The sequence below is a fragment of the Microcebus murinus genome, unplaced genomic scaffold (assembly GCF_040939455.1).
Source record: "Microcebus murinus isolate Inina unplaced genomic scaffold, M.murinus_Inina_mat1.0 scaf003_hap2_Mmur4.0, whole genome shotgun sequence".
In the NCBI taxonomy this organism is placed as follows: Eukaryota; Metazoa; Chordata; class Mammalia; order Primates; family Cheirogaleidae; genus Microcebus; species Microcebus murinus.
The window spans coordinates 670,109-941,141 of record NW_027438949.1 but is presented as its reverse complement, the minus strand read 5'-3'; the positions used below and the strand labels follow the sequence as shown (position 1 = coordinate 941,141).

Below are 271,033 nucleotides of genomic sequence, written 5' to 3'. Positions count from 1 at the left end.
GGTGTGAAACCATCTGGACTGGGACTTTTCTTTTTAGGGAGATTTTTAATTGCTGTTTCTATTTCAGCTCTTGAGATTGGTCTGTTCAGGAAATCTATTTCTTCCTGGTTGAGCCTAGGGAGGCTGTGTGTTTCTAGAAATTTGTCCATTTCCTCCACATTTTCCACTTTGTGTGCATAAAGATTTTTGTAGTATTCATAAATTATATCTTGTATCTCTTTGGGATCAGTTGTGATATCTCCTTTTTTGTTCCTGATGGAGCTTATTAGAAATTTCTCTTTTCTGCTTTTTGTTAGCTTAGCCAATGGTGTATCAATTTTGTTTATTTTTTCAAAGAACCAACTTTCTTTTTTATTAATCTCCTGAATAGCTTCCCTATTTTCAATTTCCTTTAGTTCTGATTTGATCTTGTTGATTTCACTTCCTCTGCTGGGTTTGGGGTTGGTCTGTTCTTCTTTTTCCAGCTCTTTGAGTTATTTCATTAGATTGTCTATTTGTGATCTTTTTGACTTTTGGTTATAGGCATTTATGGAGATAAACTTTCCTCTCAGAACTGCTTTAGCTGTGTCCTAGAGGATTTGATAACTTTTCTCTCCATTGTCATTTTCTTCATAGAATTTTTTTTATTTCCATCTTGATTTCTTCATTTATGAAGTAACTGTTTAGTAGGAGGTTGTTTAATTTCCACGTTTTTGTGTAGAAATGTGAGTTTCTGTTAAGGTTGATTTCTACTTTTATTCCACTGTGATCTGAGAGGATACATGGTATGATTTCTGTTTTTTTAAATTTCTTGAGGTTTACTTTGTGTCCTAGGATATGGTCAATCTTAGAGAAAGTCCCGTGAGCTGATGAGAAAAATGTATATTCAGTGGATTTTGGGTAGCATATCCTGTAAATGTCAGTCAGACCAAATTGTTCTAGAGTTTTGTTTAAGTGCATTATTTCTTTATTAATTTTCTGTTTGGAGGATCTGTCTTGTGCCGTCAGTGGGGTGTTGAAATCTCTGGTGATTATGGAGTTGCTATTAATCAATTTGCTTAGATCCAGTAAGATTTGCTTTATGAATCTGATTGCACCTAAGTTGGGTGCATATATATTTAAAATTGTTATCTCTTCTAGTTGAACTGTTCCCTTCACCATTATATAATGACCCTCTTTGTCTTTCACTACCCTGAAATTAGAATTGCCATGCCAGCCTCCTTTTGGCTTCCACTTGCTTGGAATACTGATCTCTACCCTTTTACTTTTAGTCTATATGCATCCTTGCAGGTTAGATGTGTTTCCTGAAGACAGCATATACTTGGCCTGTATTTTCTTATCCATTCAGCCAGCCTATGTCTCTTGAGTGGAGAGTTTAAGCCATTAACATTTATTGAGAGAACTGATAGGTAAGGTAAATTACTGTTCATTCTTTTGGGTTGGATGTTGTTGCTTTGATTTCTCTCTTGAGCCATTGTAATATCTGGCCTTTAATCTTTGGGTTTTGGTTGTTTTTATATTCGTGAGTTTTTATTATGGTGTTCTGTGCGTAACACTGATTTGAGTACTTCTTGTAGGGCTGGTCTTGTCTTGGTGAATTCTCTGAGACTTTGCTTATTTGAAAATGTCTTTATTTCTCCTTCATATACAAAGCTTAGTTTTTCAGGGAATAAGATTCTAGGCTGGGCATTGTTTTGTTTCAGAAGAGTGAGAATGGGGCCCCAGTCTCTCCTTGCTTGTAAAGTCTCATTAGAGAAGTCTGGTGTTATTCGAATTGGCTTTCCCTTGTATGTTATTTGCTTCTTTCATCTTACAGCTCTTAGAAGGGCCTCTTTAGTTGATATTTTGGTCAGTCTGATGACTGCACGTTGTGATGTCTTCCTGTTTGCATTGAAACTCCCAGGGGTCCTCTGAGCTTTTTGAACTTGTATATTGAGATTTTTAGCAAGGCCTGGGAAATTTTCCTCTATTATATCTTCAAATAGCCTGTCCAACCCTTGAGTATTGTCCTCTTCCCCTTCTGGTAACCCTATGACCCTCACATTAGGTTTCTTCACATAATCCCACATCTCTTGTAGGCTTTGCTCTTTTCTCTTGTTTCTCTGCTCTATCTCTGTGATGGTTTTATTTAGTTGGAGGGTGTTATCTTCAATCTCTGAGATTCTTTCTTCTGTTTGATCTACCCTGTTCTTGAGACTTTCCACTGTATTTTGTAGTTCCCTGAATTGAGTCTTCATTTCCATGAGTTCAGTTAAACTTTTCTTCATTGTGTCTATTTCTTTAGTGAACTTTTGTTCCAGGTCCTGGAGGCTTTTTGTGGTTTCTTTGTGTTGGTTATTGAGTTGTTCTTGCAGGTCGTTGAATTTTCTTATGATCCACAGACGAAATTCCTCTTCTGTCATTTTGGTTGCCTGATTTTGGTTGGTGTCTGTTTCTAAGGGGCTGGTGCTCTTCTTTGGGGGTGTGTTTTGGTTCTTCATATTTCCAGAGTTCCTTCACTGATTTCTTCCCATGTTCTTCCCATTTCTTCCCTCCCATGTTGTTATTTCTTTCCTTTAGGTTTTCGTTTGGGTATTCACACGCCTTGTTTAGTTTCTGAGCCGGTAGGTGGTGTCTGTGGGTGAGATTCGACCACTCCCTGTATAATGAGTCAGTAGGTGCCATGAAAAGGGTGTGCAGGATGTCCTCCTTGTCGGTAGGTGGCGCTTGCTTGGAGGAACAGGCTACACTGTTGTTTTTGTGTCCTCCTATCAGCTCTTGTTCCTGTAGGCGGGCACTCTAGTGCCTCAGGTGGTCGGTGGGGCCCTGGGACTTCCAGGTATGTCCTTTTCTCCCCCTCAGTTAGGGCTGGTCTAGGTGAGAGTCTGGGCAGAGCTGGGTTGGGTAAGCCTGCCCTCAGGCACCACCAATATCGTTAGCAGGGGTCAAAGTTCTGTTCTTTGCTTCCAGGAAAAGTTGTCAGGGAGTTGCTGGAATGGCCCCGCTCAGTCAGAAAGTCTACGTGTGGGGTGGGGCTGTCTGAGACCCGCAGTCTGCAGCGGGCCTCCCTTCTTTCCACCTTCCCCAACTCCGCAGCCACTCTTTGGCCTCTGCCAGCAGGCCAGACCACATGCCACCAGGCCTCCCCTGACTGTGATGCCACCTGGGCTGGGCACACGGCCTCGCTTTGGGGGGAGGGTTGTCCTCTAGGACGCTGATCTGCCCCTGAAGGCACACACACCTCCGTAGGCTGTTCACGTATATCCCTTCTGTGCCCCGGGCAATGTGAGACCTCGGTGCACGGGATCTGGTCTGCAGGTCTGACCTCTGGGCCCCAGAGTTCAAACTATATCCCCACCAGGGAGAGGAGTGTCAGTCCCAATTTACCCATGGGGAGCCCAAGCTGTGTCTGTGTCTCTCAGCCTCAGGGTCTGCCCCGTTCTCCTGGCATCACTGTGCCAGCAGCACCCGGGAGGGCTGGCGGGTAGGGAGCTCACAGTCTGAGTTCCCCTTAGTCAGCTGTAGGGCCCCAAAAGGGAAGGTCCCGTTCCCTGGAGGTGCCTCCAGCTGGTGGCTATATTGTCTCTCTGGGCAGCCGCGGGAAGGGTCAGTGGAGGGGAGAAGGAGGCAATATGGCGCCTGCTGCGCAGCTTGAGTCTGTGCACACAGAGGTGCCCAAGGGAGTTGGGAGCCTGGTGCCCCGTCTGCTACAGGCTCACCACTGCTAGCTGGCAGCAGCCGTCTCTGGGCTGGTGTCCGCAGTTCTCTCCACCCGCTGGGGAGCCCACCAGCAGTCCGAGATGCAGGGGAGGGGAAACTTGGCCTAACAACCTACCCTTCCCACTAGTCTCTGGGCTGCTCCAGCAGTCTCAGCTTCCAGTTCTCCTCTGCAACCTCCTCCCGTGGAGTCTCCCATGGTCTCAGGTACCCCTCCTTCCGACCCTCGTCCGCTGTATGCTCGTCTTCTTGCTTCTTTCTTCTAATTTCTGCTAGAATCTGTCTTTTGTGCAGAGACACTCTGTCTGGTGGTGTTTCTCATCCGCCATCTTGATTCCCTCCCTAAGATTTTTGTTCAGTACTTTTGTCTCTGTATTCAAGACTGAAATGGTCCTATAATCTTCCTTTCTTGTTCTCTCTTTGTCTGGTTAATATTAAGGTTTTGTTGGTCTTATAGAATGAATTGGATTATGGTCCCTCCTTTTCAGTTCTCTAGAAGACTCTATAGTTACTAGAATTTGCCTGTAAAAGCACGTGGACCTGGCATTTTATTTGTGAGATTTTTTCTTTATTTGTGGGAAGATTTTTAAACCATTTCTTCAATCTGTTTTATAGTTTTAGGACTACCAGGGCTCTCTTTCTTTCTTTTTAATCAGTTTTAGTAAATAATACTTGCATAGGAATATTTCCATTTTGTTTCACATTCATTGTCATCAGTAGTTGATGGTTTATTTTTATTCTTTAAACTGTGTATATACATTTTATGTGTTTTTATATAATTCACAATTTAAAAGTCAGAATAAATGAACAATAAATGCAGTGAATTTGCATTTATTGAATCCTCCTTTGAATTTCAGGCTTGATTTAAGAGAAAGAGACAACGTGGACGGACAAGCCAGGATAGCAGCAGTCCCTGGAAGGAAGGTCTGTTGGGTCCTCCTGGTGGGACACCCCCCACCCCCCCACCCCCGGCTTCGGGAAAGACACTAAATGCAAGATCTAAAGATGTGACCTGAGAGTCAGAGAGGAGTCAGCCAGGCAAGGCTGCAGAGGAGGAAGAGCTTCAGGAAAAGGGAAAGGTAGGTTGAGGCTGGCTCCCCAAGGGCCAGGAGAGTGGCAGATCGAGAGCAAGAGGGACACTCTGCACTCCCTGCCAATTTTTAGCAGGGCTATTTACATTAATGTCTGCATTTTCCTTCGTATTTAGCCAGAAAGAAACTTTTAACAAATTCAAAATACACATTTTGGGCGGGGCGTGGTGGTTCATGCCTGTAATCCTAGCACTCTGGGAAGCCAAGGCAGGATGATCACTCAAGGTCAGGAGTTCAAAACAAGCCTGAGCAAGAGCGAGACCCCGTCTCTACTAAAAATAGAAACAAATTGGTTGGACAACTAAAAATATATAGAAAAAAAATTAGCTGGGCATGGTGGCGCATGCCTGTAGTCCCAGCTGCTCGGGAGGCTGAGGCAGCAGGATTGCTTGAGCCCAGGAGTTTGAGGTTGCTGTGAGCTAGGCTGATGCCCCGGCACACTAGCCCAGGCAACAAAGTGAAACTCTGTCTCAAAAAAATATATATATGTATACACATTTTGTCGGCCATGTTGTCTGATTATAATCCAGTGAGATCAGATATGCAAAATAAACCATGATAAAAATATCTTAATTACTTGGAAATTGAGAAACAGTCTCCTAAGAATAAAGTAAATGTGGTAACATGTTAACAGTTGGTGAACCTAGATCAAGGTTATACAGATGTTTGTTGTACTATTCTTTTTTTCTGTATTATTTATTTATTTTTAATTTTTTTAGACAAAGTCTTTTTCTGTTGCCTGGGCTAGAGTGCCATGGCATCATCATAGGTCACTGCAGCCTCAAACTCCTGGGCTCAAGCGATCCTCCTGCCTCAGCCTCCCAAAGAGCTGGGACTACAGCTACATACTGCCACACCTGGCTATTTTTTATTTTTAATTTTGTAGAGATGGGATCTTGCTGTGTTGCTCAGGCTGGTCTCAAACTCCTGGCCTCAAGTGATCCTCCTGCTTCAGCCTCCAAAAGTACTAGGATTACAAGTGTGAGCTATTGCGCCCAGCCATGCTTTATGATTTTGCCATTTGTTTTTGCATTTATGATGCATCTGGAATTTATTTTGTATATATGGTGTCAAGTTTTTTTTTTCTTTTAAAAAAATAAAGAATCAGTGGAGCTTGGTGCCTCACACCTGTAGTCCCTGCCACTCGGGAGGCTGAGGCAGGAGGATCACTTGAGCCCAGGAGTTTGAGGTTGCAGTGAGCTGTGATGAGGCCACTGTACTATAGTCCAGGTGACAGAGCAACACTTTGTCTCAAAAAAAAAAAAAAGACTTTTAGGCTGAAGATTTTCAGGAAGGATCTTATTTATTACAAGGTCCACTTTAGGCCTTGTTTTTAAACAATGTTATTAATAGGAAGCTGGCCAAAGCACTCCCCCCTTCCTTTAAAAACAGTAGTGCATTGAGATGCAGCTCCCTTTGAGAGCAGAGGCATTTGCTTACACATATAGGAAGGAACTTGGGCACTTTTAAACTATAAGAAGCAATGACCCAAAGGGTTTCTGGGGCGCTAGTCTTCTTTTGTTTCTTGATTCAAGCTGTACACTTTTTGGTCGTAATGTTATACTTAAATAACATTTTACTTAAAAGTTTTTTCCCTCATAATGGATATCCAATTGTCACAGATCCATTTATTGGAAAGTTGTTTTTTCCCCATTGCTATGGAGTATATTTGGGAAATTTAATTAAAAATAAAATCTCTTCTCAGCCCAGAAAACCTCCTCAAAAAGTAGAAGAGAAAGGAAACTATTATTCAATAAGCACTAAACCAGAATGTGCCACACATCACAGGCAACCCACAGAAGGGATTGCAAAGACAGAAAGCACCCTCACTCTTTTATGTAAGCTAATGGGGACAAGCCAGCACAGCAAGTTGGTTTTGCAATTTGGAGTGACAGCTGCAGTCAGGCCCATCGCCTCACGGAAACTGGGAGCTCAAAAGCCTTTTTTTCCTGGATGATTAATTACATTTCAAAGAGCTGGCTCCTAGGTCCCAAAGCAGAGGACATACTCCTGAGTTGTGAGAACTGCCACAGCTTCTTTAGCCATTAAAAATATTTGCATACACTTGAAAAAGACAGAGAAAGAAATTCTGAAAGAAAAGAATCTCTCTTCAACAGAGAGAATTAAGCCTCTTGTTTTAAATTTGTATTTGCCCTTACAATCTTCTCCCAGTGTCCCTATGAAATAATAACATCACAATATTTAATTATCTCCATTGCTGTTTTTACCTTTTTCTGGGTGAGTTGCAGACACCTAAATATCTTGCAAGTCCATAGTAAAATGCAAACCAATTACAAGAATTACAATAGAATGAATTTTTTAAATTCAGTACAATATTTGCTTTGGTGAACAACCTTTAAATATACCATACCAATGGTGAAGGGTTAAATCAGATTCTTGGTAATGTGCAAACATTTTCCTTCATCATACATTAATTTTTCTAGCTGCTATAACATCTTTATTGCTTGAGCTTTTAAATGGTTAACTATTTGAGTATTATTTCATAATTCCTTACAAAGTTATCCAATCCTAGCCCATGGATCAGCCTAACTCTGGAGTCCTATAATTTAAAATTTTAATTAAGAGTTTTCCTTGTAAGGCCCCCAAAATTTCTTGAGTTTTCATCAAGTATGTAAGTAACATCATATTTACATGATCATTTAGGCCCCTTGGTAATTGTTCCATCTTCTTAACTAATGTTTCTCAGTGTGAACTGCAAAGATACCTATGGCCATTGTCTAGTGTCAAAGTCTTCTTATGAGTTCAAAGTGCAGATTGTACTTCTAGTTATCAATGGAAAAGAAGCCAAACTCTGTAAAATGGGAGGTCCAGAGCTCAGGAGGGTTTACCAATTCTTCCCAAGGAGAAGCTTGGAGTTGGGGGGCCCAAAAGGGGGCCATGCCAGTACCTGGTGTCAAGTTTGGGCTACTCCTTCGGGGGTCCTGAGTCTTCTCTGAGCCCTATGTTGGGTGCCAATCTTGTCAATGGAAAAGAAGCCAAACTCTGTAAAATAATTTAAAGAGGTTTATTATGAGCCAAATTTGAGGCCCATGGCCCAGAGCCATGCCCAAGAAGCCACGAGCAAGTGGACTTGCTGTGGTTGGGTCATAGTTTGGTTTTATACATTTTAGGGACACAGAAATTACAAGTAAAATCATACATCAATACATGGAAGGCATACATTGGTTTGGCCCCAAAAGGTGGGACATTTCAAAACAGAGGCTTACAAGTCATAGGTGAGTTTAAGGACTCTCTGACAATTGGCTGAAAGAGTTAGGTTTTATCTAAAAGACCAAGAGTCAGCAGAAAGGAGTTAAAACAAGGGTCTTCAATCTTTCATGTGATGCTATACCAGAATCAGGTTGAGAAGTAAACCACATTATATTGGGTTAACGAAACCTGTTTAGTGAGATTTTATCATTTGTAAGTGTGACTCACTAGGCCCCCTTAGAAAGGAATTTGAGCAAAAGAAACAGATCAGAGTTTAGTCCTCACAGTGTTCAACATACATGGCCCTATTTGTTTTTAGTCTTGAGTATAAACTCATCCCATCAGCCAATTTTTCATGCACTAGTCTGAATCAATAGTTATTGTAATAGCTTATTCAATGTCCCTGCATAACAGACAATCTTTGTTTATCCATCCCTGCTGGGACTGGAGAGAACTTACATCCTATAGTTAATCAACTGACATTGCACCTGTCTTCTGCAGTCTCTGTCTGTAAATGCCAGCTTTCTAATTTGTCTATTAATTAGATGTTTTTCTTTTTCATACCATCCTTTCTTCTCTTGTGGTAGGCATAGTTCCAATCCCTGATTGTTTCCTTCAACATGAATAGCCCTGCAACATTGAGCTGATGATACTGTAGAGCTGTTTTATAGCTAATCGCTGCCGAACCATCGGTGTAAGCCTCCTAGAGCTCAATGGGATTATTTTTCCCAGCGTTAAACCTATTCCAAGCAGACCAATTTCAAATGTTAACAAATAACAAGTTTGTTAGTAAAATGTAATTATTACAGGAATTTAAATCACCACAATGGCAAATAGGGCACCCAGGCAGTCTATGAGAACATTCCCAAGTTTGCTAGAATATCTCCTGCTTCTGTTGACTTCTGTGCCAATATAAGTTACTAGAAAAGTCCTTTGTGGGAATCACAGTCCAGTCCTCCCTTGGGGCTTGGTTCACATGCACCTAGCTGGGTCTTTCTTTTCCTCTGACTGATGGCCCCCTGGGTATTCAGTGGCATTTGAAAGGGGCCCTCCCTACACAGTGGCAGCCCAAGCCTTTCCCCAGAGAAGGCTTTGATGTAGTGGAAACGTCCCAGTCAATTGGGATGGCCAACTTCTTTGAAGGAATCCTTCCAAATCCTTCTGACCTTATGTCTCATGGTTTCTAAGGAAGAAAGAAACCCTGTAAAGTAATGAAGATGATCATGGGAGGTTTCAGTTAAATCAGGCACAGGCCTTGGTGGCCAAGTTAGTTTTGACCCCCAAAGCTCAAAGAGAGATAAGCTATGCTTGCTTCAAGGGGTTGCTCTAATTTTTAACAAGGCTAGTGGTAAAGTTCTAGGTCATCTTAACAAAGTAGGTTGCAGAATCTTAGGTAATGAGTCTTCCAGAGTTGGATTCGTTAATTTGTTAATTAATTCATTAATTTTTTGTTGTTTTGTGTTTTTTTTTTTTTCAGTGAAGGATTGAGTTCATTTTTTTTGTTGTTGTTTGTTTGTTTGTTCGTTTGAGACATAGTCTCACTCTGTTGCCCGGGCTAGAGTGCTGTAGCGTCAGCCTCGCTCACAGCAGCCTCAAACTCCTAGGCTCAAGCAATCCTCCTGCCTCAGCCTCCCGAGTAGCTGGGACTACAGGCATGCACCACCATGCCCAGCTAATTTTTCTATAAAACTTTTAGTTGGCCAATTAATTTCTTTCTATTTTTCAGTAGAGACGAGTCTCTCTCCTGCTCAGGCTGGTTTTGAACTCCTGACCTCGAGTGATCTGCCCGCCTCGGCCTCCCAGAGTGCTAGGATTACAGGTGTGAGCCACTGTGTCCAGCCTATTATTTTGTATTTGAGACAGGGTCTCGCTCTGTTGCTCGGGCTAGAGTGCCATGGCCAAGGATTGAGTTCATAATTCATTAATTTTTTATTCTACTGGATGATAGAAATATAATGACTTTTACAGTCTGATTCAAATGCTCTGGTATTCCCTTCTTTATGCTCACTGCCTGAACATGGGCTTTTGGAAAAGGAAAGGTTTCAAGGCCATCTGGATGGCACTCGCCGTCACTAGACAGAATCGCTTACCTTTACAAACATTAGTTCTTTGAAATCCAACTGTCACCAAGTTTCCAGTAAAGTGGCCAGGGAATGTTAACTGTGCTTACTTTGGGAATGGCCTATAAAGCATTCTGCTGATAAGGGGCACATCTCTTTACTATGGTTTGAATAATTTCATATTTTAGTAGACATAGTAAGAGTCTAGTGACTTTTTTAAAAAGAAAAACAGGGTCTCACTCTGTTGCTAGGGCCACCTCAACCTCCTGAGTATCTGGGACTAGAAGTGCGCACCGTGACCCAGCTAATTTTTGTGAGATGAGGTCTTCTTGCTATGTTGCTCAGGCTGGCCTCAAGCAGTCCTCCCGCCTTCACCTCTCAAAATGGAGTCTAGTGTGTTTAAAATTCCCTTCTTACCCCAGTGGTTTTGTCGATGATACAATAACACTAAGGAGGCAAATAGACACTGGGTATAGGAATTCTTTTGTTAAGCAATTCTCATAGCTCAAATTTCTTTTAGCTCCATTTTTAATTCATTGTTCTATTTCCTTTTCTGAAGCTTTTTATTTTTAAATGGACAAGAAGTTCTTATTATATTAAGAGTTAACCCTCTTGCTCCTTAAGCCTTAAGGTGGCAGGGGAAAAAAGTGAAGCCTCTATCTTTGGAGCAGGCCGTGTTTTAACAGAAGCTTTTTCAGCTTCTGCCCTGGTGTGAGCGCCATGACAACTCACTGACATCTGAGTGGCTGGTGTAAATCCTCTGATGAATCACCTATCAATTTTTCCATGAGCTATTTTAGTTTCCAAGGAATTCAGAAATCCTCTGTTTTTCTAAATGTTCCCTGTGGTATGACTGAACCAAACATTTATTATTAGTATATATATATTCATTTTAAGTCCAGAACCAAGAATTGTAGCTCTAGTAACTCCTATTAATTCACCTGCTTCTGCAGGCTTAACCCTAGACAAAACATAAATTTCCAACTCATTATGAAAAGCCGCCACAGCATAGAAAGCCTTAAGGGGAGCCACTTTTATCCTGAGCACATGACCCATGAGTAAGCATGATCAAACATGCAATGTGAACAGGAATATCAGGTAATTCAACTTGAGTTTTTCAAAATTTAGAATCCCCAAAGCTGGAGATGAGGCTATAGTCACTTTCAGTTACCTGGAGAATTGTCATGCAACTGCCATGTCCGAGGGCCAGTTAGCTCTGCAAAAGTTGGAAAGAATCCACTGCCTACAATACTGTACTAGTCTCGAACTGGCCAGGTTTTTTTCTTTTACTAGTAGCAGGCTGTTTTACCTGCAAAATGGGCTGACTTCTAGATTGTAGCATTCCATGGCCTACAGCTGACAACCGATGTCCTAAATATTTCACCTCCGCAGAGACCTTATGTCCCTGCCAAGGAGAAAGTGCGGTAAAGCCAGAGCACCGGTTGTGCACTGCTTTTTACTTTCTGGGTCTTCTAGCAACTCATCTACATGTTAAATAATCAGAGATTCCTCTGATGGGACAAATTTCCTCTAAGTGACTAGAGGAAATAACAGGAGAGTCCAAAACCCTTGAGAAATCCTTTGCTGTAAATATTAGACTTTCTCATTAGCAAAAGCAAACAAGACTTGTCTGCCAGAGGAGTGGAAAGAAAGAAGATGTGAGAAATCCATCAACCACTGAGAAAAATTTCACAAACAACAGAACCCACGTCAGATTGTCGCTGGGGTTAATGGAACAACACGTTTATTTACTTCTCTGGGATCTTGTACACAGTTAGGTAGTGCTTGACTGTCTTTATCAAATTTCCTTTCCTTCTCTTTTGGAAGTGTGAGAGTATGACAGGGCAAGTGCCCTTTGTAAATTCTCCCTTGTTTTTCTTGTTCTTTTATAACCAGTTTCATTCCTTTTAATTGAGCTCTCAACAAAGGATATTGTTTTACACACAACTATCTATGGCTTATCCCTTTGGCAAACTGATTTTATTGGTTCTATTGTTCAAATTAAACTGGCATCTTGATTCTCTAGGTTTCAAAATGGTGCATTGATTTGTTTCAGCTCGGGGAGGGGGCTTTTCCAGCACAGACCATGGTAGGTATTAAGGTGCACAGCAGGTCTCTCACCAATAGGTTTATGGGAGACTCAAGAGGAAGGAAGAGCACGTTCCTCAGGCAGAGGACCTCTCTGTACAGGTATCGTGGAGTTAATGGAGCAAGTAGAAGAAGGCTGAGCCAGACACCAACAACCTGGATTGATGGAACTGTGTTGACAACCTTCCCAGGAAATTACAGACTAAGTAGCACCAGTGTCTACCAGAAGAGGTAGGGATAGATTAGCCTGAGCAACAGTGATGACATACACCCCCAACTCTGACCTATTCCCACCTCTCCATTCCCTCCATCTGTCCATTTTGAGCCACTTGCCAAACATTTCCTAGCTGAGTGATCAGTGATCAGCCTAGCCTAACATATCCTTCTAGGATCCCCTGATTCTCTTGTCCCTACCATCCTGAAGGTTCCTGAGTGTCTTTTGATAATCTCTCTTCCAACATCTGGCTTCTTGCAATAACAACATAGTGTCTTGCTTCCTTTCTTCCCTTTCTAGGTTGACCAGAGCAAGAATTATTCCTTTTAGTAAGGAGTTCTAACTGAACAACTAACACAACAGCTTTTCAGTTTCTTCTCTTTTCTTTGCCTTTCCCTAGAGTCCCAAACATTGAGTAGCTGCTGCCAAGATGGAGTCATAGTCCTTGCCATCCTACAACCTTTTCCCTTATTTGAGTTTTGAGAGTTGGCGAGATAGCCAAGACAAAGGCGGTCAGGGTAGGAGGGTGATTGGGTCTGCCTTGGATCCATGCCAACAGTTAGAGAAAGCCTCAGCCAGCCACTGATAGAGTCAGTGAGAGACTCTCCCATCTTCTGGGCCCACCACTGCAACTTCTCCCAGCTTGCCTTTAGCAGAAAGGCTTCCAGTGTGGCCCTGAGAAACCCCCCTGGATGGGTTTCTAGTGCTCTCAATCCTTCTCTAGTTGTGGGAGAGAGACAGATAGTTGGCTTCCAAACTGGCCACCAAACCTCAAGATGTGGTGTCCAAATCCTGACATGCTTGCTCTATCAAGCATGTTTCCAAAACTTGACTCAACGCTTACCATATGATCCAGTAACCGCACTCCTTGGTGTTTACCCAAAAGAGCTGAAAACTTATATCCACACAAAAACCTGCACATGCACGTTTACAGCAGCTTTATTCATAATTGCCAAAACTTGGAAGCAACCAAGATATCCTTCAGTAGGTGAATGGATAAACAAACTGTGGTACATCCAAACAATGGAATATTATTCAGTGATAAAAAAGAAATGAGCTATCAAAGCATGAAAAGACACGGAGAAGCAGCACAATTCACAATTGCAAAGATGTGGAAACAACTCAAGTGCCCATCAATACATGAGTGGATTAATAAAATGTGGTATATGTATACCATGGAGTACTATTCAGCTATAAGAAACAACAGTGATATCGCACCTCTTGTATATTCCTGGATAGAGCTGGAACCCATTCTACTAAGTGAAGTATCCCAAGAATGGAAAAATAAGCACCACATGTACTCACCATCAAATTGGTTTCACTGATCAACACCTAAGTGGACATATAGGAATAACATTTATTGGGTGTCGGGCAGATGGGAGGAGGGAGGAGGGGATGGGTATATACATACATAATAAGTGTGATGTGCACCATCTGGGGGATGGACATGCTTAAAGCTCTGACTCCGTGGGGGAAGTGGGGAAGGCAACACACGTAACCTAAACATTTGTACCCCAATAATATGCTGAAATAAAAAAAGGAAAAAAAATAGTAACACACTGAGAAAGGGAGAAAAAAAGACATGGAGGAAGCTTAAATACATATTACTAAGTGAAAGAAGGCAGTCTGAAAAGGCTACAGGATGTATGATTCCAAATACATGATGTTCTGGAAAAGGCAAAGTATAGAGACAGTAAAAGATCAGTGGTTGCCAGATGTTGGAAGTGGGGAGAGTGGGATGTACAGGAGAAGCACAGAGGATTTTTAGGGCATTGAAACTACTCTGGATGATACTTTGTATTTATTCATTTATTTAGACACAGGCTCTTGCTCTGTCACCCAGGCTGGAGTGCAATGGCACAATCACAGCTCACTGTAAACTCCTGGGCTCGAAAGATTCTCTTGCTTCAGCCTCTAGAGTAGCTTGTACTAAACATATCTAAACATAGAAAAGTTACAGTAAAAATATGGTATAAAGGATCAAAAATGGTATACCAGGCCAGGCACAGTGGCTCCCACACCTATAATCCCAGCATTTTGGAAGGCTAGGGCAGGAGGATCACTTGAGGCCAGGAGTTCAAGACCAGCCTGGGCAACATAATGAGACCCCATCTCTAAAAAAATTTTTTTTAAAAAGTTAGCCGGGGCCAGGCGCTGTGGCTCACGCCTGTAATCCCAGCACTCTGGGAGGCCAAGGTGGGAGGATTGCTCGAGGTCAGGAGTTTGAAACCAGCCTGAGCACGAGCAAGACCCCATCTCTACTATAAATAGAAAGAAATTAATTGCCCAACATATATATATATATATATATATATATATATATATATATAATTAGCCGGGCATGGTGGCACATGCCTGTAGTCCCAGCTACTCTGGAGGCTGAGGCAGGAAGATTGCTTGAGCCCGGGAGTTTGAGGTTGCTGTGAGCTAGGCTGACGCCACAGCACTCACTCTAGCCTGGGCAACAAAGTGAGACTCTGTCTCAAAAAAAAAAAAAAAAAGTTAGCCGGATGTGGTGGTGTGCACCTGTAGTCCCAGCTACTCAGGAGGCTGAAGCAAGAGAATCACTTGAGCCCAGGAGTTTGAGGCTGCAGTGAGCTGTGATTCTGCCACTATATTCCAGCCTGGGTGACAGAATGAGGCCCTGTTTCAAAAATAAAAAGAAAGAAAGATACAGCTGTATAGGGCACTTACCATGAATGGAGCTTACAGGACTAAAAGTTGCTTTGATTGAGTCAAGTGAGTGGTGAGTGAATTCACGTGAAGGCCTGGGACATTGCTGTATACTACTGTGGACTTTATAAACACTGCACACTTAGGCTATGCTAAATTTGTAAAAAATAAAGTAATTGTACTACAACATTATGATTACTACAGCGTCATGAGACCATAGGAAATTTTCAGCTCTATTATAATCTTATGGGACTGCCATCATATATGCAGTCTGTTGTTGAGCAAAACCAGTTGTTATATGGCACATGACTATAGTTCACAGAGTGGTAATGGTTCACAGGCTACACTTTCGGTAGTACTGGTCTAAATGATACTTCTCTGGTCTGAATGTCCCCCCAAATTCATGTGTTGAAACTCATGCCAATTTGATAGTATTAAGAGGTAAGGCCTTTAGGAGGTGATTAAGTCATGAGGGTGGAACTCTCATGAATGAAATGAGTAACCACATAAGAAGGCTTAAAGGGACAAGTTTCCCCCTTCCATCCCTTCTTCCATGTGAGGACACAGCATTCCTCCCCTCTAGAGGATGCAGCAGCAAGGCACCATTTTAGAAGTGCAGACCAGGCCCTCACCAGACACTAAACCTGCCAGCAACTTGATCTTTGACTTCCCAGCTTTCAGAACTGTAAAAAATAAATTTCTGTTGTTTATAAGTTACCCAGTCTGTGGTATTTTGTTATAGCAGCACAGATGGACAAAGACAAATACCCTTCAGTACTTTCTTTAATGAATTTGTTCAGGATGTTTTTTTTTTTTCTGTCAATGTCTTTATTTAACTTCATCCTCAGAGGATATTGTATCAGTTAGCTTTTGCTACATAATGAACCACCATCAACTAATTTATTAGTTTGCAATTATATAGGTCAGCAATTTGGGCTGGCCTCAGTGGGGTGGTTCTTCTTGTGGTCTTGCTTAGGCTCACTCATGTGGTTATAGTCAGCTGACAGGTTGGCTGGAGTGACTGGGTTGACAGGCGAATGTATTTCCAGCAGACAAGCCCAGGTCACATGGTGGTCACAGCATTCCAAAGAGAAGCAAGGGAGAAAGGCCCAATGCACTAGCACTTTTTAAGCCTCATGTTTGTTAACAGCCTATTGACCAAAGCAAAATCACATGGTCAAGCCCAGATCTAAGAGGGTAGAAAAATGGACTCCACCTCTTGAGGGGAGGAGCTGAAATTTTTCATTGCAAAAGTGTATGCATCCAGATATGGGAATAATTTATGGTCATATTTGTGATCTGTCCCAGATATTTTCATTGGGCATAAAATTCAAGGCTGACAATTATTTGTTGTCATCATATCAAATGTACCATTGCCTTGTTTTCTGGTTTCTGTAGTTTGTGTTGAGAAATTGGCTGTCAGTCTAACTGAATAACTATTAATATAAAGGTAATCACTCCCACCCCTGCTGTTTTGAATATTTTCTCTTTGTCTTTGCTTTTCTGCAGTTTTATTATGATGTGCCAAGATGTGGTTTTCTATTGTTTTATTTTTCTTTGGGTTCATGTGACTTCTAGAAACTGTGACTTGATACCTTTCCATGATTTTGGAAAATTTTCAGCCATTAACTCTTCAAATATTATCTGTGCCCCATTCTTTCCCTCCTTTTTTCCTAGACTCCAATTAAACATATACAAGACCTTCTTTCTGTATCCCCTATGTCTTTTACCTCCTTTTGTTTTCTCTTTTACTATTCTTTTGCCTCTCCAAGCTTTATTCTGGCATTTTTCTTCTGATCTATCTTCCAATTCACTAATTCTCTCTTTAGAGATGAGAAGCTCTTGTGTCCGGCAGTGTCGTCGCCGTCGTCCGTGGTCTGCAGGAGAGGGGAGGGTTGGAAGAGACGGACACAGCGGGCCCGTCACCCACCCTGTCGGCACCGATTGGGCTCCCAAGGATGAACACTGGCCCGCCACGCACCTCTCTCTTTAGCTCCTGTATAACTCACCCCTTGAGCTCTCAATTTTTTTTTTTTTTTGAGACAGAGTCTCACTCTGTTGCCTGGGCTAGAGTGCCATGGCATCAGCCTAGCTCACAGCAACCTCAAACTCCTGGGCTCAAGCGATCCTTCTGCCTCAGCCTCCCGAGTAGCTGGGACTACAGCCATGCACCACCAGGCCCAGCTAATTTTTTCTATATATGTTTGTAGTTGGGCAATTAATTTCTTTCTATTTTTAGTAGAAGTGGGGTCTCGCTCTTGCTCAGGCTGATTTCGAACTCCTGACCTTGAGCGATCCTCCCGTCTTGGCCTCCCAGAGTGCTAGGATTTGAGCTCTGAATTTTTTTTTTTTTTTTTTTTTTTGCGACAGAGTCTCACTTTGTTGTCCAGGCTAGAGTGAGTGCCGTGGCGTCAGCCTAGCTCACAGCAACCTCAAACTCCTGGGCTTGAGTGATCCTTCTGCCTCAGCCTCCCGAGTAGCTGGGACTACAGGCATGCGCCACCATGCCCGGCTAATTTTTTATATATATATCAGTTGGCCAATTAATTTCTTTCTATTTATAGTAGAGACGGGGTCTCGCTCTTGCTCAGGCTGGTTTTGAACTCCTGACCTTGAGCAATCCGCCCGCCTCGGCCTCCCAAGAGCTAGGATTACAGGCGTGAGCCACAGCGCCCGGCCTGAGCTCTGAATTTTGATTAGTATATTTTATGTTTCTAAAATGTTCATTCTTTTTTTATTACTTCATATTATGGGGGTACAGATATTGTTAGGGTTACATATCTTGCCCCTGCCCCCCGCCCCCGCCCCGCTATGCCAGAGCTTCTAGTTTTTTTGTAGTTTTAAACTGTCTGCCAAATTTCTCAATTTTGCCTTTTATTTCTTTGAATGTATGAAATATAATTATTTTAAAGTCTATATCTGATAATACCATCATTTGGAGTCCCTGTGGCTTAGTTTTTATTAATATTATCTGCCGCTTTTCTAATTTTATTTTTATTACATTTTCTTCTCTCCCTATGGTCTGGCTATTTTTGATTGAGTGTTGGACATTGTATATGGGAAACTATAAATAATTTGAGGACAAGGACAATGTTATCTTCCTCCTGAGAAGATTTACATTTGCTTCTGGCAGGCAGCTGGGGCACTAGAAATCCTGGATCACCTTAATACAATTTCCAGGGATTGAAATAGCTCAAATCTTGATTATGATCCCTTAAGGGACAAGGCTACTGTCCTTTAGAGGGCTATTCTATTTCCAGTTTACATTTATTCCTAGACCTTTGGAATTCAAAGGTCTAAGAACTCAAAGCATGAGGGATTTACCAGGGCCCCCCTCCTTGGTGGGCCCTGAACTACAATTTTTGATCCCTTACCTCATAAGTCTGTCAACAGCTCTGCTCAGCTTCTCAGGCTCTCAGCTGCCTCTTCTCGAATTAGCAGGTGGCCTTAGGGGATAAGCAGCCTTAAATGCTGAGCTCATCCCTCAGGTCATTTCTTCTCTCTTCCATCCCTTGTTCCTGTATGTTTCATTGCCTGTTATCACTTGGATATTCTTGAGGAAATATTTTTCCTATTTTGTTGAGCTTGTCTAGTTGCTATCACTGGGAGCTGTGGTTCAAATTACTTACTTTGCCATTATTCAACACAGAAGTCATTCAGCACTATGTTTTTAGGCTCTATTTATATTACTGGGTCAGCACAGAGCTGCCTCCAACTCCCAGTCACTGCAAAAAATGTTGCAATGAACTTTGTCACACAGGCACCTTACACCTGGTGTAAGACTTTCTTCATGATGTATACCCAAAAGCAGAATTACAATATCTTAGGTTCGGCCTAGTATATACTTAATTTGACTAGGTACTGACATATTGTTCTCTAGTATGACTGTGCCAGTCTATATTTCTACCAGCAGTACATGAGCACCCCTATGTCTCCACATCCCTGGTGGCAGTTTCTGTTACCTGCATTTCTAGGTGTCCATGTGCGTGTGTGTGTATCCAGCAATGCAGCAGGTATAGTGATATCTCATTGTTTTTTTCATTTGCATTCCTCTGATAATCAATGGGCTTGTGCATCGTGGGTTCTGAATGGCTGCAATATGTGGTAGGGCGCGTAGATCTGGGATTCAGACCTCTCAGGAGGGAGTGTCATCTGTCTGTTTCTGAGAATGCTGAAATTAGCTGGAGACTAAAACTAACTGACAATGCTACAGCAACAGCAACAGAAAGCAAAAACAGGAAAGAGCAAGACTCTTCTCTCCTTCCCCAGCCTGCCAGTCTCCCTCTAGTGTTCCAACTGCTGAAACCTACCTGACAGCCAGAGACGAAGAATAAATATGGGTGCAGAGTCCCAGTGTCAACCTCACATAGCCTAGTGCAGCACTGTTCCCACCCCCACACGCCTTGGCTTCCCAGCATCAATTCAAAACCTTCTGTGTATATTTGAACTTCCATCAGCAGTGATGACAACTTTATGTTCCTGCGTAACAAGATGCCAATATCCCTCATACAAATATGTTTCTACCCTCTCCCCAAGAGGGGAGACATAAAGTCCCAACAGTCTTTGTAATCATCTCCAAATGACAGTCACAGTATTGATAATATTAATTTTTCCTCTAAGTAAGTCTTAGTACCACGTGAATATTCTGTGACCTAGAGACTAAGTTGTAAAGTTAACCATCAAGATAATTGCTATACAAAGTCATAAGGAGAAGGAAAAGAAGAAAATAAATTCGCTAATAACATATATATTAGGTCAGGTGTGGTGACTCATGCCTATAAACCCAGCACTTTGGGAGGCTGAAGCAGGAGGATGGTTTGAGGCCAGGAGTGTCAGGTTGCAGTGAGCTGTGATGACACCATCGCACTCTAGCAGGAGTGACAGACTCTGTCTCTAAATACATACATATACATATATATTTTTTAACTAATAGAATCAAGGAAGAAATTATACATAGCCGTTCTTATTTCTATAACAACCAGGAGTCCAAAATTGATTTGTATAACTTCCTTCTTTTTTTTTCTTTTTCTTTTTCTTTTTTTTTTTTTTTGAGACAGAGTTTCACTTTGTTGCCCAGGCTAGAGTGAGTGCCATGGCGTCAGCCTACCTCACAGCAACCTCAATCTCCTGGGCTCAAGCAATCCTTCTGCCTCAGCCTCCCAAGTAGCTGGGACTACAGACATGTGCCACCATGCCCAGCTAATTTTTTCTATATATATTAGTTGGCCAATTAGTTTCTTTGTATTTATAGTAGAGATGGAGTCTCGCTCTTGCTCAGGCTGGTTTCAAACTCCTGACCTCGAGCAACCCGTCCGCCTCAGCCTCCTAGAGTGTTGGATTATAAGTGTGAGCCACCGCGCCCGGCCTGTATAACTTCTACTACTCCATATTTCTTTTGCCCTCAGCTGGCATCTTGGCGGGTTGGGGTTTTCTACCTGGCAGAGTGACTCAGATTTTCATTCCCGAAGAATCTGAATCCTCCATGGTCTTGTCTTTCAGGGAGCCATCTTTGGCAGAAGGCTGGCTGTCCCCTGAGGAATGAGGCCACATCTGGGGCAGAGCGTTAGTCTCTGCTGTTAGCACACAAGGCCCTCAGCTCTAGTGAACCCCAGGCTGGCCTTGGTGAGGGATGTCCATGTTGCTGAGTCCATCCTTGCTGCTGCAGCCACTTTGCTCATGGGCCCATTAAGCACAGGGGTGAATGGTAATTACAGAGCATGTCATTTTGTCCTCCTGCTTATTGACAGTCTCCTCTGCAGTGTGTGCCCTTCTGAAAAGTCCACCCACATTCCTCTTCCTCAAATCTTCTGTCACCAGACTTCCACCATCATTCAGCCGAATGATTGGCAGTTTCCTATGACTCAGCATAGATCCATACTTCTGGCTACTTTAGTCCCTTCAGAAATGACAGTTTCTTGAGCTGTATGGCTCAAGGTCCTTCCCACTTGGAGGATTTTCCTTTGCCTCTGTCCTTCGGAGTCACCATCTCCAGCAGGCTTGAGTTACTCCTCCATAGTCAGCTGGCGATACAGAACATTCTAGGAAGCCAGAGTCATGGCGTGAGCAAAAGAAGGACATGCTGTACAGTTGGCGACGAAGGAATCAGAGCCACTTGCTCATGCAGCTGTGCTTTCTTTTTTTTAATTTCAGCATATTATGAGGGTACAAATGTTAAGATTATGTATATTGCCTATGCCCCCCTCCCCCCTCGAGTCAGAGCTTCAAGCATGACCATTCCCCAGATGTTGCACATCTCACTCATTAAGTTTGTATATACCCATCCCCTCCTCCCCCCTCCCATCTGCCCAACACCCGATAAATGTTATTCCACTTAGGTTAGTCCACTTAGGTGTTGATCCATTAATACCAATTTGCTGGTGAATACGTGTGGTGCTGGTTTTTCCATTCTTGAGATACTTCACTTAGTAGAATGGGATCCAGCTCTATCCAGGAAAATACAAGAGGTGCTATGTCATCGTTGCTTCTTAAGCAGCTGTGCTTTCTGAAACCGCCTGAGCTTATATCTCTTAGATCTTGTTGGCATGGAATGAGATGCCAGTGTGCATGTGGCCACCCCACGTCTCTGTGGGTCAGAAGGCTCAGGTCCTGTGGTCACTGTAGTCCTCAGAGTCACTGCCAGGACCCAATAAGAAGTCAAATCTGTTTCTCAAAAGTAGAATAGTTGTGGGAGGAAAAGGGCATGGCTTTTCTAGAAAACCCTAGAGGTTTGCCCAGTGATTTCCTGCTGGTGCTTGCCAGAGGCTCCACATGACCTCACTATTCACCAGACACTTTGTGTGGATCGTAAGGCTGCAGAGCCATCTCTTGCCCTGGTCTTCATGCAAAACCAGCAGCCTCTTTAAGTATGCAATAAATGTGCCAACATAGCACCCACATATGTGATATATATTCCAAAATCCAAAGAAGTCCACCAAACATTGTTTTTAGAGGTGGGTGGTGTGGGGTGCCTCAAGAGCACTGAACTTCCAGAAGCTGCTGAGATCTGATGCCCCTAAATTTTCATGGGATGTGCCCCCTACCCCATGGGCTCATCTGTCTTATGTGGGCATCTAAAGTGTTTTCTGCTTCTTGCTCACCAGATCCAATCAGGATGCTGTCATCAGTGCAGTGGTGTCCAAGGTGTAGCATTGGCCCACTAGGTTAAAAAATAAGTGCTCTGGTGTCTTTGCAAATTGGTATGGAGTACAAATGTATTTGCCAGGGCAGTAGCTGCATGCTGGTGCCAGAGGCTATGATGCTTTGTTTCAGTGAAGAGACAACCTCTGGAACAGTAGCTACAATTAGAGTCACTGCCTGATTAACTTTACATTAATCCACAGGCATTCTCCAAGAGCCATCCACCATCTACCCAGGGCCTAATAGACAAATGGGCACATGAGGAATATCACAACTGCAGCCTTCAAGTTCAAGACACCAATCTCTGCAATTCCCCTAAAGAATTACAACTTTGGGTTCCTTTCTCTACATCAAGCCAGGATTGTTCTGGCATCTAATTATCATCGAATTTAGGCCACAGTTGAGTTCAAGTTTAAGTCAACCAACCAAATAGGCTGTTAGAGTCACTCTCAGTTGCATGAACTAACATTAAACATAGACTCTCTGGTAAAACACACTCAGCTCAATAAATTGTGCCCAACCCGATGTTATATTCCATCCCTTTTGGTATAACATCCTTAGAATTCACTCCCACACATATTTACTAGCAAAAACATCGGGCTTTTTTTTTTTGTATATAAGCTATTTCCTTCTGGGTCTTAGTGTGTACCTGTCCCCTGGAGTATGCTGAGACTGGACCTAGTTATGGGTCTAATGGGTCTTGAGAACAGGTGTCCTCCTACAAGGCACTAGAGGGCTTCCAGGACAGCCCTAAAAATTCTTTTACTCCTTGTACCTGTAGGGCTGACAGTGCTAAAGTCAAACACAGTGTCAGCTGAATTCCCAGCCTCGCCATGTGTCCCATATGAAATGCCAGGCAGTGGCTGTAAGGACCAAGACCCTGAAACTTACCGCAGCTTTCAGGGCAAACCAATTTCCAAGCCCCATATTTCTTTTATTTATTTCTTTTATTTTATTTTTCTGTTCTAATGATTTTTTTTCTTTTTAAAATTTTTTCCAGCATATTATGGGGGTACAAATGTTAAGGTTACATATATTTCCCTTGTCCCCTCCCCCCTTGAGTCAGAGCTTCAAGCGTGTTGATCCCCCAGTTGGTGTGCATCACACTCATTATGTATGTATATACCCATTCCCTCCCCCCCACCTGCCCAACACCCGATAAATGTTATTCCTATATGTCCACTTAGGTGATGCTCAGGTAATACCAGTTTGCTGGTGAGTACATGTGGTGCTTTTTTTTCCATTCTCAGGATACTTCACTTAGTAGAATGGGTTCCAGCTCTATCCAGGAATATACAGGATGTGCTATATCACCGTTGTTTCTTAGAGCTGAATAGTACTCCATGGTATACATAGACCACATTTTATTAATCCACTCATGTATTGATGGGCACTTGGGTTGTTTCCACATCTTTGCAATTGTGAATTGTGCTGCTATAAACATTAGAGTGCAGGTATCTTTTTCATAGAGTGACTTTTGTTCTTTTGGGTAGATGCCTAGTAATGGGATTGCTGGATCAAATGGTAGATCTACTTGTATAGCTTTAAGGTATCTCCATATTGCTTTCCACAGAGGTTGAACTACTTTGCAGTCCCACCAGCAATGTAGGAGCGTTCCTATCTCTCCGCATCCACGCCAGCATTTATTGTTTTGGGACTTGTTAATAAGGGCCATTCCCACTGGAGATAAGTGATATCTCATTGTGGTTTTGATTTGCATTTCCCTGATGATTAGAGATGTTAAGCATTTTTTCATATGTTTGTTAAAGCCCCATATTTCAGGATATGGTTCCTGGCACCACTCCAGGTACCAACTTTTTACCAGTCTGGATCCAATCAGGAAGCAGGAATGTGATAGATACTCCCCTAGGGCACGCAGTGGAGCACAGACCTGCTGACATCTTACCTGGGACTTCTGCCCTCCAGAACTGTAAGAGAATCAATTTCTGCTGTTGAAGCCACTTTGTAGCACTTTGCTGGGTAGCTCTGGCAAACTAGCATGGCCCCCACAGCTGGGAGCAAAGGGAAAGAGGTAGAACTCTTCAAATTTAGAAACCCAGAAGCGGGACCCACAAAACTGAAGCACTTGGGTCTCTGAGCTCCGAGGCTCGCCTGGCGCTCTGACCTCTGAGCAGGGGATGCCAGGTGTCTGACATTGGTGTCTCAGAACTGTGGTGCAATAAGGCTGGTTTTGCAAGTGTCGGAAAATCTGAAAATCAGATTCAGCTGGTGCCATGAAATGCCCCACTTGCTGCCAGGGTGAAGAAGCTATCTAGAGTGGCGCCTACAGAAGGAGCAAATACCCTCTGCCTCCTCCAGCCCTCCAACACCCCTCCTAGCAGAGCTGAAGAGGGAGCTACTTGCAAAGCACAAACATTTCTGTTCCCCATCACCAAGCAGAGGACAGCAGAGTGGTTGGCATGGCCACTCCACACCCAGCAATTCTCCTAGGGCATAGATTCCAGAGAAAGGATGGCATATGCCCACTTCATCCACCGTGGCTAAAACCAGAGACAACCTACACATCCACCGAAGTGAGGCACATGTCATGCAGCAGGGCTGCGTGGTGGCAGCTACTCGGAAATGCAGAGGAGGGCACACACGGGCGTGTCTCATGGGCCTGAGGAGAGAAAGAAGCCAGCACCACAGGCTCCAAGGCATTTGGTCCCATTCCTACCCAGATCAGAAGGCGAGATACCTCTACAGCCAGAGGTGGCAAGAGAGGTTAGCTCTGTGGCAGGCTACCAGATGGATGGAGGCATGAAGCTTTTTCTGCAGTGATGCAAACATGCTACCATTTGATCCGGGTGCTGGCTGCATGGGTGCACCTTATTATATGCACACTAACCCTCAATGAAGACATGTGGAGCGGATTCTTAGGGCAGCAAAACTACTCTGTATGATACTGTGATGGTGGATACATGTCATTAGATATTTGTCCAAATTCATAGAACACACAACACCAGAGTGAACCTTAATGTAGATTGTGGCCTTCAGTTTGAAGTGGCCTTCAGTGTGTCACTATTGCCTCATCAATTGTAACAATGTTCCATGTTGATGCAGGATGTTAATAATAGGGGACATGTTGGGGGGGGCATGGGAACATCTACTTTCTGATCAATTTTTCTGTAAACTTAAAATTGCTCTAAAAACCAAAGTGCATTAATTTTTTTTTGAGACAAAGTCTCACTGTGTCACCCTGGGTAGAGTGTCTCAAACTCCTGGGCTCAAGGGATCCTCCTGCCTCAGCCTCCTGAGTAGCTGGGACTACAGACGCCAGCTCGCCTGGCTAATTTTTCTATTTTTAGTAAAGACGGGGTCATGCTCTTGCTCAGGCTTGTCTCAAACTCCTGACCTCAAGCGATCCTCTCTCCTTGGCCTCACAGAGTGCTAGGAGTACAGGTATGCCCACCATGCCCAGCACTAAGTGTATTGATTTTTTTTTAAATCCAGAAACAGCCCAGGGCCACTGCAGCAGCCCCAGATCCTGAGGCCCATGGGCTCCCTTTATGTTGCTGCTCTCTGCCATCCTCATCCTCAACGTCCAACTTCCAGTCGATGCTCCAAGGTGGCTCTTCCCAGCCAGGAGCACAGATGACATTGCTTTCTGGCTGGCAAGGAGACAGAGAGGGGCTAGCCAAGGCATGCTCTGCCTCCATGCGGGCACAGCCCAGCGGTGCACACAGACTCATGTCCTACCAGCCAGAGCTCAGGTGCACGGCCCTACCTGGGTGCAGAGAAGGCTGGAAAATGGATCTTCAGCTGAGCTGCCATGTGCCCAAGCCCAAAGTCTAGTATTATGGAAGAACAGGAAGACAGAGATTGGAGGTCAACAGACTGACGCTGTTACAGGTGGGGCTCAGGTGTGCTTGGTACATGTAGACAAGTCTGCAGGGTTTGGCTGTAGATAGGAGCAGTGACCTGGGGCAAGAGCAGGAGAGGCACGTGTGGTTAGGAGATGGTGCTTTAGTCACAAGAGCTGGTGCAGCATGTTTATATGTTGGGACTGACCCAACAGGGACAGAAAAATTAGAGCTATAGAAAAAAGGAGGTGAGACAGGGCAGCAGAGAAAGGCTTGGTGGGCCTCAGAGGCAGGGATGGTGCCTGGGTGGAGAGGCTGCCCGTGGGGCTGGGGCTGGGGTGCAGGTTTCACTGTGGGAATGCAGAAAGGAAATTCTCCTTTCATGCTCTCTACCTGTATGGTTAAAGATGAAACAAAGTCCTCAGCCAAGAGTGCAGGGGCTGGGGAGAGCCAGCCAGGAAACTGCGAAACTCCCAAGGAGGGATGGCCATCCCTGGGTCCACTCAAGGTTTGTGGTAATTAGTTTAAAGTGCTTTGCAGCTATCTAGAGGGCAGAGGACCGCAGGGAGGACCACTCCACCAGAGCACACCATGTTGCTTCTGCCAAGCCAGGGAGCCAGGCAAATGCTTGTAGGTGGCTGTGTGCCCTTAGACAGTGAAGAGCTGTCTGGGACCTCTGGGGCCTTGGTCACACCCTACTCCCACATGTGAGCCTGCAGAGATGAATGGGTCAACCGTGGTGAGTGCCTAAGCTTGGTCCTACCAACAGTGTGGCAGCGACACTCAAGGGGCAGGCAGCAAGGCCTGCAGAGCAGGTGGAACGTGTGGGCTGTGGGGCTGGTCCTGGCTATCTCTTGCAGTGTGGGGCGTGGATGGCAGACACAGAGCTCGGCACAGTGACAAAAGGCCTCCTTCATTTCCAGGTTTTATTTACCTGTTATAATTCTGATATTTATGTACATATATATACTTTTTTTGAAGAGAGCTCATTGACAGACCAAGCAAAGGCATATGGGGCACCCAAACTGTTGGGCAGGGCACAGCAGTGCTGGGAGACCAAGGTTTCCTTTTTTTTTGTCTGTTTTTATTTTTCCTGGGATGGGTTCATCAAAGCTAATTGCTATAAAACCTAGAAACCACTTAGGGACTCAGACATCTGCCTACACACTAGTGGCATATGGGGTCAGGGTGAGGGTACAAACTCTCAAAATCACGGTGTATTTACATTCCCAAGGTGGGGTTCAGGAGGAGGCCGAGGAAGAAAACTGTTTGGACAATGGGGCAGGCTGGGCAGGGCTGCTAAGGGTCTTGGGGGATTGGCAGCAGCTGGGAGGGGATGGCTGGTGGGCAGTGGGAGGAAGTGTGCCCACCCTGCACCTGGGCAGTGACAGAGGCCACTTGGATGTTGTGTGGTGGGTACTGAAGGCAGCATGTGTATGGAGCTCCCGAAAGCCAGCTGCAGGGTGGGGTGGGCAGTGGGAGGAGGGTGCTGACCTAATGTGATTTGAGGCCTGGGACTCTGGGTTCTGCAGATGTCCTCCCCAGCACCTGCGGCCAGCTTGCTCAGCCCTTGTCCTGGTTGGAGCAGAGATGGCAAAGAAAAAGGAGCAGATGGCAGGGACACCGAGTTCTATCTGCATCCCAGCCAGGCTGGCCAGGGAGTGGCTGAGGGTCGGGAGAGGTGCCAACCCTGGTCCTAGGGAGACCCTACCACATCTGCCCCAGGCAGAGAGCAAGAAGGACAGCATCACGGAGACCTTTCTGGGGCCACCCCACTTCTGCTCCCCGAAATCATGGCCCATCTGCCCAAACAGGTTGGCAAGGCAGCACCCAAAGGCCCCTGACATGTAGGTGATCTGCCCCTGAGCTGAAGCAAAGCAATGTATGCCCAGGAAGGGGTGTAGCTGGGTTTTGGCAATAAAGTGGGGACCAAGTGGCAAGAAGGGGCCCCTCCTCTGCCCCAACTCAGGCTTCCCACAGGCCTGCTAGAGAGAGGAAGGGGCCTCGACCCCAAGGTCAGGGGCACAGCACAGGCCCCACTTTGCCTGGCTGGACTCCACTATTCTAGGGTCACAGCAGGGTTGACTGGGGAGGTGGCCCCTGAGCTATCATTGCCCCCTGCCGCCTCCTTCTCCTTCTTGCCGCTGTACTGGCCAATGAAGGAGCCATCCTCGTTGAACTGCACATCCACGCTGCCCCCATAATCGGCCAGGCTGTCATCACTGCCCAGGGGCTTGATGTCTCCATTGAGAGATGGCTGGCTGCTGCCAAAGGCCTTCTCCTCGTTGTCACTGCAGAGGCAGAGTATGGGTGAGAGGATGAGGCAGAATCCCGCCTGCCTTCCATTTGCTCTGAGTGTGTGCAGGGAAGAGTAGTTCTGACCACCCTGGAAGGTGGCTCTGGGGTCTTGTCCTTGACAAGGAGGGCCGGCCTGGGCATTTGCAGGGTCCCGATGACTGGGCAGGAGTGAGTGGGCGCTTGGCCTGTGGGTTCCCGGGGCCTGGTTCCTTGCCTGGTCCCCTGGCACCATGTACATGAGCCTGACACGGACACCACTCCAGCTGTCAGCCCTTGTGGTGCGTGCTGTCTGGGGCCTCCCTCAGGGAGAGGAGCTGGGAAGGTGACAGGCAGGCCCAGAAGCTGGGATGTCAGTGTGGGGAGGAGGGGCTGGGGTATGTTAGCTTCTCCCTGAAATGGGGAATGCCAGGCCAGAGGGCTGGGAATGAGTCCTGTCAGAGCCCTGGCAACCAGGGGACAATGGTACTCCCAGGCACACACTGTGTATAGGGGGTCCCTGCCATTGGGGTCTGACGTCCACCTCCACTGCCCCTGCCTTACCTCTCCAGGGACCTGAAGTCACCCAGCAGCACAGAGAAGAGAGAGAAAGAGGGTCAGGCATGAGAGCGAGGGTGCAGCTAGGTGCCAGCACCTGACCCTGCCCTACTCACCTGTACTCGCCAAATGTCTCATCTTTCATGGGTCGGGCCTCAGAGTCCACCTGGGTGTCCTCTTTGTCCTTCACTGCAGACACACAGACAGGCTGGCTTCCTCCCCGCTGTGCTCTGAAGTGGCCCCAGCCTGGGAGAAAGAGCCCTGGCGCTCTGCCCACCCCCAGCATGCCATGCTGCCTGGCCACCCTCCCCAAGCACAGCAGTCACCTGAGTACTTGCCCCCCTTGCTGCGCTTGATGAAGCAGAAGATGAGCAGGATGAGCAGCAGCAGGACCACAGCACTGACGAAGCCGATGAACCAGCCCTCGGTGGCGAAGCCTGCAGCAGGGAGGCGCACGCGGCCTACAGGAAGGACACAGCGGCCCTGGGTAAGCCACTGCCCTGTGGAGGGACCACTGCCCTCTGGGGCCACACGTGAGGTCTGGGCAATGATGGCCATGGCAGGGACAGAGCAAAGCAGACTCGTGCCTTACCAGTGCCATTGGTCTTTACGACCATCCTGTGCAGCAGCTCCTGCTCCCTCAGCAGGTGGATCTCGTAGTCGGTGTCGGGCTGCAGGTCCCACTGCGTGTAGGAGCTCTGGTTGTAGCTGACGTACTGCGCGAGGTAAGCGCCCCCCTTCTCTTCTGCATGGGCGAGAGAGCAGTGGCAGGGTGAGGGTAGTGCTGGGCAGCCCCTAGCCCAGAGCCCCCTTCATGCTCACCTCCCAAAGCTTTGAACCGGATGTGGAACTGGAAGTTGCACTGGCCCTCCTTGGGAACCCAGGAGACGACACTGTAGTTTTCACCTGCCATGGCTGAGATGTTGCCAAAATCTGGGATCCCTGGGGGGCACAGGAGTGAAGGGACTGTGTGGGACCCGCCAAGCAGCCCAAGGCTCACCCTCCTGGGCCACCTGCTGACCAAGCCCTCCCTCCTGCTCACCAGACAAGGCCATGGTGCCTCCTTCCCGCACAATGGCCTCACCAGGACCCTCCTTTGTGGTTGCCTGAAGCTGGAAGCGGTACCGCAGGTTGGGGATGAGGTTGGTCAGGTTGTGTGTCTGAAGCTCAGGGTCCGGAAGGTCGAAGGACAGCTGCTCCTTGCCTGCCTCATCCACTGTGGGGACGGGTGGGGGTTGGCTTAGGCTGCCAGCTCTGGCACCCCCCATGTCACGCCCGCCTCCCTGCCACCGCTACACGCACAGGGGTGGTAGGAGAGCACGTAGCCGGTGAGCACGCCGTTGTGGCTGAGTGGGGGCTGCCAGTGCAGCAACAGGCTGGTGTCCGACTGGCATTCCAGGTGCAACGCCTCAGGGTGGCCGGGCACTGCAGGACACAGACGCCAGCAGATAGATCCTTGCCCAGTCCAGGGAGGAAGGGTGGGAGGCAGAGGTGTGGGGTGAAAGACTCACCTCCCTCTGGGGTGCTGAACGGGAACTCGCTGGCAGGCCCCAGTCCTCGCCCGTTGAAGGCCTGCACCTCCAGGTGGTAGAAGCTGTAGGGCCGCAGGCCACCAAGAATGACGCTGGTGGTGTTGGCAGGCACCACCACGTGGCCCTTGTGGATGTGCCTCTTGCTGTGCTTCCTCTGACTACCCTCCCACCAGTACGTCACCTGCACAGGCGGAAAGGAGACCTCGAAGGGTCAGAAGGCATCTAGCAGGGACCCCCAGTACATGCGCCCTATGGCCCTTGACAGGGGCCTTTTCCTCCCAACCCCAGGCTTCCAGGAGAGCCCCCAATCCTGTAACTTCACCCGGTGATCACCCCAACCCCAGCTTGCATGCCTTGGGCCCTTACATTGTATCCCCGGAGGTGGCCTTTGACCTGGGCCAGGTCCACAGGCCACCACTTGACCAGCACAGTGCTCGAGTTGAGGATCTGGATGCCTTCCAGCTCGGGGCTCACCTGCGGGTCTGGAAACAGCCAGGGACTTGCAGAGGGCCCACGTGGAGCCCTCCCACACAACAGGGAAGATGGCTCTGGTTCTACATTGGGGGAGTTTGATGAGGAGCAGCACGTTTGCATGGTCTGGAGAGCTCTCCCTGGACTGCTTATTAGTTGCGAAGGTGAAAATAGTAACTTAGAGGAGAAACCAGAAAAGGCCTTGACAGGGTGGTTAAGGTTAAGGTCTGGTAATGGCCCCGACTCAAGGACAGCAGAGAAGCAGAGTGACTACATGTTTGTACTGGATCCCTGTAGTGCAGGGAGGAAGTGCTGCAAATGACATTGTTGGTTGACGCCACGGGAATATCGGTTGCCAATTACAGAACTGTATCAGTGTAAAGTGTCCGGAATGTCACATCACTCTAGTTATGTACATCCTTATTCAGAGGAAATGTGCACCCAAGTATTGAGAGCTGGGGACCAGATTGGTGGCGGGCAGTAGGCCACACATGCGCACACTGTGACATGCAGGTGGACTCCACTGGATACTCACAGTCCTCCCCGGAGTAGCCGATGGTGACCTGGGGCTCGGGGCCTTTGCCCTGGCTATTGATGGCCTGGACTTTGATTTCATAGGGCACAAAGGTGGACGTGTTGGACACCACGAGGAACGGGTCGCTCACTATCTGCTCCTGCCAGATCCCCCGTGTCCCCTGAGGGCGCCACTGCACACGGTACTGAACTTGGGGGGCATTCCAGTCCATCCACCAGAGCGGCTGGAGGGAGGCGGCAGAAAAGGAGCTTGTTGGCCAAGAGCACAGGCCTTCTGTGACCCACCCCCAGCCCAGACTTGCATCCCCAGCCACTGGCCTCATCCTTAGCACAGCCAAAGGGGAGCGACAAACACCTGGGGCCTGGCCTCCTGTCCAGGGCGAGCTCAGCCCAGGGCCCCTCACCTTCCATGTGATGACCATATTGTTGGTCTCATTCCCTTCCCCCTTCACGTCCACAGGGTTCTTCTCTGGGGCTGGGAAGTAATATATTAGCATATCAATGCTGCAGACAGGGGCCAGCAGCCCCTGGGGAACCCCGCTCCCCCCAGGTCCCCTGGAAATTTGAAAGCAGAGGCACTTGGGCACAGCCCAGGGCCCTGGGACTCAGGTCCCCTTCCAGGTGGTATGGGAATGGGCACCACGCTGGCTTACCTGCCTCAGGCGTGACCACAGTCTCGGAGGCCAGGCTGGGCTCCCCGGGGCCGTATTTGTTGATGGCAGTAACCCTAAAGGTATAGTGGACATAGGGTGACAGCTTGAGGGTGGTAGAGGTCTGGTTCCCTGGCACCTTGCCAAGACTGTTCCATTTCTCAGGTGCCATTTCCTTGTCCTCAAATTCAATGTCATACTCTGCCAAGAAGTGAACCAGTAATGCAGTCATTGGCATGTGGCTTAAGGGAAGGGCCATGGGGTTGCTGAGTACAAGCCTAATTCTCCCTGAGCACCCCAAACACAAGCGCATGCTGAGCGAGGGGAGGCCTTAGGTGGTGGTGGGGGTGATGGGGTGGTGCCATGCTCAGGCCTCTTACTCTCGATGGGGGCATTGTGGTCTTCGGCGGGGCTCCAGGACAGGCGCACCTGGCTCTGCTTCAGCAGGTGAAGGTCAGACAGCTCCAGCTGGGGCACCGGCCCAGGGCTCCCTGGGGGCCATGGAGGGTGGATTCTCTGGCCCCCTCAAGAGCCACACCCCCCACCCACCAGCTTGAAAAGGCCCAGAAGTACGAGTCTGGGCCCCTGATGCTCCAGGACCCCATCCTAGGACTCACCCACCACCAGGAGCTGCGCCCTGCTCTCCACCATGTCCAGCTCGGTGCTGGCCACACAGCTGTAGTTGCCCTGGTCACTGTAGTCCAGGTTGTGGATGACTAGGTGCCCGTCCTCTATGAAGTACCTGGGAAAAGAGCCATGTTCATCCTTCGGCTCCCAGCAGACCCAGCACTTCCCTCCCCTCCCCTCCCTCTCCTGCCAGAACCTTCCCCTCAAAGCACGGAGGCTCCCCCATAGATGAGGCCAAAAGGTATGGCCTTCCAGCTTTTCCCACTCTGCCCTTCCATCAAGCCTAGCTTGGGGCTGAGCCCTCACTTGTCACTGTCCCCAAGCTCCTGGAGGTCTCGACCATCCCCACGCCAGGTGATGCTGAGCTGCAAGGAGGGGTCAAAGGAGGCCTGGCATGTGAATGTCACCCTCGAGCCTTTCTTCTCAATTGCACTCCGGGGTCCCTGCGTGATCTGAGTTGCATCTGAGGGCAACATAGGGGAGGGCCAGGGTCACTACAGAGATCCTGACTTCCTCCCTCCCAGAGGCACTGCCGGTCATGGTGGAAGTCATCTGACCTTTAACCTCCAGGTTAGCCACAATGGTCACATTGTTTTGGTCATTGGCAGCCTGGCAGAAGTAGCGTCCTGTGTCATTGGCCTGGAGGTCTCGGATGCCGAGGGTTCCATTGGCATAGGGGAAGAAACGTTCATCCTGAAGCACTGTCATCCCTTCCTCGTCCAGCCTAGAGTGAGCAGGGCAGGCCTGGCTCAGGCCAACTGGGCTCCCCAGGACAGATGATGGCTTAGAGGTCCCCCCATTAGGATGGAACACTCACCACTGGACACTGGGCACAGGGGCTCCAAAGGCCTTGCACAGAAGGTAGGCAGTGCTGCCCTCAACTGCCATGTATGTCTGATTGTCGCTGGTCAGGATCTTAGCCGGCAGCTCTGGGGGAGAAACGGCAGGACTCAGGGCCACAATCGTGACAGAAGCCAGTGACTCTCCATTTGGCATCCTCGGGCCCCCGAGAACCCTGCACATTTTGCTATGCCACTCCCACCTCTGGCCCCCACCAGGCTGAGTCCCTCTCTGCCTTCAGACACAAATGTGTCTCCAGTCCCAGCCATTCAAGTTTTACCAATGATTCAAGGCCAAACTGACAGTCTGCCTCTTCCCGAAAGCCTTTCTGGCCCAGCCCCCAGTGTCCCCTGGGGCTCATGGCCAAGGTGAGCCTCCACGTGTCATGGCTGCTGGTTGAGTGGCTGTGGAGGCCTTCCCGCCGGCAGGCTGCCACTCACGGACGACGTGGATGTAGGCATTAGCCAGCAAGAGCCCATGCCGGTTGCGGGCCTCGCACTGGGTCACCATCGTGTCGCTGGGCTGCACGTTGCTCAGGATCAGGGCGCCACGCTGGATCTGGTACTTCTGGTCCTTGGCCAGCTCTGTGCATACAGCAGGAGGCCCACGGGCCCAGGCAGAGCATTGAGCTGTGCGGAGGCCCCCACCCCCCTTCCTCCCCCACAGTGCCCGGGGCTCACCACACTTGCTGCCCTGTCCAAGGTCCTGCTCACCCTCCACAGGGATCCCGTTGATTCTCCAGGTGACCTCTGGTTGGGGCCTGCCCTGGACTTGGCAGTCCAGGCGGGCAGTCTCTCCTGGTCCGTATAGGTGGTTCTGTGGCTCGTGCAGCCAGTATGGGGCCGCTGTAAGGAACAGGAGAACTGTCCTGAGCCCACAGCCTGCAGCCAGTTCTTGCCCCCTGCACAGACCATGCTCTCCCTGTGACGGCTGGCATTGCAGGCCACCATCCTGGGACATCATTCTGGGGAACCTGTGGCAACTGGGGAGGATGCACCTGGCAGAACCACCATACCCTCCACAGTGACGTAGTAGGCATGCCGGGCACTGCCCAGCGAGTTCTCAGCCAGGCAGCGGTACTCGCCGTCATCCTCCTCGCCCACGTTCAGCAGCTGCAGGGTCTTGTTGTGGTTCTGGTAGGTGACGCGGTTGGCCAGCATGGGGCCACTGGGGCGCAGCCACTGGATGGTGGGTGTGGGGCTGCCCAGGGCCACGGTGCAGGGAGGCCAAAGGAGGAGAGCAGAGGGGAGACAGGACAAGGCTGCTCAGCTCAGCCCGCTTCGGCCCCCACAGAGGCCTGAGCCCCTGCCGGGCCCCCCTCACCTCCGACCCTGGGCACCCAGACTCACAAGCCCTCGGCAATGCACTCCAAGACCAAAGGCTGGCCCTGCAAGGCCACCAGGTGGCTGCTGGAGTTGGTGGGGAAGAGCAGGCGTGGCTTCCTGTCAATCATGCTGTTGGCTGCATGGGGCGGGGAGGGGGAGCAATGGGTGGTTGGCCCACTCCTCCCTCCCCACCCATGGAATCACTAGGCCGGGTGGCTCTGCACACCCCAGCAAGCCCCTGGGGCCTCAGTGTCCCCCCCTGTTAAACAAAGTGCCCTAGCTCTGCTCTGGCCACCTGGGAAGGGGCCTGGGTAGGCTCGAGGCGGGAGCCAAGCCGTTCCTGAGGAAGACTGGGGTTGTCCAATCTGCTGTGGGTGAGAAGAGCCAGGGAGGGGGTGTCAGGGCCCTTGAGACTCACTGGCCTTGACCCGGAGGTCAATGGGCTCCTTCTGAATGATGGTGCGTGTGCCCGGGAAGTGGGCATGGCAGATGTAGTCCGAGTGGTTGTCCGAGGTGAGCACGTTGGCAAAGTACAGGTTGCCGTTCTGGCCCATCGTTACCCGCTCGTCCTGTTTGATATGCAAGATCTCTGTGGGGGACAGGGAGGGAGCGGTCAGGACCCCTGCCCAGGAAGACATCCCCATGACTCCCAGGCGTCAGCCCTCGCCGGCACCCACTGCTGTTCATCCAGTAGATCCGCAGCGGCTCTGCGCTGGGTGGAGGGTGGCAAGGGAGGATCACTGACTCTCCTTCCTCCACCTCCACAGGTTTCACTGTCTCCTTTGGCCACTTGGGGGCACCTAGAAGGGACAAAGAGGCTGGCACTCTCTTCCCAATCAAGACAGTGCAGGGCAGGAGGAGGAGGGCTATACTGGGGAAGGACCAGCAGGTGAGGGGTCAGGCCAGGAGGAAGTCCACATAAAGGGAGGCAGTCCTTTCTGGGCTCATGGCAGAGACTGGTGCTCAACGGGAGGGACAGGGTGAGCAGGAGGCCAGGTGGCTGGGAAGGGTTAACCCTGCACAGTTCTCAGCTGTCCCTGCCTGCCCAGGGAGGACGGGTGGGAGAGGCTGAGATGCAGTGCTGGGGGAGGGGAGCTGCGAAGGGATGCGGGAGTCACAGACCCTTCCATCATCCTGACACGGAAACCATGGCAATGGTTCCCAAGGTAACGGCAAGGGCGGGGAGGAGAGAGGAGAGCGCTCAGGAGGCGGAAACTCGGGGAGGATGGAACGAGGGAAAACCCCAGGGAAAGGGCGACACAGATAATGATGGAGCCCAGAGCAGGAAGACATGTTGGAAGCCAGTGGAGGTGGCAAGGGAGCGAGAGAGAGCAGGAGAGAGGAGAGAGGCAGCAGAGACGAAGGAGAAAAGCCGAGGCAAGAGGAACCAGATAAGCATGGGAGATGGACAGAGATGGCCTAAGAGTGGTGAAGAAAACAAGACAAAAACACAAGCCACCAAGCCCAAGGCCAGGCAGTGACTCAGACAGGGCATGCGCCATTCAGCCCTGGGCCCAGCGGCAGCTCCCAGGAAGGCACTGGCAAAGCCTGAGGGAGCGCAGGGGACAGGGGACTGGACGACCCAAAGTGCAGAAGAGAGAAGGTGGGGAAGGAGGATGTGGGGGGCCGGGGAGAGAGGCCAGGCCAGTGGCTGGCAGGGCACCCAGACCCTTGCACGCTAAACAATCAGCTGCAGGACAGCGGCTTTCAGCCGGATTCCCACATGAGCTCCCAGTACCTGTCTGAGGGAGCCACCCATGTGCCCAGGCCCTCCCTGGCCCCTGCAGGGCATCGCACCCTCGGCCATGAGCTGGATCTCGTGGGACATGGCAGTGCCCAGCTTATTGCTGGCAAAGCAGCGATAGATGCCCTGGAATCTCTGGGCAAAGTTACTGTTGTTGCCCGTGATGGTAAAGGAGCCAGAGTGGTGTGACTGGTGCACAGTCACACCCAGCTCTTCCTCGGGTTTGAAGTGGACACCATCCTTCATCCAGCGGAACCTGTAGGCAGAAAAAGGCTCAGAGGCCAAGGTCCTACAGGGCCAGAGCAAGCCCACAGCAAGAGTGTGTGCAGCTGGAGGCCTCAGGGGACGGGCGGGGAGCAGCTGGGTGCAGAGGTTTGGTGGCCCGGGCAGGTGTGAGGGCTGGAGGCTGAGGTCACAGAGGCCACTCACTGCACTTCGGGTTTGCCGCTGGCCTCACACTTGAGGCTGATGTCATCTGTGGGGAAGACAACCAGACGCGGTGGAGACTGTTCCGTGATTACAGGTGGCTCCATTACTGGGGACAGGATGGGGAGAGTGGTGGTGAGGATGGTGCCTCCCACCATGAGGGAAACAGGGGCTTGCAGGACACAAAGAGACAGAGAGAGAAAGGCACATACACAAAATATAAAAAGAGACAGAGACAGAGAGAAGACAGTAAGAAATATCACAAAGGCACATGCCTGATAGAGACAAAGTGTGTGAAAGAAAGAAGAGAGAGGTGACAAAAGCCAAAGACACAGAAACTAAGGACAAACCCATGTTGGAGAGAGAGGGGACCAGAGATAAGGATAGAGATGGTACAAAGACAGCCCTACGCAAGTGACAGAGAGACAGGCTGAGAAGAGTCTCTGACACAGGGACCCAAGAGCACAGGGCACAAGGCCCCTCCCACGACTTACCATGGTGTCCCTCATCTGAGCAGTCCCAAGCAGCAGGGAGAGAAGGAGAGAAATTCTGAAAGGCAGCACCCCTGCCCCAGGGAAAAGGAGGGAGAGGAGGCTAAAGTGGTGACGACAAGGGGCACATGCCTGGCTGGAGCAGTGGCAGGTGCCCAGGGAGAGGGGTAGAGGCACAGGGCAGGTGGACCCAGCTCCAACAGGCAGGGAGGGAGAAATTCTTGCCTTTAACAAGGAGCGTCCTTGCAGCTCCCTGGCAGGGCTTGGTAGGGCCTGCAGAACTGACCCCACCTGGGCCAGGAGGCCCTGCAAGGCTGGGAGGCAGACTGCCCCCAGCCAGGGCACCCTCCCTGGCTCCAGCCCACTTCCCTCCTAATCCAATTAGCACAGCTCAGTGTTTTCAATTACCCCTAGCCTTCAGAGCCCTGAGCCCCTCTCCCTCAAGAAGGCTGCTGGGCTGGGGCCAGGTGTCTCAGTTCAGAGACAGGGCTACCAAGGGCCCAGGATTACCCAAGTCAGAAATAGGGGCAAGACTTGAATCCAGACCTTTGCACAAGCTAGCTGAAAACTAGGGACAGCCTCAGTCTCCTGTCCACCACAGCCCAGCAGCCTTCTGGGTGCTTTCTGACCTGTGGTTATTTGGTGGAGATGGGGGCGGGGCTGCTGGAGCATGTGTCTATGATTGTCACACTTGTAGGGGGAGGCCACAAGCAAGTATGTGGTTGTCAAGGAGTATAGCAATAGTGTTGTGACTGAACTTATTTGCGTGAGTGGGAGTGGGGTGGGCCGGGCAAGGCAGGAATATAGAGGCAACCCAAGGCCTTGGGCTCTGTAGAGGATGCGCTGTCCTCGGTGCTGAAACCTCCAGCCACCCGCGTCCTGGCCCTGTCTGTGGTGCTGACACATCCCATGCCTTCAACAGTGCCCCTCTCTTCAGAGGTACCCATTGTCGGAGTACCTCCTGCCCTCCCCATGCCCAGGATAGCGGGGTGCAGGGTGAGGGTCCGGAACAGGGAGAAGGCGAGGAGGCTACTCACATTCCTCAGGGATCTGGATGAGCAGGCAGGGGCTGCAGAGGAGCAGAGGCCACACGTACCGCAGCGCCATGATCATCTTCCTGCCAGTACTCACGGCTCAGGCCGAGGGAAGCGAGCTGGTGGGCGCCCTGGGGCAGAAGCTGGGGTGGGGGCACTGGGAGAAGGGAGAAGGGAGAAGGGAAGGTGGGGGTGGAGAGAGGGGAAAAGGAAGGATGTTAGCCACTAATATCTGGGTGAGCCAGGTCTGGCCCCGCCCTCAGCCTCGCCCCCGCCCCTGGTTTCCCATCTCTCTCTCCCCCCATTCTGATGGGGCCTCTGGGTTGCCTTTTATTCCCTCTCTATTCCCTGCCAGCTTCTTCCCCAGCACCAACTTGTTGCCCCATCAGCTGCCCAGTGCATGCCGCAGGCCACTCTGCACAATGTGCCCGTGAGCAGGCATCCGTAGGCATCCATGTGGGTGCAGATCTGCACATGGGCAGTAAGCCAAGCACACTGGTGTTTACGCACCGTGTGTGCATGCACAGGCGCACTTGCATGTGTCTTCTCTGGCAGGGTGCACTCAGCAGTGGCTGTGTGCTGGCGTGTGTGTCCAAAGTTGATACATGGGGCTGCTAACTGCCTGTGAGTCTTGTATTTCTGTGTGACTCGGTGGGGGTGAGTCCCTGTGTCTACTATCTCTGTGTGCACACACAAGCACAGTGTGCACGCTTATGTAGATAAGAACTCCCCTTGTACTCTCATTGCTACGGCTTTCAGAGCCACCCGATCCTGGGTGCTGTGGGGCCTAACGAGCTGACAGGGGCTTGGGGAGCAGAGAACAGTTTCGAAACGAGAAAGAATGGAGAAAGAAGCCTTCCCTTAGAATTAGTGGGACAAAGAGAGGAAAGGAGGAAAACACCTCCCTGCTGCCCCTCAGTCCTCTTGGGGGCAATAGAGGTGACCGTGGCCTCCTCCCTTCCAGATGCTCCAGGCCAGGGTCAGGGCAGGGGTCAAGGAAAGCTCTGGGACATTTCCCAAGACAGGGTTTCTGACGCCTCTCAAGCACCTCACAGTCGCAGCTTGTAAGCCATTTTCTAAGTCAACTGCTATTTGTGTCCACCCAAGCCCAACCAACACCAGCCATGCCCACAGCCCACCTGTGTGCAAGGGGCCTCAAAGACTGAGGGTCCAGGAAAGGGGACTCCCCTGACAATGACAAGAAGGAGAAACAGACTCCCAAGTAGACAGACGATGTGGATTCCAAAAGGAAAAGGGTATGAGAAAGAGGCAAGGGTCGAGGTGCAGGAGAGGCAAGAAGGGGCGCTGGTGGGTGACTGAGCTTGGAGGCTGGAGCCCCAGACCAGATGCCCCCACTCCATCTGTACGGTCATGCCCCCTGGGCCCAGCTAGGACCTTATCACAGGGGGACCAAGCCTCACAGAGAACACTGAAGACTGGGCAGAGAAGCCTGGCGTGCTGTGCTAACGCATCTGAGCTCCATCAGGAGCCACAAACCAATTTTGTGTGAGGGAGTCACAGAGCAGAGTGGGGACTGCAGCAGATCACGCAGCAGTGGAGAGCAGCAGTCAGCGTGGAGCTGTCAGAGGCCCCCACCCAAATTGGAGAGAGGGGTGGGGAGGCACAGAGAGGGGTGGCCAGCTTGGAGGGTAGGAAGTAGCAAATGGTTGCAAGAGCTGAGCTGGAGCCCAGAAGGGAGGAGCCACAGTGGATCTGCTCTGCCCTCCCTCCCCCAACAAAGCCATCGGGATCAGGGCAGGCCCCAGGCGGCACTGGCCTCAACTTCAAGGCCTGTAGGAAGCAGTGGGGGACTCAGATCAGAGAGCAGACGATCAAACAGTAGCCTTGGGAGCACTGGTCTTAGGAGGAGGAGGGGAGGAAAACTAGAGCAAAGGGTAAGCTCAAAGAAGGATCCCCCTGCCACGGGGCCTCGGGGGCTCTGTTGAAACGGTGATTTCTGCCATGTCAGTTCCTCTACTTGTCCTCCAAATCAAGGTTCCAGGAATGCTGTTTGGCATATATGCCCAGGGGGTACACACAGGGTACATACAATATCTCTGACCCTCTGGTCCTCACTCTCTCCCCCATCCCAGCCCCAGCTTGACTCCCTGTAGCCTCACATCAAACCTCTCTTTGGTCCCCTGGTACTTGCTACTCAGCCAGCCACCACCCTGGGCACTAAGAGATAGGCAGGAAGGGCCCAGAAGGTGAGAGGCCGGGAGAGGGCTCTGCTCCTCCCCTCCCACTGCTGCCCCATTCCTCAGGTAATTACAGAGCAAGCGCTAAGGTTGTTATCTCAGCAGGCACCTACCCCATCAGTGCCACAGAGGGCAAGAGAACAGAGAGGGGGAGAGCTCCACAGATGGAGCCAAGGCTGGTCTGCCAAGGGGTGACAGACAGAGTGAGGAAGAGGCAGGAGGGAGCAGGGGAAGCTGAGAAGTGGGGCTAGGAACAGGAGACAAAGACAGGCATTGGAAGACCATGATAACCAAGATGGAAACTGTTAGGGAGCCAGAGAAATCCAGAAACAGAGACCCAGGAGGCTGGAAAGGGAGACAAGAGGAAAAGGAGTACAAAGGTTGAGAGCCAGCCACAGAAAGCACAGCTGAGAAATGGCAGAAAGAGTGAGAAGAGTGAGGGGCGGGGGTGGGCGGGTGCGCATGAGTGCAGGCCGCCTGCACAGCATCCTTGTCCCTGGAGGGGTGTGCCAGGCAAGGGGCGGGGGAGTAGGGAAGAGGAGCCTGGGTCAGTGAGGGGCTTCCCAGGCTTGGAGGTCAGGCTGGACTGAGAGGAGGGCGGAGAGACAGACATAGGTGGAGCAGCTGTGAGCTGGGGACAGAGACACCAACAAAGCCCTGGGTGACAGCAGCAAGGCTCCGCCCACTTGTAGCACTGGGGTAAGAGGACGACTATAAGGCAAGATGAGTGACCTGCTGCTGGCTGCCCCATGCCATGCCAGGGAACAGGTGGAGGTCCCTGCGGAGAGAAGGGGAGGGGAAGGACCAAGCACTCAGGGAATAGCAGTGGATCCTTCCAAGGTTGTTGTTAGCATAGAGTAGACACGACAGTGAGCATGTGTGCCCATGTGTGTGCATGCACAGGCACTGTGTACACTGGCTGCTGTGCTGAGGGGTGCAGGACAGAAGTGGGGCCGCTCCTGAGTGGGTCCAGGCCTCACACACTGCACTGGGCAGGCAAGGAGACAGGGCACTGAGGGGACAAGGCCAGGGAGATGAGGGCGGGCTACCCAGCCTACAGAGGAGCCCCACCCCTGCCCCTTGAGCTGCTCCTAGGCCCCTCAGGGAGTCCTCTTCTCTCCTCTGCACCAGTATTGTCTGACTGGAAACAGGTTGCCAGGGAGGGACGGGGAAGTGGTGGAGCCTGGCTGAGACCTGGGTGGCTACTTCCCTCCCTGAACATCCAAGAGCACCCTGAGCATGCACACTGCACACACGCCTGCGGCTCCTGGGCTCTTCCTGGGGTTCTTCTCAAAGGACAAGCAACAGGAGGCCCTTCAAGAGAGGAGCAAAAGATCTCCTGGCCCTCCTGCCTGTCCACTGCTGATGGCAGCGCCTGCTAATTGGGAGGCCAGAGCGGAGGTGGGGCTCGGGGCTGAGCACCCAGGTGCGTGGGAGGGTCAAAGTGTGGGTGCCAGGTCCATGCACTTGTAGGCTGGGGAGCTGTGTGTATATGAGGGTGTGGGTGTCACCTACACCCCATACACTGTGTCACTTTAAGGTTTCCCCTCACCCTGCCCCCCAGGCTGTGGCAGGCGCAGTTTCTATGGTGATGGAGCCCAACTCCCAGGCTAGCAGAGGTGGGGGGAGGTTTGCTGTAGCCTACAGGCTTATTTAGATAATACACAAAGGAGGCTGCTTCAGGGAGGCTCCACAGGTACCTGGGGAACCACAAGTCTTAAAGGACTGCTACATAGTCCTCTGCACTGCCCACCTCAGCCCTCCCTAAGGGAGGACCCCCAAAGAGTGCACCCTCAGCCCCTCAGCAGCCTGAGGCTTCGGTCTCCAAGGCAACTACAGCTTACCTGTAAGGGACCATTCTTCTTAAAAAATGGGGAAGAAAAGGACAGAGCTTAATCCTTTGTGGGGGAGCAGGGAGGACGGTCACGATTCTCACCTTCAGCCAGCCCCACCCCTCCCCGGGATCTCAGTCAGCTGCCCTTGCTGTTAAATAAACTTGTGGGTCGCACTGACCACAGACTGGAACTCTTCTAAACACACTTACAGACATCAACTCATGCAATCCTTAGCATTCCCCCATTAAGGAGATGTTAGCTATCATTATTCCCATTTTAGAGAGGGGAAACTGAGGCTCAGAGGACTGGAGAACTGTGTCCAAGGTCGCAGAGCTGGCATTGGCACTCACCAGGGGTGGCATTCTAGATGGGGTGGAGGCTCACAAAGCTGTCAAAGGCAATTCTGGGGTCAGCTGGCCTCTCTGAGACTCTGGTATCTGGACATGTGTGCCTGCTTGGGTACCCAGGGGACCAGGGACCATTGTGCCCTGGGGAAGGGCCTGTTTGCCAGGCAGATGGCAGGCAAACATGGGGCAGGGGGCGAACTCTTGGGAGGGAAGCCATGTGGAAGCAGGATGTGACCTACATTACATCTCAGCACAGAGCAGGAACCTGACCCCAAACAAACCGTCCCATCCTGGCTGGGGTCCCTTTGGCCTGAGGCTCTGTGGGACTTTATGTGATACTCCCCCCATCCAAGTATTTAGTCCAAGAGAAGGCCAACTCCTTTCCCTACTGGGCTTGGGCACATGCTGGGTCTCTTGCCCCCCCACCCTTGCTATCTGGAATCCAGAATCTTGGTGCACTCTGACCCCTTTCTCACAACACAGAGGCTTCAGCTGCCTGGAAGGCTCCTCTTTCCAGTCAGAACTTAGCTGAAGGAGAGATTGCAGCCTGGCAGGGGAAGGGCTCACTGGCCGCCATGTGGAGCAGAGGCCAAGGCTCTGGTTCCCAGACCCCTAGAAAGCCAGAGAAATGAGGCAGTAATAGAGCCCCTCCCAGGTGCCAGGCCTCCTCAGGACCCGAGCCCTAGAGGGGGCTTCAGGGAGGTTAGGGGTCCCTGGGGCTATGGGACTACAGAACAGGTAGGCAGTGGAGAGAGTGAGGGAGCTGGGTCCTGGCACAAGCCTTGGAGTTTGCTGCTTAGACCAGCAGGCCCAGGCCACCTGGCCCAAGTGTGTTGGTGTTGGGGTGGGGGGGGGCCTGGAAACAGCTGAGATGCCACCAGGCCCCACAGGCCGCCCAGGCCCCCTTGGGCTCCCCACTCCCAAAGGGTTAAAGGGCAGAGGGGGGCACAGGAAGCCTGGGAGTGGACAATGGAGCCTCTGTCCTCCCCAGGGCCTCAGCATTCCTTAGGCATGAAGCAGACGGCCGGCGGAGGGGGCCAAAGGGAACACCCCCCTCCACTGAAGCCACAAGCCTGGGTTGGCCAGAGGCTCTGTCCTCCACATCACGTAGCTCTGCATCCAGCACTGCAGCCACCACCCTCAGCCACACCCCTTCCCAGCACAGGCCTTGTTGTGTGCACACTCACTCGTGGACACACACGATGTATACATGCAACCACACACATGACCTTCACCCAGGCAAACAGGAATACTAGACATTACACACACACATGCAAATACACACATGCAACCAGATATATGAGCTCCACATATGCAAATAAGAATACTAGAAGCCACACACACCGACACTCCCAAAGTGCCCCCAGCAACCCAAGTATCCCATGTAAACCTCCAGACTGGGGCTGCCCTGTCCCCACACCCGCCTGGCACTGGATCCTTTAGACCAGAGTGGTAGGGAGGGAGCAGGCCCCTGAGGACTCAGTCCCCTTCAAGCTCCACCCTCAGACTGACATTGAGTAGGAGGGGCTCAGAAGTCTCCCTTGGCCAAGTGCATAAAGCCCAGGATGCTGGTACCCTCCTGCCCCACCCGATTCCTGGCCCACACTGTGCCCCTGCTAGGTTTAGGGGCCAGAGCCCTGCACGAGCTGCTGAGTGGGAGACAGTGGCTAGGCACTCCCTCTGCAGCTTTCCAACCTGGAGGGAACACAGAAGAGCCAGGGCAATCTCCTGAGGCCTTAGGTAGGGGCCCCGGACAAAGAAAAGCTGCCAGGAGACCAGTAGTGCAGACCCTCCTGCAAAGGGTCCCCCCCCCGGCCTGCTCCTCCCTCTCTCTCCAACAGCAGCCTTTAGAAAGCCTGTGACCTCCATCACTGCTCATCTGCCTGGCAGCCACCAGGCACCCCCATCCACCCTCCAAGTTGGACAAGGCCCCACGGGGGGAGGGGGGTCTGTGCCCAACCCAAAGGCCTGGAGTCCAGCTGAGTGTGCTGAGTGGCTGCTGGATGGGGCACAACCTCAAGCTGTCACGGGGAGGCAGGGGCAGTTTTGGGGAGGTGGGGACAGGAGCAGAGAGATGGAAGACAGACAAAAGCAAGTGGAGCTAGAGCAGGGAGCCAAGGCCCAGAGAAGGCAGGAGGGGCGTGCACTGCCCCACCCCACAAGCTCCATGAGCAGGAAAGGGAAAGGGATGGTCTGGGGGACAGGGAGAACTGGGAGGCTGAAGAGGAGAGGGCAAGGGGGCAGAAGCAGGAGAAGGGGGTGTCTAGGATGGGCCAATGAGAGCAAGGGGGAGACAGAAAGCTTTTGGGGGTGGGGGCTGCTGAGGGCCATTCCAGAGGGCCCTGTCCCGGGATCTAACCCCAGCCTTCCCAATCATAGCAGCAGGGGCAGCGCAAAGACAGCAGCCTATGGGACCCTAGAGCAAATGTCGAAAGCACAGAGTGGGGCCCCCACTAAGCCTGCAGAGCAGGAGATGGGCTGGCACCCCCATCTGCCCCCATCCTGGCAGGCCCCTGCACAGGACCCCACCCTGACTCCACACCCTCCTCTGGAACATGCCCTCCTGGAGCCAGGTCCAGGGCCACAGGCGGTAATGAGTGACTGTAGTGGCGGGGCTGGGCCACTCTGCAAGGCCACATCACCCTCATGCCCAATTGCAGCCATTTCAAGTGGTACCAGAGACCATTTGCCTTGAAAGGGACCTTAGAGATCAGTGAGTCTGCCCCTCATTGCACAGCTGACTGTCTGTCCCAAGCCTCTGGGCTGGGGAATGACCAATATGGCACATGAAGCTGCTTCTTTGCTCCTTCCCAGCCAGCCAAAGCCAAGTGTGTGCCACAGAAGACACCACACCCCAGTGTGGACCTAGGGATCTGTGCCGACTGGGGGCACAGCCCAGGCACCCTGTGCACCAGAGGAGCCCACAGACCAGGCCCCTCCTCACTGACTCTGCTTCCCTTTTCCCTTCAGAGAACCATAAGAAAATAAAATAGAAAGAAAATGAGCCCGTACACCATGCGGACAAGGACAGGGTTGGTCCAGTTTGTTACTATCTCTTCCACAGGCAGCTGGAACGTGGCCCAAGCGGGCACTGGCTATGAGCAGCTGCCCGCAAAGACTGCCCACCCCTGGGCTGCTGAGCCCCTGGGCAGGGGACCCTGCCTCCAGGTGCTGACTGTCCTGGTGCTGAGCAGGGAACTGGGAGAGGGGCCTTTCGGGAGGTGGCGGCTGCTGAGCAGGGGATTCCCTTTCCCTGATCACATCACCAGACTCTTAATTTCTTTTGTTCTTTCCTGTATATTTCAGGTGTATTACACACACAGTAAGATGTGTTACTTTTGGGATCACACATAAACAAACATAAATAAATATGGAGAAGCAGAGAGAGACTGGAGTGCAGCAAAACCAAATGGCTAGAAGCCAGGGAGGTGGGAAGGTCCTGGTACCAGTCCCACCCATCCCAGTCCTGCTACGAACTCAAGTGGCCATAGTCAAGTCCCCAAAGGCCCAGGATCCTGCAGGTACACATGTGCAGATGCTGCATGGGTGGGTGCTGTGCCAGGTGAGAGGCCAGGCCAGGCAGAGTCCCACTGCCTGCTCCAGCCACCTCACAGGGGACAAGAAAGATGGGGTTCGGCAGCAGTTCCAGGGAAGAAGAGCTGGCTGGGCTTATTCACTGTCAGGTTCACGTGAGTCAGCAGAGATGGCACTGGGCTGCCCAGAAGCCCCTGCCCTCCAGGCGGCGTCACCCAGGAGCAGGACATCTACGTAATGGGGGTGGGGAGTGCCAGGACTCCACTGCTTGGGGCGATGGCCCTAGGCCTGCCTCCCTGAGACAGGCAGGGATGGGCAGGGGTCCAGATACCCTGTTGGGAGCAGCAGGCTGTACTAACTGTTCTTTGCAATCCCTGCCAACCAAGAGACCCCAAAAATCTAACCTAGAAAGGAGGGAATGGAATCACAGACCCCTCCCATAAGTGAACAGAGATAGGAGATGTGGCAATGGGCAAAAGACCTGCAGCAGGCAGGGACAGGGCCCCAGGCATCTTGCTTTTCAAAAGTCCCTAGCCCTGAGCCAATGAAGCTCTCCCTCCCTCACACCTACCTGATGGACCCACATTCCACACCATGTGCACCGGAGGCACATCAGTGGGTGCCCAAACCGACCTCACCCAGTGCACCCTTTATTGGCCACAGAGCCCGTGAAAACAGGCTCCAGACACACCCTGTGCCTCCAGAGAGGGGACTGTGGTTCTGCTGCAGGCTTTGAGGGGAGCCCCGTGGAGCCCAGGCTGGGGTCTGGAAATAAGGGGGAGAACAAAGCCCCCCCCTAACCTCGGTGTGGAGGAGCAGGCAGCGCCCAGCCCTGGTCCCTCCCCGCCCCCCATTGCAGGGGCGGCTGAGCCCAATCGCCACCCCCCATGCTGGCGTTGTTTTCAGTCAAACAGGGCTCCCCACTAGGGAAGAGGGGCAGCCACGCCCAGGGCCACACCCCAAGGCGGTCGACCCGGGAGCACTGGGCCCCAATCTCTCTTTCTCGCACACGCGCACGCGCACAGAGACACGCCGACTTCATCCCCTACTCGCCCACGCAGACCCTGCCTGACCCCCGTGCCCCTCCCAAGGTCAGTATTTAGGGCGCCGCCCAGGTACCCCTCACCTGTCGGGCTCCAGCAGGCACCTGGCCTCCTTCCCCGCCCCACTCCCGTCCGCGGTGCCCCGAGGCTGAAGCCCGGCATGAGTGGGGCTCCAGCCGCAAAGTCGGTGACCGCGGGCCAGACTGGGCTGCATTGCCCGATCTGCCGCTCGAGGCAGGCTGGGGCGGGGTCGCAAGGGGTCGTCGCCACAGCCCGGGCGCCAGAGCCAGCCAGCCCGCCTTACCTGCGCTGCGGCCGCTGCTCGGGCTCCCCGCCCAGTCTCCGTGCACGCCGGCCTCGGACCCGCCGCCCGAGCACGTCTGCTGTGCAGTTGCAGCGGCTGCAGTGGTGGCGGGGAGGGGGCGGGGCGGGGCGGGCGTGCGTGGAGGGGAGGAGGAGGGGAGCGGAGGGAGGCAGAGGAGGGAGCAGTGAGATCAGCTCCAGGCCGCCGGCCCCGCCCCGCCGCGCCCTACCCCCTAGCCCTGGCCGATCCTGGCCACCGCGCCCGGTTCGGGTTGGGGACTCCTAGGTGGCCCACTCCAGGAGCTCAGTGGGACCCCCGCCCGCAGCCAGAGGTCCCTGGCCCGGGCGTGTCCCCAGCCCAACCACTGGAGAGTCCCTGCCGCCGTGGAGGCTCAGAGCAGGAATCACGGGCGGGAGTGCTCCCGCGGGCCTGGGGCCGCGCGGTGGAGAGGAGTCAGGTGGGGAAACAGCTTCTCCCCCAGTCCCCCCTTGGCCCTCTAGAGCGCTGGCCAACGATGGGCACCCATGCGCAACTCGGTCCGGGCCGCGCCCAGGTGTCGTGCGTTTGGTCGCCCCCTCCCCCACCCCAGACGCCCAGAGCAGGACTCCAGCGTCCCTGAGTCCGCGCCCAAATGCCTCCCCACTCTGGCGCCCGGTCCGGGTCCTTCGGGAGGGGTGCGCGGGCCTCGATTCCCAGCCCTAGGGGAGGCACATTGGGGAGCGGCACCCTGCACACCCCTAAACCCTGGCAGGCTGCAGGATGAGAGCTGAGCCCAGGGACAAGAGGGTCGCTCAGAGGGTGTCCCTCGAGCTACCAACCCCAACTCCCAGATATTCCTCCAACCCCCCCTCCAGCCCGGTTTCCCAGGTGTCATATTCTTTGTCCTGGGAATTGGCCTCCTACCTATCCTGCTGGCCCTACTCTCCCAGTCTTCCTCATAGCCCTGCACGGTAAACGTGGGGCAGGAGCACCTCCCCAGCGACCCCTCCTAGGCTCATGGCCATGACCTCCCAGGGGAGACGAGATCGAGGGGGGGCAAGAATTCCAGAGCCAGCCAGCTGGCTGCAGCCTCAAGGCAAGGAAGGCCTAGAGCCCAGATGGCAGATTGCAGCCTTGGTGGCCACGGTATTTTTATGGGCATGCCTGTTGCCCAGTGAGGCATCCCTGTGGGCCCTCTACACAGCCTCCCAAGACCCCCAAGTGGTACAGGGCTCTCCTCCAGATGGCCTTGGCATCCTGGCCCGGGTGCCCTCCCCCATTTTAGACCACCTTGTGGCATCTTCAGTTCCCCTGGAAGGGGAGGCTTGGGGTGGCCCCAGATGTCCCCAGAGAGGGTCTGGATGTGATGTTTCTAGGGGCCTTTCACAGGAGAATGGACAAGCCTAGGAGCCTGAGTGAAGGGCTGCCAGAATGGGGGTGCTGGCAGGACTCTTGAAGGTGTCTAGCATCTTAAGGAGACAACAGAGGAAACTGAGCCCACTTGGGTCACAAGGCCAGTGGCCCCATGAGCTGGGTGGAGAAGGGGGGTATTTTCCATGAAGCACTGAGCTGTAGTCAGCTTCCTGCCCATGCTGATCTGGGCTCCGATAGGCCTGGGCAGAGCTGGCACTGGCCTCTCTCCTCCCCAGATGCTGCCTCCACTCACACTCTGGAGTTCCTGGCCTTTCCCCAAGCCCCACCTCTTGCCAGTCTCCTACCTAATCTAGGGTTTGACACTGGTCACCAAGAGGACACTGACAGGGCTGAAGTGAGAAAGGAATATGCACCTACTAATGCACAATGATGAGTCTGGTCTCTACTTATTATAGTAATAAAATAGTAGTTGCTGTTATCACACTAAATCACATGCAGCAAGCATGGCCGTGAGCCCACCATCACTGTGCTTCATGCACATTTATCTTGCCCCAACCTGGGGAGGGCCGTCTGAGCACAGGCCCCACATTGCAGAATGGGGCCAGCAAGCACACCTACGGAGAGTCTCTTTCTCTCCTTAGCGCCAATCTCCACATGCTCCCAGGACGGAGGCTCTGTTGTTACCCTCGCTTTCCAAGTGACGGGCCTCATTGCGTAGTAGGCACTATTATAGCCCCCATTTCAAGGGTGAGGGAACTGAACTTCAGAAGGGTCAAGCGCCTTACCCAAGATCACTCAGAAGGTAAATGGCAGAACTAGGATCTGAACTCCCTCTGCTTGACTGTGACAGCCATTCTTTCACATGCAAGCGTGGAGGTAGAGGGGCCAATGGGAGCAAGAACAGGAGGGCGAAAGGACTGTAGGCAGAGCAAGTCCCAGGCGAAGCAGGAGAGATGGCCCTGAGCAACAGGTGACCATCCCCCATGGCTACATGCTGGCTGTGCAGGGTGGGGGGCACTGGACAAGCAAATGGGTGTGTCTTGCCCTTCAACATCAAGTGCTTCTCATAGCCTCTGCAATTTGGTCACTCTGCTCCTTGTGACCCACCCTTCATAGGCATAGTCAACTGCACAAGGGAAGCCCCAAGGGTCTGACCAGACCTCCAGACAAGGGGCCATGTGAAGGAGAGGGAGTTGCAGGAGGCAATGGGCAGGGGGCAGGAAGGAAGTGGCAGGGGGCAGGGTGGGTGCTGGGCCTGACACATCCTTCTCTATTCTTCTCCTTTCAATATCTCTGTGTCTTCACAGCTCTTGGAAACAGTATATGGCTGGATTTTGGGTTGATCCAGTTTAACAATTCTTGTCTTTTTAAAAAATCAGTTTTATTGAAGTATACTTTATATACAATAAAATTTGCCCTTTTGAGTATAAATGTCGTGTAACCACGACCAAAATCAAGCTGTAGGACATTTCCATCTCCTCCCCAAGTTCCTTCACACCCATTTGCACCCATTTGCACACCCTCCACCCCCGGCCTCTGGCCCCTGGCCACCACCAATCCAATTTCTGTCTTTTCTAAAATGTATGACAAATGGAACCATACAATGTGTATTCTCTTGTCTGTCTTTCCCGTAACACAGCTTTGTCGCTCCTCCATGCTGAGTGTGTACATGCGTGTCAGTAGTGTTTCTTTTCACTGCTGAGTAGTCCTCCAAGGTTCGTGTGTGTCACTCTGTTTCAACATTCATACGCTGAAGGACAGCAGGTCATTTCCAGCTTTCAGTGATGACAATGGAGCCGCTGTGAACATTTGTGTCCGGGCTGCTCGGCCATGTGGCAAACTTGCCTTCACCCATCTTTCCCATGGAGTCAGTCAGTCACATCCATGACAACTGCTGCTCTATTAGGATGTATTTGGCCAATCATTGTGTGCTTTCCATTTGTCCTGCTGCCCCAGTTTCTCTCCTCCACCCCCACTTTACATAAGTGAAGGCTCAGGGCAGGAGGCAGGAAGGCCTCTATTGATCAGAAATAGAAAGGGACTTTGTACAGGCATGCGGATGCTTACACAGCCACTAGATGGGCCAGAGCAATAGGCTACCTGTGCCACCACCGAAAGGCCACAATGTAACCTTTGAGTTCAAGAAGACACTACTGTAGCCACGACCTAGGAATCAGCAAGTCGAGAGCAGGACATTGTTGCTGCCACAAGTGCCCCCAATAACCAGGAAGTAGAGGCCGGACACTTGGTGCCCAGTGGGAGGAGGCTCCCCCCTTCACTTGTGCAGCCGGCACAGCACACCTGACAGCAGCACGGAGACCGACCTGGCAGCAGGAGGTGGGAGCACACGCTGATAGCAGTCAATAGACCCAGTCAGACCCTCTGTTCTTGGTCATCTTTGAGCTGCATTAAATTTGTTTTCTTGTTTCGTTTTCCCTTCATTTGTTTAGAAGCATTCTATGAATTTTTTAGTAGTTCCTCTAGCTATTTTAACATGCATTCTTAACAAAGTCTACAGTTAATCAATATCTCTGCTCTGGTGGTTTTCACCCAGGTCCACAAATTCTCTGCTACCCCTGTCTCGGGCAGGTGATGCCTAATCTTCCTCTCCCTGAGTATGGGCTGGACTTGGGAGCTCACTTCTAATGGATGGAATAAAGCAGAAGTGACGGCTGCAACTTTGGGGACCAGGCCATAGAGGCACTGCTGCTTCCTCCTTGTTCTCTCCCTTGGATCGCTGTGTCTAGGAGGGGAAATCCGCAATCTCTTGGAGGGGCTCACGTGGAGAGGAGACTTCCTGCCAACAACCACAAGGGCGCCATTTTTAAAATGGATCTTCCAGCCCCAGCAAGCCTTCATATGACTTTAGTCCTGGCCAAAATCTCAACCGTAACCTCACAAGAGACTTGGAGCTAGAACCATCCAACTAAGCCACTCCTGAATTCTGACCTGCAGACGTCATACGATAATAAACAGTTACCGTCATTGGAAATCACTGTGTTTTGGGGTGATTTGTTACACACCAATAGATCACTAATACATCTTCCCTCTTCCTCAACAATTCAGGGCCTCAGATCACCTGGTAGCCACAGAAGGTAGATCCCCTTATTATCCCCAGTTTTGCAGAGGAAGAAACTGAGGCATGAAGAGGAGTGCTTGCCCTACAGCTGCTCAGAAGCAGAACCAGGTCTCCAGCATGACAGTCTCAGCCCAGAGCCCACATGCTCACCCTCTGCCCCACTCAATTAGAAATTCCACAAAGTTCTGTGGATACCCTGTTGCACAGTTGACAAACCCGGACTCTTCCCTGAATCCCTACCGAAGCCTGTGGCCACCGTCTTCATAGCTTTTCCAGGGTCAGGGTTCCCTACCTCTGGGTCAGCAAGTGGAGCAGCATCTGCTGCCTGTCGTGTGCTATCTCTGTGCCTTGGCACCAATGCTCACACTCTTCCCCTCACCCAGACAACATCCCAACCTCTTAGTTTTTTGACCTTTTTCTCTCCAAAGACCCTGTTGACCTCACCTCTGCCTTCCCCCTCACAGCTGCTCTGCCACGTTAAATCCCAAATGCATGCTCTGGGCACAGCCTCCAACCTGTCCCCTCTGGTTCTCCAACTTCCTCCCTCCACCACCCCTGCAATTTGACCTCATAGAGCTTTCGGATCCTTTCCCTGCACCCGACCCATCAGCTCCCGCTTGGCCTTTCTCTCTGCCAGACCCTGCTGAGGCCCCAGAGTATATCTCTTTAACCTGCTCGAGTTTCTCCACTGAGGGTTAGTGCAGGCATGAGGAAGACAGTGACCTCAGCCATGTGCACAGGAACCCAGGCAGCATGATTCACCAGAGCTTCAGGGAGCCTGGAGCCAGGAGGATTTTAAGCAGCAGTAGCAACCAGCGTATCTTGCCCACACCACAACCTCCCACCCTCATCTGCTATCATGGGGACTCAGCCCTGCTGCGCCTGGCACCACCCACCAGCCACCTCACCCTCTGCTCTACATCCATGTTTCCTCCATCTCTTGGCTGCTGCTTAATCCTAGTCTCTGCCTCCCCTTTCCTTCTGCTGCCCCGTGACAAATACATGTCGCTTTTTCTGCACATATCTTCTGGCTTCTAATCTCTTCAACTGCAGTTAAAATTCTAAGAGAAAGAGGCTTATCTGCCCAAATACTTGCCACCCTTATTTGGGCAGAGCCTGCGTGCCAGGTAACTTGATAGGAAACCAATGTGCCTATAGACAGGCTATTCTTGGACAGGTACTGGCTCCTGGTCCAAGCAGCTGAGGCCAAAGTTGGTACAGGCTATGTGACACAGCATGGCCAACTGTTATGGAATGAATGTTTGTTTTGCTCCAAATCCATATGTCAAAGCCCTGACCCCAGCTTGGCAACCCTGGGAGATAGGGCCTCTGAAGAAGTAAGGAAGTTAAATGAGGCCAAAAGGGCAGACTTGACTCCCACCCCGATGACAGAACACAGCAAGAAGGCAGCTGTCTACAAACCAGGAAGAGAGCCCTCCCCAGAAACTGACCCCATCAGTGCAGAGTAACGTGCCATCGCCATCCATGTGCAAGTCTCTGGCTAGTGGTGCTCCCGCCTCAGGGAGCAGCATCTTGGTAAGCATTTTGCTTGGCCTGTTCTGTCTAACCACACCAACGTAATCTATTCCCTTGTTTTTCCTTTATATTCAGCCTACAAAGCCTCTGACTTGGAACAGAATTGCCATTTGACTTCTCTGCTCCCCCTCACATCCTGGAGAAAACCACTTAAGTGTGGAGACTGGTATCCCCAGGGATTCGTGGGCTCCAAACAAGCAGTCTCATGAGTACCACAATCCTACCACATACCCCCAGCCAGGGCCCTTCCTTTCCATTCAGTGGATCTGCCAGATTTTCATCATAACCTGTTGACTTGGAAGTGACGGTGACAGATTAAACATAGGCATTTACTTTCTCTCCCTCCTGAAACCCTGCTAAAATGACAGTAAATGATTTTCTAAAAAGCAAAAATTCCCAAGGACAAAAATAATAGAAGATCATACCAGGGATGCAGGGATGGTTCAACATACGCAAATCTATAAATGCAATTCACCACATAAACAGAAGCAAAAACAAAGACCACATGATTCTTTCAATAGATGCAGAAAAAGATTTTGACAAAATTCAACACCCTTTCATGATACGAACACTTAAGAAAACAGGCATAGAAGGGACATACCTAAAAATGATACAAGCCATATATGACAGACCCATACCCAACATCATAATGAATGGGGAAAAATTGAAATCATTCCCACTTAGAACTGGAACCAGACAAGGCTGCCCACTATCTCCACTTCTGTTCAACATAGTGCTGGAAGTCCTGGATACAGCAATCAGACAGGAAAATGGAATCAAAGGTATCCAAATAGGGGCAGAAGAGATCAAACTTTCACTGTTTGCTGATGATATGATATTGTATCTAGAAAACCCCAAAGATTCAACCAAGAAACTCCTGGAACTGATCAATGAATTTGGTAAAGTCTCAGGATACAAAATCAATACACAGAAATCAGAGGCATTCATATACGCCAACAACAATCTAATTGAGAACCAAATCAAAGACTCAATTCCCTTCACAATAGCAACAAAGAAATTAAAGTACCTAGGAATATACTTAACCAAGGAGGTAAAAGACCTCTACTGGGAGAACTATGAAACACTGAGGAAGGAAATAGCAGAGGATGTAAACAGATGGAAATCCATACCATGCTCGTGGATGGGCAGACTCAATATCATCAAAATGTCTATACTACCCAAACTGATCTACAGATTCAATGCAATACCTATTAAAATCCCATCAGCATTCTTCACAGATATAGAAAAAATAATTTTACGCTTCGTATGGAACCAAAGAAGACCCCGAATATCAAGAGCAATTCTAGGCAACAAAAACAAAATGGGAGGCATTAATATGCCAGATATCAAACTATATTACAAAGCTGTAGTAATCAAATCAATATGGTATTGGCACAAAAACAGGAATATGGACCAGTGGAACAGATGTGAGAATCCTGATATAAAACCATCCTCATATAGCCATCTAATCTTTGACAAACCAGACAAAAATATACGCTGGGGAAAAGAATCCCTTTTCAATAAATGGTGCTGGGAAAACTGGATAGCCACCTGTAGAAGGCTAAAACAGGACCCACACCTTTCACCTCTCACAAAAACCAACTCACACTGGATAACAGACTTAAACCTAAGGTATGAAACTATTAGAACTCTAGAGGAAAAAGTTGGAAACACTCTCCTAGACATCGGCCTGGGCAAAGAGTTTATGAAGTCCCCAAAGGCAATCACACCAGCAACAAAAATAAATAAATGGGACATGATCAAACTACAAAGCTTCTGCACAGCCAAAGAAATAGTCATGAAAGTAAACAGACAACCTACAGAATGGGAGAAAATTATTGCATCCTATGCATCCGATAAGGGACTGATAACTAGAATATACTTAGAACTCACGAAAATCAGGAAGAAAAAATCAAATAACCCCATTAAAAAGTGGGCAAAGGACTTGAACAGAAACTTTTCTAAAGAAGACAGAAGAATGGCCAACAAACATATGAAAAAATGCTCAACATCTCTAATCATCAGGGAAATGCAAATCAAAACCACAATGAGATATCACTTAACCCCAGTGAGAATGGCCTTTATCAAAAAATCTCCAAACAATAAATACTGGTGTGGATGCGGAGAGAGAGGAACACTCCTACACTGCTGGTGGGACTGCAAACTAGTTCAATCTCTGTGGAAAGCAATATGGAGATATCTTAAAGCGATACAAGTGATTCTACCATTTGATCCAGCAATCCCATTGCTGGGCATCTACCCAAAAGATCCAATGACACTCTACAAAAAAGACACCTGCACTGGAATGTTTATAGCAGCACAATTCATAATTGCAGGGCTGTGGAAACAGCCCAAGTGTCCATCAATCCAAGAATGGATTAATAAAATGTGGTATATGTATACCATGGAGTACTATTCAGCTCTAAGAAATAATGGTAACATAGCACATCTTATATTTTCCTGGTTAGAGTTGGAACCCATACTATTAAGTGAAGTTTCCCAAGAGTGGAAAAACAAGCACCACATATACTCACCAGCAAATTGGTATTAACTGAACAGCACCTAAGTGGACACATAGGTACTACAGTAATAGGGTATTGGGCAGGTGGGAGCGGGGAGGGGGGCGGGTATATACATACATAATGAGTGAGATGTGCACCATCTGGGGGATGGTCATGATGGAGACTCAGACTTGTGGGGGGAGGGGGGAAATGGGCATTTATTGAAACCTTAAAATCTGTACCCCCATAATATGCCGAAATTAAAAAAAAGATAAAAAAAAGAATGAACTGATAAAAAATAATAATAATAATAAAAATAATAGAAGAGATAACAGCAACAAAATTGTGATAGCTATGCAGGAACTGATGTCACAGACCCAAGAGAGCTGGGGCGACAGGGAGCACTGCGCACCACCTGAAGTCCACTGCAGAGCTCATGCGCAGTGTAGAATCAGCAGTGGGAAAGGGGGTGAGTAAGGAGGTGTGGTTGAAAGTTTAAGAGGCAGTTAGAGCTCCACATGCCTTTCTCCATCCCAAAAGAGGAAGTTTGTTCTTTGGAGATGATGAAACAAAGGGCATCTCAACTGGGGAACACCAGGACCCACATTGAAAACATGAATATTAAATGAATATTTACCTGTTGAATGTGGACCACTCTGGGCCCTCTTGGCCCCAATCAGTGCTTGGCTTCAGGCATCAGACTGAAGACCTTTCCCTGGGCTACTTAGCCATTCCAAGATGAAGGAACTGAAGAGAGTAACCTTGGGGCTCCCCAGTAAAACAGCCCAGCTAGATCACCCTACAGTGAAGCCCAGAGGTGACAAGGCCATTCTTTTCGTTACTGCCCCACTCTTAAACATGAGAAGACAACCAAGGGCCATCAGATGCCAGAGGAAAGCCTCTAACATGAAATCAGGAAAGATGGAGACCAAAACAAAAAGGATAACTTACTTTGTGAGATAAAAGAATGTAAATATATCCATGAAACAAGAATAGGATGCTATAAAACGGTACATTCAGAGAACAAAGAAGAGCTTTTTGTGGAAGCATAAATTAAAAATTCAGTAGATGTATATTTTACTTCTGCAAAAAATATAGGAAGTTGCAAGACAACATCAGTCCCACTCTAGCTACAAGAAGAAGCTGGATAACCTACGAAATCATAGTTTCTTTTTTTCTTTTAAGCCTATTGGAAGCTGAGGTTGGGGGAAAAAAGAATCAAAATGTTGAAAAGCCTTTTATAGGAGAAAAGAGCCCCACAGCTACTTTTATCCTTGGCAGAGAACAGCATTAGGAAGAGGAGGCTGCCATGGACTAGCGTTACAAGGAAACAGAAATTTTATTAAAATAACAAATTTTTTTTTTTTGTGGTTCTATGTTGCTTAAACAAATTTTTAAAAGTCAAGTGTGGGATGACATGATGGTACAGAATCACCAGGGCCTCAAACTCAAGGGAGTTTACATCCACCCACTAACTCTTTTCCATGGGCCTTTACTGGGAAAGTCTGAGAGCAGGTTGGCAAGGAGATGCTCTCTGAGGTCTGGATATGCTAAGACTGCTGGAGTCTGAATGCTGGACAGTGCTGAGGGAAACCCCACCAGTACACCAGACCTCACAGTGAGTACAAAGCAGCAGCAATTGGTGACTGCAGAGGGGCAGGTGAGCTGACAGACATCATCCCCAAGCTGAGGGATACAGGGTCTGCTGAAGTCTTAAGGCAGGATAGGAGAACTGAAAGAAACCTTCCAGGCTCTCTAAGGCTTACCCTGAGTACAAAGCAGAAGCCAGTTGTGGCTGGAGTCGAGGTAGAAAACCTGAAAGATACATTCCTGAAGCACATGTTTGTGGAGCTACTAAAATCTACAGTGGAGGCAGGAGAAAAGAAGCAAATCCCCCAGGCACCACTCAGACCACAAGTCTTGCTAAGGAGAAGGTTCTGATCCTGCTCTGAAATAATCTGAAGTATGTAGGGAACTGAGACTGCCTAAAGCAACAAGAAACCCCAGACTTAGCTTAACTGCAGACCAGATTGACTCAATACCACCCTCTTACACACACACACACACACACACACACACACACACACACACACACACTAATGGCCTGATAGAAGAAGAGCCCTTTTTTGGGCATAAATGTTTTGGTTTTTTTTTTTTTTTTTTTTTTTTTTTTTTTTGAGACAGAGTCTCACTTTGTTGCCCAGGCTAGAGTGAGTGCCGTGGCGTCAGCCTGGCTCACAGCAACCTCAATCTCCGGGGCTCAGCGATCCTACTGCCTCAGCCTCCCGAGTAGCTGGGACTACAGGCATGCGCCACCATGCCCGGCTAATTTTTTGTATATATATTTTTAGTTGGTCAATTAATTTATTTCTATTTTTGGTAGAGACGGGGTCTCGCTCAGGCTGGTTTCGAACTCCTGACCTTGAGCAATCCGCCCGCCTCGGCCTCCCAAAGTGCTAGGATTACAGGCGTGAGCCACCGCGCCCGGCCTGGCATAAATGTTATTTATCATAACTTCCCACTGCTCTAGTACATACAATATTTGGCATTAATTAAAAAATTAAGGCCAGGCGCGGTGGCTCATGCCTGTAATCCTAGCACTCTGGGAGGCCAAGGCGGGCGGATTGCTCGAGGTCAGGAGTTCGAAACCAGCCTGAGCAAGAGCGAGACCCCGTCTCTACTAAAAATAGAAAGAAATTAATTGGTCAACTAAAAATATATAGAAAACATTAGCCAGGCATGGTGGCACATGCCTGTAGTCCCAGCTACTCGGGAGGCTGAGGCAGAAGAATTGCTTGAGCCCAGGAGTTTGAGGTTGCTGTGAGCTAGGCTAATGCCACGGCACTCACTCTAGCCTGGGCAACAAAACGAGACTCTGTCTCAAAAAAAAAAATTAAGATTTATGTGAAGAAGCAAGGAAATATGACCTATCATCAAGAGAAAACACAGTCAATAGAACCAGATTCATAGATGGCCTACATGTTGGAATCCAGGCAGATACTTTAAAATAACTGTGATAAATATTTTAAATAATCTAGTGTAAAAAGATAGACAATGTGTGTGAACAGATGGGAAATTTCAGTAGAGACATGAAGACTACTAAAAAGTGCCAGAGGGACAGGGAGACATTTGTTAAAGGATACAAAATTACAGCTAGATAGAGGAATAAGTTCTAGTGTTCTATACCAGTGGTCCCCAAACTTTTTGGCACCAGAAACCAGTTTCATGGAAGACAATTTTTCCACAGACCAGGGTTGGAGGGGGTTGGGGGATGATTCAAGCTCATTACATTTATTGTGCAGTCAAACCTCTCTGCTAATGATAGTCTGTATTTGCAGCCGCTCCCCAGCACTAGCATCACCTCCTCAGCTCCACCTCAGATAATCAGGCATTAGATTCTCATAAGGAGCCCGCAACCTAGATCCCTCACAAGCGCAGTTTACATTACAGTAGGATTCTTACAGTAGGATTCCCACTCCTATGAGAATCTAATGCCACCGCCACCACCGATCTGACAGGAGGCGACATTCACGTGCTGATGTGAGTGATGTGGAACAGCTGTAAATACAGATGCAGCTTCACTCCCTTGCTGGCCCACAGTTCACCTCCTGCTGTGTGGCCTGGTTCCTAACAGGCCACGGGTACCAGTCTGTGGCCCAGGGATTGGGGACTGCAGTTCTATACCACTATAGGATGACTATAGTTACCAATAATATATTATACAGTTTCAAATACCTAGAAGGAGGATATTGAATGTTTCCAGCACAAAGAAATGATAAATGTTTAAGATGATGGATATATTAATTACCCTGATCTGATCACTATACATTACATGTATTGAAACACCACTGTATACTCCATGAATAAGTACAATTATTATTTGTCAATCAAAAAATAAAATACACTCTGGGAGGCCGAGGGGGGAGGATCACTCAAGGTCAAGAGTTCGAAACTAGCCTGAGAAAGAGTGAGATCCTGTCTCTACTAAAAATAAAAATATATTAAATGGCCAATTAAAAATATATAGAAAAAATTAGCCGGGCATGGTGGTGCATGCCTGTAAGTCCCAGCTACTTGGGAGGCTGAGGCAGAAGGATTGCTTGAGCCCAGGAGTTTGAGGTTGCTGTGAGCTAGGCTGATGCCACGGCACTCACTCTAGCCTGGGTAACAAAGCGAGACTGTCTCAAAAAAAAAAAAAATTAGCTGGGGCCAGGTGCAGTGGCTCACATCTGTAATCCTAGCACTCTGGGAGGCCAAGGCAGGCGGGTCGTTTGAGCTCAGGAGTTCGAGACCAGCCTGAGCAAGAGCGAGATCCTGTCTCTACTAAAAATAGAAAGAAATGAATTGGCCAACTAAAAATATATATAAAAAATTAGCTGGGCATGGTGGTGCATGCCTGTAGTCCCAGCTACGTGGGAGGCTGAGGCAGGAGGATTGTCTGAGCCCATGAGGTTGAGGTTGCTGTGAGCTAGGCTGATAGCATGGCACTCTAGCCAGGGCTACAAGAGTGAGACTCTGTCTCCGAAAAAAACAAAAAACCGAAAAACAAAAACCAAATTAAAAAAATTAGCTGAGCATAGTGGCTCATGCCTGTAGACCCAGTTATGCAGGAATCTGAGGTGGGAAAATTGCTTGACCCCAGAAGTTCAAGGCTGCAGTGAGCTAGGATCATGCTACTTCACTCCAGGATGGGTGACAGAGTGAGATCCTTTCTCAAAAAAAAAAAAAAAAAAGGAAAGGAAAGGAAAAAAAGAGCCGGGTGAAGTGGCTCATGCTTGTAATCCTAGTACTCTGGGAGGCTGAGGCAAGAGGATTGCTTGACCTCAGGAGCTTGAGACCAGCCTGAGCAGGAGCGAGACTCCGTCTCTACTAAAATAGAAAAAATTAGCCGGGAATGGTGGTGCACACCTATAGTCCCAGCTACTTGGGAGGCTGAGGCAGGAGGATCACCTGAGCCCAGGAGTTTGAGGCTGTAGTGAGCTATGATGATGCTACTGCACTCTACCCAGGGTGACAGAGTAAGATTCTGTCTCAAAAAAGAAAAGGAAAAAAAGAGAAACAAGAGTGGGGGGAAAAAGAACAAAACCAAGCACATGAGATCTATAGAACAAAAGATAATGGTATAACATTCTGAGCAAAGAGAGAATGAAGCAAAGGAAATGTTGACTCCAAACGATGACCAAAAATTTGCCAAAACTGATGAAACACATCATCAATCCATAGATCTGAAGAGCTTAGTGAATCTTAAGCAGGATAAACATAAAAAAAACCCTCCTATAGGCACATCATAGTCAAACTGCTGAAAAACAAAAATAAAGAGAAAATCTTGAAAGCAATGCGAGAAAAAAAGACATGCTACTTACAGGGAATGATAAGAATGACAGGTCACTCCTCATCTGAAACAACAGAGGCCATAAAATAATGGAACAACATAACATCTTCAAAGCTAAAAGAAAAATAAAAATTGTCAATCTAGAATTCTATATCTAGTGAAAATATCCTACAAAAATTAAGGCAAAATAAAGTTTCATCCCTGGATGAGAGTGAATAAAGAATTCATTTCCAACAGACATACAGTTACAGAAATGCTAAAGTAAATTCTTTAGGTAGAAGAGAAATTATGCCAAACTGAAGGAAGGAATGAAAAACACCAGAAGGAGAAGGGGTAAATATATATTATTATTTATTGCTTAAAATAAAAAATAATAACAATGTAGCTGAGCACAGTGGCTCATTCCTGTGATTCCAGCACTTTGGGAAGCTGCAGCAGGAAGATCACTTGAGGCCAGGAGTTTGAGATCAGCCTGGAAAACATAGCAAGACTCTGTCTCTATCAAAAATTTTAAAAAATTAGCTGGGCATGGTGGCCCATGCCTGTAGTCCCAGCTACTCAGGAGGCTGAGACAGGAGGATCGCTTGAGCCCAGGAGTTTGAGGCTGTTGTGAGCTATGATGCCATGGCACTCTAGTCCGGGCAACAGAGCAAGACCCTGTCTCAAAAACAAAATAATAGGCCAGGCACAGTGGCTCACGCCTGTAACCCTAGCACTCTGGGAGGCTGAGGCAGGAGGATCGCTTGAGGTCAGGAGTTCGAGACCAGCCTGAGCAACAGTAAGACCCTGTCTCTAACAAAAGTAGAAAGAAATTAGCTGGACAACTTATATATATATATATTAGCCAGGCATGGTGGCACATACCTGTAGTCCCAGATACTTGTGAGGCTGAGGCAGAAGGATCGCTTGCGCCCAGGAGTTTGAGGTTGCTGTGAGCTAGGCTGACACCACGGCACTTGAGCATGCATGGGCAACAGAGCGAGACTCTGTCTCAAATAATAATAATAATAATAACAATGCAATGTGGAGTTATCTTTTGTGTATTGCATGTAAAAGCAAAATATATGACAGCAAGAACACAAAGGGTGAGACTGTAGCTGTTGGAGTATTGATGTAATACTATTGCATTGTCCATGAAGTAGTAGAATATTGTTTTGAAGGTATTGTGTTAAGAATAGATTGTGTGGCCGGGCGCGGTGGCTCATGCCTGTAATCCTAGCTCTCTGGGAGGCTGAGGCGGATCGTTTGAGCTCAGGAGTTCGAGACCAGCCTGAGCAAGAGCGAGACGCCCATCTCTACTATAAATAGAAATAAATTAATTGTCTAACTAATATATAGAGAAAAAAATTAGCCGGGCATGGTGGCGCATGCCTGCAGTCCCATCTACTTGGAATGCTGAGGCAGGAGGATTGCTTGAGCCCAGGAGTTTGAGGTTGCTGTGAGCTAGGCTGACGCCACGGCAATCACTCTAGCCTGGGAAACAAAGTGAGACTCTGTCTCAAAAAAAAAAAAAAAAAGAATAGATTGTGTTATTAGCTGGGCATGGTGGCGCATGCCTGTAGTCCCAGCTACTTGGGAGGCTGAGGCAGCAGGATTGCTTAAGCCCAGGAGTTTGAGGCGCTGTGAGCTAGGCTGATGCCACAGCACTCACTCTAGCCTGGGCAACAAAGAGAGACTCTGTCTCAAAAAAAAAAAAAGAATAGATTGTGTTAAATTAGGAAAACAAATTGTAATCTCTACAGAAACAGCTCAAAAATAATAACTAAAAAGTCAATAAAGAAGAGAGAATTCTTTTAAAAATTCAGTTTGTGCCCCTAAAATGGCAGAAAAGGAAAAAAAGAGGAATAAAAACAGATGGAACAAATAGAAATGAAACATCAAGCTGGTAGACATAAACCCAAAGAAATCAATTATTACATTAAATATAAATGGACTAAACAGACTGAAACTGTATTCCAGTTATTATTGCTACATAACAAAATCACCCCAAAATTTGATGTTTCAAAATAACAACTATTATTTTCTTATTGCTCATGGTTTCTGTGAATCAAGAATATGGGAAAGTATTCCTTGAAAATCTAAACATAGAATTATCATATGATCCAGCAATTCCACTCCTAGGTATACCTATGAAAGAACTGAAAACAGGGAGTCAAACAGGTATTTGTATGCCAATGTTCACCTCAGCATTATTCACAATAGCCAAAAGGCAGAAACAACCTAAATATTTATCAACAGAAGAATGGAAAAATAAACTGTGGTGTGGCCATACAATGGGATATTATTCGGCCCAAAAAGGTAATGAAGTTTGGATACATGTCACAATGTGAATGAACCTTGAAAACATGCTAAGTGAAATGGGCCAGACACAAAAGCACAAATATTATATGATTCCACTTATATGAAATATCTAAGATAGGCAAATTCCTACAGAAAGAAAATAGATTGGAGGTTACCAGGGCTGGGGGTTGGGGAGATTGCAGAGTTATTGCTTTGTGGGTACAGAGCTTCTGTTTGTTTGGAGTGATGAAAAAAGTTTTAGAAACAGTGATGATGGCTGCACAACACCATGGATGTAATTAATGCCACTGAATTGTATATTTAAAATGGTTAAGATGTCAAATTATATATATCCATATCTATATATCTCTATATCTGTGTGTGTATTATAATTTATTAAAAAAAAAAAGATTTTTGGAATGGCTCACCTGGACAGTTCTGGCCCAGGGTAATTCATGTGGTGGCTGTCAGTCAGTGGAAGCTGGAACAGTGTGGCACTGAAGCAACTTACAGCTGACTGGGCATCTCTCCCTCTTCATGTTCTCAGAGCCCTCATATGTGGTCTCTCCATAACAGGTGGTTTGGGTTTTCTCATAGCATGGTAGCCTCAGGGAAGTCAGACTGCTCATGTGGTAGCTACGGCTTGCAGAGTATCCCTGCTAACAAGGTAGAAGCTACATTGCCTTTTCTGACCTAGCCTCAGAAATCAATCAGCACCACCAGCCTGGTGGCTCATGCCTATAATCCCAGCACTTTGGGAGGCCAAAGTGGGAGGATCACTGGAGGCCAGAAGTTCAAGACCAACCTGAGCTAAGTAGTGAGACCCCATCTCTACAAAAATTAGAAAAATTAACTGGGTGTGGTGGTGCACACCTGTAGTTCCAACTACTCAGGAGGCTGAAGTAGAGGATTGCTTGAGCCTGGGAGTTCAAGGTTGCCGTGAGCTATGATGAGGCCACTGTACTCCAGCCTAGGCAACAGAATAAGACCCTGTCTCAAAAAAAAAAAGGAAAAGAAAAAAGAGAAGAAATCGATCAATCAGCACCACTTTTTGCCACATTATCTTGATTACCAGCAAGTCACAAGCGTGCCCAGATTATAGGGGGGAGTGTTAAATTCTACCTCTTAAGTGGCAAGGTTCCAGAGGAGTATGTGGGATGGAATTTATTGTTGGGGCTACCTTTGAACAACACAATCTGCCACACACACCAGTTAAAAAGCAGAGACTGTCAGGCTAGATAAAATAGCTATGTTATTTAAAAGAAGCACATTTTAAGCATAAAGACACAGACATGTTAAAAGTAAAAGTATGGAAAAAGATATACCAAGCAAACACTGAGCATAAGAAAGCTGCTATACTAATATAGACTAATATATACTAATATTAGACTATACTAATATCAGATAGAGTAGAATTCAAGACATAGAGTACTACCAAAGATAAAGAGAGACATTTCATAATGAAAAAGGAAAAATAATCAAGAAAATTAACCATTTCAAATATGCAAGCACCTGATAACAAATCTCCCAAATAGGTGAAACAAAACTAGTAGCACCAAAGTGTTGCAGAATAGACAAATCTCCAAACATACTTGTAGACTTTAACATCCCTTTCTCACTAATTGATAAAACAAATAAGAAAAAAATCAGTAAGAATATAGATTTGAACACTATCAACCTAATTTACCTAATTGATATTTATGGACTACTCTACCCAGCGACAGCAGAATTCACATTCTTCTCAAGTGCAGATGGATCATTCACCAACACAGACAACATTCTGACCAATTGAACAACCATCAATAAATTACAAAGGACAGAAATCTTACAAAGTATAATTTCTGACCACAATGATGTTGAACTAGAAATCATCAACAAAAAGATATCTAGAAAATTTCTAAATGTTTTGAAATGAGCAAAATATATACTTCCAAATAACCCATGGAACAAATAAGAAATTACAAATGAAATTAGAAAATAACTTTAAAACTGCAACCGCAAGAAAGAATTTGAAATAAAAAACAAAAAAATATTTAAAAAAGAAAATATCTTTATCTGAATAGAAATAAAAACATAAAATACTAAAATTTGGGAATTCAACTAAATAAATGATTAGAGAAAAATGTATAACATTAGCTGTTTATATTAGAATAGAAGAAAAGTCCCAAATCAATGATTTAAGATTCCACTTTAAGAAATTAGCAAAGGAAGAACAAATGAAATCCAAAATAAGCATAAGGGAGGAATAATAAAGAGTTGAAATCAATAAAATAGAAAACAAAAAATAGTAAATATATAAAAACAAAAACTGCTTCTTTGAAAAGATCAATGAAATTGATTAGCCCCTAGCCAGACCAATCAGAAAAAAAGGAAGAGAAGATATGGAGACTCACAGAGGGACATCACTATGAATCCTACAAACATTAAAAAGATAATAAGGGCCGGGCGCGGTGGCTCACACCTGTAATCCCAGCACGCTGGGAGGCCGGGGCGGGAGGATTGCTCAAGGTCAGGAGTTTGAAAACAGCCTGAGCAAGAGCGAGAGCCCCGTCTCTACTAAAAATACAAAGAAATTAGCTGCACAACTAAAAATATATAGAAAAAAAATTAGCCGAGCATAGTGGCACATGCCTGTAGTCCCAGCTACTCAGGAGGCTGAGGCAGGAGGATTGCTTGAGCCCAGGAGTTTGAGGTTGCTGTGAGCTAGGCTGACGCCACAGCACTCTAGCCCGGGCAACAGAGTTGAGACTCTGTCTCAACAAAACAAAACAAAACAAAACAAAACAAAAAAGATAATAAGATAATATTGTGCCAATTACCAGAGAGAAAGAGGGTCATTTCATAAAGAAAAAGAGACAAGAAAACTTAACCATTTCAAATAAGGAAGCACTGAATAACAAGTCTCTCAAATACAAGAAGTAATTGGTAGCATTAAAGGTTTCTAGAAATAAGACAAATCTCCAAACATACTTGCACACTTCGTATTTATGCCAATACATTCAACAACTTAGATAAAATGAGCAAATTCCTTGAAAGATACACAAACTCTTCCAAAAAATAGAAAAGGAACAAACACTCTCAACTCATTTTACAAGGTCAGCATAATACTCATCCCCAAACCAAAGACATTACATGAAGATAAAACTATAGACTGGTATCATTCATGCATACAAATGTAAAAATGCTAAACAAAATTTCAGCAAATCAAGTCTAGCAATATATAAAAAGATAATACACCATGACCGAGTAGGGTTCCTCCCAGGAAATCAAGGTTGCTTTGACATTTGAAAATCAGTCAATGTAATTAACTACATTAACAGAAGAACAACAAGAAAAAGGAAAACCACATAACCATGTAAATAGATGCAGAAAAGACATTTGACAAAATTCAACATACACCTGTGTGTGATAAAAGCTTTTAGTAAACTAGGAATATAGGGAAACATTCTCTTGCCTGCTAAAGGACATCTATAAAAAAAAAACAAAAAACAGTTAACATCATATTTAATGGTGACACACCGATTGTTTTTTTCTTATGATAAGGAACAAGACAAGGATGTCCACTTTCACCATTTCTATTCATTGTTGTACTGGAGGGCCTAGCTAGTACAATAAGGTAAGGAAAAGGAATAAAAGGCATAAAGATTAGAAAGGAAAAAGTAAAGGGTCTTTTTATCACAGATGACATGATTGTCTATGTGAAAATAAAAATTCTAAGAAATCTGCAAAAAAAGTAGAATAAGTGAATTTAGCAAGATTGTAGGATAAATAGTCAATATGCAAAAATCCATAGTATTTCTATATACTAGCAATGGACAATCAGAAACTGACATTTAAAAGTAGCATTTGTCAGCCAGGTGCAGTGGCTCACGTCTGTTTTCCTAGCATTATGGGAGGCCCAGGAGTTCGAGACCAGCCTGAGCAAGAGCAAGAGCAAGACCCCATCTCTACCAAAAATAGAAAAATTAGCCGGGCATGGTGGCACATGCCTGTAATCCCAGCTACTCGGGAGGCTGAGGCAGAAGGATCACTTGCTCCAGGAGTTTGAGGCAAGGGAATGAGACTCTGTGATACCCTGTCAGTATTTTGAGACAGAGTGATACCCTGTCTCAAAAAAAATTTGGTGGTGGGGGGGGGGCGGGCGCTGTGGCTCATGCCTGTAATCCTAGCACTCTGGGAGGCCAAGGCGGGAGGATTGCTGAGCAAGAGAGAGACCCTGTCTCTACTATAAATAGAAAGAAATTAGCTAAACAACTAGAAGTAGAAAAAATTAACTGGGCATGGTGGCACATGCCTGTAGTCCCAGCTACTCAGGAGGCTGAGGCAGGAGGATTGCTTAAGCCCAGGAGTTTGAGGTTGCTGTGAGCTAGGCTGATGCCATGGCACTCTAGCCCAGGCAAGAGAGTGAGACTCTGTCTCAAGAAAAAAAAAGAAAAAAGAAAAGAAAAGAAAAGAAATTTTTAAATTAAAAATAAAAGTACTGGCCAGGAGCAGTGGCTCACGCCTGCAATCCTAGCATTCTGGGAGGCCAAGGCTGGAGAATCACTCAAGGTCAGGAGTTCGAAACCAGCCTGAGCAAGAGTGAGACTCTGTCTCTACTAAAAATATAAAGAAATCAGCTGCACAACTAAAAATATATAGAAAAAATTAGCCAGGCATGGTGGTGCATGCCTGTAGTCCCAGCTACTCGGGAGGCTGAGGTAGAAGGATCGCTTGAGCCCAGGAGTTTGAGGTTGCTGTGAGCTAGTCTGACACCAAGGCACAATAGCCGAGGTAACAGAGTGAGACTCTGTCTCAAAAAAAAAAAAAAAAAGTACCATTTACAATGGCATCAAAAATATGAAATACTGCCAGGAGTGGTGGTTTGTGTACTGGCTGGGTGCAGGGAGCACCACTGTGGGAACGAGGCCCCAGAGGGAGTTCACTTACCAGAGCGTGTAGATTCTTCACCCAGAGCTCAAATCTTCTGGCTTTTGACATCAGACCTTCCAGTTCCCTCTCTGCATGTATTTGCCTGGGGGCGGGGAGGGTACCTTGATCAGGAGTGAATTCACAGTTGTCTACATGAAATGGAAAGTTCTTGAACATGTGCCCCTGATGCTGTATATCTTAGCAGCAAAAACCTTAATTCTCTGCCTGCCATTTGCTGAAGTGAAAATATACCAGAGGAAAAGGTTGGAAGCAAAACAGCAAAAACTGGAGGCTGAAAGCAAGAAGCAATCAAAAGAAAGATAAATGAAGGGAAATCCAAGATTTTGCAATGTGAATGTCAGTTTGATTGGACTCCAGCTGAGAAGAAAGAGGATACATACTTAATTGTCTAATGATCTATCGAGGATAAATGCCCAACCTATACCTTTAACTAAAAACAGTGTGCATTTGTATATGCTTATAAAAGAAACAGTATTTTGTTTACCAAAATAAAATACCTTTGTAAACAATATGAACTACTTAGGGATAACTTAACTTGTGCAAAACCTATACACTGAAAGCTAAAAATGTCACTAAGAGAAATTACAGAAACTTAAATAAAGGGAGAGAAAGACCATACTCATAGGCTGAAAGACGCATTCTCATTAAGACGTTGGTTCTCCCAGGACGGATCTGCAGAGCCAAAGCAATCACAACAAAGTCCCAGCAGCCTCCCCCCCGCCCCAGCCCCCATGTAAACTGATAAGCTGATTCTAAAATTCACATGGCAAGGCAAATTACCTGGGCTAGTGAAAAAGATTTTAAGAACAAAGTTGAAGGATGTATATGATCTGATTTCCAGACTTACTCTAATTCTACAGTAATCAGGACAGTGTAGCCAGCCAAGGCTTCATGTGGGCCATTGAGCTGAGCAGGCCTGGAGGAGGCAGCAGGGGCTGAAGTGACCGGGGCAGTGGCCAGGGAGTCTCACTTTACCCGATCGGTTACTTGGACAAGCAAGTGCCTGATACGAGTGTGCGAGAGACAGATGGTTCTGGAGAAGTCCGGAGAAGTGTGGCTGGGACGTTGCCCTGGGTCCCCTCAAACAGATTCCCACAAACCTCTTCACGTTACACAGCAGGCAATGCTGTCTCCATCTTGCCTACTATGATGGTGGCTATGATGGCCAAGCGACCCATTCAGGCACTTATGGCCATTTCAGCCACTTTCAAAATGTTAGAAAATTTAAGCCAGAAGTTTCTTCAGGGTTGGGTCTATGTTATTGGGAACCTGATGGTTTGGCTTTGGCCAGTCACAAGTGCCAGTGCACGGGACAGTCGCCAACATGTGCGTCACATTGATTAGCCTGTGTTGAGCTTCAGAGTTCAGCGGTGGAGGATTGCTTTGTGACCCTGAGAAAGAAGTATCCGGTGCCTGTGTATTTGGGTCCTGTTTACATCCTCCTTTAAGCCCAGTGGCTCCTCATCATACTGTTTTATTTTCTATCTTTTTCTATTTTTTCTTTTAATTTATTTAAAAATTTAATTACATATTTTTTCCAGCACCTCATTCTTGAAACCTCATCATACTCTTAAAATAATCACATGTTGAAAAAACCCAAAAAGCTCTCTTTTCTCTGTGATGAAGAGACAGATCCTAGAAGAACGATGCACACATTGCTACAAACACAAACTGTGCCACAAGCCCTGATTGTAAATGATGCAGAAAACTTTATTGATGTTTCCAATTCAGAGCAAAACAACAAAGCCATAACTCCATGCAAACAGAAGAATGGCTGCTGCTACATCAAGAGTCATAGCATCTCCTTGCAATAAATTAAATGCTTGAGAACAACACTTCAAAAAGAGTTTCACAGGTTTCCCTGAAGTCTACTTGCCTTAATATTTCTCTTCTATTTAATACAAGCTGGGACATAAAAATGCTCTCCAATGTCAGAGACACTTGTAGAAGATGTGAGAAACTAATGCTGGACTCAGATTATACGTGATGGAAAGAAAAGTAAACCATACAAAAAGAGCACATAAAAAATAAAATGAATCACACATAAATGTAAGAGATACAAACATAAAGCTTCTAGACGAAATCATAGGAGATTTTCTCTGTGACATTGGACTAGGCAAGGACTAGATAGGACACAAAAAACACAAACTATGAGCCACGTGTGGTGGTGCCTGCCTGTTGTCCCAGCTACTCAGGAGGCTGGGGCAGGGGTTCAAGGCCAGCCTGGGCAACACTGTGAGACCCTGTCTCTGCACAAAAAAACCAAAAACTCACAAACCATGAAAGAAAAAGATTGATAAATTAGGCTCCATCAAATCTAAAAATGTGTGCTTTTTAAGATAGTACAATGAAAAGGCAAACCACATACTGGGAGAAAATATTTGCAAAACATGTGTATGTGTTAAAGGCCTTATATTCAGAATATATGAAAAACAAAAAATCTCTTACAAGAGTTTCTCTTTACGAGAGAAAACTCTCTTAAAAATTGGCAAAAATTTGACTACATACTTCACCAAAGAAGATAAACAAATGGCCAATAAGCATGTGGAAAGATGTGCCACATCATCAGCCGTAAGTGAAATGCAAATTAAACACATTTTAATGGGAGGCGGGCGCGGTGGCTCACGCCTGTAATCCTAGCACTCTGGGAGGCCAAGGCGGGTGGATCACTCAAGGTCAGGAGTTCGAAACCAGCCTGAGCAAGAGTGAGACCCCATCTCTACTATAAATAGAAACAAATTAATTGGCCAACTAAAAATATATAGAAAAAAATTAGCCGGGCATAGTGGCGCGTGCCTGTAGTCCCAGCTACTTGGGAGGCTGAGGCAGGAGGATCGCTTGAGCCCAGGAGTTTGAGGTTGCTGTGAGCTAGGCTGACGCCACGGCACTCTAGCCTGGGCAACAGAGTGAGACTCTGTCTCAAAAAAAGGCCCTCCTGGGTCCAGCGTCTTCTGGGGACCTGGCTCTCCTTCCCATCCTGCCCCTTACATGCCATTCAGTGAATATGACAGCCATTCATGTTGACACAGGCACAGCTCATTCTGCCTTCCCACTGCGCACAGGACAGGCCCAGCCATCTGCACATGCGTCCCCTCCAGACACGGCTGGGGGATTCCTTCCTTCCTTCCCGTGGGGCACCTGGCTCTCTGCTGGCCCCGTGGCCACAGGTTTGTGCAGCTTTTTCCTTACTCCTTCACATCTGGGCTCCTCTTTCCCTTCCATCTGTTAAGTATCTTCCAAGGGCCTGTCCAGGGCCACCTAATGTTTGCTTTCCCCACTGCCCCATGTTAACCCATAACCGCTCCTGGTGACAGTGACAGCCTCCACAGGCCTCCACTCCTGTCTGCACAGGCCCATGCACTCCTGGGGCAGGGCCCAGGTCCTTCCATCTCCACACCTGCAGCACAGGGCCCGCTTCTGATCATTGGGGACCAACCAGTGGATAGAGGACAGGCAGATCCAGGGGTACTGCCATTTCTGCCCCTCGCCCATCCCCCCCCCCACTTTTCTCTTCTGCTCACACACTGGGCTGGGGGAGATCAGAGGGCCACACCTTGGCCACACATAGAGCCCCTTCTGCAAATCTTAGTGAGATGGGGCATGTAGAAGGGGCTGCACAAGGTGGGGACTGGCACCCCCCACCCCCATCAGATAGATGTCCTGCTCCTGGGTGACGCCACCTGGAAGGCAGGGGCTTCTGAGCAGCCCAGTGCCATCTCTGCTGACTCACGTGGACCTGACAGTGAATAAGCCCAGCCAGCTCTTCTTCCCTGGAACTGCTGCCGAACCCCATCTTTCTTGTCCCCTGTGAGGTGGTTGGAGCAGGCAGTGGGACTCTGCCTGGCCTGGCCTCTCACCTGGCACAGCACCCACCCATGCAGCATCTGCACATGAGTACCTGTGGGCTCCCAGGCCTTGAAGACTTTTGACTGTGGAGCCAAGCTCTCCCTGGCACACTGTTTTGCCTTGGTGGCTCTTGGTTCCTCCTGAAGGTCCCCTGCACTTGTCTTAGCTGAGCAGGGTAGAGCTGGGTCCTGGATTTGGGGTGGACAAAAACCCTGCTTCTTGGAGCCCAGAGGAGGCTGCAGTGGGGGCCCTGCCTCAAGACCTTTCCCTGGGTTTGACAACAGGACACAGGAGTCCAGGGAGCAGAGATGGCCACAGGCCTGGCCACATTGTTCAGGGGTCCCAGCACTTTGCTGGGATCTAGCCCTGCACAGTTACACTGGGGCAGAGAGACCGATGGTCACCTGATCACCCCAAAAGCTGGCATTGCTTCCTCAACCTGCTGGCTCTGGTGGAGTGAAAGCAGCAGCCACGGACCTGCCAGCCCTACGATGCCACCCATCTCATTGCCATTGTTCAACCTCCAATCATCCACCTCCCATCTTACAGAAGTGGAAGCCAAGACTCGGAGACTTGGGTGTAGCCTGGACGGTGGCAAAGCAGGGACCTGAGCCTTGCTTTGTCTTATTCCCAAACTAGGGCCCTTACCGTGTCTGCCAATGTAGAGGTGTCATCATATGACAAGGACATTTGTCTTCTGGATACTGAGTCCCAGAGGTCACTCTGGTCTAGCACCCAGGGGATGGGCACAAGGGAAGGAAGAGAGAAACTGTGGGTGGGGTGGGACTTTTCCCTCTGGAATCTGGCCCAGGGTGGACTCTACTTTCTGCCCTTTTGTAAATCAAGGAAAGTTGTTTTTATGCTACTAGGATAGTAATGGTACGTGGCTATGAGGACAGTGTGAGAACGTGTTCTGAGGAGCTGCAGCTGCAGTGTTCAGGCCTAGGGTCACCATTCTACAGCTGACATCCAAAGGGTTCAGCAAAAACAGGATAAGCATGCATGTGTGTGGTGTGTGCATGTGTGTGGTATATGCATGTGTGTGCTGTGTATGTGTGGTGTGTGCATGCATGTGCTATGTATGTGTGATGTATATGTGGTGTGTGTGTATACATGTGTGTGGTGTGCATGTGTGTTGTGTGTATGTATGTGCATGTGTGTTGTGTGTGTGTGTGTGCAGTGTGTGCATGTGTGCTATGTGTATGCGTGTATGTGTGGTGTGTGCATATGTGGTGTGTATGCATCTGTGTGCTGTGTGATGTATGCATCTGTGTGCTGTGTGTGTATGTGCGGTTTGTGTATGTGTGGTGTGTGCATGTGTGTACATCTGTGTGCTGTGTGTGTGGTGTATGTATATGTGCATGCATGTGTGTGGTGTGTGCATCTGTGCGCTGTGTGGTGTGTGCATGTGTGTGCATGTGTGGTGTGTACATGTGTGGTGTATGCATCTGTGTGCCGTGTATGTGTGGTATTTGCATGTGCGTGGTGTGTGTGCATGTGTGTGGTATGCGTGTATGTGTGGTATGTGCATGTGTGTGGTGTATACATCTGTGTGCTGTGTGTATGTGTGCTGTATGTGCTGTGTGGTGTGTGCATGTGTGTGGTATGTGTGTATGTGTGGTGTGTGCATGAGTGTGGTGTATGCATCTGTGTGCTGTGTGTGTGTGGTGTGTATATGTGTGTGCTATGTGTGTGCATGCATGCTATGTGTGCATGTGTGGTGTGTCGTGTGTGGTATGTGTGCATGTGTGCATACATGTGTGTGCCATGTGTGTATGTGTGGTGTGTGTGGTATGTGCATGTGTATGGGTGATGTGGGGGGTGTAGTGTGTGTGTGGTGTGATGTGTGCTACTGTGTGTGATGTGTCTTATGTGGTGTGTAGTGTGTGCATGAGAGTGGAGTGTGTAAGATCTGTGGTATGTGTGTTTGAGTGAATGTGTGGTGTGTGTGGGGATGTGTTTGTGTGTGCATGTGCATGTGTGTGATGTAGATGGCATAGTATATGCAAGTGTGTGGTGCATGTGGTGTGGTGTGTATACATGTGTATAATGTGTGTGTAGTGTGTGCATCTGTGTGGTGTGTGGTTGCTGTGTGCATGTGCGTATAGTGTGTGTGTGTGACATGTGTGGTGTTTGTGTGGTGTATGTGGTGTGGTATGTGATGTGTGGTTCTGTACGGGTGGAGGGTGGTGAGTGCCTATGTCTTTGGAAAACGGCCACCCTGTGTCGCCTCTGTCCCTTGGGGCTGGGAGGGGCTCAGGCTGCACCAGGCTCTCTGGGCAGGAAGAGCAGGCCTTGGCCGTGGGCCACACTTAGGCCTGGTCAGCGGGAGGGTGTTGGTCTCCAGCGTCACAGGTTAACAGTAAAAAGGGAGCTGCCCTGGGCCGGGCTGCACCGGCCCAGGCTGAACCTCATTGGCCTGGAGGGAAGAGAGCACCTGGGCTGGGGGCTGGGGGCAGAGCAGAGAGCCCAGCTGAAGGGGGCATGGAGGCTTCCTTCTGACTCAGGCCCCTCCACATACAACAGGTACCAGGAATGCGTGCCCCAGCATGTGGCATGTGTCCATGAACATGAATGTGCGACTAAGTCAAGTGTGAACCTTAGTGGGCATGTGGCTGTATCGCATGAAAGAGAGATGTGAGCACATGGAGGTCCCCAGCTCCCTCCTCCAAGTACAGCTAGTTGCAGGTGGGGGAGGAGGAAGAGGGTGGGGGTGGCCCTGGCTGCCACAGGACCCTGGGGAGGAAGCTGCATTTCACAGGGGCACATTAAGCCCTGCCTTAGCCCCTGCCCCACCCCCTCCCTTCCTGTCCCTCATCTCCGGCCAACCTAATTGAGGAGGAGGAGGGGCCTGCGTGGCCTGGGAGGGGCCCGCATGGCCTGGGAGGGGCCCAAAGAGGGTGCCTTTACCCCTTGCTTGGCCGAGCCCAAAGAGACAGAAGCAGCCCGGCTAGGCAAAGGAAGTGAAGCTCTGCCGAGAAAAAGCTGAGTGATCCTGCGCCAGGCCCACCCATCTGTGGCCTTGGTTTTCCCACTTATAAAATGGAGGTGCTCAGCTAAGTCATCTCCCAGAGCACAGCCAGGCCACATGGTCTCATAAGGTGGGCCCTGCTGGGCTGGGGCTGGGGGAGAGCAGGCGCGTGGCACGGAGGCTGCAGCAGGCAGTTGGGGGGGGGTTGTGAAGGAGGCCTGGGGACAGAGCAGGGAGGCATGTAGGAGGGGGTTGGGGGAAGGGGAGGAAGTCCCCTCCTAGGCAGGTCACTCCCAGAGGCTGGGTTGGGGCGGGGCAGCGGTGGAGAGCAGATCCCAGCACCCTGGCCACCTTCACACTGCCACCCAACTGCCCAGGAACCTAGCCAGGTAAGGGGCTGCGAAAGGTCCCCTCCTGTGCAGTCTTCAGCCCTCTGATGGTGGCCTCTCTTGGCCTCTGCAGCGTGGGGTGTCTATGTGTCTACCTTGGGTGCCCTCTCTGAAATCCCATTCTCACAGGCGGCCTGGGTGGGTCCTGGGCTCTGTGTGTCTCACTGTCTATCTTCCCTGCCCAGGAACGAACACACACACACTGACAGGCGTGCACTACCGACGCCTCCCGAGGGCTCCCATCCAGAGACCACAGGCAGCGGGGCTGACCTCTTGGGTGGAGGCTGAGTTTGCCCCCTGTCTCCCCCAGCCATTCAGGACACCTGCCTCGGCCCCACCATGTTCATGGCGTCCACCACCTCAGGTAAGGCTCCAGCACTGCCTCCCCGAGCCAGGTGGGCAGAGTGGGTTTGAGGATGCAGAGAAGCTCCTCTTTCTAGAGACCTCCTCCACCGTCCTCTCTGGGGCTCAGGACAAAGTGTCTGTCTCTCCAGGCTGTCAATGAGCAGGGAGGGGCGGGCATGGGGCTGCAATTCCCCACAGTAATGGCGTCCTTGGAGGAGTCCCCTCTGCTGGGAGTCAGAAAGTGGCATCCAGAGAGGGGCGAGGGAACCAGGAGGCCCAGGTGATGGCTGCCCAGGACACCAGCTCTGGCGGCAGGTGGGAGCCTACTTGGGCCTGCAAGTCACCCCCTAACTCGGCCTTCTCCCCTCCTCCCCTGGCCAGCTGTGTCCGGGCCCCTCTCTCCACCTACCCTGCCCAGCAATGGCAGCCAGGAGCCACCACCGGACACCCGGGACCCGTTGCTAGCCCGGGCAGAGCTGGCCCTGCTCTCCACAGTGTTTGTGGCTGTGGCCCTGAGCAATGGCCTGGTGCTGGGGGTCCTGGCGCGGCGGGGCCGGCAAGGCCGCTGGGCACCCATGCACATCTTCATTGGCCACTTGTGCCTGGCTGACCTGGCTGTGGCTCTGTTCCAAGTGCTGCCTCAGCTGGCCTGGGATGCCACTGACCGCTTCCGTGGGCCTGATGCCCTGTGTCGGGCTGTCAAGTACCTGCAGATGGTGGGCATGTATGCCTCCTCCTACATGATCCTGGCCATGACCTTGGACCGCCACCGTGCCATCTGCCGTCCCATGCTGGCATACCGCCATGGAGGTGGGGCTCACTGGAACCGGCCAGTGCTGGTGGCCTGGGCCTTCTCGCTCCTTCTCAGCCTGCCCCAGCTCTTCATCTTTGCCCAGCGTGATGTGGGAGATGGCAGTGGGGTCCTTGACTGCTGGGCCCACTTTGCGGAGCCCTGGGGCCTTCGTGCCTATGTCACCTGGATTGCCCTGATGGTGTTTGTGGCACCTGCCCTGGGTATTACAGCCTGCCAGGTCCTTATATTCAGGGAGATTCATGCCAGTCTGGTGCCAGGGCCGCCAGAGAGGGCTAGGGGGCGCCGTGGAGGGTGCCGGACAGGCAGTCCCAGCGAAGGAGCTCGGGTGTCGGCAGCCGTGACCAAGACCGTGAGGATGACGCTGGTGATTGTGATTGTCTATGTGCTGTGCTGGGCACCCTTTTTCCTCGTGCAGCTGTGGGCAGCATGGGACCCGGAGGCGCCTCGGGAAGGTGGGTGTGGCTGGGGCTGGGGCCATGGGGGCTACTCAGGCTTGGCTGCACACACACTTTTGTCCCCTGTGCACATGCGGGCTGCTGGCCCCCAGTGGACATGCAGGGTCATAGCCCCACCTGGACACCCCACAGGGCCGCCCTTCGTACTACTCATGCTGCTGGCCAGCCTCAACAGCTGCACCAACCCCTGGATCTACGCCTCCTTCAGCAGCAGCGTGTCCTCGGAGCTTCGTGGCCTGCTCTGCTGCGCCCGTGGGCACACCCCATCCGGTCTGAGGCCCACAGATGAGTCCTGTGCCACTGCCAGCTCCTCCCTGGCCAAAGACACTTCTCCCTGAGGGGCCAGCAGCTGCCTTCCTTCCAGAGGTGCTATGAGCTCAGCTGCCTGGGGGGTAGTCACAGAGAATCGTTCACAGCCTGTGGCTCTAGACAAGCCTCACCATCCCCAGCTCGTCCCCAGCTGTTTGAAGAGGCCTCAGTGCCAGGATGTAAGGCCGAGGGGCTCCTTAGGTTAGCTCCTCCATGCACAGGCCCGCTACCCTGGCAGTGCCTGCCAGGTGAGATAGAAGCCCTGGGCAGCCAGAGAGGAAGGATCAGGGTGAGTCCAGGGTACCCTCCTGTCCATGCCTCCCTAGTCCCTCCCTTCTTCTCTCCCTCCTCATTCTCTCCCTAATAAAAGTTGCAGCTCATCTGCCACACGGTGAGGGTCTCCTTGAATGAGGGGAATGGTGGGTGGGTGTGGCGGCAGCACCCACCCATGGGCTCAGCTCCAGAACCCACGCTGCAGGCAACTAAACCTTCCAAGTCACAGGTCTCCAAGAGACATAACCCTCACATGGACAGCTCTGTGCCAGAGGACCCCCAGTGAAAGCTGTTCTGGCCACCTAACCTATGGTTCTAGTGTCACCTCCCGCATGGAGGTGCTGGGGCCCTGTATCTACCTGCCCAGCCTACCCCCAGACAGACAGCTAGCTCACATTGGGGAATCAAGACATAGATCTTTATGAATCATTGCCACCCCTACCAGACAGCTGAGGAGGAGCCAGGTTGGGTCCTGGCAGGCCTGCTCACCTGAGTGAGGGTGCCCGCCACCCAATAGCTGCTACTGAGCCCTCGGAGCAAAGCCTCCTTCCTTGGCTGCCTCCCAAAGGGACTATACCAGGGTTGGCCATGGAGCTGAGCCCCCTGTTTGGGCAGCTTTACCCTCCTCTATATTTGCCAGACAGGGCCAGGGCGAAGCAAAGGGCTAGGGACAATGGCTGGCATCTGGGTGGCCACCAGGCGCAGGGGCAGGCCTACAGAGGCTCCACCAGCAGCACTTCAGTGTGGCTTCAGGGTTGAGTCCGGGCCCTGGGCATGGGATGCTGAGGGTGAGGCTGGGGCCCCAGGGCCACGGGAGAAGCCCTTGTTCCTGCCTACGTGGCTATGGGACCCGAGGCTGGGGGAGGTGGCAGATGCCAGCTCAAGGCCCTGACAGACAGCAGTCTTCCCCAAGAGCTCCTTAAACACAGATTCCATGTTCTGCGCCACAGCCTGATGGAGGAGAGAGGGAGGGTGTTCAGTGAGTGCACCCCTCATCTGCCAGACCCTGCCGAGGCCTCCACCTGAGCTCCTCCCACTCTAGAAACAAAGGCCTTAGCAACCATCCTGTCACCAGAGCCCCTCCTCTCCATGGGCCACACAGTGCTGGGCACAGCTGCCCGCCCCTCCTCCCTCAGCCTCCAGGCTACCTCCCCTACTTCACACCTGGTTTCTCTCCTGCCACTTTGGTGTTTCTGTCACAGTCTCCTCTGAGGACAGCAATTGCTTGGTCTAGTCCTGGAGTGGGGGCCTCTCTGGCTGGGCCCTGGGCACACTCTCCCTGGCTGAGATCATATTCCCCCGCCAGCCTCGGGGGCCACCAGCATGCTGGAGACTCCTAGGCGAATGCCCTGCCCTAGGGTCTCCCAGCTACCTTCCTCAGCCCCTCACTGCCTGGTTCCTGCGCCTGCGTGTCCCCCCAGACCTGCCTGGGCTCCCTAGGCCACGGGCTAGGCCACACCTGGGGCTCAGTGACTGTCCCCAGGGCTTCCATGCTCAGCCCACCAGTGCTCATAGGGCCTGTCGTACAGAGCAGGGAGCAGGGTCCCCCTACTGTGCCCCTTGCTGGCCATGTCCTGAGCCTGCTCTCTGCTCCCAGTCAGCTACCCCCTCCTGCCTCCCTGCCATCTGTCCCTCTCATCCTCCCCAGTGTGCCAAGAGCCTGCCATGTCACCGCATGGTACCTAGCTTCCTAGAGATGCCCAGGAGCCCCTTGTCCATGCCAGTGCAGACAGCCTTAACTCGAGCCTGCCACTCACTGCTCAGGAACCAAACTCAAAGGCCAATGCTCAAGCCCCATGTCCCTAATCCCTGTCCCTAACGTCCCCACCCCACCCTCTTTCACCTCCTTGGGCTCTGCCTTGGGCCTGCTTATCTGGTGACAAGTAACCCTGAGCTGAGGCCACAGATGGCAGAGACTTAACCTCAGGGAGAGAGGAGTTTGTTCCCTAAGGGGAGGCAGAGACCTCCCAGGTGCGGCACCCCTCACCTGCCACATGACCAGTGCCCCCTCTCACCTTGTCCAACTCCACGTGTGGCTCTTGAGAGGCTGGGACCAAGCAGTGCTGTCTCTGCCCGGAGGGGCCCATGGTCTTAGGTAGGGCACACGGCTCTGGCCTGCAGGGCACACACAGTGAGCCTGGCAGGGGCCCTGGTAAGGCCCTGACCTAACTTGGCAGTGACTCCCCCATCCTGGGGTACAGCCAGGGAGAACAGGCTGTGACTCCCCTATCCTTCAGCAGCCCTCACCTGATAATCTCCACCCCCGCATGGCCCAGTCTGACCCCAGACCCCGCTGGTCTTCCCCGTGCTCACTGATGCATGAACTCCAAGGCCAGGAGACCCTCTGGACTGCTCACCAGCTCCCCTGTGGCCTGTGTTCCTGGGCCCACTGCCTGCTTCTCTGCCCTGGGGGAAGACCAGCGTGGGGTCCTGGGGTCAACAGGCTCAGTGCCAGCCAGAAGTGGTCAGAAATGCTCATTCTTGGGCCCAGCCCAGACCTACAGAACCTGACTTGGGATGGGGGAAGGGCAGCAACCTCGGTTTGGACAACTCCAGTGTGAACACCTCTGGGTGAGCACGGTGACTTCCAGAGCGTGCTGGGTGAAGGGCTGCACTGGGCAACAGCCTTGGGCCTCAAGATCCAGGAGGGTGAGGCAGAACTGTGGACCATCCCTGAGGCTGGGGCCCACTCACCCCATGGGCAGCGTGATGTACTTGTGGGGAATGAGTCCCTGTGCACCGGCGTGTTCCCCTCGCCACCAGTCACTCAAGGCGCGCTCATGCAGCTGCAGCACATCCCCACGAGGGAACGTCAGCTCCTGGGCTGTGCGGCCAGTGTACGCAAAGCAGGCCACAGCCTCCACGACCCCCTCCAGATCTGGGGAGAAGAGGGAGTCCAAGTGGGGAGGAAGTGGAGACCCAGGGTGGGGACAGGGGAACTCCTGCCCAACCCCTCACCATCCTCCCGTGCTGTGCTCTCGGCTTCCAGCTCTGGCTCATTATCCCTGGCCAGGCTCTCCATCTGGGTGTCCCTGAGGTTCAGAGCACAGCAAGGAGCATGAGCAGGCCTCCCCTCCACAGGACTACCCCCACCTCCAAGGCAGCACCAAGACCATACCCCAGGCAGCTGGTAGAAGGTGGTGCCATGCACTTCTCATACACAGGGCCCGGCAGCACTGTGATGGGTGGAAAAACCTGGGCGGGCTGCACAATGAGCGTCTGCACCAGCTGGTTCACCCGGCCCTGCAGGGCCACTGGGTCCTGCCCCGCAGGCACAGGCAGCAGTGTCGGCCCAAAGCACACGGCCAGGTTGTAGGGATCCATCATGTTCTCGTCGCTGTACTGGGCCAGGCTACGGGCACACGTGGGTCACAGCCAGGGAACTTCCACCCTTTCCCCTCCGCCCCCACCACCAGCCGGCCCGGGGAAGCACTCACTGGCCGAGGAAGGTGAAGAGGTAGCGCAGCACCACCAGCACCGCCGCAGGGAGCTGGGCCAGCAGGCTGCTCATGCGCTCCACCCGCTCTGCCGCAGCCTCCAGCTCTGTGGCCAGGGCCACCCCCAGAGAGAACATCATGAGTGGGGCACCACCCACTCATGAGTGGGGCAAGTGGCCCTCCTGCCCAGCCAGCGTGGGGCCCTGGCCTCACCTGAAGAAGCCAGCAGCTCCCCAAACAGGTCTGGGGGGAAGAGTGGGGGCTCCAGGCTTCGGAAGTAGAGCTTTAGTACCCCAGCCACTGAGTCCAGGTCATGGGCAGTGCAGCCTTCCACCAGTGGGTCCTCCCCTGCAGGCAGGTGACATAGTGGGGTGAGGAGGCTGATGGTGTGCTCCAGATTCCACCACACCCCAGCCTTACCTGAGGTAAGGCTGAGCCTTACCTCAGGTAAGGCTTATCCCTGAGAGGGGTAAGCCCATCCTTACCCCTCTCAAAGGCGTCGCGGATTTTTGAGACCTGGAGCTGGGCACCCGACACCCGGAAGATGCCTTCGTGCTGCAGGCCTGTGGAAGGACAAGGAGCTGGTGGGCTGTGGGCCCCTCCCCTGGCCAGGTGGCCAGGGCAGCAGGAGGGCTGGGCCTTGCTTACCGTTGAGATTAATGAAGCGGATGCAGCTCTCCACCACCAGGGGCACAGGCTGGCCTGAGCTCTGGGGACAGAGTGTTTACTTCACACACACATTCTGTATTGTCACTCAATTGCTTTTTATTTTCCCTTAACAATACACTACCGTTGTCACCATAGAGACCTAGGAAGCAGTTTGTTAGATTCACTCCTAAGTGTCCAATAATTCTGATACTATCTTAGGTAGTGCCTCACATCTTATTTGCAAACTATTTGTTGCTGGAATGTAGAAATGCAATCACATTCTGTATGTTGACCTTGAATCAAGTAACATTGCAAAACTCAAATTTATTCACTTAAATAGCCTGTTGAGGGTAAGCAAGGTGGCTCATGCCTGTAATCCCAGCATTTGGGGAGGCTGAGGTGGGAGCATCCCTTAAGGTCAGGAGTTCAAGACCAGCCTGAGCAACATAGTGAGACCCTGTCTCTACAAAACATAAAATAATTAGCCAGGCGTGGTGTCACACACCTGTGGTCTCAGCTACTCGGTAGGCTGAGGCAGGAGGATCGCTTGAGCCCAGGAGTTTGGGGCTGCAGTGAGCTGTGATGATGCCACTGCACTCTACCCGGACAACAGAGCAAGACCCTGTCTCAATAAAATAAATAAATAGGTGGTCGATTCTTTTGTTCTATGTACCTAATCCCATCATTGCGAATGACAGTGTTATTTCTTCTTTTCTGATCTTTCTTGCTTCCCTTGTTTCACTGTCAAGGTCCTCTGTACCATGTTGGCCACAGGTGGGGCTTGTGGACCTCTGTGTTGATCCCACTTGCAGGGGAAACCCTCAGCATCTCAGCCTTAGAAACAGTGCTGCCCTATTACTAGTTAGGATGTGCCCTTCAATTAGTGGAGGCCATTGGAGAGACCAGCAGAGGTCTGGAAAAGGCCCACTCAGAAAGGGACAGTTGACTAGTTGCCAAGAATGAAGGACACTGGGATCAAGCAGCTGTTCAGCCACGGAACGTGCAGGGTGGGTTTGAGCAGGAGGAGTGCAAGGCAAAGCACATACCTGGATAAACTTCTCCATGTCTCCCCCAAAGAGTCTCTGGTTATACTGGGAGTTGGGGCGAGGGTGGCGGCTCTTCTGGAGTTTTCTCTGTGTGTACTGGGTCCTACAGTGAACAGGAGCGGGCATGGGGCACAGGGTGCCTCATCCCTGGCCAGCCAGGCAGGGCTCTGGACGGCTTCCCCCCCCCCTTTTTTCTTATGACAGACTCTCAACTCTGTCACCCTGGGTAGAGTACAGTGGTATCATCATAGTTCACTGCAGCCTCCAACTCCTGGCCTCAAGTGATCCTCCCGCCTTGGCCTCCCAGAGTGCTAGGATTACAGGCGTGAGCCGCCTGGACATCTTGAGTTATTCCACAATTCACTGGGCAGCAGAGCTGAGCCCCAGGTCCTTGGAACAAGCCAGCCCCTCATGAAAGACTCACCAAGACATCTCCCCCTCCTCCTTGTCACCTGGGGAGGAAAAAATGCTGGTCTGCCTCTCAGGCAGGAAGGCTTCAACCTACACCAGAGGGAAAGGTGTGGCCTAGAGGCTCAGAGCCAAGGGTGAGAGAGAGGCCGGGACCCTTGCTGGGTCAGTCCCCACACGCCAATCAACCTCTCTGGGTGAGGAGGTACAGGGGCTGGGTAGGGGTTTCCAGGCAGGGGAGAAGAGGGCGGTGAGTCTCTGCCCTGGGGGAGGGAGGGAGGAGGGGCCCACCTCGTTGGATGGCCTCCTGTAGCATCTTGTGCTTGGCCTGCAGCTTGGCAAGGATGCTCCGCCCACTCAGGTACTCCTGGAGCTTCTGGGAAGCCCCAAGAAAAGCCCAGAGTTTTAGTGCTGGCTCCAGCCCTCCCTCTGCCCCAACCACATCCCTTCATGTTCCCTCCCCCCACCTCGTCTGGCCCTCCCCACCGTGATGTAGAAGGTCTCTGTCTCCTGCTGCTGGCCCCGTCTCCGGCTTGCCTGCCGGGTGCCTGGATCTGAGCTGGTGGACTTGAGGGACTCAGTGGAGGGGCTGGTTTGGAAGGAGTCAAGCACATCCCTGTCATCTGATGCCACCACCTCCAGCAGGGCCTGCAGCGTTGCCTTCAGCGTCTTATTCACCTGGGGAGGGGACAACACCAGGGCGGTAAGAAGTGGGAGAAGAAGTGGAGGATAGAGGAAGGGGAAGAGGAGGCCACTGCAAACCCCTGTTCCCACCCAGGCCAGTCACCCATACCTCCTCTGTCTCTATGGTCTGCCGGTCCAAGCAGCTCTGGATATTCTGGGCTCTGGGCACAATCTCATCCCGCAGTTCCATCTCAACCCGGATCTCAGCCACCTGCAAAGGGGCAGCACGCAGAAGCTGGGGCCTGGGCCTGCTCACAGAGAGCCCAGGCGGGGGAGTGGGGATGAATAGCAGACACCCAGACCCCTGTGGCATAATGTATGAGCAAACTGTGTTTTGCCCACACAGTGGACACCACTCAGCCATGAAAGGCGCAAAACCTGCCCCACACATGGCACGAAAGGCCCATGAAAGGATGAGGCCATGCAGCTTACAGATCCATTTACATGAAACGCCTAGACAGGTAAACGCAGACACAGTAGCTGAGGGAGGGGGAGGAGTGACAGCTAACAGGTACAGAGTTTCTTTTTGGAATGATGAGAATGTTCTGGAATTAGATACTGGTGATAGTTCTACAACTCTGAATATGCTAAAAACCATTGAATTGTATACTTTAAATGGGTGAATTGTATGGTATGTGAATTATATTTCAATAAAACTATTTATTTAAAACAGAATGGTACGCTGGGAACAGTGGCTCATGCCTATAATCCTCCAGCCAAGGCAGGAGGATCACTTGAGTCCAGGAGTTCAAGGTTACAGTGAGCTATGACTGTGCTACTGCACTCCAGCCTGGGTGACAGAGTGAGACCCTGTCAAGAAAAGAAAAGGGAAAGGAAGAAAGAGGGAGGGAGGGAGGGAAAGAAAGAAAGGGAGAGAGAGAAAAAGAAAGAGAAAGAGAAAGGAGGGAAGGAAGAAAGAGAAAGAAAGAGACAGAGAGAGAGAGACAGACAGACAGACATGCAGCATCCCTGCAGTGAGTGTCGTACAGAGGTGCAAACGGCATTGACCACTTAAGGAGGAAAGAGCCACAACACCAATATTTGGGGCTTCCTCAACAAAAGAGCTGAGTTGCTGCACAGTCACCCTGTGGGGTAGCCCACTGTTGACAAGCTCTGTTTACACACAGGAAATGTCTAATCCACCCTCAGTGTCTCCTCGTAACTGGGAACTGATGGCCAAGAATCTCCACTTGCAGGAAGCTCTACAATGGATGACAGAGAGCAAATGCAGGAGCAAAGGGACATCAAGAAGATACTGCACCCACAAAACAAGAACAAAAGGTTATTTTAAACAGGAATGCAGAGAACAAAACAGAACTCTTAGAAATAAAAAACATAAAAGTAAAATTTGTTTTTAATTCAACAAGAGAGTCAGAAAAGACAGTTGAAGAAATCTCTAAGAAGGCATTATAAGGTATGGAAAAAGAAAAGAAAAGGAAATTAGAGAATCAACTCATTAGGTCCAATATCCACTAACAAGGATCGCCAAAGAGAGAGAAAAGGAAATTAAGGGGAGGGCATTATCAAAGGAATAATACAAGCCCCAAATATCAAGATATAACTTTCCAGATGCACAGGACCCACTGGCTGCCCAGAACCATGAAGTAAAAAGGATGCCCAAGGCTTATCACCATGAAATTCTACAACAGGGTGGGAGGGAGAAAAATTACAGGTCATGTACAAAGCTTCAGATATTGAAATGACATGGGACTTCGCAGCTGCAATACTGAAAGCTTGAAGACAAAGAAGTAATGCCTTTAACATCCTAAAGGTAAAACGACTTTCACTCTTGAACTCTACACCATCCAAACTACCAATCAATTGCAAGGACAAAATATAGACATTTTCAGATACACAAAGCCAAGAAACCACTGTGGAAGGCATCCACCAAAAGGAACCTGAAAAAACAAGAAAGATTCATACATGGCATCCAGGAAATACAGGGTCCAACGCAGAAGGAGCAGCAGGATTTCTTGGGATGATGCGGGGGTGGGGTGGGGGGGTGGTGGTTCCCAGCCAGCAGCTTTGCAGGAGGTCGAGAAGTCAAGCAGTTCATGCTGCAGGACTCCAGGGAGGGCACAGAGGAGACAGGACCCACAGAGTACCTGGTGTGGAGGACAGCCCTGGGAGGCCTGATCTATCTGAGAGTGTGGGCATGAGGTGGCAATGAGCACATAGCAACGGGCATGTGCTGGTGATAGTGACTTACAAAGCTAAGCAGCATTGTAAGATGGGACAATTATTTTTTTTTTATTTTTTTTTTTATTTTTTTTTTTTATCTTTTTCACCACTATACTAACGAGGAGGGACAATTATTAATTCCAGAAGAAAATGCAAAGTTGTCCAAGGAAGGACAAGTAATCCTAATACGGTACATGGCTCAGCTGGGAACAGTATTTGTTTTTGTTTTTGTTTTTTGTGAGACAGAGTCTCACTGTGTTACCTGGGCTAGAGTGCCGCGGCGTCAGCCTAGCTCACAGCAACCTCAAACTCTTGGGCTCAAGCAATCCTCCTGCCTCAGCCTCCCAAGTAGCTGGGACTACAGGCATGCACCACCATGCCTGGCTAATATTTTTTTGTATATATTTTTAGTTGGCCAATTAATTTCTTTCTATTTTTAGTAGAGATGGGGTCTCACTCTTGCTCAGGCTGGTCTCGAACTCCTGAGCTCAAATGACCCACCCACCTTGGCCTCCCAGAGTGCTAGGATTACAGGCGTGAACCACCACGCCTGACCTGGGAACAGTATTTGTTGTCATCATAATTTTTTTCCTCGCATTGTCACCCAGGCTAGAGAGCAGTGGTTCAATCATGGCTCACTGCAGCCTTAAAGTCCTGGGCTCAAGCAATCCTCCTGCCTCAGCCTCCCGAGTCGCTGGGACTACAAGTGCACACCACCATGCCTGGTTAAGTTTTAAATTTTTTGTGGAGATGGGCTCTTACTTGTTGCTCAGGCTGGTCTCAAAGCCCTGGCCTCAAGCAATACTACTGCCTCAGCCTCCTAAAAAGCTGGGATTACAAGCATGAGCCACTACATTGGGCATGTTTGTCATCATAATTTAAACACTGAATGTTAATTTAGCCAAAAATTCTGGGATGAACACACTGGGAGAATGAGATAGGGAAGCGTGTGGGCAGCCAGGGGAGACAATGGTGGTGGAAGGCAGCAGAGCCCACTTGCGGCTGTTTCTGGGAGTGGGAGTTAGGAACGGGAAGGGTTAGACAATGACTGCATGCCTTTGTAAGCCCTGGGTAAAGCTGGACTTTTTAAACTATGTTACTTCGGTCAAAATACACAATAAATCAAGTTTCAGCCGGGCACAGTGGCTCATGCACTCTGGGAGGCCAAGGCAAAAGGATTGCTTGAGTTTAGGAGTTCAGACCAGAATAAATCAAGTTCCAAGTCAGCCCCAAAGGTGTCCCATGTAATCCCAGGCCATATTCAATGCCCATTAGGATAACCTGTTGAAGGAAAAAACATCTCAAGGGACAAGCAAAAAGATGCCTAATCATATCTTACTGCTTATATGGTCCATTTCCTCCCACGTTTATATTATAAAAGTTTTTAAATGTACAGAAATATTGCAAGAACAATATACGGACAGCTACATAGCCACCCATGACCGAACGTCAACAGTTAATACTTTGGCCACTGTGGGCACATGTGTAGGCTGTACCCTCCGACAATAGCCTCTTGCAAATGGAAGCAAGAAACCTTCTCTAGTGAGCTGCATTTGCCCAAAGCCAAGTGTGAATCATGTGACCAACCCACCACTACAGTGAAGGCCAGAGAATGCAAAGCCCTTTGGAACCATGCTTGGGGCATTAAGGGCAGCAAGGAGTGACCCTCACCTCATCTCCTTCATGGGGCTGGTAGTCAAAACGCAGTGGAGGACAGAAGGCAGTGGCATGCACCTCGAGCACCTTGGCCTTGTCCCCTGGGGGATCCAGGGCCTCCAGAGCTTCCTCCAGGCTGCTCAGGCCCTGCCTCTGGGAGGTCTGGGTGCGGCTCTCAGCGGCTGTGTAGCTCCGGAGCACCTGCCCCAGGGCCAAGTGGAACCCTGTGTCACAGCACTGAGGAGGAAGCAAGGAGACGTTCAGGTGGGCCCTAGAGCTGTGGCCTCTGAGCCCGGGTGTGCTGAGCACCTGTCCCTGCCCACCCACTGAGGACTCACATCCATGAGGTCCAAGACATCATGCAAATAGTAGTTGCTGACAGCGGCGTTGACACTGGCCAGGCTGAGCAGGTACTCGTTGCGAGCCTTTGTGCACTTGAGTTTGTGCTCCAAGAACTTGGCCTGACGCTACTCAAGACAATGCAAGCGCGCCAGGGTCACCCACTTGGCCGGCCTCCCCCCATCTCTGGCCTTCCATGTAACATCCACCCCTTCCCCTTGCCTTGTGGACAACTACACCCAATGTCCCACAGGTCCCTCAAACTCAATGTAGCCCAGAAGTCCTGCAGGGAAGCACTGGAGGGCACTCTAAGTACAATAGCAGGGGAACTTTCCCAAACACAATCCAACATTGTCACTTGCCACAAGAACATACAAAGATGCCCAATTCCCTCCTCTCCTCCCCAAGTCTCAGGCCAGCAGCCCCAGTCCCACCTCAGGTGGGCCCAGACCACTGCCCTCTGCCCCACCTAGCTTGGTAGCTCCATCCTGGCATTTCTCAACCCCTCCAGTCTCTCTTCAGGGGCCACCTTGAATGCTCTTTCTACTTGCACATCACCCAATCACCCATCCTAAGTATCTTCATGGCACAGCTGAAAGGCAGGGTTGTGGGGGAACCAGATTGGAGCACGGGGAGGTGGGGGGGATGGCATAGGGCTGTCTCGGGCCTAGTGACTATTCTCCTCCCCCCGTCTCTCAGGCCAATGGAGCCTTCTGTATTCAATCCCTGTAACCCAATGGCATTGTCCTGCCACTACCACCCCTAGCTTAGGGACCCCTCTAGAGCTAGGAGGGTTGGCTGGACCAAGGCCCTCCCCCCATCCAGCTCTGGCTTCCCCCTCCACACAGCAGGCCCCAGTGAGGGCTCGGGACTCTCAGGGACAAAGGACAGGAGCCAGAGCCTTCAGAGATGAATAGGCAGACGGCCCAGAGCCCGTAGGCTGAGTTCAAGGTGTCCTCCAGGCTCACCTTCTCCACCAGCCGCCCTCCCTTCTTGAGGGAGCTCTTGCACAGGGTTCCTGCCTCGACGGTGGCAGCAGTGGTGGTGGGGATACTCCGGCCTGCCCGCTTCTCCTCCTGTCGCTCGGCTTCACGGAGCTTGGCCTCAGCATTCATGCTCTCTGTGTGGTACACCTGATATGTCTTCTTGGCCTGCAGGGAGGGCCAAGACAAGGCAGCCCGCTGAAGGCCGTGGCCACAGCCAGCCCCTCCTCCCCACCTGCTTCCATCTGGGGCTCAGACCTGAGCTGGGCGATCCTATATGAGTACTCGGCCCTGTGCCAGGAGCAGGATGCTGCAGCCTAGAGAGAGGGGGCCATGGCCCGGGCCCCCCAAACCCAAGTCTCCCAAGGGCACCTGCTTCTCCTTAAGCCAGGCTTGGGGATATGTGCTGGCGTGGGGGTGTCCTCGCCTCCCTTGGATTGGCGTTTCTCCCTGGGCCATCGGGGCAGGCCCTTCCTCTGTTGTGTCCTCACCATCTGGAGCTCCGAGACCACCTCCATGAGCTCATCCTGTAGCTGTTGTTCCAGATCCTTACTCTAGGGGTGGAGGGGGGAGTGTGACCACAGCACTGCCCCAGTGCAGCACCTGCCACAGTCTTGGGATGACCCACCGTGCCTCAGCTCAGCACTCCAGGCTCCACCCAGCTCAAGCCTGCACTGCCTGATGCGCTCCTGGCCTCCCATGCCCTCCCAGTGGCAGCACCTCTGGATTGAGCCCCATGGACTGCCCTTACTAGATCCTGAAGCCTCCAACACCTCCTGTGGCCCAGGGTGAGAGCCATACCTTCCTCACGATGCGCCCCACGTCCTCCGCGATGTGGCTCAAGCGCTGGGCCAGGGGCCCAGCCAGTACCTCACTGAGGGCGGCACTCTCCCGGCTCTGCTGCCGTGTCTGCTGCAGCAGCACAGCCCAGCAGTGCAAGGGAGACAAGAGGGACGGCTCCTTCCTGGAGGGAAAGGGGCACTCAGACTGAGGCATGGGAGCCTCGGACCCTGCTGTGGCCATCTTGCAGAGTGTTGCCTACCGGAAGCTTTGGTGCTCCCGGCTGCTGCCCCCCAGGCGGCCTCCACGGCTGGAGAAGCGCTCGGCCAGCTTGTCCAGGCCCCGGGAGTACTCCAGCTCCACTTCAGCACGGCGCCGCATGAACTCCACCAGCTCCTGCAGCAGCTCCCGCCGCAGCTCGCCCTGCAGCTCCAGGCAGCGCAGCTGCTCGCTCAGCTGCCAGCGCATCTCTGCAGAGGGGACCACTGCTCAGGCCTGGCCAGCAGCGTGGGGTGGGAGAGACAGAGACTCGCAGACAACTGTCCCGTTTGCCCTGAGGGCACCTTTGTACCTAGCCTAGGCTAAGAGCTGGAGCTAAAAGAGGAGGAAGGAGGCAGGAAGTTCTGGGCTCACCTGTCCTGCTGAGCTTGGGGAAGCCTCCTGCGGAAGGGACATGTGTGAGGAGGCTAAAGGGAAATGGCCAGACCCAACTGGTTGAGGAGGAAGGAGAAAAGTATCCCAGGGAAAGGCAAGAGCTATGCAAAGGCCCAGGGGTGAGAGGCGGCATGGCAGCTCTGGGAAGGCTGAAGCTGTTCACAAAGGGCGATCAAGACCACTCAATCCCCCTCCCTCCCTGGTTCCTGGAAAGCCCCTGATGGCTTCCCCTGCCACTTCCTTCCCCTGGGGTACCCAGGACCCCGGGTGCAGCAGCCTCCCTGCAAATGCACAGATACACAGGGCTGCTCAGGCGAGGCTGCTTTGGTGTTCTGCTGAACCTGCAGGGAAAGGACAGTACCCCAGTAAGGCCCTGATAAGTGAAGGGATGGGCAGACTGGCCTGTGTCTTCTGTCTCCAGTTCCCCCTCCCTGCCCCCTCACTCCACTGGCCTTTTGACACCTTATCACTGGCTTGATTTGGCAATGCTGCTTCCTCCATACAGATCTAAAGCAAAGAACTATCCATCTGACAAGCTTAAGCAACCTGTTGAAAACACTTTTGCCAACCACCGAGTGCCCAAGCAAGCACTGGGATCAGGATCTCGAATAAACAAGACACTGTCTTGGCTTCTGGCAGGCAGACTGCCCACTTACCAATCTCTGCCCACATCCCCAGGGAGGCACATTAATTGATTTCTAAATTTATCAGAATGTTGATTATGCACCCATTTTGTGGCAGGCACATTCTAGATACAGTGACAAAGAGGGCTGGCCAAGTGCCTGCCCTCCAGGAGCTGGGATTGGAATGGGGCTCAGATAGCAAGTGGACAGCCACACATTAGAATGTCCAGGAGCAACAGGTGCTGAGAAGACAAACACACAGTCATGGTCACAGTGGGAGGTAGGGGGCAGGGAGATTCTCTTAGTAGAGGATAGGCAAGAGCAACACTGGTTAGAGTAGGAGGCTGGAGCTGGCTGTGCCCAGGCAGGTGGGGACAGATGGCACAGAGCCTGTGATCCATAGAGGGCTCACAGCTGGACTCTGATGGGGGGGGGGGCGGCACCACAGCAACAGAGCAATATAGTCTGCCTTCACTTTAGGGCCCCCTTGCTGCCGGTGGATTCCAGGTGGCAGCTACTGCACTAATCCAGGCAAAAGACAGTGTGGGCTCAGAGCAGGGAGCCAGGGTGGAGGCAGGACCTGGGCTAGCTGTTCACTGTCTTGCCAGTCATTTCCCTGGAGGCTGTTGCATGGGGCCTCCCCATCTCTCTCCTCCTCTGATTTCCTCTTGGAGACTGTCCCCTCCCTACTCTTGGCCCCTGGGGTTGAGTAGGGTTGGCCTCTCACTCCCTGACTCCAGCTGCTCCCCTCCCAGGCCCCACCAGTCTGGCCAGGTGATGTGCTCAGGGGCCCCAGCCCTAACCCTCCCACTGGAATTACTTTCCACACTGGGTACCAGAAGCCTGGGGAGGAGGGTACTTCCCGACAGCAAGAGCAATGCAGAGCAGGGCAGAGTCCCCAGCGCCAAGTGAGAGAGGGAAAGAGTCTCCTCATGCCATCTGAGGTATACCATTAGGGTAACATTTTTTTGGATAAAAGTAAATTTCATTTCAAGAAAGGCCTCAGATGACTGTGCTCACCTCACCTTCCCTCTGGAGCCTGCCCCACCCTGCACTGTCTTCCTGGAGGAATGCTATCCCTGGGGCCCGACTGCAACTGAACAGCAGACCAAACCACAGCTTTATTCTTCCTTGCCAGCAGCGAAAGCCGACTGGAAGCCATGGCCAGGTCCAGATCCACATGCACTGGCTGGTGCCAGGTAGGAGGCTGGTAAATTGCAAGCCAATTGCATTCATGGCCTTCCCAGGGAGCACAGGCAACTGGTGCCTAGCCCCTAGCCCCTGGGCTGTGCCACCGCAGACCTTTCAGACCTCAGCTCAGATGCAAAGTCATAAGAGAACCCTTTCCTGACCTCTCCCCATACCAGGTCTGGCCCTCCTGCTACCCCCTTCTTGGCTTCCTGCACTTTCCCTTCATAGTGGTTTTCATCACTGAAATTCATTGTGTGCTAAGTTGTTTACTTTATGTCTCCCTCACTAGATCTATGAGCCACATGAAGGCAGGTACTGGTTCTCTCTTGTTCAGCACTGTATTCCCAGGGCCCGGAACAGAACAGCTGTATACAAAACGTCTGGCAAAAAGAGAGCTAGAACCCAACTAGGCTTGATTACAGAGCTGGGTTCAGGCCCCACCGATACTTCCTGTGAACAAGGCATTCAGTCTCACTTCTGCTGACAAGCAAAACAGAAGAGAAGATGGCCTCCCAAACCAGGACTATGTTGATCTTTCAGAATTTAGGATGTTGAGACAGTGACCTTATTTTTAAAGCATGGTAGGAAGTTTTATGGCAGGTCAGGGTGGGATGGAGACGCAGAGCAAGTAAAGAACATCCTAGACCTGTGGTCCCTAAGCCCAGGCCGCAGCCGGTACCAGTCTGTGTCCTGTCGGGAAAGGGGTTGCCCATCTCCACCTGAGCTCTGCACCCCTCTCCTAGCCGCTACACTCCCCAGCCCAGCCCCATCTGTGGAAAGACTGTCCTCCATGAAACCGGTCCCTGATGCCAAAATGGTTGGGGATCACTGTCTTAGGACAACCTTGCTCAAACCCCAATTTTTCATTGTGAATTAACTGACCCCTATTTCCTGACTGCAGTTTTCAAAGTCCTTCAGATTCATGGCATTTTGGGGAAGCAAGATGGGGATTACTATCTCCATCTGAGAAATGATGACACCTGGCTCACCCTGTGCAGGCACCTCAAACTGGCTCTGCACATAGGCTGCCTCTCCCAAGAGCAGATAATTGGGGCCCACTTTCATATAGATCGCTTATGCTGAATAAGTACATTGGAACCTGCATCTCTGGGTTGGAAAGTACTTCAAGGGTCATTTCATTTTACCTCCGAGGAGCTGTAGTGCTGTGACCACAGGCAAGTCACTGTACCTCTAAGAGTTTGTTTCTGCAGTCAGTAAAACAGAGCAATTGAGGGTAATGCAGGGGTCAGACATCTGAAGGCCCATGGGAACCGCTGGTGCTTAGGCACTGCCTTCTTTCCTTTGCAAAGTTACCATCCCCTGAGTAAGACCAGCAGAAGCTGTTGGCTAAGAGTTTGCAAAGCTGATTTGCATGTGATTTGCACAGGGCTGTTTATCAGAATTCAAAGAGGTTTAATTTCAGGAGGCTGAGAAGCCAACCCTGTTGAATCTCTCAAGCCAAGATTCACTCCACCAGCTTGGCCCAGAGACATTGGCCCTCGCCTCAGAGCCACCTCAGTGCTAAGGGGAGGCCAAATGTGCTGGGGCTCTAGGGACTGCAGTGGTGTTAGGGCAAGGTGCTCACCAATATACTCACTTCAACTCCCTTACCTCTCCCCAAAGTCAAGGTGGTTGATTTCACTTGAGCTAAAATGCTGCCTTCTCGGGGTACACCTTGGTGCACGTGGTCCCCCCTTCCCTGAGACCACCAGCATCTCCACTGAGCCTCAGGTAGGGAGGGGGATGGCAGGTGGTTGAAGCCAAAGGGCACAGGGAGGTGGGCAGGGGGCTTGGGCTCCCTTCACCTCCCCCTCCAGAGGTCACTGGGGGAGAGCTGCACCAGGCCAGCAGCCGACAATTGGGGTCCCTCGCGACCCAGCGCCCTCTCACCTTTAACTTGCGTCTCATACTCAGCCTGCAGCCCCCGCTCCCGCCGCAGCTTCCCGTGCCCAGCCATGGTGGCCAGGGCCGTACCGTGGAAACCTGCTGCTCCCACGCAGCTGCCAGCAGGCCGGGCGCCAGGACCTTGGTCGCTCCAGCCAGCACCCTGCGCCAGCTCCACCCCGCCCCGCCCTCAGCACTGCTCCCAGTGGGGCGGGGCGGCACTGCCCCCAAGGGGCTCCTGGATGCAGGGAACCTCTTCCAGCCCCAGTGTGCCCCAGGCCTTGTCACCCCTTGCCAATGGGCCTGCACCTAGGCTGCCTTGTGCCAAAAAGCCCTGTAGCGAAGCAGCCAGGGCGGATGTGAGAGCCCCAAGGTGTCCAGCAAGCTGGTATCCTTGGCTGCCAACCCCCAACCTCCAGAAGGCTGTCTCTGGTCACCACTGCCAGACTGCACCCTTCACACGTGGCCACTGGCGCACAATACCAGTGGGCATTAATACCATAGCTGCTCCAGGTCCTGGACTCCCCCTGGGTAGCCTGCTTCCCCCAGACATCAGATGGGGCCAAGTCACAGCCCTGAGAGAGGCCCAAGGAGCCTTGAGAGCTGAGGTGGGAAGTTCCAGGGGAGGGGTGAGGGTGGGGGGAGGAACTTCAGCACCTTTTGTTCCCTCCAGGCCCCCTTGGGGGAAGGGAGCAGGGTTCAGCCATGGTTCCCTTTCTGCTCAGCCACATATGGGGAACAAGCCCCATTTCCCCATAGGTGGTTACCACTTCCTGCTGCCGGAAGAGACACTTCTGACTCTTTTCCCCTGCAGCTTGCACCTGCCCTGTCCTAGGCCTGCAGGTGGAGGGGAGCTCCCTCAGATCAAGGTCTTAGCTAGGCTGGGGGCCAGTCTTAGGGCCTCCTTCACCCAGGGCACCCCTCTCTACCACAAAGCACCAGCTTTTCTCCAGTAAATTGGGAAGGCAGGTGGTGGGTGACAGGCAGACTGAACAACTGGCTTCAGTTTGGTGGGAGGGAAATTCCTGGGGTATAGATGGTAGGAGAGGAGCAAAGCACTTAGGCACTGGTGTGTGTGTGTGTCAGAGATCCAGGTATGTCGTATGCATGGACGTCAAAGTCAGGCTCTGTACAAATGTGGGCACACATGACCTTGACCTGCGGATCTGGCATGGAGGGGAGACTGTGCAGGTATTTCCTGCCTTTCAACTAAGAGCAATTAATTCTCTTACCCAGAAGGAAAAAACACACTCCTTCAGCTCCCTGCCCCCTTCAGCTCCCTTCCAAGGCCCTTCTCTAATGCCATGTGTCCACAGGGCTTGGGGCTTCAAGGCCTGGGTGCTGGCCAAACCCTGGCAAGCCCAGAACCTGGATGGACTTCCAGCAGCTGACCCCAGAAGTACCAACGTTAGAATTCTCAGGCGAGGCCAGAGTCCCAACCCCCTCCCACAGCAGGCACACCTGAACCTGCTCTTGTTTCAAGAGAGAAACAGGTCCTGCGCCCCACCGCTGCCTCATGCCAAGAGGAACCAGGGACCCCTGCCCCTCCCTAGCTAACCAACATACCCCGCCTACCCCCTAGTCTTCCATCGGAGCTGATACTGGTCCCGAAGGTCCCTCATTCATCCAGCAGAGCCAGGCACAGGGCTTAAGCACACAGGGAATGGCTGCTGAACTGGCCTCAGCCCCTGCGTTCAAATGCTCTCATTAGTCCTTTTCTAACTCCAGAAATATTCACATGATGCCCCCATTCAGCCCTGCTTTAACACCCTGAGTGTTTGGCACTTAAGGCACTGAATGAAACTGCCCCCTACTGCTCGCTCTATCCTTAGCTCCATTGTTCCCCTTTAGAGACCCAAAAGCCAGTTATCCCGCAGAAGGTGAGGACCAAGCCGCTAACCGCTTGGAGGCGGAAGGAGCGGCTGAGAGTCCAGGGGCCCGACAGGGACGCAAGGCACGAAGGACGGAGGGCAGAGGGCGAGGGCGGGCCAAGTTCGCACGCGGAAGGAAAGAAGGCGTAACTGGGCACCGCGGGAGCCCTACCTAGCTCCCTCCCACCACACCCGGGCCAAGGCGCGGCCGAGCCAGCCGCGCATGCCCGCGCTCCCAGCCGCGCATGCCCGCGCTCCCAGCCGCGCATGCCCGCGCTCCCAGCCGCGCATGCCCGCGCTCCCAGCCGCGCATGCCCGCGCTCCCAGCCGCGCATGCCCGCGCTCCCAGCCGCGCATGCCCGCGCTCCCAGCCGCGCATGCCCGCGCTCCCAGCCGCGCAGAGCCCGGCCAGGTGCCGCCGGACCAATCAGAGCCTGGGAACCGCAGCGCAGAGGGCGGACTAAGGTTCCGCCTCCGACCAATCAGAACACAGCCTCGCCCGAGCTGGCGAAACGGAGAGCGGCAGGCGCGTCTTCCGGTACTGGCCCCTGCCCTCCTGCGCTCTAGTAACTGCTAACCTGGCTGCTGGCTGTCTTAGTCACGTGCCTGGCGCCAGCCAAAGGGAGAACGGAGGTACAGGACAGGATGGTGAATTGTTCAACCTACACATAGAGAGCAGTGTGCCATCTACAGTAGCAGGGGCATAAGGTATAGTGTCAGGTCGGGAGTGCAGAACCCGCCCAGGGGCTAGAAGCAGCAAGTAGTGGCATTACAGAGGGAAGGATAGGAAGGAAAGGCCCAGGAGCAAGGGTTAGGGTTAGAGTGAGGCCACGGAAAACAGGATTTACATTCTGCTTGAAACTAATGGTGGATACATGACTTTATGCATTTGTCAAACTCCATAGAAATGGTACAACGCAGAGGGAACCCTAAACTAGGGATTATAGTTAACAATAACGTGTCAGTATTGGTCATCAATAGTAACAAATACACCACCTAATACAAAATGTTAATAATACAGGAAACTGAGCAGAGAAGGGGTGGGTGGAACCCTGTACTGTCTGAATAATCCTGTACATCTATAACTACTAAAAATAAAGTCTTAATCATTTTCAAATGCAGGCTCAGGTTAGGGAATACACTGGAGGTATTACGGAGGCTGAACACAGAGCACTCGCTGACCATTTGGGTGGCAGGGGAGGGAGGAATCAAGGATAGTTGACAGGGCTTGAGCAATTGGGTAGCTGGTTGGGCCATTACCCAGATAGGACATCTATAGGTAAGCGCAGTGAGCAGCTGTACTCCACATCTGGAGCCCAGGAGGTATGAACTGGAGCTGTTGTAGCTGAAAGCAGGTAGCAGTAGGGAGAGAAAGGAGCTGAAGGTGGGACAACAAAGGACCAGGCAGAGGCAGTGAAGGCCACCAGGAATGGGAAAACCACCTTTGACGTTTGAAGCTGACTAGCCCAGGCAGGCTTGCCCCTCAAAACACATTCAGCGTGGAAGAGTTAGAAGGGCCCTGAGGGATCATCTAGCTCAGCCCTGGGATGTTAAGAAGGATATGAAAGCCTAAACAGTGGCAGAGCAGGGTTCCAGAGGCAGAGGTCTTCCCAGAAGCCCAGGGTCTCCTTCACCAGGCCCAACGCTGCTGAAAACCATCAGACTTGGCAGTCCCACCTCCAAAGGGCTGACAAAGCTCTTCCCTTCTACTTGGGCTCAGCAGGATGCTCTGGAGAGAAGCATCCCTGCCTCGAATGTGCACACACACACAAACTCCCCAGGGCCACGGGGTGAAATTTATTGTGAAAGCTCGTGAGGTGAGGGTGGGATGCAGTAGGCTCTAGGAGGCCGAGTCAGAGGCCTCCGAGCTGTCCTTGATGTCTGTGCTCTCTGTGGTCTCGCTGACCTCGCTGAGGTCCTTGCTGTCCCCACCACTATCTTCAGCAGCCAGGCCCTTCTCACGACAGGCCTCTCCAGAGCTCGGAAGTGCATTGCCTTTGCTGTCCACCTTGTTCTCGATGGCACCCAGCACCACGTGCCTGCCCTTTTCCTTCAGCTCCAGGTGCCGCCTCAGCTGCCGCCAGGAGCCCAAAGAGAAGCAGGAGCAAAGAGACGGCCTAAGTCTCCAGACATGGGGTAGGAGGTGGCGGCAAGGGGAGCCTGGCCCTGTCACTTGCTGGGGGGAGGAGCATATTGAGAGGCAGCAGGGCCAGGGCAGGAAACCCAGGACTGAGTGGAGAAACTGGGCCTGAGTCCTACTTCTGCTCTCTCTGGGCCTGTTTCTACACCTTTAAAATGAGGACGATCAGAGCTTCCTTATGTGGGTTGCTGTGAAGCCCTGAAGACAGAGCTATGCCCCTTGAACAGCCCTGCCCCCCAAGGAGCCTTGGGCAGGACCCTCGCATGCTCTGCAGCCCAGTTTTGTCTACCTGAGCAGGCAGGCCATGGCTGTCCCATTTCCCTAGAAAGCCTCCTCCCTGCTTCTCATATCATGTCTACAGGCTACTGCTTCAGACAACAAAATCTTGGGTGGATGGCCTCCTCTGAAGCACAGCCCAGACCCACCTCCCCACGTGACAGCTTAGGAAACTGAAGTGAAGAAGGGCCACGACTCCCAGCAATGTAGCCACAAGGGCTGGCACCCAAAGTCAGTCTCACCTCCAGCTACCGTGGGCCTCCTCATGTCTCAGCGCTCTCAGGTGCCACCATCTGCCCCCCAGCAGGGCCTCCCCTACCTGCCTTGCTTTTCTTCGTGGTGGGGACTGCTACCATGGCCCAGCTGACTCTTACCTCATCAGCCATCTGGGTGAGATCCCGCTTCATGGCATATGCATCTTCCCCATCTGCATAGTATTTGGGCTCCACTTCACTGATCCTGGGGGTGGAGGGTGGAGAACAAGGAAGACTCAAACCTGGTGCCAGATTCTCCTCAGCCTCCTAGTATCCTATGCTAATGGAGCAAGGCATCGTGTCTTCGCCCTGATGGCCCTTCCTCCTAGATGTGCTTTCTCCTGTCTTCTACTCTTGCTTGAGGCTTCTAGGTGCCTGGTCCCTTGGAGTCCTGCTCCTCAGCATCTGCTCATGGCCTAGGCCCACATCTCTCTCTCCCAGACTTTCAATGAAAAGCACTCCGCACCACACTGCACTTCACCAGCCTCTGCCAGCACCCAGCCATCACACCTCCCCAAGCAGACACACCAAACCTCCTACCCATCGCAACATGCATTGAGCGTATTTTAGCAGGCAGGTGCTGTTTCCATGCCAGCTTTTCAATCAACATTGGCCTCCTCCCCCTCTCCACCACTCCCATCCCTCTGCCTGGAAGGCTGCTCAGCCCTTCTCAGCAGCTTTGATGGGCTAGACATGGGACCAGCCCCAGCCCATTAGGAAAATGTAGATCTACTTACTGAAAGTTGAGGGTGTTGGAATAGAGGTGCAGGGCGGCCCGGTTACTGCAGGGGAATAAGGCACTGCTGAGCTGCACAGACTTGGCCAGGCAGGGACAGCATGTCCAGGTCCTGCCCCTCCTCCTGGTACCTCCTTCCCACTAATCCCACTTCCCAGATCCTCTCCAAAAGCCCAGGTACCCCAGGACCCCTGCCAAGACAGTATCTCTTCCTCCCCATCCCCTTCACCAATTCTCCCGCCCCTTAGGCTGACTTCCACCTCTTCCTGACATGCAAGGAGACGTATTTAGCATTGAAGTTCTCTATCATGGCTCGAGACGCCTGGTCCATCAGCTTCTGAGCCAGGCCGAGGCGCCGGTGGGAACGCTTCACAGCCTAGCAGGGGAAGAGTGGGTAGAGGGTAGGACCCTGAAGGCTGCCCCTACTAACCCTCACTTCCACCCCCGCCAGAGTCTGGGTGGGCCCTATGTACCAGTGAGGTGATATGTCCATGGGGCACATCATCTGGGTCCTCTTCCCTAGAGAAGAAAGGAGAGAGGCTAGAAAGGAACCTAGTGCAGATGCAGCCACACCCCTCCCCCAGCACATGTGTAGAGCAAGCGCACAAACTCCTCTAGGCTGGCCCTATAGCCCCCCAAGACTGTGGTTGGGGGAGAGCTGTGGACCTCTCAGATCAGAGCAGCTGATCCTGCCACCTTCTGCTCCCTCAGAACCCCATGCATGCCAGGCACAGTGGCACATGCCAGTAGTCCCAGCTACTCAGGAGGCTGAGGCAGGAGGATCACTTGAGCCCATTAATTCAAGGCTGTAATGTGCCATGATCGGGCCCGTGAAGAGCCTGTATTTCAACCTAGGCAACACAGTGAGATTCTGTCCCTGAAAAAAAAAAATCCACATGTAGCATCTACCAGATATATGCAGTGTTGACAGCATATTGTTCTGTGACAAAAAGAAATGAGCTGTCGGCTGGGCACTATGGTTCACGCCTGTAATCCCAGTACTTTGGGAGGACGAGGTGGGAGGGTCACTTGAGGCTGAGAGTTCAAGACCAGCCTGAGCAACACAGTGAGACCCCACCCCTACAAAAACAAAAAATTAGCCTGGCATGGCAGGGCACAACTGTAGTCCCAGCTACTCAGGAGGCTGAGGCAGGAGGATCGCTTGAGCCCAGGAGTTTGGGGCTACAGTGAGCTGTGATCACACCACTGAACTCTAGCCTGGGCAATAGAGTAAGACCATATCTCCAAAAAAGAAAAAAGGAGAGAGAGAGGGGGGGGAGGGAGGGAGGGAGGGGGAGAGAGAGAGAGAGAGAGAGAGAGATATGAGTTATCAATACACAACCTTAAGTGAATATTAAATTATACTGAGTTTAAAAAGCCTATCTGAAAAGGTTACACATACTCTATAATTCCAGCTATGTAACATTCTGAAAAAGGTAAAAGTATGGAGACAATAAAGGAATAGTAGCTGCCAGAGGTTGGGGGGAGGGAGGGATGAATGGGTAGATAATATAAAGGTAAACACATGTAATTTGTCCAAACCCATAGAGCACACCACACAGTGAGAATGATGGTAATGTAAACTGTAGGTTTAGTTACTAATAATATATTATATTGGTTTATCACTTGTAACAAATGTAGCTACAAAGGCAACTCATTAATAGAGGAAACTGGGGGGAGGAGACCGTGAGTGGCTACACAGGAACTTCTGTCCTTTCTGCTCAATTCTTCTATAAACTTTAAACTGTACTAATAAAAAGACTACGAGAAAAAAAAAAAAAAAAGACTATGAGGCCACAGCAGCATCCACCAAGGATGTGTGGTGTTGCCCCAGCCCCCAAGCACTGGGCTTCCCTTCTCCTTAGTGACTCACATTTTGGCCAGGACGTACCCCACAATCTTCCCATTCTCATCCTCAGCAATGTACGAGAGCTGGTGGTGGAGAGGAAAAGGGAGTCAGAAAACAACTTCATGGCAGAGCTGGAGAAGCCCTTGGAGGACACCTGGTCCTAACGCCTGCCTCTTGCTGTGTGCAAGAGAGACAGAAGCTGGTCAAGTGGTGAGTTCTGTGATGGCTCATGACCTCCAGGCTAAGTGACTGAGTTTCCCCATACTGAGTTTCCCCCATACTACATTGTGCCCGATTCTTGACCTGGAAGAAGACAGACACAAGGTGGGAATCCTGTCCCTCTTCTACACTCCCTCCAGACACCTCCTTTTCACTTGCCCCTGCCCCCATGTCAGCTAGAAAAGACCGTGGTCATGCGACCATACAGCCTCCTGGGCTCTTGTGGCCTCATGCACTACTCCCTAGACAACACAACTTGGATTTTCCTGGCCTGATTTCCCTCACCCTCAAATTCAAAAGCTGCCTACCTGGGGCCAGGAGAGGCCATGGTAGAAGTAGTATTTCATCTGGTAGTTCTCGGGCAAGCAGAGAAGGTTGCAGTGCTGCATGTTCATCAGGTCCTCTGGCTGCAGGGGAGTAGGGCAGTGGAATGCAGTCAGTCCAGGGCTGGTGACTAAGTAGGCCTCAGTAGGGTGAGAGCCCTGCTCCCTGTCTACTCAGCCCCCTCTCCGGGGGCTGGGCAGGCGCTGTGAATATCTGAGTTTGCCCAGGCCTGGTACACAGCCGCTGTGCAAAGGTTGTCTGTTCCAGGAATAAGGGTGGGCGCCGGGAGCTCCCGGAGACCGCCAGACCAGGCCCCGACATCGCGCAAACAGGAGGCATTCGCAGCCTCGACCCTGCGCCCCAGCTCCGCCGGCCTCCTCTTCGAGTTGGTCCAGCCCCATGGGTACAGCGGCGGCAGGCACACAGTGCCACCGGGCCAGGCTCGGCCGGGGCCCTCGGGAGCATGCGCACGCTGCCACCCGGCCCGGCGCCCACGCGGCGCGGACAGCCTCCCACCCGGAACCCTCACCCTCGCATTGCGGATGTTCATAACGGCGGCGGGTCGCGGGTCTCAGAGCGTCGTGAACGCGCAATTAGCTGTCCCCGCGCTCCGAAGCTATGCCGAGCGGCTGCGGTTGCGGCTGGGGCTGGAGCCGGGGCCGGGCTCGCTGGGGCGGCGGCGGAAGGGGAGGTGCGTGCCGGGCCGGACACCGGCCGGAAGTGCGCGGCCGTAGGCCCGCCCTCCTGGCCGTTCGGCCAATGTGCTGGGAGGTCCGGCACTCGGGGCGGGCCTGCCGGGGCGGACACTGGCCCTAAGAGCTGGGGCCTGCCTGGTCGCCCGGCGAGGTGCGGTGGCTGCCCCTCTCGCGAGCCCACAGACGCGCGTACACAGGCAGGTGGAGCAGACCTAGCTTTATTCTGCGCCTCAGCGGGCGGGGACGGTGGGCGGGGAGCGGGCGCCGGAGCCGGGCGCCGGGGCGGGGCGGTTCAGCAGGGCGCCTAGCATTTCCTCGCACATGGCTAGGCACCGCGGCACGTGGAAGCAGCCTGCAGGGAGAGGCGGGAGGGCGGTTGGGAGGACGGGAGCAGCCGAGTGCCACGAGCCCCTGCGGCCCTGCCCCGTACCCCACTCACCTTTGAAAGGACCCCCCTTGATGGTGAGGGCAACCTTTCCCTCTCGATTCAGGTAGCCAAACCATTCCCCATACTCAGGATCACGAAACTGTAATAACAACGTGACAGTGACAGCTAGCGCCTGCAGGACCCGCTCAGATGCCAGGGCCTGGGGAAGGTGTGCTTTTATCCCCACTTCACCGCTACCGGGAGTGAGAGCCTGGACTGACCATAGGTAACACTGCTCCAAAACCAGTGCTCTTAACCGTGACACTATGCCCTGAACAAGATGAAGTGGAGGGTGAGAGGCACCAGACAGTCTGCAGCTGGTATAACCGACTAGGGAAGGGGCTGCGGGCTGTAACATGAAACAGTACCAGATGGGCCAGGCGCGGTGGCTCACGCCTGTAATCTTAGAACTCTGGGAGGCCAACACGGGTGGATCACTCAAGGTCAGGAGTTCAAAACCAGCCTGAGCAAGAGCGAGACCTGTCTCTACTAAAAATAGAAAGAAATTGTCAAAAAAAATATGTAAATAAATAAATAAAAATGTTTAAAAAGAAGAAAAAAAGTAATTGATTTAAAGGAACAAAGAACCCTAATGGACAAGATGAGCTGCCATTCAACTTTCTAACAAGTGACTCCCCTGGAGCTCCTGTTCCCTGCTTGACAGGCCTGTCTTCCAGTAGATAAGATTGTGCACATCTGGAACCAAGACCTGACTGCTATCTTCACTCACCATGGAACCTGAACACATCTTCTCCTCCCTCTGCCCCTCCCCAGTGCCCAACTGCTTCTTATAGAGGGAACAGCAGCTCAGTTGACCCATTCCACACTCCTTCCCTCTGTCCTGCTCGCATCCCATCAGGCACTTGTCCCGGGGAGGCTTGTCAGTTGAACCCCTTCTCAGAAAGACCATAGAAGTCAATTACATTGAAGTCCATTATCTGTCTCTAAATTATGGCCTATGAGAGTTTGTATTCTTCTTTGTAGTGAGTTCATTACATCTTTTGAGTTATATTGTTTAAGTCCTTACTTTTTGACTGCCTGATCTGACACAGGAAGATAATGAAGAATTTTTTAATTTCCCACATTAATTGACTTTCCAGTTTTTCCTTGGATGTCTGGAGTTTTACTTTCTCTATTCTGTTATTTTGGTTAGTGCATGATTTACTTGTTGATTATAACTTTTGTAATTGTTTAATGTCATTTGTACCTTGCTACAATATATTCCCTCAGTATCATTTTATAGAGTTAAAACTGGTGGTTCTTCATGAATGCTTTCAATATTAAGATACAGCTTCAGGCCTGATGACTCCTGTGGTTTGGAAGTAGTGATGAGCATGTCATATAAACACATCCATTCATAATGGAAGCAAATGCTAGATTTCCATTAGAGGTTAATGCAAATAAAGGTGTCATTTTCCACCAGGTTTTGCAGCCCACAGACCTTAGAATAAGCTGCCCTGCTATACAGTCCTTCCGGTGCCTGTGCTTACCAACGGAGTGAGTCAGAGTTGTGGCTTCAGAAACACATCCCAGGTCTTCCTTCATTCACCATCCAGGCCTTGTCACCACTGGGTGCCCTGCCCTGGCAACAGTCAGTACAGCTTATCACTCCTTTCCTAACACTTGGGCCTCTGGGCCCCTGGCTCTGTTTCCTTCCTACCTCACAACTGCTGCTTGCTGCCTCTGCTGGGCCTCCTATTTCCTCTTCTCCTTCTGTAACGCAACAGTGTACTTTGCTGCACATCTCTTGATGTCATCTTTTTTTTTTTTTTTTTTTTGAGATAGGGTCTTGCTTTTGCCCAGGCTAGGCTTGTATTTGAGATCCTCCCACCTTAGTCTCCCGAGCTATATTCATATGACAGTTAAACATTTGTGCCCAGCCCAAACCTTTCCCTCTGAACTCAGAAATCCCACTGTTGTCCAACTAGACTCGAACCCCTCTGCCTCCCATCTCCCACCCCTAGCCAGACCTCACTGGCTGGTGACAATGACAGCCTCCTCCAATCTTCCAGCTTCTGCCCTATTTCCTACCACCTCCCTAGGACCCAGGCAACCCCTACCCCTTTCCCCTTATTCCCTTCCACCTGCCCTCCTTGTCCCAAGGCTGGGAGGCCTGCTTGCTGGGCTCCAGCAGGTCAGCCCCCCACACACACACACACACCCCTGCCCTGCTCTGTGGATTGACTCAGGCCCTTGCTCAGTGCCTCAAAGGAAAGAAGGCCCAGTCCCACCCCTGCTTTCTATCTTCCAGAGCTCTTGCTGCCACCACATTTGCTTGTTTACTTGTTTATACTCTCCCGCCACCAAAATGAGGGCTCTTAGAAGGGCAGGGGCTTCTCTACTGACTGAGGAAAGGGCGTTGAAGCTCCAGAACCCCTCCAACCAGCTGAGGGACTGTGCCCAGTGAGGGGGTGGGGGGCTAAGGGAAGAAACTTCCCCCTTCATGCTGCCCAGTGCCTCAGCCTCTAGAAGGGACAAGGAGGCAGCACTCACCTGGTGGAAGGTGTACTCAGCCACCTGGTAGAACAGATGCAACAACACAGGGTCCCCACTGTCACTGTAGCCCATGAGGAAGGCGATCATGGCTTCGCTGTGAGGCCACCAGAGCTTCATGGCCCACTCCAGCTGACAGCAGAGCAGAGGCAGGCATCTGAGAATCCTGGGTTCCCCCTCCTGCCCCTACAGTCCTCTTAGCAGGACACTCACCCCCATCTTTCCAGACCTGGCTCAGTCTCCATCTAGCCCAAGTGCTTGGAGTTTAATCATGGGATATCTCTGGGGGGGGCTAAAGGGTACCTCAGAACGACATGAGCTTCCTGACCTGGATGCACCCCAAGTAGCCACTTCTAAAAGGACAAAGGTGGGGTGGGCTCCCTTTTAGCTTGTCTGTCTTTTTAATCTGTCATTAAGCCCCTTAAAACTCCTGCCCATGGGCGGGATAGCCACCATCTGCAGATCTCTGGCAGGATCAAGGCACAATCAGAAGCAACATAGCATAAGGGAACAATTCCACTCCTGGCTGCCAATGAACTAGAATCACCTGGAGAAACTTTCAAAGACACCAGGGCTGCAGACAAAGGGGACAAATGTTAGAGCATCAGCATTTGCACACATTCCCTAATGGCCTCCATGTGACATGAGTTGGGATCCAGTGGCACAGAAGTCAAGATCTGGCCTCTAAGTTCAAATGTAGCCCTGGGTCCCCTCTATAAGACAAGGATGATGACAGCACCCATCTCCCAGGACAGAAAGCCCTAGAACAGGGCTAGTAACACATGACCCTGGTCATGTCCCACCTGGGTGGGGCAGAGGTCATCAGCATCCTGGAAGTAGAAGAGGCCTCCGTGCTCAGGGTCCCATCCAGAGCGGAAGGGCAACAAAAGGAACTTGTCAATAATGTGAGCTCGAAGTTTGGGGTCACCTTTCCGGATGGAGTGACGGAGCAGGAACCAGCCAGCTTCTAGTGCATGACCTGGCCAGGGGTTTGGGTAAGGCAGGAATCAGATCCTCCCCCAGGTGCGGGGGTTAGTAGAGGGAGTGAGGGCATGGGGGAACTCAAGCCTTGGCACCTCCCTGCCTCCCTCCCGAGCAGTGACCCTCTCCACCTGGGAAGCCCAAAAGCTCCCCAGCTCATGCACACACACCCCCGACACCCCAGGCACTCCCCACATCTGAATCCCAGAACCCAAGGCCCAGTGCTCCCCTCCTCCTGGGCAGCCCCCAGCCCACCCTGCCCCTCACCTGGGTTCTGGTGTCTCCCTAGGCAACCAGAAAGTTCCTTGCCATCCTCTGACACATTCTCCAGCACAGCTTGGCCATCCCTCTGCCAGGCAAGGAGCAGAAGGCAATTCTGCCTTAAGCCCACCCACCCAACCACCTAACTAGAAAGACCCAGCCTCAGAAATCCCCTTCTGCCTCCCTCTCACCCAAGCCTCTGGACCCCCTGACTTGGGCTAGCTTGGCTCAGAGGGGCATTTGAGGATGAGCAGTTCACTGCCATGGGTCTAGGAGGTTCTAATCCTTGCATTGGGCCTGGGCTTCTCCAGGGGGGATGATGAAACATTGGGGACAGACAGGGCATGCTTGGCTGCCCACAGAGGCCTGGGAGGGGCCTGGGTCTGACCGGGTCTCTGCTCTCAGGGCTTTCCCAGGGCTCTGGCACCGTTGGCCCAGCCATCAGCCCCATGGGCTCTCTCTGCCATGGGCTCCCTGGGGCCCCCCACCTTCCAAGGGTCCTGGGCCGTGGCTCGCCCTGGCTGAGCCTCCCAGCATCTCCAGGTCTGTAAAGCTCGAGGGCGGGTGTGGGCAGAGGAGATGCCTGGGGAGCATGGGGAGGGGCAGTGGGGGGGCACCCCCACCTGCACGTGCTGCAAGATCCGCAGGGCGCACCAGTCCCCCAGCTCCGAGTATCTGCTCGCCAGCTCCGCATCCGCCTCCCCGAGCTGCTCCACCAGGTTGAGCAGCATCATGGGCACTGCCATGGGCTCCACGGCCGGGGCCCCTGCCAGCTGGGGCCGGCCCAGCTCCGACGGGTCCTCCCGCACCCAGCGGACGATCTGATCCATCATCTCTACCGCTTCGCTCTAGGGGGTGGGGGCAGGAGAGGGGAGGCCCAGGCTGAGGCTGTATCCTGTCCCATCTGTGTCATCTCCCAGGTACCTGCAGGGTCCAGAGGACAGGGCCTTGGGGTAGGAGAGCCAATTCTTCTCACAAGCTCCAAGGACACCTTGACAGGGCATACTGTGGGCATAGGCCTGGCCCTGGAGTCAGGTGCTGGGGGCCAGGTAGACCCACACCATCCTACCTCAGGGGATCCCAGTCTAGGGGTGCAGACCATTCCCAGGCTGTGGGGTCAGGGTCTGGCAGCACAGGGAGCCCTAGGGAGGAAAGACTGGCCTCTTCCCAGTTGGAGCGGGCTGTGGATAGAGCCCTCTCTGCCCAGGACCCCTATGGGGGTATGGGGGGGGGGGTGTTCCCAGGTGAAGGAGACATGGGGGGGAGGGCAGAAACCATAGACACATGATGACAGTACACCACAATAAAGGGGGGTATTGCTCGAAGCCCCCGTGGGGGCCAGGGGAGGGGACTTGCACACTGAGTGAAACTACATCAGGCGACCATGGCAGAGTATCAGGGTGGGATCTTCAGGGCTCAGCCTTAGACCCAGTAGTCACCTAGGCAAACCTCCCCTCATGCACCTGGTAACGCACTTCCCCTGTCACCCTCCACAGCTCGTTCATGGCCATGGTGTAGAAGCACTCGCTGAAGATGGTCCGCTGCACCTTGACTGGGCGGCCATCCCGAGTTAGCACAAAGGCACACTTCTTGCCAGGAGGTGCCACCCGGGCATAACGCAGCAAAAATTCGCCACCTGGCGGTTGGAAAGTTGGCATGTAAGACTAAAGTGAGGGCTCCCTTTGCACACACACCACCTTGGCGCCTCCCCAGGCCCTTTGCTGCTCCTAGATGCCCCCCCCAACTAGCACACAAGCCCCACTGAGTAAAGTGGGGAGATGGGGGGCAGGAAGGAGTACCTGCTTTTGCTGCGTCCAGAAGCTCAGAGTGGTGGAAGCGCTCGAATTTGCGGTACAGGTGACAATACATCCATACCTGTGGGGGAACATGGCTTCAGAGGGTACGGCTGGGGAGGGCGAGTCCTAGATGTCCCTATTGTTGGGACGAAGAATGTTGGGATGATGGGCCTGTGTGTGTGTGGACTGAGGCAGGACTTCCACCCCTGGGAGAGGTTCAGCTGCACCAGGTGCTCCCCTACCTGCCTCCCTTGCAGCCAGACATATTTGAGGTCGTCATACACTCGCCCATCGCGGCCGAGACACGTGAAGAAGCCCCTGTGGGACACGCAGGGTTAGCAGGGGGAAGGGCCCTGCACCGCCACAGCCCCTTGCCTGCTGGATCAGTGAGTTGCCAGTGAGTGAGGTGGAGCCTGGGAAGCGGCAAAGAGCCCGCAAGGGCCGGCGCACCCGTGCTCCTGGTCGTGGGAGTGCTCCCTCCAGAAAGCCAGCACGCGGTCCAGCTCCTGCGCCACACGCTGTTTCCAGGCCTGCAGAGTCTCCCGCTCCTTCTCCATGTCCTAGGGGAACCTGGGATTGGAGGTGCAGTTTCCTAAGCGGGGCCAGGCGGGTCCCAGGGCTGCTTGACCTGTCCCCCCAGAGGCACCCCAGCCCCAGGCCCCAACCCTTGGGGATCCCCGCACCTCTGCGGGGGCTTCTGACCTCACCATCCCCGGGGACCCTCCAAAACAGCACTCCTCGCACCGGCCCCACCACTAGCCTGTCGCACTTGGAGACGCCCCGCTCATTCCTCCCTCTCCTTCAGGAAGCCAGACTGAGCTGGTCGCGGTCCCGTGACTGTCACTCAGCTGACCTAGCTGCGCCCCACCCCACCCTCCTCTTCCGGATTTCGCAGGGCCTGGGGGCGGGGCCCGAGGGGGCGGGGCTTAGTGGGTCCGCCCCCGCTCTTGGCCCCTCAGCGACCCTCAGACTGACTAGTCTCGCTATGGCCTCTGCCTGCCTGACGCCCCTCAGCTCATGATCTGCCTGGTGAGAAATGTGGGCAAGCAGGACATTCTGGGAGGAGGGTGGAGCGCGGGGCTGCCCCCCCCCAACCCCCAACCAGTCACCTTTAACTGAGCTGGAGAGGGGCCCTGGTGGGGGACAAGGGGCAGGGCAGGAGTGCACCAGGACAGGGAACAGCTGGAAATACCTGAATTCAGAGGCCCCTCTGACCTGTGACCACACGGGGTGGTCAAGTCCTCTGTTGAATCGGTTTGTCACCAACTACTTCAGCAGTCAGAAAAGGGCAACCATCGGTGCTGACTTCTTTATCTAAGTGATGCAGTTCAAAGGCCAGATGTTAACTGTGCAGGTAAGAGCTGGAGCCCCCTCCTTTGGGCCTGTTTTCCAGCCGCCCAGGCTTGGTTTGTGTGGCTCTAAGATTGCCTGACCCACCAGATGCTACCAGGCAGGCTGGCTGAGCGGTTCCTCACTTTCCCTAACAACTGGGCACTTTACTGCTCCATAGAATTACACCAGAATGCCTGAGGTCCCTGGGCTCCCAGTGTGGCTTGGAGAATCTTGGATTTCTGTGTCGTCCCTTCTTCCAGAAAGGTGGATTGCAGCCCAGGAGTGTAACTTGGTCTTTCTGCCTCTTACGTGCAGCTCTGGGACACAGCCAGCACCGAGATGTTCCAATCCCTGGGTGTGGCACTGGACTGGGGGAGCCGTGTGTTGCTGTTTGACCTCACAGTGGCTACCTCCTTCCAGGCTATGGCTGCCTGGTGGGCGGGGGGGGGGGGGGGGGGGGGCGCCTCCCAAACAGTTCCCCTTTGTGATGCTAGGGAACAAGACTTACCTCTCTGGCCAGCAGGTGGGTGTTCACTCCAGCTGCTCTAGGTTCATGTGCACCCTCAACTTTAGTTCATGCTTTGGGAATCCTGGCTTTGTGCCCTGCTAGGCTTGTGTCCACCTACTCTGCTCACAGGCGTCTGTCATTGTGTATGGTGTATCAGTTCATGTCCAGCCTCTCCCCTGCCTCCCTTGCACATACCACCCCCCTTGTGCCTTGCCAAGGCCAAGCCTCAGTGTGTGGAGGGTTCTAGGTTCCTATGGGTGGTCCCCATAGCCCTGGGTCCAGGGGTCAGTGTCTTAGCCAATCCAAACATGGAGAACTGGAAGAGCTTTCCCTGGCAGCAGGTGAGAACAGGTGCCATGCTGCCTCTCCCTGCCCAGGGCTCTCCCCAGGAGGCCGAGGAGTGGTGTGCTCAGACTCCAGCCCAGGGTTTTTTTTTTTGTTTTTTTTTGAGACAGAGTCTCACTTTGTTGCCCAGGCTAGAGTGAGTGCTGTGGCATCAGCCTAGCTCACAGCAACCTCAAACTCCTGGGCTCAAGCAATCCTTCTGCCTCAGCCTCCCGAGTAGCTGGGACTACAGGCATGCGCCACCATGCCTGGCTAATTTTTTCTATATATATTAGTTGGCCAATTAATTTCTTTCTATTTATAGTAGAGACAGGGTTTCGCTCTTGCTCAGGCTGGTTTCAAACTCCTGACCTTGAGCAATCCTCCCGCCTCGGCCTCCCAGAGTGCTAGGATTACAGGCGTGAGCCACCACGCCGGCCTAGCCCAGTGTTTTGAGATCAGCACCAAAGACTACTGATGTGGCGCCTGCCCTCCAGAATGCCATGCGGGCCACCACAAGGCAGGTGAGCATAGAGAAGGTGGAGTGTGGGTGGCCTCATAGGTGCTGGCTACAGGAAGAACCCTTGTACTCCGCTTCAGGCTGTGTCCACAAAACCATTTCTCAAACGTCTGGCAAATCTACAAGGCCCTCCCCTTCTGGGGCCAACCCCACATGGACTCTTCACCCTAGCTGGTCCATGTTTCCACCCCCTACCCCCAGCGTTGCTCTTACTGCTCTGCTTCTGAGAATGCTTCCCTGCCCTGGGCCCGTCTGTGAGGCCACTCTCCTGAGCTTCCCAGGACCGGGTGTAGTGGGTAAGACAGAGCCATGGCTCCCAGTGTCAAAACCAACAGGCTATGTGTGTGTGTGGGGGGGGGGGGACATAGAAGATCACATGACACAACACACCAGAAAGCCCAGTAGACTGGGCACCAGGCAAAGAGCTCACTTTGGGGAAGCTGAGTTGGACTGAGCCTTGGTTTGGCCCACCAGCATGCACCCCGCACTCTGTGCACACACCCACACCACTGTGGGCAGATGCAGGCTCTGGGTACCCCAGCAGCTTCTGGTAGAATGGGTGAGAGGAAGGGTGGACAGCAGAGGCTTCAGGGAGAAAGCAGAGGGGTGCTGGGGAAGCCCCAGCAGAGCAGTGTTGCACCCCTTCACTGCACCCCAAACCTGTGCCACTTGGGCTGCCATGCCCTGGCTTTCTGGGCCCCTGGCTGGTCAACACCAAGGAAGAATTCAGCCATCTAATCCTAGCTGTGCCACCCAACTGTCACTAGACTGTCGGCTTGCTTCAACAGGGGCCTGGCTTGTGCGTAAGAGGATTCATTCCTTCTGCAGCCAAGTGCCCACTGTGTGCCTGACAAGGGACCAGTCCTGCCAGAGTGGATGCTGAGGGGCTGTCCTGAGCTTGCGGTGGACAGCACTTGGGAGCTGCAACCCAGCTCCCTCCCCCCAAACTGCCCAAGGAGGCCAGGCCCTGGTGACCTGCCAGACCTTTGTCCCATCCCTGTCCTCTAGTGAGGGGAAGGAAGGTGACCCAGCCTCCAAACACAGGGAGCCAGCAGCAGCTGCCACTGAAGAACCTGCAACAGCCTGATGTGACCCCGTACAAAGGCCACAGGCCGCTGGAGGGCGGGGGTGGGGGGAGCTGCCCTGGAGGCTTCGGAGCTTGGGGCACACAATCAATTGGGAAGCAGGATCCCACTCACCCACAGACCCTGGTGGCAAGAGGCCCAGGAGTCTGGGACACAGTATGACACCAGGTGGTTATTTCAAAAAAAGTCTTTTAATTGTTCAAAATAGCACAAAACGACATCGCACTATGGTAATATTGAGTCACAGGGGTTACTCTACAATAGTGAACAGGCGCACTGTTCTCAGAAACAAGAGAAATCAAAGGGTGCTTGGGAGAAGGAACTGGGGTAAAACAACAGGACCAGGTGGGTGGGCTCCAAGGTGACTAAACATGACATTTTCCATGAAATATACTATAATACAACAAACCAGAGGCCCTGGAGGGTATGGGCCAGAGGTGGGGGCCACCCCCCCTACCACTGCATCTCCAGGCAGAAATGTGGGCCTGAAAAGATTGGCTGCTCGTTTCAAATCCTTCCACGAACTGCCTACAAGCCCTGTACCTTGCCTAAAACTTGGGTGTGGGGCAGAAAACTCCAAGCAGAACCACACCCTGAGTCTGGCCCAGTCTGGGACAATGCTGCAGGTTCATAAAGCTGATGGCTGGTGTCCCAGCTTCCCCTACAAATAACACCACACATGCCCTTCCTGGCCTGCCTCCAGGAGTCCTATTCTCCCTCCACTCTACACCCCTTTCTGCTACAACTGGGGAGGGGAGAATCTCCAAGCTGCTGCTAATGGCCTTGGGCTTATCAGCCTCAATTCTGTCCAGGAACTGGGGAGAACTGTGAATCCAGGACACAAAGAGGCTCTAGCCCACCCCCAAGCTCCCCCTATAGATGCAGAGCAATCACCCATGCAGAGTGAGGTTTGCCAGCTCACTCTTCTTTTGTCCCAGAGGCCTGGGGACAGGCAAAGGGCAGGGGGCAGGGGCAGCAACAGGAAATCAGGCTGGGCAACGAATACCAGGCCCCACATGGGAGTTTCTTCTCCTGCCCCCAGCTTTTCCTCCACAAAGATCCCTGCCAAGGACTTTAGCCACGGAGAAAAAAGTAAAACAAAAAAGAAAAAAAAAGAAAGAAAAGATACACATTCTGTACACAGCTAACAAAAAAGGGACAAAACCCCACACGCTAAGGCTAAAATTACAATAAAAATGTTAACTTCATCAATTTCAACTTAAAAAAATACAACAAATGCAGCAGTTGGTGATGTGGCCCCAGCTTCAGGCCAGGCAGGGCAGAAGCCAGGCTTGGTGGGGGCTACTCCCAGCCCCGTAGAGACATTTTCACAGAAGGCTGTTCAGGCCCCATGAGGCTCCTCCTTTTTCTTTCTTTTCTTTTTTTAAGCAGGAAAGGGGGAAGGGAAGAAGTAGGAGCACGAAGGCCTCTGAGAAAATGTGTGAGCTTCCTGTGGGGCTACTGGGCAGGGTGGGCTGGATAAGCCTGAGGAAGGGATGTTAGGTGGCTGAAACACAAGGGCAACAAAGTAAAATAGAACCAGTCATATGCCCAGGACAGGGCGCCGGGGAAAGCCTCTCCAAGGAGGGGCCGGGGCGCCTCCCATCGTCAACCCCCACCTAGCCCTCAGTTGCCCTCAGAGGCCAAGGGCAATGAACCCTAAAACGTGCAGGTTTGGAAGTGTGGGTACTTTCTTGTCTTCTGTAAGTTCCAATTTCTCTCCCTCAAAGGTCTCCGAACTCTCCAGTCTTGCTCTGCCAGGGAGAAGACAGGAGGAGCCCTATTCTCTCGCTGGCTCACTGCTTCTTCCAGCCTGCCTCTGCTTCCTCCCAACAGCAAGGTAAAATGTGCTTTCTTTAGGTCATTTTGAAACAGGGAGAGAGAGAAAGGAGGAAGAGAGTGAATGGCGGCCAGTGGCTCCTGACAGCGAAGTGCAAATGCTAGGAGGGGTGGGAGAGGCAGGCCCTAGTGGGTGGTTCCGGAAGCAGGGTGAGGCAGGGGTCTGGAGAAGAATCCAGGTGCTGGCCAGCGTCCTCTCACTGACCATCTGCCTTAGATTTCTTTGGAGCAGATTTCCTTGGATGACAAAAAAGGGAGGGAGAAAGTCAGTGTGGGTTCCTAATGGCACTGCAGGACCAACGGCGGGTTACACTCTACCGGTCATTTGATGAGGGGCCTGAGCCCTACTATTTCCACCCCCAGCCTTAGAAGGTTCCTGAAAGGGTCTCCTGCTTACATTTCTGGAGAGGACAGGGGCCGCTTGCTGGCTGGCTTGGTGCCGGAGCCATCTTTACTGGTTTCTGAAAGGGACAAGGAACAAAGCTGAGCGATAGAACAAGAGCAGGGAATACACACTCCCCACCCGCCACCACCCTGCAACAGCAGGAGCAGTGGCCTGTGGCCTGCAAGCCACAGGCGTGGTGGGCCTCTGCGGGAGGTGGGGGTGGGAGTGGGGGGGTAGGGGCGGCAGCAGGGATTGCTCCCGAGGTCCTGCAGCCACTTGCACACTGCTGCCTGGGGCGAGAACAGGGTGCCACTCCCCACTGATTGCCCCTGAATCCTGGGCGCAGGTTCAGAAACCCTCTCAGCTCAGTCTCCACCTCTCACTGCCTCCCTGGAACCGCCACCCTGCCCCTCTACCACTAGGTTCCACCTCAGGGGTCCTCCCTCCATCTTTTGCCTCAGACACCTCGGGCAAGCATTCCCTGCACCCCCAGGCCAGGCTCCCAAGACACCCCATAGCGCCCTATGCTGTCACACCCCCAGACTCCTAAGTCCAACTTGGATTTGGGTCCCCCTGCCCCACTCAACAGCTGCCCCAGTGGGGAGGGTGGGATGTTCAGGACAAGGCAGGAGAGATAGCCTCTAGGAACACAGCTCAGATGGAGATGACTCCTGCAGTCAGTCCCAGCCTCCTGCCATGCCAGGCTCCCATGCCTTTCCTAGAAGCTGCCCGAGGAGCCCCACGAATGACACTCACCTTGCAACCACCTCACTTGCGTGGCTGGGCCATAGCCCTTCTCGTTGCGGGCAGCAATGCGGAAGATGATGGCAGGCTTGGTGGTGTAGTCGATGTGGGCATTGGAGAGACTGGAGGACTGTACGAGGCAGGAGGGGCTGGGCCCACAGTACACCCGCATGAAGGCCAGCTGAGCCGGGGTGGAACTCTTGGGCTCACCACCAGCCGGTGAACTCTGGATGGCCAGGTACACTGAGTACTCGATGATCTTGCCGGAGGTCACAGAGGGTGGCTCCCAGGTGAGGTGAGCACCATCTGGACTCTAGAACCAAGGGGGCAGAAGATCAAGCCTTACTTTCTTTCTTCCTTGTGGCCATAGTCTTTCCTGCATGTACCCGGAACAACAGAGGGGGCTAAAAGCTTCTAGAACTGCCTGCTCATGCTTCAGTCAAGCCATTTTCCCCAGACACAATGGACATATTCTACATCAAAATTCAAAGAGCTTCAAATAGATCTGCCCCTGAGTAGGAGAAATAAAATGAACTGGGACTCAAAACACAGCCTTCCTATACCTACTCCTGTCACCTAATATGTGACTTGTCACTTAGCCTCTTGGTACCTTAACTCCCCATCTGAAAAATAGAGCTAAAAACAGGACCCACATCTCCTTGAGATGTTGCCAGGGTTAGATAAAAGAACATGTTGAACAGCACAAGTGTGACACACAGTGGACACTCAGCTGGCAGTTTACAGAGGAAGAAACTGAGGCCAAAGCCCTTGTTACCCTGGCAACTGGTAACAGAGCCAGGGTTCCTGACATACCAACAGGCAGCAGCCTCTGTTCACCAAAAGTAGGCCCTGCTGACTTTGGCCACATCCTGGTGACCTTTCCAAGTCAGCCCCACCTAGCCCTGCTCCTGCAGGCCTCCCCTCAGCTGAGGTCTGCTCTGCTCCAAGAGAGCAAAGACCCACTGGGAACAGAAGGTCAGCCCACAGCAAAACTCACTTTGCTGATTTTAATGGCACAAGGAGCCCCTGGGAAACCAGGCAGACATGTCTTAAAGGCTGAGATCTCACTGAAGGGCCCCCGGCCACAGGCGTTGATCCCAGCAACACGGAACTTGTAGGCTGTGCCTGGCTGCAGTTCCTGCTTCTTCAGCTGGGTATAGTCGGGGACAGTGCCTGAGTCATCCTGGGGAAAGAGGACAGAAAGAACAGGAAAACAGAGAAAACAAAGTGGCATGAAGCCTGTTATCAAGAAGTCAGTTCTAAGGCCAGCACAGTAGTTTCCCCCAGGAACATCACAGGTCTGTGGTGACCGTGAGGCAGAGGAAAAGAGGTCAGCAATGGCTGCCCCTTCATGACAAGGCTGACTGCGGCTGCATGCTGTTGGGAAGGACCAAAAGCTCTCACTTTTGTTCTACTGCTTCAGGGGTCGGGGGCTCTGCCTAGCTGGCCTCAGGTTTCCCACCTGAGTAGGCCCACCTGAGTAGTAAACACTACTCAAGTTTACTACTGGTAAACTTGGCCCAAAGATGGAGTTTTTTTTGCCAGTGCCCACTCAGGGCAGCAGAGCCAAGATCCACCCATCCGAGGGCAGGTATCAGCTCCTGGGGACACTTACATCTGACGGGACAGCATCATCTGGTGGCAGGAAATAGTGTGTCACCATTACATTGGTGCCCTTAACGACCCCCACATCAAACCATTGGTTCTCCTTCTTCACGGGTGCTTTGCTGGGTGGAGGTGGCAGGTCCGGCTTCTGGAAGACAGAGAGGAGATGGGATGAGGCTCCCAGGGCCCTGAGGCAGTATTGCCACCCCCAATCCCATGGCCCCATCACGCCTGACTCACCACGCCTAGGGACTCAATGCCATTGGCCACTTCGGTCAGGGTCGCCGCAGCTTGCAGCTTCGCTGGGCTGGCTACCACAACCGGCTGGGGGGCCACAAACGTGTTGGATGGAGCCAGGCCTGGGAAAAAAGGCAGTTTTAGCGGGAAAGGCTTCGGACACCCAACTCCCTCAGGGGCCTGACCAACACCCCCTTGCCCCCGTTCTCCCCTGCCAACCTCCCATCTGCTCTAGCACCGATTCACCCTCATCCAAGACACTTCTCCCTAGTCAACAGAGTTCCTTGGGGGCAGGGCCCTGCTTACTCTCTGTGGCTGTTGAGGGTAGCAGGGCCACAGTGCTGGGGACAGCACCAGCCAGCTCGTTGAGGCAGTTGCTCTCGATGGTCGGGTCATTGAGGCTGTCAGCAGGGGCCAAGGCCTCAGTAGGGAGGTGGTGGTGCTGCTGCTGGGCCTGTGCCTCCTGCAGCTGCTGCTGCTGCTGCACCAGGGCGGCCAGCTCTTGCTGTGTCAGCACAATGGGGATGGTGGTAGCTTGGCCCTCCTGACCCTCGGCTGACAGGTGCCCCAGCTCCGCCTGTGTCACAGCCGCTGCTGCCTCGGAAGTGTCCATGGGCTCCCCAGTGCCTGCTCCAGGGTTGAGAAAAACACTACTCAAAAGGAAGGCCTGTGTGCCTGTCCCAGCAGACAGAGATGAATGTCCCTGATGGAGGCCCTCAGAGCTATCCCTGCAGACCTTGTTTCCCTGACCACTTTTATCCCTGCCACACCCCACTGCAGGTTAAATCTTGGCCGAAGGGCCCTGGCTCCTACCAGGGTGCTAATCCCACCCCACCCCACCTGGGGCCCACTGTGCCCATCTTCCCTATTCATGTCTGACTCATGCCACCCTTGCAGAGAGTGGCCCTCCTCAGGCTGGCTCTGTTGCCTGTCACCTTAACCCTCTGTCTAGGGCTGCCACTTCTCCAGAGGGGCCTGTGTCACCCTCATGGATCCCAGCTGGCACCTACCCATGACAGCCTGTTGTGCGGCCTGGAGCACTGCCTGGATGGCCAGGGCCTGAGCTTCCTCTGTGGCTGCGGCCTGGGCAGCTGCTTCGGCAGCAGCAGTCACTGCCAGCTCCTCAGGGGTGAGCCCTGTTACCATAAGGGTGGTGGTGCCTGCCTGGGTCTCAGCCATCAGCTCTTGGGGAAGTGATAACTGGTCTACTTCAGACTGTGTGGGTGGAGGTGGCTGGACCACCACAGTGGCCACTACCGCTGAGCTGGCAGGCTCCTGGCCTGAAGATGGGTCCCCTGTGCTGCTCAGATCCACGGCGTCCGGGAGCTCAGGGGTCTGGGAGGCTGACAGGACCTCAGTGGACTCCCCCATCAGGGGTGTGGAGGCAGACTGCAGGAGTTGCCGTGGCGGCAGCTGTGGGCGAGGCCCTGGTGTGACCTGGAGTTCCTCTGGGGGCTGCAGGATGTCAACAGCAGAGAAGGGCATGTCAGAAGTTTCTGTGTTGGCTATAGTCACTGTTATCGTGGCCGGGATGGGGACTTCGGTAGTCAGAGCCCCTGGGGTAGTCTCAGTCATTGATGAGATTTTCTAAAAAGGGAGAGAAGCCCCTGTCAGAGGGGAGGGGAGGGGAGGGGAGGGGAGGGGAGGGGAGGGGAGGGGAGGGGAGGGGAGGGGAGGGGAGGGGGGACAGACCAGGCAGTGGCACAGAGAAGCAAAACAGACTTCACTAATGGGCTAGCTAGACCCTGTGTTAAATGGGGAGGGGAACGATAATTCACAGGGCAGCATGAGGGGTGGGGCCCTTGAGATCCCTGGTAGAGTTTAACCTATCTTCAGAGAGGCCTCCAGGGCTAGATAAATGTCTTATCACTGCGTCATCAGGCACTGAGGCTGCCCTTTTATGGTCTGGAAAAGGGACCAGGAACGGCACCATGCCTGGTGCAAGAGCGACATCTGGTGTGTGACTCTGGAACAGCACAGGCCAAAGGCAAGGCAGGCAGGAAGGAGGGAAAGGGGCCTTCTGGGCTCTTACCGGCACAGATGGGCCAGGAACTGGTGTGGACTGTGTCACAGTGGTTACAGCCCGCGTCAGTGTTGAGGACACGGTTGTTGTGATTGCACTGGAGCTGGTGATGTTCACACTGTCACCCTGGGTGCTCTCCACCTCTCCCTGATCACTGGTGGCTGGTGGGGGATCTGTAGGGGTGACAGACAGAAGGCTGGTCAGCAAGAGCCCCGAGGCCTCCATTTGGCTTTACCACACTGCAAGCTTATGCTGTCCTCAAGGGGAGGGCCAGAGAGAACAGGACTGTGTGTCTGACATGGCCAGGAAAAGCCCAGCCCACTCTACTGGTAAACTAGGAGCCAAGGGATGTCAGACAGATTTTTCTGCCATCATTTCACAGCCCTCCAGCCCTAAGAGCCCATGAATGCCAGGCCAGCTGCCTTCACTCACCTTGGTTTGAGCTCATGTTGGAGGTGACGGTGGTGGCTGTGTGCGTGGTGCCTGTCTCATGGGTCTCACAGGGGGGGTTGGAGCATACCCTCTGTGTTGGGAAAGGAGCCAGCACTGTGGTGCTAGCCTGCGGGGTGATGCTGGGCGGTGCCGCTGCATCCAAGCCAGACTCCAAGGTCCTGTGGGATGGGGTGGTGTCGGGGAGCAGGGCACCCACGCTGACAGACATGGTAGTGCCAGTGGAAGTGGTCTGGTGTGTCTCACAAGGGTGGCCAGCAGGGGCCTGCTGCCCACCTTCAGGCTGGCCTATGCCCCCACTGGAGGTGGCAGTGGTGGCCGTGTGGGTGGTGCCTGTCTCATGGGTCTCACAGGGTGGGTTGGAGCACACCCGCTGGGCACTGCCAGCATTGGAGGTAGTGGCAGTGTTGGTGGTGCCCGTCTCATGGGTCTCGCACGGTGGATTGGAGCAGACATGGGTCATGGTGGCTGAGGGGCACAGCAGCGCCTCCAGGGCTGTCACAGTCACGGTGGTGCTGGGTGGGCTGCTCTGGGGGCTCTCATACGCAAGCATAGGGGCCCCCCGAGCTGTGTTGGGCTCCCCAGCACCCAGGCTGGGGCAGGGTGTGGTGGGGGTGTTGGCTGTGTGGGTGTGATGCATTTCCAGCTGGTGCCCCACAGGCATGTCCTTGCTGCCAGAGCCACTAGGCCCAACCTTGCTACTCAGAGAGGCCAACTGCACGAAAGCTGGGCTGTGGCCCCCAAGGAGTGGGCTGGCAGAGCATGGGGCCCCGGTGGCCATCACAGTCATCGTGGTGCTAGTTGCACTGGTCTGACAGGTTTGGCACTGGGACTTAGGACCCTGGGCTCCCTCCACTGCCCCGGTGGCCACATTGATCCGGACCACAGTGGGGTTGCTGGCCAAACAGACCCGGTGGGTATCTCGCTGCTGGCTGGTGCCGACATTTGACATGGCCGTGGTGGCAGTGCTGGTGGTGCCCGTCTCATGGGTCTCGCAAGGTGGGTTTGAGCAGCTGTGCTGCCCAGCCATGTTGGAGGTGGCGGTGGTGGCGGTGTTGGTGGTGCCTGTCTCGTGGGTCTCACAGGGCGGGTTTGAGCAGACTCGGACCACGCTACCATTCTGCTGCCCCATGGTTGAGGTCACAAGAGAGGCAGTTCCCTCCTGCCTGTCACAGACGAACTGCACTTGCGTGGGCGGCGGGTGGCCCCCAAGGTTAGCCACAACAGTGGTGGTGGCTGTGTTGGTGGTGCCCGTCTCGTGGGTCTCACAGGGTGGGTTGGAGCACACCAGTGTAACGGTGCCAGGCTGCACATCACCCTGGCCCGAGTCGGCAATGGTGACTGTGGCTGTGGGCTGTTCTGTAGTAGGAGAGGCCAGGATAGACACAGGGAGGTCGTGCACGGGCTGGGCTTCAACCCCGCTGGGTGCTGTGATCAGAGTCACCTGGGTAGGCTGGGAGACAGGCTGGGGGGGAGACATGAGACCAGAAGAGTTGGTGCTGCAATTTTGTCTGTCGTTCCCTGCACTGTCACCTGCACCAGTTGGACTACTGACTCTGCTTTTTTTTTTTTTTTTTGAGACAGAGTCCCGCTTTGTTGCTCAGGCTAGAGTAAGTGCCGTGGCATCAGCCTAGCTCACAGCAACCTCAAACTCCTGGGCTCAAGCAATCCTGCTGCCTCAGCCTCCCAAGTAGCTGGGACTACAGGCATGTGCCACCATGCCCGGCTAATATTTTCTATATATATTAGTTGGCCAATTAATTCCTTTCTATTTATAGTAGAGATGGGGTCTCACTCTTGCTCAGGGTGGTTTCGAACTCCTGACCTCGAGCAATCCGCCCACCTCGGCCTCCCAGAGTGCTAGGATTATAGGCGTGAGCCACCACACCCGGCCTTGACTCTGCTCTTAAACACAGCCCTGGCAAACACAATGCCCACTTGGTATCTAATTTCAAGACAATGACTTGCTCAGTGGCACCAGGAAAGAGGTGCCATTTTGCCTCAAAGGCAACTGGGACAGGGAAGGGGCAGTAGGGAGTAGGCAAAGGGAGGACGGAGCCCGGGCTGGAGTCAAGCCCTCTGTCGGGGAACGGACTCCCCCATGACACACAAAGGCTAGCACCAGATACTTAACCACTTCCAGGAATTTAGCTTAAGAAAACGTATGAAGAGAAGAAAAACGCCGTGCGCATACAGAGATAAATTGTTAAATCCTCAACCTTTTTGGCACCAGGGACCAGTTTCATGGAAGATAATTTTTCCAAGGACAGGGGTAGGGTGGGGGTGGAGCTCAGGCAGTGATGCCAGCCATGGGAGCCGCTGGGAATACTAACCCTAGCCCACCGCTCACCTCTGCTGTGCACCTCCACCCTCGTTCCTAAGTTTCATGGAAGACAATTATTCTACAGATGAGGCATGGGGTGGGGGGACAGCAGAGCTCTGCGGCCTGGTCCCTAACAGGCCACAGACCAGTACTCGTCCAGGGCTGGGAGTTGGGGACCACAGCTCTATAATATTACAAGAGAAAGGACCTGGTGTTCAAACACCAAACATGGCCAAGACATGGTATCTCACCACAAGGGACTATGAGCCAAGGACTATGCAACAGCAGGGGAAATGTCTACAAACAACAGCAGAATGACACCTGGAAGGAAAACCCAGACACAGGGAGTGCAATCATCATGTGCTTTCACGAGGGGGTCACTGCCGTGCCCTTGGGCCCCACCCTACCTGCATGGTAATGGTGGGAGTGGTGAGCCCGCCGGCCGCTGTCAGTGTGGTCTGTGCGGCTGACACGGTGATGGCAGTGGGGTTGATCACCTGGCTTGAGAGGGTGGCAATGGTGCCCAAAGTAGTGATGGGTGTGGCCAGGGAGGCGCTGGTACCGTGGCCCCCAGCTCCAGCAAGGCTGGTGGAGACAGTGCCTGTGACTGTGCCTAGGGTTGTGACACCTAAAGGAAAGGAGGCAGAAGTGGAACAAGACCTGCTGCTGCTACCTCCTTTCAGGCGGCTTTTTCTCCTCAGATGGAGTACTGGGCACTCTGGAGCCGCTGGGAACAGAAAGCTCTGGAGAGCAGCACCTGCCGTCCTCCCCCAGCTACACTACATGGAAGTGGTCACAAGAAGACCATAGGGGTTGGAACCCAGTCGCTGCTGAGGCCCTAGCCTACGGGCTACACACCTGTGGTGCCCTTCACAACCAGTGTGGTGACGGCTGGCTTGACGGCAGAGACAGTGACAGGGGTGACCAGGCGGACGCCCCCCATGGGCACAGTGCGGAGGATGGTGCCTGGCTGTCCAGGGGCCCCCTTCAGCACCACCTGGAACACCAGAGGAAAGTGCCGCCAATGTCACTCCCAGGCCGGTCAGGACACATGTGGCCTGACAGGGTGGACTGTAATCAACGCTGGGGAGAGGAGAGGGCCCATTGTGCCTCACCTGGGTAACTCCTTGCTGCCCGTGGCCAGTGGCAATTTTAGGGACAGCAGTGATGATTTTGGCAGGTGCTCCCGTTCCTGAAGTCATAACCTTGGTGGTGATGATAGTGATGGGGGACTTGATGCCAGGACTACTAGTCACACCTAGAGGGGGGAGAGTGGGGGCCCAGGGAAGATAGGTTCTGTGATGGCTTCCCATGTCTCCTGTGTCCCTCAGGCCCCCTTTGCAAGCACTTACCCCTGCTCTCTGCCCCTAGATTAAAATGAAGCTTTACCGATCATAGCCATAGCCCTGCCATCTCCCTACAAATCTTAAAACCAAACAAAAAGGGCAAGGAGAAGGTGAAGAGAGGGAAAAACCAAAAACCAGAGAGCTGTGCCCAGCCTCCACTGCCCCTGCTGGCTCTGTACCCAATAGTCACTCGCCAGTACCCATGTGCAAGGGAGGCCCCCCTACCCGCCGCGCCCGCCTGGGTGATGATGGCCGACATAGGAATGGTCTTGATGATGGTGGTTGTGCCAGGCTTGGTGGTGCTAGGGGACACACTGCTGATGCCCAGGATGGTGGGCTTGGCCCCTGCCCCGCTGGCTTGCGTGGTAGTGATGATGGTGGTAGGCTTGCCATCCGCTGAGGTCACCAGCTTTAGGATTGTCCCCGCTGGCAGAGGTCCTTTGGTCTGAAAGGGGAAAGCAGGTGGGTGAACTGGCATCATTGCTGGGAAGGAATTTTTGGTCTGGACATCGTAGGTGATGGGACTGAGGAGCAAATGTGCTCATAGGACCTTCTGTAGGCAGGGACACAAGTGTACTCCTTGGCCCAGCACCCACTCTTGCTTATGCAGCAGTCTAGGAACCACTTCCAGCAGGGACCAAGAGTTCACCTGGATGATCTGAGTCACAGGGCCTGTGGACGCCTGGCCTGTGACTGCTGAAGTCTGAACTGGTTTGGTCTGGACCACTGACATCACTTTGCCCAGATTGGAAATCTGAAAAAGAAAGGATGGAATAAGGAATGATCTGGAAACCAAATAAAGGCATGTCCTAGGCTGGGACTCTCCTGGAGCTGGCCCAAGGCAGTAAATTACCACTGGCAGTCGTTATGGCCCTGCCAGCAGGGTGGCACCCGTCACTCACCAGAGCACTGCCTCCTGGGACGGAGATGGGGCTCTTCACTAAGGTGATGGTCTTGGTGACCCCGCCCACCACTGTGGTCACCACCTGGGCTTGCTGGGCTACTGTCACAGTCCCCGACTTGTGCACCGTGATGATAGGGCGGGTAGATGTGTTGGTGGCAGAAGAAACAGATGTTCCCACCTGGGCAGCTGCAGTCTTCAGCATTCGGGTGGCTGGGTTGCTCACCTGGAGGGGGCAGACACGAATGACAGGCAAGGCAGAGTGAGATAGCCACCACCTGGAATGCCCACAGTGGGCCCACAGCTCTAGCCTCGTCGTTTCCCCTTCTCCCCATCCTGAGCTACAGAACAGCCTGTCTTTTAACAAGGAAAGGGAACAGAATGAACCACCTGAGGTCTAGCCTAAGGGTGCCATGCACCCAATGGCGACAGCTTATTCTACAGCCCACAGTAAGCACCAATTATGGACAAATGGGTTGGTCCAAAGCCCAAAAGAGTGACCACTATTGTCCCATCACAGTGACCAGAGCCCCTAGCTCCGAGGCTGCTTGCTCCAAAACTGCCCCAGAAGATGCTCACCATGACTGGCGAGGAGGCCACCTTCACAGTGGCCGGGAGGGTAGTAGTGCCAGGTGTCACAGCCACAGTCTTGACAATGGTGGTACCCGCTGGGACACTCAGCACTGTGGGCGCCGAGGAAGGAGGGATCTTCTGGGTGGCAGCAGCCGCAGCTGCCAGCGCAGCCATCCCGCTCATCTGCGGGCTGCTGCCAATCACCTGTAGCAGGTACAGGGCACGTGAGCCCCGGGGAATACTACCCACCTCCCAGCACTAAGGACCTGCTCCGGGAAGCCTCCATATTGCCACCATCTCTCAGCTTTTCCTACTTCAGACCCTGCTCTCCTGGCCCCACACATGGAGGGCTTCTCCCAGCTGGGCACAGCAACCCCAGTGGCAGGAGCTGGCCAAGAGAGCTAGATCTTTTTTAAATCCTAGAGAGCCAAACACAGTTCATTTCTCATGGGCCTGGGTCAAACCCAGCTGGCTGCATTCTCCCCTCAGACTTCAGAACAAGAAAGTCTACATTTAAAATGCCCTTAGGGTCAGGCGCGGTGGCTCACACCTATAATCCTAGCACTCTGGGAGGCCAAGGCGGGAGGATGGCTCGCTCGAGGTCAGGAGTTTGAAACCAGCCTGAGCAAGAGCGAAACCCTGTCTCTACTATAAATAGAAAGAAATTAATTGGCCAACTAATATATATAGAAAAAATTAGGCGGGCATGGTGGCGCATGCCTGTAGTCCCAGCTACTCGGGAGGCTGAGGCAGAAGGATTGCTTGAGCCCAGGCGTTTGAGGTTGCTGTGAGCTAGGCTGACACCACGGCACTCACTCTAGCCTGGGCAACAAAGCAAGACTCTGTCTCAAAAAAAAAAAAAAAAAAAATGCCCATAGGATCAGAGAGAAGGTTAGGGCCCTTGGAAGCATTACTTGATTCTTGCCGTGACCCTGCCAGAGATCTCACCATGAGCACTTTACAGATGGGAAGGCACAGGACGCACAGTACCAGAGCCGGGTGGGACTGGAAGCCTGCCAGTCCGCTTTCCACTTATTCCACTGGACCACCAGAAAGTCCCACCCCCACCCCCACCCCAGCCCGGTGACTGCTCCTCACCGTCCCCTGGGTACTCTGTGTTGGCACAACCATTCGCACACCAGCGGGCAGGGAGGTCACAGTGACAGGGGCTTTCCCAGCCTGGCTGGCAGGTCTCATGGTGACCAATGGGGTTCCTGTTGTAGCCTGAGGACCGGTCACTTTGAGAACAGCAGGGACACCTGATGAGAGAAGGGGTTGGCCATCAGCAAGCCACATTACACAAAATGGTCCCCAGCCCCTTTGCCAAGTTCAGCATACAGACTTAAACTACTTTTGTAGAGCTGCTTGTGCTGTGAGTCTGGTTCTTCTCTGTGCCCTGAGTGATCACCTCCACAGACAGGGCTCAGCTTTCGCCCTCCCTGGGGTACTCGGTAATGAGCCCTCCAGGCCTGCTGTCTGTTCAGCAGCAGTCCCCACTAGGCACCGAATTTCCCCAGAGGCCAGCCCCTACCTGCCAGTGCCCTGGCCCCCTGGTTTACCTTGAGTCCTGGCTGCTGTGGGCACGGAAATGGAGCTGCCGGGCACCGTCGGCAAGACCTGGATGGTGGTGGTAGTTGGGGGCGCGGCAGCAGCCTGGGGCAGGAGCGTGATGCCTACTTGGGTCAGCGGCTGCACAGCAGGTGCGGCTGCTGCCGGGGCAGGGCTCTTGGGAGGGTTGGCAGGCACAGACGGGACTGGATTGGGTGTGGGGGAGGTGGCAGTAGCAGCCGTGGCAGGAATGTCATATTTCTGGAGCTGCAGAAGGTAACTGTCGGCTGTTGCCACTGCCCCCCAGCTCACCTCCAGGGAGTTGGTGTTGGCTCGAACCAGCTGTACCCGGGCTGGGGGCGGTGGCTTTTCTGTTGAAGAACACAGCTGGTGAGAAGGGGAAGCCGAGGCTCCAGGCTGTCAGGGCTCAGCAGACTACACCTTACCTGTCTCCAGGTACCAGAGGTCCTTGCAGCAGACCTGGTTGTTCCAGGCCTTGCGGTAGCCGTCACGCCCACTCCAAATGTATAGGCGGGTGTTGATGGCGACTGCGCAGTGACCAGCTCGAGCCCGGGGAATGTTGTCCTCCAGCGTGTCCATGAGGATGGTCTCCCACGCCATGGTATCTAGATAAGGGTGCACTGGAGAAGTCAGCAGGGAAGGCAGAGAAAACCCACCACCCCCAACTGCCCCCAGTTCTATTGCTGTCAGGGTGGGGAATTAAAACCAGAAAGCTGGCAGAGTACTAAAACAAAAACAGCAACAACAAAAAACCCAAAAACCCAACGCTGTATGGCAAAAAAACAGTGTAAAAAAATAAAACTATAAGCCACAAATGACAAACTAGGAAAACTATTTGAAATGCATAAATGTCTTTTTTTTGCATGTCAAATAGCATAACCACCCACACAGAGTTGGGCAGAGGGGAACGTAATTTTGGAAAAACCAATAGAAGAATCTTAAGAAAAAACACACACTGTCACTCAAAATAAGAGAAATGTAAGTTTAAACCATACAGCGCCTGGCAGTTTGATTTCCATGCCCGCTGCAGCTGGGCTCAAGGTGAGCCAGGTAAGGGGTCTGGCCGGTGGGGAGCTTCAGCCACCTATCAGGCTTGGCAAATAGCAGTCTGACTGCGTGGCAAGGGCCAGTTCTAGGAACTCAGGCACCGGCAGGGGTGTCTATGTTGATACAGTCTCTGTGCAGGGCGGTTCTGCAACATCTGACAGCAGTTCTACTTCTAGGTTTGTACCCTTCCAATATGCTTGCACATGGGTGGAAATGGTGCAAGGGTACTCACAGAGCAGCATCTGTCTGTGCACCACAATAGCAATTCAAAAGAATGAAGCTGCTAGCTGTGCAGGGAGTGCAGTGATCTCCAAGACACATTGAAAAAGGTCAGGCACAGCACCACGTGCAGCAGGCTGCCGTCGCTGTTTGCTTTTAAAGGGACCTATGGCTAATGCTCATCTATGTAGAAGAGCCCCTGCAGGGTGGACAGAAACCACCCATGTGGTTGCCTGTGAGAACTGGGAGGGAGGCTCTGCACCGTATGCTTTTGGATGTTTGGCTGTCAGAGCACGTGTATGAAGAACCTATTCAAAAACGTAAAGGGGAGGATCACTTCAGAGCGCTCTGCCCACTGGATACTTCTGGCAGATTCTAGAGGGTGCCACGGGCCAGTTTTGCTCCCTGCAAACCCCACGCAGCTCTCAGGGCTGAGAAGGGTCAGCCTCCTGCAGCCTCCCGCAGGCCACTCCAAGCCCCAGGAGGCCATACCCAGGTTGAGACAAGCCAGCGTGTTGGTACACTTCCACTCCTTCTCATGTGTGGCCACTTTGACATCATCCATGACGAGAGGCACCCAGCCACCAAACACGTACATTCTGAGAAGGGAGGGAAGAGTGGGAGAGGACTGTAGAGGAGGTGCTGACCTAGAGGCATCCCTCCTACCCAGTTCTAGAGCTTAGCCGTCTAGCTCTCCCCTAGGAGAGTCCCCCAGATGCACTGACGCCTTCTGAGGCTGTCCTCTCCTACCTGGTGGCTCAGCCCTCACAAGAACTGTGTCACCTCTCTTGCGAAAAAAACCACCATTTGGCTCATCTAAAGCTCACCTTCGTCTCCCACCGTTCCTAGATTCCCTTTAGGACCTTCGCACTCACAAAGACACCCAGTTGCTTGTGTAGAGATCTATAACAGTCTCCACCCTTGATGGGGTGGAACCTCACAGGCCCAGGAAGGATCTTGGGCTGGCCTTGCATGTGGCCCCCCTCCACCCTGACTGTCTTCTCCTGGTCCCCCAGGGTCAAAATAGAAAAACGGGGCTGCTGAAAGCCAGCCCAGCAGAGGAGTCCATAGGCCTTAAGGACTGTCATAACAAACTGACAGAGAACCCCGTGGGGGCTGGGCCAGGGCCAGGCTAGAGAGGACAAAGATGAGGGAATAGCCACTCACTTATTTCCTATGGTGGTTGCCGAATGGAGACTGCGAGGAAGAGGAGCCACCCCACTGAGACTGGGCTTGTTCCACGTCAGAGTCTCTGTGCAGAGAGATGGAGAGGAGAAAGGGTTACCCAGGCTGGATCAGACCTAGGACGTTCCTCAGACTTGGGGAAGGCTCAAGAAGGCAGGTTCTGACCCAGTGTGATAATTCCATCCCGGGCCTCCCCACAACTCCTGGCAGACCCTCTGAATGATGTTGTAGCTGCCAGATGCCAGTGTTTTCCAAGTGGTTTTGACCATCCTAGTGATAGTATTTCTTCAAATATGTACTCAGCACCTGCTCTGAGCCAGCACCCTTGTCGGAATGAGCTCACCCGTGAGCTGTGCCAGCTTCACTCCCTGCTCTCCACGAATGCATTCATCCCTGCACCACCTCAGTCTACAGATGTTTCAGGAAACACTGTTGGAAATTTCTCCCACACTACATCGCTTCTCTTGAGTGTCGACTTTGATCTATACGGCACAACCAACATCTACCCTTTCCTGTTGAAGAGCCCTCCAGAGACCTGTGGTTAGCAATCTTCCCCAACCACTCCTGATACAACCGCCTGGTTACCTGCCCACATAGCCCCAAAAGGCCTAATGGCTTAATGACATCCAATTATATTGCAACAGTCAGACCAGATGCACTAGTCCTCGCACGGCCTGGCCGCTGATAAGTTGAGAGGGACTAATGCTACCCAAATCAAGACAATTCCACTCTAGAAAGGCCTCAATCTCTCCCCTTATTCTCCTATAACCTAGCAGACCAACTCAGGCAACTGAGACTCGCTCTTTCTTAAAAGCAATGCCACCCCTGCAGGGAAAGGATAACAGCCCCAAACCTAGGTACAATCTAGGGTCCTATCCCCACCCGAGCATGACAAGAGACAAGAGCTAAGTGGGATGCTCCACTGCCCCACAAGCCCCACCTCACCACCCGACGAGGCCACTCGTGAGATCAGCTGACCAGCAGACATCTGTCCACTGTTGCACTTACCAATGTCCAGGGTCCAGAGGTCCCCCAGCCTGCAGCCACTCATCCCTCCGTAGATCACCAGCTTGGATTTCTTGTTATCTTTTTCAGTGTAGACCACAGCAGTGTGACTCTCCCGGGGTGGGGGCAGGACCCCATAAGTAATAGGGATGTCCCAGGCTACCACTCCAGAGCCTGGCCGCAATTCCAGGATGTATAAGTCATTCAGGTACCTGACGAAGAAAGACTAGTTATGGCCAGCCTCAACTCTACGAGCCAGAGGCTTCAGTGGCTAACAGCGAATAGTCAATTCCCTGGCATATAAAGGGGCTAAGGCCATGTGATCTCTCAAGTTCATCTTCTACCCTTGCTCCTGAGAAAAGGCTGCCAGATGATCCCTAGGGCGAGTCCAACTGGAGTAGAGGGCTGGGGTGTATGAGGTTGTGTGGTAGTCTCAAATTCACACCCAGTAGCAGCCCCTCTGGGCTGCCATGCACACACAAAGCTGGGCATTATATGAAGGCCTCCATAGACCTCCATGGATGCTTGGGACTACCTCCAAACAGAAAGGCCCTTGGATATGGGCCTTGGAAAATACCCATCAGGAAACCTGTAGGCAGCACGAGGCTGAGAAGGAAAGCCACCAGCTCTAAACCAGGTGTGAGGAGCAGGGACCAGCCCAAGGCAAAGTGAGCTTCTACCTCCTGGTCCAACTGTCCTCCCACAAGGCCTGCTCAAGGTTAGAGATTTTGGAAAGCTCCTTGGAGGGTATCTAGTGCCAACCTCTCATTTTACAACCCAGTGTGGGAAGGCGATTTGGCCGCGGTGGGTTTAGTCAACACAGACCTTAGGATCCCACAGGCCCAACACATGCTTGAGCACAACCGCCCTGCTGAGATTCTACAGAGAAAGGACGAAGCCTCACCTCGGAATGTTGTTCTTGGGGTCCTCGCTATCATTGGCCAGACCCCCAAACAGGTAGCATTTGTTGCCCACGAGGGAAAAGCTGTGCCCGAGCCGAGGACATGGAGGGGGCCCATTTTTTGGTGTCTTTGCTTTAAGTCTCTTCCACTCCCAGCGGCTTGCCTGCAAAGTTAAGACTTGGAGACTGAGCCATGGGATGGCGAGGCTGCTGCTGGGGGTCTGGGGCAGCTTGTGTTGTGGGGAGGAGACGAGCTGGGGTGAGGGGTGAGCCTTGCTGGAGCTGTCTGGGCCCTGCCTTCTCCTCTGAGGCTAGCCAAGTTCAGGGTGGCCCCTCCACCTCCTTGCTCAACCCAAGCCCCCAGGACATTACCACGAGGAACGCTAGGAGAGGGTCGTGCAAGGCAAGGCAGCAGTGTGAGAACCCAGGGCTGTTGAAGAGGTGGCTCCTGAGGGCCCTCCACTCTGTTACCTGGAGCTCGTAGAGGTCATTGCTGTATTTTCCATATTCCACCATCCCACCAAACACCAGCAGGCGAGTCCCATCACACACGAAGCCATATGCTGCACACCCAGGAGGGATATCCCCTCTCACAGCTGGGATGAACCACTGGTTGGTTGCTGGGGATGAAAAGGAAACAGAAGTCAGCATACCCTGGAGCTCCCAGAACCACAGCCCCCATTCCTCCTATTCCCCAAATCCACTGGCCTTCAAACTTGGCCAGAGAGAGGGCCAAGTCAGCACCTTGTCTCTACAGGGGCTCCATGAGCCTGGACCTCTGCACATCAGCACCAGCTCTGGCCACTCTATCCATGCCATTTTCCAAACCTCTCGAATTCAGACCACCACAGCCTGTGACCACCCTGCTTCTTGTCAAGGTCATCTAAACAAGCAGGAAGTCACTGACCAAGATAATTCACCAGCATCTGGGCATCTGGCCACTGACTTCCTTCCCCTACTGCTTGGGGGGGTCATCAGAAATAAACTTCTATACCCAAAATACCCTCTGTGGCTCACGTTTCTCTCCATGTACCACAGAGGCATGACAGCCAGAGCCCATGGCTGCACCTCTGCATGGCCAAAAGAGTGACTGCTGCAGGCTGGGGGGAGCCATGGGGACAAGAACCAGTCTGTGCTCTGACCTCACAGGGCCTCCCTCATCTCTGCTGACTTCCCCAGGCCTTCTCTCGTCTCCTAGGCGATGGTCCCCAGGCTCTGTGGTAAAGCCAGCGCCCCACCACCACCACCACTGCTGCACCTATGCAAGCCAGAGGTGGCAGCCTGGGCAGAGCTTCTGTGACAGAAGCTTCTCAAAAGCCTGTGGGGATGAGGAGACCACCAAAAAATAGGGTGAAAGAGACTCCAGGTACCGCCTGGCTTTCCCAAGACAGTAGGGCCCAGCCTTTAGCTGGGAGCAGGGAGCCTGTGTCCTCACTCCCCCCTTATACCTGCTGTGCCAGGGCTTCATAGAAAATCTCCTCCTTTGAGGGGTCCCTGTGGTGAGGATACACCACACTCTCTCCCAAAATCCCAGACTAGGGGCCAGATGCACATCTGACTCTGTGCCGCTACACTGGTTTTGGTCAGATCTGATAGAACAGACTGCAGAAGGAGCTGAGGCTGGGTTGGGGCAGGCAGAGAAGGGGCAAGGGTCTCTCCATGCGACTGGAGAATCAAGAGTTCCTCCTGGGATATGATGGGGGTAGGGAGGTTGGGGGTCCCCATGTGGAGGGAACTTGGGAAGCTTCTATGGCCCAGTGCCAGTTGCTCACTGCTTCTTGGCCTGACTTTCCACACAGGGATGCTGTGATACAGAATGAAAAACATATTGAATTTGGTGACCAAAAGCACTGTGAGAGCATAGAAAAGGAAACACATCCGTTTTTTCCTTTATTCAGGTGCTTCTGGGGAAAGGGGGCTAGCCACTGTCATTACTACATTGCCCCACATCCTGCATTGTCACCCCAGGGCTCAACACACGACTCTGCCAAGGCTTGCCCTCAGCAAAAGCACAGCTGTCCAGTCACAGATCCTCCGAGGGAAGAAGGAAGAATGCCGCCTCTCGCCCACCAGCACTCAGCTCTCCAGGTGCGTCCAAAATGGCTGTGGGTCTCCGCAACAGTTCAGCTGAGTCACTGGGACTCCAGCACACCTAGCAAAGGAGCTCCTCTGCCATTTCCCTACAGCTGAGGTACAGCACTGGTGCTGCTGTGCACACGTACGTGCCCAGGGCCAGGCTCTCTGCCTCTCTCACTCCTAGTGCAAAAACCACCCAAGAGAAGCAGGAGCTTTCTGACGCTGAGACAGATCAACCCTGCACAAACAATCCCCGGAAGGAGTCCACACAAGTTACCGTGGACCTTGGTGAATGCAGGGAAAGCAGTAAAAAACCTCTTTCAGTAGATAAAAGAACAGACCCCAGCAGGGGAAGTAACTTACCTGGGGTTACAGAGTAAAACAGAGACAGAGAGACAAAAAGCTTGTCACTGACTTGACGTGATCGATATGTGCCTGCCCAAGGGTCCCATGTACAGGCAGCCCCCAGCCACCCTCACACACCTGAGTACCCCCATGGCTAAGGCATATAGCTATGGGGCCATCAGTCAGGATTTGGGACAAAGCTAAATGGCAAATGGGATCAGCCTGTGGCTTTCCCATCATACCCTTATCACTGACCCAGCTGGCCAGGCTAGAAGCGACCTGTGGGCTCCCAATCACCAACCAGATCCTTCTATGAGACCCAAGAGGTGCTGATCTCATTCTAGAATACTCCAGGTAGGGCAGAGGCCCTCTCCACCCCATCAAGAGAAGTCTGCCAGGTAGTGCAGTTCCTAGTATAGAGTCCCAATGCCATCTGAGCCCCTTGAAGGCACACAGCAAGTGAGCTCTTCTCCCTTTCCACTGTCTTTCAAATCCACAGCTGTTCTCAGTTGCCCTCAATCATGAGGGGGAGGGGGGCATCATGTAATCCAATGCCTGGGCCCCTCATTCTGGATAGGCTCTGGCTTGTCACCACCCTCCAGGCTGGCTCTCAGCTGGGAGAGTTTGGGGAAAGAAGGCCATCCTTCTGCAGGACCCTGGGTGGGACAAACACCACTCTACTTTCCCCCTCCTCAGCAAGACTGAAATCCTAGCTACTGTTCATTTCACAGCCCCCCCCACCCCTTTTCATGCTGCCAGCTACATTTGTAGTTGCTGCTGTCCCATCACCCCCTAGAAACCCAGGCAGCAAGTTTGAGGAATTGCCTTCCTCTTTGTTCGATCTGTCACATCAGAGCATTTCCTGAGTGGCAGACACTATGCCCGGTGCTGGGAGGCACAGAAGAGATCACTCTTGTACTCATACTCCCCATCTGGTAGGAAGGCTGTGCACTCTCTCTCACAATGGGACAAATACCCCGAAAGAATTGTGAACCAAGCCCAGTCCTTGGGAGCACAGAACAAGGGTGATTGGGGGGAGGACAGAAGGGAAAAGGGCTTCTCAGAAGAGGTGACATTTGAGCCAGACCTTGAAGGGTGAACAGAATTTCCCAACAAATGAAACTAGCAGGGCCAATCAGGAAGTGACTGTAAGAGCCCAGTAAGAAGCTAGGAGAACCTGGAATGGAGGGGAACAAATTTGATACCAGCTTGACTTGGGACCAATTAGACACAGGGACAGAGGAAAAGGGAGGCGATTCAAAGGTGGTGGCCTGTAGCCTGTTAACCGAAGAAAGAGACAGAGAGCGGGAACAGTCTCTGTGAAGGTCTGCATTCCTGCCCAATTCCGCCACCAGCTGGCAGGGTGACCCTGGACCTGTCACTTCTCTTGGACCCCAATTTCCTCATCTGCAGAAACAAGGAAGTCCACTAGACATTTTCCGAGGTTCTTTCCAGCTCTAACAGTCCATGGACATTAAAGAACCACTGAGGCAAAACAGCCTTAGGCAAAGACCCCAATTCTGACAGCACTCTGAATTCTTTGGCTTACCAGGTGGAAATAAAATTCACTGGGGACAAGGTCAGTTGCTACCCTATGACCTCCCAAAGACCAATGAAGTGTCCCACAGCCACTGTGGCAACTGATGCTGAAGGACACGCACTTGCTTCCTCTCTCACATTCACATACACACACTTCAAGTGCACACACTACCCCCACCCTTCACCCCGATGCAGAGCTAACCAAGAGAGTGAGGAGCACACACACCCCTGAAGCTTTCTTATCCTTAGCAACAGGGAATGCTTCCAGATCAGATCTGTCTCCAAAGGGGCAAGTCTTTTTAAGGACTGATCCCACAAATGGAAAAGTACAGAGGCAGAGGTATGCGGAGAATATGCTCTGACCTCATTTAAAACAAAACAAAAGAAAATAAAACAAAGGTAAGCTGCAGAGGTAGCTGCTGGGCTGGCCACCACTGCTGGAGAGGGGCTGGAGCTCAGTGTGCAGCTGCCAAAGGCAAAGTAACAGATAAGAAGCACATAAGGAGTAGGGAGCTGGATCACCCAAGGAACTGATTATGAGTCTTCAAAATGCTACCTTGCAGGATACCAGGATGTTGTCTCAAGTAGCCCTTTGGAAGGCTGGCTACCCTCTTATACACAACCTGTCTTTGCAGGCTGGTAATTCATTAATGCCAAAGTGGTCAATTCATTTTAATAAACTAATGAATATGCAGAGGCCCCAGGAAGCCAAGGCAGTGGACTTTGGAGCTGATTGTAATTAGGCCCCTGCCCTACTTTCTAAAATTGCATTTCCCTGCCAGGGAGCCTGCTCCAGGCCTTAAAAAGTCAGTCCAAGGAACTGAGATGGTATTGCTCATGGCGATGACATCTCTAAAAACAGTCCTACCACTTGATAAGCTGTATCCCTTCAGCCTTCCCTTCAGCCTCAGCTTACTGGGCTAATTCCTGCCACTGCAGCTGCCTAGGCTGGCAATGAGCACCACCAACCACCCCCAGGAGGGACTGAGAAAGGCCCTGCTCCCCTGAGGCAACAGGTGTTGACAGACCTGGAATGAAAAAGCTCACCAGCCTTTCAAAGTCAACTTGGTAGGGACAATAACCTACAACGTGTAGGGAGGCCGGCACTCTCTGCCTTGCAGGGTAGGGAGGGGAGCTCCAACCTCCCACTCCTCAAACCAACTTTCTCCTTCCAGGCAGCTCCACTAACTTCCCACCCCCAGACTGACAGGCCACTGAGGGCAACATGAAGCCCACCTACTGTGGGCTTGTCACCAGACGGACACAGAGTGAAAGGGGTTTGTGAACTGTGACGGCAAGGGGGAAGGTGCTAGAAAATGGGCCTCCCTACTGAGAAGGAGCTTTCTAAAGCCCAAGGTCCTGCGCAGGGGCTTTCTCCTGCACACAGCGAGCTACCATGTCTGGGACAGAACTCCCACAGACCCTTCCTTCAGGGCCAGTCGACAGGTTATTCAGGAGCTGATCTCATGCTAGATGTACAAAACGGCCTAATGGCTAACACAGGAGAAGAATACAACAAAGCTGCCATGGAAAGCAGCAGGCTTTCTGCCCTAGAGACCAAGCAAGGCCACCAGGCAAGGGTCGACGGTATGTAGCTCCCAAGAGGGAGAAGCGCAGGAAGCCAACCAGCACATCAGTGATACCTGGAGACAGGGAGAGGTTTCTCCTTCCACCCAACTACCAAGGAGGAGGCAGAACGGGTGGGGATCACCCCCTTGATCTCACAGAATAGGTGAGATACAGGACTACCCAGCCTGCTGAAAGATAAATGGAATTCATCCTGCAAACCAGAAGGCACCAGATTAGGAAAAGAGATGATTTGAAAAGATACAATGCAGAAGTAAATGCCTAAGGGGGAGGCAGATTGCTGCCCATCCTACAGGTCCCCAAGGCTCCAGCACAACCCAGGTCGGATTAGGACATTAAAGGATGTCCCTTAAGAGCGCGTCCCTCTCTTTTTCTAGAGACAGAGAGGTAATCTATAATCTAGAAATTGTCATTTCTCCAGAATGGGCACTAGAGATGAGGAAGAGCTGAGCAGGCGCAGAAGGAAGGAGGAGGACTCTGCGCCAAGGGAACACATCCTCCCGCCCCAGCCTGCCGGGTAACGGTGTATGTCTGAAGTCACCACCACTGGCAACACCCCCTCGCCCTCACCACTTGGACTAGAAGGTTTTTCTCAACTACGGAAAAGCAACCCTCAGACACAGGAGAGTCAAGGGTTTAAGAACCAGGAGAAGATCAGGGAAAAGCAGATGGGGGAGAGGGCTAAAGAGACGAGAGGGAGGGATAAGAAAAGGGGAGAGCAGAGAGAAGGGAGAAGGAAGGAGGAGGGAGATGGGAGGGAGAGAGGAGGAGGGAGTGAGAAGAGGGGAAGGGAGGAGGGAGAGGGAGGGGGAGAGGGAAGATGGAGAGAAAGATGTGAGGACCCAGCGGGCTTTGCACTCACCCGTGTTGTACACGTGCAGTTCGTCCACTATTCCCTCGTTGCCACCACCAAACACCACGATGAGCTCCTTGATGGCCACAGCGCGGTGGCCGTGGCGGGGCCGGGGTACCGGACCCGACCAACCCACCACTCGCTTCCAGCGGGGTTGCAAGAGCACCGCTGGCGAGTTGGCGGGCGACACGGCCGAAGCCATAGTTCCGGGAAAGAGTGCGGTGGGAAGAAGTCAACAGGCGGGAAGGGAGCTCCTGAATTCCTTTCACACACACCCCCTTTCGTCTAAGGCAGCTCTCACGAAGAAGCGGTTCCTCACACAGCAGTGGACGACTCCATGGAGGCCGCCATCTTAACTACCCTCCTTCCCTTCGGCTCTTTCCCCTTCTTCTTGCTCACCCCGTCTCCTCAAGAGCCTCCCGAAACTGTCCAGCGCCTAGGCTCAAGAAGCTGGAGGCCGCCGAGTCCCCTTGCCCTGACTACTTGCCCCGGCACTCCCGCTTACAAGCTCGGGCGGGAGGCCCTGGGAGCCGCCATCTTGAGGCGCCTCTCTCTCCTCCCTTCCTCAGTCGTAGCCCTCCCCCGCCGGAAATGGCGGAGCCCCGGCCCGGTTCCCACACCCCCAAGTCCCCAGCACTGGCCGGCTTCCGGGGCGGGTGGAAAGGAGCCACAAGCGCCGCGGTCGTCCCAGCCCCGCCGGCGCTCAGACCACAATTGTGGGAGCCGCCATCTTGAGACCGTCCCGCTTCCCCGCCCAGCGCTTAGTGCAACCGCCGCTCCCGAAACAGACTCGACACTCCTAAGGAATACAAACGCGCCGGAGGCCGGTGGAACCAGCTCGAATTCTCGGGGGCTGCTAGAGGTGTCGCGCCGTACGGCTCGTGAGGTCTCGCACCTCTCCTCTTAGTCCGCCTCTGCTGCTCAGGCTGCGCCTGCCGCCCTGGGAGCCGCCATCTTGAGACTAGCTTTCCCTTTCCCCCCTATTCTCTTACTCCGGGGTCAGTTCTTCCACTGCAAACCAAACGCAAGGCAGTGTCCGATCCTCACTTCTCTCCTTATGACTCCTTCCCACAGGAGCCGCTCCAAATAGCCAGAGTTAGGCCCCGAAGTGGCAACTGTACGGCAGAAGGAGCGATAACGGCAGGGCGCTCATGCCTCCTCCCTGGGAGCCGCCATCTTGAGTGAAGAAGTAACAACTAAACATGGCGGCGGCGGTCGGGCGAGGGGGCGGAGCCCATCGACGTCACTGCTTACTCCCCCGCTCTCGCACCGCTTCGCCTCTGGGCTCAAGCCTCTTAAAGGACCCCGCGCAGCCTCGCGGCGGGGATGGAGGCCGGCGCCGTTGCGCGCTGGGCTAGAGCTCAAGCCCCGCTCAGGTCAGGCGCAGGCGCGCCCCGCCCCACAGCCCCCCAACGAGTGCGCCTCCACGCCTCCGCCCTGGGAGCCGCCATCTTGCCACTTCCCCTCGCCCGGTCGTTTGCGGGCGTCAAGAGACTTTCAGCACAAAACAAAGATGGCGGCGGCGGCATCTAGGGAATGCCCGGATGAGAATGAGAACCCGTCAGACGCGCCCGGCCCCGCCCCCCTTGGGAACTGTCTCCCGGGTCGCTAAAGGGACACACGCCCAAGGAGTTGCCCTTAACCGGAAGTGGGGACAGGGGCACAGGTTGCTAAGGATGGCGGAGAGGAAACACTGCAGTCGTGCCTACTGCTGCGGAGCGAGCGTTTTGCCGCCCCTCACACCCAGTAGCCGCAGTAGGCTGACCGAGGCCCGCCATGGGGGGAGCCGGAGGCAGGGCGAGAGTAGATGATGACGCGGCTGAACGCACGCGGGGGCGGAGCCGCCGCCCGCTCCCCGGCTACCAGCCCTGCTGGACCCGCCCCCAGGATCCCCCGCCTGCGTCCCAGCAAAATGAGCCGAGTCGCCCCCGCCGGCCCTCAGCTCCCGGCCGGCCCTCCGCGCCCCGTCGGCAGCAGGGCGGACAGCCAGGCCGGCGGCTCCTGAAGCAAGTGGGCGAGCGCAGGAGAGACCCGCCTCACCTCGCGTCACCCCGCCCCGCCCGCTTCCCAGGGCCCGCGCCCCGCCCCGCGCGCAGGCGCACGACCGCTTTTCGGGTCCGCCCTTTTTCGAGATTTGAATTTCCCCCTGCAAAGCGAGAGAGGCAAAATACCCGTATGGTGATCGCTGACCTTTTCGCGCCAATACTGTAAGTTCTAACATCAACCTTGACAGGTGGGTACTGGTGTCGCCTCCAGGTCCCAAATTCTCCAGGAGGCCACTTGGGCGCTGGCGTTATCCCCACAGACACAGGCAGGCTGTAGCGCAGGGATCCCAAGCTGGCGTCCGGGAGCTTGGAGTGAGAACAGATATTTCTCTACTTTAGCTCATCTTTATTTCATATTTATTTTCACTAACCTCTGGCCGGAATTTGGCTTTTCCCAAAATTACAAATGTAGGTAGCAGAGCACAGAGCGTTAGCAGTCAGTACCTGTGACTTTGTCAGCAGTGGAAATGGACAGATCATTTCACATCACATAGCTTTTGTTGTAAATGTCTAGAAGTTAAATTAATCAAATTACAGGATCTACTGGTGAGCTAAATAATTACTTTGAAGCAACTGTAGATCTTGCTTATTCATCCTGCTGGTAGATCTTGTAATTTAATGTATTAGTAAATAAGCACATGTTACCATATCATACATTTTCTGGAATATTTTAAAAACCATCTTTGAACATATTAAATTTATTTTGTAATTCTCTGTGTTTTACTTTATGCAGTTGGAAGTATTCATTTTAGAAAAGCCAAAGAGACCTGTGGCACACCCAAAAGAGAAGAGCCTTTATTTGTGTTGCTGTGCCACCAATCACCCTATGTGACCTTGGCCAATCACCTTGCCTCTTTGGCCCTCCCCTATAAAATAAGAAAGCTGAGTTGCTGGTCCAAGGACCTTAACTGAAATCAACATTTCTCTCACCCAAAATCAGGAGCCACTGTGGTTGCTCTAGGTGGGCCAGGTTGAACTTGCATGCTAGGGGTGTCCCCAGTTATGTTCCCTTACCTGCAGAAAGACAGGAAGGAAGATCATGGGGGGCACAACAAGTGGTTGTCATAAATGCTACGGGCCAAAGAGGCCACCACTGTTCCTTCACCTGGAGGTGACAGTGGTTCCTGATTAAAAGCTTACAGCCCATATTAAAAAAAAAAAAAATAACAATAAAAAAAATTAAAAAGGGGGGGTATATTAAAAAAAAATAAATAACAAAAAGCTTACAGCCCCAGGAATAAGGAGAGTCTAACACAGGAACACATACATATGTAGAAAGCCCATGAGCTAGGAGACTGTGCAGGATTTCCCTAAAAGACCCCAGACCCAAGGGCCAGGCACGAGGGGCAGCTGTGAAAAGCTTTGAGTGCCACATAATAAGAGTCATGACAATTCGTGGGTAAGGAGGAGCTGGGCCATAAAGTAAGCAGCCTGGTTTTCCTTGGGGACTTGGACAGGTGGTTTGAGTACACGTCACATTCAGCTTGTGCTCTGCTCATGTGGACTCTGCCTCGGCAGCAGGAAAGAAGAGTCACTTTCCACACCCTTCCTAGATTTCCTCCTCTATCAAGTTGACAGTTTTTGACTCTTGTCCCCAGCTCTCCACCCTGCTTGATGGTAGACAGGAGGGTCAGGCTAGCACGGGTGGCATGGGGCCCCAGATGATTGAAGGAAAGAGCCCATAGATACCAGGTGGGGCTTTGGCTGCTCTCCTAGTTGGAGTCAGGAGCTAAATAGGGAAGTGCCTGAGAGGAAATGACAGTCAAGCCGAGAGTATAAGCAGGCCAGGGGCAGTGTCCAGGCACAGAGAGCACAGGGCCTCCAGGACTACAAAGCCTTGTTCTAGCTGGAGGACAGACCTGGGTCTGGGAAGCTCACAGGGATATGTGGGCTTAAAGTCTGGCCAAGAGGTTGGGACGTGATCATGCACAGAGTGGGAGCCAGTCACTGAAGGGTGATCCCATCCAGGGGTATGTGAGGAAGACGCTGGGGCTGCTGTGTGCGGACCATGTTAGCAGCAGCCAACCTGCAGGTGGGGCAGGGCACCCCTGCCTTCCTCAGACCTGGAAGCTCCTTAGACTGGGAGGACATGACAGGAGGAGTCCAGGGTACCCCACGCTGAGGTGGGAGGCTCCTGTGGAGCAAAGATACGCAGAGTCAGAGCGAGGGCTTCAGTTCCCTCGTAGAAACAGAGCTTGAGAGGGCATCCACATGCTGGGCCTGGTGGTCCTCCTTAGCGACGGACCCCCAAAGCAGGACCTGCAAAGCAAAGGAGCTCGGCTCAAGGCTCAGCAGCCCCTCCCAAGAGGATACGGATGGACCCCCAGGATCTGTCTGAGAAGTGACATAGCAAATAGCACTGGGGAAAGGGTAAGGACAGAGCACAAAGGGGCTGGCTGTGTGCTCTGGTGTAATTTACTTGAACTTTAGCAGTGCTTCACTGGGCCCTGGAGGAAGAGCAGAGTCAGACCCACCGTTTTAGGGCCTAAACTACAGGGAGGGAGATGGACGTTGTGCTTGTCCGATGAGTAGTCCGCAAATATTCTCTCCCATTCAGCAGATGTCTTCCCTCTGCTAATTATGTCCTTTGCTGTGCAGAAGCTTTTCAGTTGAATGGATTACCATTTGTCTATGTTTGTTTCTGTTGCCTGTGCTTCTGAGGTCTTAGCCATAAAATCTTTGCATAGACCAATGTCCTAAAACGTTTCTCCTGTGTCTTCTAGTGGTGTTAACAGTTTCAGGTCTCACGGTTAAGTCTTTAATTCATTTGAGTTGATCTTTATAGATGGTGAGAGACAAGTGATCTAGGTTCATTCTTCTGCTTGTGGACATCCAGTTTTCCCAGCGTCATTTATTGAAGAGACCTTCCTTTCCCCATTTTGAGTTCTTGGCACCTTTGCACTATTTATAATAGCTAAAATATGGAGTCAACCTAAGTTTCCATCCACAGACGAATGGAGAAAGAATGTGTCTGTTCACAATGGAATACTCTTTAGCCGTAAAAAAGCAGGTCCTGTCATTCACAGGGACACAGAAAAGCCTGGAGGAAATTATGTTAAAATAAGTCAGCCACACAAAGACAAATATTGCATGTTCTCATCACGTGGGAGCTAAAACAAATGCGCTCATGAGACCGGGCGTGGTGGCTCACACCTGTAATCCTAGCACTCTGGGAGGCCAAGGCGGGCAGATTGCTGGAGGTCAGGAGTTTGGAACCAGCCTGAGCAAGACCCCGTCTCTACTAAAAATAGAAAGAAATTAATTGACCAACTAAAAAAATATATATACAAAAAATTATGGCCGGGCATGGTGGCTCATGCCTGTAATCCTAGCACTTTGGGAGGCTGAGGCGGGCGGATTGCTCAAGGTCAGGAGTTCAAAACCAGCCTGAGCGAGACCCCGTCTCTACCAAAAAATAGAAATAAATTAATTGACCAACTAAAAATATATATACAAAAAATTAGCCGGGCATAGTGGCGCATGCCTGTAGTCCCAGCTACTTGGGAGGCTGAGGCAGTAGGATCGCTGAGCCCCGGAGATTGAGGTTGCTGTGAGCCAGGCTGACGCCACAGCACTCACTCTAGCCTGGGCAACAAAGTGAGACTCTGTCTCAAAAAAAAAAAAAAAAAATATATATATATATATATATATACAAAAAATTAGCCGAGCATGGTGGCGCATGCCTGTAGTCCCAGCTACTCGGGAGGCTGAGGCAATAGGATCGCTTGAGCCCAGGAGATTGAGGTTGCTGTGAGCTAGGCTGACGCCATGGCATTCACTCTAGCCTGAGCAACAAAGTGAGACTCTGTCTCAAAAAAAAAAAAAAAAAAAAAAAAAATGCGCTCACGGAAGTAGAGAGTAGAACTGTAGGGATTAGAAGCTGGGAGGGGTAGGGAGCAGGGGAGAATGGGAAGAAATTGGTTAGTGTATACGAAATTGCCGCCACATAGGAAGAATGAGTTCTGCTATCTGCAGCACTGTTGACTGAATATGGTTATATAGAATTTATTGAATATTTTCTTTTTTAAAAGTTCTTTCACAGGCTGGGCATGGTGGCTCATGCCTGTAATCCTAGCACTCTGGGAGGCCGCGGTGGGAGGATTGCTCAAGGTCAGGAGTTAGAAACCAGCCTGAGCAAGAGTGAGACCCCATCTCTACTAAAAATAGAAAGAAATTAGGCCGGGCGCGGTGGCTCACGCCTGTAATCCTAGCACTCTGGGAGGCCGAGGCGGGCGGATTGCTCAAGGTCAGGAGTTCAAAACCAGCCTGAGCGAGACCCCGTCTCTACCATAAAAATAGAAAGAAATTAATTGGCCAACTAATATATATATATAAAAATCAGCCGGGCATGGTGGCTTGTGCCTGTAGTCCCAGCTACTCGGGAGGCTGAGGCAGGAGGATCGCTTGAGCCCAGGAGTTTGAGGTTGCTGTGAGCTAGGCTGACGCCACGGCACTCACTCTAGCCTAGGCAAGAAAGCGAGACTCTGTCTCAAAAAAAAAAAAAAAAAAAAATAGAAAGAAATTAATTGGCCAACTAAAAATATACAGAAAAGATTAGCCAGGCATGGTGGCACATGCCTGTAGTCCCCGCTACTCGGGAGGCTGAGGCAGAAGAATTGCTTGAGCCTAGCAGTTTGAGGTTGCTGTGAGCTAGGCTGACACCATGGCCGTCTAGCCCCGGTGACAGAGCAAGACTTTGTCTAAAAAACAACAACAACAAAAAAAAAACATTTAATCCACAGGACAACCCTGGTAGCATCCCCATTTTACAGATAAGCAAACTGAGGCCCAGAATTGTTAAGGCTCAAGGTCACATGATTAGTAAGTGGGCTAGCTGAGGTTTGGAACTGAAGCAGTCTGGCATCAGGCTACCTGGAACTTGAGGCCCACTACTCTCTCTCCCCGACACCTGCCCACCCTCTTATCTGTGAGTCCTTTTCAGAGCATTGAACCTCTTCTCCCTGTGATATTCATACATTTTTCAGCTGCTAGGCTAACTCACACCACAGCCAGCCCCAGAGCAGTTGGCAGTCAGGTAGATTGTGTCTCTAGTTCTGTCGCTACAGGAAACGGAAGGTTTTAGCGTGGGCTGAGGAAAGAAGGTGACTTGGGGCTCAGCACGTTGTAGGAAGGCAGAGGGATGAGGCAGGGTGATCACTGTCCCCCTCCAGCTCCGCACTGTCCCTTGTCCCAGAGCCAGAACTCAGACTGCATCTAATGGTCTCTAGTTCAACTGGGTATTTGGTTAAAAGCTTCAGGTGGCCTAGAAAGTTCCACGTTCTGAGTTGGAATGACAGACCTAGGAAAAGTTTAAGTCTCTAAATGCAGTGGCTTTAAGGGAACTAGGACAATGAGCAGGATTTTTATTGTACACAGATGAAAGAAGAGCAGCATAGGTGCCAGGAGACAGAGGGAGTAGAGAATTCCAGAGGCTTCTAGAAGCCATGAGTAAGAAGGTGAACATACTGTGGGTATCATTTGACTTTTATTTGTTTTGTCTGATGAAAACTGTTGGTGGATCCCAAGGCTCAAAGTCGGGAAGATGGAGGCTCTTTTTTGGATGTTTGTTTTCTAACCATACTCTTTTTGTAACCACAAAGGAAAAAGGCAGAACGGTCCTCCACTGGTGCCAGCCAATCAGCAGGGCTCCTGCCTTCCTCCAGGGCAAGGTCGCAGCATCTGTGTAGGAAATCACTGGAAGTCTTCCTGCTGGCTCAGCTGGGAAGCCAAGGAGTGTTTTCCGAAAGCTGTTTATCTGAATTCTGAAATCACAGTGGCTGTTGGCTGCTGCGCTTTTAAGCTCTCTGCCCCAGATCACACTGAGGGTTCCAGATGCAGGCCCTCTTTCATGTGGCTGTAGCAGGCTGCCTCTGTGCTGCTACCGTCTACACAGGCATTTTCGAGGGTGTCTTCGTCCAAGTGGGCTATGAGCACTATGCAGAAGTGCCCGTGGCCGGCCTCCCAGCCTTCCTGGCCATGCCCTTCAACTCGCTCGTGAACTTGGGCTACGTGCTCCTGGGTGTGTACTGGTTGCGGAGGAACAGCAGTGCCCCAGGGTTCCCAGTGGAGATGGGGAGGGCCAGCTACCTGGAAGCCGTCTTCGCGGGCATGGCGCTGCTCTACGGTCCTGTGCAGTGGCTGCGCATCTGGACCCAGATGCACTCCGCCGCGGTGCTTGACCAGTGGCTCACTTTGCCCATCTTTGCGTGGCCGCTGGCCTGGTGCTTCTACCTAGACAGGGGTTGGAAGCCCTGGTTGTTCCTGTCCATCGAGTGCCTCTCCCTGGCCAGTTACGGCCTTGCACTACTGCATCCTCACGGGTTCGAGGCCACACTGGGTGTTCACGTGGTGGCCACAGTGGGGCAGCGTCTGGACCTGCGTGCCCAGCGTCAGTATGGCAGCACCTCCTCAGCCACCTACCTAGCTCTAGGAGTGTTCTCCTGTCTGGGCTTCATGGTCCTCAAGCTGTGTGACCATCAACTCACACGGTGGCATCTCTTCCAGTACCTCACAGGCCACTTCTGGTCCAAGGTCTGTGATGTGCTCCAGTTCCACTTTGCGTTTTTGTTTCTGACAAATTTAAGCACTTGCCAAAGACTCCATCCTGAGAGGAAGACACATTAAAGTGTAGAAAGAAGCTATTAATACTTAAAACTGATGACCCCCCCCCATTGAAATGGACTATTAGATGACAGTCTACTACCAGTGCTGGTGTCCTGGGTGTGATGATATATGATGATTACACTAAAGACCGTCCTTCCTTTAGAAGTTACAAGCTTCAGTACTCAGGCATGAAGTGTGATGACCTCTACAGCTTACTTTCAAAGACATAAAGCAAAGATCTAGGTGCGGGATCTGTACGTGTTCCTTATACTATTCTCTCAACTTTTCTGTGGTTTGAAATGTTTTGAAATAAAGCATCAGGGAATGGTGGAAATAACCTCAAGAAATCCATCATGTTCACAGTTGGAAAGAGCATGGGTGTCTGCATTGTTTTTGGGGTGTCAATCATAGGTGTGGGATACCAGTGAGTATCCCCAGAGGTGACTTGATTCAGGTAGACTGAGTCACACTAAACACAGGCACAGCAGACTAATGGGGAAATCACTTAACTCCCCAAAACACCTGTGACTGCCAAGCTGCTTTGGTGTTTGTGTTAGCTATAGGCAGGTCACATGAAAGACACGTCACCTCAAATGCTTTGTAGAACAAGGTAGGGTATGTCTAGATGGAGAAACACACACAAATGTCAAAAGTTGAATTCTCAACTGAAAGCTGCTTGGTGGGTCTACGCTCAGAGCCAGGGTGTGGCTTAGATGTCATTAGTGTTACTTAGGGTTACTGAAGGGTCATTGGAGGGACCCAGGTCACCCAGGTCCTTTTGAGTCATGGTGGTGTCTTAGAGCAGGGACCTGGAGTAGACATCTTTAAACCCCCCCAGTGTGCTAATGTAGATGACAGTTTTGAAGTCCTTGAGCCAGGGGTCTGACCCTCTGGTTTGTGGGTCAGGATACTGGGTCACCCCTCAGCTAATGCCAGGGCTAAGGAGGCACTGAGGGCCAGGTACGGTGGCTCCCGCCTGTAATCCTAGCATTCTGGGAGGCCGAGGCAGAAGGATGGCTTGAGCTCAGGAATTCAAGACCAGCCTGAGCAAGAGCGAAACCCTGTCTCTACCAAAAATAGAAAAAATTAACTGGGCATAGTGGTGCATGCCTGTAGTCCCAGCTACTCGGGAGGCTGAGGCAGGAGGATCGCTTGAGCCCAGGAGATTGAGGTTGCTGTGAGCTAGGCTGATACCACAGCACTCTAGCTGGGACAACAGAGTGAGACTCTGTCTCAAAAAAAAAAAAAGCAGCACTGAGGATTCTGCACTTGGACTGCCCTCTCCAGAGCCCCAGAGGCCTCTCCCCTCTGTGCACTCTTTCCTCCTGCTTGTCAATGTGTTATTTACAGGCCAGTGTCACCACCTTTCATCTGAAAAGCATCAGGCCTGTAAAGGGGACTTCGGAAGAAAGCTGATGTCCACCACTCATTTCAGCTGGAATGAGTGCCGGACTCCAGCAATCTTGTCCCTATAGCCTCAAATACTGAGTAGAATCTTCTGGTTTAGGTTTTTCTTATTCACTAGTACAGAGTTTGGGCCCATCTGAGTGGCCATTCCCAAATTAAATGCATAAGTGATCAGCTACAAAGGTGAGGACAGAGGATGCCCTGTCCTTGCCAAATGGCATATCAGGATGGGCCACCCAAGTGCACCTGCTCAGTGCCCCGAGGGTTGACATGCTTTTAAAACTGGGCACCTGGGCTGGACTTCCTGTCCTGGCTGAGCACATCTCAAGTGGGTTGTGGGGTGACGGGGCTCAACCTGAAAGACCCTCTTGAAACGCTACCAGGTAAGAGCCTAAGAGCACTGCCTCTCCCCCTCCCTTAGGGCACAGCATTTGCAGAAACAGCTTTGCTCCATTTGAAGTTGTCTTAAAGGCCTCTTGTGCCCTAAGAGAGGAAAAGGCGGTGGGCATCCGCAGAGAGGCCAGAGGGAGGGAGAAGAAAGGGCGGGCTTTCTTGGGGGCTCCATTAGATGTGGGAGCAGAGGTGAGGGACAGGAACCAAGGTCTTCATCTGGTGTCCAAGTGACCCCTCTTCTGATATTTCTTTGTTCATAGCTGTTTCTCTCACAGGCAGAGTGGGTACACTGAATTGTTGGGACTTGTTCATTCCGCACCTTTGAGCCGAATGCACAATACTATTTTACTTATTATTTCTGCCAATACCTATGTAATTAGTAACCCCAAGAGCCTTCTGGTTTTCATCTCCTGTGTCAGGCAGGGTCCCACAGGAAACAGGTGGCACACTCAGATTAGCATGATTCAGGGCACTTTCTTGAAGAACTATGCACACCGCTGTGAGTGTGGGGTGGGTGTGGAGCCACAGGGGGTCTGGGGAGACACTGGGGAGGGGCCCAAGTGGAGGGGACACCTCAGGAGGGGTGGAGACCTCAGGAAGCCTGACCCACTCTCCTCTCTCCTGCCAGATTATATGCAGGATGATGAATAATGTTTTATTTATTTATATATTTTTGAGACAGAGTTTTACTCCGTTGCCTAGGCTAAAGTACCGTGGCATCAGCCTAGCCCACAGCAACCTCAAACTCCTGGGCTCAAGCGATCCTCCTGCCTCAGCCTCCCGACTACAGGCATGCGCCACCATGCTCGGCTAATTTTTTCTATTTTTAGTTGTTTGGCTAATTTCTTTCTATTTATAGTAGAGACGGGGTCTCGCTCTTGCTCAGGCTGGTCTCGAACTCCTGAGCTCCAGCAATCCTCCCTCCTCGGCCTCCCAAAGTGCTAGGATTACAGGTGCTAGGATTACAGGTGTGAGCCACGATACCTGGCCATGAATAATGTTTTAGCACAAATGTGTCTCAAATGTTGCATGAGATATGCTTATCCTAAAACATTATTCATTATTTAGGTGAAATTCAAATTCAGCTGGGCATCCTGTATTTTTATTTGCTAAATCCAGCAACCCCACACTGAGCCAACCCAACTGACGCCAGAAGTCCCAGAACCTGTGAGAGACGGAGCATGGCAGGCCATGCCCTGGAACCTTCTCTCCCGCACCCTTTTTTTGATCAGTGTTTCTCAAAGTGTGGCCAGCTTTAGCTACACAGCTTCCTGCGTCCCTTCCTGCCCAAGTGAACCCTGCTTCTGGGGCTGGGACCTCAGAGTGCCTCAGCCCCGGCCCAGGCTTGCAGATGCCAGCGTCCCCTGAGCCACTGAGCCCTGAGCCTTGTGGCTCTGCACGGGGCTCTCAGGGACATTGGCTGTTGGTGTGTCTGTATTTGTCACTGTTCTCAGTCTTGCTGCTCCACCAAGTCCCTGCACAGCTGGGGAGCCAATGGTTCCCAGATGGGGCCTCTCTTTTACCTTTGCCCTAATGGTTAAGAGGTTCAAAGCTGGGCGGGATCTTAGAAATCATCTGTGCCAACCCCCTCATTTCACAGATAGAGAAACTGAAACTCCAGAAGTTTGACTTGGCTGAAAGTTACAAAACAGAACTAGAAACCTGAGCATCCGCCCCGCCCAGTGTGCTCTCCATTCTTCTCCCTGGACCAAGTGGCATTGGACTTCTTCCTCCGAGAAAGTGGTTTTATTGTTTTTGTTCTGACTGCGTAGATAATATGGGCTCATTGGAGGGAAAACAAATCAGCAATACAGGAAAGTATAGAGAAGAACATAAACGTCACCCACAGCCAGTGGAAGGGACTGTCAGGATTCTGGTGGCCCTACCACCTTCACATGTGTCTCTCCACATGAAGTGACACATACACTCTCACGAGGATTCAATAGCACACATGTATGCACCTTGATCCCGACACAGTCATAGTCGTCACCTCCCCCACCTGGGTCTCATGGTGACCTGGCCACACTTTCCCCTGTGCCCTTCAATTCACATGGAATGTACAGGGGTCTGTGTTTGCTTCCTCAGGCCCCGTCTTGCCTTGGGACCCACACAGTGCTGGCAACAGCACACGTTGGGCCAAGTCTCAGGAGTGCAATTATAGGGACACTTGGGGATTTTAAACTCAAGTTCCCTTCAGCCCCGCTTCATCTACTGTTTGTCTTTTCACTTTGTGAATATCTTAAGGCAACATGGCTGAAGATTTACGTGGTCATACATGTCTGTCTTTTTTTTGTTGTTTTTTTGAGACAGAGTCTCACTTTGTTGTCCAGACTAGAGTGAGTGCCATGGCGTCAGCCTCGCTCACAGCAACCTCAATCTCCTGGGCTCAAGCAATCCTGCTGCCTCAGACTCCCGAGTAGCTGGGACATGACCGGCTAATTGTTTCTCTATATATTAGTTGGCCAATTAATTTCTTTCTATTTATAATAGAGACAGGGTCTCGCTCTTGCTCAGGCTAGTTTCGAACTCCTGATCTTGAGCAATCCGCCCGCCTCGGCCTCCCAACATGTCTGTCTTTTTCTTCATAGCTTTTGGGGTCTGGTCTTGCTTAAAACAGTTTTCTGGGTGCCTGCACGTCAGCTAGATTTGTTAAATTATAACATCTCCTATAGGTATTTCACATCTTTCCTGTTATAAAATCTTCATTAGAGGCTGGGCGGGTGGCTCACACCTATAATCCTAGCACTCTGGGAGGCCAAAGCAGGCAGATAATTTGAGCTTAGGAGTTCAAGACCAGCCTGAACAAGAACAAGACCCCATCTCTACCAAAAATAGAAAGAAATTAATTGACCAACTAAAAATATATAAAAAATTAGCCGGGCATGCTGGCACATGCCTGTACTGTGTTTTCCTGAAAATAAGACCTACCCATAAAATAAGCCCTAGCAGGATTTCTAAGCATTTGCGCAATATAAGCCCTACCCCGAAAATAAGACCTAGTGATGGATGTGGCTGCACAGCATATCTGCACAACCCATGCATTTTGTCGCAGAGCTGTAAAGAAGACGAGCAGCCCTTCTCATCTGCCCCATGAGAGCTCTATTGCTCGACATGAGAGATTGGGGCCAATGGTTCTAAAGGAAATAGAGTCGCAAGAAATTCAGGATGGAATTCGGGGTTTGGAGAGTTATGATGATGTTCCAGAAGAAGATGACTGACTATATTTGAATAAAAGTAGATTGTTGTACCGTACTTAAAAAAAATAACACATCCCCTGAAAATAAGCCCTAGGGTGTCTTCTTGAGGAAAAATAAATATAAGACCCTGTCTTATTTTCGGGGAAACACGGTAGTCCCAGCTACTTGGGAGGCTGAGGCAGGAGGATCGCTTGAGCCCAGGAGTTTGAGGTTGCTGTGAGCTAGGCTGACGCCATGGCACTCACTCTAGCCCGGGCAACAGAGTGAGACTCTGTCTCAAAAAAAGTAAAATAAAATCTTCATTAGAAAATTATTATATGAACACTGCACTGTGGATAAGAAAAATTAAAAGTAATAATCACTACAAATTTATTAGTAAATAGCTAACATTTGTATTTATATATAAAATAATGCAGCTGTCATCATGTTAACATGACAGTATGCCCAACCACAGTTAACTGGTGTAGCTTGGAGCATGCTTTATTGAGGAGAGAAAATGCCAGCACCCGTCCAAGGTGTCTCACTGTGGCCGGGACAGCAAAGGAGATTTTGTTCTCCAGGCACATCCAATAAGCATTTCCCTCCCTACTTTGAAGGTCCCCGTGGATAGAAATATTGGATAAATATAATGTAGGCAGTTTATATTCTCAAGCAAGTCCCCAAATAGTCATGTGTTTGGGAAGTGCTGCTGCTTTTTTTTCTTCTTTTTTTTTGAGACAGAGTCTCACTCTGTCGCCCCACCTAGAGTGCTCTGGCGTCATCATAGCTCACTGCAGCTTCCAACTCGTGGGCTCAAGTGATCTTCCTGCCCCCGCCTCCCTAGCAACTGGGACTACAGGCATGTGCCATCATGCCTGCCTAATTTTTAAAAATTTTTATAGAGACAGGTCTCTCTATGTTGCTTAGTCTGGTCTCACACTCGTAGGCTCAAGCAATCCTCCTACCTTGGCCTCCCCAAATGTTGGGATTACAGGCGTGAGCCACCACACCCGGCCCTGGAGGCTCTTGGGATTGGGTTTTATCCAGCTCGGTCTATTTTTGCACTCTGCATTTTGTGCCAAGACAAGCAGCCTTCGTCCTAGGTGTCCTGGGTGCTGCTTCTCTGCTCAGTGACCAGGTGGCTGGAAGGCACTGCCTTGGCCCAGCTCGTGAACATCTTGTTTCCGGGGGCCAGGCCTCTGTGGGTCCAGAGATCCACATGAGCCTGGTCCTTCAAATCTTTTCATGTTTTTCTAGTCTTTTTTTCTGTTGCCTGCCCTTTGCTTTGATCTTTGCTGTTTCTCTTCAGAACTGCTGACTTCTTATTTTACTTCTGCCTCTTCCTGGCCCCACCTGACTTGCACTGGGGCCTCAGCTGGGGTGTGTGCACCACCATCTCAACCGGCTCAGAATTGGAGCCACCATCCAGCTTTAGGTCTATGTCCCTCACATCCCTCTCCCACACGTGGTACAAGCATGAGTGATGTGACTACTGTCTGCCTCGTGTTTCCATTTTCTATAAATGCACACACTGCCCAGGTCCTTTTGGACTGGCTGCAGGACCGGATCAGTGGCAGGTTTTCCCTGGCGCCTGTTTTACTCATTTGGTGTTCTTCACAGCAGCACTGCTGTGCACATCCCTGTGCAGAATCCCTCGCCAAAGCGCTTGCTGAAATTACTGCCCTGCAGAGTTTCCATTGCACCATGGCCTCATCTGCGCCTGGCATTGTCACAGGATTTACTCTCTGCTAATTTGATGGGAGTGACCTAGAAGCTCATTTTGTTCTCGTTTGCCTTTTATTTTTTTATTTTTTATTTTAGCGTATTATGGGGGTACAAGTGTTAAGGTTACATGTATTGCCCATGCCCCCCTCCCTCCTCGAGTAAGAGCTTCAAGCGTGTCCATTCCCCAAATGTTGCACATCTTACTCGTTGTGGTTGTATATACCCATCCCCTCCTCCCCCCTCCCACCCTCCCGACACCCGATAAATGTTACTTCTATATGTTTGCTTAGGTGTTGATCCGTTAATACCAATTTGCTGGTGAGTACATGTGGTGCTTGTTTTTCCATTCTTGAGATACTTCACTTAGTAGAATGGGTTCCAGCTGTATCCAGGAATATACAAGAGGTGCTATATCACCATTGTTTCTTAAAGCTGAGTAGTATTCCATGGTATACATATACCAAATTTTATTAATCCACTCATGAATTCATGGGCACTTGGGTTGTTTCCACAGCTTTGCAATTGTGAATTGTGCTGCTATAAACATTTGAGTGCAGGTGTCTTTTTCATAAAGTGACTTTTGATCTTTTGGGTAGATGCTCAGTAGTGGAATTACTGGATCAAATGGTAGATCTACTTGTATTGCTTTGAGGTATCTCCATATTGCTTTCCACAGAGGTTGAACTAGTTTGCACTCCCACCAGCAGTGTAGGAGTGTTCCTATCTCTCTGCATCCACGCCAGCATTTGTTGTTTGGGGACTTTTTGATAAAAGCCATTCTCACTGGAGTTAAGTGATATCTCATTGTGGTTTTGATTTGCATTTCCCTGATGATTAGAGATGTTGAGCATTTTTTCATATGTTTGTTGGCCATTATTCTTTCTTCTTTTGAGAAGTTTCTGTTCATGTCCTTTGCCCATTTTTTGATAGGGTTGTTTGATTTTTTCTTGCTGATTTTCCTGAGTTCTAAATAGATTCTAGTTATCAGCCCTTTATCAGATGTGTAGCTTGCAAAAATTTTCTCCCATTCAGTGGGTTGTCTGTTTGCTCTCTTGACGGTTTCTTTGGCTGTGCAGAAGCTTTTTAATTTGTGCAGAAGCTTTTTAATTTTAATTTTAATTTGAGTCAGGTCCCATTTGTTTATTTTTGTTGCTGTTATGATTGCCTTTGGGGTCTTCTTCATAAATTCTTTGCCTAGGCCAATGTCTATAAGAGTATTTCCAACATTTTCCTCTAGAATTCTAATAGTTTCACACCTAAGGTTCAAGTCTGTTACCCAGCGTGAGTTGATTTTTGTGAGAGGTGAAAGGTGTGGGTCTTGTTTCAGTCTTCTACATTCATTTGCCTTTTAAAATCAAGGTTGCTGGCCTGGCGTGGTGGCTCACGTCTGTGATCCTAGCACTTTGGGAGGCCGAGGCAGGAGGATTGCTTGAGCTCAGGAGTTCAACACCAGCCTGAGCAAGAGTGAGACCCCATCTCTACTATAAATAGAAAGAAATGGCTGGGCAAGGTGGCTCACGCCTGTAATCCTAGCACTCAGGGAGGCCAAGGCAGGAGGATCGCTCAAGGTCAGGAGTTTGAGAACAGCCTGAGCAAGAGCGAGGCCCTGTCTCTACTAAAAATAGAAAGAAATTAATTGACCAACTAAAAATGTATAGAAAAAATTAGCCGGGCATGGTGGTGCATGCCTGTAGTCCCAGCTATTCGGGAGGCTGAGGCAGGAGGATTGCTTGAGCCCAGGAGTTTGAGGTTGCTGTGAGCTAGGCTGACGCCACTACACTCTAGCCCAGGCAACAGAGTGAGACTCTATCTCAAAAAAATAAATAAAATAAATAAAATAAAGGTTGCCTCAAAAAATTAAAAATATGGCTGGGCGTGGTGGCTCACGCCTGTAATCCTAGCACTCTGGGAGGCTGAGGCAGGAGGATTGCTTGAGCTCAGGAGTTCTAGACCAGCCTGGGCAAGAGTGAGACCCCATCTCTACCAAAAAAGAAAGAAAGAAAGAAAGAAATTAGCTGAACAACTAAAAATATATATATAGAAAAAATTAGCCGTTCATGATGGCGCATGCCTATAGTCCCAGCTACTCGGGAGGCTGAGGCAGGAGGATTGCTTGAGCCCAGGAGTTTGAGGTTGCTGTGGGCTAGGCTGACGCCACGGCACTCTAGCCTAGGCAATGGAGTAAAACTCTGTCTCAAAAAAAAAAAATTAAAAATAGAGCTACCATATGATCCAGCAATTCCACTTTGGGTAGAGACCCAAAAGACTTGAAAGCAGGGTCTCAAAGAGACATTTTTACACCCCTGTTCACAGCGGCATTATTCATAATAGCTAAAACGTGAAAGCAACCCGAGTGTCCATGGAGGGAAGTATGGATAAACAAATGCAGTCTCTCCAGGCAGTGGAACATGACTCAGCCTTGAACAGGAAGGAAATGCTGCCACGGGCTACAGCACGGCTGACCCTTGAAGACGTCGTGCTCCGTAGAGTGAACCAGTGCAAATACTATATGATTCTACTTCTGGGAGGCACCTGGAGTAGTCAGACTCACAGAGCCAGAAAGCACAATGGTGGGTGCCAGGGGCTGGGGGAGAGGACAGGGGAGTTGCTGTTTCATGGGAACAGAGTTGCAGTTTTGCACGATGAAAAGATATCTAGGGAGGAATGGTGGTGATGGCTACACATTATTAATGTATTTAATATCATTGAACTTAAAAATGATTAAGAAAAGAAAAAAACCAAGAAAGAAAAAAGAAAAAATGGTTAAGATGGTAAATGCTGTATGTATTTAACTACAATATTTTAAAAAATAAAGGCTGAACTCTCCACGTCACTAGCTGGGAGGCCTTGGGTGAATTTTGTAAGCTCTCTGTGCCTCAGTTTCCTCTCTCAAAGCATGAGTCTGGTCGAGAAGAGTAGAGCTACTCCACTGAGAACAAAATCACACAAAATGAGGTTAACTCAATTACAGCGGCCAAAGGGGAGTGGGCCTGAGGCCACAGTTACTCCCTGAAATTCCTGGACCCTCCTGATTTTTAAAAATTAAAATTTTTATTTTCATTTTTATACTCTCAGCAGAATCAGCCCTCCCACTTTTGTAAAGAATTCCAGGAACTGGGTTAATCACAAACTGAGAATGACTATTCCGAAGCTCAGCTTAGCCCTGTTAACCAATGGCATTTCTGTGTGAACAGGCCCCTATACCTTGCTATACCTCCTTTTTTTTTTTTTTTTTTTTGAGATAGGGTTTCACTCTGTCACCCAGGCTGGAGTGCAGTAGTGCAATCATAGCTCACTGCAGCCTCGAACTCCTGTGCTCAAATGATCCTCCCACCTAAGCCTCTGGAGTAGCTGGGAGTACAGGTGCACACCACTACGCCTGGCTAATTATTAGTAGAGACGGGGTCTCACTCTTGCTCAGGCTGGTCTCAAACTCATTGCCTCAAGCGATCCTCCTGCCTTGGTCTCCCAGAGTGCTAGGATTACAGGCATGAGCCACTGTGCAAGGCACCTCCTCATTTTGTCCTCAAAAATCTGTTTGTAATTGCCCCAACTTGCAGCACCTCCCAAACTTTGTTTGGAAGTGTGTTTCCCAGTTTGCAATCCTCTAATTTGGCCCAAATAAACTCTCAACTTATATTAACTCTGCTTCAGTATTTTGCTTTAGATTGAGGCTATCAAATCACCTACTGAGTCGTTGGTAACTTGCAGGGGAGGCAGGGTGGACCATTGCTACAGCTGTACAGTAGGACAGGAATCCTACTGGCAGGAGATAAAAGTCATTGAGGGCTTACTGTCGAGGAAAGTAAGTTTAGAGAAGTTGAATGACCTTCAAATTCACTGAGGTTGGAAGTAGCCAAGGCAGGGTTTGCCTTGGGGCTTTGGATTTCCCTCTGTAGCTCCTGTTTGTAACTGCGTTCCAGGGAGCCCTTACCACCAGCATTTGGGATCCAAATTTCATTTTGAAAATAAATTTTAAAATGTTTTTATTGTCGTGAAATACATATAATACAAAATTTACCATCTTAACCCATTTTTTTTCCCGGAGACAGGGTTTCTCTCTGTCACCCCAGCTAGGGTGCAGTGGCATCATCAATCACAGGTAACAGCAACCTCCAACTCCTGGGCTCAAGCAAATCTCCTGCTTCAGCCTTCCGAGTAGCTGGGACTACAGGCATGCGCCACCATGCCTGGCTAAGTTTTCTTTTTCTTTTTCTTTTTCTTTTTTGAGACAGAGTCTCGCTTTGTTGCCCAGGCTAGAGTGAGTGCCCTGGTGTCAGCCTAGCTCACAGCAACCTCAAACTCCTGGGCTCAAGCGATCCTGCTGCCTCAGCCTCCTGAGTAGCTGGGACTACAGGCATGCGCCACCATGCCCGGCTAATTTTTTCTATATATATATATTAGTTGGCCAATTAATTTCTTTTCTATTTATAGTAGAGACGGGGTCTCGCTCTTGCTCAGGCTGGTTTCGAACTCCTGATCTCGAGCAATCTGCCCACCTTGGCCTCCCAGAGAGCTAGGATTACAGGCGTGAGCCACCGTGCCCGGCCAAGTTTTCTATTTTTGGTAGACACGGGTCTCCTCTTGCTCAGGCTGGTCTCGAACTCCTGGCCTATTGTACCCACTTTTAAGTGTGTGGTTCATTGGTGTCAAATACATTCATAAGGTTGTGCAGACATCACCACTATCCCTCTCCAGAACTCTTTTCATCATGTAAAACTGAAACTCTGTTCCTCTAGTCCCGTGTACCACCAGCAGCCCCTGGCAACCACCCTTCAGATGTGTCACAGGTCAAGTGTGGACACAGGACGGCAGCTGTGCATCTCAGCTTCCTCAGGGAGTTCCCTGCTCTTGGTCTCAGCAGTTCCAATGGCTGATTTTCCAGTTGTACATAGTACAACCAGAGCAGATGGGGAAGTTGAGCCAGCCCCACTAGGGGCTTCTCCTGGAACAGACACAACAAACAGCAGATGTAACTTCCTTGAGGACTTCAGATTGGGAACTGTCAGAGGTTTCAGATTGGACCAAAACCATTACTTGCAGGCATATGCTGTTTACTAGAAACACACCTAAAACATATGTCCATGGAAAGATTACATGTGAAAGGATGAATTGCTAGGCAACTACTAACCAAAAGAAAGCTGGCATAGCTATATTAATATCAGACAAAATAGACCGGGACAAAACAAAAACATTTTAGGAATAACGTTAAAATAGGCTCAAAATATCTAGAGCAAAAATTGCCAGTCCTCTAGGGAGAAAGAGACAAATCTGGCATTGTGAAAAGAGGTTTCTCCAAGGCTCCCCTCGCGGACATTTAGGTCAAACAGGAAACAGCTCCATGAAGACACAAAAAATGTGGTTAGGCCCCCGACCGGAGGTGCTGTGACAAGAAGGTATGGCGCTCTGCACCCTGCATGTGCGCCACATCCACGAGCAGCATCTCCAGACATGGCAGCATCAGAGCCATGACACAGGAGGCAGCTCAGTCCTCAGATGTGGTAGCAGACAGAGCACACTCTCAGAGGACAATGCGAGTGAAGCAGATTCAGTAACACAAAATCTCTACTCAGTGCAAATTTTAAGAAAATCTCAATGAGAATTTTAAAATACACAGAACTACATTGATAATGTAGTTATTAGTAGCTACGTATACATGAGAAAACCGGTGGGAGACAGTTAAAGTGGCCCTTCAAGTGAAATGTATAGCTTTAGAAGCTGACATATTTAAAAATTTGTATTGTGCTATATAACATGATCCACTGAAGTGTGCACATATTAATATATAACTTGAATTTTTCATACACGTAAAGTGGAGGCTACAGCAAACCAAGACCCAAAGGTAAACGCTAGTATAAGCTCTTGCACTACAGGTTGGTTTTACATGTTCTAGAACTTCATATAAATGGAAGCATCCAGCATATAGTCTCTTGTGTCTGGTGTCTTTCACTTAGCATAATGTTTTTGAAATTCATACCCATATTGGAATTTTCCTTCCTTTTTTCAATTTTTTTCTAGAGACCAGGTCTCACTATATTACCCAGGCTGGTCTTGAACTTCTAGGCTCAAGTGATACTCCTGCCTCAGCCTCCTGAGTAGCTGGGACAATGGGTGTACTTTTCCCAGCTTCATTCCTTTTTATTGCCGAGTACTATCCCACGGTATGGAGAGACACCGTTTTGTTTATCTATTCATCTATTGATGGACATAGGTCTGTTTCCAGTTTGGGGCTATTATAAATAAAGCAGCTATGAACACCCTTGCACGAGTCTATGCATTCATTTCTTTTTGGTATATACCTTAAAGTGCAATTCCTTGGTTCGGTTAGGTGAAGTTTAAGTTTATAAGAAACTGCCAAGCAGTTATTCAAAGAGCCTGTACCATTCTATATTCTCACTGGCCGTGTATGAACCTTCCACATGCTTCACATCCTCACCGATGCTTGGGGTCATCACTGTTTTTAGTGCTGGTCATTCTGGTGTGCGTGCAAGATAGCTCATGTGGTTGTATTTCCCATTTCCCCATGACATGGGAAGAGCATCTCTCCCTGTGCCTTAGTGGGAGGAGAAGGGGATGGGAAAGGGAAGGGGAGTGCATGGGCAGGGCCCTGAGGGCTGGAGCAGGGGGAGGACAGGAGGAATGGGAAGGGAGGAGGGAGGAGGGCTATTAGCTCTTGAACCATTTTAACCCTAAGGGAGGTGCATTCCGGGTTTGAGCAGCGGCCTGGCCCTCTCACGTCCTCAGATCCTGAGCCCTGAGCGACTGGAAAGTGTGACCAGCTCCAAAGGAGCCTCTCCTGCCTTCCTGCCCCGCCCTGCTATGCTACTGTGGGCTGCTGGGTTTTCAGGAACACTTTTTTTTTTTTTTTTTTTTCAGACAGAGGCTCACTTTGTTGCCCAGGCTAGAGTGAGTGCCATGGCATCAGCCTAGCTCACAGCAACCTCATTCTCCTGGGCTCAAGCGATCCTACTGCCTCAGCCTCCCAAGTAGCTGGGACTACAGGCATGCGCCACCATGCCCAGCTAATTTTTTGTATATATATATTTTAGTTGGTCAATTAATTTCTTTCTATTTTTAGTAGAGACAGGGTCTTGCTCAGGCTGGTTTCGAGCTTCTTACCTTGAGCAATCCTCCCCCCTCAGCCTCCCAGAATGCTAGGATTACTGGCATGAGCCACCACGCCTGGTGTCAGGAACACTTTTGTTCCCACGGTTTTGCAGCTGGGGAAGTAGGGACACCCCAACAACAGCTAAACAGAGGGAAAAAATGGCAAATTTTCTTCAGACAACCACCCCTGTGACAGCCTCAGGCCTAGTGAATCCTCAAATGAATTATTTCTGGCCTTTAAGACACAAGCAATCCCAATGTTTTAAAGAAAGTAAAGAAAAGCTTCCAGATGTGTTTTATGAAGCTGGAATAACCTTATTCCCCCAGGAGCATGTTAGCGACACAAAGACAGACTCTTGGGGGTCCTGGTTGCTGCTCCACTGCAAGAGTCCCAGACAGGTGGCTGGCACAACGCAGGCTCTTTGGCTGACTGAAGCTGCTTTCCAGACTTGCTGCAGATGACACGCACACACCCCATGCCCATGCACGGAGACCGTCAACAACATGGAGAAATATTGATACACGTTTGTTGTGGCCCGTTTGCAGGATGGAGGATGAACACAGAATACAAAACACAAAAAGACACACAGACACACACAAAGACGGTTACAAGACTGCAGTGCAGAACGCACCAGTCATTTTATTTTTATACCCCCAAAATCAAAGTTAGTTCCTTGTATGTGCCCACCCAGGCATTTCAGCAATGGCCATAAATTCCAGAAGGTGTAGCCTTAGGGAAGCAGATATTCCCTGACTCAGAATTTCCAGGTGGTTGCTCTAGGCGCTAGGCATAGATCACGGACCGAGATTAGCAAGCATGAGCAAAGCAAGCCACAGGGGGCATTTCTCATCCCCAGCTTCTCTTAGGGTGACCCCATAAGATCTTAGGCTGACCCCCGGCGGCTGTGCATGGCTTAGGCTGCCCCTCTTCTTGAGGGGTCTTTTTTTTTTTTTTTTTTTTGAGACAGAGTCTCACTTTGTTGCCCAGGCTAGAGTGAGTGCTGTGGCGTCAGCCTAGCTCACAGCAACCTCAAACTCCTGGGCTTAAGCAATCCTGCTGCCTCAGCCTCCCGAGTAGCTGGGACTACAGGCATGCGCCACCATGCCCGGCTAATTTTTTCCATATATATTAGTTGGCCAATTAATTTCTTTCTATTTATAGTGGAGACGGGGTCTCGCTCTTGCTCAGGCTGGTTTCAAACTCCTGAGCTGGAGCAATCCGCCTGCCTCGGCCTCCCAGAGTGCTAGGATTACAGGCCTGAGCCACCGCGCCTGGCCTTCTTGAGGGGTCTTACCCGTCGTTGACTAACCAGCCATCTTATGGGGCTCAAGCAGCAATCACAGGAACAATGTGTTTATCGTGTGGCCTCAAGACCCCCATTGCCATGAGGCTGGGCAGCTCTTGCTTACTTGCAGCTCAGGTCTTTGTTATGGCTAATAAACAGCCTTGTTTATCACAAGGACCTCGTCTGGAGCACATTGCTTTTAAACGCTCTGGGCAGAACACGTACATTACTCACTAAATTTAATTCTTAAACTAGGAAAATATATGTCAGTCCCCTACACACGTTTCCAAAATAAATACTGCAGGATTCCACTTCTTTGAGGTTCATAGTCCATCTCATAGAGATAGAAAGTAGAATGGTGGGTACCAAGGGCCAGGTGGTGAGAGATGAAGAGTTATTGCTTAATAGGCACAGAGTTTCAATTTGGGAAGATCAGAGAGGTCTGTGGATGGATGGTGGGGATGGCTGCACAACACTGTGAATATACCTAATGCCACTGAACTGTATACTTAAAAATGGTTCACATGGTAAATTTTTTAAATTTGACAAATAAAAGTTGAATATATTTATGGTATACAACATGATGTTTTGATATATGTATACATTATGGAATGGCTCAATCAAGCTAATTAACATATCCATTAACTCATATAAGTATTTTTTGTGTTGAGAACATTTAAAATCTATTTTCTTAGCAATTTTCAAGAATACATTGATATTAACTATAGTCACCATGATATACAATAAATCTCTTAATCCTTCTGTCTAACTGAAATTTTGTGTTCTTTGACCAATATGGCCCCATCCTCCTCTCCCCCACCCTGTCCAACCCTCACCTAACCCCCCAGCCCCTGGGAACAACCATGCTACTGTCTGCTTCTGTGAGTTCAACCTTTTTATTTTCCACATATAAGCAAGATTGTCTGGTATTTATCTTTCTATGCCTGGCTTATTTCACTTAACAATGTCTTCTAGGTTCATCCACATTGTCGAAAAGGACAAAACTTCTCTCTTTTATAAGGACAAATAGTATTCCATTGTGTATATTACCCCATTTTCTTTATTCACCACTTGGCGGACACTTGAGTTGACTCTATATCTTGGCTACTGAGAATAGCGTTGCAATGAACATGGGCGTGCAGGTATCACTTGTATGTAAATGATTTCATTTTCATTGTATATATACCTGGTAGCGGGATTGCTGGGTCATGTGGCAGTTTTATTTTTAGTTTTTTGAGGAACCTCCATACTGTTTTCCATAGTGGCTGTACTAATTTATGTTCCCACATACAGTGTGTAAATGTTCCCTTTTCTCCACATCCTCATCAACGCTTGTTATCACTTGTCTTTTTGATAATATCTATTTAGCTATTCCAAAAGGTGTGAGGTGGTAGCTCATTGTGGGATTTTTTTAAGCTAGTCAAATGAAGCACTAGGAGTGAAGGAACAAAGGAATCTGTAGCTGGTTGTGATCAATTAGTTGTGAACACCACTGACTGGACCAGCCTCATTGTGGTTTTGATTTGCATTTCTCTGATGATTAGTGATATTGAGCGTTTTTTCATATACCTCTCGGCCATTTGCATGTCTTTTTTTTTTTTTTTTTTTTGAGAGAGAGTCTCACTTTGTTGCCCAGGCTAGGGTGAGTGCCATGGCATCAGCCTAGCTCACAGCAACCTCAATCTCCTGGGCTCAAGCAATCCTGCTGCCTCAGCCTCCCGAGTAGCTGGGACTACAGGCATGCACCACCATGCCCGGCTAATTTTTTCTATATATATTAGTTGGCCAATTAATTTCTTTCTATTTATAGTAGAGACGGGGTCTCGCTCTTGCTCAGGCTGGTTTCGAACTCCTGACCTCAAGCAATCCGCCTGCCTCAGCCTCCCAGAGAGCTAGGATTACAGGCGTGAGCCACCGCGCATGAGCCACCGCGCCTGGCCTCAGATTTTTTTTTAAAAGAGATAGGGCCTCGCTCTATTTCCCAGGCTGGAGTGCAGTGGCATGAGCATAGCTCACTGCAGCCTCCAACTCCTGCCTCAGGCACATGCCACCATACCTGGCTAATAATTTTTATTTTTAGTTTTAGAGAAGGGGTTTTCACTGTTGCCCAGGCTGGTCTTGAATGCTTGGCCTGAAGTGATCCTCCTGCCTTGGCCTCCCCAAATGCTGGGATTAAAGGTGTGAGCCACCACGCCCTGCCTTTCAGCAACTTTTGACCTCAGAATGTGAGATATTCAGGTTTGACCTCAAAATGTGAGCGACTCAGAGAACTGAAACCATTCATTGTCACCCAATGTCTAGACTTTTACAATTTGATTCCTGCATTAACATGACTTTACTATCCCAGGACATTCTAGTCCTGTAAAAAGGAAGTTGCAAATAACTTTATTGTTTATTTCAGGAACTTCCTGAAGATCCATTCATCCAAATATTAGACAATTCAACTAGCCCCTATCAGGTTAACAACAGATTGCTCAGCTGGGCTCTGTCAGATGGCCATTTATTCTTCAAGATCACCTTCAAAGCCCCACCTTGCTGTAGCCAGTTTTGCTCAATCCCAGTTAGATCCCCTCACTGAAAGACCTGTCTTAAGCCAGTCCCTAAACATCTTTATTAAAAACATCCGAACCTTAACCTCACTCTGGTAACTCTGTCATGGTCGTGGTCTCCCTTACTGCTGGCAGCAATGATCTTGGCTTAGCTGGACCAACAGGTGATCTTGATGGCCTTATAGGGGAGAGGGAGTTGGCCATGGCCTTCTGTTCTTTTGTTCTCCACTGGGGAGCTTAGTTGTGACATCTGAAACCAACATCATTTCCTAGCCTTGTGTTAAACAATACTGGGGGCGAACGTGCCTTCCTGTCCCAGTGCTAAACAATTCAGGGACCAGGTATACTTTCCTGTTTCTATGTCAAACAATACTGGGAACTGGCGAAAGTAATAGCTTCCGAGGTAAAAAAAAAAAATCCTTGTTCTTGAAAGATGAGACTGACCCCACACTAAGAGAGCGTGCTTCGCCGAGACCCGCCCCTAGGCTGTGTCCACCAATCCAAAGCGATTGTGTCATAAACGTCACCTGACCGCAGCTTCCCACCTTGAATTCCCTCTGGGCCTTTCCTCCTCCAGTTTCCTAGCCTGCAACTGAACTCTGTAGAGGTCGTGCTCTTCCTCACTGTGGCGTGTCCAGTAAACGGTGCATTGCCTGAACAACAGGTTTTTCTGGTGGTGATTTTGGGGAGTCTACAGCCAACAGCTGCAATTGGGCAAACGCGGTGAGCGGGGGGGGGGGGGGGGGGGGGGGCGGGGGGGGGTGTCCCCTTTAGCATCCCTAGTGGCTCTGGCGGCTGCAGATAGGTAGAAATATAGGTTGTGTTGGGCTCTGAAAATCATTAGCAAAATATACAGAACAGGGTGCAAAGCCACACCACCACCCTCGCAGGGACAGATGCAGTCCCACAACCTCGACCTCAACCAGGCAGGGCCTCCCGGGGCTGGGAAAAGCTCATTTCTTGTCACACTCCAAGTTTGCTTGGCTCTCCACCTTGCAAATGCTTCTGTCATCTTATAAAAGGCAGCAACAGTTTGGGGGGGGGGGCGGGTTTATCTTCTCCTGGCTAATTTCTGTTTTCTTTGCGCTGCAGTCAGTGATGTGGTCAGTCGAATTTCCACTCCTTGCAATTGGTTGACCTTTGTGGCCCACAGCACGATATTTTTCTGAATGTTTCATGTATCTTTGAAAAGAATGTGTCCCTCTGTTGGTCACAGTTCTCTGTGTATATCTATCAGAAAATAATTAAATATTAAAAAGATAAACTCATACTAGAAGAAAACATGAGTGGCTTTTTAAAATGATCTTGAAATTGGGAAAGCGTTTTTAAGCCTGACATGCAAGGCAGAAGCTGTACAAGATTACTCAATTTTTGCATGGAAAGTACCATGAACAAAGTCAGACATATCACAAACCAGGAGAGAATATTTGCAACACATTATGAGTCACAGTCTTGAATATGGAAAGAACTCTCCCCAGCAATAAGAGAAAGATCCACAACCCAATGGAAATCTGACAACATAGCTACATATGTGACTACATAGCTCAAAAGACCAATGAAGACAATAAAGGATTGTCCAACCTTATCATAATGAAAGAAATGAAAATACAAAATAGATTTGCTTTTTTTACCTATTAGATTTGCTAAGGTGAAACTTTTGCCAATACCCAATGTTTTGGAGGCAACGTTGGCTACAACTGTATCACCCAGCAGTCCCGCTTCCAGGGATCTCACCTAAAGATACACTTTCCTAAGTCCGAAAATAGACGTGCAAGGATGCTGAATGGTTTGTGATGGCAAAAACACAAACACAGAAACTGGAAACAACCGAATTGACCCTCTGTGGAGGACAGGGGAAATAAGTTATTTTGTGCTGACAAGGAACAGTCCTGATTTGCAATAAGCGAGACTGGCAAGGTGTGGAATCCCCACAGAAGTGGGAGTTAAATCCTCGACTGGGGGCTAGAGCAACTCTTAGGCAGGGGACTCAATGGGAAAGTGAGAAGGGGTTTTTCTTTGTACACTTCTGTATTGTTTGGATTTTTTTTAAATGAGCAGGTGTTTTTAAAAGGAAAGCTTGGGTTTTTTTGTTTTTGTTTTTTAAATAGGCTCTGAAAATGTTCTGGATAGAAAAACAAAAGGCAACATGGTGGTGGGGTTTCTGAATCTCCTGAGACCAGACCGGCTTTGCTCTTGCCTTGCTCAGTGGTTGCCTTAGAAACAGGCTATGACAGGGGAGTCAGTCGTAGCCATTACACCAGTGACTCAGCAGAAAACCCAACCCCAGAGGTAGGTCTCCATTCACGGTTTTCGCCTGCCAATTTTCATTCTCTCCTAGAAAAACAACAGCGAGGGTGTATTTCTGATGTTGCTTTTGCAATCTGGTGAGCTCATAAAAAATGAAGGTCGTAGAAAGAAGTCAACCCTCTCTTGTAGTTTCTCACTAGGTGAGCATCGTTTCTCTGCTCCCCTGTCCCTTGGAGATCACTGGGTCCCCTTCCTTCTGCCAGCTTGTCCTTTGCTCTACTTTATACGCAGCCTCCACTTATGGCAGCTTCCTTCTAGACCTTCCTGCTGACAGGGTAAAACCAGCTTCCGTTCACAAAGTGCTTGCTCAAGGTTGCTACAGCAACTAGTGTCCTATGTAGACCACAAGCATGGATGGCTCTTGGAGATTTTTAGAAAAAAAGAAACCGGCCGGGCGCGGTGGCTCACGCCTGTAATCCTAGCTCTCTGGGAGGCCGAGGCGGGCGGATCGTTTGAGTTCAGGAGTTTGAAACCAACCTGAGCAAGAGTGAGACCCCGTCTCTACTATAAATAGAAAGAAATTAATTGGCCAACTAATATATATACAAAAAAATTAGCCGGGCATGGTGGCACATGCCTGTAGTCCCAGCTACTCGGGAGGCTGAGGCAGAAGGATCGCTTGAGCCCAGGAGTTTGAGGTTGCTGTGAGCTAGGCTGACGCCACGGCACTCACTCTAGCCTGGGCAACAAAGTGAGACTCTGTCTCAAAAAAAAAAAGAAAAAGAAAAAAAGAAACCAAACATCACCAACGGTGGTACTAAGTATAGTTTATACATTTAACAGGGAGAAAAGCTAAGGGAATGTGTTTTATTTGACTTCATTCTGGGGCTCTCCTGGGGCCAGATCTGTCTTGAATGAAGATAAAACAAGTGCAACACTTAACACTGGAGGCCGGAAGAATAAAAACAAGTTAGTTTTGTGAAGTGCCCCTTATGTCATGTCCACAAAACTGCAAAATGACTGCAGAAGCTGGAGCACGCTCCATGTGTGCTGCGGGAGAGAAGGCTGGAGAGAGAGGCACAGGGGGACTCCCATGTGGAGAGGGGAAATGGAGGGCTGGCCAGGGCAGGGGCGCTGGAGATATGGGCATGGAAATGCAGGAAATATAAAATTTGGAAGGAAGACAAGATACGTTGGCTGTTTGGTGTTGAGGGTGGAGTGTGTGTGAGGGCATGGGGGGAGTTAAGAATAACTTCTGGAGACTTGATTCTAACCATGATAGAGTAGTTTATATCAGACTAACTCTCACTGGAAATAGCTATAGAAGTTGGACAAAATATATATATTTTAAAAACTGAAGGCACTGCACAACAACCAACATAGGCATGACTTGAAGTGCTTGTTCCCCCAAAGACAAGCAGACAATATGGAAGCAATATTTACAGAAGTACTGGCTGAGAATTTTCCAAAAAAGACATCAAACCACCGATTCAAAAAGGTTTACAACCATTAAACAGGATAAATGCAAAGAAAACCATACCTAGGTACATCACAGTCAAACTGTTGAAAATCAAAGACAAATAATTACTAAAAGCAGCCAGAGGGAAAAAAGACATCCACAATGATGCAATAATGAGACTGATTTTTATAATAATTATTTATAATAATAGCTGATTTTTCAACAGAAATAATGGAAGGCGATGGAATGATATCTTTACGTGTGCTGAAAGAGAAAAAACTGCCAATCTAGAATTCTAGATCCAGCAAAATACACTTTGTTTTCTTTTTTTTTTTTTTTTTTTTTTTGAGACAGAGTCTCACTCTGTTGCCCCGGCTAGAGTGCCATGGCATCAGACTAGCTCACAGCAACCTCAAACTCCCGGGCTCAAGCGATCCTACTGCCTCAGCCTCCCAAGTAGCCAGGAGTACAGGCATGCACCACCATGCCAGGCTAATTTTTTCTGTGTATTTATAGTTGGCCAATTAATTTCTTTCTATTTATAGTAGAGACGGGGTCTTGTTCTTGCTCAGGCTGGTTTCGAACTCCTGACCTCAAGCAATCCGTTCACCTCGGCCTCCCAGAGTGCTAGGATTACAGGCGTGAGCCACCGCGCCTGGCCCAAAATACCTTTAAAAATGAAGGCAAAATAAATACATTTGTAGACAATGGTTCAGGTTGATACAATGCCAGCCTTCCTATACTATAAGAAATATTACAGGTAGAACAAAATTTTAAAAATTAAAAAAATATATATTACAGGTTAAACTGATCCTACATGTGCAAAGATGTTCTCAATATCATTATTCATTAAGGAAGTACAAATCAAAACTATAATAACATTTCATCCCTACTAGAATGGCTATAATCAAAAGGATGTGCAAAACAAGTGTTGGCAAGGACATAAACAAATTGGAGCCCTCATATACCACTGGTGGGAATGTAAAATGGTGTGGCATTTTTGGAAGCAGTTTGACAGATACTCAAAATGTTACACATAAGTTACCATATAACCCAGCAATTCCTTTCCTAGAGAAATGAAAACACATTCATACAAAAATTTAGACAGAAATGTTCATAGCAGCACTATTCATAGTAGCCCCAAAATGGAAACAATCCAGATGTCCATCAACTGATGAATAAATGAGCAAAATGTGGTCAGTCCCTGCAATGGAATATTTTTTTTTTTTTTTTGAGACAGAGTCTCACTTTGCTGCCCAGGCTAGAATGAGTGCCGTGGCGTCAGCCTAGCTCACAGCAACCTCAAACTCCTGGGCTCAAGTGATCCTCCTGCCTCAGCCTCCCAAGTAGCTGGGACTACAGGCATGTGCCACCATGCCCGGCTAATTTTTTCTATATATATTAGTTGGTCAATTAATTTCTTTCTATTTATAGTAGAGACGGGGTCTCACTCTTGCTCAGGCTGGTTTTGAACTCCTGACCTCTAGCAATCCACCTGCCTCAGCCTCCCAGAGTGCTAGGATTACAGGCGTGAGCCACGCACCCGGCCTGCAATGGAATATTACTCAGCTATGAAAGGAATGAAGTGCTGACACATGCTGCAACATGGATGAACCTTGAAATCATTCAAACACAAAAGACCCCATTTGTATGATCCAATTTATATGCCACTGACTTCTGCAGCCTGCCTCTCTGCTTGAGCACATCCTCCTTCAGGCGCCCTGCCACCTGGTCCTCCTCAAAGGCAAAGGCCTCAGCCTTCTCATCCTCTTGCTGCCGGAGCTGCTCAAGGTAGAGCTTGACCAAGCGCAGCTTCTTCTCCTGTGCAGTCTCCTCCACCTCCTCTTCTTCCTCCTCCTCAGTCCTCCTCGGAGCTGGGCGCTCGCTCTCAGAGTCGCTGGAAATCTCCTTATTCATCTTGCTGCCACCCTTAGATTTGCCCATCCCCCGCAGAGTTTGCCTTTGTCCGTTGTTTGCTGGCCCCTGCACTGGCCCCAGAGGCCAACTTTCCCTGCTTATAAGTTGCCGCTGATGCAGACATGCTGCCTACCGTGTGTGTAGCAGCCACCACCGGAGAACTCACGTAGCTGCTAACCCCCCGATCACCTGATTTTTGACAAAATAGACAATAACATAGACTGGGGAAAGACGCCCTATTCAATACATAGTGCTGGGAAAACTGGAGAGCCACATGCAGAAGAATGAAACAGGACCCCCATCTCTCACCATATACAAAAATTAAGATGGATTAAAGACTTAAATGTAAGACTTGACACCATAACCATTCTAGAAGAAAACATAGGAAAAACTTTTCTAGACATTGGTCTAGGCAACAAATTTATGAGTAAGGCACCAAAAACAAATACAGCAACAACAAAAATAAATAAACAGGACTTTTTTTTTTTTTTTTTTTCAGAGAATCAGCTTTTATTTCACTGGCCGGCTCAGAGGGGTTCGCTGGCGGGCTTAGAGGGGCATACTACCAAATTCTGAGCCAATAAACGGGACTTAATTAAACTAAAAAGTTTCTGCACAGCAAAGAAAATAATCAACAGAGTAAATAGCCTACGGTATGGGAGAAAATATTCTCAAACTATACATCTGACAAAGAGCTAATATCCAGAATCTACAAAGAGGTCAAACAAATAAGCAAGACAAAAACCCATATAACCCCATCAAAAAGTGGGCAAAAGACATGAACAGATTTTTCTCAAAAGAAGATAGACAAATGGCCAACAAACATGAAAAAATGTTCAACATCACTAATCATCAGAGAAATGGAAATTAAAACCATAGTGAGATACCACCTTACCTCTATCAGAATCACCATTATGACAAAGTCAAAAAACAATAGATGTTGGCGCTGAAGCTGTGAAAAGGGACCGCTTATACACTGTTGGTGGGAATGTAAACTAGTACACTTAGTATGAAAAGCAGTATGGAGATTCCTCAAAGAACTAAAAGTAGACCTACCATTCAATTCAGCAATCCCACAACTTGGTGTCTACCAAAAGGGAAAATAAGTCATTATATCAAAAAGATGCCTGCACTTGAATGTTTATTGCAGCAAATTCACAACTGCAAAGATGTGGAACCACTCTAAGTGCCCTTTAACTGATGAATGGAGAAAGAAAATGTGGTAGATACATACACCATGGAGTACTATTCAGCCATTAAAAGGAATGAAATAATGTCTTTTGCAGCAATTTGGATGGAACTGGAGACCATCATCCTATGTAAAGTATCTCAGGAATGGAAAAACAAACACCACACATTCTCACTATTAAATGAAAGCTAAATGATGGGTATACATGGTCATAATATGGTGTAACGCACATCAAAAACTAAGAAGGGGGAGGGTGGGAAGGGGCAAGGGATAAAAATCTATTGGGTACAATGTACACTGTTCTGGTGACGGGTGTAAGGCTGGTGGCGGGCCTCCCTCCCCTCCCTAAATCAAAAAGAAAAGGCTCACAAGACCAGGGCCCGCCGAGAACAACCACACCCAGGTGTCCACCCGGACAAGAACGTTTTGGCTCCTGGATTCCGCAAATACTGCCAGCCCCTCCTATTTCTCAATGACCACCAAAGGTGACAATGGAAAATCCCAAGCTCTTCCCACCAAAAGTCTCTAGCCTGGCCCAAAGGGTATAAAAGGCCGCACCCCCTTCAAATGGGTGCGACTTCTGGAGCCCTCCTATCTTGGGACCCCAGAACCTCGTCCGGGAGTATATAATAAAGCCACTTTTTTTGGCCCCACTCTTTCTCTCTGTCTTTTCTTTTTGCTGCCATCGAAAAACCTTACAACCGGTACACTGAAAGCCCTGACTTCAGCATGATACAACTCATCAAAAAATATTTGTACCCCCTAAATTGTTTGGAAAAAAAAGGTACTGTGTTTCTTTTGGAATGATGAAAATGTGCAAAAATAGATTATAGTGATGTTACAATAGTCTGCAAATATATTAAAAATCATTGAATTGCACACTTTAAACAGGTGTACCTTATGGTATGTGAGTTATATCTTAACAAAGCTGTTAAAACCCCAGCATGTTCACCCTAGCCCTCTTAACACATGAAGGAGGTGCACGTTTCCACCTGTGTTGGAGAGGAGAATATAGCAGCAGTCCCCATTCTTTTTGGCACCGGGGAACGTTTTCATGGAAGACAATTTTCTGTGGACTGGGGAGGGAGGACATGATTTGGGGATGATTCAAGCGTATTCCATTTATTACGCACTTTATTTCCATTATTATTACACTATAATATATAATAAAATAATTATACAACTCACCATACTTTGGGGACCCCTGATCTATGGCATATTGTTATTTAAAATGTTACTCGAAATATAGTGCCTCTATGTTGTGGGATCCATAGAGGGTTTTGGATGATGTTTGTAGGAGTCAAGACCAGGAAACAGCTGAGAATGGGTGTTTATGCATATCCTAATGCCTTTTACTGGGACGATGCTATCTTTTCGTTCTTCTTTTTTTTTCACATTAAGCACACATTTTTTATTGCAGCCATTTTCTTATTCTGTTTCCTTTCATTTTCTTTCTTTCTTTTTAACCACTTCCTAATGTATAATAAGATGAAAAAATCAGCAAAAAAATAACTTGTTATTTTCTTGACCCTATTTTCTGCCAAGAAATAAAGTAATTTGAGAGTGAGTGTTGATTCAAGATGGAAAGACATCTGCAGGAAGGCATGGAAGGCACTAGAAATCATACATATGTGGGTAAATATAAGTAGAAATGGACTGTTTAGAACAATACCAGTAATGTCTTTTGTGGTTTAAATTATCTGAAAACAAGAGTGCCAAAGGCAGGGGGGCAAAGATGCAGCTGTGCTGCTGTCCAGGACCCTGCACAAGCATGGGCTGGGGGAAGTTAGGGCCACAGACTCACTCCTTCGGGTAAGTGCTGTACCAATTATAAAAAGCAACACACACACACACACAAGGCAGAAGAAAAAAAAGCGGGGGAAAGGAACAAAGTACAGATGTGTGTGGGGAGATGAGGAGTTGTTGCTGTTGTGTTTTAGAGCAGGTTCTCACTCTGTTGTCCAAGCTGGAGTGCAGTGGTGCAATCACAGCAGCTCAAGGTAGCCTTGAACTCCTGGGCTCAAGTGATCTTCCTGCTCAGCCTCCTGAGCAGCTGGGACTGTAGGTGAGCGCCACCACGCCTGGCTAATTATTTTTGTAGAGATAGGGTCTCACTATGTTGCCCAGGCTGGTCTCAAACTCCTGGCCTAAGGGATCCTCCTGCCTCGGCCTCCCAAAGTGCTGAGAGTACAAGCATGAGCCATAGCACCCAGCTGGGAATTATTGTTTAAGGGGTGCAGGGTTTCTCTTGGGGATGATAAAAAGGTTCTGGGGTATAGATATTGTGGATGGTTGCACAACGTTGTGAATGTATGTCATGCCACTGAGTTGTACACCTGTAAGTGGTTAACATGATGAATATTATGTTATGCATATTTTATCACAATAAAAAACCACACAACCACATTGGCAAATACATTTAAACATAAATGGGTAAATGCACAAAGATTGCCAGGTTGGATTGCAGGGGAAAACAAAACAAAATGATACAATATGCTGCTTCAAAGAGAAACTATTTTTTTTAGGCCAGGCGCGGGTGGCTCACGCCTGTAATCCTAGCACTCTGGGAGGCCGAGGTGGGAGGATTGCTCAAGATCAGGAGTTCAAAACCAGCCTGAGGAAAAGACTGGAAGGTTAGATTAGAACCATGACTCTGACCTGTAAGCTTTAGAGGAAATGGAAGTGGCTTCCATAGAAAGAAACATCCGCAAGGCAGAGGGATCCGAAATGAAACTGAACCTGGAGTAACTGGCTGTCCTCTCGTGACAGCCTGCGGAAAGAGGCAACCCTGACTCCTCTAAACTGATGCACAAGGTTGGGCCAAGCTCTCCGGCTCCGTCCGGGTGGCTTGGCACGACTATCTTTTCTACTCGGCCACTCGGCGCCCCTGCCCGCCTGCAGGTCTGCGTGGACCTGCATGAGGCGCATGTCCGGCGGGGACCCGAGGAGGACTCAACACCCAGGCGGGCAAGAGCTCCACCGAGGTGCACACCAGCAGCACACGTTCCCAGTCTTGCAGCTGAGACCTATCTATGCCTACCTTCAGAGGAAGGAGAGTCCCGCAACCCTCTCCTGGTCGTAACCAGAGACGTTTGTAGCCGAGGCTGCTGTATGTGATGCATTCTGAGATCTCCAGCCAACTCAACATCAGCTCCTCCTCTGTGACTGGGTCCTCATTAAGGTCCTCCCAAGACAGACTTCACTGGATCTACACTCAAGAGAACTCTGCCAGGTTTTCCTGACCCCCCTACATCACTGTAAAGTGCCAAGGCCTTAAGACTTGGGTACATGTATTACAACGGCAAGAGTGCCAACACCAACAAAAGAGCCTCTGGACCTGTGAGCTCCTCTGTTTCACCAAGCAGACATAATAATCTTATCAAGAAAGCAGAGTAAGCTAAGTGCCTCTGTGTGACCACCACCAGCTGTATCACCACCAGCTGATAACAACAACAAAAAAATAACTAATTGAGCCTAGGGCCTATCTCTTCCTGAGAAGCTGGGATTTGAAGGAGCTATTCTGATATCTGGGCTGCTAGTAAGTGACTAATAACATTATAAGTGACTGATAACATTATAGACTGGATTGGTCCCTGAGTTCAGAGACTGAGTTGCAATTGAGTGAAAAATAGACAACGAAATCTTGAAGAATTGCACAGAGGTGCAAGCCAAATTTAACCCTCTCCAAGTAATTAACTGTATGTATGCCTTGTTTCCTGGAAGCATGAGTCTGTTGGGACTTGGGACAAGAAGAAAACAAGACATCTTCACAAGGAAAATCAGACACTAAAAAACTACCCCAAACTCTGAAGAGATAGAACACAAACATGACCGACAGTGGACTTCGGGAGCCTCAAGAGAATTCTCAAAAGTATTTGGAAAATGATCCATCAATAAATTCTCAGGCACAGGAGACCACAATCACAGCAAGTATCATTGAAGAAGCTCAGACTCCACACCCTGCCTCTGGTCTTAACAAAGAGCACCAAGAGATAGAGACAATATATCCAGAAAGTGCAGATACAGTTGATGAATCAGAAAGTCCAGATGAGGCCGGGCGTGGTGGCTCACGCCTGTAATCCTAGCACTCTGGGAGGCTGAGGCGGGCGGATTGCTCAAGGTCAGGAGTTCGAAACCAGCCTGAGCAAGAGCGAGACCCCGTCTCTACTAAAAATAGAAAGAAATTAATTGGCCAACTAATATATATAGAAAAAAAAATTAGCCGGGCATGGTGGCGCATGCCTGTAGTCCCAGTTACTCGGGAAGCTGAGGGAGTAGGACTGCTTGAGCCAGGTTGCTGTGAGCTAGGCTGACGCCACAGCACTCACTCTAGCCTGGGCAACAAAGTGAGACCCTGTCTCAAAAAAAAAAAAAAAAAAAAAAAAAAAAAAGAAAGTCCAGATGAAACAAATTTTGGGGACTATCCAAAGGATAAAACAGAACATGAGAACAACCAGAGTTTTCAGGATGGAGAACAAGGGCATCATGTCCCTTCAGAAAATCTGGGTGAAGAACCCTTGGATCCAGATCCTGACCATTCTGCAAGTGATAAGGAAGGAAGAGCAGATGCACACTTAGAGAGCAGCTCTGCAGCCCTCCCTGAGGAAGTGAGTGACAGAACTGGAGCTTCTCAGGAGCCATCTGCTGCAATAATCCAGGAGGCCCAAAGTTCTGGTCATTCCAGGGTGGGTCTAGAGAGCCAGGATACACTGAGGAGGCGACTGCCTCCAGAGGCTGAAAATCGTCAACAAGAAACACAAAAATTGGAAGAGAACAAAGAGAATGCACAAGAAGCCATAATAAAGATTAGTAAAAAGGCTTTTTGGAGCTATGGCCCCATCTTTCTTGGCTTCCTGGTTGTGGCTTTTGTGCTAAATTCTGTTAATAGCTACTATTCATTTCCAGCCCAGCAAGTACCCCCAAATCCAGCTTTGGAGGCCTTCTTGGCTCAGTTTAGTCAGTTGAAGGATAAATTTCCAGGTCAGAGTTCATTCCTTTGGCAGAGAGGATGTAAGTTTCTCCAGAAGCACCTCAATGCTTCAAACCCTACTGAGCCAGCCACGATCATATTTACAGCAGCTGGGGAAGGGAAAGAGACTCTGAAGTGCCTGAGCCACCACGTTGCAGATGCCTATACCTGTTCCCAGAAAGTCTCTGCCATTCAAATTGATGGGGCTGGAAGAACCTTGCAGGACAGTGACACAGTCAAGCTGTTGGGTGATATGGAACTGAGCTATGGATTTGAGAATGGCCAGAAGGCTGCCGTGGTACACAACTTTGAGTCCCTTCCTGCAGGCTCCACCTTGATCTTCTACAAGTATCGTGATCATGAGAATGCCGCCTGTAAAGATGTGGCTCTGGTCCTAACCGTTCTATTAGAAGAGGAAACATTAGAAGCAAGTGTAGGCCCAAGGGAAACTGAAGAAAAAGTGAGGGATTTACTCTGGGCCAAGTTTACCAACTCGGACTCTCCCAGCTCCTTCAACCACATGGATTCAGACAAACTGAGTGGGCTCTGGAGCCGTATTTCACACCTGGTACTGCCTGTGAAGAACATAGAGGAACGGGGTTGCCTTTTTAAAAGCTAACTCAAAGTTGATTATAGAAGGCACAGGCTTATGAAAAAGTTTAAAGGCCTTCCATTCATGAGGAAGGAGGTTGATAAATGTGAAGAAATAGCCTGAAAAGCAAAAATGAACTTATGTTAGAAAAAAGTTTTCATTTTTTACTTTTTGTAAAATCTTTAATAATCTAAGCCTTGACAAAGCTAAAAATTGATGACTTATTTTCTTTGCCTTTTCGGGCAAATCAGATTTGAAATATATAGCATGGTATCTATAACTGAGGAATATTTTAAATTCCAAAATACAGCAACAAAATCATTGCACAGGAAGATACTCTTCTCAGAGTAACTATCAAGTGATTTTTGTTTTCTTGAGTGAGGCTCTAAAGAAGGTAGAGCCTCACTTTTAGGTAGTATTTGAAATTGGACAAAAGTAATTACAATTATGAAGCAATGATAAATTTTAGAAAACTTTTCAATCACACATTAAGTATTTTTAAAACTCACTTTAATAATGTAGTTGTGAGATTATATCCTATTTGCAGTTTTGAGTAGTATGAAAAAATAAAATATAAATTTAAACCATCGAACACTTACCCTAAATACTATGTGTAAGGCACTGTGCTTTTTTTCCATTAATGAGCTAAGGTAAGAGCAGATGTACTCCAAAAATGTTCTGGACCAGGTGTGGTGGCTCACACCTGTCATCCTAGCACTTAGGGAGGCTGAGGCATTAGGATTGCTTGGGCTGTCACCATTATCCTGGAATGTTTCAATTAAGTTTTGGCTTCTCTGGTTTTATGATAAATATGTATATATATATATTTTTTCTTAAGTCATGTGATTAAAGTATGGAAGGATTTTAGGGAACACTAAGAAGGTATCAGGATCTTTACTGATACCTAAAAAGATTACAAAGACATGGGGAAGAATCTATTTGAAAATATCTGCCACAGGAAAAAGACATGAATCTGTTCTAACCAAAGCCTTAAGTTGTGATCGATTGAGTGTAGGGGGTTACCTGAAGGAACAATTTGCATTTGGGATGCTGATGAAATCTTACAGTCTATTTCAGAAAAGACCCAAACACAAAGCATAGTAAATGTATTAAATAATATCAGTGTCAATCCAATATAAATTCAAGGAAATTAAAGAAAAATCTACATGCCATATTTGATTTTTTTCTGTATTTCTAGATCTTAGATGGTAGCATTACATCACACAAAACCAATGGTGCCTTGTGAACTGTTATGTTGGCCTGCTGACCTGTGCTACCTCAGATCTATAGAGGAACCAGTATGGAATGCATGTATCTAATCTCTGTGAGTGACTCAGACCACACTTGAAACAAAGATTTTTACTCTTCCTTCAGTTGAATATGATTTTTCATCATTTACTTTCAATATAATTTTGAAAAATAAAGTTCTAAAAGTAAAAAAAAAACCAGCCTGAGCAAGAGTGAGACCCTGTCTCTGCTAAAAAAATAGAAAGAAATTAATTGGCCAACTAAAAATATATAGAAAAAATTAGCTGGGCATGGTGGTGCATGCTTGTAATCCCAGCTACTCAGGAGGCTGAGGCAGAAGGATTGCTTGAGCCCAGGAGATTGAGGTTGCTGTGAGCTAGGCTGACGCCACAGCACTCTAGCCTGGGCAAGGGAGTGAGACTCTTGTCTCAAAAAAAAAAAAAAAAAAAAAAGAGAAACTGTATTTTTAAAAGAAAATAGCTTTATTGAGATATAATTGACATAAAATCAACTGACATATTTGAAGTGGACAGTTTGAAAGTCCTATCTGCCAAACCATCACCACAATCAAGAGAATGGCATCCTTCACCCCCAAAACTTTCCTTGTGCCTCTGTCATCCCTGCCTCCAGTCCCAGGTACCCACTGAGCAGCTTTCTGTCCCTAGAGATTGTAGCAATGGAGACACACAGTACGTGTGGCTTCTTTCACTCAGCATAGTTATTCTGAGCTCAGCAGTTCGTCCGTCTTTGTTGCCCAGTATTGACAGTATCCACTGTATGAATATTCCGTTTGTTTATTCACTCACCTGGCAGTCATCTAGGCTGTTTCCGCTGCCTGGCTATTGTTAATAAAGCTGCTATGAACATGCGAGTACAAGTCTCTGTGCAGATGTATGAATCTATACTGTAATTCCACTCCTAGGTATTGAGTAATACTGAGGAGTGAATTCTCAGTGTGTGTTTAACATTTTAAGACACCGTTTTCCAAAGTGTCTGCTGCACCATTTTACATTCCCACCAGCAGTGCATGAGGGGTCCAACTGCTCTATGATTTATATGGAAATGCAAAGGCCCTAGAATAACTAAGACAAACTTGAAGAACAAATTGAAGGGCTCACCACAGAGATCAAGATTGACTACAAAGCTACAGGAATTAAGCTAGTGCGGTGTTGGTGCAGGGACAGACACATAGACTAACAGGACAGAACTGAGGGGCCAGAAGTTTGCCTGTGCAAATACAGCTGCCAGCTGTCTGCCAGAGGGCTCAATTCAATTCAGTGGGGACAGTGTTTTCATAACAGGTGTGGGATAAACTGGATGTCCAGGTGGGTAAAAAGGACATCTTGATGTCTACCTACCCCTAGACACAAAAATCCATTTGAGATGTATGTAGCACAGACCTAAATATGAAAGCTAAACCAATGAAATATCTAGAGGTCGAAGGGGAATATCTTCATGATGTAGGATGATAGGAAGATATTCATCCTATGTCTGGGATAAGCAGAAATCTCTCTTTTTTTTTTTTTTTTTTTTTGGAGACAGAGTCTCACTTTGTTGCCCAGGCTAGAGTGAGTGCCATGGCATCAGCCTCGCTCACAGCAACCTCAATCTCCTGGGCTCAAGCGATCCTCCTGCCTCAGCCTCCCAAGTAGCTGGGACTACAGGCATGCGCCACCATGCCCGGTTCATTTTTTTCTATATATATTTTTAGTTGGTCAATTAATTTCTTTCTATTTTTGGTAGAGACGGGGTCTCGCTCAGGCTGGTTTCGAACTCCTGACCTTGAGCAATCCGCCCACCTCGGCCTCCCAAAGTGCTAGGATTACAGGCGTGAGCCACTGCGCCCGGCCATCAGCAGAAATCTCTTAAACAGAACACAGACAGCAGCAAGCACAACAGAAAAGAATGATAAATGGACTGCACTAAAGTTAACAACTGTTCTTCAGAAGTCATCACTGAGTGAAAATGCGAACAAATACTACATTTTTTTTTTTTTTAAACAGAGTCTCTCTCTGTTGCCCAGGCTAGAGTGAGTGCCATGGCGTCAGCCTAGCTCACAGTAACCTCAAACTCCTGGGCTCAAAAAATCCTCCTGCCTCAGCCTCCCGAGTAGCTGGGACTACAGGCACGTGCCACCAGGCCTGGATAGTTTTTTCTATTTTTAGTTGCCCGGCTAATTTCTTTCTATGTTTAGTAGACACAGGGTGTCACTCTTGCTCAGACTGGTCTTAAACTCCTGACCTCAAGTGATCCTCCCACCTCAGCCTCCCAGAGTGCTAGGATTCCAGGCGTGAGCCACCATACCCAGCCCAGATACTACATATTAATAAGGAAAAGACAACCTAGTTAAACAATGAGCAAAAGATTTGAACATGCCTTTCACAGAAAGGCCAGTAAGTAAATGAACTGGTGCTCAATATCATTAGTCATTAGGGAAATGAAAATTAAACCCACAATGATACCCTTCTGCATCTATTAAAATGACGAAAAATAAAACACACTGACAATATCAAGTGTTGGTGAGGATGTGGAGCAACTGGAACTCTCAAACTGTTGTGGTTGCTGCTGTCTATGCTCTGTTTAAGAGATTTCTGCTTATCCCAACGTCATGATGATATTCCCCTTCGACTTCTAGATACTTCATTGGTTTAGCTTTCATATTTAGGTTCATGCTACATACATCTCAAATAGATTTTTGTGTCTAGGGGTAGGTAGACATCAAGATGTCCTTTTTCCTCACATGGACATCCAGTTTATCCCACACCCATTAGTTTATCCCACACACCATTTACTGCTAGGGACATGTAATAGGTATAGCTGCTCTGGAAACAACTGGCAGGATGTATTACAGCTGATGATACATTTCTTATGACCTGGCAATTCTACTCCCAGGGATATATGCCTGTACTACTTTTGTATTTCACAGAATTCCCTTCTCTGTGTGGTGCTGGGTTAAGGTTGGCCACAGGAGCCGTTGCCTGGGATTTATAAGGTGAAAGGAAGTAGTAGGCATTTTTGTCCTGTGAACGCTGGTGTGGGGCCACCTGCAGCTCTTCCAGCTCCCACTGGATCTCCCCACTCAAATGTTCCAAACCAATATAACACCCAAGAGAAATGAGTGCATACTTACACCAAGACATATACAAAAATGTTCATAGCAGTTTTATTTACATTTGCCCCAAAGTGAAAAGAACCCAAATGTCCATCAAGAGTAGAATGGATAAAATGTGATAAATTTCATACAATGAAATACTACCTGGGAATTAAAAACGAACTATTGCTACCTGCCACATCACGGCTGCATCTCAAAACAGTATGCAAAGTGAAAGGAGGCAAACACGAGAGTCCATGCTACATGATCCCATTTACATGTAATTCAAGAACATGCAAAACTAATCTATGTGTTTGAAGCCAGGATAGTGGTTATCTCATGTGAGAAACCTTTCCAAAGTGACAGAGTGCCCTTTGGGTGGTTTTAGTTGTGTCTGCCAATTCTTTGGTATTCCTCCCATCAATAAAGGTGGACTGAAATACCTTTCTCCTTGAGTACAGGCTGGGTGACTTGCTTCTGATGAATACGGTGTGCAGCAGAAGTGATGCCACCTGATTCTGAGGCCAGGCGATCAAAGATGACTGAGCCTCCACCATGCTCTTACTCAAGATGTTCCCTTTAGGCCAGGCACAGTGGCTCACGCCTGTAATCCTAAAACTCTGGGAGGCTGAGGCGGGAAGATTGCTTGAGCTCAGGAGTTTGAGACCAGCCTGAGCAAGAGTGAGACCCCATCTCTACTATAAATAGAAAGAAATTAGCCAAACAACTAAAAATAGAAAAAATTAGCCGGGCATGGTGGCGCATGCCTGTAGTCCCAGCTACCTGGGAGCCTGAGGCAGGAGGGAGTTTGAGGTTGCTGTGAGCTAGGCTGACACCATGGCACTCTAGCCCGGGCAACAGAGTGAGACTCTGTCTCAAAAAAAAAAGGAAGTCATTGAGCTGTACATGTAGTTTGTGTGTACTTCTCTACCGTTAAGTTATACTCCCCTAGATCGCTTGAGGCCAGAAGTTTGAGACCAGACTGGACAACATATTGAGACCCCCGCCTCTACAAAAAATATAAAAATTACCTGGGCATGGTGGTGCATGCCTGTAGTCCCAGCACTTTGGGAGGCTGAGGCAGGAGGATCACTTGAGCCCAGGAGTTTGAGGTTGCAGTGAGCTATGATGATGCCACTGCACTCTAGCCCAGGCAACAGACAAAAAAGAAAAAAGTTATACCTCCCTAACAAAGTCTTTTGAAAAATTCTACCTTCCCTACCTTCCAAGGGTCTGGCTTGGGCAGCTGGGTGGATGGTAGGGTAGTGTCACATATGAAGATGGGAAGCTTGAGGCAAAGGGCAATCCAAAGTCTGTTTTGCCATTTAGGTTTATAGTGCCTGGGAGACATCAAAGAAGATGTGTCCAGTAGGCGGTTGTTAACGTGGGCCAAAAGGTCAGAGGACAGATCATCTTTGGAGATGTCATCTGGGAATTATCAATATGGAGGTGTCATCTGGGAGTTATCAATATGAGAATGAGGGAGATCACCATAACAACGAGTGTAGGTAGTAAAGAGGGCTGAGGGGTGTGCCTTGAGGGACTCGTACCTTGAGGGTGAGTAGAGGAGAGAGCCACCAAAGCATACAGAGAAAGACCAGGAAAGTTTCATGTCACAGAGGTCTGAGAGAGCAGTCAGAAGGGGGGTGGGTACTAATGTCAAATGTTGCTGAGAGGCCCAGTAGGATGAAGTCAGAAATAGGACCAACTGGATTTGGCAACATGAAGATCACTGGTGTCCTGGACAAATGTTAATTTGGTGGAGTGGTAGAAGTAGGAGCCAGAGTAGAAGGGGTTGAACAGGGAATGGGAAGAAGTGAGAAAATAGACAATTATTTTGAGAAGTTTGGCTATAAAGAGGAACAGAGAATTGTGGTTGTGGTTGGAGGAGGGTGTTGGGTCAAAGGAGTTTTCTTTTTCTTATTCAAGAATGGACATGTTTGGTAAAAGTAGATCCAGAAACGAGGAAGAAATTAATCATGCAGGAGAAAGATGGGGTGACCTTAGGAGTGAAGAAGTCCTCAGAAAACAGGAGGAACTCACAATTCTGGCCATAATGGGATAACTAATACCAGTTGTAAACAACTAAAAAACTAGGCAAAACATTTGAAACAATTATTTTCAGATATTGGACACCAGGTAGTGCAGGACTGTGATCAGAAGATAAATGTTGTGACTCGTACAAGCACCCTGGGTTTCTGCCTAGAGGCACTTTCCAGACCATGGTGCAGGAAGGGGGCTCCTGAGAAGAACCAACAGTCTCACTGAGTTATTAGAGCTAATAAGCCAACAACAGATAAAAAATAGAATATCAGAAATACTTGATTAATCCAAAAGAATTCAGGAACAGAGGAAAAAGAATAAAGAATAAGGCCAGGCCTGGTGGCTCATGCCTGTAATTCTAGCACTCTGGGAGGCCAAGGCGGGTGGATCGTTTGAGCTCAGGAGTTCGAGACCAGCCTGAGCAAGAGTGAGACCCTATCTCTACCAAAAATAGAAAGAAGTTAATTGGACAGCTAAAAAATATATATAGAAAAAATTAGCCAGGCATGGTGGTACATGCCTGTAGTCCCAGCTACTTGGGAGGCTGAGGCAGGAGGAACGCTTGAGCCTAGGAGTTTGAGGTTGCTGTGAGCTAGGCTGATGCCACGGCACTCTAGCCCGGGCAACAGAGTGAGACTCTGTCTCAAAAAAAAAAAAAAAAAGAATAAGTGGGACAAATAGAAAAAAAACAAACAAGATGGCAGACTTAAGCCCAACCATTAAATGTAAATAGATTAAACAACCAATTAAAAGGCAGAGATTGTCAGACTGGTTAAAAAAGTAAGACTGAACCATATGCTGTCTACAATAAATGGACTTTAAGTATAAAGATACAGATAGATTAAAAGAAAAGAATGGAAAAGTGATATTATAAAAAAAATAAGTTAAGAAAGCTGGGGTGGCTATACTCATACCAGACAAAGCAGACTTCAAAAGAAGGAACATTATTAAAGAGGGGAATTTCATAATAATAAAAAAGTCAATTTATCAAGAACATATAACAACCACAAATGTGTATGCACTCAATAAGAGAGCTTCAAAATACGCATAGCAAACTCTAATAGAACTGAAAGGAGAAAGGCAAATCCACACATGCAGTTGGAGACTACAGTACTCTTCTCTTTGTCCACCAGACAGAACTAGTAGACAGAAATCAGCAAGGATATTGAGGACTTGTACAACACTACCAACCACCTTGACTTAACATTTTTAGAAGACCCTACTCAACTACTTAATAATATACACTCTTTTCAAACACACTTGGAATGTTCACCAAGCTAAACCATACACTAGGCCACAAAATAAGTCTCAAATATAAAATAAATGAAATCATACAGAGTAGATTCTCTGCCATAATGAAATTAAATTAGAAACACATAGCAAAAACATAAGCTCCTGGGAGGCAGGTGGATTGCTCAAGGTCAGGAGTTCGAAACCAGCCTGAGAAAGAGCGAGACCCTGTCTCTACTATAAAATAGAAAGAAATTAATTGGCCAACTAATCTATATAGAAAAAAAATCAGCCGGGCGTGGTGGCGCATGCCCGTAGTCCCAGCTACTCGGGAGGCTGAGGCAGTAGGATTGCTTGAGCCCAGGAGATTGAGGTTGCTGTGAGCTAGGCTGATGCCACGGCACTCACTCTAGCCTGGGCAATAAAGCGAGACTCTGTCTCAAAAAAAAAAAAAAAAAAAAAGATAAACTGAAAAATCCTCAAACATCTGTAAATTAAACAACACGCTTCTAAGTTATTGATTAAAGAAGAAATCACAAGAGAAATTAGAAAACATTATGAATTGAATAACAAAAATATAATATATCCAAATATATAAAATGTACCTAAAGCTGTGCTTAAAGGGAAATTTATAGTTTTAAGTGCTTGTCTAAGAAAAGAAAAAAAGGTTTAAAATCAATGATTTAAGGTTACACCTTAGGAAGCTGGAAAAAGACAAGCAAATTAAATCCAAAATAAGCAAAAGGAACAATAAACAGTGGTAAACCAACAAAATGAAAAGTAAATAAGAGAAAAATCAATAAAACCAAAAATTAGTTCTTTGAAATTATCAATAAAATTGATAAGCCTTTAGCTAGGCTGATCAAGAAAGAAAGGAAAGACACAAATTACCAACATCAGGACTAAAAAAGGTGTCACTGTGGATCCTACAGACATTAAATGAATGATCAGGGGGTATTATCAACTTTATGCCAACTTAAATGAAATGGACAACTTCCTTAAAAGACACAAATACACAAAGTATCAAAATTGACACAAGAAACAGAAGATATGATGGCCCAACACCTAATTAAAGGAACTGAGTTTGTAATCAAAAGCCTTCCTACAAAGAAAACTGCAGGTACAGATGGCTTCACTTGTGAATCTATCAAATAAATAACACCAGGCATATATAAGCCCTTTAAGAATATAAGAGGAGGCTGGGCACGGTGGCTCACGCCTGTAATCCTAGCACTCTGGGAGGCCGAGGCGGGCGGATTGCTCGAGGTCAGGAGTTTGAAACCAGCCTGAGCAAGAGCGAGACCGCGTCTCTACTATAGAAAAAAAAAAAAAAAGGATATAGGAGGAGGGAAGAACATTTTTCAACTGATTTTGAGGCCCTAATACCAAAACCAGATGAAGATATTACCAGAAAATTGCAGGCCAATATCCCTCAGGAATATGGATATAAAAATTCAAGCAATATTAGCAAATGGAATTCAGCAGTATATAAAAGAGTAACATATCATGACCAAGTACTGTCTTTATCTAAGGAATCTGAGATTGGTTAAACATTTGAAAATGAATGTGGATCACCACATTAACAGAATAAAAGAGAAAAATTATATGATCATTTCAGTAGATGCAGAAAAAACATTTGAAAAAATTCAGTAACAGCCCACAAACTCAACAACTATGTATTAATATAATAAAAATTCTCAGAAAACTAAGATAACCTGACAAAATTTATCTATGACAATCTTACAGCTAATATCACACTTAATGGTGAAAGACAACACTTTCCACCTAAGAGTGAAAACAAGGTAAGGATATCCACTTTCACCACTTCTATTCAACAATTGACTAGAGACCTAGCCAGTGCAATAAGGCAAGAAAAAGAACTAAAAAGCATACATATTGGAAAGGCAGAAATAAAACTGCCTTTATTTGCAGATGAAATGATTGTGTACATAAACTATCCCAAGGTATTTATTTTGATAAAATAAATACCAAAGTTCTATTTTACTAGAACTAGTAAGTGAATTTAAACAAGGAGCCAGGGCAGGCTCATGCCTGTAATCCTAGCATTCTGGGAGGCCAAGGCGGGAGGATCACACTCGAGGTTAGGAGTTCGAGACCAGCCTGAGCAAGAGTGAGACCCTGTCTCTACTAAAAATAGAAGGAAATTAGCTGGACAACTAAAAATATACAGAAAAAATTAGCCGGGCATGGTGGCACATGCCTGTAGTCCCAGCTACTTGGGAGGCTGAGGCAGGAGGATTGCTTGAGCCTAGGAGTTTGTGGTTGCTGTAAGCTAGGCTAACGCCATGGCACTCTAGCCCCAGCAACACAGTGAGACTCTGTCTCAAAAAACAAAAAAACAAAACAAGGTCACAGAACACAAGGTCCATACACAAAACTCAACTGTATTTCTATACACTATCAATGATCCATAAGAAAACTAATGATACCATTTACAATAGAATCAAAAACCAAGAACTATGTCAGGAAAAACTTAATGATACATGAAAGTACTGGGCAGCAGTACTATAGATCTGCCACCAGTCTGTGTGTGGCTAACTGGGAGTGGAAACAAGAGCAGGGTAGTGGTAGTGGTGATGGTCTGGAGTTTCAGGTAAATACTCAAGAACCCTGAGATACAAAGCACGGGGAAAGCTCAAGGCTTTCAGTGCAACGAACTTCCACAAGTACAGCCAGAGATCAAAACAAGTCTTTATTACTCAAGGAGAACTTGGACTTCACCAATGCCTAGCTTCATGAGGGCATGTAGTGTGACTCATGGTTGTGAACACAAAATCACCATAAGCCTGGGCTACTGCCAGGCTACTTCCAAAGACACTAGAGAGGACACTCAGTTACATAAAACCCGACTTGCTTCTAAAAATGTGAGTTACATTTTTTTTCCCCTGAAAATGTTTCCCTTCCCTGCCTTGTTCCCAACTTCTTGCCTTCCTGGGGCTTCTTGCTGTCTAGGTAACACATGGCTTGGGCCTAGCTGCCTAGCTGGACCTTGGGTAGTGGCCCTTCCACCACAATCAGGGCTCGAGGCTAAGCATGTGGCCTCTGCAGCCTGACCTGGCATAGGGCCCACCTATAGTGCCCAGGGGTGGCCTGGCTAGCAGGTTGTCACACTAGGCTAGCTCACAGGTCTCTAGTAAAGCCTGCAAACACTGGCCTGAGGGGGCGTCCTGCTAGACTCTCTAGGGGATCTCAAAATTCTTACTTCTTGCTAGTGGACTGAGCCACACAGGACAGCCATACTTTTACTTTTCCAAATTATAAGTGGGTGGGAGGGCCCTGGGCCTCATCTACTATTGTGCAGAGTGGCCACTTTCTCTTCAGGACTTCAGAAAAGTTCAAAGAGATGGGCTAAGAGCTGCTGCTGCAGGCCTGGGCTGCAGACACCCTGTCTAGCTCTCAGAGGAGCTGGTTCCCTGCTGCATCCCACACCACAGCAGCCTTTGACATGCACTACCCCACCCACCACTTAGATAGTATCAGCTTTCCTTTCCCCCGGAACAGGAAGGCTGAACTGGTCCCAGGTCTTTGAGATGTCTTGCCCTTATTAAAGGCTTCTACCAAACCTGCCTGGCTGGCCCTGGGCCCTGCCTGTGCCTACACCCCTAGGCCAACGAGGGCCACCACTTTCTGTCCCCTGATGGGGCCCCGCCCCCATTGCCTGTGGGCTGCTGAGGGTTTGAGAACCATGAGAACTTCTGACCATGAGAACTTTGACTTCCGGGTTTGGGGGATCTGCCCAGGTGAACAAATCAGCTCTGAAATTCATCACTCTCTTCGGGCCCCTGCCTGTTTTCCTGTCCCAGGCCCAAGCCTACAGAAGAGGAGGAAATGCCACTTAGCAAATAGGAGGAGGTTCCCTCTGCCAGAAGCCCTCAGCTCCTGGGGTATTCTCAGGAATTGAAGGTTTCTAGTTCTAAGCAGTGGCTCTTCAAATAGTACCTGGAATGGAAAATTCTTCTGGAAGATTTTCCAGAAGCATGGGCTGGGGGTGGCACACTCAGGCTAAGGGAAGGCACTGTTGTCAGGGGGTGAAGGAGCTTAGGACAGCTCCTAAGAGAGGCGTAGGGGGAAGGCTGGGCTTCCACATACCGTTAAGAGGGAGTGGCCTGCCTGGCTGTTCTACACCCTTAATGAATAAGGCCTTGCTCATCTGTGCAGACAGAACAAATGCTCTGCTGTTGGGGGTTGGCATGAGGAAGTGTGCCTGAACACCCAGAGGCTGGCCATCAGGCTGCAAGTGTGTGGGTGGCCCCTAGAAGGCAGAGTTGGAGCAGTCCCTAGGTACCTGAGAGGGAGCTCGATGACAGCAGCTGCAGGCTGTCCAGGACTCCATCCTCATACAGGGCCAGCTTCTGCACCATCTTCTGTCGGGCTGGATTGATGACAATCTGTGGTGGCTCTGATGATGACATGGAGCTGCCCAGGGGCGATCCTGGGGTGGAGATAGCACCCTCTTAGCTGTCTCTGGGAACACCTCAGTGACACTTCCAACATCACAAATCTTTCCAGAACCTAGCCTAGCACCTGCCTCTCTGACGTCAGGACAGAATGTCTTGGTGAACCCTGAGGGCAGGACCCAGAGGGGGCTGTGCCATGGACCCAGCTCTCAGGCTACCCCAGACAGAACCTTCCTTGTTCCTCGATACCAGGAGTGGGATGGGGAAAGGGGCTGGGAGGTGAGCTCCTGGCCTCTAATCCACTGGTGGGAGGGGCATGACCTGGGGAGGGAAACAAGATAGCAACAGGCCATTCTGTATGCTCCTTCCTGTGGCCCCAAGCTTTCTAAGGACAGAGAGAGCTGAACATCTGGCCTCAGTTCTCGTTCCCCAGAAGGCCAGGGTTGGGAGCATGGGGACTGTTGCCTAAGGAGGCCCCTGGTCTCTCTTCTGGGCACCTGTCCCTGCAGCTACCTTCCATGGCTGTGGGCCGGAGCTCTGCGCCACTCCCCCAGCTCGACTCTCCAGCAGTGTCCCCCTGAGTACAGCCAGCCTCCCCGAGGAGTGCTGGGCCTGGAGGGCAGCTCGGGGTCAAGTGCCAGGAGTGCAGGGCAGCAGAGAGGCCATATACACTTTCATCGCTCTCCACAGGCTGGTTGGGGCCTTTCTGGAGCAGCATTGCAGCCTGGGCTGGGGCTCCTGGTGACACTGCCAGGGGCTGCCAAGGTGCACCCCCACTCTGGACACTTCCAGTGGTGGACACGTAGGAGTTCTCCTGTGGGGAAGGGGGTTTGCAGCTCGTGGCCTCCGGCTGTCCAGGCAGCCCTGCTGCTGCTGCCTGCAGCTTCTCCAGCCTCTCATACACCTGCAGAGAGAGAAAGAGGCTCTCAGGGAGAACAGAGCCAGTGCTCCTGGACGTGCCAGGCCAGGCTTGGGCTTGGGCTCAAGAAGATGGCAGCAATGGCCTGGCATTCTGTAGTCAAACCACAGGGCTGTGCCAGGTGGTCAGTGACAAGCCCCAGGGTTCAGGCTGCTGTACCTGGCCCTGCACAGCTGCTCTGGGGGCTGCAGGAACCACTAAGCAGGTATAACCCGCAGCTGAGAAAGCTCTGTTCCTTGCCTCTTTGTCCTTGTCACAAGGAGTGCTGTGAATCACAGCTACCAAAGCCAAAGACTAAGAATGGCTTCTCTTTCTCCTCTAGAGAAAGAGGGCTTTTCCTGCTGCCTTCAAATGGGGCCCTGCTGCCTTCAAATGGGGCTTTTCCATTCTCAACAGTCACCAGAGGTGGGGAACCAGGCGGGACAGAAAAAGGCAGGTGCAGTGGTGCAGTGCACCCAGTAGAAGGCGCAGTAGAAGCTCTTTCCTCCTGACTTTATGAGGTACAGTCAGGGGTGAGCCCAGCAAAGTTGACTGCCCCGGGCCCCTCAGTTCAGTGGGGCACTACCCTGAGCAAAACCAAAAGGTAAGCAAGGGATGTCTGGAAACTCGTCTCTGGAAAGAGACCTGGCAGGAGCCGTGTTTTGCACACTGCAGAGCAGGGCCAGGAATGTGGGCTTTCCAGCTGGCCACCTGGTCCCCATGGCAGCTGGCTTCTCAATTGCTCCCTGTGTCCCAGGGCTACCTGGGTCATGGGGGGCCTCCTCTTGGCCCGGCGGTGCAGGCAGCAGCAGGCCAGCCGCCCCAGCCCCAGGCCCAGCTCAAGTGGGCACGGTCCTGGCCTGGGGTCCAGGTGCTTCTTGTAGATCCGGGTAGCGACTGGAGCGGCCCAAGCATCCGCTGCCAGACCCGCCTGCTGTGCAGTCTGGGTGCTTTTCAGGGTTACCCCGACTTCCTCAGCCTCCTCTTCAATCAGGTCTTTCTGTGGGACAGATACTGTGAGCATGGCCACTGGCTGGCCACACCTTCAGCTGTATTCTCCAGGCCCTTGTCACTGTGGTCTTCTTTCTATGGAGTTATTAAACAACCCCCGCGTGCCCAGTGCTGCCCCACGACACATAGGACAGCCTGGGCTCCGGCTTCACAGAACTGACTTCTGGGTGGGGGAAAGAGATGCCAAATATAAACCTATCAACTTGTTGGAGAGGCCCATGGGACATTCAACTGGGACCTGAGCAAGTAGCACTTTAGCTGGGATCTGAAGGCATGAACTACCAGAAAGGGCAGAGCCAAGAAGGGGAACACCCTACAAAGAAACCCTGGGAGTAGAAATGGAACAAGAAGCCATCTTGAATTTTGAGATGGGACAGACCAGGAGAAACCACCTGGGTGGGTGGTGGCTCTTCGGGCAGAGGAAATGGGACATACACATGAAAAGGTCCTAGGGCAGGCAGCAGGGCGCTCCCCAAGCACAGGGGACTTGGGGAGTTGTGGGGTCAGGCCACATCAAAAGACTTGGCATTCACCCTAAGTGCAGAGAAAAGGCAACAGGGCTTTCTGAGAGGTCACTTTGGCTGCAGGATGGAGCGCCAATGGAGAAGGGTCCAGAAAAAGACCTCTGAGAAGTATGGTATGCTTCTCCAGGACGGCAACGGGGACAGTAGAGAGCAGCCTCTAGGGCCAGCAGGACGCACTGACAAGCACAGAAGGTAAGGAAGGAGGGGCCGAGTCCCCACTGCAACGCAGCCCTAACCCCGTAACACACAAAAGAGCCACAAGCAGGAGCAGCACAGAGTGAAGAACAAATGCTGGCTAAGTCTGTTCTAGAAATTCTGTGAGTGCTGCATATATATATATAATTTTTATTTATTTATTTATTTTTTTTCTGAGACAGAGTCTCACATTGTTGCCCAGGCTAGAGTGAATGCTGTGGCATCAGCCTAGCTCACAGCAACCTCAATCTCCTGGGCTCAAGCGATCCTGCTGCCTCAGCCTCCCGTGTAGCTGGGACTACAAGCATGTGCCACCATGCCCGGCTAATTTTTTTATATGGTCAATTAATTTCTTTCTATTTTTGGTAGAGACGGGGTCTCGCTCAGGCTGGTTTCGAACTCCTGACCTCAAGCATCCGCCCACCTTGGCCTCCCAGAATGCTAAGACTACAGGCATGAGCCACCACGCCTGGCCCTGCATGTGTATTAAATCTGTGTTATAGGCCGGGTGCCGTGGCTCACACCTACAATCCTAGAACTCTGGGAGGCCGAGGTGGGCGGATTGTTTGAGCTCAGGAGTTCGAGACCAGCCTGAGCAAGAGCGAGTCTCTACTAAAAATAGAAAGAAATTAATTGGCCAACTAAAAATACATAGAAAAAGTTAGCCAGGCATGGTGGCGCATGCCTGTAGTCCCAGCTACCCAGGAGGCTGAGGCAGGAGGATTGCTTGAGGCCAGGAGTCTGAAGTTGCTGTGAGCTAGGCTGATGCCATGGCACTCTAGCCTGGGCAACAGAGTGAGACACTGTCTCAAAAAAACAAACAAAAAAACCCCCGTGTTATATATGGGAAAGCTGAGGCCCAGACAAGAGCAGGAATTTGCTCCAAGGCCACGGTTAAGCAGGGGCCCACCACCCTGGGTCTCCCATCTCTTGCCCATCTCAGTCCATGACGAGGCAGATGGGAGCGAAGGTGTAAGGACACGGGGCATCCAAACCCAGCAGTTGCCCAGTTTGCCCAATGGGGCCCAACTCTCCACTGTCACCTCTCCCAGGCCCCTGTCTTCTGCTCCCATCTTACCGGGACTGTCCCCCTTTCCTACTCCCAGCCCGGGCGGGGGTGGGGGGTCTGTGCAAGGCCCATGGCACCTACAGAAGAAATACAGGTTTCTCCTGGGCAAGGTAAAGGAAGCTGTTTGGGGCCCTGCCCACTTCCAAAGGTGAGTCAGCAGCAGCAGAGGCTTCTGTGCGTGCGGGATCATTCTACCCTCTGGGGCTGCACCTGCTGGTCGCCCCGCCTCAGGAGGCTCACCAGATACTTGGTCCTGGCACCATACATCTTCACAGCCCTCTGCCCAGCCAGTGTCTCCAGCACCACCTGGAGAGAAGGCAGGATGGACAGCGTAGCAGTGGCTTCCAGGTCGATATTGCCCCAAGCCTTGACAAGGAGAGACTACATGCAGCGCAGAGGCCTCTGGGGTGGACATGGATTGGGGCTGACAGGGGTGTGGCCCTGAGATAAGCAGATGAGGACCGGCTCCCTCCAGCGACGGAGCCAAGTGTTATAGGACCAAAGCTTAGGCATCTTGGAGGGCCCACTTGAAGAAAAAGGTTGCAAAATCACAAATACAACATGAGTTGCAGGGTGAGGATGAGAACCATACAAGGGTGGGAGGGGCCCTGGAACTGAAGCTTTGTTAGCTTCACCCCAGGTTGGCCTCTGGCCCCCATAGAAGATTCTCCAGACCCTCCTGCCTCTGCCTACTTGTGGTTTTTCCTCCCCTATGCCAGTGGAGGGGCCAGCAGCTCACCACCCCAAAGCTGAAGGTATCAGTGTCCACAGCCAGTCTCCCTGTCTTGATGTACTCCTCGGGCAGGTATGCCAGGGTGCCTCGCACGGTCTGCGTCCAGGCCACGGTGCTGCTCTGGCTAGGGTTGGCCCCTGCAAAGCGGCTGAACCGGGCCAGACCAAAGTCTCCCAGTTTGGGTATCAGTCTCTCATCCAGAAGTACGTTGGAACTTAAGAAGGGAAGAGAGTGGAGTCAGCCCAGCCCTGGCTCCAGCTTGCTCTGTCCCCAACACCTGCCTGGCCCGGATGAAAGTGGACTCGAGGCTGCCGACCTGGCGCCTTGCCCACAGATGGCCGCTGGTGCTGTCGTGGGTGTCCCAGCTGCTGGGGCCAGCAGCTCCCGGCCCCCACACTCTGTTCATCAGTGGGCCCATCTTTCGCCTCTGTTTCCATGCCTGTGCCATGCCGGGGTGCTCAATGCCCCAAGAACCCTAAACTTTGAGATCTTATGCTGTGCCTGTCCCTCACATCAGTGGGACAGGGCAGCCAGTTCTCATGGGGACACTTGGGCTCTGTCCCTACAGCTCTCATGGGCCCCTTCTCACCTCTTGATGTCTCCATGGATGAGGCTGGGGCTGTCCTGATGCAAAAACTGAACTGCCCGAGCTGTGCCCAGAAGGATGTCTAGTCGCTGAGGCCAGGAGAGAGGGGGGCAGGCCTGGGTGTGGGGTGGCAAAGGGAGCAAACGGGCACAGAGGTGCTGGTGGTAACCATTCTTTGACCACCAACCCTCCCTCTACCTGTCACTGCGTGGCCTGGAACAAGCCACTTCACTCTCTGGGCCTCAGTTTCCCCTTCTGGAAGACAAGGAGCAAAGTCTCTATGACCTCCTTCACAAGCAGGTGGACACTAAGCTGTCCTGCTGCTTTGTAAAGGCCAGGAAAATGGCTGGGGAACATGTTTTTGGGATTCATGACAGAATCTGATGGGCTTCAGTTCTCAAGAGTCCACTCCTTCGTCCCTGGGTGGTCAGCAGTTGTCGAAGGCATTCTCCCTTCCCTCCCCCAACACAGCTTAAGTGAAAAGACAAGGAATCCCTCACCCTGTGTGTGCTTAGTCCCTGTGTTTCACAGGTACCTCACTCAGATGGGGCCAAGTCTCAGAGAGTACAACCTGCTGACCACTGGCCCCTCTGCCTCAAGGGCTACACCGACCAGACCTTTCAGCTACTCTGATTACAAAAAGGAGAAGCTTGAGTCAATAATCCCCCTTTTAGAGGAGAGACCAAGAGAAGAGTTCTGTAGAAAACAGTGACACACCTCAGGTGAAACCCTGAGCCAGGTGCTGGGAGGGAACCGGAAGCTGAGGCCTACCAGCTGGCAGAACCCAAACATGAAGGCTGGAAGACCCAAGCCCCACGCCCAACCCTGCCCAGGTGCCAAGAGCGCTGTGGGTCCGGGCAAGTGTGCCAGGCCAGGTGAGCCTACCTGGAAGTGGAGACGGTCTTCCAGAGAGCCATTGGGCAGGAAACCATATACAAGGCAGTAGAAGCCACTCTGGGCACAGTAGCCAGCAAAGTCCACGATGTTTGGGTGACGAAACCTGTTTGAAAAAGTGGGGCCTGAGCACTCTGGCCCCCCAGGCTCTTTCCATTTGGCCAGTGGTGGGCAGTCCCTGCTGGTCCCTCAGCGAGGCTGGGCCTGGCAGGCTTCAGGCACCCAACGGAGCCAGGTCCTGTGGTGTGTGTCCTGGAGCCTGACAGGGCCCTGGTCCAGCCTTCCTTCTGTTCCCAGCTCAGAGGAACCCAAGGCTCACCTGGACAGCTGTTCCACCTCGGTCAGGAAGCTCTGTCTCACTGCAGCCCACTCTAGGTCAGCCTCCTGCAGCCACCAGGTGTGGCAGGGGAGAGGCAGGGAAAATGGGCAGTGTCAGGCTCTTGTGGCCAAGGCTTGTCAGCCACTTCCAGAACAACTAGGGTGCCAGGGACATTGCACTGGAATCAGAGGCCTGAAGGAGTCGTGGGGGACACCAGGGGGAAGGACTGGAGAGGGGAGTGAGGGCTCTCTGATGGCCTTGTGGGGCCATGGCCAGGACGCAGCACCCACCTCCTTCAGCCTCTTCACCGCATACACAGTGTTCCTCATCACTGCCCGGTACACGCACCCAAAGCCGCCCTCCCCAATCTTGAGCTCCTCTGAGAAGTTGTGGGTGCCCTGCGAAATCTCACACAGGGGCCAGCAGAATGGAGAGGGGTGGGCCCCCTTTAGGAGGGGCACTGGGCTCTCCAGCTTTGGCTGTGGGGAAGAGACCCTGGATCAGGTGACAGCCTGGTCTTCCCCACTCTGTCTAGGGCTACAAGCTCCCCCACCCCAGCTGCCTCCCAGCTGACCCGGCTTGGCTAACTGGGGCTCTGAGGTGCACTGAAGGCTGAGTTTCTCCCTCCTTGTCTCAGACATTCCTTGGGGGGTAGGGAGCACCTACCTCAGCAGCAGAAGAGGCTGGAGACGGTGGTGGTGGTGGTGGCTGGAGAGAAGCAGGGCTTGGGACCAGGCTGAGCTCAGGCTGTGAATGGGTCCTGGGGCCTGGAAAAACTTCACAGAGACACCAGTGAGAGGCAGACAGAGACCAACAGCGGATCTACAGTCCTGGCCATGGTCAAGGAGGTCCCTTTTCTCAGGTCTGTCAAGCCCAACACCAGGGCCCTCTTACCAGAGGAAAGGAGGGTGGAGGCTGAAGACTGCAACTTCTCAGGGCTCCAGGCCTCGGCCTGAGGGGGTGCAGAGATGCTGCTAGGCCTCAGGGCAGTGGTGCTTGGGGGCGAAAGGGGGGCGGGAGGATGCCCTGGGTGCCAAGGGAAGGAAAGGAAGGTTGAGGCCCAGGTCTGGGTTGCGGGTGTGGAGGAGCCCTAGGGGGTCCCACTGGGCCGCCAGCCCTGGGGCCCCAGGGACGCGCACGCTCACAGGCTGTGATGATGTCCCGCGCGCGGAGCAGCTGCAGATGCGTGAGGATGTGCAGGAGGTCGGCCACACGGGCATTGCGGTTGATCCAGGGCCACAGAACGCTGGCCGTGCGCTGCCCAGAGCGCTCGCACAGCCGCAGCTCAGTCTGGTCGCGCACGATCAGGGCCGCTACGGGAAGGGGAGCGTCAGGGCTCGGCGCCCAGAGCCCGCCGCCCCCACCCGCTCGCCCCCCGCCACCCATCCGACCCCCCTGCCACCCACCGAACTGGCACCAGTCGGCGGGCTCCAGGGCGTCCATCACTTTGTAGAAGCGGCACATGACCCAGGGCGGCACTTCATACAAGAAGTGCTGAGCGCCGGGGGCCGCGGGCTCTCCAGGGCCCGGCCCCCCGGCCATGGCCGCCGCCGCCGGGCCGGGGCTTCTCAGGGCCTCTGGAGGCCGCGGCGGGCGCGGGCCTGGGCCAGCCGGGTCTGAGGACACTGACTCACTTCCCCTTCGAGCCAGCCTCGTGCGACGCCCGGCCGGGCGGAAGAGGCGGCGCCCGGGCCCGCAGCCATATCGCGCGCAGCGGCCGGCGCGCCCCTCCGCCACACGGGGGCGCCCTGCACCCCTCGCCGCGCCGGGGGAAGGGACCCCAGTCGCCGCAACGCGTCCCAGATGAGACGAGTCAGCGGGAGGCCGGGACCCCGACGCTTCACCCCAGCAGGGCGGGCAGAGCGAGCTTCCAGGAGGACCAGGCTGCCTCCTGTGTCCTCCATCCTATCTTTTCCACTCCTTCAGCAACCTACATCAGCAGTTGTCAGCTCTTTGCTTTTTTCCTTCTTTGCTGGCTCCTTCCCACTAGCACATAAACGTGTGCTAGATCTCTTAACAGGTCTTTGCGCCACCCTGCATGCACGATTTTCAGCTCCTGCTGCCCCTCCTCCCTTTTGTGTCACACTTCTGGCCCTGTGAGGATGCCAGAGTCCAGCAGCTTCTCCCACCCTCCTCCCAGCCTGTTTGACCCGTGGCCACATCAATCTCTTGCCTGTTCCCTCAGCATTCTCCGCCGTTGGATTTCTATGGGTTCCCTGGCCACTCCTCTGTCCCACATCTCAGTAGCCACTATCTTGCTCTCACGGAACATCTTTACAGTCCACCCCTTCCCTGCAGGCCCACGGCCCTCACCACTGCATCTTACCTTGATGAACGTGCTGCCTTTCTGACAGGGGTCCTTGGTTGTCTCTGTCCAGATGGTCTTCCTCAGGAACAATTCAAATCATCACACTTTCCTAAGCCCTTCCCAAGGTTCCCCAGATCCTCCTATGCAGTCCCAGCCCTTTGGTGTTGCCTACAGGGGTGTTACAATGCACCCCCTGCCTGCCCACCTCATGTCTAGCCCACCCTCTGCACAAATCAGTAGCCTTAAGCCATTTAGAACTTCCCAAGGTATTCTCAAATGTGCCAAGAATGCTGTCCCCCACAGCCATGAGTTTGCACGTGTTGCTCCCCTGGCTCTTGTTTGACAAGGCTGAGCTCAAGCAGCTGTGGTGAAGGTATCCTAAGCCCCACAGGTAGCTGCTGCAGCCCCTGAACCCTTCTTCTCATGCACATCCTTCTTGAGCTGAAGCCCTGAGCCTCTGTACTTGTCTGACTCCCCCACTGGACAGGGAAGACCCCCAAGCAGCAATGGGGACTGTTTTGTTTCTCCAGCTGGATCTCCTCCCCCAACAGTCCCCCTTGCCCTCTTGATCCTGAAGGCAAAGGGGCTTCTCAGCCCCAGTCTGTTCTCCCAGAGACTTACTTAGGGCTGTTTCTAGAAATGAGGTCTGCCCAAGGCACACAGCCGGCCCCTGTTGGAGCCTGTTCCCTGAAGCTGCAGCCACTGTGGCCACTCCCAAAGGGACAGCCAACTATGTCCTGAGCCTCAGTGGCTTCTCACAGGTACAGCCCTTACTGAGATGTGCCACCTCAAGTATCTGAAATTATCATTCACACACATGCTGACCTCTATGGAACAGGGCCTCGGTCCTACTTGCACACTGCTCAAACATCAGCTCCAAGAACAGTCCTGGCACAGACATGCTCAATGAATACAGGCTGAATCTTCAACCCTTTCATATAACGTTCAAGGCCAGGACTTTAGAGTACCTTCTAGTAGGTGTGCCCACATTTGCATGTGAAGCTGGACTAATCCACAGTCCTGCTGACCGGTGGAGTTTTCTCCTCCAGCCCAATACCAACCTGGTGAGGCAGCTCCCTATAGGAAGGCAGGACAACATGTCTCCCTTTGATCCATCTGTCAGCATGCGCTTGCCTGCTCAGGGAGCCAGCTTAGCAGTTAGCAGAGGCCACATGAAGGTCTCTGCCAGCATGGAACACAGGAGTCGTCAGGGCCTTGGGGATCTAAAAGCACCATGGCACATAAGACCTAGGAGGTGCTCTTACCGTACAGGTCAGGAACAGGAAAGTTGTGCTGCAGGCAGACTCATGCCAGGAGCAAGCCAAGGAAGGTCCCAGCAAGGCCAGTGTGTGAAGTGGGCTTCCCTTTCCTCTCCTGGCAGTCCTGAAAGTGCCTATCTGTGTTCAGGGACAGCCAGATCAAATGAGGAAACACACCACCATGCTGTCATGTGAGCTGGAGGGAAGACTTCTGTCTTATAATGAAAGCCCAGACCTTGAGTCACTTTCACAGAGAGATTTATCGAGAATGCTAACAGCACAGGATACAGTACTTCCCAACAAAAGGTGCAAACGCGTCACTTAGAAAGGCATGCTGAGTATTCTTTGCTTTCACATGTATTAAAAAACTTACAAAAATAAAATAAAACTGCGTGCTGCCCATCTTTTCAAATAGTAAAAGAACCTTATGAAAAAAATCACTTGATTTTACAACAAAAGACACAAACGGACATTTTTATGTAAATTTATAAGGCAAACTCTTTATATAATAAATAGGTTACAGGGATTCAGTGGGGGGTGTTTTTGAAACGTATACAGGTACATTCAGACAGGTTTACTGAAATGGTACAAATTTCCTTAATAAATTGCCTTTTGTTTTTAAATATATCAGTGCTTTCAGTCATTTGGCTATACACAAAGAACCTTTTTTTGAACACTACAAAAAAGCAATCAATAATTTGTTTTTAAAACGACCTACTTATTTTCTAAAGTAATTGTCCCAAAACACAAAAACTGAAGGTGAATGCAATAGAGGGCTTTCAGAGACATCTCCAGCTAAGTCTGTCCTGGCCTCTCCCCATGCCCCAAGTGCACCTCTCCCAACCTCAGATGGGTTTTTGGGCTGGAGCCAGCTCCCTTCTGCACAGGGTGGCCTGTGACACTGGCAGCACTGTCCACAAACCTTGACCTCCAGGCTGGCACAGGGGTGCATGACTTTGACTCAGGAGGAGACAGACACCCTGCCTATTTCCTCCAGCTACTACACCCCATGTGTAAATGCTCACTATAGTCAGGACTGTCCTCACCTCTCAGAGGAGCGGCTATCAGGCTCTCCAGTAGCCCCAAACAATGTCTAATGAGGGTAATGGCCTCTCTGAGAAGGATCTGTTTTTGCCATAGAAAGGGAAGGGAGGTTTCTCATGTCCAAATTTTGCTGGGGACTGGATGACAGCGAAGAGAGAACAGGCCCCTCCACCATCATTTTATTGTCCCGGATCGTGGGGACTACAGATGTCATGTTAGTGTTGTGCTCTGGGGGACAGGGTGGGGTGTGACAGAAGTGTCTCCAATGGCAATGCCCATGAGGCATGCCTTGGAGATGAGAATGCCTACCCTGTCCAGGAAGAGCTGCATCGATGGGGGAGTGGCCAATCTATCTGGCAAAATATGTCTGACCTGTGTCCACAGTGGAGCGTCCCAGCCACGTGCTTATCCCATCCTCCCTCCCTCTTCAGCAGTGTTAGCTGTGCACACATATCCCCTCCTGGTTCCCCTCAAAGGATCAACCTTGTCTTTCCTTAAAGATAACGAATGATAGTAATGATTTCAGGGGAGGGGAAGCAAAAAGGAATCCACTGAACAAAACCAAAACTGGTTTTGCTCTGACTTTAAAAATGGCAACACATCAGCTATTTGGTCTGTTCGCTCAGAATGGGGCTTCCGGGCTTAACTTCGTTGGGTGGTTTCTGGCTGATGTGGGCAGAATCAGCACTTCAGCTCTCCCCTCTCATCTCAGTCACCATCCCCCTCCCTCCAAATGCTTTTGTTTGTAAAGAAAAGGTGTCTAGAAGCATTTGTCTCTGGAACAATTACTTTAAACATGGTTACAATACAGATTTCAGTTCAAACACAGAAGAGATTTACTTAGCAAAGTTCCTTTCACCCACCAAAAATTACACAAATATAAGCCTCAACACCACAGTTAAGAGGACCAGTAGAGAGAACCTCATGTTTGGAACACAAAATGAGAAATAAAAACCAAACCAAACCCAAACAAAAAACCCCCAGAAAGACAAGGAAAGGGTAAAGGAAGGAAAGGAGAGCAAACACAGCACACGGTACAGTGTCCAGATACACGGGAGCCCAGCACAAGGAATGGGCTCGGCACACATTGAGTAACAGTCCTGGTGATATTTGGTCATATATTCATCAACTACTGACTCTGGAGCAGCTGTTATTGATTGAAGCAGTGACAAATCAAACGGAAAAGGAGGCCGTGGTAGCAAGGGAAGGAGCAGGCTTCACGTTCTGCAAGCCTTCTGCACTCCACTGTCCAGCTTCCCAGAAACACTGAACCGGATGGGCTCCGCTCTCTCCGGGCAGGGCTAGAGGTCACTGGGTGAGGCTAACTCGGGCGCTGATTTCATGTCAGTCAAAGAGCACGCACATGGACACACACAGACACCCACCTGTTAGTGGCCAAACATTAGCGGCAATGGATTCCTCTGCCCACAACCCAGGCTGGGTGGGAAAGAACATCGAGACCCATGGCTAATACTGAAGGCATGATGGAGGAGGCCCCAGCCCAGAGGTTGCCCCAGGCTTGGTCCTCCAAGAGGCCTGAGGGTAGCCTGGCCACTCTACCGCTTCTCATTTGGATTCAGGCCTCAGGAGAAGCAATAATGCAGGGAGGGAAGCTTTTGGCCCTGGTGATTATAATGCTCTCTGCTTTGGAAGAACAGGTTTTTGGATTTTTTTTGGTGTTTTTAATTACTTAAAAAAAGATCAAAAAGAACTGTTACAGCTAAACTCTCCAGCAGATATTGCTCATTAAGAATTACAAAAGCAAATGCAATTACTCATAGGATGAGGGAGAAGGAGGGATATTTCTGGAGTCTTCACTACTTCCTGGAGGGACCCACTGGACTGGTGCACGAGAGTCCGACCTGGTGTTCTACCTGGTACAGCTCACAGGTTCAGAGACAGGACAGGCCTGCCGTGTCCACTCCAACCCCTGCTTCAAGCCCTACTGGCGGAGAGGCCTGCTAGCCGACTTCTCCATATGGGCTCACCCTGACCGGGTCACTGAAAGGGGATTGGGGGGAGTCAGGCCACCCCAGTGGACTCCAGCTCCCCCCTCCCAGAGGTGGAAGGGGACCAGGCTGTGCTGACTACATTCTGGATTTCAGTGGGTCAAGGGAGTGCTCTTGAAGCTACCCACGGAGGTGAACTGTACTGCACCCCAAATCTTGGGACCTCTTTCACAAGCACAGGAGAAACAGAGTGCAAAACCTGGATGCTGCCTGGAGCCTCATTCACTTGGCACAGGGAAGCCCTTGAAAGAAGTGAGGAAAGACCACGGATCTGCTTGGACAGAAGAAGTGACCAGCAGACAGATTTGTCTTTTTTTTTCTTTTTTTTCTTTTTTATTTTTCCCTTGTCCTATGCTATGATTATCAGAAATATTGTAATTAAGCAACAGGTATAATTTTAACAGGTCTTTTTTGTGTGTGTGGAGCCACAAGCAAATGAGTTTATAATTGTGCAATATACAGATATATATATATATAAAAATTTAACTGCTTTGTGTGTCTAGTCGGTGCATTAAATAAAAGGGACAGAAAAATTAAAAGCAAAACTAAAAAACAAAATAAAAGCCTGGGATAGAGGAGACAAAGGCCTATGCGTACAGTCTGTAAGTTACTGGGTATAATCAGGGTTACCAGAAAGCACAGCTTTGCCACTTGACACACAGACACTGCAGAGAGGGACTATCAGTGGGCAGGAGCTCTTGCTGCTGAGCAGGACCTGATGAAAGGTAAGGCAGAAGGGGCAGCTGGGGAGCAAAGTGATTTGCAAGTTTCCCAAATGCTCTTCAATTCAAAGGTGGAATTTCCTTCTGTGAGGGTCTGGGCTCTGCTGGTGCAAAGTTGGTGGGGGGTGTCCTCCCTCCCTGCACCGCCCTCATACCTGCCCTCCTTCTGCCTCCTGACAGGGCAGGCAGGGTGGTTGGGGAGGCAGTGAGAGGCTTGGGGTGAGGAGCCACTGGAGAGGGGAGTGCTAGGGTGTGCGCCACACAGCCACTTCCACGAGGCCCAAGACCCAAGGAGAGCAGAACAGAAGGAATGTGCAAGGGGCAGCCCCAGAGGAAGGGCAGGGCACACCACAGGCAGAGTTGTCTTCCTAGTTTCCTGGGTGTTTTCCTGACAAATCGGTGCGGGGGCAGGCTGTCAAGATGAGAAGAGAGCAGGAAGTAGGGTGGTGCTGGGCCTTCCAGGTCACTGGTGAACACTTCGCTTTCCATACCAAGAGCTGGGCTCTTGCAGTTTTGGGACCAGGCTAACCTTCATACTACCCACACAGGACAGGGTCAGAAGCTGTGTCTTCAGGGACTGTTACCCAGGGAGAGACTGGCTCTCCAACGACAAAATGTCCCAAAGTCTCAGGAGGCTCCTGGTTCCACCTCCTCAGATACAGGAGGCTTCAGGCTAGATTTGCCTTTGCCTGTGTAACGCTCACCAAACATCTCAGGCCAAGCACTAAGTATTTTTAGATTAGCATTTTTGCAAAAGCTTGCTCTTATTCATTTGGAAACATCAAAATGTAATTTTCTGCCAAATGTTTTCTAGGTTTTCCTTCTAAATTGTTGAGAACTAGTTTCAGTGTTCAGTTTTCCCCCTTTAGTATGAAATTTTAGACCCTGGGAGAGGCAGTATCCTAGCGATTTATAACAATTATTAGACTATGTATGCCTTTTATAGACTGATACAGTATCTAAAAGAGAAAGACACAAAAATGGAGAGAATCAACAAATCCCTTCAGAGTGGAGCTAGTTCACTGATGCAGACAGCAGAGAGGCAGAGCAGGAAGAGGGCATGGAGAGAGCAGAGGCCTCTGCCCTAGACATGGGATGCTGCTTCTTCTGTGCCATGGCAGGTGCTCTAGGCCCGTTCCATGGCAAGAACGTGGGGGACTTGCTATGTGATCCTCCCCAAGGGCTCTAGAAACAGCTTATTCCCTGAAGTCTAGGCCATTGGTCCTAGGATCTGTAAGGTGTGAACTTGAATCAGAAAATCAATTTTGGGCAACCACACAGCCTAGAATTGATGCACAAAGGTCTTCTCAAAGGACTGGTGCCTGTGACCTCCCCTAGCCCAGTCAGCCCAGAGAGCCTGGCTGGAATGGTCTGGAAAGGGAGCTGTGGTTAGAGAGGGGATACAGAGCTCTAGCTGTCAGGCTCCACTTGGGCTAAACAAAATCCAGCTGATCCTACTTGGTGGATTCAGTTCATATCCTTTTGCTCTCTCTTGGATTTGAGCTACTTACTAAAGGTTGTTGAAAATTTAGAGATCCTGTCAGCGAAGGAAACTCCCTTCCCCATCAAACTTTGCAGTTTGTTTCTGGTTATTACCTTCTTTCATGATCTCTGTCACAGCAATGACAAGCTGGGCAGAGAAGCAGGTGAAAATCTGGGGCTGTTCCAGTTCCCATTTCCACTGTTGGTGGCCTCTGGCCAGGAATGATGCCACCAAACAGACTGTATTGGGCTCTTACCATCCAGTGAGCTGAGAGGCTGGGGCACCTGGCTAGTTTGGCACTGATGGACTGGGGGATGCGGCATTTTTAGGTGTCCCCTGTGCCTTTTGATAGGGCAATACAGCATCAGAAGGGAGCTGTACTAGAGCCTGGCTGTGGTCAAGGGTCCCCAGCTCATTGCATTGTCAAGGCCGGCAATTCCACTGGTTATGACAAGCCCACCAACAGGCAGGGTAGGGCCGGGATGTGCATACCTGGGAGGAGCTTGAGAACATACAGTCTTCTGTCAGGAGAGGAGGTAGTAACTAACAACTAGAACAAGGGTGAGGGAGACTGTGGATGTGACCTTAATGACCTAGCCCATGGGTATTTGAAAGCTGTTGGTCAATTCATTCCTGCATTCTTCACAACTTCACTGAAAAATGCCTCCCCATCTTCAGTGTTCAAGTACAGACAAAATTGAGGTCATACCCCACAACTGGGCCCAACACAGCTGGTGAGAATCCTGTGGCTTAAGGCTTTCCCTTTAACCTCCTGTCAACCTAACCCCGAGTCAGGGACAGCATGGGACATGTAGGGCCCCTGCCTACCAGGGTGATAAACTGTGCTGTCTTTATTTGGAGAAGAGGGAGTGGGGAAGGAAGTAGGGGAAAGAGAGAAGACCCAAAGGAGCCTCAGGCACCACCTGCAACTTTGGAAGGAACTCTAAGGAAAAGGCAGCGGGGAATGAGGGAGCTGCAGGTGGGGCCCAATCGAAAGAAAATGACATTTCAAATGCTGTGTTCCCAACCACAAATGCCCAATCAGCCCTTGAATGGACTGTCATGGGTGAGAGGGGAGCCTGGTGGGCCCCTGCACTCCTCTTACCAGGACCAGATCATACTCAGCTGATAAAGAAGCCAGCTCCTGACAGCAGGTCCAGGAGCCACATTTCACTGGACTAAATATAATGCATAAAAACCCGACTGACCAAAACAAACATCTTCTCAGTGACAACCTGGCTGGATGCTACACTTGCATGATAGGTATCCTTTGGGGGTGCTGGGAGTGCGAGGCCACTGTGGGGACAGGAGCCTTTTGTCCTTGGAGGAAGAGGAGTTCCAAAGGACTCGCCTGCTCCTCTGACCTACCTTCCCTTCCTGGGAAGCTGGGAGGTCAACAGCAGAGTGGGTAGAAGGGCTCAAGGATCGGGCTGATGGGAGTTTGGTTGCAGGACTTGCTTTTACAGCATAAGGAAATGGATACATATATGCTAGAAAGTCTAACTATGAGACTCTACAAACAGAATGGGGCAAACTCCCTCACTTCTAACCATTCCAGAGGAGACAAACACGTTTTTTTCTTAAGCTACTGATTGGAACTGTCAACTATGGTTCCTGATCACTAAAGACTGGCAAGGAAGTGCTAGACAGTTTCTATGATGTTTCACTCCTTCATGATTACACCATAGTAAGGAAGCCAGGGGACAACAACTGAAATACACAAGACAACACGCACTTGACAATTCATGGCAGCAGCTCACATGGGACATGCCTGTGGGTGTTTCTGGAAGCATAAGACTGCTGTCTCATTTGCTACTTTGTTAAGGTACTTCTCAGTTGGACAGATTTAGATATAAGAGACATCTCTGTAAACACAGAAAAGGATATACCAATATGATGAAGATATGCAGCTAGATAAGGACTTCCTGAACAGAGGTTAAAAAGATGGGATCCCAAATGAAAATTGATCAGTTAAAAACCCACAGCAAGCCCAACCCTCTAAACTCCATACCACACCCATGGAGCAGATATTGAAGTGCCTGGTTTTCTGGCCCCACCCAGTCTCCAGTGAGTAAAAGCAAAACATTTCCATTAGAAAAGGAGCAGAGGAGGGGCTTGGGGCCCAGGGGCTGGTCCTGGCTTGGGTTCTGGGGTCCATAGGTCCTGCTGCACTATGCTAGACTCTGAGTGAGGCCATTGTGAAGGTGGCAGGGAGTCCCTGCTGGGCCACTTGATGACTCTGGCAGGCCACTGGGGCCTCTATGCTTTCCTCAGCTACCAAATCTGGCCCAGCTTCTCCAGCCCACTTCTCTAGAGTAGAAGAGTGAAAAGGCTCATTGTTCAGGGTCTGAAAGCCTTTTGCTTTTTTCTTACCAGGGAAGAGGGGGCTACGTAGGAAAGCAAGACCTTGTTGTTCTCTTGCTCTTCACAGAGAGGCCAGGCTGGACTCAGCAGAGCCCAAGGCTTCCTCAGGGCTCAGAACAGGATGGGGCTGGTACTGGCAGCAGGATAGCAAAGGGCAGGGAGAGTTCTAGGGGCTGGAGCTGACAATTGCCAGTTTGGTGTATGGTTGGGCACTGCGGCTGCCTGGAACAGAAAAGATGAACTGGGAAGAAGGGGAAGAAAGGAAAGGATGAAATGAAAGAAAGGCAGAGATGGAAGGGGAGGAGAGAAACCAATCAGGAAGTCCTTATAAAATTGCAGCAAACACTTAGAGTTTCGGAGCTTCGTGGGAACCCTATGTGCTGAGCCCACTTTAAAACAAGCACAGGTATATACAGATCCAGGTAGTTCTGAACACTGTCACGTCTGGTGGCTTGAGGGACAAAGTGTCACCAATTCAAGCCAGTTTGCTCTCAGAGCATCTGTTTGTTTTGAAGTGGGAACATGAAGACTCAATAGTGCAAATAATTCTAAGCTGTCCCTAAAGGAGAATTGGAAAGTAATTGGAAGAACATTTTCCTCTCCTCCCCCTTTGTCCCCTGCCCTGTCCACTAAGTCCCTAACTACCAGTCACAGACTGCTTTGAGAGATTAGGAATCCCTCCTGCCCCACAGAGCTTGGCTGGGCCCCAACCCTTAGCCAGCTTGTCTATGCCTTGTCCTGCTGCCTCCATGGCCTCTCTAGCGACACCCACTGGAGGACATCCTTTGAGAATGGGTGATGCCACCTCAACCTGGGCCATCCTCTCCTGTGGCTCAGGCCAGTATACCCCGAGCAGGTCAAGGGATGACTCCCTCCTAGCCATGCCAGAACTGGAGCAGACAGGTGCCACTTTCCTGTCCTGTGAAATGTCCTTGTCAGTTTTGGATTGGGGCTGGTATGGGGCCAGACTCGTGCTATCACGGGTGGGATCACATTGGCCATAGCCACTGGCCATCTTTGACATTGTCTCTAAAGTATCCAACCGTCTCTCCTGCCTCACACCTCCCTGTCCCAATGTGGTTGGGAGTGGGGGAGGTGAGGGGAGCTGGGGGAGCTATAGGCAGGGCACCAATGGTACCAAAAATGGGAGTGTCCTCTCAACTGCTCTCTGTCCCTAATGACCACATGGGGGAAAGGTCTGGGTGGGAGGGGAGGTGCCTGGTCAACAGCTTGTCTGGTCAGTAGTATCTGCAGCAAGCCTTGTTGAAGGAGCCTAGTTTAGAAAAGTGCAAAGCTACTTCTGGCCCTGGTTAGGTCTTCAACCTGACTGTGCTTGTCGGTAAGAAAAACATCCCCAAAGCTCCAGCTACTCCCACCCTGAAGCCACGAAACTCTAAGTTTACTGAAAGAAAAAAAAATATTTTTTATTTCAGTTAATCGGGAAGCTTTGTCAGAGCCCTACCCATAAGGAGAAGAGACAACAGCTGCCTTTATTCTTGTTGGTTTGCTTTGCAATCCGCTCTGTGTAAAGTCAGCTAACTCTCTCGGTCACGGGCGTCCGGCTGTCCACAGGCTCCTCTCTGTTTGGCCTTGGCATGGAGGATGAAACAATGTCTTTGCGCTCTCCCTCCCCTCGGTGTTTGTACTTTTCTGCGGCCGTGGCGGCAGTAGCGACCGCGGGCTGAGTCTTAGTTGGCTCCTTGGGGCAGCCGTCGCTCTCCAGTGAGCCTCCTCTGGGCATCTTCTCCTCTTTGCAGACGCTGCTGCTCAAGTCCTGGGGCTCAGGGGGGCTGGTGGGGTCCTCGGAGCTCTCAGGCTCAGGTGGGGGTGGAGGCAGGGGCGGGAGCAGCGGCGCAGGGGCCTTTGGGGACTCTGAGTGGTGGTGATGATGGTGGTGCTCCTTCTTGGGGGGCGAGGAGGCACTGCTGCTGCTACGCCCCTTGGGGCTGCTCTCCTTGCTTTTTCGCCCAGGGCTCTTGCAAGTCTTCAGTCCCTTCCCGCTCTTCTCACCAAGAGTGGACACCAGCAGGGGCTTCACTACTTCCTTGACTTCGATGCTAACTGTCTCCCGGGTCTTGCGCTTCTTGATGGGGAGTACGGTCTCCTGCACGGACCGGATGGAAGACTCCTTCACTGCTTTCTTCTTGGCCTCGGCAGCAGCAGCTGCCACCACACTCCCTGGCTTTCGGCCCCGTTTCTTGGGAATGGCCTGGGGGTCAGCCTCAGCTTTTCGCTTCCTGCCAGGGCGTTTGATCACCATGACCTGGGCAGACGTGGTAGCCCCACCACCCTCAGGCTTGCCCCCTGGTGAAGCTTGAAAAGGCATCTTGACAAGGAGCTTCCCAGGACTTTTCTCTAGGACCCTTTTCACCTGTACACCCTCTGACGCTGCCGCCTTGGGTCTCGTGGTGCCACTCCCTTTGGGGCGTCCCCGACCTCTGCCAGTTCCTGGAGCTTTGGGAGATTTGGGCTTCTTAGGTGGTTTCTGCTCTCGCCGGGAGGGGCTCCCTCTCCCAGTTACCGTGAAGTCAAAATCATTAGGGTCCAGGGATGTGTCGCCTACCTTTTCGAAGTACGCAATCAACTCCACTTTAGAGCGAAAGGCTTTTCCCTGGGGACTGTGTGAATAAATGGAGAGACACAAAGAACAATTAGAAACTTTCCACGGCAACGTCAGAGATGGGGCAGAGCAGATGGTGGTGACAAACTCTCTGATAGACATTACTACTAAGTAAGAGTCACATTTAGGAAAAGCCAGGATGAGCTAAAGAGGGGCATAGCCAAGGTTATACGTGAAGCAATAGCAGGAATCAGGTCGCCTGGTGGAAGTGGGCACCTGCATGGCCTGCTCCGATGCTGAAACAGCTAGGTGCTGGCTGCTCAACAGCTGTTGTCTGGATGCCCTCCAAGGACCTGCTGCCAACAAGGCCGCTGCTCTGGCCCTCCCAGGCCTCTCTACAATCCAGCAACCAAAGGGGCCAGGCCTGATATAATGGGAGCCCATTAGGCTGGGGGCCATTCTGTTGGTTGATGCCTGGGTCTGAACCACCACCAGAATATTCCTATATCTGAACTTAGGCCTGGTGCTTAGCCTCTCTGGGAATTGGTTTCAACACATAATGCTTTGCTCAACCTTCTCAGAGCTGTGGAATTAAAATGAGGCTGTCCACAAATGTCCTTTGAAAATTGCTAATCTTTTTGGAATCATTTAAGGGGCTGAAATGACATGTGCTTCTTCGCCATGCCTCTGAACCTCTGACCCTGGAAGTTACAGTTACTCTGCTTCAATAGGAAATGCCCAGCTGTCAGTCCAAAGACAAATACAAAAGGGACAGTTGGAAAGGCACATGGAATTTGTCTGTCTCTCCTCAGAGGCTGTTAGAGAGCACACCTTTTTCAACAACAATATGCAGAGGAAAACAAAATCAGTGTAGATTCTATTGCTATTCCATCTCCAGACAAGGACTTGAGGTGTGGAGAGGGCAAAGGGCTTGCTACCCCAAGAACTCCCCACTCAGGGCAGTGACCTCTGCACACAGTCATCCCAAGCATACTTGGTCTTGGTGTCATTATTTATGTCCCCTCCAGGTAGGGTTATACACATGCATTTTCCTGATCAATGAGCAACAAATAACTGTCCTGTCCCTGACAAAGGCATCCCTATCCCTGACCTCCAACCCACCCAGCTCTTCCCACCCTGTAGAGACAGGAGTTACCCTTACTTACTTGATCAAATATACATCATACTTCCCAGCGGAGCGGCCAGATTTCCTTTGCTTAAGTTTTCGTGTCCAACCTTCAGGCAGGGTGGGGTCGTCATACATGGGTCCCCGGTCGCGAATGATGGAGCGCCGCTGTTTGGGGGAGGCAGAAGCTTCTGGCACGGCTGGGGCAGAACCTGACCCTTCTGATGTCTCTGCTTTGCCTGCCTCTGCTGGCTCAGCAGAATGGTGGGCTGATGGCTGCAGAGGCTCATGCTTGCCCTCTTTGTCTTCTTTCTTATCTTTCTTCACCTTTTTAAACTTTAGAGGTTTGTCCTTGAGGCCCTGGAGGTCCTGGTCTTCTGACTTTTCTTCCCTGAAGTGTTAAACAAATACGTAAGTATCATAGAAAACACATCAGGCTGCAGAAAAAGTGAGCAAGGGCAGGCTTGGGCACCCCACCACATGCAAGGCCCCAGGCCTTGTATGTTCAGGTCCTGATGCCCTTCTCCAGGACAATGGGACCCAAAAATTTCTTTAGGGATTTTTTTGCCAGTGGATTTCTTTGACCTGAACTGTGGCCACCCCCAAGTCCCACTCTTAGCACTGCAGGAGTGAGTGACCTGTCTTTCTTCTGAGTAGAAATACTGTGTGGTTTGTCAGCACACTGCCTGGAAGAGGCCATTTTCTGAGTCACACCCTAAGGGCCTCTGGGCTTGACAGCTGACAACTAGGGAAAATGAGCTGCCCACTGAAAATGGGAGTGGGAGTCCCCTTCATGAAGGCCCAGGCTTGGGTGTATTTTTGGTTTACTCAAACGTGTTAACACATTTATCAAATTTGTGCTCAATAAGGCACATTACAACTTACTGATGGAACATGGTCTAGTACTACCCACTTGTGAGGTGGCACACAGTGCAGTGTCACAGAAAGAACAAACAAGTTTGGAGCCAGCCAACATGAGCTCAAACCCTGGCTTTGCCACTTCCCAAAAACGCTAGGGCTGAGCAAATGCCCTAACATTCTGTGCCTTAGTTTCCTCATCTCAACAATGGGTAACCCATCCCAGAGGCATCCTCACTGTGACAATGACGGGAGAAAAGGCACAGAGGCACTATATAAATACCAGCTAGCTCAGGCAACCAGGAACTGCTGCCCAGGGTTCTGATATGATTAGAGAAGCCATTCCAGGTTGTGTGAGTCTTTGTCACGAGATGTTCCCTTACAGGAATAGCCTTAGCCATAGCAGACTTGGAGAGAAGGGCAAGGAAAAAGGTGTGGTCTCAGCAGAGCCATGTGCGCCGTTCCTGCTGGTGCAGAACAGCACCCACCCCATTCCATGGTAGGACACTTCCTTATTCTATGCTAATAGAAGCAGCTCCTTCTCTACACATCAGTTTAGCCTGGTAGGGTCCCTTCTTTGTGTACTTCAGATATGGCCACTGTAAGGCCCCAGGACCCAGGATCAGCATCTGGCCAAGATGTTCTAGTGATCCATCTGAGTATGCCATGTTAAGATTTCCTAGGACTGCAGAGTCTCAGCAACACTGCCACCACCTGCAGCTCTTAGCTATGGGCCAGGCCAAGGGAGGCTTGGAAAGAAGCGGCTGCCTGCTAGTCCCTTAGCAGTTCATTTTGGAAATGGCAAAATTTCCGTCCTCCGTGTTCTCAGCCCCACAACTCCCCTATCCCACATGGCTGTCAGTGCCAGTCACTGCCTTGTCTACCCCAAGTGACTTCCCCTCTTGTCTACACCGTGGAGACTGCGCAATGAAAGCACCATGGCATGTACTGGCAAGCACCGTCGGGCAACCAGGACTCCAATGAGGTAGGTGAGTTATCAAATGCTGGTTAGGTCCAGGACTCAGAAGCTATGAGGATACACCTTTCTAGAACTGTCACGTCAGGTTTGGGGAGGCAGGAGCGGCTCTAGTCTAATGACAAGGTCTTAGAATAGATGGAAGATCTTGGCCTCAATATGACTTGCCAGAGTTCCTCCCTCCTGTATCTTCCTCCAGCAATTTAGGTCTCAGAGTGTGGCTGCTGGGGTCACCTAGAGCTGTTCCACACACAGATGCATCCCACAGCCCACAGAGTACCTTTTCTCGCTGTAAAGTGGGGGTTTCTAATCTCTTCTGGCACAAAGCTCACTTTTCAAATATCTGAGTCTTAGGGTTCTTAATGGGAAATGTGGAAGAACCCTGGGAAGCTAGGTGTAGCCTGCATCCCACCCCTTCAGCCTTCAGAACTGGCCCACTAGGCAGCCCCCCATAAAGGAGGAAAGAAGAGGAGCTTGCCAGCAGAGTGGGCCGAGAGAAAAGCCAGAGTAGCAGACAGGAATCACCACTTCCACACAATCTACCATAGCACTGCTTAATGCCAGGCCACTTCCTGGAACTTGGACAGTCCTGAAGTCAGAGAAAAACAATGGACAAATGGGAAAGGTCTGGCCTCTTCGAAACTCTCATTTGTATTCCCAGATATCTTGACCACTATGAGGTCAAGTACACACCACACGACCAAAGGAATGCTTTCCGGAAATCTCTGCTGAAGGCACACCCCTGGAAATGCCAAACAATATATGCACAATATTATTCACTATAGCATTCTTTTTACTGGCCAAAGGCTACAGACGCCGTGGATCCCGTTGTCAGGGGACTTCTTGAATAAATTATGGTACACCCACACACTGGAGTACTGTGAAGCTACAAAGGGACTGAAGAAGAGCTCTAAGAACTGCTGTGGGGTGATTTCCAGTGAGAAGAGCAAAGCGCAAAAAAAAAAGTTTATCGTATGCTACTTTTTCTGCAAGGAAGGAGGATTAAGGAGGGACACAGCAGGACTAGTGAAAGTGGTGCCCAGCATGGGGTGGGCAGGAACAAGGCAAGGTACAGGCTCAGGAGCAAGACCTAGACCTAGTGGAACATGCCTCTGAGTATAATTTTGACTACTGAATCACTTAAATGTTTACATAACTGAAAATAAAAATTAAAACAGAAAGCAACAAACCCCCATTACATTGAATCCAAACAGAAACAGAAGAGTTTAATTGTAGATCAAACTGACAACATACTATAGACAAAAGATTTATTTCAAATGACTTTTGACCATAGTGCTCTGGACACCCACAGTAGGACATATTTTAAGACCAACAATGTCACTCAAAGGGCAGTAAATACTCCAGACTGGCTCCTAGGAGAAATGGGTGATTCTGGTTCTGGGTCAACTTGTGGTGCCAGAAAGCCAGGAGAGTGCAAGAAGAAAACAGGGAGGACCTGTGAGAAGCTTCTAACAGCAGTCTCGGCACCACCCAGGGTGGGGGCAGTGTAACATTTGAGACCTGTCTAGGTGGAGCGACAGAGCTGACCAGTGGACTGTTGTGGGGGTGAGGGCCAGGTGTGAGTTAAGGCCCACTTCCAAAGCCTGGGAGGACAGCAGTGCCACTGACTGAGAAGGGGAAGACTAGACGAGGAGTAGGTGGGTGGCATGTTATACCAACAATGATGGGTAGAAGGTCAAGGAGAGAAACCAATTTTTCAGCTCCTACCCATAATCAGGAGAAACTCAGCTGTGTTTAGACTCTGACTTGGGCCTAAATTAACTGTTTGCCTGTTTTTTGGTTTTTTTTAGGTTTTTTATTGTGGTAAAATATATAAAACAAACTTTACCCTTTTAACTATTTTTAAGTGTACAAAAATGAGCTTTTAATAGCACTGAAGATGGGGGATAGAGGGCCTTTAACTATCTGTAACATTCTAGTTCTTCCAAATTTAAATTACTTGAAGCAAATATAATATGATGATTTTTAATTCTGTGAAATGAAGGGCGCACAGGTGTTTATTACTTTATTTTCTGACTGCTACTTCTACATTTAAAAACAAATAACAAAAGCCCACAAAGCAGCCTGGATTTTGCTGAGTGTGCAGTGGAGGTAAAAATGATACAAAACAGGTAATCCCAATGAATTTACCAGATGCCTACCTTCACTGCAGGCACTCCCCAAGGCTATCTCCCCAGGGGGTTTATGGCATTTGCTGAAACACAAGATTTGTTTCAAAGAAACCAAACACTCCTCTTCATCCTCCCTCTAATCAGACCACACACAACACACATGCACACACGATCTCAAGATGATTACCAGGAAAACGGAACACTTAGTTCACAAGTTCATACATTTAGAGTTGGGAGTATCCTCAGAAAAACCACCTATTTAACTTTTGAGTATTGGAAAAAACGGAAGTTCCACTAGACAAAGGAACTTATCTCAATTCACTATCGAGTCACAATACGCATGTATGTTCACACTGCCTCTGTTCTGAGCCAGCTCCCGCCAGGAGCTGAGAAGCTAAGGGCTGAATTCTTCTACCTTCCAGAGCTCAGTTTGGTAGTGGGTACAAGTAGGTAACAAAGAAATAGTAACACCCTCTCCCTAAAAAAAGCTTGTTCCAGGCACAGTGGAAGCAGAGATGGGGATAATTAATCAGCAGTGTGTGGGCTGGAGTGCCACAGGCTGGCAAGGAGGGCTTGGGCAGGCCATACCAGATGGGCAGAGGTAAAATATCAAAATGGTTATCGTTCCTAACCGATCACCACTGTGACGCTCCTCCATAGAAGGAAAAGTAACCAATGATGCCCAGTCTGTGTCATCAGCAACTCTGGGCCTTAAGCCCTTGCATCCCTCCCCCTTTACTTGGGGAACTTTCCTCCTCTAGGTTCAGTTAAGATGGCACTTCTGGGCTGGGCGTGGTGGCTCACGCCTGTAATTCTAGCACTCTGGGAGGCTGAGGCAGGTGGATCACTCAAGGTCAGGAGTTCGAAACCAGCCTGAGCAAGAGCGAGACCCCATCTCTAATAAAAATACAAATAAAATAATTGGGCAAGTAAAAATATATAGAAAAAAATTAGCCAGGCATGGTGGTGCATGCCTGTAGTCCCAGCTATTTGGGAGGCTGAGGCAGAAGGATCGCTTGAGCCCAGGAGTTTGAGGTTGCTGTGAGCTAGGCTGACACCACGGCACTCTAGCCTGGGCAACAGAGTGAGACTCTGTCTCAAAAAACAAAACAAAACAAAAAGATGGCACCTCTGAGAAGACTTCCCTGCTTCTGCCTCTTCTCTTTCCCTTCCCTTTCTGATCTATAAACCAGAGCACCCTAAGGCTCCCAGTGTACTCAGAATATACCCCTGTGCATGCCAACCCCCATCTCCCCACTTGATGCACAATGCCAGGTACAGGAATACTTAATATATGCCAAATGAATAACTACAACACAGATACTGTGCCACATATGCTTCTTTTTTTTTTTTTTAAGGCGTCAGAAATGGACTATACATATGCTTCTTTTGATAGCTATATGCCTTTGCTTCTAGCAAATGAGGGTGACTGAAAGCAAGCAGGCTCCGAATAAGTGAATAAACAAATGATAAGTTTAAGAATGACTACTGGCCAATTGGACACTAATAGTTTGGAGATGAGGCAGGGGAGGTCACTGAGGGCCTCGGCATCACAGGGGCAGCAGTATGGAGGATGGTTACACTAGGGGGATGGATGGCTTCCAGCAATGTGGCAGTCAGGTATACAAACATGCCTCCTCCTGAAACAACTGAAAATGCTGGACTGAAAATCCAGAAGACACTAGAGAAGATATGCACAAGCTGGTAAGAAAGTAAGGAGTACATGGGCTAAGGAGTATGGGAAAATATGAGGTCCTTTTCTGTGGAGAAATTTGGCAGGCATCACCTTAATAGGCCATCAAACTGAGCTCTGGCCTCTCAAAGTACTGCCTGAGATAAACTAGTACTAGGAAGGGGTAATGGAAGCACATCATGAGGAAACAGCCAGAAGAGTCCAAAGAGAGGGTCATTCCACATAACAATAGGCCTGGAATCTTCGACAGTCAGAGACAAGAGAAAAAAAAGGTAGTGTTGGGTGCCTGGGGGAATGTTCCTGATTAAAGGAGACTGAAGAGGTGAAACTGAATGTAACATGTGATTCGGGATTTCCAGCTCAAAGGCACTAAAAAAGGCATTACTGGGGCATTTGGGAGAAATGTGAATGTAGGCGTCCTCAAACTACGGCCCGTGGGCCACATGCGCGTGTTTTTGCCCATTTGTTTTTTTTTACTTCAAAATAAGATATGTGCAGTGTGCTTAGGAATTTGTTCATAGTTTATTTTTAAACTATAGTCTGGCCCTCCAATGGTCTGAACTGGCCCCCTGTTTAAAAAGTTTGAGGACCTCTGGTGAATAGGTTCCTGAATATCATTACTGTCTGCTCTTAGGAAAGCCATGCTCAAATATTTAGGAGTGAAACACCACAATGACTTCGACTAATGTTCAAATGTTAAATGGGTATGGGGGGATAGATATTAATGCCAATATGGGAACATCTTTAAAAAGGCAGAGATGACACCAATATAACTTGAAGCTCTGCTGACAGTAATATTTTGAAGCAGTGACAGGCAAGCTTTTTATTTTTTATTTTTTTTTTTTTTTTTTTTTTTTTTTTTTTGACCACAGTAATATGTCAAAGCTTTTTATTAATGAGAAAGCCTCTATGTTACATAAATACTTAAAGAGTAAAAAGCTGGAAACCTTGAGGAAGTGCTTTCTTTTAGTGGCTCAAATAACCACAATGCTTTCTACAATGTTACACCTATATTGTGAAGCTGTGAGTGTGAATGAAGAAGTTGTAAAGATATTTCCTTTGTGTTTAAAAAAAGCATTGCCAAAGATGGCCCTGCCTAGGACCCAAACAGCTCATTTGTACCCTAGCAAATGGCATCAATGACCTGGAGCACAATCACAGGTTACAGCCAAAAGGGTCGGCAGCAAGGCTGGGGGGCAAATGTCAACAGAGACTTCATTGTGCTCTGCTGTTCTTTTCAGCAGAATTGTTCATGGTTTCATTAGTGAGCTCTAGTTACCACACCACATAGGTTTGGAGTAGTCTCCCCCACTCCAGTTTTTCCTATAGAAACTCATATTTTTATTGTATAATTTACAGAACATGATAATTTTTCCCAGGAATGCACACATCACATTGAAGCAGAAAGGTCTTCACAAATTTTAAGTATCTATAAAACATGAGGTAAGGTTCTTCAGTAATAAAACATCATTCACTCATTTTGCTGCTAGAAGGCAAACATTAGATCAAATCCTTCATTTGATCTAGCGAGGAAAATGAGAGTTGCAGGAATCTTGTTTTCAGGTCAAATCATTATACCCTGAGAGGTTTAACTGTGAGAACTGCCTGCATTTTCATAATGAAAGTAACCTACAGTAATCCTGCCCCAAAATGCCCAGAAGGCAGTCCCAGGAGGCTGTATCTGGTGCTCATTTGACCCAAGGCTCCCACACATTACAGCGATGCAAGCAACAGCTGGCAGGTGTGACTGGCTAGACAACCACAGTTGAGGAAGAATCACCTAATCCTGGAGGTTTTCAGATTTAAAACAAAACAAAACAAACCTAGAAAGCAGCAGGTGAAAGGTAGAAAGGTATTTTTTCTTGAACTGGAATCCAGCCCCCTTCCTTCTCCCTGGAGAGAGCTTCAGAAAAACTTCCAGAGCCTCAGCAATATTTTGACCTTTCCTAATTTCACTCATGTTTGCGTTAGGCCAATTTCAAGAGATGGCATTTTTCAGCACCTTTCATTTTTAATTATTCCATGGCACCACATAAAGAGCTGATCTAAGCTGGGCGCAGTGGCTCACGCCTGTAATCCTAGCACTCTGGGAGGCCGAGGTGGGAGGATCGCTTGAGCTCAAGAGTTCAAGATCAGCCTGAGAAAAAGCGAGACCCCGTCTTTACTAAAAAATAGAAAAAACTAGCCAGTCAACTAAAAATAGAAACAAAAAGTTAGCTGGCCATGGTGGCGCATGCCTGTAGTCCCAGATACTCAGGAGGCTGAGGCAGGAGGATTGCTTGAACCCAGGAGTTTGAGGTTGCTATGAGCTAGGCTGATGCCACAGCACTCACTCTAACCTGGGCAACAGAGTAAGACTCTGCCTCAAAAAAAAAAAAAAAAAAAAAAAAGCCAATCTAAGGGTAGGGTAGCAGCTACTTCCCCCCCAAGTAAACAGTCTGGGAGCAGAGGAAAGAAATAGCCCCTTGCACTGGCTGTTGCCATCCTAAAGTGTCATTCAATTGGTGTTTCCAATTCTTTCTACTTCCAGTATAAGCTACAGAATCTCAGAATGAAAGCGGCTTCTCTGCACAAATAAATAAAGGTTACAGCATTGTAAGCCACCACCTGCAGGCCTTTAAAAATCTGAGAAATCACTCACGCCTGTAATCCTAGCACTCTGGGAGGCCAAGGCGGGAGGATCACTCAAGGTCAGGAGTTTGAAATCAGCCTGAGCAAGAGCAAGACCCCCGTCTCTACTATAAATAAAAAGAAATTAATTGGATAACTAATATATAGAGAAAAAATTAGCCGGGCATGGTGGTGCATGCCTGTAGTCCCAGCTAATTGAGAGGCTGAGGCAGGAGGATCGCTTGAGCCCAGGAGTTGGAGGTTGCTGTGAACTAGGCTGACGCCACAGCACTCACTCTAGCCTGAGCAACAAAGCGAGACTGTGTCTCATAAATAAATAAATAAATAGAAATCTGAGAAATCAAACTGGCAGTGGAAAAGTCTCAGTGGTCTCTGGGGAGAAGGGACTGAGGTTCAGCTAGAAGGCTATGATGCTAGAGCATGAGGTTCAGCTTTCCCTGCTGTGAATTCACATTTTTTAATCCTCCACTTTTGAGAAGATGCAAGAAACCATCTATGTTTTGAACAGCTAAATAAAACACAGTTCTTGCCAACCAAAAGCAGATCCTTCTCCAAATAAAGGCAACCAGTGACATACAGTAAATCTCATTTTTATAGGTATGTAAAATGAAAATCTAAACACAAGTCCACCATACATGAGTAAAAAAAGAGAACAGGCTAAAAAAAAAATTCCTGCCAGGCACAGTGGTGAGCCTGTGATGCTGGCTACTCAGGAGGCCAAGGCAAGAGGATCATTTGAAACCAGGAGTTTGAGACCAGTCTGGGTGACACAGTGAGACCTTGTCTCAAAAAAAAAAAAAAAATTCCTGCTATAGAAAACAGTCTGGCAGTTTCTTTCTTTTCTCTCTCTCTTTTTTAATATTTACTTTTATTTTTTTAATGTTTTTTTCCAGGAGCATAAAGTGGCACTGGCAGTTTCTTAAAATGTTAAACATGGAGTTACTATATGATCCATACACCCAAAAAACCTGAAAACAGGAACTCAGATAGTTGTATGCCAATGTTCATGGCAGCATAATTCACAATAGCCAAGTGATGGAAGCAATCCAGTGTCAACTGAAAGATGAATAGATAAACAAAATGTGGTCTATCTATACAATGGAAGATTATTCAGACTCAAAAAAGAAGGAAATTCTGATACATACTACAACATGGATGAATCTTGAGGACATTATGTTTAGTGAAGGAAGCCAGACACAAAGGGCCACATAGTACATGATTCTATTTATAAGAAATGTCCAGAATAAGCAAAATCCAGAGAGATAGACAGTGTTAGTCATTGCCAGGGGCTTCAGGTAATAAGAAGTGACTGCTAATGGTTCTGGGGTTTCTTTTTGGAGTGATGAAAATGTAATAGAAAGAGGTGATGGTTGTGCAACACTATGAATGTACTAAATGACACTGAAGAGTACACTTTATAAACGAGTGAATTTCATGGGATATGAATTATATCTAAATTTTTTTAAAACCCCATTAAAACAGCAGGTGACTTCATCAGTTACTCTAAATCATAAAGGTAGGTTTTGTGATGCCTGGGCAGTGCTCAGAGCCCACACAGCTATCTTCGAGCAAGTCTGTCTGGCTGTGGCATAGAGCCCTGACAGGCAGCTGGGCTATTCGTCTGAGAAAGAGGCCAATGTGGGGACCCTATGGTGATATGTGCTAGACTGGACCAAGCTGACTTAAATGTCAAACTGAATGTCAAGTCCAGGACACAGTAACTATGACAGTCAGAAAGGAATTTAAGAAGTTTAATGACTAGGCATTTAGCCAAGTTGAAGGTTGTTGGCTAAATATTCTGAGGACATTTGACCATTTTTAAAAATTATGATAAAATAACACATTATATAAAATTTACCTATTAGTGGCACTTAGTACATTCACAATGTTGTGCATCCATCACTACTATCTAGCTCCAGAACATTTTTATAACTTCCAAAGGAAACCCTGTTATATTAAGCAGTTGCTCTCCATTCCCACTCCTCTCAGTCCCTGGTAACCACTAATCCATTTCTAGCTCTATGAATCAGCCTATTCTGGACATTTCACATAAGTTGAATAATAATATTTCTCCTTGAAAGCCTGCATTTCAAAAATTATTTATTTATTTAAAAAACATTTTTTTTTTTTTGTTTTTAGACATGGGGTCTTACTATGTTGCCCAGGCTACACCTGATCTTCTGGGCTCAAGTGATCCTCCTGCCTTGGTCTTCTGAGTAGCTGGGATTATAGGTGCATGCCATTGTGTTGCACTTAAAAACCTCTATTTTTAAGATTAGCTCTCCATTCTCTAGCAATTTCTCCATCACTTTCCTTTGTGCCTTTGCCTATACATACTATTAATAGCAGAGTTCTCATGTTCCTCCACATAAGCAGTTGGAGAGTCACCGGGGCCAGGTTGGCTTCCGATTCCAAACACCTAGTCTTCAAGGTTCAAACAGCTTATTTCCACAGACATTGGCATTACTTTCTCTGTTTCCTGTTGATATTAATAACATTGTTTTTTTTACCTTTGCATATTTTATGTAAATAAGTCTTACAGACTTTTATCAAAGTATTGGCTGCTTTTATTGAAGAACAGAATATCTACCAAAGTAAGTTTTCACCATGAAGGCAACATATTTTGGGGAACAAAAAAAGGCAGAAGATCTCTAGTAAAGGAAGAGAGAACTCTGCATAAGGGCCAGCTCACCTGGTCTTAATATCTCATAACTAACTTGGAGTGAATGCCCTTGTTTCTGTCATCTTGCCTCTCCACTAGTGTAGGTCACATCTGCATGCTGGACAAACTTGTGTTTACTGATGCTGACATCTGAGCCCCCATGTTTACTTTACCTTGGTCCTAATAGAAATGACCAATAAAATGGAAGAAAGGGGGAATATCTCTGTTAGTGCTGGCAAACAATTAGAGAGCCACCTGTGGCTGAGAAACTTTGAGAAAATGGTACAGAACGTGGTGCAGTTGGTATCGATGTGAAAGAGGCAGTGTACACATGACTCTGACACACTTAAACACACGAGCAAAGGAGGGACCTCTTGGGAGGTATGAGGATAGGATTCCCCAACAGGGCTCCAGTAAATCCTCCAGATCAGAAAAACTAGACCCATGAACCAGAATGGCTGAAACACAGTTTGCTGGTGGTAAATGTAAGGGCCTGAAGTCCACCAGCACCCTAGGTGGAAAGGCCATTGGCAGGCTGGCCAGGGTTTCCTGGGTATTGTTAAACAGTAGAGGGGCACTACTGGGACAAAGAGAAAGAGACACATTGATATGGATGGAGATTCTACTTGTCTCAGTGATTTGCCAATAGCACCCTGGTCTCTACCTTGACTCCAGCTTCTGCCATAGGGGAAGCAGCAGAGGCTATAGCTCCATCCCATAAACAACTCTAGAGACTGGAAGAGAAGTAAGTAACATGACTGGGGATAAAACAAATTATTAACACATCAACTCTGTGTACAAATACTAACTAGGTAGAAAATAAAACAGGAAGACTAAATACCAGTCATTCCAGTCAACATCGCAACTGAATTTGCTTTGCAAACTGACACTTACCCAGAACAAGCACCTGAGAACAGCCAGAGAAAGTAGTGGGGATGGGGGAGGGCAGATGGGGCTGTGACTTGCTTCTGGTGACCACTGCTCTAGGGACTATTTCCTACAATCACACACCACACAACAGAAGTGTTGTCACGTGGATTAGAGAATTAGATTCAAATTTCCCCACAGAATTCCTCTCTTCCAATCTCTAGTAAAACAAGAAACAAAGACAGGTGGGGAAGGGAAGTGTGAAGGAAGAATTCATCAAACAAAGGAAAGGGACATAACAGAAAGCACTCTAAGATAAGACTCCAGAGAACAATGCAGCAGCAAGACCTGGCTCCTACCCCAACCCTACCCCCACCCCCCAGAAACCATGCCAGGGAGTCAATGACACCCTGAGAACTCATAGCCAGTAAGTTGGAGAGAAGTAACCAAGTAGCCGTCTTTCATGTTCTCCTTTTAGGATCAGGAACTACAAAACTCTGCCTGGGAGGTGTGGGAGAAATAGCTAAGTGCCCAGCGAGCCAGGCCCACTTCATGGGAAACAACTGCTCTTAGGTACACACAAATTTGAGGAACTACCCAGAGCCCCCATCCCTATGGAAATGGTATACATATTGCTCAAGCAGCTAGTATGAGCCTTAGTGTAAGACATTTAACACAATTCTTAGAACAGAGATAAGACTCTGGATACTGCCAAAGACTATTCGGCTGTAACTCCCTCCAATGTGCAAATCCTCTCTGAACACAAGATAACAAGTCTGCGCACTATAGCTCAAGGGGGAAAATAGTGAGAGGATGCCAAGAGACTAGAGAAGGGAGAGCCAAGAATTCCCCCACTGTCTCAAAGCAAACAGAATGACCATGCAGAGCCATCCAAGCTTGAGCCAAGATGAAAAGAAGCAACTTGGTAACTTTGCAAACATATTATGGCCAAAAGAAAAGAAGAGACATAGCAAGGGAGATGGCTCGGGAAAGGCAAAGTCTCCCACCAAGAAAAGAATACATCAGAAGGAAGAGAAAGAAATTCCCCACGACTTTGTAAGAACATGTTCCCAATGAAAGAGTTCAAAGATGAGATGATACAAGAGAATAAGACAAAAAGAAAAATTTCTAACCTAGACAAACTGCAGACCAAAATACATCATTATGGAACTAATAAACACATAGAAAAACAGCCAGAAACAGAATATACATAGCTGAAAATCAAATTAGACAAAGTGAATGCAGATGAAAAATACAAAAGCTAAAGCAATTAGGATGAAGCTAATAGCATTGAAAGAGAGACAAAGACAACCCAACATAAGGATAATTTGTGTCCGTGAAGTAGAGAATCTAACAAAGGAACAGAAGATGTTGTCAAAGATATAGAAGAGATCTGACCTGAAGTGAAGAACGCTGTATCTGCAGCTTGAAAGAATACACTATGTTCCCAGGAAAATCTGATAAAGAACACTCAACAGACTCTAGCCGACATACTCAACTTCAAGGATAAAGTATTCTTTTTTTTTTTTTTTTTTTTTTTTGGAGACAGAGTCTCGCTTTGTTGCCCAGGCTAGAGTGAGTGCCGTGGCGTCAGCCTAGCTCACAGCAACCTCAGACTCCTGGGCTCAAGTGATCCTCCTGCCTCAGCCTCCCGAGTAGCTGGGACTACAGGCACGAGCCACCATGCCCGGCTGATTTTTTATATTATATATATTAGTTGGCCAATTAATTTCTTTCTATTTTTATGGTAGAGACGGGGTCTCGCTCAGGCTGGTTTTGAACTCCTGACCTTGAGCAATCCGCCCGCCTCGGCCTCCCAGAGTGCTAGGATTACAGGCGTGAGCCACCGCGCCCAGCCAAGGATAAAGTATTCTTGAGGCATCTCAGAATTCTTCCAAGGGGAAAACTTCAGAAGACCAGATATAATGTCTACAAAATTCCGAGGCAGCCCAGCTTAGTGCAGTGGTGGTGAGTGGAGAGGTCAAAGGTGAGGTCAGAGAGATAGGCATCAAAGCCTCTCAGAGAAGATGAAATCTGAACAGAGATTTGAAGGAAGTGAGGGGTGAGGGAGCAGGTTGAGTAAAGAGGGGCTCAGCCATAAGGACAGCAAGAGCCAAGGTCCTGACTCCAACAATCTGGCATGTTCCAGATTGTTGGAAGAGCAAGAACAGTGGGCTGGAACCAAGTGAGCAAGGGGGAGAATGATAAAAAAATAAGCTCATAGAGGCAGGTAGGGACCAGGTTATATCTAGCTGTTGAGGTAATTGCAGTTACATCATTTGAGGGGCCTGGTGCAAAATGAAAATGCAGGGCCTTTGTTCAAAAATTAAGAATTTTGAGATGACAGTATAGCATTAAACCAAGCACAGGTTCTTCTAAACCCTGGGCAACTAGATGAAACTGGCCCTCCTTCAAGCAACGGACCTTGGGTTTTATTTTGAGAGGGCTTTTCTCAGTGGAGTGACCTGATCAGATGAACATTTTCTTTCTTTCTTTCTTTTTTTTGAGACAGAGTCTCACTCTGTTGCCCAGGCTAGAGTGAGTGCCGTGGCGTCAGCCTAGCTCACAGCAACCTCAAACTCCTGGGCTCAAGCGATCCTACTGCCTCAGCCTCCCGAGTAGCTGGGACTACAGGCATATGCCACCATGCCCAGCTAATTTTTTCTATATATATTAGTTGGCCAATTAATTTCTTTCTATTTATGGTAGAGATGGGGTCTGACTCTTGCTCAGGCTGGTTTCAAACTACTGACCTTGAGCAATCCGCCCGCCTTGGCCTCCCAGAGTGCTAGGATTACAGGCATGAGCCACCGTGCCTGGCCCAGATGAACATTTTCAAAAGGCCCACTATAACTATGGGAAGATGTGGAGTGATATAGAGTAGAAGGGGGCAGGAGGACATAAGATGCTGCAGGGTGGGCTGTGCAGAAGCAGCTGTTGGGTCATGGTTTGGGGTACAAGATGTTTATCAGGGGTTGACACTCATAAAAGTAGGTGGGAGGAAGAAGTCAAAGTGTGAGATGGCCCCAAGAGGGTTTTATACCCTCATTTTGCTCAGTCAATAGGGTGCTGATCTGGAAATGGCAGGACCTCAGGTGAAGAGGCTCTTGCAGCTAAGGCCAGCTAAAGGAACAGGCAGTCGGAGGCTGACTGCTAACTGTAGTCTCCACAGGGGATCCTGGAAGTGACCTCTGAGTCTGCCATGTGAGACTACTATAGAGTCTAACCAGGGACGTGGGTGGCTGGTCTAGGTGCCCTCAGTGAAGGGCATGTGTGCTGGGGCCAGGGTGAGTGTAGGAGATCCAGGGCTCGGACTTCTTTATTTCATGTTTTTGATACTGAGGTATTTAGACTTCTAGAGTCCTAAAAGGCAGTTGGACACATGAGTCTGGAATTCAGGTGAGTGAGTAGGGGCACCTTGAATGTGAGTGTGGAAAACTCTCCCTCCACTACTGGTAGCTGTGATGAGGCAAGAGAGTAAGCAAAAGAGACAGAAAAAGAGGAGTCAGTGCAACAGAAGATCAGATGTATCTGTCAGGATTATTGGTGGCAATCAATGGAAACCTAGCTGATTTATGCAGACGAGGATTGATTAGAAGCTATTGAAGATGGATGTGGTGATGGTTGCACAAAAATACAAATGTGCTTTATACCAGTACTGTACACTTAAGATAGTACAGTTAAGATAGTAAATTTTGTTTTATGTGTATTTTACCACAATTAAAAAAATTAGGGGAAAAAAGACTACTGGGTAGTCAGAGAATTCCTAGAGGATTGGAAGAAATACATTTGAGTCCAGTTAGCTAAGAGCAATACTCCAAATCCTTCTGCCAAGCTGGCCCAGGGCAGCCAGCACTGCCTCTGCCACCCTACATGGGAGCAGCACTGGCCACTGGCACTATGGCCACTGTGGCCCTAATGCTGAGAGGGAGCTCCTCCTGCCTGGCCCCCCTCCTTTCAGTGGGTGAGTCTGACTGGTGGAGCCCAAGACAAACACCTATATCCTTACACAGGGTTTGGGAAATTTTTATTTTGCGGGCTACATAGCCTTTGTCACAACCACTCAACTTGCTGATGTAGCAAGAGTATAGCCACAGCCAACACATAAAGAATAGGTGGAACCAGGTTCCAATAAAACCTTACAAAAACAGGCAGTGGGCTGGATTTGGCCTTCACAATATAGTTTGCCAACTGTTGCCCTGACTAAAAAGGGAAGCTACACAAACAAGCACCTGGCATTTTCAGAGATTCGATTACAGTCAGAGGTCACCTGGCCTCCCATCAAACTCATAAGGTGGGGTGAGAATTCTCTTCAAAACAGAAGTGGACTCAAGGTGTGAGGTGAGATGGCCAGTGTGTATCTGGAGAGTGTGAGGTCCCAGAAGAAACACAAAGGGTTGAGAAGGAGTGAATAACTGTGTCAAGAAAGAGGAGGACCTACCTGCCACTGGCCACAGCAATGTGGACATCCACTGGGAACTGATAAGACTATTTCATGGAATGTGAGAAAGCAAGCCTTTGTGGAGGGTGGCTGAGCAAAGAGTAGGAGGTGAAGAAGGGGGTCAGTGAGTACAGAGAGAATGCTTGAAGAATCTGGTTAACAGAGGAGAAAGAGACTGGGCAGGAGCTGGGGGAGGGCGTGAGCTGAAGGGAGTGCTTAGTTAAGATGGTAAATTGTAAAACAAGTTCATATGGTGATGGGCACAATTCATGAGAGGAGGGAAGACTGACAAAATCCCAGAGTGTGAAACAGTGGCTGACAGTGTGAGCTGGAAGGACAGGAAGTTCTTGTCACAGGTGGAGCTATATGAGTTAGAGCGTGTGGGTGGAGCAGTTCTAGCGGTGATGAAGTCCAGGCTATGACCATGGGAGTGGGTGGCTGAGGTTACTGGAGCAGAGGTGGTCAAGGAGACAGGGGGCCAGGTAGTAGGAGGGCTGTCTCCATATCCACCAACATCACCCATGGGATGGGAGGGACTGGGACAGAGAGACAAAGACTGTGGGCCTGGCACCTAATCCTTCACAGAGGAATGACTGGGGTGGGGAGCAAGATGAGTGTCACAGCTCCTCCTCTGGCTCCTGGGGTACATGGGATGTGAAACAATCAAAGAGCTGCTGAAAATTTGGTATGAGGTATAGGCATGGACAGGTGGGAATCTAACCCAGACGAGTAGTTGGTAGATAGAAAGGGCTCTTTAGGAAAGAGATACCTGCGCTGAATCTTAAGGAATAAGTAGGATGATGAAATGTGACAAAGGAAGAAAAGGAAAAGAGAAGGGGACTTGGGCAGGGGGAACAACAGACAAAGGCCAGGAAGACCAAAGAGCATGGTATTTAGGAAGAACTATAAGCAGTCCTGCATCGCTGAGGGGTACACATCTGAGAAAAGGAGCAGCAACGAAGAGGCCAGAAAGACAGGCAGGGGCCACGTTAGGGGTCTTGATGTCATTCGAAGGCAGGGGCAGCACTCTCAGGGAGTGAGATTTGACTCTAGGTATTATGCATAAGACAAGATGGTATAGGAAAGCTTGTAAGTCCTAGAGAAAGCAGGGGTCCTAGAGAGACAAGGGCTTGAATCAGGACAGCAGGGAAGGGATGAAAGAAGAGTGGGGTGAGAGAAGTAGTTAAAGAACAATGGATGGGGCCTGATGGCTCCCTGGATGTGGATAGTGAAGGGCAGGGCACCACCCTCTTGGGTTTCTGGCTAGGGCAACTGGTGTGGCTATCAATGGTGACAGAGAACACAGAGGACATGGTGCTTGGTTGTTGGATCTTCTGATCTGTCCACCTCATCTTGGAGGTAGCATGGGGGTAGTAGGGCGAGCAGTGGGTTGAGAAGAATGGAAAGGAGAAAAGAGGGCAAAAATCTTTCATATGCTTTGCACAGTAAAAGCTGACTAAAATGTACATAAGCCCCATAAGCCTTTTTCTTTTTTTTTTTTTTCCACAAGTTAATAGAGGCAGAGAACCATAAGCCTTTTTCTAACACGAAGCAAAACAAGTTTTCTTTCTTTTGTACTTCCTTTTAGTGCTCTCTGCTGCCACCTAATGGACTGACTGGAGGAAGAGGATCCAAGAGACAGCAGTCTGGCCTACTCCACCACCGAGGAACCAAATCCACCCAGGCAGAAGGAATGGGAGCCTTGGGTGGAAGAGTGCCAAAAGAAGTCCAGTTGCTTCTGGAAAATCATCAGGACCCCCTTCTAGAAGACCAGAGGTTCTTGGAGCTAAAAGAGACATTCGTTTATTAATAATATCTAGTTTAAGATCATTTTCAACAGATGAACATTAATCTTAACTTCTCTGCACTCCCCAAACCAGGTATAAAACTGAGGCATAAGGGAACCAACCTGTAGACATCCATGAAACTGTTTGGTGGGACAAAAATTTTGGGGCACTTGAACCTAGCTGAACTCAGTTTTAGGTTCTCTTGTTTAATATACCACCTTCTAGGTTTAGGTGTGTATTTACTTTAAGAATTCAGGAATGCAAAATAAAATATGGTAATCTTGAATTTGGCTAAGTTCTCATCTGAAGAGTGTGGGTAAGGACAGATAGCAGCTCATCAGGAACTGCTGCATGTGAGGGTGAGGTGAGTGGAAGGGCCCAATGGAGATCTGATCCTAGGGGCTGAGCAATGGACCAGTGGGGAAGTACAGATTGTGAACATAAACTACTCTTTTGGAAAGCTCAGCACAGAGATGTAGTTGCCTTTAGAGGTAAAGGGCAGGGAGCTGCTAAACCGCCAAGACAGAAGATACATCACAGAATATGATGCCATGTTAGGTAGCCTTTAAAAAGATGTTTATAGCTTTTTACAACATGGGTGTATTAGTCTGCTCAGGTTATGATAACAAAATCATACAGATTGAGTGGCCTAATCAACAGAAATTTATTTATTTCTCACAGTTCTAGAGGCTAGAAGTCCAAGATCAAGGTGCTAGCAGTTTCGGTTCCTAGTGAGGGCTCTCTTCCAGGCTTGTAGATGGCTGCCTTCTCACTGTGTCCTCAAATGGTGGAGAGGGAGAGCAAGCTCTTTGGTGTCTCTTCTTATAAGGATACTAATCTCATCATAAGAAACCACCCTCCTGACCTCATCTAACCCTAACTACCTCCCAAAGATCCCATATCTCCAAATACCATCATACTGCAGGTTATGGCTTCAACATATGAATTCTGGGGGACATGAACATTCAATCCATAACAATGGCGATGTTTATTTTTAATGTTGAATGAATAGGTATGGCACAGCACCATGTATATCATATGATACCAATTAAAACTCAGTCTAATTTGTATTTAATGCCACTGAACTATACACTTAAAAATGGCTAAGATGGTAAATTTTAGGTGATGGGTATTTTACAATCCAAGCCAGGCATGGTGGCTTGTGCCTATAATCCCAGCTACTTGGGAAGCTGAGGCAGAAGGATTGCTTGAGCCTAGGAGTTTGAGACCAGTCTGTGCAAAACAGTGAGACCCCTAGATCTTAAAAAAATATCCAAGAGAAAGCAAGAAAGGAGAAAAAAAATTATTTATTTACTTATTTTTTTTCTATCATTGCCCTCTGCAGTTCAAGACAAAAAAAATTTTTTTAAACTAAAAATTGGGCCAGGCGGGTGGCTCACGCTTGTAATCCTAGCACTCTGGGAGGCCCAGGTGGGCAGATTGCTCAAGGTCAGGAGTTCGAAACCAGCCTGAGCAAGAGTGAGACCCCCGTCTCTACTAAAAATACAAAGAAATTAATTGGGCAACTAAAAATATATAGAAAAAAATTAGCTGGGCATGGTGGCGCATGCCTATAGTCCCAGCTACTCGGGAGGCTGAGGCAGAAGGATTGCTTGAGCCCAGGAGTTGGAGGTTGCTTGTGAGCTAGGCAGATGCCATGGCACTCTAGCCCTGGCAACAGAGTGAGACTCTGTCTCAAAAAAAACCCAAAAAAACAAAAACTGAACTAAAACCAAAAACTAAAAACTGTGGAAAAAATAGAGTGCACAAAATAAGATGGTACAAATGAATCTAAATACATCAGTAATCAAACAGATGTTAAAGTACAAAACAGAATGGATCTTAAAAAAATCTACTTGCCACTTTTAAGAGCTACGCCTAGGCTGGGCGCGGTAACTCATGCCTGTAATCCTAGCACCCTGGGAGGCCGAGGCGGGCGGATTGCTTGAGCTCAGGAGTTCGAGACCAGCCTGAGGAAGAGCAAGAGCCCATCTCTACTATAAATAGAAAGAAAATTAGCCAAACTAAAAATAGAAAAAATTAGCTGGGCACGGTGGTGCGTGCCTGTAGTCCTAGCTACTAGGGAGGATCGCTTGAGCCCAGGAGTTTGAGGTTGCTGTGAGCTAGGCTGATGCCACAGCACTCACTCTAGCCCAGGCAACAGAGTGAGATTTTGTCTCAAAAAAAAAAAAAAAAGAGAGAAAAAGAGTTATGCCTAACCCATAAAGACGCTGAAAAAAGCTGGGATAAGATATGCCAGGCAGTGCTGATCAAAAACACAGGTGGGGCCGGGCGCGGTGGCTCACGCCTGTAATCCTAACTCTCTGGGAGGCCCAGGCGGGAGGATTGCTAGAGGTCAGAAGTTCAAAACCAGCCTGAGCAAGAGCAAGACCCCGTCTCTACTATAAATAGAAAGAAATTAATTGGCCAACTGATATATATATGTAAAAAATTAGCCGGGCATGGTGGCACATGCCTGTAGTCCCAGCTACTCGGGAGGCTGAGGCAGCAGGATTGCTTGAACCCAGGAGTTTGAGGTTGCTGTGAGCTAGGCTGACGCCCCGGCACTCACTCTAGCCTGGACAACAAAGTGAGACTCTGTCTCAAAAAAAAAAAAAAAAGTAAAATTCAAGGCAAAAGCATTTATAAATATAAAGAGGGTCACTTCATAATGCCAAAGGGTTCAATTCACCAAAAAGATAAAACTGTTCAGAAAATTAAAGACATGGCTTCAAAATAAATAAGAAAACAAAAATTAACAAAGCTGTATGGAGAAACTGATGTGTCCACCACCACAGGATATTTTAACATATTAATATATTTCTTAGCAACTGATAAATAAGCAAAGTAAAAGAAGAGAAAATACACATCACAATGAACACCGAGGTAATGAATATATGTAGAATCCTGCACCCACACCTGGTGGTAGCACATTCTGTCCATTGGTTGTACACAAAGTCATGAAGCACTTCTCAACCAACTGCAAGGACTGGTGTCACACAGACCAAGTTCTTGGACTCCAGTACCATTTAGCTAGAAGTTCATTTAAAAAAAAAAAAGTAGGAAAAAAACCCAAACGCATGTGCATGGAAATTTAAAAACACATTTCTGAATAATTTGTGGGTCAAAGAAAGAATCAATCATAAAGGTAATTAAAAAACCCCTTGAGCTGACTTAAACTGGCAATACTATTACTATCAGAACTTGATGGATACTGTTGAAGTAGTTAAATGCTTGTATTTGAAAGGAAGGTTGAAAAATCAATGAATTTACAATTTAATAAGTTAGAAAAACAGAGAATGTACTCAAAGAACACAGAAAAAAATTAAGAAAGATAAAAACAGAATTTAATGAACTTGAAAACAGATGCAGAGTAATGCAGGATAATAATGCCTACATGTCTGCTCTTTGAAAGATGAACAAAACCAATGAACTTCTACTAAAACAAGGCAAAAAGGGAGAAGATACAAGGAAACATAATTACAGATGTTGCAAATGTTTTAAAAATAATAACTTTATGCTAGACAATTTAGTAACTCACACAAAATGGACAAATTCCTAGAAAAAAAACATAACTTACCCCACACTAGCCCAAGCAGGTTCAGGGAAAATAAAAATAGGTTTAGATGTGCCTATACATGCACAGAACACGTCAAAGGACACATACAAGAGCCTGGAAGCAGCTGTTCCCTGCAAAGGGGTCTGGGTGGCTGGGAAGACCAGGGCAACAGGGACACTCAGACCAAGTGTCACTTTTGTTTTAAAAGAGCCGGGGTCATGTTATGTTGCCCAGGCTGGGGTACAGTGGCTATTCACAGATGCAATCACAGTATACTACAGCCTTAAGCAATCCTCCTGTGACAGTCTCCTAAGTAGCTGGAACTACAGGCAGTGCCACTGTGCCCTGCTCTGAGTGTCACTCTTGGGTCTGAAATGCCTGAATTATGAACCATACACATGTATCACTTGTTCAACAGTGAATCCAAATGAGCCTTTATACACAGAAAGGCCTCACCTGGCTGTGCCCTGGAACGGCCTGGCACAGTACGGAGCAAACAGAACATTAATGAGCTATGAAGCAGGAGCAGGTATGAGTATCAGCTGATGCTGGGTCTTTCCATTCTTTTTAATCTTCATATATTCGGTAGGTAAAAAAGGCATCTTTTTTTGTTTTCATTTGCATCCCTTTGATTGCACAGAGGCAGAACTCTTTTCCTATCTTCACTAGCCACCTGTATTTCTTCTATGAATTTCCTGTTCATCTTTTTTGTTCATTTGTAGTGACTAGTGTAAGTTAGCAATAAGAACTGTTGCATTCAAATCTGCCCACATGTACTTCATAATAAACGACTACTGAACATCCTGAGATAATTGTACCCACTGCACTCAGGATGATTCACTGGATAGTGACCTGCAGCCAAACTGTTTTTCCCAAACCAAACATTTCAGACTCATCCCTGCCCTTCCTCATACTCTTTCCAGAAGGGCTCCATGAGCTGCTATCACAGTGCTCCTAAATTATCTCATCACCCAAATGACAGAGAGCCAATAAAAAAAACTTAGACCAGGACATTTTCCCAAGTTATTTCCCAATACTTTCACAATCATCACTTTACATACAATCTCACTGAATGCTCAGCAACACACATAAACAATATTTAACTGAAGGCAACAGAGGCTCAAGGAGGGTGAGTGACTTGACTGTTGAGATCCCCAGCAAGGTGAAAGAGCTGGGATTTAATCACATGGCTAACATGGCTCAAAAAACCTAAACTCGTCCACTATACTTGAGGTAAAATCATGAAAGTGTGTTTTTACCTTGCCCAAACCCTGCACATTGCATCAAGGTCCTGGGTTGCAAGCAACAGAAATCAACTCTGGCTAACTTCAATCACAAAGGAGTTCTTGGGCAGCAGATCTGGAAATGGAGAGAAGACTTGAGAACTGGGCTAAGAAAAGCAGCAGAAATAGAGAGGCTGCACAACTGAAAACACAGCCAAGGTTATATTAAAGGGACCGTCTGGTTGGGACACCCACCCTGGGCACCACTGCCACATCATCAATGGACATTAGCCACTGCTGCTGGCTTCCTGACTCGAGGTGCTAGTACCATGACTAATCAATCCCTTACTATTACTCAAGAGTCAAAGTCCTTGAGGGCAGAATGGGTTTGGCCAAGCCTAGGCCTCATTGCCATCCCCAAGCTTCGAGGGGACAAGAGAAGGGAATATATCCAATCCTCCTGTGACAGGCACTGCCAGCTGCCCCCCTCCCCACAAAAAAAAAAAAACCACAAAAAACAAAACAAAACAAAACCATGTTCTCCATCTGCTTTACTAATGCTCAGCTAAGGAAAGATATTTCCCACTTCCCAGCAGACCATGGGACTACGTTCTGGCTAATGAGATGGCAGCAGTGTGCACTCCTGTCCACCATTCTCCTTCATGCCTGTTCTTGCCCTGTTTACTATGGGCGGAGTACACCTCCCACCCACTGGCTCTGGGCTTGCTCACGTGTTGATGGGTTGGGGGAGGAAAAGGCTTTAAGAGGCCTCTGTGTCTCTGCTCACTCCTCTTGGGCTCCTGACCTCCGCCTACGAAGAGACTTCCCCTGGCAGTTGCTTCTCCCTCCTGGGTCCTGGAACGACAGGCTTGAGAACAGTTCTGAACCCCACCCTGCAGCTGACCCAGACCCACGAGTGAGAAATAAATGACTGCTGTTACAGCCACTGAGCTGCTGGAGCTGTTTGTTACCTAGTAAAAGATGATGGATGTGCAGATGGAAATGGAATTTATTAAATGGGCCTGAAGGTTGAGATGTCAAGTGCCCTTTTGCCCTTCCCCTCTGCCCTCCTTCTTCCTACTTGGAGAGGTGGATGCAGTGGCTAGAGCTGCAACTGACATCTTGCAACCACAAGGCAACCTTGAGAACCTTGAGGATCCAGGGCCCCCACCAAGGGGCCCTGGATCCTGGATCCTTCCAGAACCACTGCAGTAGCCATGGACAACCTACTTCCACACTTCATGGCACATGAGAAAAAAATACACAAGCCCCCAACCCTGTCTTCAGGCTTTTTTTTTTTTTTTTTTTGGAGACAGAGTCTCACTCTGTTGCCCAGGCTAGAGTGTTGTGGCATCAGCCTAGCTCACAGCAACCTCCAACTCCTGGGCTCAAGCAATCCGTCTGCCTCAGCCTCCTGAGTAGCTGGGACTACAGGCACGCACCACCATGCCTGGCTAATTTTTTCTATATATTTCTAGCTGGCCAATTCATTTCTTTCTATTTTTAGTAGAGATAGGGTCTCACTCTTGCTCAGGCTGGTTTCGAACTCCTTACCTTGAGTGATGCACCCGCCTCAGCCTCCCAGAGTGCTAGGATTATAGGCGTGAGCCGCCAAGCCCAGCCTTTAGGCTTTGTTAAGTAGAAGTTAGGGTCTACATGTCTCCTACCCAAAATATACACAATGGGGGATTCTTTCAATACAAATAAGGTATCAAAATAGATTCTGACATTCTTTCTTCCTATTTCTATTAGCTAAAAAAGCAGCCTTTGAATTGTTTATAAGTAAATTCGAGAGACAAACCCAGATAATTCAGAATGTACTGAGCACAACACATATGCCTTTCTATGTGATAAGCTCACAGCATTATTTATTCAAAGCAAACCTGCCTCGATGCAAAAATATAAAAAACTCAGAAGTAATTATACAACACACCACCTCCTACAATATCAGATTCCCTTCCTTTCTAACCTCACCAGAACAAAAACAAAACATGGTGTGAATTGCTGAGACTCAGAAAGTTCAATCAGCCACAGCATAGAAAATGTTCTCCTGAACTCTAGCCACCTAGTAGTGAAATGAGCAGCCTAAGCCTACTGAGTGAACATGGACACCAGGCACAGGTGACAGGCATACTTAGATGTCAACGACCAGATTCTGTGTAAATGAGCCCATAAATCCTGACCCTTCCCACTCCAGGAGAAGCTCCATCAACTGCTTGTTCCTTACTCAGTTATCGGGTGCCTACAACTTGCCAGGTGGTATGCTACACAGAGGATGGCCCCAGGGGACTCTCACATGGTTCTGTGCTCAAGGAGCTGATAACCCATTAGGGAAAGAACAACATGCCAGAAAGATGTTGTCCTTTTTGGCTACAGAGGCTGCAAAAGGTATTTGCACCGGTCAGTGAGGGCCCAAAGGGATGGTGGCCAAGTCCCTGAGGCCTTGGAGCTAGAGTGGGTAGTGTCAGTCTCTTCTCAATAATCAGTTCCTAAGGTTACATCCAGTCAAGTGGAAAACCATGGAGGCCATTCTTGTTTGTACTTTAAGCAGTACATCTGTTGGCAAAACACAAATGTTACACAAATACAAAGCCACAGATCGAAAAGGCACCTGACAGCCTTTAAAATTCATTTCTTCTATTTTGCAAAGCTGCATTGGGAAACTGTTGTTGAATTATACACTCATAAAGGAGGTATGTTTAAAAAGAGGGGGAAATGTGTGGGTGCTATTTAGAGTCTTGTTGATTTGTTCCATGTTTTCAGATAACTGCAACCCCCCCAAAAGTAACTCAAACTCCACATACCGTGTTTTCCTGAAAATAAGACCTACCCATAAAATAAGCCCTAGCAGGATTTCTAAGCATTTGTGTACAAGCCCTACCCTGAAAATAGGCCTAGTGATGGGCATGGCTACGCAGCATATCTGTACAACCCATGCATTTCGTCGTTGAGTGGTAAAGACGACGAGCAGCCCTTTTCATCTGCCCCATGAGAGCTCTATTGCTCGACATGAGAGACTGGGGCCAATGGTTCTAAAGGAAATAGAGTCGCAAGAAATTCAGGATGGAATTCAGGGTTTGGAGAGTTATGATGATGTTTCAGAAGACGACGACTTAACTATATCTGAATAAATGTAGACTGTTGTACCGTACTTAAAAATAACACATCCCCTGAAAATGAGCCCTAGGGTGTCTTCTTGAGGAAAAATAAATATAAGACCCTGTCTTATTTTCAGGGAAACACAGTATTTGCCCTCTCAGTGTACCTTCTGACTCATGACTACAGGTTTGGTTAGCCCATAAACAATACTGTTCCTGTTAGCCATATAGAAGCTGACGAGCCAACATCAGCAGTGCAGGCTGCATTCTTTTCTGCCCCTCTTGGAAGACAAAATGTTAGGGCAGGGTCACACTGCAGAATTTATTCATTCAACCAACAAATATGCATGATTCTAGGCACAGGGGATATAGCAGGGAAGAGGCAAAAAATATCTCTGCTCTCATGTGGTTCAGATTCTGGTGGGTGAAAGGGGAGGAGGAGAACACAAAGCGAACCAGTAAAACAGCTTACCGCAGATGGTGACAAGTCCTAGGCTAGGCAAGGGGAACTGGTGGAATGCAGGCAGGCTTCAGTTTACTGGGGTGTGGTCAGAGAGGGCCATACTGGAAGGTGACATTTGAGTAGACCTAAAACAAACTACAAAGGGAGCCATGCAATACCTAGGACAGAGGGCAGAGTAAGGGTCAAGGCCCTGAGGCAGGGGTGTACTTGAAGGGTACAGGAAGGAGCAAGGAGGCCAGTGAGGCTGCAATGGTGAGTGATAGGAGAGCGGCAGGAGAGGTGATCGCCACTGGGCCTTATAGGCTACTGTAAGGACTTAGGACCCACTGGAAGGTTCTCAACAGACGAGTGTGACAGTCTGGCTTGCATGTTGCAAGACTGGGCAGAGAACCATGGGACAAGGGCAGAGACAGGACGCTTGGACCAGGATGGGGGAAGTGGAGGTAAGAAGAATGCATCAGATTCTGGATCTATCTTGCAAGTGGAGTGAACAGGATCTGTGGATGAACGGAGTAGATACCAAGTTTCTGGCCTGAGGAGCAGGGAGATGGAGTTGCTATTTACATGAAAGGAGAAGACCAGGGAAAGAGAAGGTATGGGGAAGATCGGGAGTTCCAGTGACCTGGTCAGCCTGTGGACATGAATTTGGGAGCCAGTGGCTTATAAATGGGATGGAGAGCCATGAGGCTGGAGAAAATCACTTTGGCAGTAAGGGTAGAGAAGAGAAATCTGAGCCTGAGGCCCTGTAACATCACATGGGGAGCAAAGGAAGACTGAGGAATAGATATTCACACACTCACCCAGGACTTCCTGAGGACTCACGGACACAAGACACTGTTCCAGGCACTTGGGCTACATCTGTGAATCAAGTGGATGACTCCAGGGGTGACAAGATAAACACAGTCACATATTCTGCTAGAAGGGGACAAAGAATTGTGGTTTGGAAATAAAAGGGTAGCCAGGGTAGGCCCCACTGAGAAGGTGTACATCAGAGCAGAGACTCAAGGGAGGGAAGAGATTGACTCACATGAATATGGGGTTGAAGAGAGGCACACCAGTCCAGGAAGAGAAGTGACAATCAGCCCGCAGATTTAACAACATGAAGGTCATCACTGGACCTCACAGAGCAGCCTAGCAAAGCTGTGGCAGCAAAGGACTAACTGGTCACGAGAGTGTGGAGAGAGGGACTGGATGGAGTCTTGCTGGTAAAGGGAAGCAGAGGAGCTGGAAGGGTGATAGGGTTGGGAGCAGCAGGCTTCTAGGGTGATGGGAAGGGCCCAGCAGCGAGGGAGGGATCTCTGATGTAGGAGAGCATGGTAAAGGGCTGGAGAGATGCCTCAAAATGGGAGGGAGGGTGGGCGCAGGACATGGGCTCCCTGACAGCAAGAGGGAGGCAGAGCAAGGGGGCAGGTGCTGGCCTGGAGATGTTCTCTTGCGATTGCTTCTGTGCTCTCTACTAACTAAGAACTAAGATATCAGCTCTGAGGAGGTGTGACAGCTGAGAAGGAGGGTGGGAGAGGCAAAGAAAGACTGGGGAATTTCAGTATGTTGGCCAGCTGGGTAGCATAAAATTCACCTGGAATGGATATGAACTTAAAAGGGGATCAGTCTGGGGTCATATTCAGCTCCAAATAAAGCAAGCTTTGGGCAGGCAGATGACTGAATTTTACCAGGACTGGGCTTTGCTTACTGAGTATAACAAAGCAAGAAGTATAACAATGCTAAGGTGGTACATCAGGGAGCAGTAACGACTGACTGTGACATTTAAGCTGGGAAGAAGATGAGCTAAGATACAAGGGAGGCAAGGCCTGAGAAAAGATGAAACCATCAAATGGATTCCAGGTGCCCACAAGGGCAAAGGAGTATTAGAGTTGAGTACTAGAAGCAGTGACCTGGAAACATAGGAGGATTTCTGCTTTTGCAGATGACAAAAAAGATAAAATAATTAGGGCTAAATTTTCTGGCACCAGTACTAGCCACTGCAAAAGTTGCTTGACTTTGAGAAAGAATAAAAAGATGTGGCTAGCCTTCACAGCACATGCATCTTTAAAAAGTTGTCTTTAAGAGCAGAATCATAAGTACTTTCACTTTTTATTAATAATGTTTTGTTTCCATGTCTATAGTCATAGAACAAGGTACAATGGACTCAAGGGAACACCTGATTTTAACCACACAAACTTTCCAGCAAATAAGGAGGGTTGTCCTGTTTATGCCTACTGAACTATGGCAACCAGACAAAAGCATGCATCGTCACTCAAAGCCAGGAATTATATGGACGTTATTGTGAAGACTTTGTAGGACGAGGTAAGGATCTCATTTAAGTGTACTGTGAACTCCTTGAGGCTAAACTACTGTGGTCACGCTATTATATATGGAGTAGGACTGACTGCCACTGCTCATCTGCTTATAGCCTGGAGTCCAGTGAAAACAACTATCCTGAGGGGTCTCCTGGCCTTTCCTTGGGTCCATCTATCCTGGAGATGGATAGGCTTTTACAGTGGGTTCAACATGGCCTCCAAAAGGTACATTACATCTTAATGCCCAGACCCTGTGAATGTGACCTTATTTGGAAGAAGGATCTTTGCTGATGTAATTAAGTGAAGGATCTTGATATGAGATCATTCTGGATTTGTGGTGGGCCCTAATCCATTAACAGGCATCCAGAAAAGAAGAAAGAGAAGACCATGTGAAGACAGAAGCAGAGAATGGAGTAATGTGACCACAAACCAAGGAAAGTCTAGGATTGCCAAGCAGTCACCAGAAGCTGGAAGAGGCAAGGACAGATCCTATGTTAGAGCCTCTAGAAGGAGTACGGCCTAGTGACATCTTGATTTCAGATCTCTGGCCTCCAGCACTATGTGAGAATACACTGCTGTTGGTGTATGCCACCTGGCTTGTGGTACTTGGTTCTGACTATCTGGTAAACTCACCAGATTCTACTTGAACTCTAATTCTCATTAGATTTCTGAACTTTAATGGTCCATGTGGCTTCTACCCTCCCTGTCTTTCCAAAGAGGAAGTGTCTACCCAAAGCCCATCCTCCCATGGCTGCTCTGGATGCCACTCCCCACCCCTCGCCATGCAAAAAACTCTGCTCTTCCAGGTCCTCATCTCCTTCTTGTGCTCCCTCTACTGGGCCATTCCCAGAGGGATGCAAACATGCTCTCATATCCACTCATCTGTAAAAGACCATCATCTTCCCCCACCCATTTTTCTGGTCCTTATCACAGCAAAACTTCTTAAAGAGTTGTCTACACTCAATCTCCACTCCCTTACCTTCCACTCCAATATGGCTTCTGTCGCCATTACCTCTAATTAAGTTCACTATATTATAAGTAGGGTTCTTGCTTGTTTTTAGACATAAATGGAGCATGCTATTCCTGGCTTTAAATGCTTCACTAGAGGATAGCCAACTGTGTACATGCATTTGCCACCTGGCCCTTCAAACCTCAAAAAAATATAAGCACAGACATATTAGGTTATTAAGTATAAAATGTCTGATTTCCTTAAGTACTAAGTTTGACAGTTGATATCTCTGACATTTCACTTTGACACTTCCTGTTTTATTTTTATTGTGAAGGTACATCCTCAGTCTTTCAAATTCATGGTTTGGCTTGTGATTATGTTTCAAAAAGTTTTTTTATGAAGAAGGGAGAGAGGAGGGGATTCAATTTCTTTCTCTTTCTTTTCTTTCTTTTTTTTTTTTTTTTTTTTTGAGACAGTCTCGTTTTGTCGCCCTTGGTAGAGTGCGGTGGCGTCATCATAGCTTATTGCAACCTCAAACTCCTGGGCTCTGTCTCAGCCTCCTGAGTAGCTGGGACTATAGGTGTGCACCATCACACCTGGCTAATTTTTCTATTTTTTAGTAGAGACGGGGTCTCACTCTTGCTCAGGCTGATCTCGAACTCCTGACCTCAGGCAATCCTCCCGCTAGGATTACAGATGTGAGCCACTGTGCCCAGCCTTTTAGAGCAATTTTTGTGAAACCACAGGTAAGTAAAAAATTCATGTTATTTTCAAATATGGGTTCTCTCATGGAACCAATGCAGTGCAGATAGCCCAAAATATCAAAAGTGTTTGGGAAGGATGTGGCTAATGAACACACAGTATGTCAGTGAACCATATGGGTGACCAAGGTGGATAATGATGAGCTGAAATCTATAGTGGAAGTAAACCTATCTCAATGTACACATGAATTAGCAGCAAGGTTTGACATTACTAGTCCAACAATATTGGACCATTTGAAACAAATCAGCAAGGTAAAGGAGCTGGATAGATGGGTACTGCACGAATTAAACGAGCATCAGAAGAGAAATCATCCCAAAGCTTGCCTTTCTTTGATGTCACAACACAAAGGCGAAACATTTCTACACCATATTGTTACACATAATGAAAAATGGATTATTTTTGATAATTGCAAACCTCTGGCACAGTGGTTGGATAAAGACGAAGTGCCAAAACACAGTCCAAAACCAAATATTCATCAAAAAAGCTAATGGTGTCTCATGATCCAGCACTGGTATTATCCACTAAAGCTTCACGAAACCTGGTCAACTGATTACAGATGTCTACCACAGCTAGTCAGATGAAATGATGAGGATGCTTGCAATTAAGCAGCTGAGATTGGTCAATAGAGACCGGCCAATCCTCTTGCAAGACAATGCTTGACCACATGTTGCACAAACAATGCTGCTCAAACTACAAAGGCTGGACGTGGAAACTCTGTCATGCACTATATTCACCAGACCTTGCACCAACTGACTACCACTTCTTCCAGGCTTTGGACTACTTCTTGCAAGGAAAAATATTCAATTCTTAACAAATTGTGGAAAAGACCTTTCTCGATTTTATCGCCACTCACTCTCCAGGATTCTTTGCTGCTGGCATAAACAAGTTACCTTATTAAGATGGCAAAACTACGTCGACAGTTTAGGCACATACTTTAATTGTACTGCTTCTTGTTTGAGATTTAATAAACTAAACTTTTGATTCGAAATCGAACATTTCATATTAAAGGAAGAAACTTTAGACACAATAGCAGGAGGAGACTTACAAATAGATATGTTTAGCAAATTTCTAGATGCTGGAAGCAGGCAGGAACATGCTGACTAATGGAATAGAGTAGAATTATACTATGAAGGAACTATGAAGAAGACCCGTGTACCTGTCAGAATTCCAAAGAGGCTCTCAGACCAGATCAGACCAGGGGGCAAGCAGTGTCCCTCAAAATCTCATTTGCATACAAATCACCCAAGGGGACTTGTTGACTGCCAATCCTGATCCAGAAGGTTTGGAGCAGATCACCTCCAACAAGCTCCCAGGTGAGGCTGATGCTATTGGGACTGGTCAGCAGAGCACATCTGGAATGACATGGCGCCACTTCCTTCCTCAGGCAAGATTTCAAAGGGTCTTTTCTAAATCAATGTATAGAACCTTCCCTTCCTCTCCACCAAGGCTCCTGATGTAGTTGGTGGCAGCCCAAGGGACGCCCACCTCTTTCTGGCCTCTGTGAGTCCCTATGGTGGGAATGACCCCTATTATCTTTCCCCTAAAGCAGAGTCTGCCTACCAACCTGCCCTGTCTCCCCACAGATCTTTTCTTCCAAACCGCACTCTGCAGGAAACAGGTGATCTCACCACAGCATGCCAGCTATCCAGGCTTCCTCTCTCCAACCCTAACGATTCTCCAGGGCTAGGGGAACAGAACCAGCATTATGGAAGAGACCAATTCTGTCCCTAGAGGAAACAGATAATATCCTCAGAGAAATCCTAGAAGACAATAAAGCCATAAAATCAAAACAGAAACATCCATAAATAAGAAAGAAACAGACAATAAAAGAGCTCAGAGATTAAAAATGGGTTACAAATACCAAACAACACATGCACAGGTTTTTCAGAGTGGCGTGGTTTCCAATAAGAAAAGACTAAAAAGGACCCAAACATCCATTCATAGGGAGCTGTCCAACTAAAGCATGTTTTATCTATATAATGGAGACTGTGCAATGGGAACAACAACAACAACAAAAACGAGGAAGAGCTCCACACCAGCATAAAAAGGGAGGATCTCTATGCTGACAATGGCAGGGGTGGAGGTGGGGGGGTTTGTAATCTCTAGCATAGATTAAGTGAAAGCAAAATAAAAACAAGATGTGGTACAGTATATCCAGCACACTAATTTTCTGTATAAGAAAGATGGGGAAATAATACATATATTAGCTTATTTTTACAAAAGGAAACATTAGAAAGATGAAGGGAAATAGGACCAAGGGGATAGAGATGGAAATGCAACTTGTCCAAGTAAATCTTTCTTTCTTTTTTTTAAAAATAGAGATGGGGGTGGGGGGACTCGCTATGTTGCCCAAGCTGGTCTCAAACTGCTAGGCTCACGTGATCCTCCTGCCTCAGCCTCCTCAGTAGTATGGCATTGTTTACAATGAGAAAATATTCTGACTACAGGCATCTGCCACCATACCCAGCCTGGTTTTTTTTTTTTTTTTGAGACAGAGTCTCGCTTTGTTGTCCAGGCTAGAGTGAGTGCCGTGGCGTCAGCCTAGCTCACAGCAACCTCAAACTCCTGGGCTCGAGCGATCCTTCTGCCTCAGCCTCCCGAGTAGCTGGGACTACAGGCATGAGCCACCAGGCCCGGCTAATTTTTTATATATATATATATCAGTTGGCCAATTAATTTCTTTCTATTTATAGTAGAGACGGGGTCTCGGTCTTGCTCAGGCTGGGTTTTTTTTTTTTTTTTTTTTCCCCCACCTCCAAATCACAGGCTGGTTTTGAACTCCTGACCTCTAGCAATCCGCCCGCCTCGGCCTCCCAGAGAGCTAGGATTACAGGCGTGAGCCACCGCGCCCGGCCCCCAGCCTGTTTTATTAGATTCAACAGGTATCAAATTGTACTTCAACAAATATATCAGCATAAAACATATAAAAGAATTGTGAAAAACATACATGTTGTTTATGTGCATACAGGCAATTAATATAAAGAATCACTACTGCACTATAACTTTTTGTTAACCCACAATTAACTAAACAAAAGCTGGGTGAAGTAGCAATTTCCCATATTAAATTAGGCTTGACTTTTGAATCAATGAAATACTTTATATAATCCAAAAATAAAGAGGGGAAAAAGCAAACCACAAAACAGAAAACAAATAAATCTAACTGGATATCAAATTGATAACACAGACAAGAATTATTTCAAGTGACTTTACTTTTTCCAACATATTAAAGAGAAAAATTTCAAACATACAGAAAAACCGAAAACATTGTACAAAAAACAGCCATATACTCATCCAGAGTCAACCGTTATCATTCATCCATCCATCAATCCAATCTGATGTGTTTAAAAGTTCACATGCCAGCACACTTTATCCCCAAACACTTCTGCATGCATATCATTAACTAGGAGTTGAAAGTTCATTTTCATTTTTTTTCTTACATAAAATTTACATCCAGTGAAATGCACAAATCTTTCTTTGAGACAAGGTCTCACTCTATTACCTGGCCTGGAGTGCAGTGGTGTCATCGTAGCTCACTACAATCGCAAACTCCTGAACTCAAGTGATCCTCCTGCCTCAGCCTACCAAGTAGCTGAGACTACAGGTGCACACTATCATGCCTGGCTAATTTTCCTATTTTTTGTAGAAACGGGGGTCTTACTCTTGTTCAGGCTGGTCTTGAACTCTTGGCCTCAAGCAATCCTCCTACCTTGGCCTCCCAAAGTGCTAGGATTACAGGTATGAGCCACCATGCCTGGCTGAAATGCATACATTTTAAGTGTACCATCTTATGAGTTTTGTCAAGTGCATGCAGCTGTGTAACCCAAACTCCTAACAAGATAAAAGACATCACTATATGCTGGCGTGGTGGCTCACATCTGTAATCCCAGCACTTTGCGGGGCTGAGGCAGGAGGATCTCTTGAAGCCAGCCTCAAGACCAACCTCGGCAACATAGTGAGACCCTGTCTCTACAAAAATTAAAAAAAAATAAAAAACATTGCTGGGCATGGTGGCACACACCTGTAGCCCTAGCTACTTGGGAGGCTGAGGCAGGAGAATCACTTTGTTTGAGCCTACAAGTTCAAGGCTGTGGTAAGGTATGATTTTGCCACTGGACTTCAGCCTGGGTGGCAGAGCAAGATCCTGTTTTTTTTTCTCTCTCTCTCTCTCTCTCTTTTTTTTTGAGACAGAGTCTCACTATGTTGCCCGGGCTAGAGTGCCATGGCGTCAGCCTAGCTCACAGCAACCTCAAACTCCTAGGCTCAAGCGATCCTCCTGCCATGATCTTTGATCCTCCTCAAGCGATACATGCCACCACAGTGGCTAATTTTTAAATCTTTTTTTGTAGAGACAGGGTCTCACTATGTTGCCCAGGATGGTCTTGAACTCCTGGGCTCAAGTGATCCTCCTGCCCTGGTCTCCCAAAGTGCTGGGATTACAGGCATAAGCCACCTTGCCTTGTGGATACATACTTTTTTTATATTAGTATTGCCATTCCAGTTTTCCTATGGTTACTGTTTGCATTGTACATCTTTTCCCATTCTATTATTTTCAACCCAGCTATGTCTCAATATTAAAACTGTGTATCTTATAGGCAACATATAGTTGGGTCTCACTTTTTAATCCAGTCTACAATCTCTGCCTTTTAAATGAAATGCTTAGTCTGTTTATACTTAATGTAATTGTTGACATGAATGGATTTAGGGCTACTGATTTGTTCTTTCATTACAGAAATATTTTCTTTTATGTCCTTATAATACATCTGGGTTTGGGTCACCTTGGGATAAATCTCCATTGATTGCCTTTTCTCTTGAACAAGGGTAGGCAAAGTATGGCCTACTGGCCAAATCTGACTCACTGCCTGTTTTTATTTTTTTACCCAGCCCCTCACTGGCTGTTTGTTTTTTTTTTTTTTTTTGAGACAGAGTCTCACTTTATTGCCCAGGCTAGAGTGAGTGCCGTGGCGTCAGTCTAGCTCACAGCAACCTCAAACTCCTGGCTCAAGCAATCCTCCTGCCTCAGCCTCCCAAGTAGCTGGGACTACAGGCATTCGCCACCATGCCCGGCTAATTTTTTGTATATATATATTAGTTGGCCAATTAATTTCTTTCTATTTATAGTAGAGACGGGGTCTCGCTCTTGCTCAGACTGGTTTCGAACTCCTGACCTCGAGCAATCCACCCGCCTCGGCCTCCCAGAGAGCTAGGATTACAGGCGTGAGCCACCGCGTCACTGGCTGTTTTGTAAATAAAGTTTTACTTTGAACACAGCAATACCCATTTATTTACATATTGTCTATGGCTCCTTTCGCACAAGAGCAGAATTGTGCAGCTGCAACAAGGACCGTGTGGCTCACAAAACCTAAAATAGTTATTGTTTATGGAAAAAAAAATGTGCTGACCCCTGCTCTTGAGTAAAGGTCACATTTTTCTGTTTCTTTAAATGTGCAGACATTGTGAATGATACACTGTCAGACTTTAGATTCTGTTATGTTCCAATGAAGAGTTCTGATTTTTTATTTTATTCTAGCAGGCAGTTAACTTTGCTGAATTTGAACTCCAAACTCAATCTTCCCTATAGTGGGTAGCAGCTGAAATCTCTGTTCAGTTCTTTTGCCTCAGCTGGAGTCAGCAGAGTTTATATGAAGAATTTGGGCCACTTGCCTGTGGGCTGTTTTCCAGGATTTCTCCCCTCAGTTTCCAGCTGTTGTGCTTGTTCTGTACTGTCTTTTGACTCCTCAACCCAAAACTGCAGATTTCTATACAAGTCTTAGCCTCCCTGCACCAGCACTGACTGAGACTCCTTTCAGGTAAAAAGCCACTACAAACAGGAAATTCACCCAATGCAGTTTCCATCTAAGTATCAACTTCCCTACAGTTTATGTCTGCTTTTAGTCACTCTCCAGTGCCTTTAAATGGCTGTCATTCATTCATTCATTCATTCATTTAGAGACAGGGTCTTGCTCTGTCAACCAGGCTGGAATACAGTGGTGTGATCACAGCTCACTGCAGTCTCGAACTCCTGGGCTCAAGCGATCCTCCTGCCTCAACCTCCCAAGTAGCTAGGACTTCAGGTGTGTGCCACCATGCCTGGCTAATTTTTAAAATTATTTTGCAGAGATGGGGTCTCACCATGTTGTCCAGGTTGGTCTTGAACTCCTGGGCTCAAGAGACCCTCCCAAGGGACTTGGATTACAGATGTGACCACTGTACCTGGCTTGTTTTTTTTATTTTTGTTCAGAATTTTTAACTATCTGCAAGAGGTGTAGTCCAAAATGAGCTACCTCACCACTACCAGAAGTGAACCTTCCAGATGACTTCTGAATAAAATAATCTTGATTTTACATCCTTAGTAAGATATATCCTAAGGACAGAAAGAAATCTTAAGCCTCATTCAGTGCTTTTATTGTTAATAGTAATACTGATATTATAAATTTTGTAATTTTATGTGTATTACAAGATAAAGCAAGTAAGTAACTATGTTAATGTTATTAGGAATCATTTTCAGTGTAAGAAAAATATAAGGGTAAAAGTTAAAAAAGAAATCTGCAATATTAAATTGCCATTGAAGATACTATTATGTATTCATGACTTTTAAAAAATTCAATATATTTTCTAGCCAATGAAAGTGCCTAGATGCAATATCACCCCAATAAGAACGAGCACATCTAACATCCACACCTTGGATTCTAAATACCATTTTCCACCAAAAAGAACCAGAGCTCCTTGGAACCTGTTCTGGGACAGGATAAGCACAATTAGGATGGAATATCTTGTGCGAGAAAATAAGAAATCACTCAAGGACTAATTAATGAGGGTGTGCCAAGAGAACAAGAACCAGCATGAAGGGACTCTCACTGACCAAATTTGGAATGATCTGATCACAAAAGAATAATGACTGTAGTTGAATTGTAAACCATTTAATAAATAAAACTCCATGAGGCCACACTGACATGAAAAGGGAAAAAAATAAAAAACAACAGCAGCAAATATTTTGCCACCATTTGTGGTGACTATTATATCAACTCCTTACTCTGAAATTTAGTAATTAAAAGCAAAGATTAAGCATCTATATCAATACTATCTTTTTTTTTTTTTTTTGAGACAGTCTCACTTTTGTTGCCCAGGCTAGAGTGAGTGCGGTGGCGTCAGCCTAGCTCACAGCAACCTCAAACTCCTGGGCTCAAGCGATCCTCCTGCCTCAGCCTCCCGAGTAGCTGGGACTACAGGCATGCACCACCATGCCCAGCTAATTTTTTGTATATATACTTTTAGTTGGTCAATTAATTTCTTTCTATTTTTAGTAGAGACGGGGTCTCGCTCAGGCTGGTTTCGAACTCCCGACCTTGAGCAATCCACCCGCCTCGGCCTCCCAGAGTGCTAGGATTACAGGCGTGAGCCACCGCGCCCGGCCTCATACTATCTTTTTTTATTTTTTATTTTTTGAGACAAGAGTCTCACTTTGTTGCCCGGACTAGAGTGCCGTGGCATCAACCTAGCTCACAGCAACTCCTGGGCTCAAGTGATCCTTCTGTCTCAGCCTCCCAAGTAGCTGGGACTACAGGTATGTGCCCCCATGCCCGGTTAATTAATTTTTTCTATATATTTTCTATATATAGAAATATCTATATTTCTATATATTTTCTATAAATATATTCTATATATTTTTAGTTGGCCAATTAATTTGTTTCTATTTTTAGTAGAGACAGGGTCTCACTCTTGCTCAGGCTGGTTTCAAACTCCTGACCTTAAGCAATCTTCCTGCCTCGGCCTCCCAGAGTGCTAGGATTATAGGCGTGAGCCACCACGCCTGGACCACACTGTCTTTTTAGGAGGAAATAACAGTTCCTCCCTACTTGATGAGGAAAAATTCTTTATAGAGGAATGCCAATATTAAATGTAGAAGAGATGACAGAATTAGAAAACCCATCATTTTACAACCCCCAATGTAATAATGGATTCCGGCAAGTACCATCAATGAATGCTAAAAACATCAAATGAATGGCTGTTGGGCAACAGGATATTGCATGATGCCAAAGCAGCACATCACATATTATTTATCAATATAACAGAAAAACTATATATCTATAATTGGAGATTTGGCAGTCACCTACTTCTTTAAGTAGTAAAACGTAGCATCACAAACCACAGGATAACTAGCTATTAGGTGCCTTCTGAGCTGATGCTATATGACATACACAGTATTATCTAAGAAATATTCTTGCCCAAAATGTTGAACCTAAGCAAGCCTGCAGACCTAACTTCTCATTTAGGAGAAAGATATCTAAAATGTGGGCCAACCAGATATGGTGGAGTATGCCTGTAGTCCCAGCTACTTGGGAGGCTAAGGTGGGAGGATCACTTGAGGCCAGGAATCTGTGGCCAGCCTGGGCAACATAGTGAGACTATGTCTCCAAAAAAAAATAAAACTTAAAATGTGGGCCTTCTAGAAGACAACTGGGCTGATGGCTTCAAAAACGCAATGTCACAGGTGAACTGGAGGTGGGGAGGCTGTTCTTGTTAAAAAGATACAAAGGAGGCATATTCAAATGTAACGCATAAATCTTAATTGCTTTGTAGCCTCCTCATGGAACAGCTATAAGAGATATTTGGGGGAAATTTGAATTTAGAGTGGGTATCTGATAATATTAGAGAATTACTGTTAAAGATTTTTTTTTTTTTGAGACAAGGTTTTGCTATGTTGCCCAGCCTGGTCTTAAACTCCTGGGTTCAAGTGTTCCTCCCTACTCAACCTTCTGAGTAGCTGGGACCATAGGTGCATGTCACTGGTGCCTTCCTTACTATTAATTTTTAAAGATGTGATTGGGGTACTGTACTTATATTAGAAAATGCTCTTATTTTGAGGAGATATATGCTGAAGTACTTATGGGTGAAATGTCATGATATCTGTGAATTCCTTTCAAATGGTCAGCATAAAGGTATAAAAATGCACCCTAGTACTTTGGGAGGCACAGGCAGGAGGACTGTTTGAGGCCAGGAGTTTGAGACAATCCTGGGCAACATAGTGAGACCCTATCTCTACAAAAAATAAAAAAAAAACTAGCCAGGCATGGTAGCATGTGCCTGTAGTCCCAGCTACTCTGGAGGCTGAGGCAGGAGGATCACCTGAGCCCAGGAGTTTGAGGTTACAGTGAGTTGTGATCATGCCATTGCACTTTAGCCTGGGCAACAGAGTGAGAACTTGTCTCAAACAAACAAACAAACAACCTCAAACCCCAAAATGCACTCTATCTATACAGACCAGGCAAATACGTCAAAATGTCAACAATTGTCAAATCTAGGCAGTGGGCACACAGGCTTCACAGTAAGTTAGAAAAAAAAGTTTGGCCAAAAAAAAATAAAGTCCAGATTTTCCAACATTCAGAGCAAAAAAAATCCCCAATAAATGGAAAATATGAGACAAGGCTGAAATACAGAACCAATACAGGAGGTCCAAAATTAAACAGCTAGTCCTCATAGAGAAAATGAAAAGATGGAAGTTAGTATTTAAAAAAAAAAAAAAAGAGTTGACAATAGACAAAAGTATTCTCATTGAATGACCCCAGTACAACAAATGAAAGACACTAAAGAAAAAGAGAAGATCCTAAAAATCTTCCAGGGAAGGAAAGAAAAAAGAAGGCCACCTACAAAAGAACCATAATCAGATTGACATCAGGCATGTTTTTCATTCATAATTCTGCATACTAGAAGACAATGGAAAAAATGCCTCCAAAGTTAGCAGGGAAAATGACTTTCAACTTGAAATCCTAAACTCAGCCAATAAGGTATAAGAGCAGAAGAAAGGCATTTTAGACACGCAATGACTCAGAAGACCTATCTGTTGTTACAATGCTTTTGGCTACAAGGAGCAGAAAAGTCAACTCAAGCAAGCTTATTCAGTAAGAAAGTTTATTTTCTCACATAACTGATAGCCCAGAGCTAGGGCAGGCTCCAGCCACAGTGCAATCATCAGCTAAGCAAGAGCATCAAGACCCAGGACCTTCCCATCTCTCTGCTCCACCTTCCTTGGTGAGTAAGCATTATCATCAGGCTTGATCCTACAGTCTGAGGTTACAAAAGAGCTGCCAGCAGCACCTTCCTTATTTACTCCAGTGAGAGAAAGTCTTCCCTGAATGTATCATTAAAGACCTTCCCTTCAGTCTGAGTGGACCAACTCAGATCATACGTCTAGCACATTAACCGCCCTGTAAGTTGTATTTAACTCACACTAGTTTTCAGTCTGGGGCCTCGTGAAGCATATGTAACTCATGGAACTATTTTTCAAGTTGCATATAACTCATGCACAGGAAACAATAAAAAACAAAAACATTTGTCATCAAATTAGAAAGGATCATTTTGTTTTTGAAGTTTTTATTCTATTTTTGTAATAAAACACTGTGGCCCCAAGAAAAAAATTTTTTTTTCTATGCGGCAGTCAATGTATCCCTCGACAGCTGACAAGGGAATGCAATGTGCGGAACAACTTAAGGATCCTTTCTAAAGTTGGATAATATCAGGGTTCATTAGGAATGGTGTAAGAGGAAATGGATATGGGGTACAGTTTTTCCCCCATGTACCCTATCTTAGCAAGTTATTTACCAATGCAGTCCAGAAAATGAGGGAGTAAGCCAAGTAAAAGATACAGGGTCTAGGATGCAGTGGCTCTAACTCAAGAGCTCAATGAGGGGAAGATCCAGGTACCAATTGTGTGCAACCTTAAAGAGCAAATATTTGTCCAGATTGCAGGAGGAGGAAAGAGCTCAGAGAGGAAGGCCTGGGGGGAGGGAACCGCATGACTAAGAGGAGTTTACAACACAATCAAAGAATATTAAAGAAAAGAGAAAGGCAATCAGAAACAGTGGGGAAAAAACAAAGAGCTATACAGGAAAGCCAAGGTTTGAATATGAAGCAGATTAAATCCTAGCAAGGATTTTATGCAGGTGATAGAGTCTAAGAAAAGAGAATCCATTTGACCTTGATTGGTCATTCTCCTTTGAGTGATACAGACCTATAAAAAAGGAAATGTAACCCTGGCATTCATTAATTACTTGGCCTTGCCAAGAACAATATTCACATATGTGTAATAATGTAAATGACGCTGACTGATTTTCCACCTTTAGAATTAACCTATGACTTGGCTCTGGTTGCTGGGCAGAAAATAAATGTTAATGATTGTAAGAATGGATATGGTCAAGTATAGCTTTTAGGAGGCAGAAGTTGGGGAGGGAAGGTAGACAGGCAAGCAGGGTTATTAATGTCCTTCATCTTATACAGAGGGGAACGGCCATATGGACTAAAGTTGATAGAACAAGAAACATTGTTACACAAAGTTACAGAAATGTAAATATGAATCTCAATGTGGAGAGGTAATATAAGCTAAGCCATCCTCTATCATTTCATAGAGTTAATTCCCTAAAGTTGGCAAAGCAAGAAAGATGTATTTAATATAAGTATATGATTTAATTTTGAATGCAACCATCAAAGGAACTAGAAGCAGAAACAGTTAAAAACTGACATCTCTGGGTCAGGGAACAGGAAGGGGAAGGGATATAGACTATTGTTTTCATCATAACCTCTTTTGTTATATCTCTGACTTGTTACCAAGTAGTTATAATAGCTTGATAAAAATTCAAAGCCCAAACAATCTTACCCTTTAATTTCCTATTGCTCTGATGTTAATGTTCAAAATCATGCATGATCCAGCCCCTGCTGCCCTGACTGCCCCCTACTTTTTTTTCTTTGCCCCCCCACTTTTGTTCAACTCTCAGCTAAACACAAAGTTCATCTTTGGTGCTACATCCTTAGGTAAGGCCTTCTTAACCCTCCCAAGACTGACTTGTTCCCCATTACATAGTAATCCATCACTTAACGATGGGGATACATTCTAAGAAATGTATCATTAGTCAATTTTGTCATTTCATAAACATCATAGAGTATACTTAAAACAAATCTAGATGGTGTAGCCTACTACACACCTAGGCTATATGGTACATCCTATTGCTTCTAGGCTACAAACCTGTATAGCAGGTGACTATACTGAATACTATAGGCAACTGTAACACAATAAGGATTTGTGTATATAAACATATAAAAGGTACAGTAAAAATGATATATTATATAATCCTATGGCATCATCATCACATATGCAGTCCCACATTGACCAAAACATCCTTGTGTAGCGCATGACTGTATAAGATCATAGTGAGCCCCATCGCTATACTTGTCTGAGCATTTGAGTACTTGTGTAATTATTTATTTACTTTATTTTACTTCATTTATTTATTTTTTTGAGACAGAGTCTCACTCTGTCACCCCGGCTGGAGTACAGTGGTGTCATCATAGCTCACTGCAACCTCAAACTCCTGGATTCAAGTGATCCTCCTGACTCAGCCTCCTGAGCAGCTGGAATTACAGGCATATGGCATTGCACTCAGTTAATTTTTCTATTTTTAGTAGAGGTGCTCTTGCTCAGGCTGGTCTCAAACTCCTAAGCACAAGTGATCCTCCTACCTCAGCCTCCCACAGCGCTAGGATTACAGGCATGAGCCACCATGCCCGGCCTTGTGTAGTTATTTAAAATCTGTCTCTGCCACCAAACTCCTTGAGGAAAGGTATCAAATATGTCTAGGTCACCCTACCTCTTGCCTAACATAGGGCCTGGAGTACAGTAGATACCTCATGCCATTGTGGAATGAATGGACGGCAGCCTGATGTACTGCATATCCTTCAGCATGGAGCAGGACTGGAACTCAGTACTTAAACTGACCTGAATTGGCCAGATGAAAAAGATACTAAATGTGGAATAATTCTATCATTTAGAATTGAGTGTCAGTATAACAAACAGACCTATGAAACATATAGTATTTCACAGGATGTCAGTGAAGAAGCTGTTCAATATGTCATCCAGAGTCTTGTTGCATCCATCTGAGAGTTGTTTTGTGGCTTGGACTGGGGTACTGGCAGTGGAGATGGTGAGAAATGGTTGGCCTCACAGGACTTGCTGAGAGATTAGAGGATGGTAAGAGGAAAAGAGCAGACTCAAGGATGGCTCCTAGAGACCAAGAATTTTGGATTGAATAATTGGGTGGATGTTAATGCTGTTTACTGAAACAGAGAAAACGGGAAGAGGAGTAGGTTTGAAGGGGAAAAGAAATCCAAGAGTTCTGTTAAAATTTGAGATGCCTATGAGCAACTCAAGTAGATGCTGAAGAGGCCTTCAAATGTGGAGCTCAAGAGAGAGGTCTGAGATACAAAAACAGAGTTGGCACCATCAGCATGCAGACATATCATCATTCAGAGTGATGAAAACACAGAAACAATGGAAATGTCCCTTAACTAAATCAAGGTGTAACCATATAATGTTATTTGGTTATTAAAAATGATGCTATAAAATATTATTCAGATGTTATTTATCTCTAGATGGTAGATTTATGGACAATTTTTACTTTTCTTCTTTCTATATTTTACATTACTTTTATAATAAAATGCAGTTAAGTTATTTTCATTCTAGGGAAAAGATATAAATCCATTTTTATTGACACATATCTACAACACATCATCGAGGAAAAAAGTTACAACAGCACATATTATATGATCCCATTCATCTAAAACAGTATGTGTGCATCCACAAAGGCAGATAAGGAAGACTCTAGAAGGATGTTTAAAATGCCAACAGCAAGGCCGGGCGCGGTGGCTCACGCCTGTAATCCTAGCACTCTGGGAGGCCGAGGCGGGTGGATTGCTCATGGTCAGGAGTTCGAAACCAGCCTGAGCAAGTGTGAGACCCCGTCTCTACTATAAATAGAAAGAAAATTAACTGGCCAACTAATATATATAGAAAAAAAAATTAGCCGGGCATAGTGGCGCATGCCTGTAGTCCCAGCTACTTGGGAGGCTGAGGCAGCAGGATTGCTTGAACCCAGGAGTTTGAGGTTGCTGTGAGCCAGGCTGACGCCACGGCACTCACTCTAGCCTGGGCAACAAATGAGACTCTGTCTCAAAAAAAAAAAAAAAAAAAGCCAACAGCAAAAGTAACTCTTAGGCTATTATCCACCAAGTAATTTATGTGATATTAAGCATTCTTAAGCAGTTTTAGTTACACTAAACTTCTCATAGTGTCTGCAAAACACTGTTCAAAAAATATGTTCATAAATGTTTGATATAAGATGAATTAAGTTTTAAATGTCATTTTGTCTCCTTTTACTATACTTGTGCTTCCCCCCACATAACTGACTAGTCAAGTGCTAACTTTTTTCATTTCTCTTTGTAAAGATGGGATCTCACTATGTTGCCTAGGCTGGCCTCGAACTCCTGGGCTCAAGTGATCCTCCTAATCCTCCTGCCTCAGCCTCATGAGTAGCTGCGACTACAGGTGCATGCCATCACACCTAGTTCAAGTGCTGTTTTCACATTTGTAGTCACATAGTATCATGTACAGAAATAGGTGTTCTTAACCTTCTTCTGCCATGGACCCTTTTGGCCTTGGGACCCCTCTTCAGAAGAATGTTTTGAAATGTGTAAAATATTAATAAAATGTATAGAAATTGATTAACAACATATCTTGAGAATTGGTACTAGAATAACGTGTTTCTTCAGTAAAACATTAAATAACTAGATCTAGAGATGGGTCTAATAACTACCCTAAGTTTGAGGCAGTGATAAGCATATATGATATTTCAAAATATCTGTAACTATAATATGACATGAAAGCATCTTTGATCTCTATTGGTGACAGTCACAGGTACTCCTGATACTACCATGGTCTGTTGCCCACAATTGCCATTGAAGGAAATCTGGATTTTCAGTGAGAGCTTAGTGAAAATAAAGATGGGATGTTTTTCCCATCGAAGGTCACAGATCCCCTGAATTCTCAACCCCAGAATCAGAGCCCTTGGTCTAGAAAGATATGCACCAATTATCTTTGTATTTATCTTTGCAGCTATATGCATTTCCTAAGTTTTCTACAATGATGTTTTACTTATGTAATTAAATAGTGAGCTGAATAAATACTATGTTTTTGTTTGTTTTGTCTTAACCTGAAAGGATGACTAAAAAACTTTATACAATTCATTACAAGCTACATTAACATATTTAACCACTTTGGTACCGTGCTCACTGGCCACGAAACCTTGCCCACTGCTGGCACTCACAGTCTACACGATAGTTTGTGTATAGTTTGTGCTGTGCACTGACATTGAATCCGTTTTGCTCTTGTGTAATGAGGAAAGCTTTAAAGCACTGAAAGCTTGTTTTACTTTACAGGCAGCTTTACTTATAATGTAAATCAGAATAGGTAACATATACATATATGTTTTCATTACGTTATTTTTAAATGTTCACAAAAAATTGTTCACAATTTTTGATAAATGAACAATTAGAAAAGTCATATCATGGCTGTCAGCTAAAGTCAACGCTCGGTTGTGCGCCTTCATATCACGGCTGTTGGTTAAAGTTGCTGTGTGCGTTCATCTGTGGCTATCGACTATAGTCGAGGCTGGTACCGAAGTGGTTAATAGAGTGGTAGCACTTAAAAAACAGACATTCAACCTTTCCTAATTACTTCAGTGTTATGATGGCTTTAATCATTCCTATGTTCTTACAAGCCAAGAACATTCACTTGTTGACTAGAATTATTTATTTTGGAGTTAAAAAGAACAAAAAGACAGACTGTCACAACTGCAGACATTTGTCTTTTTTTTTTGCCAAGTATAATTACAAAAAACAGCTAAAAATATTAGAGCAAATTAGTACTTAATATGGACTAATACCTTCTGCTGTTTACAAAAACACAAAACCCAGAAACACATGGAAATTTATATTTTAAAAATAACTTACTAAATATGCACAGAAAAAATTTAAATACAACTTATAAAAGTAATGTTTAAAATTACGTACCAGTAGAAGTCCCAAAGAAACCAAAATGCTTTAGTGGTTTTTTTCTTTAATGTTTTCAAAAATGATTCACACAGAAAGTAAGCTCATGCTTGAAAGTGCTCAAGTTCATGTTTTAGCAGCAATGTGGAATATTGCAAAGGAACAGGGACAAAGGGAAATGTGCATATCTCAGAAGCACGCTTTGCTTTCTTTCAAATCTAAAAATAAAACCTTTGGACTGCCCTATTAATAAGTCTAGAAAATGGATGCCTTTTTTGTGTGGAAAGGTTTCACAAACACAGAAATAAAATTTTCTTCTTCTTGGTTAACAGGACCAAAGGATGTAAACATAAACCAGATGCCCATCCTTGTTTCTTTACCACTCCATTCTCCCTCAGGGATGTTTGGGCTTCTGTTGTAAAAATTGTTTCTAAGGCATAAGGAGACATGTCAAATCAATAAACATGGTCTGCACAGAGCAACATGGACCTGGCTCAAAAGCCAAGTATTGAGTGAAAAAAGTAAGTTGCAGAATGTTTCATATAGTAGGGTATCATCCTGTAAAAATATGCAAACACTTGAAAATATACATTGTCGTGTATAATACAACATAAACCTTCATAGAAAGTAACCTGATCACCTTTAAGGGACAGGCCACCTTGGGGAGATATGGCAGAGAGTACAACCATGGGCTGAGATTCAGCCAGATCTGTTGTATCTGAGTTCCATAAAAGGAGGCTAACATGAATATGGCAAACTGCTAACATTTCCTAAGTTCGGGTAGAAAGTACCTGAGTAGCTACCACATGAGCAGCACTTTTGAGCGAGAGAGAACAAACTGTGCTAGAAAAGGGGAAGCCCTTCTGGGTGCGGTGGCTCACGCCTGTAATCCTAGCACTCTGAGAGGCCCAGGCGAGGCGGGAGGATTGCTCAAGGTCAGGAGTTCAAAACCAGGCTGAGCAAGAGCAAGACCCCACTCTACTAAAAATAGAAAGAAATCAATTGGCCAACTAAAAATATATAGAAAAAATTAGCCGGGCATGGTGGCGCATGCCTGTAGTCCCAGCTACTCAGGAGGCTGAGGCAGTAGGATCGCTTGAGCCCAGGAGGTTGCTGTGAGCTAGACTGATGCCACAGCACTCTAGTGTGGGTAACAGAGTGAGACTCTGTCTCAAAAAAAGGGGGGGGGAGCCCCGTCCTCATAGGTCCCCTGGGTCTTGTGGAGCAGAAGGGAAGAGAAAAAAGCTTCTGTGAAGAAACCTGGAGTGGAGGGGGACCCTCGGGGGCACAATGGGTGGGGCAGGAAGGCAACAGGAAGTTGGCTCATGGCAGATGGCCTCCAGAGCAGTGTAGAGTGGAAAGTGGAGAGGATAGGGCACCTTGCATTGCCTTCCGGGGCCCAGGGAACATCTCAGATCATGAAGTAGTCTGCAAGAAAAGCCGGGCCTATACAGCATACCTGGTGTGGTGGTGCCTAAACACCTGTTATCTGGACAAAATAAAAACCACATGGTCTGGCTTGCTGCTCCTGCCTCATCTCCACATACTGAACTACTCTGAACAGTTCCAAGAGATTCCCTCCTGTCTGAGCCTCCATCTGTGCTGGTCCTTCCACAAGACTCATGCCTCTCCGCCCATTAATACTTTCTCCTTGACCTAGTTAATATTTCCTTATTGTTCAGGTCTCCAGTGTCATTTTTCAAAGACGTCTCTTCCCTGACCCATCCCCCTAGTCTAGGTGGGATCTCCCCTAATTTTTATGTGCTCCCTTAGTTGCTGGTACTTCTCTCCATTGCAGAAGTCAGCTCCTTGTAAAGTCATGGCCCATTTGCCTTTCTATACCATCCATTAGACCAGAAGATTGCTGAGGGTAGGACAGTTCCTAGCAGCTAGCACAGTAACTGACACATAATACATGCTCAGTTACTAAAGGTTAAATTAATAAAGTATTGCGATATAAAGAATATAGCATCCAAGGGCAGGAGGAGATGAAAAAAGTCACAGAGAAATGAAACAACAGCAATCTGGTCCTGAATACTTCCAGGATCCTCCTTATGCATATTATAACACAAATGAGGCAGAGGTCCAGCAGCTGAGGGAGGACTCTCTAATCCTGAGTCCCAAGGAGATACCACAACTTAGGATGCTCCCAAAATAAAGATGCTCCATTTTCTTCAAGATCCACACACAAAAAAAACCTGGCTGAAGTTCCCCCATGTCAAGTAAAAGGTCCTGCCTTACATACCATGCTCACATGAGATCACATGTGATAAAACAGAAGCTTCTGAAGTTTTGCTCTCTAATGCCGACTGCTAAAAACTACTTCCTAGTCTAACAGCTCTCTAATCTCTACAAATAATATTGCAGTCATAAATTTGTGTACTTATCTACTCATATGTAGGTTTTTTCTTTAACAGTCTGCAATTAGAAGGCCACTCTTGATTTAGCAGTATCTGTTAAAGTTTAAAATGCATATATCCTTTGGCCCAGCAAGTTCCACGTCCAGAAATTTCTACTATTGATAAAACTTGCCCATGAGCAAAATGGTATATGTAAAAGATTATTCACTACGTATTAATAAAATTTTAAAAATTGAAAACACAAATATCCATCAATAGAAAACTGGTTAACTAAATTACAGTACATCCATATAATAGACTATTTAAACCCAATCCTTAAAAAGAATGATATGGCTCTATATGAACAGATTCCAAACAATCTCCAAGATACACTAAAAGAGCAAACTTTACAAACATGCATATTTTATAGTTTGTGTAAAAACACACCCCCACACTCCCTTGTTTGCATGTGTATACACCCACATAAAACTTATACACAAACGCATATAATTTATAGAGACAGAAAGCAGAATACTGGTGGCCAGGGAGGCAGGGGGTGCGGGTAGAGGAGGAAAGAACTGGGAGTTAGTGTTTAATGGTTGAATGGGTATGGAATTTCAGTCTCGCAAGATGAAAAGAGTTCTGGAGATGGATGGTGGTGATGGTTGTACAATAATGTGAATGTACTTACTGTCACTGAACTGTACACTTAAAAATAATTAAAATGGTAAATTTTGTTATGTGTATTTTACCATAATAAAATGTATTACACACACATTTTTTTTTTAAAAGAAGTTCATAATGGTGGCTGCCTCTAGGGAGAGAAATCAATGCTTGGGAACAAAATAGCAAGACGACCTTCTACTACATAATTTTTTATATCACCTTTTTCATTCTGTATCTATATACCTAACTATTCCAAAAAAATCATTAAAAACAACCCAGCCAGGCCGGGCTCGGTGGCTCCCGCCTGTAATCCTAGCACTCTGGGGAGCCAAGACGGGAGGATCACTCCAGGTCAGGGGTTTGAAACCAGCCTGAACAAGAGTGAGACCCTGTCTCTACTAAAAAAAATAGAAGTAAATTAATTGGCCAACTAAAAATATATGGAGAAAATTAGTCGGGCATGGTGGCACATACCTGTAGTCCCAGCTACTTGGGAGGTTGAGCCAGAAGGATTGCTTGAGCCCAGGAGTTTGAGGTTGCTGTGAGCTAGACTGACACCACGGCATTCTAGCCCGGGCAACAGAGTGAGATTGTCAAAAAAATAAAAGTAAAACCCCAGCCTTATACAAGAAGTCTTTTCCTTAATCATAAGTCATTTATTATATCCCTTCTTCTTTTTTAAGTAAAAAATATTTTCGCTGGGCAAGGTGGTTCATGCCTGTAATCCTAGCACTTTGGGAGGCCAAGGTGGGAGGATCGCTTGAGGCCAGGAGTTTGAGAGCAGCCTGAGTATGAGCAAGACCAGGTCTCTACAAAAAATAAAAAAATTAGCTGGGTGTAGTGGCATTCGCCTGTAGTCCTAGCTACTCAAGAGGCTGAGACAAGATGATCACTCAAGCCCAGGAGTTTGAGGTTGCAGTGAGCTATGATGATGCCCCTGTACTCTAGGGCCAGGCAACAGACCCTGTCTTGGGGGAAAAAAAAAAAATCAATCCAAGTTACAATTCCATCCAATTTTGAGGGTATTTATTAGATTTAAATGATGCAAATTCCAAAAATTACACTTGTTACCCTAAGAATATATTCACTAAAAGCCTGTCTTTATTTTTATCAGCTATTGCAGAAAAGCTTCAAAAATCATAGAAGAAAATTACCATTTTTACCAGTACATGACTTTTATTCCATCCCAACCAAGCTAGATGAATATAGAACTGTTTCAACAAAAAACGTTACCATCATCATAATTTAAGACCAAAATCAGCCTGCAATTACATGAGTTGGAAAACAAATTATGCTTATGTTGCAGTCTACCTTAAAGCTCTAACTTATACGTCAGAATTTAAAGCATGCACACATATACACATTCTTCTGGGTTCTTCCTCGTTTATTTAAAGCCTGCTTTTGTGATGATCTGCTATTTTCTTGAGTGTTCTGGAATGAGCACTGTAATGAGCACTGAATGAGCCCCTAGACAAAGAGAAGGCCCCACCTCCAGGGCTTAGTACTACTCCTGGCTCCAAGTAGGTCCTCAAATATTTATCGGGTGAATGAGTGGTAGTCTGAAGATGGGCCTGTCATTAAGCCTCTCAAAGAAAAACTTCAGAAAGAAAAGCAGCAACTTTATAGAGAGAAATAGGAAAAAGTTTAAGAGATACTTTTGTTCACTTGAAGAAGCCAGTGTTTGTTAAAGGTGAAGACTAGATGATTCGTTCACCCAATGGCTAAGACACAACTGGCCAAGTGGGCTCTAGACTTTATCCTGTTCCACAGTTAAATACAAAAACAGGTAAATGGCTAAGACACAACCAGCTAAGCGGGCTCTAGACTTCATCCTGTCTCATAGTTAAATACAAAAACAGATATTTATTTATTTTTCTTCATTTCCACATAGGTATTAAAAAAAAAACACAGGAGAAACATAGAACAACTTACCTATAAGGTTCTTTTGTATATACGAATATAGTACATCATCAACTTTTTCAGGAAGAAAGAAAACAGAGGTGACTATCTATTTGTTCTTAGGGTAGGAAAGGACTTTCTAAGTATAAAAACAAAAGAAGAAATCATAACAAATTTTTTGTAACAAACAAGCAGAATCAGGACATATGACAAAGTAGGAAGAATATCTCCATGACAAAAAATTAATGTCTTTAATACATTAAGAGTTCTTACACGGCCGGGCGCTGTGGCTCACGCCTGTAATCCTAGCTCTTGGGAGGCCGAGGCGGGCGGATTGCTCAAGGTCAGGAGTTCAAAACCAGCCTGAGCAAGAGCGAGACCCCGTCCCTACTATAAAATAGAAAGAAATTAATTGGCCAACTGATATATATAAAAAATTAGCCGGGCATGGTGGCGCATGCCTGTAGTCCCAGCTACTCGGGAGGCTGAGGCAGGAGGATCGCTTGAGCCCAGGAGTTTGAGGTTGCTGTGAGCTAGGCTGACGCCACAGCACTCACTCTAGCCTGGACAACAAAGTGAGACTCTGTCTCAAAAAAAAAAAAAAAAAAAAAAAAAAAGAGTTCTTACAAAATCAATTTAAAAAGAAATATCCTGGCCGGGCGTGGTGGCTCACGCCTGTAATCCTAGCACTTTGGGAGGCCGAGGTGGGCGGATTGCTCAAGGTCAGGAGTTCGAAACCAGACTGAGCGAGACTCCGTCTCTACCAAAAATAGAAATAAATTAATTGACCAACTAAAAATATATATACAAAAAATTAGCCAGGCATGGTGGCGCATGCCTGTAGTCCCAGCTACTCGGGAAGCTGAGGCAGTAGGATCGCTGAGCCCAGGAGATTGAGGTTGCTGTGAGCCAGGCTGACGCCACGGCACTCACTCTAGCCTGGGCAACAAAGTGAGACTCTGTCTCAAAAAAAAAAAAAAAAAAAAAAAAAGAAATATCCTAAGGGAAGAATGAATGCAGAACAAGAACTGGCAATTCACAAAGACCAAATACAAATGGCCAATGGTTACTGAGGTTCAGCTTCAGTAATAATCTGAAGGACCACTAACTTAAAAGACATATATCCAATTATGGGAGGGTATGGTAAAATGGCACTTTCTCAGACTATTGTGGGAACCGGGATAGCCATTTTGGAAGGTGATGTGGTGGTACCCACCAGCAACTCCAAGTCTAGGCAGCCGTTCTTCAAAAACATTGTCACATGAGAAAGTTCAATCTCCCAGTATTTTTAATAACAAACCATTGGGAAATCCTAAAGGGACGATGAAATGCATGACGGTAAGTCAGCACCAGACTACACTGCTATTTAAAACAAATGAGGCAGAGATAAATATGTGAGATGGATAGATGCAGAAAACATATATGTAACACCATCCTGTTTCTTAAAAACACAAAAAGTGCATATTTCTAGTCTTAGAAGATTTAGAAGGATCTACATTAAGGTATTAACAGAAGTTACTCTGAGTAGTGGGAGCAGAGAGTTAAGAGACACCTTTCATTTTTTTACTCGATAAACTTTTAAGTGATTTGATTTTTTTATAGAGGCATGTATTATTTTTGCAATTTTTTAAAAGGTAAAATAAGAAAAATAATAAGCTATCAAGCATTTATCTACTAAACACAGGTTGTCTTTTGAGAATTCCCTTAAGAGTTACTTGAAGCTCAAATGGCTGTGCTTTTCCCATTCATAAGTAATAAGAGATTAAAAAAAAAAAAAAAAAAACCTTCTTCCTTTCTACATTTCTTAGGAAAAACTGTATAGAGTCACCGTTTTCTCTTTTATAAAATCCATTCCTAATCTGAGAAAAAGACTATTAAAAAATACAAACCACCCCCCAGGCCTAACATCTATCAGAAGAAACCCATTCACTGCCCATATTCTATTTAGTCCACACAATTTCCAAAACAAAGCACAAAGCACTAGCCATACAACTCTAACCAACGTAAATACAGGGAGTACAAAGAAGTCCTGTCAGCTTAGCCCAGAGCACACCCTGCAGCAGTAAAGGGGAATGACAATTTGAGTCACAGGAGGGACTTGGAGGCAGCCTGCTCTTCACTTCCTTCTACACCTTCTATTCTCTTCCACCCAAACCTTGCCCACAGCATAATCCCTTAAACCAGCTATTGATCACTGATGTCTATTATACTGAGGTGTCAGAAACCACTAGAGAGACACAACAAAGTACAACTTGGGGGTCTCAGCTGGAATCACAATGGCAGTATATATGAAAACTCACATTTTTTCCTTAGGAAAAGAAAAAGAAAATTCAATTGGAACATTCTGCTTTATCACACAGAATTTTTGAAATCCAGGTGTCAAAACATCAAATGTGGGCCAGGAGGGGTGGGTGATGCCTATAATCGCAGCACTTTGGGAGGCTGAGACAGGAAGATCGCTTGAGGCTAGGAGTTAGAGACCAGCCTGGTAAACATAGCAAGACCCTGTCTCTACAAAAAACACAAAAATTAGCCAGGCATGGTGGTGTGAGTCCTAGTTACTAAGGAGGCTTAAGCAGGAGGATCGCTCAAACTCAGGAGCTCCAGGCTGCAGTGAGCTATGATCACACCACTGCATTCTAGCCTGGGCGACAGAGCAAGATCCGTCTCAAAAAAAAAAAAAAAAAAAAAAAAAGCTTGAAATATTGAGCCTGATAGTTGAGAAACTCAGGAACCATTCATTTTTACAAAACTAAAGATCACACAATGGTGCCAAAGTACAACTGATACAGCACCTGAGTGTCCGACCTAGAATAAAATGACTTGGGCCCCTAGGTTTTCAAAAATTATTCATTCTGCTCTAGAGTCCCAACAACCAGATGTGTGTGTAGGTACTCTCTTCAGTTTCCATGGGAGGAGTGTGGCAAGCATATGCCATAAGCCATGGGCCCCACTGTTCTGTGACAGCTTTCAGGAGGGCATCCTTCTAGGGGACCACACACCAGTTCCTGTATCTGAAAATTCACTAACATTGACCAGTAAGTCATTTACCGAAAACCAAAGCAAACAAAGCATCATGCTGAAGACCACTAGGCAACAGCAGCAGTGCAGGTGAAGAGCTCAGTACAAGCGCTCTCAGGTCAGTTGACCTGCTTCAAGGTGAACTGAAGTTGCAGATCACCAGTTCCGGCTCTAATCTGACGCCCACCCTCAGATCACACTGTGGCTACCAAGTAACCCTACCCAAACTGACCTTTCAGGGCTCAGGGAAGTGACTTTTTTTTATTATATGGCACAGTTTGGCACAGTTATGTCTTTAGTCTTTGGGGTACTTTTATACTGTCCAAGAGTTGTATATCTTTTTTTCCTTTTGTTTTTAAAAACAGATGGCCAAACCAGGACATATACTAAAAAAAAAAAAAGGAAGGTTACTTACCTGAGCCCTAACATCCCAGCTACCATGGAATCCTGTTGGAGCTGGTCTACAGAAGCAAGGTGTATTCTGGGGAGTCACATGTCACATCAAAGCAGGAACTGGTGAGTCTGTATTTTTATGGAGCCTAAAACAAAGAAAATCGTAAGTTGAAAGCCCCCATTGTGCTGCACGACCTTTTTCCCAGGGCTATTTGGGACATTTTGAAGATAAACACGGTAGACAAAGTACTAGGCTATTTCCCAGCATACATAGCTAGAAACAAAGGATAAACTGCAATTACTGGCACATAGCACACAGTGCCAAAATAAAGTTAAGATTCATGCTCTTTAGAATTGACACTATCACAAGTCCTGTCACCTCTGGGGGGCACTTCGACACTACAAAGCATATCATGAGTGGTGATTTCTGGCAAGTATTTTTCTCCACCACGTCATACAGAAATACTTGGGGAGAGAATACATGTTCAACAGGACATGTGACATCAAAATATCATCCCCAAAAGAACACACAGCACAATCTCCCTTCTTTTTCAAGCAGCCGAACTTGGAATAAGCTGCTGTATCACCATGTAAAGGGGCTTTAACCCTGAGAGAAAAAAAGCAGCACCAAAGGAAACAAAGCATCCTGGGATATCCAAAGCCATCATCCAAAATAAGCAAGTAAGTCTATTTCAGAGCAATCACTTTTAAGCCTCTCAGATCAGTAAATCTCAGAGTTCAACAAACTGAGTTATTAGTCTGATAGTTTCTCTTTTGCTTTTGAATACGTGTTCAAAAAAGGACTTTTGTCATTACATTTTTTTGTCATCAAGATAATCATCATTTCCTTGTTAAAACCTAAACTGTCCCATATTAATTAGCTAATCTCTAATACCAGTGCTGGCCCAAAAGTAGCACTTTTATCTTTAGACCAAAAACAAAAGCTCAGAGTATGCAACCTAGAGACTATTCACACAATTACTCATGTAATCAAACTCAGAAGAAGGGCAACACCAATCAAGTCTTTTACTGGTTTAAAGCTACCAGATGGTACCTAGAATTATCTTTTGGGGTTCAGTGAGACCTCATAATTCCCATAAACAGTCAAGTCATAGAATGTTTTGAAATCCCAGAAGTCAAGTTAATAACATTTCCTCGTTAGCGATACAATAAAAACTAAATCAGTATCCTGGCTGGGAGGCCCTGGAAAAGTCCCAACTTCTCACAGACAAGTTTTTTAACTTGTAAATTGAGGGAACTGGACTAAGATTCCTTCTAGTTCTGAAAGTTTAAGATCACTAATTAACTGAAGATTTCATGGGGGGGAAAAAAAGAGCCAGAAAATGAGAGCAGTTAGGTGAAAATCCAATAAAGAAAGTTCATATATATAACACCCTCCAGCTCTTCTTAGACAAGGAAGACTGCACATCCTTACTAAAGCTTGGTCCAGTCAGCTTCAGAGGCAATAATGAGAGTCCAGACACCTGTAGAAACTTCAAAACAGCTACACACTATGGTGAGGACACATTCATAGGCCAGAAGACCCAGCGTAAGTGTGCCTGGAGAAGTTATAAAGGACAGGCTTTAATCTCTAATGGAATAGTCACCCTCCCTTGATATGGGAGTAGAGATACCCTGCCCACCCCCAAATTCCTGCTCCCACTCAGTAATCCCACACACCATAGATACCATCAAAGTGATCAAACCTAGTATTTAAGCAACAGCATGCAAATCAAGCTTTCAACAGGAAAAGGTTCCTTGCAAGAGAAAGGCAGAGGGAGGACAAGTAAAAGCAGAAGAGCACAACTTTTGTGTAAGCAAGCCCAAGGAGGAGGAGGGACCAGTTTACATGTGTCCTGCCCAAAATGATGTAAAGGCACAGGGGTTTGACAGAACAGCAGCAGCTTGACTGGCAAGGGTTGGTTTAGAAGCACTAAGAACAAAGTCCTTCCACTGCAACCCAGCAATAATGTTCTACCCAAGAAAAAAAGAGTTTGCCAGCATTACAAGACTGGTGTGCACGGATGTCACCAGAGCAGAGGGCAGTGAAAACAGGCAGGTGTCCTGCTACACTCCTTGGAACTCACCAGTCTAGGACTGTGCTTAACGCCTGTATACTTAAAACACTGGTTACTACAAATGTCTAACATTTTTTGTGACTTTCTCCTTCTCAGAGATAACTCAGGCAGCCTGGCCACAAACTGCTCTTAGCCAATTAAAAGATTTCCACTGATATTCCCCGTTATTTCAGGTTATAGTACACATCTTTTATCATGCAAACAGTTCCAAGTAGGTACATTAGTAGTAGAAACCAGACTCAAGTAAGGAACTAACAATTTTATCTCTGCTATTTATTCTAGGTTAAAGAAATGAACTTCTCCTTCCACCTCCACATGGAGGAAGGAATGTTTGGGTGAGGGCAATATCATATTGGGCTCATCTAGTCAGTTTTTCTTTTAAACTCTGCAGCCTGCATCCCTGCCCCACTAGATTAGGTTGCATGGAGGCAAGGCAGGCAGGGGAAATGACTCTGGCTGGAAATTACAAACATAAAAACACAGAATGCAAGTATCACAACCTTTTAAATTCACAGTGATCTGTCCTTGCCCCAGACCTACCTCAGGATTCAAACAGCACAAAAGTTGGAGTAGAGTTGACTGCATAATGCTCTCCTATCACGTGAAACAAAGACCTGGTACTACAGGTTTAAAGCATTCCAGGCACATTTTTTTCAATTTGTAATACTCCTTTGTATTAGAAATTTTTTTTTTATGTTCAGTAATGTGTGAGTGTTGGTTACAGGCTTTCCCTCCGGGCACATTTTTAATAACAGGAAACCGGAAGGTATAATGGGCCAGTACTGGCAAAAAACTGTACACAGTTTCTTCAAGCTGTCAGGACATGCTGACTTCAGATGCTACCAGGCACTTTGCAGAGAAACTATACTCTGGAAACTGTCTGTGCTGTTTAAAGGGGTATGACAAACAGCTAACCAGAGGGGTTCCTGAAGAGGCAAATACATTGCCAACTATGAAAAACAAAGCAAAAACCTCAAGTTGTCATGTCTCAAGCTCAGATGCATAAACCTTGGAATCTTGTGAAGTGAGGTTTGTGAGTCTGTGTGTAGATGTGAATGTACCCACCCCAGTGATCAGCCACTTAACTGACCTACCACAAATGAGTGATCTATGGTGACTTATTTTAATTAACTGTACTTCTACTAGATTGTGCTCGTTAAGGTTCTGACATATCCAGGAAGGAAAATAAAACCAAGTGTTTCTCAGGCTTCCTGGCTGGAGAGCCAGATGAAAATTCCAGCCACGGAACCCAAAATTCTCTGGAGTAATAATTGTCTATTAGTGCAATTTTACTCCTGAGGCCTGTATATGCTTTATTTTTACAGTACAAGAAAATGCCTAAAACTTGAGAGAGTCCTACAACATCTAAGCCACTAAGCATCACACACCAGTAGGTTTGGTTCCATGATCACCAATCACCCCCTGAATTCAGTGCTATCATGTCACAACTGGGGGTATTGATCCCACACACCAAAGACACATGTGCGAATGCCTCAGCAGGGCCCATTCCTGTTCCTGGAAATCACCAGAAGCGCATATCTGCCTCACCATGAGTCAGGAATATCAATTTTGTGGTGGAGCCCATTTCTGCTGTGACCAAACCACACTCAAACACACTCTCAACACAAGCAACCGCCACAGAGGTACTCCAGAGTGAGCTTTTCCCACCTCGAGGCCCATACTTAGCAATGTCATAAACGGTCTCCTCTGTGAGTCTATTCTTTTTAGACTCATCATGACCTTAAGTCTTCAGTGCAAAACCACAGAAATATTGCCACTGCCACATAAAAGTCACCTGAGTTTCAGTTTGGGTGATTCAGTTACAACCAAACTAAAAAGAGAAACTTTTAGAGCCTTGGACAGGAGCCACAGCGTTGCGATGAACTTGTCCCATCTGGTACTGATGATTCTGAGCGCTCCAGGGCAATGAGACCCGTTACATACTATGTCCCACTCCACTTATGTAACTGGAAGATCGCCGGCGAAGGTGGGGGGGGAGATGGGAGGGCGCTCATATTCCGAGGCCACAGCACCCCTAAAAAACCTCTGGGCACCCTGGGGGCACACTCCCACCGAAAAGCCTCAGGTGCTACCAGACGTACCTTCCCTTACCCACGGTTCCTGATGGAAGTATAACCACCTCTTTATGAGTTGTGGGACACAAGAACACAGTGTCTAGTCCCTTTTGTGGGTGGACAATAATCCCCACCTGCTTGTTCCTGCTTGTTTCCCCTTCTTTACTGATGGGGAAAGAAGCTGGTGGACCGACTCGCTCACAGTGGGGGCAGAAAGTCATGGAATGGGCCAGAAGGAGGGGGAGGCAAAGCCCAGAGATGGGGGTGAGAACGCAGGAGCCCTTGTGGCGCACTCTCCCGACGGGAGGCGGACTGCGCACGCGCGCTGGTGGGGGAGCCGAGTAACGGGAGAGGGGGCGCGCGAGGGAGGGAGAGGGGAGAGCGCGATCCAGGGAGAGGCCGGGGCCGCGGGTGCGGGCGCGCGACGAAGCCGCGGCCCAAAGCCCTGAGAAGGGCAGGAGCGCGCGCAGCTCCGACAGGCGAAGCCCCAGTGACAGGGGCGCTCGCGGGGCCGGGGCCGGGGCCGGGGCCGGGGCCGGGGCCGGGATGTGCGCCGAGGGCGGGCAAGAGGGAGGAGCGGCGCTAGGCGAAGGCGGCTTGCTCCGGGGAGGCCGCGCCGAGGACGGTCACCCATGAAAGCGGGTGACAGGCCCAGGGGAGAGCCGCCAGCGGCGGGAGGGGGAGGGTAAAGAGGAGGGACGCCATCCGCCAGCCTTGTCGTCCGACCCCGCGGGCCCCTCCCGCGCCACGTCCCGCCCCTGTCCCCCGCCCCCCGGCAAGGGTCCCAGCCTGCAGCCGCGGCGGTCCCACTCACAGTCTCTCTTCCTCGCCTCCTCCTCCTCCTCCGCTCGGCGCGGCGGCGGCGGCGGCGGCGGCGGCCATTTTCCGGACGGCTTTTACCACAGCCCTCTCTCTGAGAGGAGGGAGCGCGCGCGCCGCCGACGCCGGGACCCCGCACGGCCGACGTCGCGCCCCGCCCTCCCGGCCGGCCTGCGGCTGCTGCACCTGCGCGCCCGCGCCCGGCCACCGCGAGCCCGTGCGCTATTGGCTGCGGCGGCCGGGCCGGGCCAGAAGCTCAGCGGCACCGCCGTCAATTGGTGGGAGTTCCTGCCCGTTTCGGCCAGGGAAAAGAGGGCGGATCCCTGTCCACCTGCCGATTGGCTGCGGTCGGCCGTCACTTGGAGAAAAGAGGCGGCTTGGGCGTGGATGGACTGGTTTAGTGGGCGGAATTTGAATGTTAAGGATTAATGGGGCCCTTGCGGATGCTGGGGCAAGTGAAGGCCTAGGCTCAGAACGTCTGTTTGCGTGGCCCTACCGGGCGATTAACCCGCTATCCACAAGTGTATTCAGTATGCTGCAATAAGCGTTTCATTGCACCCGCATTTTCTCAATATCACCATATTCAGTAGAAGCAGCAACGTTGCCTGCCCTGGAGCCTGACGTTGTTCTGACCAAGAGACCTTGGTTTAAGAGGCCTACCCATTGCATTATTTCATCTGAGCCTTCCCGGTGCCACAGTGTCATAGTGGGGAATAAACCGACAGCAAGCGATCACAGCCCTGGACTTAGCAGAACTCTGGTAGGGGAAGAGGGTGCATGCCAAAGCCGTGTGGCTTGAATGGTTTGGTGGGTAGCTTTGCCTGGAAGACGTGATTTGGGAGCTGAGATCCAGCACTTCCTCTTCTTCCTGGAAGAGGTGATTTGGAGCTTAGATCCAGAAATTCTGTTTCAGGAAAATATTTAAGAATATGAGAAAAGTTTTAGCGAACGGGGGTGTTCAGGACAGGACTGTTTGTTTTAAGGTGACCTTACCCTTATAAGAATCATCATCCAATCCATCCAGTGTTCCTTGTGCTAATTCTATATTTAACAAGGAACCTTCTGATTCTGATTTGGCTCCCCTTCTATGTGCCAGGCACAGTATTGAACAAGATAAAAAGCTAACATTCTTGTGGGGAAGATTCGTACTAAACATACAAATAAGTATATAATTTCACATTGTGATAAGAGCTTTGTGATAGGTAAAGCGAGAGTGAAGGGGGTGCTATTTACATATCCACTGGCTTTTGCCCTCATTTTATGCTCCCATGGATATGTGGGGAAAGAACATTCCAAGCAAGTTCAAAGGCCCTAAGGAGACACTATGTCTGGCATGTTGAGGAAGAATAAGGAGGCCAATGTTGCTGGTGAGTGGTAGGGAATGTGGTTGGAGAGGCAGCCGGGCCCACCAGAAGAACTGAGAGCTTATTCTGACATGAGAAGTCCTTGGAGGATTTCAAGCTGGAAGCTGACATTATTAGATCTATGTGTAAGTGCAGAATGGAGAACTGGCTGTGTTGGGACAAAACTAGGCACAAGAGGCTAGTTGGGAGGCCCTGGCAACAATCTAGGAGAGAGATGTGGCTTTAATTAGGATGGTAGCAGTGGAGTTTTGAGAAGTTGTGAGATTCAAGATATATTTTCAAAATTGAGCAAAAGGACTGGTTGTAGGATATAGATAAAGAGAAGAAACAAGGATGATTCCTGAGTTTGGGGCTTGAACAACTGAGTGAATAGGGGTGCCTTTCACCATGATGAGGAAAACCACAGGAAAAACACTTTTTCAGAGGTGCAGATCAAGAATTCTGTTTTGGCCATATTAAGCTTGGGGTGCCCAATGGTGTGAAAGTGAAGATGTGACATTTGGGCATGTGATGTTGAAATCTAGAGGTACAGCTAAAGCTGTCAACAAGTCAACAAGCTGAACATCCAATTCAAGAAATGGTAAAAGAAACAGTATAGGCCAGTGGCAATAGCTCATGGTTGTAATTCCAGCACTTTGGGAGGCCAAGGTGCTGGAGGATCACTTGAGGCCAGGAGTTCGAGACCAGCCTAGGCAACATAGTGAGACCCCATTTTTACAAAAAAAATTTAAAAATTAGCCAGGTGTGCACATGCACCTGTGGTCCCAGCTACTCAGGAGGCTGAGGTGAGGGAATTGCTTGAGCCCAGGAGTTTGAGGTTGCA

General features: G+C 48.9%; 9 protein-coding genes and 3 pseudogenes across 33 annotated transcripts; 5 read left to right on the top strand and 7 right to left on the bottom strand.

The window, feature by feature from the left end:
* Positions 1-26,859: 26,859 nt before the first annotated feature.
* On the bottom strand, positions 26,860-47,836 carry L1CAM (L1 cell adhesion molecule). Of its 2 annotated transcripts, XM_012757237.2 has the most exons (28): positions 47,719-47,836; positions 38,461-38,614; positions 37,427-37,441; positions 36,936-37,041; positions 36,560-36,762; positions 35,440-35,562; positions 35,181-35,351; positions 34,787-34,898; positions 34,453-34,637; positions 34,151-34,282; positions 33,878-34,021; positions 33,415-33,526; positions 33,155-33,321; positions 32,904-33,060; positions 32,588-32,712; positions 32,351-32,461; positions 31,974-32,171; positions 31,725-31,795; positions 31,322-31,544; positions 30,682-30,797; positions 30,295-30,496; positions 30,086-30,208; positions 29,826-29,999; positions 29,606-29,725; positions 29,376-29,528; positions 29,110-29,244; positions 28,900-28,972; positions 26,860-28,242 (listed from the first exon to the last, which is right to left on the bottom strand). In XM_012757237.2, the coding sequence occupies exons 2-28, from the start codon at positions 38,534-38,536 to the stop codon at positions 28,011-28,013; spliced, it is 3,759 nt and encodes a 1,252-aa protein (XP_012612691.1). In that variant the 5' UTR covers positions 38,537-38,614; positions 47,719-47,836; the 3' UTR covers positions 26,860-28,010. The 2 variants fall into 2 exon arrangements, with proteins under 2 accessions (XP_012612691.1, XP_012612694.1); XM_012757240.2 differs by lacking the exon at positions 37,427-37,441.
* A 21,027-nt stretch (positions 47,837-68,863) lies between these two features.
* Positions 68,864-69,034, top strand: LOC105867322 (small integral membrane protein 11 pseudogene; annotated as a pseudogene).
* A 460-nt stretch (positions 69,035-69,494) lies between these two features.
* Positions 69,495-75,174, top strand: LOC105867321 (ER membrane protein complex subunit 4 pseudogene; annotated as a pseudogene).
* Positions 75,175-75,527: 353 nt separating this feature from the next.
* On the top strand, positions 75,528-78,247 carry AVPR2 (arginine vasopressin receptor 2). Of its 3 annotated transcripts, none has more exons than XM_075999731.1 (4): positions 75,528-75,678; positions 76,248-76,301; positions 76,664-77,548; positions 77,684-78,247. In XM_075999731.1, the coding sequence occupies exons 2-4, from the start codon at positions 76,277-76,279 to the stop codon at positions 77,887-77,889; spliced, it is 1,116 nt and encodes a 371-aa protein (XP_075855846.1). In that variant the 5' UTR covers positions 75,528-75,678; positions 76,248-76,276; the 3' UTR covers positions 77,890-78,247. The 3 variants fall into 3 exon arrangements, with proteins under 3 accessions (XP_075855846.1, XP_075855847.1, XP_075855845.1); XM_075999732.1 differs by having other exon boundaries at positions 76,123-76,301; positions 76,664-77,460; XM_075999730.1 differs by having other exon boundaries at positions 76,123-76,301.
* A 282-nt stretch (positions 78,248-78,529) lies between these two features.
* ARHGAP4 (Rho GTPase activating protein 4) lies at positions 78,530-96,033 on the bottom strand. Of its 4 annotated transcripts, XM_012757242.3 has the most exons (22): positions 94,654-95,453; positions 90,558-90,765; positions 90,317-90,479; positions 90,007-90,069; positions 89,501-89,683; positions 88,532-88,660; positions 88,209-88,430; positions 84,466-84,567; positions 84,159-84,350; positions 83,964-84,048; positions 83,689-83,716; positions 83,265-83,367; positions 82,219-82,279; positions 82,056-82,133; positions 81,784-81,918; positions 81,571-81,676; positions 81,252-81,485; positions 81,092-81,165; positions 80,828-81,011; positions 80,447-80,539; positions 80,149-80,248; positions 78,530-79,084 (listed from the first exon to the last, which is right to left on the bottom strand). In XM_012757242.3, the coding sequence occupies exons 1-22, from the start codon at positions 94,718-94,720 to the stop codon at positions 78,872-78,874; spliced, it is 2,823 nt and encodes a 940-aa protein (XP_012612696.1). In that variant the 5' UTR covers positions 94,721-95,453; the 3' UTR covers positions 78,530-78,871. The 4 variants fall into 4 exon arrangements, 3 of the variants coding, with proteins under 3 accessions (XP_012612696.1, XP_075855842.1, XP_075855844.1); XM_075999727.1 differs by lacking the exon at positions 90,007-90,069 and having other exon boundaries at positions 94,654-95,454; XM_075999729.1 differs by lacking the exon at positions 80,447-80,539 and having other exon boundaries at positions 94,654-95,404.
* A 2,261-nt stretch (positions 96,034-98,294) lies between these two features.
* NAA10 (N-alpha-acetyltransferase 10, NatA catalytic subunit) lies at positions 98,295-103,006 on the bottom strand. 4 transcript variants are annotated; one of them, XM_012757234.3, is made up of 8 exons: positions 102,846-103,006; positions 102,301-102,399; positions 101,816-101,856; positions 100,398-100,443; positions 100,179-100,300; positions 99,926-99,970; positions 99,309-99,393; positions 98,295-98,592 (listed from the first exon to the last, which is right to left on the bottom strand). In XM_012757234.3, exons 1-8 carry the CDS (start codon positions 102,864-102,866, stop codon positions 98,359-98,361), a joined length of 693 nt encoding a protein of 230 aa, XP_012612688.1. In that variant the 5' UTR covers positions 102,867-103,006; the 3' UTR covers positions 98,295-98,358. The 4 variants fall into 4 exon arrangements, with proteins under 4 accessions (XP_012612688.1, XP_012612686.1, XP_012612689.1 ...); XM_012757232.3 differs by having other exon boundaries at positions 101,798-101,856; positions 102,846-103,004; XM_012757235.2 differs by having other exon boundaries at positions 100,185-100,300; positions 102,846-103,004.
* A 207-nt stretch (positions 103,007-103,213) lies between these two features.
* Positions 103,214-250,260, bottom strand: RENBP (renin binding protein). Of its 7 annotated transcripts, XM_012757224.2 has the most exons (12): positions 250,251-250,260; positions 109,730-109,790; positions 109,420-109,539; positions 109,212-109,287; positions 108,973-109,048; positions 108,637-108,809; positions 107,797-108,021; positions 107,180-107,261; positions 106,735-106,910; positions 105,932-106,063; positions 103,451-103,538; positions 103,214-103,363 (listed from the first exon to the last, which is right to left on the bottom strand). In XM_012757224.2, the coding sequence occupies exons 3-12, from the start codon at positions 109,524-109,526 to the stop codon at positions 103,242-103,244; spliced, it is 1,257 nt and encodes a 418-aa protein (XP_012612678.1). In that variant the 5' UTR covers positions 109,527-109,539; positions 109,730-109,790; positions 250,251-250,260; the 3' UTR covers positions 103,214-103,241. The 7 variants fall into 7 exon arrangements, with proteins under 7 accessions (XP_012612678.1, XP_012612680.1, XP_012612677.1 ...); XM_012757226.3 differs by lacking the exon at positions 250,251-250,260 and having other exon boundaries at positions 108,649-108,809; positions 109,672-109,831; XM_012757223.3 differs by lacking the exon at positions 250,251-250,260 and having other exon boundaries at positions 109,653-109,829.
* Positions 112,911-138,943, bottom strand: HCFC1 (host cell factor C1). Of its 4 annotated transcripts, none has more exons than XM_012757216.3 (26): positions 137,500-138,943; positions 131,562-131,710; positions 131,094-131,254; positions 130,193-130,401; positions 129,167-129,251; positions 128,492-128,598; positions 127,159-127,338; positions 126,724-127,083; positions 126,263-126,423; positions 125,171-125,368; positions 124,593-124,817; positions 124,340-124,444; positions 123,916-124,135; positions 123,460-123,602; positions 123,203-123,341; positions 122,752-122,972; positions 120,004-121,486; positions 119,581-119,744; positions 118,559-119,135; positions 117,855-118,178; positions 117,552-117,670; positions 117,322-117,459; positions 116,704-116,889; positions 115,719-116,019; positions 114,975-115,038; positions 112,911-114,814 (listed from the first exon to the last, which is right to left on the bottom strand). In XM_012757216.3, exons 1-26 carry the CDS (start codon positions 137,690-137,692, stop codon positions 114,775-114,777), a joined length of 6,252 nt encoding a protein of 2,083 aa, XP_012612670.1. In that variant the 5' UTR covers positions 137,693-138,943; the 3' UTR covers positions 112,911-114,774. The 4 variants fall into 4 exon arrangements, with proteins under 4 accessions (XP_012612670.1, XP_012612671.1, XP_012612672.1 ...); XM_012757217.3 differs by having other exon boundaries at positions 117,855-118,175; XM_012757218.3 differs by having other exon boundaries at positions 118,559-119,003.
* Positions 139,578-147,009, top strand: TMEM187 (transmembrane protein 187). Of its 2 annotated transcripts, none has more exons than XM_012757231.3 (2): positions 139,578-139,697; positions 145,136-147,009. In XM_012757231.3, the coding sequence occupies exon 2, from the start codon at positions 145,368-145,370 to the stop codon at positions 146,157-146,159; it is 792 nt and encodes a 263-aa protein (XP_012612685.2). In that variant the 5' UTR covers positions 139,578-139,697; positions 145,136-145,367; the 3' UTR covers positions 146,160-147,009. The 2 variants fall into 2 exon arrangements, with proteins under 2 accessions (XP_012612685.2, XP_012612683.2); XM_012757229.3 differs by having other exon boundaries at positions 139,578-139,723.
* LOC105867337 (torsin-1A-interacting protein 2 pseudogene) lies at positions 173,882-176,181 on the top strand (annotated as a pseudogene).
* IRAK1 (interleukin 1 receptor associated kinase 1) lies at positions 186,461-196,050 on the bottom strand. 6 transcript variants are annotated; one of them, XM_012757275.2, is made up of 14 exons: positions 195,820-196,050; positions 195,559-195,726; positions 195,308-195,439; positions 195,080-195,189; positions 194,704-194,892; positions 194,414-194,478; positions 194,086-194,200; positions 193,204-193,316; positions 192,621-192,828; positions 192,122-192,187; positions 189,846-190,082; positions 188,698-189,088; positions 188,073-188,219; positions 186,461-187,598 (listed from the first exon to the last, which is right to left on the bottom strand). In XM_012757275.2, the coding sequence occupies exons 1-14, from the start codon at positions 195,953-195,955 to the stop codon at positions 187,537-187,539; spliced, it is 2,139 nt and encodes a 712-aa protein (XP_012612729.1). In that variant the 5' UTR covers positions 195,956-196,050; the 3' UTR covers positions 186,461-187,536. The 6 variants fall into 6 exon arrangements, with proteins under 6 accessions (XP_012612729.1, XP_012612735.1, XP_012612728.1 ...); XM_012757281.2 differs by having other exon boundaries at positions 195,308-195,365; positions 195,820-195,959; XM_012757274.2 differs by having other exon boundaries at positions 195,559-196,050.
* On the bottom strand, positions 198,222-269,039 carry MECP2 (methyl-CpG binding protein 2). Its single transcript, XM_075999720.1, has 3 exons — positions 268,842-269,039; positions 209,329-209,679; positions 198,222-208,220 (listed from the first exon to the last, which is right to left on the bottom strand). Exons 1-3 carry the CDS (start codon positions 268,907-268,909, stop codon positions 207,134-207,136), a joined length of 1,506 nt encoding a protein of 501 aa, XP_075855835.1. The 5' UTR covers positions 268,910-269,039; the 3' UTR covers positions 198,222-207,133.
* Between the last annotated feature and the right edge of the window lie 1,994 nt (positions 269,040-271,033).

Excerpts from the sequence above, each read along its gene's own strand:
- RENBP (XM_012757224.2), bottom strand. The coding sequence starts at position 109,526 with ATGGAGAAGGAGCGGGAGACTCTGCAGGCCTGGAAACAGCGTGTGGCG. Across the intron at positions 108,022-108,636 it reads CAGGGGAAGTGCGTTACCAG|AGCGAAGCGGTAGAGATGAT; the intron begins GTGCATGAGGGG and ends CCCACCCCCTAG. Across the intron at positions 103,539-105,931 it reads CTGAGTACACCTTCCACCAG|TTTCGTGATCCTGAGTATGG; the intron begins GTGAGTGCTGCC and ends TTGTTATTACAG.
- MECP2 (XM_075999720.1), bottom strand. The coding sequence starts at position 268,909 with ATGGCCGCCGCCGCCGCCGCCGCCGCCGCGCCGAGCGGAGGAGGAGGA. Across the intron at positions 209,680-268,841 it reads GGAGGCGAGGAAGAGAGACT|GGAAGAAAAGTCAGAAGACC; the intron begins GTGAGTGGGACC and ends TTAACACTTCAG. Across the intron at positions 208,221-209,328 it reads TATGATGTATATTTGATCAA|TCCCCAGGGAAAAGCCTTTC; the intron begins GTAAGTAAGGGT and ends TTATTCACACAG.
- NAA10 (XM_012757232.3), bottom strand. The coding sequence starts at position 102,866 with ATGAACATCCGCAATGCGAGG. Across the intron at positions 101,857-102,300 it reads ATGGCCTCTCCTGGCCCCAG|CTCTCGTACATTGCTGAGGA; the intron begins GTAGGCAGCTTT and ends CTCCACCACCAG. Across the intron at positions 99,971-100,178 it reads CATGTCAGGAAGAGGTGGAA|TAACCGGGCCGCCCTGCACC; the intron begins GTCAGCCTAAGG and ends ATTCCCCTGCAG.
- HCFC1 (XM_012757216.3), bottom strand. The coding sequence starts at position 137,692 with ATGGCTTCGGCCGTGTCGCCCGCCAACTCGCCAGCGGTGCTCTTGCAA. Across the intron at positions 117,671-117,854 it reads ACCCTCAACAGCCACAGAGA|GCCTGGCTCCATCCAACACG; the intron begins GTAAGCAGGGCC and ends CTTTTTTCCCAG. Across the intron at positions 115,039-115,718 it reads GCAAGTGAGGTGGTTGCAAG|AAACCAGTAAAGATGGCTCC; the intron begins GTGAGTGTCATT and ends TGTCCCTTTCAG.
- AVPR2 (XM_075999731.1), top strand. The coding sequence starts at position 76,277 with ATGTTCATGGCGTCCACCACCTCAG. Across the intron at positions 76,302-76,663 it reads CATGGCGTCCACCACCTCAG|CTGTGTCCGGGCCCCTCTCT; the intron begins GTAAGGCTCCAG and ends TCCCCTGGCCAG. Across the intron at positions 77,549-77,683 it reads CCCGGAGGCGCCTCGGGAAG|GGCCGCCCTTCGTACTACTC; the intron begins GTGGGTGTGGCT and ends GACACCCCACAG.
- IRAK1 (XM_012757274.2), bottom strand. The coding sequence starts at position 195,955 with ATGGCCGGGGGGCCGGGCCCTGGAGAGCCCGCGGCCCCCGGCGCTCAG. Across the intron at positions 194,201-194,413 it reads GAGGTGGAACAGCTGTCCAG|GTTTCGTCACCCAAACATCG; the intron begins GTGAGCCTTGGG and ends TTTTTCAAACAG. Across the intron at positions 192,829-193,203 it reads ATCCATGGAGACATCAAGAG|TTCCAACGTACTTCTGGATG; the intron begins GTGAGAAGGGGC and ends TCCCTTCTTAAG.
- ARHGAP4 (XM_012757242.3), bottom strand. The coding sequence starts at position 94,720 with ATGGCTGGGCACGGGAAGCTGCGGCGGGAGCGGGGGCTGCAGGCTGAG. Across the intron at positions 80,540-80,827 it reads TACATCACGCTGCCCATGGG|GGCAGAGAAGCAGGCAGTGG; the intron begins GTGAGTGGGCCC and ends GTCTTCCCCCAG. Across the intron at positions 79,085-80,148 it reads CACACGTGGAGTTGGACAAG|GCTGTGGCGCAGAACATGGA; the intron begins GTGAGAGGGGGC and ends CTCCTCCATCAG.
- L1CAM (XM_012757237.2), bottom strand. The coding sequence starts at position 38,536 with ATGATCATGGCGCTGCGGTACGTGTGGCCTCTGCTCCTCTGCAGCCCC. Across the intron at positions 34,899-35,180 it reads TGACCTCCGGGTCAAGGCCA|CCAACAGCATGATTGACAGG; the intron begins GTGAGTCTCAAG and ends CGCCCCATGCAG. Across the intron at positions 28,243-28,899 it reads GAGACATTTGGCGAGTACAG|TGACAACGAGGAGAAGGCCT; the intron begins GTGAGTAGGGCA and ends CTGCCTCTGCAG.
- TMEM187 (XM_012757231.3), top strand. The coding sequence starts at position 145,368 with ATGCAGGCCCTCTTTCATGTGGCTGTAGCAGGCTGCCTCTGTGCTGCT.